The sequence below is a fragment of the Schistocerca piceifrons genome, chromosome 10, assembly GCF_021461385.2.
Source record: "Schistocerca piceifrons isolate TAMUIC-IGC-003096 chromosome 10, iqSchPice1.1, whole genome shotgun sequence".
Taxonomy (NCBI): Eukaryota; Metazoa; Arthropoda; class Insecta; order Orthoptera; family Acrididae; genus Schistocerca; species Schistocerca piceifrons.
In genome coordinates, this window is record NC_060147.1 from 22,983,938 (window position 1) to 23,272,295 (window position 288,358).

The 288,358-nt window shown below is 40.3% G+C and overlaps 2 protein-coding genes across 6 annotated transcripts in view; one reads left to right on the forward strand and one right to left on the reverse strand.

Moving 5' to 3' along the window:
* The first annotated feature begins 39,927 nt into the window (after positions 1–39,927).
* Positions 39,928–173,946, forward strand: LOC124719108 (guanine nucleotide-binding protein subunit alpha-11-like). Of its 4 annotated transcripts, XM_047244801.1 has the most exons (9): positions 39,928–40,092; positions 94,093–94,277; positions 105,253–105,407; positions 117,575–117,709; positions 129,650–129,773; positions 145,568–145,721; positions 156,994–157,046; positions 157,841–157,948; positions 173,282–173,946. In XM_047244801.1, exons 1-8 carry the CDS (start codon positions 39,957–39,959, stop codon positions 157,910–157,912), a joined length of 1,014 nt encoding a protein of 337 aa, XP_047100757.1. In that variant the 5' UTR covers positions 39,928–39,956; the 3' UTR covers positions 157,913–157,948; positions 173,282–173,946. The 4 variants fall into 4 exon arrangements, 3 of the variants coding, with proteins under 3 accessions (XP_047100757.1, XP_047100756.1, XP_047100758.1); XR_007005986.1 differs by having other exon boundaries at positions 156,994–157,948; positions 173,282–173,320; XM_047244800.1 differs by lacking the exon at positions 156,994–157,046.
* Positions 173,947–204,731: 30,785 nt separating this feature from the next.
* LOC124718841 (cullin-2-like) overlaps positions 204,732–288,358 on the reverse strand; it is a 114,721-nt gene continuing 31,094 nt past the window's right edge. Inside the window, exons 3-12 of one of the 2 annotated variants that reach the window (XM_047244465.1) lie at positions 284,411–284,560; positions 273,617–273,840; positions 264,819–265,026; positions 258,574–258,736; positions 253,619–253,764; positions 243,541–243,786; positions 241,207–241,335; positions 239,371–239,562; positions 214,713–214,982; positions 204,732–206,364 (exon numbers count right to left, since the gene is read on the reverse strand). In XM_047244465.1, coding sequence (XP_047100421.1) covers positions 206,116–206,364; positions 214,713–214,982; positions 239,371–239,562; positions 241,207–241,335; positions 243,541–243,786; positions 253,619–253,764; positions 258,574–258,736; positions 264,819–265,026; positions 273,617–273,840; positions 284,411–284,560 — 1,977 coding nt within the window. In that variant the 3' untranslated portion in view covers positions 204,732–206,115. Of the gene's footprint in view, positions 206,365–214,712; positions 214,983–239,370; positions 239,563–241,206; positions 241,336–243,540; positions 243,787–253,618; positions 253,765–258,573; positions 258,737–264,818; positions 265,027–273,616; positions 273,841–284,402; positions 284,561–288,358 lie in introns of those variants that run through there. The other variant, XM_047244466.1, reaches the window with a different exon arrangement.

Here is a 288,358-nt window from a genome sequence, read left to right on the forward strand (position 1 = left end):
GCTGTGGCTCGTGTCCTGTTGTCACTTTGATAGAGAGCCTAGAGTCGCAAGTGTGTGCGAGTGGCAGTTAAGTTTGCTGCTGAATAAGTTAAGACTGATGCAACTTTTTAAGGTTTCAGAGTTGTTATTTTGTTACAGGAAAAGAATGGAATTGTATAAAAATGTAATAATGGTCACATCATTTTGCTCCATTGCGAGAAGCTTCTCCATTTCTTATTCATCAATTTGTGAGACATCCCCTTTAGGGGAGCAGTGATTGTAACACTTTTTCACTAATTTGTGATGCATCCATTGCATCATGTTGCTGACTATCTCGTTGTTGTAGTCCAGTTTTTTGAGATATATATATATATATTTATGTACAGATATGTTATCTGTCTTGCTATCAGTTGTTGAGTAGGCTTTTTATTTAAAAACACACCATTTCATGCCTAAGGCCAGTAAGTTTGCACAGTTTAAATTCTCCAAGTGTTTTAGTTTGCTGCAGTCCTGTTGTAAATTGAGGCACAAAAAATTTTTGGAGTTCTGGTTATTTTGGTTATTAATGTATAACTCAGAGAAACCTTGTTTTTTTCATGTTGTTTAGCTCCTTTTCAGTGAAGTGTGTAGTTATTTCACTGATTTTTTGACCAAAACTTGTACATTACTCTCCCTTCTGATTGGAAGTTGTCACTGTTTGGCATCTGTGTTCCAAATTATACTGTATATATTTTATTATTTTATTGCAGATTGAGGCAATTGTAGGTCTCAGATATATACTTTGCCTGACAAATAACTATCTAACCTGAATTCAAAATTTCATAACTTCTCAGTGTTTTTAGTGCCTCTTCAAATTGTAACTGTTATTTAATTAATTTTTTTGGCATTTTTGTCATGTTGAATGTTTTTTCATGTGAAGATCATTATTTTAGGACATCATTAATTCTCCTTATATGTCAAAGTTGCTAGGGATGCAAAAAAAAAATTACTATCTCAGATTCTTCATGCAGTCAGGAGAAGAGGCTAACACTACAATAAATGCCACTAATTTAATGTAACATGTCACTTCCCATTTTGATCATAGAGCTTCGAGTGAACAGGCAGCATTCCCCCAGTTCACTCTACACACTATAACTGCTTTTAAGCTAAGTGTGTAAGGATGCTTCTTATAGATCTCCTGCTTGCTATTTTATTTTCTTAGGGACCATTGTCTGTTCACAATATCCAAATGACTCCTCCATGTGATCAGTGAAGTTCCAGCGACAACTGTCATCTTGATAATCTCCAGTTTATCCTCTGTGGACTGATTTGACCTTTGATTTGAGAACTTCTGCATTAATTGTGTAATTGTGTGTCTCAAGATTGGGGATCTTTGAAGTCAATCAGTATTTAAAAACTGCAGCAAAATTTGAGAGTCAGTCAGTTTAATTGTAGACGGAAATGAACCATGATAGTCTATTTGTGCTATATAGCGTCTCAGGTATATTTGTCATGAACGTGCTCTGTAGTTTGTAACTGTTCTGTAGTACCCTGGGAGGCAGTGCTCTGTCACGGGCAGTATTTGTGTTTTAACTGTTATAGTTCTTTCCCTAAACTACTTGTGTTTGTAAATGAAGGACCACATTTGGCGATCATTCGGCATTAGACTTGGTCTTTACCTCCTGTAGTTTAATGTACTAGGTTTATCTGCCACTGTGTTAGTATCCACAACTTTTAGTTGTATCCACGTGACAAACTAGCTGTAAAGCATATGCAGCACTTCTATCACAGCTGGGGAAGTCTTTCTAAGGTGAAAAGTGGGCTTCCACAATAGAGCAGACGCAGCGTATGCATCTTATATATTATTAGTTTGACTTTATTTTAAAGCTTTGTGTAAACCCTGCCAGTAATATTTTAAACTAATATTACTTTATCTTTGTCTTGCACAAAATATTTCTAGTCATTGTACACTATCACTTGAAATGAGTTGTATGCGTATGTAGAACATTAACATACAACATTAATATATTAAGAGTTTATTGTTAGAATAACTTACTTTTATGAGTGAAGACAGACAATAAGCATATCAGATACAAATAAGATTTTGTCAGTCGGACGTGTGTTGAAATTGGTGTGGGATGCGCTGGGTAGCTTTTGTTATTAACGTGTTATTTTGTGTCACTGGTGTGACTTTTGTGGTCTGAGTGACTGATGTAACAATTTGTCAGTATTTCACTTTTTCCTCCCTGTTCTAGCCTCTCCCTCTTCATTTTGCCGTACAAGTAAATAGTGGCAACGTTTTGATAGATTATGAGCTGCAAACATAGTCTTAATAAGGCAATTTGACTTTATTTTTTATGTTGTAGAGCAGCACTCTAGTTTTTGTGTACAGTGTTGTTGCTATTGCTACAGTGATATATATATTTTTTTGGTGTGAAGGACCTGCTGAGATTACAGTTTTTGTACACACGTGCAGTAACTGCTTATGGTAGTAAAAATCTGTGTTCACAGTTTAGTATGTACATTGTTCCTCCATTATTCTTGTCAGTGCTGTATCAATCTTTTGTAACGTCCTGTTTGGTGCACTCCACTTTTAAACTTTAATTCAGAGAGAAAATAAGCATTATCAGGTGGCAGTTGGCATAAGAAAATATACCCTGGTGCAGTCTTACAAGAGGGCTTTATGCACTGACCCTCCTAGATTTTCTGGGTTTGAAGGCCAGTGCCCACATATCAATTTCCCAAGCGATAAAATGCATTTTCCAAAACAGTTGAAAAACTGACTGAAGATTTCTGAGCACTGTTAAATATAAAACATTTTGACTGAGTCACCTCTTGCTCAGTGTGTAACTTAACTGGCCTTGTACGGATTGAAATACTGAGTTACAACATTTCAGTCACAATTAATAATAGAAATACATTTTTATTTTTAATTGCTAATTGCATAAAAATTCGAGCTTTTGTACTAATTAAAATTTGGTATAATAATGTGAAATATTGTTAAATGAAATATATATACATATATATATATCTAAAAACAAAGGTGATGTGACTTACCAAACGAAAGCGCTGGCAGGTCGATAGACACACAAACATACACACAAAATTCTAGCTTTCGCAACAAACGGTTGCTTCGTCAGGAAAGAGGGAAGGAGAGGGAAAGATGAAAGGAAGTGGGTTTTAAGGGAGAGGGTAAGGAGTCATTCCAATCCCGGGAGCGGAAAGACTTACCTTAGGGGGAAAAAAGGACGGGTATACACTCGCGCGCACACACACACATATCCATCCACACATATACAGACACAAGCAGACATATTTAAAGACAAAGAGTTTTGTCTGCTTGTGTCTGTATATGTGTGGATGGATATGTGTGTGTGTGCGAGTGTATACCCGTCCTTTTTTCCCCCTAAGGTAAGTCTTTCCGCTCCCGGGATTGGAATGACTCCTTACCCTCTCCCTTAAAACCCACTTCCTTTCGTCTTTCCCTCTGCTTCCCTCTTTCCTGACGAAGCAACCGTTTGTTGCAAAAGCTAGAATTTTGTGTGTATGTTTGTGTTTGTTTGTGTGTCTATCGACCTGCCAGCACTTTCGTTCGGTAAGTCACATCATCTTTGTTTTTAGATATATTTTTCCCACGTGGAATGTTTCCCTACACACACACACACACACACACACACATATATATATATATATATATATATATATATATATATATATATATATATATATATGCTGTCTGTCTCTAGAAATATATATCTTTTTTATTTTGATGTTTCACTTTTTTGTACCAAATTTTGAATGACTGTGAATACTCTCATTCCTGTGTAATTTGCAGTTAAATATGGAAGTATGTTATTTTTCGTACTCTCATTGAATATTTGTTATTGCACATTCCATATTGATAGTAACCATAGAATTTAAATAAAAATATAAAAGTTGCTACAAGTGGGAATACAATCAGCAAATAGAATACATTCACCAACTTCACAATTAGAAGTCTATTTTTCTATGCACAGAGCTACAGGTAGCTCTGTTCAAAATGTTATAGAATAATACTTAAGAGTATTCAGAAATCTATCTGATGTTGTCCAGGCAGTGACCTTCAGATACTGTATGTACGAAGAAAATCAGAGCGGGCCAGTCCACAACATGTTCTCATGTAACTTTTTTAATGAACATTTTACCTGAAATGCAAGTGGACATCTTCCTCATGTTTGCTTTTTGAGATAAATAACTTATTAAAACAACAATGATTCTTGTCTAGGAAAACAGATTGTGTATGTCAACTGTTGAACAATGTTATGAGGAGTATAAAAAAATGTGGCCTAAGTGTGAGGAAAGATGATTAGTGAGCCAAATCATCTGAAAGGATCAGGGCCAGCATTTAGAAGCAATCCACATATTTCTGCAATTGAAAGATAGAACTGCTTTTGCTTGGCACTGGGCAAGGAAACAAAACTGAGGAAGGAAGGAAAGGAATGAGCAGGTGCCCAATGGGATGAGGGGTTGCTCCGAAACTGGGCTCAAGATACTGTCCGGTGGCGAGGAGGAGCGAGCCTACTCGAGCCCAGCTTCTGACCTGTCCTGACTGGTTGCTCATAAACTCTTCAGTTAAGTTGTTTATTTTTATTTCTTTTTATTAAGCTTGACAGAGCATTCCATTGAGTTACAGCATATGTTTAGAAAGTAATAAGCAGTGTGTTTTGTTCTTCTTGTGCTTCCTATTTACCATTGGACTAAACATACACACACTTACAGCAATTCACCATTGTTTGTGCTGGCCTTTATTTTGTTCCCCATTTAAAAATCACCAATTATTTGAACACCTTATTATTGTTACCTATCCAGTAAAATGTCAAGAGTTGTTGGTCAACAACTCTTCTTCTTCTTCTTCTTCTTCTTCTTCTCTCTTTCCTCCCAATCTGAAAATTTACGTTTTGATGATGATATCACATGTGTCTGCAGTCTGCAGCTATTCTGACATTTACCAACTCTCTGGGAATCATTTGTATCATCATTCATGTATAACACCCACACCGTAGACATGTATGTGGCATATCGAAACAGAAATGTTCATACATATGAAGGAGCCATTTTATAAGAAAGGCTACAAATTAATCACTTGAAAAACATTTTGAACAATGCATGTGACAGAACATAATGAACTGAATGCGTAGAAGATGAGAACATCAATTAGCTATCAGATGTGATGTTTTTTTACAGAAGCATAACTTTATGCACATAGAGTCAGTCCACAGCTGTATAGGAGTGCAGTAGTGTGTGTGTGTGTGTGTGTGTGTGTGTGTGTGTGTGTGTGTGTGTGTGTGTGGTGTGTGTGTGTGTGTGTGTGTGAGAGAGTCAAGAAAATTCTTCTCGCTTTTGAAAATTTTCTGCACAATATGGAAACCAAGTAAATCTCAGTTGTTGTTTGCAGTGTTGTTATTGGCACACTCAGTTGGTCTGCTGATTATTGGTGTAAATTTTTTTATAATTGCTCCAGAGTGATCATGTGGAGCATTTTTTTCTTTTTGTTTTCTCGGAGGGTCTGGGTGGTCATTATGGATGGAAAAACAAATTTGTTCAAAAGTACGTAATTAAGACTAAAGGGAAGGCTTTATTTTTACCAGTGTTAGCTATGCTGCTTCAAGTAAGAGAACCTCACACTATGCAACAATTTTTTCAGTAAATACAGTAGCTGAACTTCAGCACATATGTATGTGAGGTCACCATGAGGCATGTGATTGTCTACGAGTACACACTGGTGCTGTCAGACAGCAAAGAGCTGTGTGTTAAAAGCTTCATTCTGTTATGTGAGTGGATATGAGGGTTTGTCGCCGTGCCTGCCTGTACTGTACCTTCTCATGTGAGTTTCAGATCAGCTCTTGGACAGGTATGTAGAGGACAGCAGGCATTTTTGAAGAGCTGTTTCACTGCTGAACATATGTGATCATCTACAGTCTATCCCAAAGTAACACACACCGGCCTTCTCTTTATCTTACTTGTTTTTTCTTATGTTTCTTTTGTTTTGGAGGTCACATAGCTGTGTGCTCATGTAACATTTTGGCTTTGTAATTTCTTGCACAGAGTTGAAATGAGGACCCACCTGGAAGAAACAATATTGACATTTCTTCCAGTAATGCAAGAAATGAGTGGAGTAATCTGGTAGGTACACAAAGGTTCTGCCATCTTTCAGTTTTGGGTAGTGAGATGTTTAGCTTTTTAGCCACAGAAAGACATAAGAACAGATTTATGCTGTAACAATTGCATTTGTAATTGATTTGATGTGTATTTTTCTGTTAAAATTTGTTTTCCACTTCATTTAAGCTGAGATAATTGCAACTTTTATGTTTTTCTCATTAAGAAGCTGAGCATTACTTCTGATAAGTTCATGTAGCAGCACTGACTGTTTGATGTTTTCAATTTTGACCCTCGGCTCAGCCGATGTCATATATCATCTTTGTGTTGAGTAGTGTCTTAATGATTAAATGAAAATTTGGCCTTAGACACTGGTACCAATGTGTGTACATTGTCACACCCTGGACCATACTTTCAGCTTTTGGTTATCTCATCTCAATAGCACTTCTGTCCAAAGATATAAATTGAATGTCTAGGAATTGGGACAGCTTGTTTATGGGATGTAACAGACACAAACTGGGTTATTTTGCTCTGAAGCAAGTGTAATTCCGGTCATACCAGCATCCTGTCAATGGTGTCGAATTCATGCAAGCTAGTTCATGGATACGGATCAAAGTTCTGAGAATACTTGTGAAAAGTTCTTCTTGTTTTTTGGATGTAATGTGGCAGTCTGCAGTTGCTGGGAATGTTAAAATAAAATCAGTGGAGAGGGAAAAATAATTGTGTCATTCATGCTGGAAAACTTGTGAACATCACTATTTTATCACTGTGCGAGATCTACTGCATGTGTTGCACTATTCAGGATCTTTTGTGGGCCATTAAGGAAATTGATCTGATTTAAACTGTATCATCAGTATCAATATAAGCAGTAATCTTCCCTGTTTTGTAACACCGCTGTACTGAAATCGACTTGGTGTGCCAGTTTTTAGAGTGACGCTAAAGAAGATTTAGAACAATTTTGTAACCAGGCTCCGTGTTTAGAGGTATCTAAAAATATGAAAGAAAATGGATGGAGCATTATTGTTACTACAATTATTACTGAATTCTTGTTTTTGTCTCAGTTATTATTGTTTGTGTCTGTGAAGTCCACATGTATTTCTGAAAGAGGCAGGAAAAATGCAACCTTGTACATTGTAAAATTTCTAGAGCATATTGTTCTTTTTGTCTATATTCTTAATGCTATTTCTCATTGTGAAAGCCAGTTAGTCTCTTCTCGTTGTAAGTGGGTGTAAAAAGGGAATTTTTGTGTATTATGAAAATAATGTGATGAAATGTAACAAAGAAACACTTGTTCACACTGTGAAGAGTGAACAGTAAATGATGTTTTATATATTCTGTATGAATTGTTTTTCTTTCCTTTTAGAGTGCATGTAATTTGCCAAGATGCCTATGTATATATAGAATTTTGATCAATTTTTATTTACATATTATGTACCAGTTTTAACAAGTTGCAACTATGTAAAATAGTGTTAATTGCAGAATTGTAAAAATAATGTTATTAAAAATGGTTTTCAGTTAAAAACTGAGAACCCAAATCACAGAATATCTATGTATAAAGTGAACATCTCCAAACGTCTGAAAGATGTGTGAAAATATATGCGCTATAGAAATCAATAATAGAAATTCCTGCAAATTTATGAGTATGTTTTACTGATACTTATATTACACATTATATATATTTCTCACAAAATTACTCTCTCTATCTCTCTCCCTCCATTCCTTTCATTTTGATCATGGACAACTTATTTGTTCTGAGCACAAAATTTACAATTTTGAAAATTTTTTGTAGTTAATTCAGCCATCTATCCCTGATCATAGAACTATCACAAAATAAAGCAGATAGATGATGGCACCAGAGAAACACCAAGTAACTCACAGAAACAACACTAAAATATTTGATGCAAATGAGGACTGTGTATTCTGTAGCAACATCTTTAGCATGTGCACACTATTGTCAGCCAGCCATTGCGTGTCAACACTGGAATCTGGCACATCATTATGAACTACGAGGGTGAGTCAAATGAAAACCTTAAATATTTTTTTAAATATTATTTATTGTGCAGAAGTGGTACAAAGCTGTATTATTTTTCAACATAATCTCCTCCATGCTCAATGCAAGTCCTCCAGTGCTTACAAAGTGCATAAATTCCTTTAGAAAAAAATTATTTTGGTAGTCTGTGCAACCACTCATGCACTGCATGGCATACCTCTTCATCAGAACGGTACTTCTTTCCTCTCATTGTGTCTCTGAGTGGTCCAGACATATGGAAATCCCTTGGGGCAAGGTCTGGTGAGTATGTTGGATGAGGAAGACACTCAAAATGCAGGTCTGTGATTGTTGCAACTGTTTTGTCCCCAGTAACAATTCATGCAAGGAAGCCATCACCTTCTCGTTCTAAGTGCCGAAGAAGTTCTTCACAAGCATCAACACGTCTCTCATTTCAGGAGTCAGCTGCCGTGGCACCCATCTTGCAGACACTTTGTGAAACTGGAGCACATCATGCACAATGTGGTGTGCTGACCCATGACTAATCTGTAAACATGCTGCAGTGTCATTCAGTGTCACTCGGCGGTTTTCGTTCACTATGGCTTCATTTGCTGCAATGTTCTGTGGAGTCACAACTCGTTGTTCCTGACCTGGACGAGGAGCATCTTCCACTGAAGCCACACCATTTGCGAACTTCCTACTCCATTCGTAGCCTTGTTGCTGTGACAAACATGCGTCACCGTACTGAACCTTCATTCGTCGATGAATTTCAATAGGTTTCACACCTTCACTACGCAAAAACCGAATAACAGAACGCTGTTCTTCCCTGGTGCAAGTCGCAAATGGGGCGGCCATCTTTATACTGATACTGCGACGGTATGTATGCATCTGCACTATGCTGCCACCTACAGACCATTCTGCACGCTGTTCGTAGCACACTTACCAACTTAAGGATAACGGCGTGAAATTTCGATTTGTTGTTACAAATTCAAGATTTTCATTTGACTCGCCCTCGTATTGTAGAATTTGTCTGTGGACATCGGCACAGAGGAGCCTTTTTCCCCTTTCTAGTACAGTATATCTTGAACTTATCTATTAGAATAGAAATTGTTGTGTCGGTATCTGGGCCGACACCGTGAAGTTGAGATGGCTGAAAATGCACGCTAGACTAACGCAGACGGGCGTGATGTACTGGAACAGGATACGTAATTAATGTTAGGAAGAAAAGTACGGAGCAGGATTAATACTTATCTTTAATATCATTGTGGTACATCGATCTTGATGATACACAGGAGACTTTAAGTTCAATCACTGTATGGCTAATGGCGCCTTGCTAGTTCGTAGCCATTAACTTAGCTGATGGCTATTCTGTCTCTCGGCTAATGAGAGAGAAAGGCTTCGTACATCTGGTCGGTAGCTAGGTTCTCGTACAACTGGGCGAGTGCTCTCTCGTATCACGAGACCTGCCTTGGTGGTGGCGCTAGGTCTGCGATTACACAGTGGCGACACGCGGGTCCGACATGTACTAAATGGACCGCGGCCGATTTAAACTACCACCTAGCAAGTGTGGTGTCTGGCGGTGACACCACATTCCTCCCCCGCAAATCGGCGAACGGTCGTGTGATAAGGCTTCCGCCCGCCGTGGGGAGGACCACATGTTGACGTATGCGATGAGGTGGGGAGCCTAACAACAGGCGAGGTTGTGCCACCCGCACCCGGCCATTCGGTCCGAGGGGAGCTAGGAAACGCCTGAACTGGCGAGACCACTCGTGCCAGGTCTCATCGGCTGCCACGTATGGTCGAAAGGGAGGTGCAACAGCGTTTAGTGGCAGCGGTAGCGAAGAAGCGGCTGCGGCCGCATCGGTTTGCAGCGCACGTTGACCCTGGACGAGCTGTCCAAGGGCATCCAATAACGCCTGCGTCTGCTGATTCTGCAAGCGATAAAATTCGGACAGTACATCTGGAGAATGTGGCGAAGCCATGACACAATTAAATGTAAGCAATCAGAAAGAACTCTTTTATCTCGTCGCCAATGTTGTGTCGGTATGTGGGCCGACACCGTGAAGTTGAGATGGCTGAAAATGCACGCTAGACTAACGCAGACGGGCGTGATGTACTGGAACAGGATACGTAATTAATGTTAGGAAGAAAAGTACGGAGCAGGATTAATACTTATCTTTAATATCATTGTGGTACATCGATCTTGACGATACACAGGAGACTTTAGTTCAATCACTGTATGGCTAATGGCGCCTTGCTAGTTCGTAGCCATTAACTTAGCTGATGGCTATTCTGTCTCTCGGCTAATGAGAGAGAAAGGCTTCGTACATCTGGTCGGTAGCTAGGTTCTCGTACAACTGGGCGAGTGCTCTCTCGTATCACGAGACCTGCCTTGGTGGTGGCGCTAGGTCTGCGATTACACAGTGGCGACACGCGGGTCCGACATGTACTAAATGGACCGCGGCCGATTTAAACTACCACCTAGCAAGTGTGGTGTCTGGCGGTGACACCACAGAAATGACCATAATTGTGGTAATTAAAGTGAATGTATGATGATGGATCAAAAGTAATTCCTTGGATCATAAAAAATTAACAATGAACATATAACAGTTGAATTAACACACATCATAGTCTGAACTGTCTTCCACACAATATTACCATTCAACATAGTCACCATGCATTTTTATGTGCACGATCACTGAACTCAAGCATCAAAACCAGTTTGGAAAAATTCAGGGTTTTGCTTCACAACCCGCAATTTTAAAGCTATTTTAACCTCATCATGAAGATAGTGTATGGGGATGCAGCAATGGACATCAGCAAAGTGGAAAGCATTGGATGTAGAAGTTTGGTAATGGAGAAACAGACATTGCAGATAAACCTTACTGTGGCCAGCCAACATCTGTCAAAGATGGCAGTCGAAGATGTGCTGATGGAGTGATATGAGGAGACAGATGCATTAGAGTTCATAACTGACAGCTTTGAAATCATTCAGAGAAAAATGGGCCAAGAAGCAAAACAATTTTTCCAAACTGGTTTTGATGCTTGGGTTCAATGGTGGTGCAAATGTGTACAAATGCATGGTGACTGTGTTGAATAGTAGTATTGTGTAGAGGACAGTTCAGGCTATGATCTGTACTAATTCCAGTGTTACATGTTTATTTTTACATGTTTTTAATGACGCAGAGGCATTACTTCTTGATCCACCTCGTGTGTATGAAATGCCACGTAGTCACAAAATGACTTTAGCGAAATTATACACTGTGGGATTTTGATTCCTATGAATCTTCAGGTGGTTCTTTTCTTACAGAGTCTATATATGTTTTATTATTGTCATTATTTACATTTTATGGCTTTCACTGGACCACTCTAGCCAACTTTTCAGTTTCCTGTCAGCCCAGTACTTCTTCATTCTCTCTGATCTCATCCTTCTTTCTTCATCAGAAATCACCCTTCCTATAGTCTGTTTGTTGAGTCTTGTTTGCAGTCTGGTTTGTTTGTGAGTTTCCTGATTTTGTCAGTTTTGTTTCTTAGGTCTTCCAATGTAATCTGTACCTCATCCATATCTTCCTTGATTTCTGTAATCCACTTAATGTTGCACTTACTATCCCACAATTTTCTATTATTCTCCTGATAATGGTGTTCTGATTAGATGTCCGAAATATGTTTTATAATAAGTATGTTGTGTTATTGATAGAAGCATATAGACTACCTGTATTAACAGAACAAATGATATAACTTCATAACATTAGAACACCTAACTTAATGGTTGCTACATAGTACGAACACTTCATGTCACCAAACCAAAGATGACAGTTCATGTATACAGATGATACAATAAACAGCTCACTTTGTTTCAATATATAAACTTACAGAGGATATTAGGCTGTTATGTATTAGTGTACATACTTTCAGATTATTGTAATGGACTACGTACATGAACGTATCTATTTAGTTATCTTGGTATTTATGAAAAATGATTATAATTATTTAGCAGAAGTGCATCTGCAAAGTTTCTAAAAATTTTGTGGTGGTAGAACTCTGTCTTCTTAATCATGAAATTGGTGGGTTGCCTAATTTATGTAAATAAATTTCCAGCTCTTCTAGTAAACTGAGCAATTTACTCTCAACTGTGATATGGGATACACAGAGAGTTTTGTGTGTTTTGTGTATCTTGTTACCAGTGTGCCAAATGTGTATGGCTGGTCATAATTTGCTGAAAACGTTCTGTCTCAGTGTGTCAAGATGATCTGGAAAGTATTTCTAAATTACCTTCTAATTTGGTCGATGTAATATGCAAGATCGTGTACAGACAAGTAAATTTGTGATGGGTGCTGAAGAATTTGGCTGATAACTGCAAGAGGCAGAGCATAGTGATAGATATTGCTGTACCTGAACCGAGGCAGGCTTAATGATTGTGAACCATTGAAAATTTGGAAGGGAGCAGACGGTGAAGTCGTTGTTGCTGTCTTCTGTATCACCAATGTTGATCACGAAACATACTCTAATGCACCAAACTGACGTTGTCATCCTACGTTATGAGGATCCAAACAGCAGACTCCAAACGTCTGACTGCCTTCGTGTGGTATGCAGCTACACAATGTTCATGCCGAGTCTGTGTATCTTGACAAGGAGATGTTCAAGCACCGACCCCTCTGTACTGGTCTACTGTCAAATTATCTCCTGTCCAGCTTGCTGAAGAAAGCCTATGGGAAGGAACACTTTAAGTGCCTGGGCTCTTGCACCACACTTTTAAGGCACTATTCCATTTTTGAGTGAAATTAAGAGCAGCATTCACATGCATTTTATTTGGGGAATCTGATTACCCTACCTGATTCAAATGTGGAAACTTCCATCTTTTCGACCACTATAAACTCGAACTTTTAATATTCAGTATATGTTTGACGTGCGGTACCAGAGCACGATGGTAAAAATTTCGTGGACTGCAGAGCTCACAAATAAAGGAATTCTCAGAAGACTAAGTGAAAAAGACCTCTGTTACCAACAGCACAGGAATGAAAATACCAATTAACTGGCCATCTCTACTGACACAGTAATTTTCAGTTAGTGTAATGGAAGGAATGATTCGAGTAAAGAGAGGGATACTGCTATCAGAGGTACAAGCAGACTAAAATAAGGATATGAAGAGTCTGGCGGGAAACAGAGAAGAGTAGAGAATAATTGCTGTCAACCTGTCTTTGGATTGAGAATTAGAAAGATGTGGCCAGTCACCCAGTAAACAGAGTTACCTAAACAGAAAAATTTCAAATTTGTGTTCCACTAGGAGAAATCCATTGAGAGACTGCATGTGTATGATAAAAATAGCTGAAGAAATGTAGTAAAGTCATCGAGATACAGTGCAAAAAAAACTGACGAACATTGACATGATGAGAATTAAGAAGCAATATCCTGAATGTGATCCACTTCTAGAACTGCTGCCTGACACAAAGTGTCCACACTGTAGTGGTAATTCCCAACAAATGATCATTGACTGGAAAGCCTTCACTAAACTTCTACAACGCCACCTGGGAAAGAAAAGTATGGAGTCTCAGGAAATCTTCCATCTCTAATGATCTCATCTTTGACTAGATGTTATACCTTAACCTACCTACCTCCCTCCCTCCATTCCTTTCTGTGAAATTTCTTTGAAGGTTTCTCAGTGAACAGATCTTTGTAGCTCATTCTCAATGGAGAAACTGTCTGGAGGAAAAGTAACAGCAGGAAATATAAAATTAATGTCGAGAGTATACACTGTCAAATCAAAATAGAACATATAAATGACAACAGGCAAAAGTTAGTAGGTATTCAGTCATCTGTAAAAAGATCGATGCACGAAGCGTACAACTATCACTATCATACCTCAGCAAAATCTTGCTGAGAACCCAAGAAAATTCTTGTACTATGTAAACTTGCTAAGAGGGTCAAAGGCTTCTATCCAGTCACTCATTGACCAGCTTGGTGTGGCAACAGAAGATAACAACAGCAAAGCTGAAGTTTTAAATTTCATGTTTAAGAAATCATTCATACAGGATGATTGTACAAACACACTATCATTTACGATAATGAATGAAACAGAAGAAATTAATTAAAATTTTTGTTGCAGCCAGGACTTGAATCCGGGTCTTCTTGCTTGCTAGGCAGAAATGTTAACCATTGCACCACCACAGCATTATTGTTAATATTGCTGCACGAACTACCCAATTTGAGTGCCCTCCCCAACACAAACTTCAATTCACATTTTCTACTTATTTTCCCTTACATTGTGACTACTGTCAGAGCTCTCCGGCGATGGAATAGCACTCCACCATTGGCATAATGAAAGTCTTGTACCGTAAGTGATCTTATAATTACATTTTTCCCTGAGACATTTCCCAGAGAATCTTGTAATTATAAGATCTATAACACTATCATTTGACCATTGTACAGCCTCCCGTATGGAGGACATAGTATTAGGTATCTCTGGCATAGAGAAGCAACTGAAAGAGTCGAAACAAATTAGTTGTCAGGTCTAACTGACATCCCAATTTGTTTTACAAAGTGTACCCTATGGCATTGCCCCCTTACTTAGCTCGCATTTATCACGAAGTTCTCACCCAGTGCAAAATCCCAAGCAAATGGAAAAAGAAAAAATGCGAGTGAATCCTGTGTATAAGGACGATAAAAAAACAGACTCGCAACATTAAAGGCTAGTGTCCTTAGCATCAGTTTGCTGCAGAATTCTTGAACGTATTCTCATTTCGAATATATTACCTTTAGACGGAAAAACTTCTGTCTACAAATTATCACAGTTTTAGAAAGCATTGTTAACCCAAAACTCAGCCTCCCCTTTAATATATGATATCTTGCAAACCATGGATGAAGGGTAACAGACAGATTCCACACTTCCAGATTTCCAAAAAATTCTTCACATGGTGCCCCAGTGCAGGCTGTTGTCAAAGGTACAAGCATACACACTACGGTTCCAGATATGTGAGTGGCTTGAAGACTTCTTAAGTAATGGAATCCGGTATGTTGTCCTCAACAGTGAGTGTTCATCAGAGACAAGGGTGTCGTCAAAAGTGCCTCAAGGTAATGTGATAGGTCCGCTACTATTCTCTATGTACATCAACGATATGGTGGATAGGGTGAGCAGCAATCTGCGGCTGTTTTCTGAAAATGCTGTGCTATGTGGGAAACTATCATCTTTGAGTGACTGTAGGAGGATTCAAGATTACTTAGACAAAATTTGTAATTGGTGTAATGAATGGCAGTTTGCTGTAAATCATAATGCAGATGAATAGGAAAAACAACCCCGTAATGTTCTAATACAGCATTAGCAGCATGCTGCTTGATACAGTTAAGTTGATTAAATACACAGGTGTAACATTGCAAAGTAATATGAAATGGAACAAGTGCAGCAATGAGAGTGAATGGTTAACTTTGATTCATTGGCAGAATTTTAGGAAACTGTGGTTCATCTGTAAAAGAGACCACATATAGAACACTAGTGTGACCTATTCTTGAATATCACTCAAGTATTTGGGATCCTCACCAGGTCGGATAAAAGAAGACACTAAAGCCAAAGGTAGGTTGCTACATTTGTTATTGTTATGTTCAATCAACATGTTCAGTATTATGGAGACGCTTTAAAAACTCAAATGGGAACTCCTGAAGGACAGGTGACATTCTTTTCAAGGAACACTATTGAGAAAACTTAAGAGAACCAGCATTTCAAGCTGACTGCAGAAGAAATGCTGCCAGTGTCCATTTCGCGTTAAATAAGATAGAAATTAGGGCTTGCGCAGACACATATAGACAGTCATTTTTGCCTTGCTCTGTTTTGTGATTGGAACAGAAAAGGAAATGAGTAGTAATGATAGGAGGTATCCCTTGCCATACACCATACAGTGGCTTGTGGCGAACATACATCTACAATGTGTGCTGAAAAGTAATATGTCCAGATTTTTATGTGAAAACTGTTACAGGTTTTTAAGTAAAACAAACATCATTAACATTCTAAATCTTTATTCTTCTTGACTACATATTGATTTTTCAATAATCACACTGGCGAGGAACACATTTTTCCCGATGAGAAACCTTTTGTTGAGACTGCACTGTAAACTGTTTGACTTTTTGATGGAGACACAACATCAACTCTACTTACACCGCTTTGTCATTATCACAGCTTTGTTATTATCAAAGTGAAGTCCTCGAAGGTGTGCTTTTGGAAACAGGTGAAACTCAGATGGAGCCAAGTCAGGACTGTATGGAAGATGGCAGTGAACCCAAGTCATCAGATTGTTGCAGATGCTGCTGCCCTTATGTGTGGTCTGGTGTTGTCCTGCTGAAGGATAGGGTGCTCCCCGTGTGGACAAACTCTTCAGATTTGAAACTCGATCACAGCACAAGGTTTCTCATGCACCATACAACAGGTAACAAGTACGAAGTTTTAAAGTATTCCCATAAATATCATCTAAAAATTCTTAAATTCATCTCAAATGTTTTTGCTTAGCTTTCATTAGGGCGCAAGTTACGTTTTTTCCTTGAAGCAGTTGACATTTTCACATCCAGATATGTTTCCTACTTCAGAACTGGTGGGGAGCAATGCTTTGCACAGTGGAAATGGTGACATAATGGGTGCCAACAATGCTAGTACAGCACTGATGTGTTGCTGTGGGAGCAACTCAGCAAACCAGTTGTCAAATGCCAATGAATTTAAATCAGATCATGAATAACAGCAAGTTTTATTAGCTAATGACACAGTCAGATACAGCAATGTAAGAAGATTGTTACAAAAGGGGACAGAGCTGCCTATGTTGTGCACTTGTTACAGAGGCTGATGTTGCAAGGACAAAGGTAGAAAAAAATTAACATCATTAATCACATGATTACTAACGGTGTGAATGCTTTGGATCAAGGCAGTCAGGTAGGTGCACCATTTCTCGAGTTCCGAAAAGCATGTTACTCAGTAGCATATCTACGCTTATTGTCGAAAGTATGGAGAGTCATCATCAGGCGTAGAAGTAACTTTGGTTGTGCCCCAGAGAAGTCTGTTGGGACCCCTCCTGGTTCATGTTGTACATTGATGACGTTGTGGACAGTATTAGTAGTGGCTTCAGATTTTTTGCAGATAATGCAGTTATCTGTAATGAAGTACTGTCTGAAAGAAGCTGTATGCATATTCACTCAGATCCTGATAATATTTCAAAGTGATGCAAAGATTGGCAACTTGCTTTAAATGCTCAGAAATATAAAACTGGCTACTTCACAAAACGAAAAAATGTAGTATCCTATGTCTATAACATCAATGAGTCACTGCTGGAATGGGCCAACTCATACAAATACCTAGGTGTAACACTTTGTAGGAATATGAAATGGAATGAACACCTAGGCTCAGTTGTGGGTAAAGCAGGTTGTAAACTTCGGTTCATCGGTAGAGTACTGGGGAAATGAAATCAGTCTACAAAGGAGATGGCTTACAAATCACTTGTGCAACCCATTCTGGAATATTGCTGAAGTGTGGGGGAACATTACCAAAATAGGACTAATAGGGGATATTGAACATATACAGAGAAGGGTAGCATGAATAACCACAGGTTTCCTTGACCTGGGGGAGAGCATCACAGAAATGCTGAAGAAACTGAACTGGCAAACTCTTAAAGATAAACTATCCCAAGAAAGTCTTCTAACAAAGTTTCAAGGACTGGCTTAAACTGGGGAGTCTAGGAATATACTACAACCTCCTATGTATCACTCAAATAGGGATCGAGGACAAGATTAGATTAATTACAGCAAGCACAGAGGCATTTAAACAATTATTCTTTCTGTACTCCATATGTGAGTGGAACGGGAAAACACTCTAGTAACTGATACAGTGAGACATATCCTTTGCCATGCGCTCTAAAGTGGTTTGCAGGATATAGATTTAGATGAAGATGCAGTTTCCTGGGATGTAGTGGAAAGTAAGGTAGGGTGACTGCATAAAGATAAATGGATATGTAATCCATACACAAAACAGTTCTGTAACAAAAATCTTATCTGATCTGTGTTGTATATTTATTCGCCTGTCTGAGGTTGTACCGAGCTGTATTAACATAAGAGATTAGAAGCTTCGGAGAAGAGCTGTACAGTTCTTACATATATTTCAGTCAGTGCAAGGTAGTTGGGGAAACGAGAAATAGTCCCCAATGGAAGACATAGAAGAAAGACATTACGCACCACAGGGTAATTTGAAACATTCTAAAAGCTGCTGTTATATGGTGAGTAAGAATCATATTACTTCCTCTTGCTTACAGATTTTTGACCACAGAGGTGATTGTGGTTCTCTCTCTCTCTCTCTCTCTCTCTCTCTCTCTCTCTCTCTCTCTCTCTCTCTGTGTGTGTGTGTGTGTGTGTGTGTGTGTGTGTGTGTGTAAGGAAACCTACAAATGATTACATGAAGTTTTTGAATGCCTGTGAGCCATCCATAATGGCTAATACAGTAACTGCTGTGGACAAGGTAACTAGCAAGTTTAGAAGGAAAGTGACTCAAGTAAATATGTTCAATTTAAAATGGGTAATAGTACACTTTTGGCTAGGGAAGCTGCAGTAGCCGCTATTTGCGGAAGTTTGTTCCTTACTATGTGTGAATGAAATCCTTGAGGACCTAAACAAGAAAAATTATTGGGTTGCTATAATCTGCGAGTTTGTCAAAGGTGTTAACCAAAAAATTCAACCTGACTAATTAAAAAGTAATGGTATTAATGACATCTCTCTGACATGAATGGAGTATTAATTCATAATACAAAGCAGTGCATCTAAGTGACAGACAGTGTCACTGTCATGAAGCTAACCTCAGAATGGACGAACGTAACACGTGGTTCCCACAACCGTCGATAGTGTACCTACCCTTGCTGTTAACCCATATAAATGATTTTCCAATTATGTTAATGGGTAGCTCAAAAATTGTAACATTTGGTGATGACACTAGTATACTAATCAAAGGCACACATTTAGAATTAACACAACAGCTGAACAGACGTAAAAGTCATTTACAACTAACAGTTTGAGTCCTAATCTCACAAAGACCCATATTACGCAATTTCAAACGAACTAAAATGGCCTTGATCCAGAAGTAGATATTAATGGCCACAAAGTAAATGAAATAGTGAGTAAAATTCCTTGGGTGCAGCTGGATAACAAGCTGACATAGGAACAAGAAAATCAATTCAACATATTTTGTATTTAGACGTATCATTCATTATGTTAAATAACAACACTTGATTTGGGGGTTGGAGAGGGGGATACAAATCTGTAATCATATGATGTCAATGCAGTTCATTTGCAAAGTGATTAATGGAAATTCTCATATAAAGATGTTTAACAAATACTATGTATTGAGATAGAGGGGCTGGCCAGTACTTACTTCAGCTGTTTTTTGTGTTATCTATCGGCTGTACTGAGCTGAGGTAAGTACTGGCCAGCCCCTCTATCTCTTTGTTAGTATTTATTTCATTTGCAAAGTGATTGATGTATGAGGTCTGTTCAAAAAATTCTTAACTTTGTCCACAAAATTTTTCTGTGCTTACTTTTTACTTCTCGTGCATAGTCTCCTTCGAAACACTCTCCTTCACAATTGATACACTGCTCGCAATGTTGTTTCCACTTCCAGAAGTAGTCTTGGTAAACGTCTAGCTGGATCGTGAGAAGTGCCCTCTGTGAATTTTATCTCATCTATCATTGCAAATCTTGGATCTTTCAACCTTGGAAACTCCACAGGGGCCAGATCTAGAGACTACAGAGGTTGAGGCACCAAAGTGATTTCAGTTTTTATGCAATAGTCACACACCAACAAAGATGAATGTGTGGGCACGTTATCTTGATGCAAGAGCCATGAATTATCGTGATGCAAGGGCCACGAATTGTCTTGTCACATTTCGGGTTGTTTCCTTCTCACATTTTCTCGCAGGCGTCGCAACACGTCCCAATAGTACCATCGATTAATAGTTTGTCCCTGTGGCATGACTGAATTGTTCAGAATCAAAGAAAGCTGTCAGCATGGCTTTGACATTTGAACTGACTTCACCTGACGAGCTTTTTTTGGTCCTGGAGAACCTTTACCGACACATTGTGAAGACTGAACCTTGGTCTCAACATCATAACCATAGACCCACACCTCATCACCAGTTATGATTCTCTCAAGGGACATCTCATTCTCATTTGTGCGATCCAAGAACGTCTTTCTGGTCCTGACTCATGAGCTGTGGCATGAACTTGTTGACAAAATCGTGCATTCCAAGATGCTGTGACAAGATTTCATGACATGATCAAACTGAAATGTTACATTCTTTTGCAATCTCTTGCACAGTCAGTTTTCGATTGGCACTCACAATTTCACTGATGTTCCTGACATGAGCATCACAGGTCTGGCCATTTTTAAACCATGTGAATCATTCGTAAAATCGTGTGAACCATTCTTGGCTTAATCACTCATCACTGTAGACTTCCTGCACCATTTCGCGTGTCCCTGTAAAGGTTTTCTTGACTTTCAAGCAAAATTTTATGCAGAAGTATTGCTCCTCTACCTCTGCTATCTCAAAATTTGCAAACAGTGCAACAAAAAGTTCTACGCTAGCACTGAACAATAACCAACAGACATACAAGAATGAAACTTCCGGCAGTTACACATTGAACACAGGCAGGGATGTCAAATGCATTTCGCTCCAACACACCATAGGCACAAAATTACAGATGTTCTAGAATTTTTTGAACAGATCTCATATCTTTTATTGGTTTCAATTGAGTGTTTTAGCTTAGATATCATCTTTTATGAGAAATCAGCTGTCTGAATTGAGGTCCTCCTTAGAGACAGTTCAGTTGCTTTAAAAAGTTGTTCTTAAAAAGCATTAAGAAACAACTGCTTTCACATTGGACTTGGAAGTATTGTCTCATCACAGATGCCCACTAAAAAACTTATTAGTTCACTGTCAATAAAAGTTGAATCTTACTTACAATAAATATTAGCAATATAATTTGTAAACAGGAAACTAATATCGAAAACTTGGCTCACATGACAACAACAGTAATATTTGTTTAGCAGTTCCTCATCAGCTACAGGTGGGGTGTTGTTGAGAACATAGAAATCTTTGGGTAAGGTTGTTGAACCACACCAGCCTACTATTGGTTGATCAGGCTGCAGTTTGGTCGTACCCCCATTGAGCTGCCTTATGTTTTTGTAGCAGTTGGGCCTACTCTTACTCAATCTAACAGATACCTATCTGACGTTACACCAAGGTGATGGAAAAAATACAGGGAGCAAAAGGTTGTCTATAACTTGTACATAAACCAAACTGCAATTTTTAGTGCTGAAGAACATGAAAGAGAGGTACTGATTGAGAAGCAAGTGAGACAGAGCTACAATCTACCCCTTCCCTCCCCCCCCTCATGATATTCAATTTGCGTATTGAGCAAGCAGTAAACAGAAGCAAGGAGACGTCAGACATCTATAAAAGGAGTTAAAAGTTCAGGGGAAGGAGATAGAAACATCAAATTTTGTCTGATACTGCAATCTTGCCAGAATTGGAAAAAAACCCAGAAGATCCACTGAATGGAATGGAAAATATCTTGAAAAGAGATTGTAAGGTCAACATCAATAAAAGTAAAACAATGGTAATGGAGTGTAGATGAATTAAATAACTTGAAACTGAGGGAATTGCGTCAGAAAATGAGATTGGACATAGTAGATAAGTTTTGCTATTTGGTCTGCAAAATAACTGATGATGGCAGAAGTAAAGATATAAAATGCCATAGAAACAAAAGCTTTCTCAGGAAAAAAGATATAAATTTTAAAGTATGAAACGTGTTCTTAAAGTATTTGTTTTGAAGCAAAACTTGAACAACAAACAGTACAGACGAGAAGAGAGTGGAAGCATTTGATATACAGCACTACAGGAGAATATTGAAGGTTAGATGGATGGATAGAGTAACTAATGAAGAAATTCAAAGCTGAATTGAAGAGAACCCGTTCTAAGGCACAACTCGACACCACACTTCCCACTCAAAAAGGCATAGGTTACTGAAATACATATTGAGGCAAAAAGGAATAGTTAATTTGGTGATGGAGGGAGGCGTGAGGCATTGTATAGTGGTACTCACACCTGACTGCAGTAAATTAGGTTCAAGTGGTACAGAGTGCGTAAGTAGTTACAAAAAAATGTGCACAGCATAAACTTGCACATAGAGCTGCATCAAACCAGTCTTCAGAATGATGACAACAACAATGACTTGCAGCTGAACCTCCATAAAATGTGTCAGTTTTAGCACCTATGTGTGCCAGTTGTCCTCTTTTGAGTTTGCTGTTATGCCCCACTTTCTTGCCTATTAAGACCCTCTGGAAGTTTCTCGTTGTGATATCCCTACTGACACTGATGCGTCATTGGTGTATGTGTTTTTGGCAGCTACTCACTCTCCAAGAGACGGTGCAGTTTCACTCAGCTTGAGATTTAAAAAGTGTGTACCTTCTTCACCGTTGCCGATGTGAGTGAAAAGACCCAATAAATCCAGAGTACATGCTGACGTGAAGTAATTTTTACTTAGTACAAGATTACTTCCCACCTGAATTTGGGGAGAAAGTATCATGATAGCTACAAAACTGTATCTTTAATGCTTTTAAAGCATATCTTTTTATGGCAGGAGTTTTGTAAGACAACTCTTAAAAACATGCTGTGACTGGAATAACTACTTCAGAAGTCTCCAACTTGGCACAACTTAATCTACCATAGTGCAATTAAGTATTTAATAGAAAAAAATTATAAAAAAAACTTCAATAGTGAATAAAAAAGGTATCCAAATTTGGTTTCCAGTGCAGATTTTTTTATGCAAATAAATAACCGTAAAATTTCATCTCTGCAGCACCTGTAGGAAGTTCAATAAATTGGTAATTTTTCCCAAATTACTCTGCCAGGTGTGGTCAACAGCTACATCTTAGACTACCAGTCAGTTCTAAAGTCAAGCATTTACTCCTCAGGTGGTACAAGAATTTTTTTTTTGGACACGTCACTTCTTTCACGTGGGGCCAAGATTTCTTATGAAACACTGTATTTTCAACCTTTGTTACATCCTGTACCAGACAATGTGAAAGAAATAATATGTTGCATACGATTACTGTGTGCATCCTAGTGGGCCCTGGATAAGCAATGGCCTGCAAATGTAGAAATGGCCAGATTGCAGGGAGTTCAAAGAAAATAAGGATCACATTGTATACAACTGTCCTAAAAATAAATAAATAAATAAAAAGTATGCTTCAAAATCACAAATTATTCACTTTTTTATGAATAAATTACACTTAAATTGCAGTTCTTTTATATTTTATGCATTGCTAGTTTGCCATTATCAGGTCATCACGTAGACAATGTCTGATACAGCAAATCTCTTATACATTTATGTCTACATCCATAGTCTCCAAACCTCTGTAAAATGCACGGCAGACAGCTCTTAGTGTTTCTCATTGTGCCAAGGATTGTGGTTTCTTCCCAATCCATTGACAAGCGGAGCATGGGAAAAGTAATGCATAAAAGCCTTTGTGTAAGCTGTTATTAGTCTAATCTTGTCTTCACAGTGCTTATCAGTAAACTCCCAATTCTTTAAGGAATCAAACTCCATGTACAAAACAGCTTCCAATACCTGATTACTTTAGAAATGAGTTAACGTGTTGAATATTTGACGTAAAGGATGTAAATGAAAAAAAGTTTAGAAACTGCTTGATATTATGCTTAGAGTTGGTTAGATCTCACTAAGTGCACTTCATTCTGAAACACTGGATGAATACAGTCTGAGTAATTTGCACTCTATTTTAAACAAAATCCAGTTTTTCACGTATCTAAATATTTGTGAACTGTGTGTCGTACAGTGATATAGTTTTGCAGGTACATTCAGTTGTATATGTAGATATTGTTTACAAACTGTATTGTGAATAGAGTCGGAAGTAAAAAGTACTTAATTAAAATGTCTGCCCAATGCCGAAGTTTGACTACATGAACAGGAAAAATTTGGGAAACAATAAACTTCTTTCCTTTCATCATTTTATGTTAGGTATCATTGAGAAAAAGTTTTGTGAAGGTTTGAAATTATGTTTAAAGTTTGCTGGAAGGGCTTCTCATTCTCAGATACTGGATGAATCAAGTCCAAATATATGCATGCCATCAGTTATGAATCCTCAAGACAAACAAACTGTTTCTAACTCTAATACTTGTCTCAGTGTATTAAAACTTTTAACAGTTAATTATAGCTCTTCAGGTGTAGATTATGACAACATTTCAAATTTTCAGATTCAGTCAATAATGATGCAATATATCGAACATCAAATTTTTGTTGCCTTTGGAAGCTGTTAGACAGGCAACCTTCAACTTGTGTTGTGTTCCAGGATAGTTGTTTAGTAATATAGGTGTGAGCAGTACATAAAGGGGCTGCAGTATATCTCTACATACTTCATACTGGTTCTCAAAACTCTTTTGGTATGCTTTTGCATGACATTTGGCATCTGTCTTCAAGTGTCTCTCAGTTATGTTTATTCAGAATGTTTGTGATGCTGTCTTGTGAATAATAGAACCTTGTGACCATTCGTGTTGCCCTTCTATTTTTTTTTTTATGTTCAGTATCCCCTTGCAAAGTTGCTGACTTGTTTTTAAGTCTCGCGTGTATTCATCTTCACTGTTATTCTTCAGCTAGTTAACAAGTTCTTTCAGGTGTAAATAATGACATCACACAACACATATGTGCTGACTAGCTTAGTTTATATGTACTTGTTGCTTTAGACATATGAAGATCTGCTTTTAGTTGACAACTTTGACAGTTAATATTATTCTGGTCAACAGCTCACAAACAAAATGGCGCAAGTGGCAACACAGACAATTAACATAGCAGTAACTTTGCTCACTGAATACTAACCAATGACTGAATATATGAATGAACACACTCAGTAACATGAAGGTGGTACTGATTTTAAAGCTTTAAAGCTTTCTCCTGACACAGTGACCGAATGTTCACCGATAGCTGACTGACACGGTACATTAAATTTTGACCACCAAATGCTGACTGAATGTGTGTGTAATGCCAACATAAATATGTGTGTAGTACAAAAATTACAAAACGGTAAAATACTCAATAATTACATCTTGAATAATAATATAACAGGTAGCAAAATTTAAAAAAAAACAAAGTGAAGTCATGTTGATTAACTAAAAGCTGTACTAAAAAAATGGCAAAACGATACATACTATTTTATGAAGTGAAAGTTTTAATGTTCACTAAGGTTTCCAAAGAATGCCAAGAATTTTCTGGAAAGTTAAATTTTCTAATTGCAATATTTTATAAACTAGCATGTTATTCTAGGAAAGTTATACATTTTTGGAACCAGAAAAATTGGGGCTACAAGTTGATAACACCTGAATTTTGACACAATTATATTTTAAGATACAAACATTCCAGAATACAGTAGCTTTGAATACTAATAATTTTTTAAACATACCATTTTTGGAAAAAATATGATTTTCATGGAAAGGAGAATGAAGACTTCAATTTATGTGAATCTTAGAACAATTAATTATTAACAGGGTCAAATTTTGAAGAGCACATGGTTTTTGTGAATCATCATAAATTTACAACATTTCATCAAAGAAAATGTTTCCTTAAAAACTGATTATATGATTATTATCAGTCATCTGATAACTTAGACTGAATAATAAAGTTTAAAGAAATACAGCATGGATAAGGATTTAACAGTTTTTTGTATTCATAGTATATGCGTAGTTTATGCATTACATGTATAGCAGAAAACAACAAAAGAAAAATATATTTAATGAGTGGAATTGTAGCAAGTGGAGGTATTCCACATTGCCCATTGTTTCAGTAGCTGACTTGTGCAGACTTAAAAACCTACCAAGCTTAAACCTCTTGACAGAATAAAATGCAGTAACATACTCCATAGGACTATGTCACACAATCAAATGTTGCAACATACGTACTCTACATTGTGCTTAGGACTAGAAGCTCGAATCCTAATACATTTGGAGGCAATTAATAATAAATCTTGCTTATTTCAATGAGTTAAACATTAAATCATGCATGAAAACTTCACAGAAACACACTGAAAGATGGTAGTCAATGATATTGTAAAACTAGAAACGCCTCATTTAAAATGAATAGCAGCCAGATGGAATATACTGTTTCACGTAGCAGTGTACATCATTTGGTGCAAGCGAATATTGCCAAACAAGCTGTAAGTGAGCTTGGGACAACTCAGAATTATACAAGTTAGAAATATTCTGGGAAAACAACTGATCACTAAATATAAATTCCTTTCTGTACTTCCTTGCCAAGGAAACATGGGAAGAAGTTTACAAAATCAAAGTCATCAATGAAAAGCTTAAGGCATTCACTAATATTTTCATCTTTTCAGTACATGTGTACAATTAGATACTGATACTGGACAAGTTAGTTTGTTATAATGCTGGTACTATAACAGGACCAAGATCAATAAATAGCAGTAAAGTCATTGGATACATTATAAGTTTACAACATGAAGCAGTGTACACAACTAAAAATTCTAAAACACAGAGGCTACGATGCAAGAATAAGATACTATAAGAATATGAAAATACAAGAATAAGACAGTACTGAGACAACTGTATTACATAGGCCCTGACGTGGTAACTTCCTGTAAAGTGTTTTCCCTGCTAGTAGAGGTCCATCTTGCCTCAGTTTTGTTTTTGCACATTAATTATACAGTTCCACATTCTGTTATGTATTATATTCATTAACTCTTTATTTTTATACACTACACTTCTTAATTACCATATTATGGCTTCTGTATATAGTTGTCTCATTAGCAATGTCTTGTTCTTGTACTGTCACATTATTGTATTGTAGCCTATGTGTGTTAGAATTCCTTACTATATACAAGGCCCCCGGAGTAGACAACGTTGTATTACAACTGCTGACAGCCTTGGGAGAGCCAGTCCTGACAAAAGTCTACCATCTGGTGAGCAAAATGTATGAGACAGGCGAGATACCCTCAGACTTCAAGAAGAATATAATAATTCCAATCCCAAAGAAAGCAGGTGTTGACAGATGAGAAAATTACCGAACTATCAGTTTAATAAGTCACAGCTGCAAAATACTGACCCGAATTCTTTACAGACGAATGGAAAAACTGATAGAAGCCAACCTCGGGGAAGATCAGTTTGGATTCCGTAGAAATGTTGGAACACGTGAGGCAATACTGACCCTGCGACTTATCTTAGAAGAAAGATTAAGGAAAGGCAAACCTACGTTTCTAGCATTTTTAGACTTAGAGAAAGCTATTGACAATGTTGACTGGAATACTCTCTTTCAAATTCTGAAGGTGGCAGGGGTAAAATACAGGGAGCGACAGGCTATTTACAATTTGTACAGAACCAGATGGCAGTTATAAGAGTCGAGGGGCATGAAAGGGAAGCAGTGGTTGGGAAGGGAGTGAGATAGGGTTGTAGCCTCTACCTGATGTTATTCAATCTGTATATTGAGCAAGCAGTAAAGGAAACAACAGAAAAATTTGGAGTAGGTATTAAAGTTCATGGAGAGGAAATAAAAACGTTGAGGTTCGCCGATGACATTGTAATTCTGTCAGAGACAGCAAAGGACTTGGAAGAGCAGTTGAACGGAATGAACAGTGTCTTGAAATGAGGGTATAAGATGAACATCAACAAAAGCAAAACGAGGATAATGAAATGTAGTCGAATTAAGTCGGGTGATGCTGAGGGAATTAGATTAGGAAATGAGACACTTAAAGTAGTAAAGGAGTTTTGCTATTTGGGGAGCAAAATAACTGATGATGGTCGAAGTAGAGAGGATATAAAATGTAGACTGGCAATGGCAAGGAAAGTGTTTCTGAAGAAGAAAAATTTGTTAACATCGAGTATAGATTTAAATGTCAGGAAGTCGTTTCTGAAAGTATTTGTATGGAGTGTAGCCATGTATGGAAGTGAAACGTGGACGATAAATAGTTTGGACAAGAAGAGAATAGAAGCTTTCGAAATGTGGTGCTACAGAAAAATGCTAAAGATTAGTTGGGTAGATCACATAACTAATGAGGAGGTATTGAATACAATTGGGGAGAAAAGGAGCTTGTGGCACAACTTGACTAGAAGAAGGGATCGGTTGGTAGGACACGTTCTGAGACATCGAGGGATCACCAATTTAGTATTGGAGGGCAGCGTGGAGTGTAAAAATCGTAAAAGGAGACCAAGAGATGAATACACTAAGCAGATTCAGAAGGATGTAGGTTGCAGTAGGTACTGGGAGATGAAGGAGCTTGCACAGGATAGATTAGCATGGAGAGCTGCATCAAACCGGTCTCAGGACTGAAGACCACAACAGCAACAACATACAGTGGTTAATGTTGTAAACTTGTAATGTACTACATGATTTTATTCTGTTGTATTACTACACTTTCTTAAATCATCTAAAACATAGTCTTATAGTAACATTATCTTTACGAACTGACTTGATAATATCTAATTGTACCCATGTACAGAAAAGATGTAAAGGGACAATAAATAAATCTAGAACAAATAATTTCTGTTCACAATATTGTAACTTAACTTCATAATCACGAACAGCAGACCAGTGGGGGACGGAACATACACCAGAAAATGAAACTCTAGTGCCAGTTTATGATATGTACAATTTGATTTAATAAATTAACAAGTCAACTAATACATTCTTAAAATTTGCACTTTCTTGTCAGTCACCTGTTACTACTCCACAATGATTCTCAAAGCTTTAAAAATAAAAATCGGATACGAAGTTATATTTAGCCTGACATGGTTCCCTAAAAGCCAGACTATCTATATTAAATAGAAATAGCCGATTGGGTATTTTCAGTCGTTTATTAGTAATCAATTACTGTCAATTTTTTGCGATATCAACCTTAAACGTGATAAAAAATAAAAGCTGTAAATGGCCTTATAATCTGTAAAATACGACAGAAACTAACAAGGAAAACCACGCAACGCATCTCCCCTCATATTTAATGTACCAACATTTCACATTTGCAATGGCGTATTAACCTGTAATCTTGAAATGTTAATAAGTTAAATATGTTGCCTAGATAAACGTACTCCCGAAACTTCATTACTCTACATTAACTATTTTCGGTGTTGCGATTTTTTTTCCACCAATATATTTCACCTTGTTAGTTTAGCTGTAAATGTTTTATTTTTATTTTTTTATTTTATGTTGCCATATTTCCACCGACAAAAGGTCAAGTCGTATAGCTTTAACCTCAGTTGGCAGACAATTGAGGACGGTTGAAATTTTTTCCGCGAAAATCTACTTGCAACGTTTTGAGCATCAGTGAATGAATAATTTCGTTTCCCTACTGATCGTTGTAGAGACCGTGAAGACAGGATGCGAGCAGTGACGCCTGAGATGCAACTGGCTAAGCAGACACCTTCAGCTGACAATGTTGAGGTTGGCGCGCCACATCCGTCAGACACGTAATATCTCGCCGGCTCAGTAGTTGAAACTCCCCATCGCGGCCCCATAAGGTTTAGTGGTAAGATGGCCCAGTAGAACACAGATCAAGCATGAAAACAGGAAGAAGGTGTACTCAACTGTGAAAAAAAAGGCCAAATTGAAACAGTGAACGGTCCAGAAACGAGAACTACAACGAAGAGCAACCAAAGACAACCGCGGCGTCGTGGTTTATTTATTTATTTATTGAGTCCTTTTATCATATGTAGTATAGTGTACAGGATGATATTGGACTTATTGCTAAGTGCAAAATGATACATATTTGAATAATCATTTTTCAACATGCTACAAATTTCAATAGTTGTAGTTCTTACAATGATACAATGTTAAAAATTACAGTAGCTTTAGTTCTTAACAGTTATTCTGGTCCAAGTATTCCTTTACTGAGTAGAAACAGTGGTATTGTAGATATTCTCTGACAGATCTTTCAAAAGCACTAATATTTTGTAAGCATTTTGTACTATTTGATAGTCTATTATAGAGTTTAATACCCAGATAGCATGTACCTTTCTGATACAAACTGGTATTGGCTGGGGGTAAATGCAAATTATATTTTATTCGAGTATTATAATCATGTATATCTTTGTTTTTTAAAGTATTATCATCATTTCCAATCATATACTTTTTTACATACATTAGTGTGTCAACAATAAACATACACGGTAGAGGTAGTATATTCAGTGCTTTAAATATCGGTTTGCAGGACTGTCGAGCACCACTCCCTGTCATAATCCTAATGGCTCTTTTTTGTATTCTGAAAGTCCCTTGAGCTGCTGGGGAATTTCCCCAGAATATGAGTCCATACTTGAGATGGGCATTGAAGTACGCATAATAGGCACACAATATTGCCTGTTCATTTATGCATTGTTTAAGTGGCCATTGTGCGGGACTGGGAAGCGAGCGAGCCATATTCCCAACTCCCTCGTGTTAATTATTTTATTTTCTTTTTTTCACATCATATGAACTGTCGGCCGTCAGACATTGAAATATTTGTTCTCTTTCTGTAGTCTTGGCAGTTGCCATACTATGCATTAGAAAATGAGTCATGTGGTAAGAATACGTTACTGTCGCAGGTAAACGTGTTGAATAGTGAGAGCAGACGAAATACCACACAGATGTCTCACAGAAATGAAAACAACAAATAAACGCGTTTGAACTATGTCACAACAAAGGAATTCAAAAGTCGAAACTTCCAAAACGGAACGAAAGTTCAAAAACGTGAAAAACTTGTTTTGACCGGGCATTTAAAAAAATGAAAAGAGTGTATGGCACTGTTAGGCAGGGGAGTTCGGCCGCCGTATTGCAAGTCAATTTTAGTTGACGCCACTTCGGCGACTTGCGAGTCAATGAAGATGATAATGATGGAGACACGACACCCAGTCCCCTGCCGGGTAACGAACGCTGGCCCACTGTGTGGTTGGCGGTAACGCTACCGCTACGCTACGCAGGCGGACACTAACAAGGGAACCTCCCCATCGCACCCCCCTCAGATTTAGTTATAAGTTGGCACAGTGGATAGGCCTTGAAAAACTGAACACAGATCAATCGAAAAAACAGGAAGAAGTTGTGTGGAACTATGAAAAAAATAACCAAAATATACAAACTGAGTAGTTCATGCGCAAGATAAGCAACATCAAGGGTACCCTGAGCTCTGGAACGCTGTGGTCCCGTGGTTAGCGCGAGCAGCTGTGGAACCAGAGATCCTTGGTTCAAGTCTTACCTCGAGTGAAAAGTTTATTTTCGCAAAGTTATGATCTGTCCGTTCGTTCATTGACGTTTCTGTTCACTGTAATAAGTTAAGTGTGTGTGTTTTGCGACCGCACCGCAAAACCGTGCGATTAGTAGACGAAAGGACGTGCCTCTCCAATGGGAACCGAAAATATTTGATCGCAAGGTCATAGGTCAACCGATTCCTCCACAGGAAAACACGTCTGATATGTTCTATACGACACTGGTGACGGCATGTGCGTCACATGACAGGAATATGTTGTCGACCCACCTAACTTGTACTCTTGGCTAATGGGTTTTACTTGCCCGATTTAGTTTTTCTTGTGGATGTGATAATTACTCCCAAAAAAACGATGAAAACATAAGAGTGTGTCACATAAACTGCAACAAATGAATGCAACAGTTTCACAGTCGCACACTTTTCCCTGTGCTCAGTCAAAACATATGGTTTAATGGTTTTTAATGTTTTCCAAATTTTTCCTCGTGTAGACCGTCAAATCCTGCATATGTTCAAGCAAATCTGAACATGTCCTGGAATTTTGGAGAGCGAAGTTGATTATGTGTGAGGGCCTGAACTTTGATAATTGTCTGAAAATAAAAAAAATAAACTTTTCACTCGAGGGAAGATTTGAACCAAAGACCTCTCACTCCGCAGCTGCTCACGCTAACCACGGGACCACGGCGCTCGTGAGCTCACGCTTGTCCTTGATGTTGCTTATCTTGCGCATGAACTACTCAGTTTATATATTTTGCTTATTTTTTTCATAGTTCCACACAACTTCTTCCTGTTTTCTCGATTGATCTGTGTTCAGTTTTTCAAGGCCTATCCACTGTGCCAACTTATAACTAAATCTGAAGGGGGTGTGATGGGGAGGTTCCCTTGTGAGCATAAAGAAACTGTTTGACTTTGATGCTGTGTTCATTTGTTGCAGCTTTATTTATTTATTTATTTTTTATTTGGCCTTTGAGTGTGTACTCAATTTAGCCATCGGCAACACATAGTGACAATGTACACATAATTGAATAAACAAATACAGAAATGCATATTTACAAGAATAAAAAGCTTAACTGTTACAGTTTTGTACATAATGTTTTAAAAATTGAATTGAATTGGAAAAATAATTAAAAGTGTCTTCGCTTACAATTCACACCAATTCCGAAATATCTGCAGCTTATGTGTTAAATTATTATGATTTAATCATTTCCTTGGGAGTGATCATATTCGCATTCATTTGAACACCTAAATCGAGCAAGGAGGCATATCTCACTCACTCACCAGGTGTTCAAATTAGGCGCGTCGGTAAGAGATTCCTATCATATGGGACACGTACTGCCACTAATGCCGTGTGTGCCAGACGTGTTTTCCGGTGGAGGATTCAGTTGACTGGTCGCCTCGTCATCAAACGCTTGTGGTTCCCATTTGAAAGCCACTTCCTTTTGGCTGCTGAAAATGGAACGTCGTGTGGCTAGGGCCTCCCGTCGGGTAGACCGGTCCCCTGGTGCAACTCTTTCGAGTTGGCGTCACTTCGGCGACTTGCGCGTCGATGGGGAATGAGATGATGATAAAACAACACCCAGTCCCTGAGCGGAGAAAATCTCCGACCCAGCCGGGAATCGTACCCGGGCCCCTTTGCACGGCATTCCTTCGCGCTGACCGACCACTCAGCTGTCGGGGCGGACTTTTTGGGCGCTAACAGAGTAGTTGTCCGGATCAACTGTCATTAAAGGTCCCTACCGTACACCTCGCTGTTGAAAAGGGACGTTACACCACGACACAGGCACAAATTTAAATACAGCGAACAGCGAATAACAAAAGAAGAAGAAGAAGGAAACGTTGGCACGAAGGAGATTTGAACACGTCTCGCCCGCATGGCACTCGTTGATCCATACACTCAGTTTTTTATTATAGAGGGCAGAAAACCGTAAAAGCGCACATGCTGAGCTACCGCGCAGGCTACCAAGCCTGCTCAATATTCCATTTCTTGTTCTTGAACGGTTCACTGTTTCTATTTTTTTTTCGCAGTCCAGTACACTTTATTCCTGTTTCCATGCTTGATCTGTGTTCAGTTTTTGGCGGGCTGTCCGCTGACCCCTCTTGCCCCTAAATCTGAGGGGGTGCGATGGGGAGTTTCCCTTGTGAGCGCACAGTCTTCTTCCTAGCATAATCTAATGACAGAAAAGACGGTAAGCAACATAAAAAGTTATCTATTTTTCTAGCGGAAAAGAAAAAAAAATATTTTTTGTGATTGTGGAGGCGGGGGAGTGGGGAAGGGGGGGGGGGGGGTTCAAATGGCTCTGAGCACTATGGGACTTAACTTCTGAGGTCATCAGTCGCCTAGAACTTACAACTACTTAAACCTAACTAACCTAAGGACATCACACACATCCATGCCCGAGGCAGGATTCGAACCTGCGACCGTAGCGCGGTTCCAAACTGTAACGCCTAGAACCGCTCGTCCACTCCGGCCGGCGGAGAGGGGGGGGGGGGGGGGAGGTTAGTTGGCATCGGATCGGCTGACATGAACATTCTACCTTGCCTCGTTCGCTCTGCGCATACTGTGGTTGTGACATTTTGTGTTAGGTTTGTTCGGCCTACGAAGAAAAACATTGAGTAAAAACATAAGAGTAGCAATGGCCTGTATGTCTATATATCCTTATGGTATATCTCCTTTTCCCTCCTTTACCTCCCATCCTTATGTCGCGTTTACATCATTAGCTCGGAATAGGACTTAGTTGAGCGTTCTCATCGCTAAGAAGCCTAACAAAATCCGGACAGACTGCAGTTGTGCATATTTAGCGGAACACGGCCATAAAAAGCAGGACACGTCCGCCTAAAGCTGGACACCTAGCAATGCACTACTTTATCAAGTTTCAGTTTGCAATGATTCCTTACTAATCGGATTATAATGTCTGGAATTTCATCCAATTTCTCTTTCGTCTCGGATATCTTCATCTGTTTGTCAGACACTCCCCTGGTAGCTGAGTGATCAGCGCGATAGAATGTCATACCTAACGGCGCCGGTTCAATTCCCGGCTGGGTTGGAGATTTTCTCTGATCAGGGAGTGGGTGTTGCGTTGTCCTTATCATCATCATTTCAACCCCATAGACACGCAAGTCGCCGAAGTGGCGTCAACTCGAAAGACTTGCACCAGCCGAACGGTCTATCCGCGGGGAGACCCTAGCCACTCGGCATTTCCATTTATTTGTCAGACACTTCGCTTTGTACCTTAGCTATTTACTTCACCTATACACATAGCTTCTGTTGACGTGCGCAACTTCGTTTATCCTTCATTGATCTGGCTGAACTACTTCCTTCCTACTATACCCGTACCCCGAAGAATTAAACAAACCAAACCTACGTATATAACTACAGCACACAATCCATGAACATTCTGGCACAAAAACTAGAACAACCGCAACAATACTAAAATACGCGGAACGCAAGGAAATAAATGCTGTATAGCAATCTTTCCTCACAACATCATTGTGCAACAAATTTATTTTCGCTAGGTTTGAAAAATTTGAAAACAAAATCCAAGCGTTCGAATCTGTTATCAGGCAAAGGAAGCAACGTTTAATGTGTACTCATTTACAGATTTGGATTGATGTTTTAAAACTTACGTGTCTTGCAGTGTAGGTAGCTTTTACTAGCTTCGGCTTTTAGCTTCGGACGGCTGTATTCTTCGTTCCTTCCTGTTTTCCTTCAGTTGTTATCACCGACTTGGCTGGGGAAAAGATTGCACAATACATGAATTCGTGTTTGTCCACAATATGGCACATAATAATTAACTTACATAAACATGTCTTTACTGTACATACTAAATTTTAATAAATATCAGACTTTGTTCCTATATTACCGTTCACTACATATCCCCTGTCGCCCAATATACAGAATCCCAGATGTATTACTTTTGCTAATCATTCAAAATATTAGCTTTTAATTATATCTTACTGTGCAAATTTAATGCAAACAAATTATTACACTTAATGTATTTTAATATTACAGTACACTCACCAATTTATTAACAACACTGCAAGCAAATCAATGTGACTGTTCTATAAAACGGTACGGACAGTTTAATGGGCCGCGGTAACAAAAGTTTTACGCACCATCGACCAGCGATATCTCGTGCAATATTGATCGCTCCATGGGTCGCTCACTTCGACTCCGCCACAGACGAGCGATCTACGTGGCAATTTCAAGTAGAATTTCGAACGCTATGTTTCCGTCTCGTGAGGTTTTTATGTGGGAAGTAAACTCCTATGTTTAGCTACAGTGCCAATAGATCCTCATATGCCGACTAAGACATGAAAAAAAAACGAGAATTGAGATTTATTAAACCCGTAATGGAGTGCTTTTCTTGGGAAGTAAAGGTGCGTTACAGAATACATAAAATGTTTCATTGATCCCAAGTGTACTGTGTACATATCTACATCCTGCATTTCGTAAATAAGCGGTATCTTAAGAGTCCTCAATTCCTGTTTAATTTATACGTAGCGCACAGTTATTTGCAGTCTTCATGAGTATTAAGATTATTATCAAGAGGAGGACTATTGCCGGTGTCTCTATTTTTCTTGTAAATTATACGAGGGAGAGCTATATCGTATGAAATGAAACTATGGTTATAGAATGGGCTTTCCCTAAATATTTAAATTAGAATGTCTTAAACATTTAAATCAGAATGTCAACGTAATGTTATGTCATTCTGTAATAATAATGGTAACCAGCAGTGCTGCTATTGGCGACATTTCTGTAGAGACTGCAAAACAAATTGTGTATATACTCGAAATTACTCTATAAGATTTATGAATGAAAAAAGAATAAACCAAAAAAGTACTGTATCAGGGCACTAGTATGCATTGCAAAGCCCACTTGGTGTTAGTGAAGAATGTACGGTGTTAGTGAAGAATGTACTATATTCTATAAAGCGTTTCGAAACAAGTTTAACAAATTACGATTCCTATTTTTCTAAATTTATTTTTTGCAAGTGTTCGTGGAGATACGGAGATCTACTGGGACTGCTGCTAAACATAGCAATTCATTATCCATAGCAGAACTCCTCGAAACAGTGGCGTTCGTAATACTCCAGGAACGTAGAATAAGAATACTAGTAGCAGTTGCGTGAAAAAAACGCTTGTGTATGGCGAGTTCTATGTGAGCGAGCAATCGCAGGGATATCGCACTGCAAGTTTCAGATTGTTCTTTCAGATTATAGTGGGATTACGAGCATTCAACGATCGATCGCTGCGATTCGCGGTTTGCCCACAGTGATACGATCTACGGACAGATCGTGCCGCCTGGCGACAGACCCGTTGCTCGTGCGTGGGACAGCAGCGTTAAAACAACAACTGAAAAAATGTCAGCGACGGGCGCGAAGCAAATATGACATCCCTAGGGGAATGTTGAAGTAATTTTTGAAGACGAATCTATTTCTTACTGAGAAAGTGTGCGTTAGATTCTAGCTTCCATTCGCTGCAATGCGAAACTGTGTCTTACGCATTTCTTATACCTGTAGCTCATCAGTATCTCGTGCATCTTCCGCTAATTGCGAAATCACAGAAAAATAATTGTGGAGTTCACAGTCATGCTTTACCACATGGCCTAACGCCTCTAGTTTACTTTCGAAAGATTTCCTAAATACTCGAAAGTAATTGGCCATAAAAGAAGAAATCGGCAACTGAATGCTTCGTTGCCGTACTAATCGGAAACTTGCCACTGCAGCAAATGTAGCACTAAATTTTCGAGTGATAGAAGTGCCACGTCCCACGCTAAAACCACGGCCAGTCCTCGGACGACACCGCATTGGTTGCAGTTTCTCTGCGCTACTGAGGGCCATACACACACGCACCAATCAACCGACCAACAAACTGGTTGTTTGTAGCACTGTTGACCAACCACTGACCACCTTTTTATATTGGGCGGTTAGTTGGGTTGACCACCCCACAATTTCACCCTATCACCACCATCATTTCAGCCTACAAATCTCGCCATGTATAGCGCTGTCATGCACCAGCTCCTTAACCTTACCAATCCTCTTTCGCTCCAACTTAACTCCCATCGTTCTGCTATCTTTGTTTCCCTTGACCTCCAGAAGGCCTACGACCGTGTCTGGCATCCTGGGTTCCTCTTCAAACTCCAGACCTATGCTCTCCCTGTCAATTTCGTCCGTCTTGTTGCTTCCTTCCTCTCCCATCGTTCCTCCTATGTCCCTATCCATAATTCCAACTCTCGTACTTTCTATCCCTCTGCCGGGATGCCCCAAGGCTCCGTACTTCCCACTTTCCTCCATCTCCTGTACACTGCTGATATGGTCAAACCTCGCCCGTCTGTTCATCTCCTCCAATTTGCTGATGACACTGCATTCCTAGCCCTTTATCCTACCCTTCAATGGTCCCGCTGTACCCTCCAAACCCACCTTGACCAGTTCACCACTTGGCACAACCAGTGGTTACTTCAGATCAACCCTTCCAAGACCCAAGCAATCATCATAGGCTGCATCACCCGCTCCTTCTGTCTCCATGATTTCTAAACCACTTAAGGCCATCCTATACACCTACCCTCAAATACCTTGGTCTCACCCTCGACTGCCACCTCACCTGGACTCCCCATCTCCTTACAATCCAACACAAAGCCCACAACAGACTCCGCCTCCCGAATCTCCTGTCCGGTCGGACATGGGGACTGCATCCTTTCACCATCCTTCACACCTACAAATCCTTGATTCGCCCCATCCTTTGTTATGCCAGCATCACTCGGATTTCCGCCCCTCCCAGGTTCTATAAAGCCCTCCAAATCCTAGAACATCATGCACTCCGCCTCACCTTCCGTATCTGCCTCCCGTCCCCCACACACATCCTCTACGACCTCATCCCCTTCCCCCACCTTCTCCTTTTCCTTGACCACGTCTGCGCCCTGTATATTGTCTGCCGACTCGTTCCCCTCCACCCCCTGGTGTCCCCCTTCCTCTCCATCCCCAACCCATTGCCGCACCTTTTCCGTTGTGTCCCACCCTCTCTCCATCTCCACACCCTCCACCTTCTTTCCCAACGCAACTTCCAGCATCTACCCATCCCGGATGATGAGCTTCGCCTTGACGTCTACTCCTGCTCAGCATTCCCTCTCCTCCCCTCTCCCCTCCTGAGCGGCTTCCCCCTCCTACTCCCCCTCCTTCTCTCGTGCTCCCCTTCAGTGTCTCCGCACTCCCTCCTGTCTTGTCTTCCCTCTTCATCTCCCACTCTGCCCATCTCCTGACGCTTGCTGCGCCTCCTGTCCCATTTTTCTCCTCTTCCTGCCAACCCCCCATCGCACCTTCCTCCCCTCTTTTTCCCTCCTCTCCAGCCTCCAGTCCCTCGGCAGGTCCCTACCAGCAGTTCTTTATTCTTCATTTCTCCATTGTTTCCAGTGCTTTTTTTTTTTTTTTAAAGTGTCTTGCGATTCACCTTCGATGATGTGAACTTTCTGAACAGCACGGCGGCGAGCTGGTATGACGTGAACATACAAAAATAGCCACAGCGTCTACAAAAATGCATCGACAGAAATGGTGATTATGTCGAAAAATAGCTAAATGTTCATTCACAAGCTGCGACATCATCGCGAAAAGACAGTGACCCTTATATGTAATAAGTTTCCTTTAATTTGCGTCTATGGTCACAATTTTGTTCTGTTTGACAGATTACCGGTTTCGGTCTTCAATGAGCATCATCAGATCCGTCTCATAAAATCAATGTCCCAGTTCACTGCAGCCATAGTGGCATAGTCAACTATTAAATGCGGAATCAGCACCAGCATCGTCAAATACATACAAATCACATCACATGCACCTACATGTGCTGTTTTCCAATCTCCTGTTTAAGAAATGCCGAACATCATGATGGAAGTGCGGTGGAGCACCATCCTGTTGAAAGATGAAGTCGGCGCTGTCGGTCTCCAGTTGTGGCATGAGCCAATTTTCCAGCATGCCCATACACGTGTCCTGTAACGTTTTTTTCGCAGAAGAAAAAGGCGCCGTAAACTTTAAACCGTGAGATTGCACAAAACACGTTAACTTTTGGTGAATTGCGAATTTCGTCCTGAAGTGTCGTTGCACTGTTATGGCTGACTGATGTGAGTGCATTTCAAGCACGACATACACTTTCTCGGCTCCTGTCGCCATTTTGTCTCACTGCGCTCTCGAGCGCTCTGGCGGCAGAAACCTGAAGTGCGACTTCAGCCGAACAAAACTTTATGAGTTTTTCTACGTATCTGTAGTGTGTCGTGACCATATGTCAATGAATGGAGCTACAGTGAATTTATGAAATCGCTTCAAATTTGTAATAGCCCTGTACTTATAAAGAAATAGGAGACTTTACTTTTGGGATTAGCCTCGCATCTCTGTATTTGGATTCGCATGCCTGTACCAGTTTCTTTGGCGCTACAGTGTAGAAACTCTGCTTTTTGCGTGACCCCGATGCGGATTAGCGCGGGAGAGACAGGGAAGTGCGCCGTCTATATGTACGTGTGATCTAAGGCTGAGGGGAAGAGAGGGACGGCGGAAGGCGCGCGAGGAAGCGGTCGGCTAGCGTCCTGCTGTGTCTCTTGTGCCGAGCCGAGGGCTCCCGGGCAGAGGCAGTGTGCGCGCCATGGAGGACGACGGCTGCTGCTACCGCGACGCGCTCAGCATCTTCCTGGCCAACCGGCGGCTCACCATCGAGGTGCAGCGCGAGCGAGAGCTCTACCGCCGGCTGAGAGCCCGCGACGTCAAGACGCTGCTGCTGGGTGAGTTACGCCGAGCTGACTAAGGCCGCCGGCACACGGGCCGTGCTGTCGAACGTTAACGTTCAGCGTGCCAAGTTGAACGTGCTGCTGGACGCTCGGGAACGATGCGACTCGTGCACACGGTACGTGGGCCCCGACGTCGTATACGCGATCGCAACGCACGCCAGCGGCAGTTGAGGGACGTTTCTAGTTCGTAAATCGCACTGTTTACTCAACGGGCCAGCGTAAAAACCTACGTTTCTAGCATTTGTAGACTCAGAGAAAACTTTTGACAATGTTGACTGGAATACTGTCTTTCAAATTCTGAAGGTGGCAGGGGTAAAATACAGGGAGCGAAAGGCTATTTACAATTTGTACAGAAACCAGACGGCAGTTATAAGAGTCGAGGGACATGAAAGGGAAGCAGGGGTTGGGAAGGGAGTGAGACATGGTTGAAGACTCTGCCCGATTCTATTCAATCTGTATATTGAGCAAGCAGTGAAGGAAACAAAAGAAAAATTCGGAGTAGGTATTAAAATCCTTGGAGAAGAAATAAAAACTTTGAAGTTTGTCGATGACATAGTAATTCTGTCAGAGACAGCAAAGGACTTGGAAGAGCAGTTGAACGGAATGGATAGTGTCTTGAAAGAAGGATATAAGATGAACATCAACAAAAGCAAAACGAGGATAATGGAATGTAGTCGAATTAAGTAGCGAGATGCTGAGGGTATTAGATTAGGAAATGAGACACTTAAAGTAGTAAAGGAGTTTTGCTATTTGGGGAGCAAAATAACTGATGATGGTCGAACTAGAGGGGATGTAAAATGTAGACTGGCAATGGCAAGGAAAGCGTTTCTGAAGAAGAGAAATTTGTTAACGTCGAGTATAGATTTAAGTGTCAGGAAGTCATTTCTGAAAGTGTATGGATTGTAGCCCTGTATGAAAGTGAAACATGAACGATAAATAGTTTGGACAAGAAGAGAATAGAAGCTTTCGAAATGTGGTGCTACAGAAGAATGCTGAAGATTAGATGGGTAGATCACGTAACTAATGAGGAGGTATTGAATACAATTGAGGAGAAGAGGAGCTTGTGGCACAACGTGACCAGAAAAAGGGATCGATTGGTAGGACATGTTCTGAAACATCGAGGGATCACCAATTTAGTATTGGAGGGCAGTGTGGAGGGTTAAAATCGTAGGGGGAGACCAAGAGATGACTACACTAAGCAGATTCAGAAGGATGTAGGTTGCAGTAGGTACTCGGAGATGAAGAAGCTTGCACAGGATAGAGTAGCATGGAGAGCTGCATCAAACCAGTCTCAGGACTGAAGACCACAACAACAACAGCTCAATTAAAGCGCACATTTCCTCCACGAAATGGAAAGTACTACGTCCAATCTGTACTTACAGATTGGAAAATTGCGCAGGTCGCACCAGTGTTTAAGAAGGGTAGTAGGAGTAAACCATCGAACTACAGACCTATATCATTGACATCGGTTTGCAGTAGGGTTTTGGACCATGTACTGTGTTTAAACATTATGAATCACCTCGAAAGGAACGATCTATTGATACGTAATCAGCACGGTTTCAGAAAACATCGTTCTTGTGCAACACAGCTGGCTCTTTATTCGCACGAAGTAATGGCCGCTGTCGACAGAGGATCTCAAGTTGATTCCGTATTTCTGGATTTCCGGAAGGCTTTTGACACCGTTCCTCACAAGCGACTTCTAATCGAGCTGCGGGCCTATGGAGTATCGTCTCAGTTGTGCGACTGGATTCGTGATTTCCTGTCAGGAAGGTCGCAATTCGTAGTAATAGACGGCAAATCATCGAGTAAAACTGAAGTGATATCAGGTGTTCCCCAGGGAAGCGTCCTGGGACCTCTGCTGTTCCTGATCTATATAAATGACCTGGGTGACAATCTGAGCAGTTCTCTTAGGTTGTTTGCAGATGATGCTGTAATTTACCGTCTAGTAAGGTCATCCGAAGACCAGTATCAGTTGCAAAGCGATTTAGAAAAGATTGCTGTACGGTGTGGCAGGTGGCAGTTGACGCTAAATAACGAAAAGTGTGAGGTGATCCACACGAGTTCCAAAAGAAGTCCGTTGGAATTCGATTACTCGATAAATAGTACAATTCTCAAAGCTGTCAGTTCAACTAAGTACCTGGGTGTTAAAATTACGAACAACTTCAGTTGGAAAGACCACATAGATAATATTGTGGGGAAGGCGAGCCAAAGGTTGCGTTTCATTGGCAGGACACTTAGAAGATGCAACAAGTCCACTAAAGAAACAGCTTACACTACACTCGTTCGTCCTCTGTTAGAATATTGCTGCGCGGTGTGGGTTCCTTACCAGATGGGATTGACGGAGGACATCGAAAGGGTGCGAAAAAGGGCAGCTCGTTTTGTATTATCACGTAATAGGGGAGAGAGTGTGGGAGATATGATACGCGAGTTGGAATGGAAGTCATTGAAGCAAAGACGTTTTACGTCGCGGCGAGATCTATTTACGAAATTTCAGTCACCAACTTTCTCTTCCGAACGCGAAAATATTTTGTTGAGCCCAACCTACATAGGTAGGAATGATCACCAAAATAAAATAAGAGAAATCAGAGCTCGAACAGAAAGGTTTAGGTGTTCGTTTTTCCCACGCGCTGTTCGGGAGTGGAATGGTAGAGAGATAATATCATTGTGGTTCGATGAACCCTCTGCCAAGCACTTAAATGTGAATTGCAGAGTAATCATGTAGATGTAGATCAATAAGGACACAGGCTTATAAAACTTCCATTACAAACAGTGCGATTCAAATTTGGAATACTTCTCCGCATAAGAATAACAAATAATGTTTATTATTTTATCGTTCCCACATTTTAGTAAAACCCCAAGGTCAATCTTACTTGATCACTGTCCCTACCCAGTAGCAGAATCTTTGCAACATATGAATTACGAAGCGTAAAAGGAGCAAAATATCTTTATACAAGTAGCGCAAGCTGTCTAGTAGATTAAGCCAATCGAACAGTCACCCCTCAAAAAAAGGTGAACTTATGTTTACATAACATCAAATATTATAGTGTATACTTATATTAAACTAATAATAAAGTATCAGAACCTAATAAAAACGCGAATGTTAGGGGAAAAAATCTGGAAGTGTCTAGACACGAACAGTCATCTCATCTGCTCATTACGCTTTTTTTCTTTGTGATCTCATTTTGTTCGTTTTCGTTCGTTGCCTCTGCTCGGGGCGGATGTCACAAGACATCCGTTTCAGTTCGTCGTTGATCCATTAACTCAGTTTTTTATTATAGAGGGCAGCTGACCCTCTGACGAACACGCTGAGTTACCATGCCGGCTACGCTAAACCAACAATAAATCCTTTGCTCCAATGATAGTATCTTATTCCACGCTGGAAACCTTAGTCGTAGATAATTACTGATTGAAATTTAATTTTAACAAATTGTACCAAGAACAATGCGTTTTGGGTGGATCTTCAATGTGCCGGTGCCTTCAAATAGGCTACTCTCAGAATACGCAAGTTACAATAACTCTTTTGCCACGAATATGATGTTTCTCATTATTTTATTGGAACGGATCATACAGTTAACAACGGGTTTTCCAGTGATTCTCAATTTGCTGGTGCTCAGAAACGGCATATATACATATAGGCTTGAAATGAATGCCAATATGGCGCCTCACAACTCCGTACTGAAGGGAGACGGCGTGCGTGTGACGTAGGTGCCGTTGTGCCATCTCATTGGTCAACGCTCAGACGCACGCTCAGAATATCTGACACGCCAGATATTGCTCTGCACGTTCGGAAAGACTCCCGAGCGCGCTATTCCACGCTATGACGTCAGAACTCGGCACGCTCAACGCTCAACTTTCCGATGCACGGTCCGTGTGCCGACGGCTTAAGGTCGCGGGACAACGATCTGCACATAGGGAGGATGCGGCAATGTCGCGTACACAGAGTGCATTGGCGGAGCTGTCATTTGTACCCAGGCGATGCGTGTGAAAAGATCCGACGATGGGTAGTTGGAGCTAGACGCATTCGGCATCCCATTTCGGAAATCGTTAGCGAATTCAGTATTCTGAGATCCACAGTGGATAGAGTGTGCCGAGAATACCAGAGTCCAGGCATTACCTCCCACTGCGGACAAGGCTGTGGCCGACGGTCTTCACTTAAGGGGGGTAGGACGTCAAACGGGCCGATTTGGAGCAGGACAGGCATCACAAGACATTTTAATTTCCAGTGTCTATACTTTTACAAATAAATTCATAAAACTTTGTCAACATCACCAGGAAGGATTCAGAATTCACACTCATTGCAGTGGAAGTTCGAAAACATAACAAAATACATTTTTTTTTACGTGTGAAATTTCATCTTTTTTCACTTACTAATGGCTGCATTTGTTGCTATAGGTACACTTTTCTTCATAAGTGAGAGAGATTCTTCGATTAATTTTGCACAGCATACATACCATACTTACAGGTATATGAAACTCTAGAATTTAATTAACTTATGAAAAAACGCGTGATCTGTTGTATTTTAAACTTCATGTTTAGAAAAAAAACACAAATTTTGTAGTTAATTACCTCAATTTTTACCACAGTTTTTAATAAATTTGGAAAATTCTAGAGTTTCATACACCTTTAAGTATGGTTTGTATGCTGTGCAAAATTCTTCGAACCATCTCTCTTACTTATGAAGAAAAGTGTACCTATAGCAACAAATGCTGCCATTAGTAAACGAAAAAAATGATGAAATTTCACATGTAAAAAAAAAATTACTTCGTTATGTTTTCGAACTTCCACTGCTATGAGTGTGAATTCTGAATCCTTCCTGGTCATGCTGACAAAGTTTTATGAATTTATTTGTAAAAGTGTAGACAGTGGAAAATAAAATGTCCTATGGTGCCTCTCCTGCTCCAGGTCGGCCCGTTTGACGTCCTACCCACATTAACGATCAAGATTCATTGGAAAAATCCTAAGGAAATGCAGGCCGAAAAAAATGGAAGTAGGTTACAAAAATATGGTTGAAATGGCTCTGAGCACTATGGGACTTGACTTCTGAGGTCATCAGTCCCCTAGAACTTAGAACTACTTAAACCTAACTAACCTAAGGACATCACACACATCCATGCCCGAGGCAGCATTCGAACCTGCGACCGCAGCGGTCGCGCGGTTCCAGACTGTAGCGCCTAGAACCACTGGGCTACCCCAGCCGGCAAGTAGGTTACAGTACACTTGTTTGCCCACTGCTTGAATACTGCTCACCGGTGTGGGATCCGTACCAGATAGGGTTGATAGAAGAGATATAGAAGATCCAACAGAGAGCAGCGCGCTTTGTTACAGGTTCATTCTGTAATCGCGAAAGCGTTACGGAGATGATAGATAGACTCCAGTGGAGGACTGTGCAAGAGAGACGCTCAGTAGCTCGGTACGGGCTTTTATTGATGTTTGGAGAACATACCTTCACCGAGGAGTCAAGCGGTATATTGCTTCCTCCTATGTATATCTCGCGAAGAGACCATGAGGATAAAATCACAGAGATTAGAGCCCACACGGAGGCATACTGACAATCTTTCTTTCCACGAACAATACGAGACTGGAACAGAAGGGAGAACCGATAGAGGTACTCAAGGTACCCTCCGCCACACACCGGCAGGTGGCTTGCGGAGTATAGATGTAGATGTAGATATCAGCGGTCTTTGTGTAGAGTTGTCAGTGCTAACAGACAAGCAATTCTGCGTGAAATAACGGCGGAAATCAAAACGAATGTATCGGTTAGGAGAGTGCGGCGAAATCGGACGTTAATTGGCTACGGCAGCAGACGACCGACGCGAGTGCCTTTGCTAACAGCACGACAGCGCCTGCAGTGGCTGTCCTGGACTCGTGACCATATCGGAGGACTGACGAGCGCCGACTTCAGTTGATAAGAGCTGACTGTAGGGTCTGACTCTGAGGGAGACCCCACGATGCTGTGGACCCAATTTGTCAACAAGGCACCGTGCAAGCTTGTGGTGGCTCCATAATGGAGTGGACTGTGTTTACACGGAATGGACTGGCTCCTCTAGTCCAACTGAACCAAACGTTGACTGGAAATGGTTATGTTCTGCCACCTGGAGACTATTTGTTGCCATTCGTGGCCTCCATATTTCCATACAACTGTGGAATTTTTGTGCACGAAAATGCGGCATGTCACCAGGCTGCTTTGGAGAACATTCTGGGCAAGTCGATCGATCGATATGAAGTCGATCGCTCGATACGAATCTCGTGGAACATTTATGGGACATAATCGAGAGGTCGGTTCACCCACCAGGTTGGCCGAGAGCGCTGACGCGCCGCTTCCCGGACTCGGGTAGGCGCGCCGGCCCCGGATCGAATCCGCCCGGCAGATTAACGACGGCGGCCGGAGTGCCGGTCAGCCTGGATGTGGTTTTTAGGCGGTTTTCCACATCCCGCCAGGTGAATACTGGGCTGGTTTCCACGTCCCGCCTCAGTTACACGGCTCGCAGACACCTGAACACGTTCACACTACTCCACGGATTACACTAGACGCAGACAGTTGGGGTACACTAATTCCGTCCCAGGGGGTATGGGGTGGCGGCAGAAAGGGCATCCGGCCACCCCTTAAATTAACCTCGCCAAATCCGATTAACCACACCGACCCTGCGTCACTGCGGGAAAAAGGCACAAGCAAAAGAAAGAAAAGAAAAGAATGGAGAGGTCAGTTCGTGCAAAGAAATCCTGCTCCGGCAACACTTTCGCAGTTGTGGACATCTATAGAAGCAGCGTGGCTCAATATTTCTGCAGGGGAGTTCCGACGACTTATTGAGTCCATGCCGTGTCTAGTTGCTGCTCTACACTGGGCAAAGGTCCAAGGTTCGATTCCCGGCCGTGATGGGGATTTTATCTGCCTAGGCACTGGGTGTTTGTGTTGTCCTCATCATTTCATCATTATCGTCATCATTCTTGACAGTGGGTAGATTGGATTGTGTAAAAACTGGACTGCGTAAAAACTGGGTCTTTGTACGGGCGCTGATGACCGCGCAGTTGAGCGCGCCACCAACCGAACGTCATCATCTACACAGGAAAAGGATGTCCGACACGATATTAGGAGGTATCATATGAGGAGTCAGCTGAGTGCGGTGACGCTGCAAGCACGGCGTCGCTGAAGGAAGCGGCGACCACAGCGTTCGAGCGACTCCGGCTGCATTCGGCCAGCGCGGGCAGCATTCACCTGCGGCTCTGAGGAGCAGCGTGAATCAAAAAGAAACAACAGGTCTCAGCTATTTATTGGGGTTACCTCAGCTGGTAAAAACGGGACCCTTATTGGATCACTTTGTTGTCATTCTGTCTGTCAGTCCAACTGTTCAAAACTCTTTTTCTCGGGATAGGTAGGTAGGTGGTAAGTTCCTATGGGAACAAAGTGCTGAGGTCATCGGTCCATTGGCTTACACACTACTTAATCTCACTTAAGGGGGGTAGGGCGTCAAACGGGCCGTCTTGGAGCAGGAGAGTCACCACAGGACATTTTAATTTCTACTGTCTATACTTTTACAGATAAATTCGTAAAACTTTGTCACCATGACCAGGAAGGATTGAGGACGCACACTCATCGCAGTGGAAGTTCAAAAACGTAGCAAAATACCTTTTTTTACATGTGAAATTTCATCATTTGTTGCTATAGGTACACTTTTCTTCCTAAGTAAGCGAGATTCTTCGATGAATTTTCCATAGTATACAAACAGTAGTTACAGGTGTATGAAACTCTAGAATTTTGCAAATCTATTAAAAAACTGTGGAAAAAAATTGAGATAATTAACTATAAAACTTGAGTTTTTTATAAACATGAAGTTTAAAATGTAACAGTTCATTCATTTTTCATACATTAAATAACTTCCAGAGTTTCATACACCTGTAACTATGGTTTGTGTGCTGTGCAAAAGTCATCGAAGAATCTTACTTAGGAACAAAAGTGTACCTATAGCGACAAATGCAGCCAGTAGTAAGTGAAAAAATGATGAAATTTCACATGTAAAAAAAAGTGTTTTGTTAGGTTTTTGAGGTTGCACTGCTATGAGTGTGAATTCTGAATCCTTCCTGGTCATGCTGACCTCCGACGGGGACAGCCGCGCGAACCGTGGCAAGGCGCCCCAGACTGCGCGGATTCCCCGCACGGCTCTTTTTCTCAGGAGCGTGTGGACGAATAAATCTGAAATTTATACCACATACTAAGGTTTACGATACATGTAGCTTCTAATTCAGTACAACCAAAAAATACAGCCATTTATATCACATGTTTTGATACTTGCAAACTCTCTCTTCCAAATCTTTAGGGTACTTCCCGTTGGCCCAGATTCATTAAATATACCAAGAAGCAAGGTTTCACAGTACAACCAAAGACAAAAAAAATCCAAAAATGTTAATTTATAATTGTATTATTTATTTTGAGCTTTTCCTCATTACAGAGGCTTATCTCCAACATAAAATTTACTCAGAAATTACAATACAGAGAATAAACGTTCTTAAATTATATTTTTTTTTTTCAAAATATTCCTCCAGGTGTTTCAGTCTTGTGCTGTACATTTTGGAGTCAGGTGGTCATAGGTAGTCCTCTTCTTCTTCTCCCCACCGGTTCCCACTCCAGTATCAATTTTTGTATTCTGGCTTCCTCCATTCGTCGTACATGCCCGTATCACTGTAGTTTCTTCCTATCCATTACGTCATATATTTTTTTCTTTTACTTCCATTCTCCTTATTATTTCGGTGTTCCTTATCTTTTCTTTCCAGGAGATTATTGCCGATCTTCTCCAGAAGTCCATCTCCAAAGCTTGTAATTTTTTAATGTGCTTTAGGTTAATTGTCCAGGACTCTGCCCCTACGACTTATCTTAGAAGCTAGATTAAGGAAAGGCAAACCTACATTTCTAGCATTTGTAGACTTAGAGAAAGCTTTTGACAATGTTGACTGGAATACTCTGTTTCAAATTCTGAAGGTGGCAGGGGTAAAATACAGGGAGCGAAGGCCTATTTGCAGTTTGTAAAGAAACCAGATGGCAGTTATAAGAGTCGAGGGGCATGAAAGGGAAGCAATGGTTGGGAAGGGAGTGAGATAGGGTTGTAGTCTCTCCCCGATGTTTTTCAATCTGTACATTGAGCAAGCAGTAAAGGAAACAAAAGAAAAATTCGGAGTAAGAACTAAAATCCATGGAGAAGAAATAAAAACTTTGAAGTTTGTCGATGACATAGTAATTCTGTCAGAGACAGCAAAGGACCTGGAAGAGCAGTTGAACGGAATGGGCAGTGTCTTGAAAGGAGGGTATAAGATGATCATCAACAAAAGCAAAACGAGGATAATGGAATGTAGTCGAATTAAGTCGGGTGATGCTGAGGGAATTAGATTAGGAAATGAGACACTTAAAGTAGCAAAGGAGTTTTGCTATTTGGGGAGCAAAATAACTGATGATGGTCGAAGTAGAGAGGATATAAAATGTTGACTGGCAATGACATGGAAAGCGTTTCTGAAGAAGAAAGATTTGTTAACATCGAGTATAGATTTAAGTGTCAGGAAGTCGTTTCTGATATTTGTATGGAGTGTAGCCATATATGGAGGTGAAATGTGGACGATAAATAGTTTACACAAGAAGAGAATAGAAGCCTTCGAAATGTGGTGCTACAGAAGAATGCTAAAGATTAGATGGGTAGATTACATAACTAATGAGGTATTGAATAGAATTTGGGAGAAGAGGAGTTTGTGGCACAACTTGAGTAGAAGAAGGGATCGGTTGGTAGGACATGTTCTAAGGCATCAAGGGATCATCAAATTAGTACTGGAGGGCAGCGTAGAGGGTAAAAATCGTAGACGGAGACCAATAGATGAATACGCTAAGTAGATTCAGAAGGATGTAGGCTGCAGTAGGTACTGGGAGATGAAGAAGCTTGCACAGGATAGAGTAGCATGGAGAGCTGCATCAAACCAGTCTCAGGACTGAAGACCACAACAACAACGACAACGACATGTTCGACATAGTGTTTTTGATCATTCCTTTAAGCTGTGCCTCTTTCTGCGTAGGCGCGAGCGCTGACGTCGATGCGTAGGTGTGGGTGTTGCTACCACTTCCCACCACAACTTTCAACTTACAAGCGAACCACGCTTACTCGCCAACACCGATTTCACCCTAATTTATGGTATACGCAGGGTTTGGTCAGAAGTGAACCTCCTGATGGCAAGCATTTTTGGACGGGTCGCTCAACACATTAGTCATTTATGTTAGCAAAGTTTCCCGGAAGGGGTTGGGGCAGTGGAAAGAGTACCGACCGGTTCTCCGAGGGTCGTGGGGTTGACTCCATACGCGGAAACATTTCTGTTGCTTCTTTTTCAACTGCAACGGTATTTACGTTGCAAATAAACTGGAATAAGGCTCAGTATAGACTGAGATGACAATAGTCCTGGGATATCACTTAATATGGTATCGGAGGCCCTTCTGCCCGCCATAGTATAGCAGCCCACTGCATAAATACTGAGTCATTCTGCGTCTTTAGCCCACCTTAACTGCGAAAGTGTACCGGTGCAGGATTTTCTGCTCGAACTGACCTATTGATTTTGCTTCACAGGCATTCGGTGAGACTCATGTTGGGCGATCTGAGTGGTCAACTCATTCCCTCGCACTGTTCAGAATGTTCTTGGAACCAAGCGCGAACAATTGTGGCCCGATGATATTGGGCATTATCCTCCATAAAAATTCCATCGTTGCTTGAACATTACGTCCATGAATGGCTGCAAATGGTCTCCAAATAGCTGATCTTAAACATTTCAAGTCAATGATGGGTTCAGTTGGCTCAGAGGTCCCAGTACATTCCACGTAAACACAGTCCACACCATTATGGAGCAACCACCAGCTTGCACAATGCCTTGTTTACAACCAGGTTCTATGGATTTGTGGGGTCTGCAGCACACTCGAACCCTACCATCAGCTCTTACCAACTGAAATCGGAACTCATCTAAAAGACTACACTTGACTAGAAGAAGAGATCGGTTGGTAGGACATGTTCTGAGGCATCAAGGGATCACCAATTTGGTATTGGAAGGCAGTGCGGAGGGTAAAAATGGCAGAGGGAGACCAAGAGATGAAAACACTAAGTAGATTCAGAAGGATGTAGGTTGCAGTAAGTACTGGGAGATGAAGAAGCTTGCACGGGATAGGGTAGCATGGAGAGCTGCATCAAACCAGTCTCTGGACTGAAGACCACAACAACAACAACAACTGACAAGAGTAAGGTTTTCCAGTCGTCTAGGGTCCAACCGATATGGCCAAGGGTCCACGAGAGGCATGCGTTGTCGAGCTGTTAGCTGTGGCACTCGCGTCGATCTTCTGCCGCCATTAACGCCAAATTCTGTCGCACTGTACTAACGGATACGTTTCTCGTATGTTCCACATTGATTTCTGCTGTTATTTCACGCAGCGTTGCTTGTCTGTCAGCACTGACAACTCTACACACACGACCCTGCTCTCGGTCGTTAAGCGAAGGCTGTTGACCACTGGGTTGCGTGGAGAGAGGAAATACCCGAAATTTGGGATTTTCGGCACTATCTTGACATTGTGCACCTCGGGATATTGAATTCCCTAACGATTTCGAAATGGAATGTCTCAGCCGTCTAGCTCCAACTGTCATTCCACGTTGGAAGTCTGTTAATTTCCGTCGTGGGGCCATAATCACATTGGAGACCTTTTCACATGAATCACCTCAGTACAAATGACAGCCCCGCCTACGCACAGCCCTATTCTACCTCGTGTACGCGACACTACCCGCATCTATGTGTGTGTATATCGCTATGCCATGACTTTTGTCACCTCAGAGTATTCTTCTTCTTCTTTCTTTCTTTCTTCGTTTGGGTCATCTAAGGACCACGCACCAATTTCAATGCTTCCTTCTTTGTTGTTCCTACAGTATTCTTTCATCTTTTCACTATGTATCCTTCTTCTCTCCTCGGACCATTTTGACCCTGTCTTCTTCTCCCTCCTGCCTTGGAATCCTTCCATTTTAACACTTTCCTCTTGAATCTTTCTCTTTCTGATGCATCTTTTTCACTTATGTTGTTTCTTTACAAATCTTTCCTAACTTCTTGAATCCAGGCTATTATTGACTTCCTCTCCCAAAGAGGGAGTGCTGTATCTTCAAATTTTTAGACAGACACCTTTTGTTGTAGACATTCCTAGCTATTCCATAAGCTCTCTCCACTTTATGTGCTCTTTCTTCTATAGCGAATTTTTCTAAGCCATTTTGTTGGATAATTTCTCCCAAATATTTAAATTTATTTACCATCTTTATCTGGCCAATCTGTTTTGGTTAACCTGTTGCTGTTCATTCTGTATAAGTGTCCAAAAAATAGCAGTTGCCACTCTCATAGTGTTTCGTTTAAATGTTTCATGCTTCTTAATTTCAATACCTCTGTATTGTTTGGTGGTCCACGTATTTTTCGAATAATTTTTCTTTCTAGGACTTCACGTTTGTGTAATTTGTAGTTCAGTACTAAACATTCACTTGCATAAAGACATTCTGTTTTTACTATTGTAGTGCTGTATCTTCAAATTTTTAGACAGACACCTTTTGTTGTAGACATCCCTAGCTATTCCATAAGCTGTCTCCATTTTATGTACTCTTTCTTGTATAGCGAATTTTTCTAAGCCATTTTCTTGGATAATAATTTCTCCAAAATATTTAAATTTATTTACCCTCTTTATCTGGCCAATATCTGTTGCTAGGGATTCCGGAGCATTTTTTATATTTGTCATAATTTTTTTTTCTACAGATATTCTTAAACCTGCTTTATTGGCTATTTCTTCTAAGAGACTGATTTGTATTCCATCATTTGTTAGGTTTTCAGAAAGAATGGCAAAATCATCCGCAAATGCTAAACAATTTTTTTTAGTTCCCAGTCTAATTGGTGATAGCTTCTCTTCTTTCAGTTTTTGTCTCCATTCTCTTACTATTTTCTCTAGTACGCAGTTAAAGAAGAGTGGAGACAGGCTATCACCTTGCCTTACACCAGTTTTTATGTTGAATGACTTCGATATTTCACCCTGAAACTTTACTTTTGATTTGGTGTCTGTGAGCGTTTCACGAATAAGTATTCTGTTAATTAATTCTTATAATTGAATTATTCTATTATTATATTAATTAACATTTTCGTAAAAAGCATGAAAAGTCAAGGCAAAGAAACACTTCGAATTGCAAATAAATTAAAGGCATACACGAGAACTTCGACAATAAAATTAGATACTTTTAGTATTTGACAGTTGATGATTTACACTTCCTGGGGTGATAATCATTGTAAAAACAGCGGAAACTATAATTTTCTCGGCCTCTTGCACACGTTAAGAAAGCCACATAATTACAATTACACGGTTGTTCCAAAATATCTACAGAAAAACAAACTTGGTTTACATTCATAAAAGATTGTCTCTCATCGCACAGTTTGGCAGCAAACCACTCATAACGAATCATTACGCCAAATATTGGTGGTGTACAATGGAACGTATTTTGAGGCAGTTTTCAAGGGGTATGATTTCTTTCTCTCCCCTAGGTTGAGATAAGAGCAGTTTTGAAGCATTTCGTTCAAGTTCTTTGCCTAACCATAAGAACAGAGATCAAAGGGAGGCACTGTCGGAGTGCTTTTGGGGGCAATACATCATCTTCAAAAATCCTGTATAATTGTGGCTTACGTCCAAACCTTCTGATGTCAGTCAGATAGGCACCCAACGTTGTATATCCACAATCAGATATCCCATATAACTTTTGCTACGTGTTGCTGTACAACAGAACCTGCCTAACCGCAATTGGTAACACATAGCTACGGAGCACAGGAAAAGCATAGGGAGAGCGGCTATCGCCTGGGGTTCCTGTGGGGATGTCGGTAGAGCGTTAGTCATACACTATGTGATCAAAAGTATCCGGACACCACGAAAAAACATACGTTGTTCATGTTAGGTACCGAGCGAGGTGGCGCAGTGGTTAGCACACTGGACTCGCATTCGGGAGGACGACGGTTCAATCCCGCGTCCGGCCATCCTGTTTTAGGTTTTCCGTGATTTCCCTAAATCGCTCCAGGCAAACGCCGGGATGGTTCCTTTCAAAGGGCACGGCCGGCTTCCTTCCCTGATCCGACGAGACCGATGACCTCGCAGTTTGGTCTCTTCCCACAAATCCAACCAACCATCATATTAGGTGCATTGTGCTGCCACCTACTGCCAGGTACTCCATATCAGCGACCTCAGTAGTCATTAGACATCGTGAGACAGCAGAATCGGGCGCTCCGCGGAACTCAAGAACTTCGAACGTGGTCAGGCGATTTGGTGTGACTTGTGTCACACGTCTGTACGCGAGATTCCCACACTCCTAAACATCCCTAGATCCACTGTTTCCGGTGTGATAGTGAAGTGGAAACGTGAAGGGACACGTACAGCACGAAAGCGTACAGGCCGACCTCGTCTGTTGACTAACAGAAAATGGTTCAAATGGCTCTAAGCACTATGGGACTTAACGTCTGAGGTCATCAGTCCCCTAGACTTAGAACTACGTAAACCTAACTAACCTAAGGACATAACACACATCCATGCCCGAGGCAGGATTCGAACCTGCGACCGTGGCAGCAGCGCGATTCCGGCCTGAAGCGCCTAGAACCGCTCGGCCACAGCGGCCGTCGACTTACAGAGGCCGCCGACAATTGAAGAGGGTCCGTAATGTATAATAGGCAGACATCTATGCAGTCCATCACACAGGAATTCCAAACTGCACTAGGATCCACTGCAAGTACTATGACAGTTAGGTGGGAGGTGAGAAAACTTGGATTTCATGGGCGAGCGGCTGTTCATAAGCCACACATCACGCCGGTAAATGCCAAACGACGCTTCGCTTGGTGTAAGGAGCGTAACATTGGACGATTGAACAGTGGAAAAAAGTTGCGCGGAGTGACGAAACACGGTACACAATGTGGCGATCCGATGGCAGGGTGTGGGTATGGCGAATGCCCGTGAACATCATCTGCCAGCGGTGGTGCCATGGTGTGGTCGTGCTTTTTAGGCAGGGGGCTTGCACACCTTGTTGGTTTGCGTTACACAATCACAGCACAGGCCTACATTGATGTCTTAAGCACCTTCTTGCTTCCCACTGTTGAAGAGCAATTCGGGTATGGTGATTGCATCTTTCAACACAGTCGAGCACGTATTCATAATGCACGGCCTCTGGGGGATAGGTCACACGACAATAACATCCCTGTAATGGACTGGCCTGCACAGAGTCCTGACCTGATCCTATAGAACACCTTTGGGATGTTTTGGAGTGCCGACTTCGTGCCAGGCCTCACCAACCGACATCGATACCTCTCCTCAGTGCAGCACTCCGTGTAGAATAGGCTGCCATTCCCCAAGAAACCTTCCAGCACCTGATTGAACGTATGCCTGTGAGACTGGAAGCTGTCATCAAGGCTAACGCTATACTGAATTGCAGCATTACCTATGGAGGGCGCCACGAAATTGTAAGTCATTGTCAGACAGGTGTCCGGATACTTTTGATCACAGAGTGTACAAAGGATCCCGGGTTCGAGTGCTGCTCTCACCAGTTTTTGAACTGTGGTACATAGGAAACTGTTATATGGTACAACTTGTTCATGACATGTAAAAGGTCTATTCGGAGTTTATAGCAGTGTTCTATTGGCAGTCCGCTTTCGATACGTTTAGTTGAAAACATGAAACATATAGAATATATCTTTGCTTTCAAAGAATAAACATAAACAATCGGCACAGAAGAATAAAGAAACAACTGCGTCGCACGTGCACAAATATTAATACTGCTAGATGGCAGCACAGTTGTGCATCTGTGAACTCCGAACAGTCATCATACATGTCATGTACATGTTGTCCCATATAACAGTATCGCCCCTACTACAGTACAAAAACTTGCATGACCAAGGCTCGAACCCACTACACTTGTACGACGAACTAACGCTCTACCCACTTCTCCGCGGGAATTCCACACGACAAACGCTCACAGTTATGCTCTTCCAGTGTTCCGTAGTAATGTGGCACTTATTACTTAGGGTTAAGGCACTTCTCCTGGACGACAACGAATAGCACAAACCATGTCGGTGTTTTGTTGATACTCTATCGATATTCAAATTGATTCCGTATTTCTAGATTTCCAAAAGGCTTTTGAAACTGCACTACACAAACGGCTTATGCATGCGTGCTTATGGAATATCGTCTCAGTTATGTGACTGGATTCGCGATTTCCTGTCGTAGATGTAACAGTTCGTTGTAACTGACGGAAAGTCATAGAGTAAAACAGAAGTTTGAACGCTCTGTCCTAATGTAACATTCTCCAAGGTAGTATTAAAGGCCCTCTGCCGTGCCTTATCTATATAAACGATATAGGAGACAATGTCCGCCCCCGGTAGCTGAGTGGTCAGCGTGACGGAATGTCAATCCTAAGGTCCCGGGTTCGATTCCCGGCTGGGTCGGAGATTTTCTCCGCTCAGGGTCTGGGTGTTGTGTTGTCCTAATCATCATCATTTCATCCCCATCGACGCGCAGGTCGCCCAAGTGGAGTCAAATCGAAAGACCTGCACCAGGCGAACGGTCTACCCGACGGAGGCCTTAGCCACACGACATTTCATTTCATAGGAGACAATCTGAGCAGCCGTCTTAGGTTGTTTGAAAATGATGCTGCCGTATACCGTTTAGTGGTCATAAGAAGTTCAAAAGAAATTGCAAAACGATTTAGAAAAGTTATATGTATGGTGCGTAAATTGGCAGTTGATCCTAAGTAACGAAAAGTGTGAGGTCAACCACACGAATCCTAAAAGGAACCCTTTGAACTTCGGTCACACGAAAAATGAATCAAATCCAAAAGGCCGTAAATTCAACTAAACACCTAGGAATTACAATTACGAACAATTTAAATTGAAAATAACACACATCAAATGTTGTGGGGAAGGCAATCCAAAGAGTGCGTTGAGTCGTGGCTGGCTCATGTTATGCGCTGGATTAAACCTTCGTTGCGCTTCTGTGTTTAGTCTCCCGCGGTTATCGCGAATATGCTGTTATCTTCTCCTTCTGCGGGTGGCAGCAGCGGTGTGTATCGATATTCGCACCTTGGACTATCTTTGACCTGGCGCTTATAGTTTCCGGCTGGACGGTGTGCGACCAGTCAGTCGGTTGGCGTGGGACAGCGAGGAAGTAGTTTGGCCGGAGCCGCTGGCGGTCTCCACGCGGTGTCGGAGTGTGTGGGACTGTTCCCATTGCTACGAGGTTTGTGGCTCACCGACCCTGGACACGAAAGTTGAGTTCTGATTTAATCTACCAGCAAGTCAAAAGACTGTTCCATTGTGTCGTTTGGAGTTCGTTGTCGGCTGTTGGGATATCCCCGCGAACAACAATATGGTTCTCAAGTTGGAAATTCTAGCCACCCTCCGGTGGAGTTTCACTGTATTTGGTTATGTGAATTAAAGTGCACCAGCGGAATCTTCTGCCTTGTGGCCGTTAATGTTCCGGTTACCTGCCCTGGCGTTGACGTATATTTCAGGCAGAGTATTTTCCTCATCGTGTTGTCACTGTTCAGCACGGTGTGTAGTTTGACACCTCAATGTATAACTGGTTGTGGGCGCCAATATCTCCTACATTGTTCCGTTGAACTTCCTGTTGTCGCCTGGTCGGGTGAGGTTGAAGTTATCTTGTCAGTGGGTCCGTTGACTGTCGGTTGGTTGGGTTGTCGTCGGATCGTGAATGGTTGGCCCGACTGCCTGTCTCACATAAGCGAGCATTAAATTCCAGGCCGACCCTCGAACATCTGAGCGCCCTTGGGTGTACTGTCTTATTTTTTTATTTGTTCCTGTTGTTTGTACGTGTATGGCTTCCAGCCGATTTTTTTTAAAATTAAGGTTTTGCCCTCAAGGCGTAAGATTCTTAAGGCCTTCAGCCTAGTTCAAGGAACTGTTTCCACGTAAGGCCTTAGGCATTTCAAAAATTTTAATGTTGTTGAATTTTAAGTGTTGGGCCTTCAGCCCATTTTGAGTTGTTTTGCTCTTAAGGCCTTCAGCCTAAATTAAAGAACTGTTTCACATAAGGCCTTTGGTATTTTTTTAAAAAAAGAGAGAATTAATGTTATGGAGTTATAAGTGATCAGCCTTGAGCCGATTTGAATTTTAACTTGTTTGCTCTTGAAGTGTCTGATTCTTTGAGCCTTCACCCTAACTAAGGAACTTGCCTTTTAAATTTCTGTTTTGCTTGAATTTTGCCTAATTAAGAACTGTTTTACGTAAGGCCTTGTGTTTTTTTTAAAAAAAAAATTCTTAATGTTGTTTAGCCTTAAATTTTGGGCTTCCAGCCGATTTTGAATTGCAAATTGTTTGCTCTGAAAATCTTCAGTCTAAATAAAGAACTGTTGTAAGATATGGCTTGCCTTTTAAATTTCTGATTATGCTTGCGTTTTAAGTTATTGGTCTTCAGCTGTTTTTAAATTAAAGTGGCTTTCAGCCGGTAATTAAGTTCCAAAGATTAAAGCTGTGTGTTTGAAAAAAATATTTTTTGGTTCTTGTAATGTTTGATCAAATGATAAAGTTGTATGTTCGAGTCAAACTGACAGCCCCTTATTTTGGACCTCTCCGCAATTTAAACTACTTTCCTGTCCTGCGGGTTTAGCAGGGCGTCTCATGCGTTTTATTGGCAAAACCATCAGAAAATGTAACAGAACTACTAAAGAGACTGGCTACACTACGCTTGTTCCTCTTCTGGAGTGTTGCTGGGCGGTCTGGGATCCACACCCAGTCGTGATTAACGGAGTACATCGAAAAACTTCAAAGAATAACAGTACGTTCCTCATTATCGCGAAATAGGGGATAGAATGTCACTGACATGATACGACATTTTGTGTGGACACCACTAAAGCAAATGCGTTTTTTGTTGCAGCTGAATCTTCTCACAAAATTTCGGTCACCAGCTTTCTCCTCCGAATGGGCCGACATAGAGAGAAACGATTATTGTAATAAAATAGGGAAAATCAGAGCTCGCACGAAAAGATATGTATTAGTTTTTTCCGCTCGCGTTTCGAGAATGGAATAATAGAGAATTATTGTGAAGGTCGTTCGATGGCCATGCACTTAAGTGTGATTTGCAGTGTCCATGTAGATGTCGATGTGGTTGTGGTGGTAGATACCCTTTGGTCTTATGCTGTTAGTAAGGAAGTTTGGTCGCAGCGTGTGGCAGTGTTTGAGTGTGGCTAGCAAAATCCGCGAAACATAGAGCAATAATTACTCTTGGGAAAAGCTATATACATTGTAAATTATTAACATAACCGTACATGTGAAAATTCGTTTATTATTTCATTCGTCCGACATAAAACGATGGTTGCGCAGCTTAGTGGCTGGCTCTGAGCACTATGGGACTTAACAGCTGTGGTCATCAGTCCCCTAGAACTTAGAACTACTTAAACCTAACTAACCTAAGGACATCACACACATCCATGCCCGAGGCAGGATTCGAACCTGCGACCGTAGCAGTCCCGCGGTTCCGGACTGAGCGCCTAGAACCGATAGACCACCGCGGCTGGCGCAGCTTAGTCATATAACGACGTGTATTATCAAATCTATCAGCGCGTTACCGACTGCTAACAGAGACATAAAGAAAAAAATCCTCATGGAGTCAAAAATACTCGTAACTAATAAATGAACAATCAAACGGTACACTACAATGTTTTCGGATACACATTTCGCTCATTCTTTGTGAGTGTAACACTTTTCATAATTTAGAGCGTTTTCGTCAGTCACTGCAAATATATTCTATAAGCAATTATTGTGAAAAAAAGATATTATACTTACGTATATGCAATGAAAGTCAAAGCCTAATGAAATAATGTAACTTTCATTACTTCTCAGCTTCATTTAAATACTGTTATGTTAAGACAAGATTACTAATCTAGCATTGGCTCCTTGGAGTTACCAGGGTTAAACACGTCTGTGAAATTTAATATTAATGCCGGTATGCATGGAACAGGGTGAGGACTGCACAAGCGAGTATATTCACTAATACGGTAATGTTGAAAAGTCACGGAGAATATAACTTTTTCTAAGTGTTACACGTCGCATATTATATTGAGACATCTGCCAACCAAAATCATCCACTTCCAACCATCACAGTATGGATGAAAGTCGTCGAGGTCACCATCACACTGCATCGTGAATGAATCGATAAAAACATTTGCACATACACGGTAAAGTTCGTAAGTCATATCTTATTTAGCTTTATCTAAGAGTACAGTATTTATTCCTCAATATTTCGCAGATTTTTGGCCAGCACACTCATCCACTGCCGTGCACGGCGACTAAACTACCTCACTATCAGGATAACTGTGTTCGTAACATCCTTTATGATATATACGTCTTTAAGCATCCCATATCCGCCAGGTTTGTCAGCTAGTACAGTATAAAGATCATTATTTCGCTTTATTTGCAACTTATATAACGTAAAAACTGAAAAGAATAAGAGCTTCCGCATAGGGAATCCACTCCACGACACCCGGATTTCCGCTGCGTCAGCGTTCCAGGAAGCTCTCGTGTCGACCGACCCGCGGCAAGAACGCTATTTTTTTGTAAACGCTTTAGAGCTCCTTCTTCCGCCACTAACATTTCTGTCCAAGCCCTGCATACACCATCACATTTGGACGATCGCCTTCCTAGTCATTTCACAACTTAACAGGTTCAATCAGTCCAGTCAATGGAAGAAAGTTACCGGGAAAAATCGTTTATTCGCAAATTTTTGTACAGTGGTAGGAGGGAGTGTCATGGACAACATGCCAAAAATACTGACGGCAGGGGTGTGAGCGTGGGCGTAACTCGGAAACGCAGCTTCTAGTTCAAAATGTTCAAATGTGTGTGAATTCCGGAGGGACCAAACTGCTTAGGTTATCGGTCCCTAGACTTACACACTACTTAAACTAACTTATGCTGAGAACAAAACACACATCCACGCCCGGGGGTGGACTCGAACCTCCGGCGGTAGAGACCGCGCAATCCGTGACATTACGCCTCAAACCGCTCGGTCACTCCGCGCGGCGCAGCTTCTAGTGTAAATATTTCCCGGTACAAACTTGAACTGCATTAAAGTCCCTACAAAAAGAGTTCGATCAATTTTTTTTTTCTCTAGGAGTAATACCGTATTTACGCGAATCTAGTGCGCACTTTTTTTACCACAAGAAGTACTCAAAATCGGGGTGTGCGTAAGATTCGATGGCGCATTAGATTCGAGTACAAACTTGAATCGTTCACCGGTATTTCTTACCCTATGTGATCCGAAGTAGCAAAACATTTATTAAACTCTAGCAAGAAAATATAGGTACGGTATCTGTGAATTAAAGAAACGAAGACGTAAATCGGGTAAGAGATTATCGAGCTGGTATACATTTCCTGTTCTGAATTCTGTTCGCAGGCGTCAGAACAAAATTCATTACTGCCACGAGAGGAAATTCTCTTCAGTCGGCGGTTCAAATAGAACAGCCGTTTATTTTTATTTTTTATTTGCTCTTTGAAATTTAGGTACTGCCCAGTACATTACGAGGCATTGTTGAACTTCTCAACCTCTTTACATTATTGTTGGCCTACTAAGGTACTTCGCATTGTGTTTGCATTAGGTAGTTCAAATGGCTCTGAGCACTATGAGACTTAACATCTGAGGTCATCAGTCCCCTAGAACGTAGAACTACTTAAACCTAACTAACCTAAGGACATCACACACATCCATGCCCGAGGCAGGATTCGAACCTGCGACCGTAGCAGCAGCGCGGTCCCGGACCGAAGCGCCTAGAACCGCACGGCCACACGGCCGGCCATTAGGTAGTCACGGAATGGAATGCAACCAGAGAAGAATACCGTATGATGCTACTTTCAAGCGTAAAGTAATTCTTTATGTTGAAAAATATGGTAACAGAAGGGCAGGAAGAGAGTTCAATGTAACTGAGAGTAACGTTGACCTATGAAAGAAACAGAAACTGGGATTATTTGCAACTACCGCGGCTAGAAAGAATTTCTCTGGATCTCGCAAAGGGAGACATCATGAAGTTGAAGTAAATGTTTTGTAATTCGTTCGAGAAAAGAAGAAGAATGAGCAGCCTGTAAGCAGTGACACTATAATTTTAAAGAAGGAAAAGAAGTGGCTGCAGTTCTTAATACACCAAAGCAAGAGTTTAAGGCTACCGGGGACGGATTTATCGCTTTATGAAACGAGCGGGCATATGTCTGCGACGCCATACAACAATATGCCAAAAGCTTCCACAGGATTTTGAAAAGGCACTTTAAGAACTTCAGCGGTATGTTATCACATCTCGGTTAGAGAAGACTTTTTCGATGGGCCAAATGGGCAACGCTGATGGAGCTCCAATTTGGTTTGATATGCCACGTAATTACACGACTGACGAGTACAAAATAAGTTACCATCGAGCCGGCCGTGGTAGTCGAGCGGTTCTAGGTGCTTCAGTCCGGAACCACGCGGCTGTTGTGGTCGCAGGTTCGAATCCTGCCTCGGGCATGGATGTGTGTGATGTCCTTAGGTTAGTCAGGTTTAAGTAGTTGTAAGTTCTAGGGGACTGATGACCTCAGATGTTGAGTCCCATAGTGCTTAGAGCCATTTGAACCATTTGTTACCATCAAAACATCTGGCTGTGAAAAACAGCGCGTAACAGTAATGCTGGGAATTACAGAAGATGGGCACAAACTTCCCCCTTTCTTAAAAACAGTCCCCAAGACTCCAAAAAATGAAAACATATTCTCTGATGACGTCATTGTTCGGAATCAAGACAGAGTATGGATGACTGAAACTTTGATGTTTGACTGGCTGCGCGATTTTTAATTTTTAAAATTGGGGTGCGCATCACGTTCGATGGCGAATTAGATTCGCGTAAATACGGCAGTTCCGTGTTGCAGAGGACAGGAAAAATCGCAGATTATTGAAAATATTGTTCTAACAGTATAACATCACTGTTTACTATTAAATTAATTGGATTAAGAACCAATATTAAACGTGTGTACTACGTCTAAACGCCGTAGAGCCGTATTAAAGGATAAATTGTGTCAATTGTGTCCTGGGTGTGAAACAGTGTTGAATGGGGGCTGGTGGAGGTTCAAATGGCTCTGAGCACTGTGGGACTTAACATCTGAGGTCATCAGTCCCCTAGAACTTAGAACTGCTTAAACCTAAGGACATCACACACATCCATGCCCGAGGCAGGATTCGAACCTGCGACCGTAGCAGTCGCGCGGTTCCGGACTGAAGCACCTAGAACCGCTCGGCTACCGCGGCCGGCTGCTGGTGGAGTGCAGAAACGTGAGGGAAGGTAGATCGCCAGATTTTGGTCATGCACTTCCCTCCTTCATAGGTCTGCAAAATGAAGAGTGAGCAGATAATTCCCTGCTCTGTCTGTCCCACTATGTCATAAGAAGCAAGTACATGGTTTTTCACAAAGCTATACCCACACTCCGCAGCTCGCTTCATCAGTCTCTGGCGATGCAGTGCTCACAAGGGAACCTCCCCATCGCACCCCCCTCAGATTTAGTTATAAGTTGGCACAGTGGATAGGCCTTGATAAACTGAACACAGATCAATCGAGAAAACAGGAAGAAGCTGTGTGGAACTATGAAAAAATAAGCAAAATATACAAACCGAGTAGTCCATGTGCAAGATAAGCAACATCAAGGATAGATTGAACTCGGGAGCGCAGTGGTCCCGTGGTTAGCGTGAGCAGCTGCGGAACGAGAGGTGCTTGGTTCAAGTCCCCCTTCAAGCGAAAAGTATAGTTTTTTATTTTCAGACAATTATCAAAGTTCAGGCACTCACACATAATCACCTTCGCTCTCGAAAATTCCAGGACATGTTCAGATTTGCTTGGACATAGGCAGGATTTGACGGTCTACACACGGAAAAATTTGAAACATATGTTTTGACAGAGCACAGGGGAAAGTGAGCGACTGTGAAACTGTTGGATTCATTTGTTGCAGTTTATGTGACAAACTCCTATGTTTTCGTCACTTTTTTGGGAGTAATTATCACATCCACAAGAAAACCTAAATCGGGCAACGTAGAAGAATGTTTTTACCCATTCGCCAAGTGTACAAGTTAGGTGGGTCGACAACATATTACTGTCATGTAACGCACATGCCGTCACCAGTGTCGTATAGAATATATCAGACGTGTTTTCCTGTGGAGGAATCGGTTGACCTATGACCTTGCGATCAAATGTTTTCGGTTCCCATTGGAGTGTCACGTCCTTTCGTCTACTAATCGCACGGTTTTGCGGTGCGGTTGCAAAACACAGACACTAAACTTATTACAGTGAACGGAGACGTCAATGAACGAATGGACAGATCATAACTTTGCCAAAATAAAGAAAATTTTTCGCTGGAGGGGAGACTTGAACCAAGGACCTCTTGTGCCGCAGTTGCTCACGCTAACCACGGGACCACGATGCTCCTGAGCTGAGATAACGCTTGATGTTGCATATCTTTGCATGGACTACTCAGTTTGTATATTTTGCTTATTTTGTCATAGTTCCACACAACTTCTTCCTGTTTTCTCGATTGATCTGTGTTCAGTTTATCAAGGCCTATCCACTGTGCCAACTTATAACTAAATCTGAGGGGGGTGCGATGGGGAGGTTCCCTTGTCAGACACAACCTGAGGCTGTTTATTTTCTACAAAGTTCGTTAACACTACATGGAATGCAGATACGAGTTGCTAGCAATACTAACACAAGAAAGGCGCATCTGCGTAAATTTATGTACACTGCTAGAGGGAAATTTATCCTTAGTCATCGTGTACGGTACGGCAACTCTAGCGTTCTTCCGGGAAATGCAACTTCCCCCTGCACGAGCGCTCTTTGTATGTCAGTTCACCGACAGACGATATCTTCCCAGCACTTCCTGTCCAGTTCTCTTGTATGAGGAGACAAAATAACTTCACTGAGCCCGTGTTTATACAGTAGAGATGTTTTCAGTTTATTAAATGAGTACTTATCTGCAGTCGTTAAGTGAACTTTAACTAAAATGCGATCCCATAAACAATGGATGAGAAGTGTTTATTTGTAAGTTTTATGTTGCCAGTGACGCCGGCCGCTGTGGCCGAGCGGTTCTAGGCGCTTCAGTGCGGAACCGCACTACTGCTACGGTCGCGGGTTCGAATCCTGCCTTGGGCATGGATGTGTGTGATGTCCTTATGTTAGTTAGGTTTCAGTAGTCCAGGGGACTGATGACCTCAGATGTTAAGTCCCATAGTACTCAGAGCCATTTTGTTGCCACTGAGCTTTGCAGTGTTGGTAGGAAAGGCATTGGAATGGTCAATGTAGCACCTTGATGCCGACTATAGTTGGCAGCGAACTGTAAAGTCGCGTAATTGTATTGTAGTCACTTGGTGGTGAATTAATGAATGACCAGAAAGTTACTGCAGTTCTCTCGCCAGTAATTGTCTTACTAGTAGAATGGGTAAATGTTTTCCATTCGGGAATTGCTGGGTGTTGTAGAGCGGACTGACTAGGGGCACTTACCACACATGAACAGTGTATCTTGTAAGGTGGGTTTGAACGTGTGTCATAGAACGGCACTATCGTGTTGAAGTCCAGAACAGTAATCTGCTGTAACGCATTGCGTGACTTACGTCGGGGTATCTGAAGTTCTGTAACACCTAGGGGACCTCTACTGTTGCAAAGAGAGACAATTCAGTCCTCTGGGCTTCTTCAAATGTTGGGAGGGAAGAGACTGCGGTGTTGCATTTCATACCCCTAATGCTGTGAAAAGTATTCAAGTCAGTGATAGTGGAGGCAATGAACTCGATATTGTCGGATATACACTACTGGCCATTAAAAGTGCTACACCAAGAACAAATGCAGATGATAAACGGGTATTCATTGGACAAATATATTATACTACAACTGACATGTGATTACATTTTCACGCAATTTGGGTGCTTAGATCCTCAGAAATCAGTACTCAGAACAACCACCTCTGGTCGTAATAACGGCCTTGATACGCCTGGGCATTGAGTCAAACAGAGCTTGGATGGCGTGTACAGGTACAGCTGCCCATGCAGCTTCAACACAATACCACAGTTCATCAAGAGTAGTGACTGGCGTATTGTGACAAGCCAGTTGCTCAGCCACCATTGACCAGACGTTTTCAATTGGTGAGAGATCTGGAGAATGTGCTGGCCAGGGCAGCAGTCGGACATTTTCTGTATCCAGAAAGGCCCGTGCAGGACCTGCAACGTGCTGTCGTGCATTATCCTGCTGAAATGTATGGTTTCGCAGGGATCGAATGAAGAGTAGAGCCACGGGTCGTAACACATCTGAAATGTAACGTCCACTGTTCAAAGTGCCGTCAATGCGAACAGGAGGTGACAGAGACGTGTAACCAATGGCATCACGTACCATCACGCAGAGTGATACGCCAGTATGGCGATGACGAATACACGCTTCCAATGTGCGTTCACCGCGATGTCGCCAAACACGGATGCGACCATCACGATGCTGTAAACAGAACCTGGATTCATCCGAAAAAATGACGTTTTGGCGTTCGTGCACCCAGGTTCGTCGTTGAGTACAGCATCGCAGGCGCTCCTGTCTGTGATGCAGCGTCAAGGGTAACCGCAGCCATGGTCTCCGTGCTGATAGTCCATGCTGCTGCAAACGTCGTCGAACTGTTCGTCCCCATCTCGACTCAGGTATCGAGACTCGACTGCACGATCCGTTACAGCCGTGCGGATAAGATGCCTGTCATCTCGACTGTTAGTGATGCGAGGCCGTTGGGTTCCAGCATGGCGTTCCGTATTACCCTCCTGAACCCACCGATTCAATATTCTGCTAACAGTCATTGGATCTCGACCGACGCGAGCAGCAATGTCGTGATACGATAAACCACAATCGCGATAAGTTACAATCCGACCTTTATCAAAGTCGGAAACGTGATGGTACGCATTTATCCTCCTTTCACGAGGCATCACAACAACGTTTCACCAGGGAACGCCGGTCAACTGCTGTTTGTGTATGAGAAATCGGTTGGAAGCTTTCCTCATGTCAGCACGTTGTAGGTGTCGCCACCGGCGCCAACCTTGTGTGAATGCTCTGAAAAGCTAATCATTTGGACATCACAGCATCTTCTTCCTGTCGGTTAAATTTGGCGCCTGTAGCACGTCATCCTCGTGGTGTAGCAATTTCAATGGGCAGTAGTGTATATTGACAGCGTGTTACATTTAGAATACGCTCTCCAATGTAGCAGACGGTTGACAGCTCCAGCTATTAAACTTCTTTACACAATAGCTCACTGAACAACAACATATAAGTACTCAGTTAATAAACTGAAAATGACTCCACTATGCTCTGCCTCGTGATGACTGGGTGCTGTGTGATGTCCTTAGGTTAGTTAGGTTTAAGTAAGAACTAGGGGACTGAAGACCATAGATGTTAAGTCCCATAGTGCTCAGAGCAATTTGAACCAACTCCACTATATAAACACGAAATCAGTGAAGTTACATTGTCTACTCAGATAAGACAACTGGTCAGGAAAAGCTGGGGCAGTATAATCTGTCTGGAAAAGGAACAGCGAGCAGCACTCCTGGTGGGGGAAACTTCCTTTTCCGGAAGAATGCTACAAATGCCACATGGCATTACTGTGAATCAATTCCGCCTACCGAGTACAGAATGGGACCTCCATTGACTCATTGCAGGGAGTACAGACAGACAGTCTTGCGAAGTACTTTTGAACACGTTTTCCTAAAACTGCCTTGAGCAGCTAGTTCGGCAGCCCACGTATCTTAGACCTTGTAGCTACAAAGGGGCTGGACCTTATCGTAGGCGTCAGTACAGAAATGAGGGTTAGTTATGATGCCATCATGCCGACTATGGTTATGAAAGTTAATAAATTAGTCAAGAAGACTAGGAGAGTGTTTGTACTATAAAGAGTAGATAAGCAGTTGTTAGCACTTCATTTATATAATGAATTGCAATCTTTTAGTTCCAGCAAGATGGAACTAAGTTTAAACAAACTGAAAATCGTGTCCTGCACAAGTCCACTGACGAGACAAAGAAACAGGTACACCTGCCTAATATCGTGCAGGGCCTCCGCGAGCACGCATAAGTACCGGAACACGACATTCCGTGGACTCGACTAATGTTTGAAGTAGTGCTGGAGGGAATTGATACCATGAATCCTGCTGGGCTGTCCATAAAGCCGTAAGAGCACGAGGGGATGCAAGTGATCAGACAGGATGCTTCCGTACGTGTCATCTGTCAGAAGCATATCTAGACGTATCAGGGGCCTCATATCACTCCAACTGCACACGACCCACACTATCACGGTGCCTCCACCAACTTCAACAGTCGCCTGTTCACATGCAGGTTACACGGGTTCATGAGGTTGTCTACATACCCGTACACGTCCATCCGCTCGATACAATTTAAAACGAGACTCGTCCGACCAGGCAACATGTTTCCAGTCATCAACAGTCCAGTATCGGTGTTGACGGCCCAGGCGAGACGTAAAGCTTTGTGTCGAGCAGTCATCAAGGGTACACGAGTGGGCCTTCGGCTCCGAAAGCCTATATCGATGATTTTTCGTTGAATGGTTTGCACGCTGACACTTGCTGATAGGCCTGCATTGAAATCTGCAGCAATTTGCGGAAGGGTTGCACTTCTATTACGCTGAACGTTTCTCTTCAGTCGTCGTTGGTCCCGTTCTTGCAGGATCTTCTTCTGGCCGCAGCGATTTCAGAGATTTGATGTTTTACCGGATTTCTGATATTCACGGTACACTCGTAAAATGACCGTACGGGAAAATCCCCACTTCATCGTCACCTCAGAGATGTTGTGTCCCATCGCTCGTGAGCCGACTGCAACACCACGTTCAAGGTCACTTAAATCTTGATAACCTGTCATTGTAGCAGCAGTAACCGATCTAACAACTTCGCCACACTAGTTGTCTTATATAGGTGTTGCCGACCGCTGCGCCGTATTCTTCCTGATTATATATCTATATGCATACGCATGCCCATACCAGTTTCTTTGGTGCTTCAGTGTATGCGCCTAGTAAGTGGCTTAAGGACGGAAAAGACCCACGGTGGAAATTAGGAAAATGCCGAGGAAGCATAGGCTGCTACTCTCGATTCAAAAGAAAACGCGCAAATAACAAACGGTAAAAGTTAGCAGAGATTCGTTCGTCTGTGAAAAGATGTATGCGCCAGGCATACAACTACCACGATGATGGCTTAGAGCAACATAAGTGGAAACGACTGCATAGATAATGTTGTGGGTAAACCACGCCGAAGACTACCATTTAGAACACCGAGAAAATGCAACGGATCTGCTAAAGAGACTGCCTGCACTACGCTTGTACGTCCTCTTCTTGAGTTTGCTGTGCGGTGTGGGATCTGCATCAGATGGGCTCGACGGAAGACATCGCAAAAGTTCAAAGGAGGCCAGCTGGTTTTGTACTATCGCGAAATAAAGTCGCTAACCGGGTCTGACGCTTCCATACATTCACTCGTTGACCAGTCTGGTGTGGCAGTTGAAGACGGCAAAACGAAAACCCAAGTTTTAAATTCCGCGTTAGAGAAATTGTACACGAAGGAGAATTGTACGGGGTGTTCAAAAAGTCTCTCCGCAGTGTCGTATGATTGTTAGCCACGCGTGCCGTATGCCTCAGAGAATATACCGAAATGAAACTCATTGAAATACAAGTTATTAATTTATTGAATATTCATTTTTACTTACAAATTTTCAGATTAAATGTTGAAATTGTCCCCCCGCCCCCCCTGTTGTTGAATACACAATTCAATTCGTCTAATCATATTTCCAAACACAAGCTGTAATATTTCTTCTGTAACAGAAGCAGTGAAAGTGGATATTGCAGTTTTCAATTGATCGATGGATTTTGGACGGTTTTTATAGACATTTGCTTTCGCTGCACCCCAGAAGAAAAAGTCAGGCGATCGTGGAGGCCAAAGATCCTGTGAAATTATGCGATCACCAAAAACATCAGCAAGCAGTGACACTGAAATGCGAGCTGTATGCGCGGTTGTACCATCTTGTTGAAAATAACCGTTCAGTGTTTCACTTAACACAATTTCTCCTATGAATGTGTACAGAATATCACTGTAGTATCGTTGTGTGTTTATTGTTTCGTTGAAAAATATGGGACCCATAATCCGACGTCTAGAAATCGCAATCCAAACTCCTATTTTCACAGAATGAAGTGGTTCCTCATGAATACACAATAGATTTGCAGTACTTGACGTACTGTATATACTCTGTATTTACCGCCAGCTTTGAACACTCGTTCGACTAAAAACACACGTTCTTCAGTGGTTAGCATTTTAACAGGGACAAAAAAGGAACAGACGAACAAAGGAAGTAAACTTACACGCTCACGTCACCACGTAACGACACACACCAACGATACTACTGACGCTGGCTGAGATAAACGAAACAGTGGAATGTCAGGAGAGTCCACTTGAAGGGAAGGAACCTGGCAAGGCGAACAATCATACGGTATGCGCGGCTAACAATCATACGGCACTGCGGAGAGACGATGTGGCCGAGCGGTTCTAGGCGCTCCAGTCTGGAACCACATGACCGCTACGGTCGCAGGTTCGAATCCGGCCTCGGGCATGGATGTCTGTGATGTCCTTAGGTTAGTTAGGTTTAAGTAGTTCTAAGTTCTAGGGGACTGATGATCTCAGATGTTAAGTCCCATAGTGCTCAGTGCCCTTTGAACCTTTTGAACTGCTGAGAGACTTTTTCAACACCCCGTACAAATACCCCGCTGTTACGCCATCGCCCAGAGCACCATGTGGACGACGCACTAATGAGTATCCCTGGCGGAGAGAAACAACTGAAACAGTTGAAAACAAACGAGATGCCAGGTCCGGATGGAATCCGAATTCGGCATTACGAAGCTGTGTATAAGAGTAATAAAAGAACAGACCCACAAAATTATTGGTCAATATCCTTGACATCGGTTTGCTGCAGAATTGCAGAACATATTGTGAGTTCGAATATAATAATTTCCTAGAGACTGAAAAGTTTATATTCAGGAATGATCACACGTTTAGAAAGCATCGCTTGTCTGAAACTCAGCTTGCCCTTTACACACACGATATACTGCTAACTATGCATGAAGGACAACAGCCAGATTCCATATTTCTAGATTTCCGAAAACTATTTGCACGGTACCCAAAGAAGACTGTTAACGAAGGTACGAGCATACGGAATAGGATCGCGCATATGCGAGTGGCTCGAAGACTTTTTAAGTAATAGAACCCAGTATATCTGTGGTTAGTAGAGTCTTCGTCAGGGGTAAAACTCAGTATGTCTGTGGTTAGTAGTCTTCGTCAGGGGTAAAACTCAGTATGTCTGTGGTTAGTAGTCTTTGTCAGGGGTAAAACTCAGTGTGTCTGTGGTTAGTAGAGTCTTCGTCAGGGGTAAAACTCAGTATGTCTGTGGTTAGTAGAGTCTTCGTCAGAGACAAGAGTATCCTCACGAGTGTCCCAGGGAAGTGTGACAGGATCACTGTTATTTTCTAGCTACATAAATGATGGAGCGGATACGTTGGGCGGCAGTCTGCCGTTTTTTTATCGATGACGCTGTGGTGTGCGGGAAGGTTTTGGAGGATACATGATGACCTAGACGAAATTTGTAGTTGGTGTGATGAATGAAAGCTGGCTCTAAATGTAGGAAAATGTAAGTTAAAACGGATAGGGACGAAAAACAAACCCTCAATGTTCCGATAAAGTATTAGTAGTGTCCTGCTTGAGACAGTCACGTTGTTTAAATATTTGGACGTAACGTTGCAAAGCAATATGAAATGAAACGAACATATCAGGACTGTAGTAGGGAGAATTTTAGGAAAGTGTGATTCATCTGGGAAGGAGGCCACACGTAGGACACGGGCGCGACCTATTCTCGAGTCCTGCTCGAGTGTTTGGGATCCGCACGAGGTCGGATTAAGGAAGACTTCGGAGCAATTCAGAGGCGGGCAGTTAGATTTGCTAGCAGTAGGTTGAAAAACACGCGAGTGATACAGAGATGCTTCGGGAACTCAAATGGGAATCCCTGGAGGAAACGCGACGTTCTTTTCGAGGAAAACTGTTGAGAAAATCTAGAGAACCGCCATTTGATGCTGACAGCAGAAAAATCCTACAGCCACCAACATACATTTCGCGTAAGAACCACGAAGATATACGAGAAATTAGGGCTCATATGGAGGCATATAGAGAGTCATTTTTCCCTCGCTCTGTCTGCGACTGGAGCAGGAAAGGAAACGCCCAGCAGTGGTACAGGGTATCGTCGGCCACGTGCCAGATGGTGGCTTGCGGAGTAGGCATGTAGATGTAGATGTCGCAGTGCAGAGTTACGTAGATTCTGTCCATATGTGTTTCTTGCGTTAGTATTATTAGTAAGTCGTATTTGCATTCCATGCAGTGTTAAAGAACTTTGTGGAACATAAACACCGTGCGAGCACACGTCTGTGCACTGCATCGCCGTTGATTCTTAAGGCGCGCTGTGGAGGCTTGGCACAACCTGTAATTGCTTTTTGTGACGTAGAGGGGTAGATAGAGTGGGAAATCATCTGCTCGCTCTTCAGTTCGCAGACCTATGAACGAGGGAAGTGCTTGTCTATAATCTGACGACCTTCCTTCCCTCATGTTTCTATCCTTAATGAGCCCCCATTCCATCCCATTACAGCCCAAGAACACAATTTATCCCTTAATATGCTCTACTGCTCTGAGACGCGGTACAAACATTTATGTGTATTCTTATCCCAATTCATCTAACGACAACATTAATTTTGTACCATCAAAACACTATTTTTAATAATCTCCGATTTTTCAATCACCCGCAATGCAGAAGCTATTACCACCAGAGAAAAAATGAATTGGGCCTTTTTTGCAGGGAATTGAATCCTGTATAATTTTGTACCAGAAAACATTTTCGGTAGAAGCCGAAGTTTTTGAGTTATTCAAGGAGAACCTAAAAAGGTGAAGTTTTACGCCCACCCCCACACTTACACTGCACCTGTGGGGATGTTTAGTATGTTGTTGACTGCTCAAAAATTTGCGACTGATTTATGTTTTTCCATTATTCGACCATTTTTGGCCTTCGTTGACTGTGTTTATGTTCTGACTCCAGACGCAGTGCCATATCCCATTATGAAAAGAAATGCTGTTAACTGGGTAAAAGGGCACACGTTGCATTATATCTTGAAGGCAGAAAATAAAAGCAACGAAGATTATTGGGTGTATCTAACGACTCAGCACCATCATCTCATGCTGACAAGACTACAAAAAAAAAAAATTACGCATGCTTGCTAAATAGGATCATGGAACAAAATTATACAGAGAACAATAATAGATTAAGATTGGTACGGAATTCAGAGATATCAGCCTTGCATGATTACAGATGACTGGTACCAGCACGTCTTCGATCCTTTCACGAGACACTACAGAAAAGAAATAAAGTCCACGGCAAGACGCAACGGACTACATCCTCATGAAGAAATTAGACATGAAATTTTATGTATTTTATTTTTTTTAATTATCTTATGCCATAAGCAAAGACGTTTAAGTTCTAAAAAACGTCTTTCAAGAGGATACAAGTTTTTATGTTTTCCTTAAGCAGATGAGAGACTTCACGTTCAGTATTTTTAATATATTTGTCTTTCCATTATCAAGAGGAAGATTGTTTTCCCTTAATTAATATTAAGAAGAAATATTTATTCTCGTTTATGTCAGCAAAGGTAATTTAGGCATCCGGCCTACAGAAAAAAATGACGACAAAAGCCTAGAAGCTAGCCGAAGAAGACAAAACTAGGTGAGCGTTTGGAAAGGCTGTGAGGGGAGAAGGGAGGCCCTAAAAAAAAAAAGTGGTCAGCATGTCCGGCTTCCATGCAGAGGACCTGTGTTCGATTCCCAGTACTGCCAGGAATTTTTTTTCCTAGGTGGGAGGAACGGTACAGGGTGTACGCAGAGTCGTGATGTCAGCTGAGGGGCTGCGTGGTCGACTAGTAATGACTCGACCGTGTGGAAAGTTTTTAAAACGACAGTGAGAGTGGTGTGCTGCCCACATCCGCCTCCATGCTGCAAGGCACAGCTACCAGAATACACGGTGGTTTTCACGAGCTGTATGCGCAGCAGCCAGCCGCGCCGCCCACGTCAGAGGGAACCCAAGCAGCGCGCGGCAGCCCGCAGTTACCGCTGCGTATTGTGTTGTGTCTGCGTATACGAGCGAAAACGAGGTTGTCCTGTGTCGGTGTGAATTTTTATCAGTGACGTGGTTGAATACAGAGTCACGCCGTAATTAACAGTTTATTGAGGGTTTTTTGAACAAGTTTTTAAGTGAAAAATAATGGTTCACTGAGCGACAGCCAGTTATACTAACCACAGTAGACAAATAAGTAAGTTAGAAATGGAATTTCATACATGACTTCGTAGGCTTTCCCGGCGTAATAAGTCTTGGAAGTCTCTTCGGATTTGCTGCCGGAACCTAAAATCAACTCGATTCAATATATCGGCGATCCAACAGCTCTCCACTCTCCATCTTCGGGAGAATGCTGCTTCTGCTGATGAGTCCCGCTGAGAACTGACGCCAAGCTCAATTTTTTTTTCTTTATTGTCATTTTGATACCTTACAAACAATGTAGGTCGCCAGCGGCCTATTTATGCCGCTCTTCGGCCATAGAAAAGATATACCGTACAACAGGAATACAGAAAAACAAACATACATGGAGGGCAAAAAACGGGAGACAGACATAATAAAATAAACGAAGTCGTTCACTGACGCACTGCTCGGATAAAAAAAAAAAGTTCAACTCTGCACACCACGGAGAATACAGAATGTCGCACGTGAATGGGTGAACGGAGGAGCTTGGACGGAGAGACACTGATGCACTGACGGGAAGACAAACACGAGAACTGCGGTGTGTACGAAGACGCACAATTCACACACAAAATCTGGGGCCTGCCAGAGGGAAGGGGTGGGGGTAGGATGGAGACGGAGAGGGGGTTGTTGCCAGTGGGTGAGGAGAAGGAAGGGGGAGGGTAGAGGGTAGGAGGGGTGTGGAAGCCCGGGGAAAGAGGGAGCCCTGGAGGAAAAACACAGGGCGAGGAAGGGGAGGATCAAAGTTGGTAGGAGGGGTAGACGAGGGGATGAGGGCATCATCAGAGAGGGGGAGATGGTGGAAGCCACCTTGGCCAAGGGTATGGAGTGTGGAGAGTTGGAGAGCGGGTGGCATGTGGGAGTACAGGCGCGGCAGCGGACAGGGATGGGAAAGGACGGGAGAGACAAGCGGGTGAGGGGGCTCAAGTTTGCGGGAGGTGTAGAGGAACCATATCCGTTCGAGGAAAAGGAGGAGCTGTGGGAACGGAATTACACTACTGTCCATTAAAATTGCTACACCACGAAGATGACGTGCTACAGACGCCAAATTTAACAGACAGGAAGAAGATGCTGTGATATGCAAATGATTAGCTTTTCAGAGCATTCACACAAGGTTGGCGCCGGTGGTGACACCTACAACGTGCCGACATGAGGAAAGTTTCCAACCGATTTCTCACACACAAACAGCAGTTGACTGGCGGTGCCTGGTGAAACGTTTGTCATGCCTCGTGTAAGGAGGAGAAATGCGTACCGTCACGTTTCCGACTTTGATGAAGGTCAGATTGTAGCCTATCACGACTGCGGTTTATCGTATCGTGACATTGCTGCTCGCGTTGGTCGAGATCCAAAGACTGTTAGCAGAATATCGAATCGGTGGGTTCAGGAGGGTAATACGGAACGCCGTGCTGGATCCCAACGGCCTCGTAGTGGTAGCAGTCGAGATGACAGGCATCTTATCTACACGGCTGTAACGGATCGTGCCGCCACGTCTCGATCCCTGAGTCAACAGATGGGGACGTCTGCAAGACGGCAACCATCTGCATGAACAATTCGACGACGTTTGCAGCAGCATGGACTATCAGCTCGGAGACCGTGGCTGCGGTTACCCTTGACGCTGCATCACAGACAGACTGGGTGCACGAATGGCAAAACTCCATTTTTTCGGATGAATCCAGGTTCTGTTTACAGCATCGTGATGGTCGCATCTGTGTTTGTCGACATCGCAGTGAACACACATTGGAAGCATGTATTCGTCACGCAATACTGGTCTATCACCCGGCGCAATGGTATAGGGTGCCATTGGTTACACGTCTCGGTCAGCTCTTGTTCGCATTGACGGGACTTTGAACAGTCGACGTTACATTTCAGATGTGTTATGACCCGTCACTCTACCCTTCATTCGATCCCTGCGGAACCCTACATTTCAGCAGGATAATGCAAAACCGCATGTTGCAGGTCCTGTACGGGCCTTTCTGGATACAGAAAATGTTCGACTGCTGCCCTGGCCAGCACATTCTCCAGATCTCTCACCAATTGAAAACGTCTGGTCAATGGTAGCCGAGCAAGTGGCTCGTCTCAATACGCCAGTCACTGTTGATGAAGTGTGGTATCGTGTTGAAGCTGCATGGGCAGAAGTACCTGTACACGCCATCCAAGCTCTGTGTGACTCAATGCCCAGGCGTATTGAGGCCGTTATTACGGCCAGAAGTGTTTGTTCTGGCTACTGATTTCTCAGGATCTAAGCACCCAAATTGCGTGAAAATGTAATCTCATGTCAGTTCTAGTATAATATATTTGTCCAATGAATATCCGCTTATCAACTGCATTTCTTCTTGGTGTAGCAATTTTAATGGCCAGTAGTGTAAGTCGTAGAGGATCCGCGTGGGGGAGGGGAGGCGGATGTGATAGGCGAGGCAGATCGCATGGCATTCCGGGATTTGAAGGGATTAGTAGAAGGTAGGAGGGGCGGTGATCCAGGCAGGATGGGTATAACAGAGGATAGGGTGGATGAGGAATTTTAGGAGTGGAGGACGGTGGAGGGGTCCAGACCCCATGTGCAGCCAGAAAGGAGCTCGAGGAGGCGGAGTCAGGAGTGTTCCTTGGCTTGGATCGTCCGGATATGGTGGGTCCAGGAGAGGCGACGGTCAAGGGTGACCCCAAGGTACTTGAGGGTGGGGGTCAGGGCGATAGGTCGGACGTAGATAGTGAGATAGAAATCGAGGAGACGGAAGTAAGGGGTGGTTTTGCCTACAACGATCGCCTGGGCGCCAGGCTCCAAAACGACGTCCTATATAGGTCTCTGTACGGTACACAGGGCATGCGCCACCCATCACTATTGCTGTCCTCCAAGACTGGTGGCGCCGCCCTTAGTAGAACGCTGGCGGCAACGATGTATCGCACTCAGGGACGATTTTCGAACACTCAGACTGGCTGTGGCGAAGAATGATGCGTGACATTACAGGGTTCCACGTCCTGCTAAGAGGAAATCCATTGCCTCTATTAATCAAATTATCTGCCGACCTTATTTCAATTGCCTCTTCATAAATACTGTTCCTGAAGCAGGAAGTGTTGGCAACTATCACAGTTTCGTCAAATTTCATACTGTGCCGATTTTTCCAGCTGTTGTATGATGGCAATGTTCCACGTACCTGTCATGAACTGGGCGAATCGAAAGACCGATGTAAGCCTTCCCACACGGACGCGGAATTTTGTATATACTGGGCCTCCTAACCTCCAAATCATCTTTCACAGAGCCGAGTAGTTCCCTAATCTTGGAAGGTGGACGGAATACACTCCTAATGTTCAAACGCCTTAAAATTTTTCCAATCTTAAACGATATGCCCCCCAGAGTAAGGAATAAAGGCCACCGATCTATGCTCCTTTTCATACACCTCCGGTGATGGTCCAAACCCCATAGCCCGACGAATCTGCTTCTCGGAGTATCCATTTTCCTTAAAAACAGCAATCAAATGCGCAAGTTCTCGGGTTAAGCTGTCCACGGCAGAAATGGCATATGCCCTGCGTACCAGAGTGCTAAGGACGCCACTGCGTTGGTGTGGTGGATGACAAATCTTAGCATGCACATACCGATCAGCGTGTGCCAGCTTTCGGTGAACACTATCTCCCAGAGTACCAACTGGTTTTTTGTAAACCATAACGTCCAAGAATGGAAGGATCCCATCACTTTCAGTCCATGGTAAATTTAATGCTGGGATGAAGACATTTGAAATGGTTCAAAAATCTGTCGAGTGCATCACGCCCATGTCGCCAGACAAAAAAGGTGTCATCTATCATCTACATACCTCCAAGAGCACGTTGGCTGCAAAGCCGAAGTCCACAGTGCCATATCCTCGAAGTCCCCCATAAGTAAATTGGCGAGACTATGGGTGATAAAGGACTAGCCACAGCCACTCGGAGCCGTGCTCCAGATCGCCTTGGTGCCATTGACAGCTTGGCGTCGTGTATTTGGATTGTCACCTCTGGTTTTCTTAGACTGTTCACTGGCACCACTACGTTTGCTCGCTTTTTCTGTCCGTCAGTGGCAGCAGCAGTCCTTATCAGTAGCAAGTACTGTGGTACTATCTTTGGAGTGGCCTCTAGTATTTCCGGATCATCGTGTGTCGGGCAATTGGCTTAGGATGGAGCACCAGTGAGGCCCGCACAGCGCAAGTACTAGCTGGGACAGCTGGTGATATGTACGCTGCCCGATGGGAGGATGTGGTCGCGAGAGTGCACGACCACGTCGCAGTCCGGATTCGGCGAGTTTAAGTTGAATGGATCGTTATATTCGAGTAGTGCAACCTTCACTTGTGTCTGTGTGTCTGCTTGTGGAAGTGACCTCAAGGTGATAAGCTTTCAGTCAACGATTCGTACTGACACCTTTCCCTTGCCTGATTTGATCAAGAGCGACCGACCGTCGGTTGGTCGTTCGGTCGGTCATCTCTTCGGACGACATGTATTTGGTCTTTGACCGCTTCTGGGTCCTCTGTGTTTGTGTCGACTTGTGGTTCGTCCTTGTTGTTCCACAGTGACTTGTTTTAGCATTGTTTGAGTTGTTCGTGGAATTGTTTTCGTGGGTCTGTGTGTATCTAGTATGTTTGAATGAGCAGTTATTTTAACCCTGTCTGCGCACTGCATTTGTGGAGTGGTTCCTTCTGCCTTTCAGTGTTTTAAATGCCGGATGCTGCAGACTCAGTGCCGTCTGTCACTTCGCCCTCACCCGAGTTACTCCATCGTTATCAGATGTTAGGTGTATTTGGTAAGACGGTTGGCGTTAAACTGTCCCTAGTGTGAGTTGCCATCGCGTTAGGTGAGCATAACTCTTGGCTGCCTGTCTCACCGCTTACGCAGCTGTAGGGACTTTTCTCAGGTCGATCCTTGGAGCACTGTCTGTGGATCACTCCTTTTTTTATTTGGCCTGAGTGTGTCAATTATTTAAAAATAATATTTTGTTTAAATTATTTCTATTGCTTGTTGCCTTCAGCCGACAAGTAATTTGAATTCTTCTTCATAAAGCCTTCAGCCATCAGTGTAGCTTGTGTTAGTCAGTTTTTTTAATGATTGTTTTAAAAATTATTTTGGTATTTTCAACGTGTAGTTGTCTTCCTCACTTATAATTCAGGCCTTCAGCTACTAATTGTTCTGAAGTATTGCTTGCGGCCTTCAGCCGACAAATAACTTGAATTATTTCTTAATAGCGTCTTCAGCCGTCAATGTAGCTTCTGTTTCAATCATTTTTTTTAAATGATTGTTTTTAAAAAAATATTTTCTTAAATAAAGTGTATGTGTTTACTGTGCAACCAACGGTAACTGATTAGGCACACCTTTTCCTGCCTTCCCTAACTCCCACGTCTCACCGTCATTCTGTTCAAAAATATTGCTGTTAAGTGAAAAATACGTGGATCTCAATACGTGATGATAAAACTTCACCAATCCTTCATCCAGTTTCAAACTAAGAGATCCTTCTAGAGGGACTATTATAAACAGAGATACAACGTCAAAACACACTAAAAAATCTGAAAGACTCAGCCTTAAAGATTTCAATTGCCGAATAAAATCCACCGAACTGGTGATACGGTGTTCACAATTGCTGTGGCCAATAGTGACGTCTCCTATCATGTATTTAAGTGCCTGCCTCTCATTCAGCGAGGCAGTATGATATTCACGTGAGTGTCTCAATATTTCGCCTACAGACATCATGTTTACTGTGCTTATTCCGTGTTTGAGTGGATGTTGTTGGTTTTGTGAGGTTTTCACTTGTGACCCCATTGCTTCTTGTGTGTTGTTGTTGTTCTTAGTGTCTTGCTCGGTTGTCAATTGTTGTTCGTGTCCATCCTTTCCTGTTCATCTGTTTTTGTTTGTTCATGGGCCTCTCCTGTTCGGTCCTGCCACGCTTTCGTTCATGGCAACCCCTCGACCGTTCTGGTCGTGGTTACAACATTTTGGCAATGAGATAAACGGTGGTAGTTGTAGTTGTTAGCACGGAGGTGAAGTTGGTCTGTTTTCTGGAGCAACAGCAGCAGCACATGCAGCAGCAGCAGCTCCAGTTAGACATCTTACAACAGTCACTGCAGTTGCTAACGGACAAAGTCGATGCAAAGGACGCATTACCACAACAGCTTCCAAGTCTTCAGGTGTCCGATGCTTTCCCACGACCTTCGTCATTACCCACATTTAATGACGCTAAAGAAGACTGGGAAACATACATCGTCTGAAACAACATTTTACAGCTTTTCAAGTCACGGATGACTCCTGCATCAGTTGTTATTTTTGTCTCGTGCCTCCCCAGACACGTTCTTTTGTCTCTGCAAGTTGGCACTGTTGTCCGATCCTGTGCTCTCTCTTTCCAGGAGATATGCCTTTTGCTGACAAACTATTATTCCCAACGTTACCGTGTGGTCGGATCTCGTCTGGAGTTCCACCAGTACGATAAACAGCAAACACAATTGTATCGTTCCAGGGTCACGGACTTGCAGGGTCTCAGCCGTCGACGCGATTTTACGTGCACCGATCAGCAGTGTAAGGCTTTGTATGCGGACTCCCTGATCAGGGATGTGGTGGTTCAGCTGGCTCCCAATCCTGAGGTCTGCACTAGTGGCCTCTTGCCGATTCACGTAAGGGTTCAGACTTGGTATGCAACTGCACTGAGAGGATCACTGGCCATCATCCCCTTGATTATATATATATATATGGTGTCTGTTCTTTTGGACATGATTTTTAAAGGACAGTGTAAAGGTTTCTTGTTAAAACTGAATATGAGATAGAAAATGCTGTGTTCTGCTGTGAAAACTGTGGTTTCATGATCTTGGTTGCAGGTAGTTTTAACCCTACTAGCATCATGGGTCAATAAGATCCCAAAAGCATATTGGAAAATCATCTCTCTCTCATTTTCAAAGCTTTTTCCCCTCAAAATATATGACTTTCTGTCTCTAAGTCAATTGTATCCAATGACATTATGTTCAGTTTCATATTCACTACACATTAGAATTTATTCATGGTTTTTGCACTGTGTGGTACCCAGTGCAAAAACCATGAATACATTCTGATGTGTAATGAAACTTAAAGCGTTTGTTTGTTTCTTGAATGTGAAAATTTTGAAACTACACTCCTGGAAATTGAAATAAGAACACCGTGAATTCATTGTCCCAGGAAGGGGAAACTTTATTGACACATTCCTGGGGTCAGATACATCACATGATCACACTGACAGAACCACAGGCACATAGACACAGGTAACAGAGCATGCACAATGTCGGCACTAGTACAGTGTATATCCACCTTTCACAGCAATGTAGGCTGCTATTCTACCATGGAGACGATCATAGAGATGCTGGATGTAGTCCTGTGGAACGGCTTGCCATGCCATTTCCACCTGGCGCCTCAGTTTGACCAGCGTTCGTGCTGGACGTGCAGACCGCGTGAGACGACGCTTCATCCAGTCCCAAACATGCTCAATGGGGGACAGATCCGGAGATCTTGCTGGCCAGGGTAGTTGACTTACACCTTCTAGAGCACGTTGGGTGGCACGGGATACATGCAGACGTGCATTGTCCTGTTGGAACAGCAAGTTCCCTTGCTGGTCTAGGAATGGTAGAACGATGGGTTCGACGACGGTTTGGATGTACCGTGCACTATTCAGTGTCCCCTCGACGATCACCAGTGGTGTACGGCCAGTGTAGGAGATCGCTCCCCACACCATGATGCCGGGTGTTGGCCCTGTGTGCCTCGGTCATAGGCAGTCCTGATTGTGGCGCTCACCTGCACGGCGCCAAACACGCATACGACCATCATTGGCACCAAGGCAGAAGTGACTCTCATCGCTGAAGACGACACGTCTCCATTCGTCCCTCCATTCACGCCTGTCGCGACACCACTGGAGGCGGGCTGCACGATGTTGGGGCGTGAGCGGAAGACGGCCTAACGGTGTGCGGGACCGTAGCCCAGCTTCATGGAGACGGTTGCGAATGGTCCTCACCGATACCCCAGGAGCAACAGTGTCCCTAATTTGCTGGGAAGTGGCGGTGCGGTCCCCTACAGCACTGCGTAGGATCCTACGGTCTTGGCGTGCATCCGTGCGTCGCTGTGGTCCGGTCCCAGGTTGACGGGCACATGCACCTTCCGCCGACCACTGGCGACAACATCGATGTACTGTGGAGACCTCACGCCCCACGTGTTGACCAATTCGGCGGTACGTCCACCCGGCCTCCCGCATGCCCACTATACGCCCTCGCTCAAAGTCCGTCAACTGCACATACGGTTCACGTCCACGCCGTCGCGGCATGCTACCAGTGTTAAAGACTGCGATGGAGCTCCGTATGCCACGGCAAACTGGCTGACACTGACGGCGGCGGTGCACAAATGCTGCGCAGCTAGCGCCATTCGACGGCCAACACTGCGGTTCCTGGTGTGTCCGCTGTGCCGTGCGTGTGATCATTGCTTGTACAGCCCTCTCGCAGTGTCCGGAGCAAGTATGGTGGGTCTGACACACCGGTGTCAATGTGTTCTTTTTTCCATTTTCAGGAGTGTATAATGATGAATGTTGTGCAAAACAGCTGATATACACAGCACCTGTAACAATGAAAATATTATTTCCCACTTGTAGCCATTGTTAGGGTTTTTTTCATCAATTGTTGCTATACCCTTACTAGTACCACTGGGATCAATATGATTCCACAAAAACAGTGGAAAATCATATCTCCCTTGTTTCAAAGCAATTTCTTTTTTCAAAATAGTATTTTCCGCTCTCTGAGTTGGTTGTATCCAATGATGTTTTGTTCAGTTTTATATTTACAACACATCGCAATTTATTCATTTATATTTATTTATCTTTTTTTTGTACTGAGTACCACTGTGGTCTTTCGACCCCAAACTAAATTTCTTTTAGTCTCTTGAATGTAATGTTTTTGAAAACACAGTCATTACTATTTCAGTGAACAACTGTAATGCATGTTTTTATATTACTCCATTAAAATAATGCCAATATATTCGATGTAAATTACTTGGGATCTGTATGAACCCAGTGGTACGCAATGAGACAAATAAATCTTGATAGTAGGAGGGTTAATATGTTATTCAAATGCTCTGTGTTATGTGGAAGAACATGGACCACGAGGAAATATGTTCTGCACTCATGCTGCAATTGTTCATCTCTATTGATAGAACTTTGTCTGAGAAGTTTGTTGTACTTTTCACAGGATATTCTTTTATAAGACAAAATAAATATGAATTTTGTTTGCCAAAGTCAGCCAGATTCAAGGAGCCATTGAAATTTTCCTTCTTAATATGTGACAGTATATCTTCCCACTTCAATGGGTAACTACACAGTTCTCCAACAAAGTGACTACAAACTGCCTTCCCCGTTAGCTCTCATAATGCCTGCCTTTCATTCTTCTTTATTTGTTTCCTGTCTGTTTAAGAATACATCTTTTCCTTTTTCAGGAGTGTTGTGCCTTTTTCAGGAGTGTTGTGGTCTATCTGGTATAGCACATGACCACTTCCTATTTATCTTCCAGTGGATGTAGGTTTTGCTCCTTCCTAAAAATAAATACACTCTGACGTCTGTAGAGAAATAACATAGGAGAAAAACAGTGCTAACACACAATGCTTAAAGACAAAAACAGTGCTAACCTCCAAATGCATTTGTTATCAGTTTTTCTATCATGACAAGATAAAACGAAATAGTGGCTGTAGCAACCTCGCAGGTGTTTATTGATATTTATTGCATTACACTACATTTAGACACTCCTAACATTAAAGAATTCCCCAAAATTTCAGTAAATAGTATGTCTAAATCTTTTGAGATTATGTTGGTGACAATATAATGCTAAGCCACACTTGAACATCTGATATATCCCTTAGTGTATAACCATGGTCTGCATCACCGTCATCAGTACATGAACACTGTCATCATTAAAATCTTCACTAAATATGTATCTCATTATTTGATAATAAGATAACACCACTGCTATGTTTTGACGTGCAAGTCGCCGAAGTGGCGTCAAATCGAAAGACTTGCACCAGGCGAACGGTCTACCCGACGGGAGGCACTCGTCACACGACATTATTATTTTTACTACCATGTTGAGATTGTGGCATGGCACAATTTTCATCCAAAGACAAGGACAAAAATATAGTAAGGCAAAACAAGTTATACAACCACCAAACACTTTCTAGTGGTTCAAATTGGACTATTTTTAGCCAGCACGTGATATAGTAAAAACAAAAGCACATGCTTTAACCTTACTAATTCTCACTAAATTGTTAGTTAGCATTTTCTTCCATCAACCACTTCAGTTCAGGAATGTGCTGCTTTGTTTGTCACCAGCAGGTTCGAATGAACTGTTAGTATTTTGGAAATACCCTGCGAAATCAAACGGGAATCGTTGGAGGGAAGATGATGTTTTCAGGATTCCATATCCCAATTGGTAAAAATAGAACCTTTGGGTCTGTCTCTCTGCCCATATAGACCCCTTTTTCTGAGGGGTGGGTAGAGATCTCAAGTTGAGATTTATGTCAAATACTAAGGGTTATGGTCCCTTGGGGGTGTAAAAGATTTAAGCTTCTAGATCAATGAAATCAAAAGATATGGTCATTATGTTACATATTTTGTTACTCAGAACCTCACACATAAGAACCTGTAGATGAACTACCTACACACATGATTAAGTTTGTAAGGAACCCTCAGAGCACAATTCCCTACTCATACTTTTTTTTGCATGAAGCACTATTGAGAGTGCTTAAATAACCAGAATTTGTGGCTGACAGCAGATCAATTATACTGAGACCAGCATATATTTTGCATATGGACCATAAAGGAAAGATAAGAGTAATTAAGTCATATACGAAGACATATAGATAGTCGTTTGTGATGCAAACAGGAAATGGAATGACTGGTGGTGGTGCAAGGAATGCTCTACCTAGCACCATATGGTGGCTTGTTGAGTATGTATGTGGATATAGAAGTTGACACTGTTTGTTTCATTTATCTGTATGGTCCACAACATGTCTTATTTTAATCCTTCTTCTTTTTCTGTTAAAGTTGTTTTTGTGCTTTTGAATTTCCATGACTCCTCTGTACATCCTAGCTTAGTAATGAAATAAAATTATGGTAAAACAACTTCCCCTTATAGAATGGCAACATTTACAAATACCCCAAGTTATCTAATGGATAACTTCCATATGTCATGAACAGTACACACCTGAAGTTCCTTTCACATCTGATGGATTTCTTTATTTTAAGAATGATGTGTTGAATTATATCTGCAATGAAACCTTCAATCCAATCACAAAGGCAGCTCAATTGGCTGTGGCCTCCTATATCGTTCAGTAGATGACTTGATTCAGCTCCTACTTGAAATCTATGATCACAGCGTCATTCTAGGTTCCAGCATCTACTGCATACCGAATTCTGTGGACTAAGAAACCAAGCTGAGATTCAAATGAGAGCTGTTGATTCTCAAATTCACCCATGCCAGCCAGCACAGACATGAAAACATTGATCGTCTGAAACCAAACTTGTGACTTTCCCATAATTATGGCATCTTGAAAGCCATGCATAAGGCTGTCAAGTGAACGCAGTATTTCTTGACTTCCAAACAGCTTTTGATTTAGTATTACACTAATATTTATTTTTAAAGTACGAATATATGAGCTTATCAAATGAATGTCGTAACTGGAGTAAGAGTTATCCACATTTGTAAAGTAACTTCATGTATGCCCCAGGGAAATGTGTTGGGTCTCTTGCTGTGCATGTTTTATATTAATTACCTGCAAGCAATATCTATAGCAACTTCAGAATTTTTGGAGAGGATGCAGTAATCTAAAATGAAGTACTGTGTGAAGAAAACTTCACAAATATACTGTCAGACCTTGATAAGATATTGAAGTGGTGCAATGGCTAGCAACTTGGTATAAGTGTTCAGAAATGTAAAATTGTGCACTTCACAAAATGCAGAAACATATGTGTGGTATCTTATGACTATAAAATAAATTAGTTTCAACTGAAGTCAATCAAGTCATGTAAATACCTGGGTTCATTTGGGAAAAAAATACTGCTCAAGTGTGTGGGAGCCATTTCAAAAGGACTAACAGGGGCAATAAAAACATACAAAGGACAGTAATGTATATGTTCATAGGAAATACTGAAAAACCAAAACTGGAATATGCTTGAAGATAGATGTCAGTTTTCCTGCAAAGCCTACTTACAACTTTCAAGAAACAGCATCAAGTAAGGAATTTAAGAAGATAATGTCACATGATATGCATTGCTCACCTAGGAACTGTGCAGACAAGATGAGGCTAAGTACAGATACAGCAAATTTTAAATCTGGCAAAAAGTCATATGACATTTGTGACCACATTGATACTTACAAAAATTGTAACAAATGCTGATAGGCTGCTAATAACAGTCACAAGATGTTAGTTGGACTTCTTTATTGCATTATGAGTTTTGGGTGTAGCCCATCAGCAGATGGTCTGTCAAAAATTATTATACCATCATTAGCACAAAGGTGAGCCACACCAAGTTGTAAAACAAAAGTATGTAACCCATGAAAATATAGGAGGTACAAATGATACACACCAAAATATGAAGTTGATGAAAAAACTTTAGATGCAAACAATGTCACACCTACAGATCTACAATGATAAGATAGTAGTGCCAAGTGATAAACATCATCATCAATACAGAAGTGAAGGAAACTATTGTAACAGGATTCTGCACACCTTTAGGAAAGCAAAGCTTCGAGTGGGTTTCCATACAGAAAAGAAACTTGGACTTGTTTTGTGGTATAGTCTTGATGATAAAGCTGACAAGTTTAAGAACTCAGGTGTTCACAGAATCAAGTATAGTTCTTGTGATGGCATCTATGAGGGCCATACAGGGAGAAATTTTGTAACAAGATTTTGGGAACACACCTACAAAAATAGTAGTGTACTTGGGTGTCATTTGAGAGAAAATGGTCATCTGTTGCCCTCATTAATGATAGTTTAGCTATCTTGTGTGCTGAAGTTAAGGGTAGGGAACTCAATATTCTTGACGAGTTGAAAATTTGTGTGTATCATCGGTCTGATATGGAGGTTGTCATCAGTGGGCAAGTGGAAAGTCATAGTTTTTTAATATTTTTCATGATTTGCTGATTTATTAGTCAGTCTATCATCTCTCCATTACCTGTATCACAATTATCATCAGTTAATTCAGCTTAATTTACTGTCTAATTTTATAATATTTTCTGTAATATTATAGGATTTTTAATAAAAGATCTACCCCGCTCTTTCTTTTATTGGCATCTTTTATTGTACTTAGTGTCATTATCTGCCCAAACTCTTTGTCTTTAAATATGTCTGCTTGTGTCTGTATATGTGTGGACGGATATGTGTGTGTGTGCGAGTGTATACCTGTCCTTTTTTTCTCCCTAAGGTAAGTCTTTCCGCTCCCGGGACTGGAATGACTCCTTACCCTCTCCCATAAAACCCACATCCTTTCGTCCTTCCCTCTCCTTGCCTCTTTCCTGGTGAGGCAACAGTTTGTTGCGAAAGCTTGAATTTTGTGTGTATGTTTGTGTTTGTTTGTGTGTCTATCGACGTGCCAGCGCTTTTGTTTGGTAAGTCACATCATCTTTGTTTTTAGATATATTTTTCCCATGTGGAATGTTTTCCTCTATTAATTCATATCATTAGTGTCATTATTATTTCATTTAACTGATTCATTTTGCTATAGTGCCCATTTGCTTTAATTGAATTTGAATGGATGCACTGCGTTAGTTGGTACGCTTAAGCGCATCCCTGTGCATAAGCGAAAGGAGATATGGCTACATTCATTTATGTTACAGGGAATTTATGTTGGTTTCCCCACTTTATTACTTTGTACTACTTTCTACACAAAACATATCCATATTTTATGGTTTGAAAGCAGGTTTCTCCACTACTCGGTAGTGGCTTGTATAACAGTACTTTAACCATTATTGTGATACTTTTCATATTTATCCATTGTATTCTATTTATCCTTTGTATGTAAGTTGTTATGGCATATTTGTAATAACAAAATGTAACAAAATTTCTTTCATGGCCATATGCAGAGCCACTGGTTTTCATGCCCTCTGATGTGTGTAATGTTAATCTTAATTTTAGATGAGCATTTCCTTCACTTGTTTATTGGCAATAATGTTTATCACTTGGCACTACTATCTTATCATTGTGCATTTTTAGATGTGACATTGTCTTCCCCAAAAAATTTTTCATCGCCTTTGTATTTTGGTATGTACCATTTGTATATCGAATCTTGTCATCTGTTACATATTTTATTATGACTGTGTGGATTACCTCTGTGCTAATGATTGCATAATAATTTTGACAGTTCATCTGATGATGGGCTTCACCCAAAATGTGTAATGGAATACAGAAGTTCTACTAATACCTTGTGACTGTTATTAGCGACCTATCAGAATTGGTCATATTTTTACAGATACAGCAGTTACAGTCATTCTTTCCACACTCCAAATGGGAATCGAACCCTAATAAGTGATGCAATAGGAACTACCTACAGCTGTGCATTCCCAGCAGTTTGCAGAGTACAGGCATAGATGTAGATGTGTGTAGAACTGACCTACAGAGGTGAAGTATCTAAAAGACAGTCCAAGTATTTGGAAAAACTGATGAGAAGATTGTATTTTCCACATCATACAATAAGGCACGTTGTAAGTTGCTTCTGTGAGAGTGTTTTTTGCTTTTAGTGTACTGAATCTAAAGGCCTACTTATTGCTACAGTAGACTCTGAGGAGTTAAATAAAAACCACTGATTTCTCATGTGTTGTGTTTACTGGGTATGATTCCATGTTTTTCCTTTAGGCAGCAAATATTTTCAACTCCTCGAGTGTATAAAGTAATTTACCTTTTCCGACTCTCTGCGTAACTTGTAAAAATGCAAATTGGAATCATCTTACTCATTCTTGTACCATTCCTGACAAAAATATAAATTTTTTTCTTTGTTTAATTTCAGTTTCTCAAAAGCGTGTACATTGTAGTTGCACAAAAAATAGCTGATTTTGTATTTGTGCCTTACTACATTTGATTCTTCTGGAAATACTTTGTATTTTATTTAAAAGAATATTCACGATTTACGATTCGTACAAGACACACAGAGGTGAAATTTTCAGTCACCAAGTAACTGTTTGTTTCTAAATTGGGTTAGTTCTTTTGAAACTCCTCATTGTCCTTTTCTCTGCAAATGTGTTACATTTTTAAAACTTCATATTTCAAAAGTTATTCATATTCAAAAATTTTTTATTTTCCAAATCTTCAAATGTTAAATAATAATTATCCCAAAATTCAGAAACATAGTTCTGTAGTTCACATTTTTCTGATTTCAAAAATGCATATTTTCTCTACAATGTCTTCAGCTTGAAAAATTTTACCTCCTCCAAACTTTTTGGCAGGCTTTGAGAATCCCCATGCAATGAAATAGTATCTATAGTGTTTCCTTTTTTCTGATCATATAGCTCATCGTTAAATAGGCTTGCTCTTTTGGCTGTTTTATATCTTCTAATTAATGTAATCACAAAAACTTTGATTTTTTAATCTTAGTCGTGTGTATAAGCACAAATGTCATACAGTGATTAAGTCAGTCAGTGGAGATGAGCAAGCTGCACTAAGTAATTAAAACAAGGATATTTATTGTATTAGTCTGCACTAACACCTATTAGTCAGTTAGTTGGTGCTAAAACTATCAAAATATTAACTTATTCATGATTTAGCCATCAAAAATGTAAATTTAGTATCCAAATAGTGTGAATCTACAGGGTGGTCCATTGATTGTGACTGGGCCAAATATCTCATGAAATAAGCGTCAAACGAAAAAACTACAAGGAACTAAACTCGTCTAGCTTGAAGGGGGAAACCAGATGGTGCTATGGTTGGCCCACTAGATGGTGCTGCCATACATCAAACTGTTATTAACAGCATTTTTTTAAAAAAATAGGATTCCCCATTTTTTATTACATATTCGTGTAGTATGTAAAGAAATATGAATGTTTTAGTTGGACCACTTTTTTCACTTTGTGATAGGTGGCGCTGTAATAGTCACAAACATATAAGTACGTGGTGTCACGTAACATTCCACCAGTGTGGACAGTATTTGCCGTGTTAAAATGGACCATTTACCAATTGCGGGAAAGATTGATATCGTGTTGATGTATGGCTATTATGATCACAATGCCCAACAGGCGTGTGCTATGTATGCTGCTTGGTATCCTGGACGACATCATCCAAGTGTCCAGACCGTTCGCCAGATAGTTACATTATTTAAGGAAACAGAAAGTGTTCATCTACATGTGAAACATCAACCACAATCTGCAACAAATGATGATGCCCAAGTATGTGTTTTAACTGCTGTCATGGCTAATCCACACATCAGTAGCAGACAAACTGCACGAGAATTGGGAATCTCAAAAATGTCGGTGTTGAGAATGCTACATCAACATCGATTGCACCCGTACCGTATTTCTATGCATCAGGAATTGTTTGTCTGTACACACAAATTACTCTGACTGATTTCTCTCCCAGTCAGATAATTATTTTGTTGTGCACCATATTTTTTTATCTTTCAGTGTTTTATACCAGCAGATAACTGACTTATGTAGTGTATATGAATGTAAGTGTTCTTCTGCCAATATGCTTGGGCTATTGCTTGTGCCAAAAATGATCATGGGATAAGGATAATTAATTGTAGATAAAAATGAGATCAAAAACTAAGTACAGCAGTGTGGTTTACATTATTTGATGTATAGTCATCAGATGCTTCAACATTTGGAAGACATCTATAACTGAACAAGTTCACAGCTACTGAAGTCTTAATATCAGGTGAGAAAAGTTACAAACTGTTAAACTATTCTGCAGGCCTTGGCTGTTGTGGCCTATGTTTTTGATTTGGGTTCAGTTAAACCATCATTAATTAATCTGCTGGATGGAGATCTCTTCCAGGCAGTCTAATCATCATGATCTTCAGCTTTTTACATGCAAGTCTGTCCTGAATTTTTTTTTAGGTTGGCAAGCCGCCTTCCATTAGTCTCTCTGTCTTTTATTATCATGAAGGATCTGACACAGAACCTCCTTGGTCCATCTCCTGTCATTTGGTCTCCATTTCAGTCAAGATTCAGTCAAATCAGTCAGAGTAATTTGTGTGTACAGACAAACCATCACACCCTCTACTTTTATCTTTCTTTTCTTCCTTGTGTTTGTTTTATTTTTATTTTTTGTACCCAACATAATATTAGCACATTACCATGATTATTTTACTTTCATAGCTTAGTACCAGGAGTGTAAACTTTATGTTGAAATACATATTGAGAATTTACTTCTGAATACATTAATTAGTTTTTCTAATAAATTCAAAGCCAATTTTACCCTCCTGTTTATTTCTTTAAGTCTGCATCTGGTTGGTGTTTTCTTTTGTTCTAAGTACATAAATTTGTCAACTGTTTCTACAGTTCTGTCATTAAACTTTTGTACCTTCCTGTTGGCAAATTGTCTGTACATTATTTTAGTGTTATTGTAAATGATCTTCTGGCATACTGTCATATTTGGTTTGTTTGGTCCCTATGCCATTTTGCAGAAGTCATTCTAGATGTGAAGTACTCAGAACAGTGTCATCTGCAAGTAGAAGGTCTTTCGAATAAGATCCATTTCTGCTCATTCATTCTTTCTTTGAACTTAATGATTTGATTTGGTGAAGTGGACTCACCTTACATAACTTCATTCTCAATCCTGAACTTTTCACTATATCAGTGTAATCAGACTGAAACTGTAATCTTATCATACACATTCTCCAGCAAACAGATGTAGTTATGTTCTGTTTCTTGGTTCTCAGGTGCTGCCAGCACAGATTTTATTATGACAGAGTCAAACACTTTCTCATAGTCTATAAATCCCAGTAGTAGTGGTTGCTTCTTTGTGTAATTTAGTTGAGGATTGGTAGATGGTTCATTGACTAGATCCATCTCTAAAGTCAGCTTTTTCTTTTCCCTTGTTTATGTCTAAAGATACTTCTGGAATATTAGTAAGGCATGTTTATAAAAATTTTGTACAGCAAGTTGACAAAAGACTAATCGGGTATAGTAAAGGAGTCAAGCCAATCCCGGGAGCGGAAAGACTTACTTACCTTAGGGGGAAAAAGGGACAGGTATACACCCGCACACACACACACACTTATCCATCCGCACATATACAGACACAGGCAGAAGCAACCATGGGTTGCAAAAGCTTGATATTTGTGTGTTTGTTTGTTTTTTACTGTGTCTAGCTACCAGCACTTTCCCGTTTGGTAAGTCACAGCATATTTTTTCATGTATTTTTCCCATGTGGAATGTTTCTTTCTATTATACCTCCTACATTTTACACTATATACCCATGTTTGTCAGAAAGTAACACAATTTCTTCTCTGCTTAGCATTCCATAACCAGGTGCCTTGGTTTTCTGACATGGAGCATGCAACATGCAGACCCCTGTTTCTAAAAAGGTATTTCATCTTTGTAGGACAGCTTTATAATACTCTGCAAACCACTGTGAATCGCACGGCGGAGGGTACTTACCATTGCACCCTATTAGGGTTTCATCCTGTTCCAATTGCACATAGAGAAAGACTACTCAAATTTCCCTGTGCACGCAGCAATCTGCCTGATCTTGCCACTGTCATTCCTACAGGGTGTTCAAAAACAAAGGAGTCAGAGGTATAATTACAGAAACCAGTACCTGTGCGTTAGAAGTATTGATCCTGGCTGTTAAAACACTTGTCCCACTGTGACACAAGGTGGTGAATGGCTGTCTCATAAAATTCCTGGGGGCTGCGATGTTAACCAGTTCCACACATACAGCTGGACTTTGTCATCCGAGGTGCATCATTTGCCCCTCAGAGTCTTTTTAAGGGGACCAAAAATTCATTCCTTCTGGTTCACTTCCTGCAGCACGGGACAACAGTGAATGCCCAGCATTACTCGCAAACCTTGACAACCCTTCCCCAAGTGATCAAATCGAAACAACCAGGCAATCTCAACCTTGAGGTCATTCTGCTCCATGACAATGCAAAGCCTCATAAGGCCAACACAGTCGTGGCACTCCTGCAGAAATTCAAATGGGCGGTTCTCGGCCACCCTCCGTACAGTCGCACCTCTCTGCCTGTGATTATGCCATTTTTGGGCTGTGTTATTTTTAACTTTATTCTCATTTTAAGAAACTTGAAAATGGATGAGTGACATCTGTAACCGACCACTAATAATTTTTTGTGCAAGTCAGAGTGTGTGTTACATAGTATATCTTGGGATTTGTCAGCCGTACTTCACCATCTCTGTCTCGGTTGAATAATTGGACAGATAAAGCTCGAATGGATGATGACATCCATTCTTAATGTGCTATTTGTGCACAGTACATGGTCTAACTTAAAGGTTTATCAACCAAAATTTATGTTCTCACATCTTCATTGGCTGCATTTTTGTAACCTCTTCACTCCGTCTTGCTCTTGTAATAGGATGTTACCATATCTAAGTTACACTGATGAAAACTTTTATCCTGATTTTAGGATGTGGTTCATCCGGAAAATCAACTTTTATGAAGCAGGTGAGGATTATTGAAGAAGGCGGTTTAACTGAAGAAGAACGGAAAACGTTTAAGCCAGTAATTTGCCAAAATGTTATCACATCTACTCAGATGCTGATTATGGGAATGCAGTTGTATGAGCTTCAGTATGAGTCCAAAAAATCAGAGGTAAGAATACAAACTAAAGGTAGCTTGTAATTATGTCTCATTTTAAAATATATTGTGTGTGTGTGTGTGTGTGTGTGTGTGTGTGTGTGTGTGTGTGTGTGTGTGTATTAGTTATTTGCATGTTTGATGGCACAAAATTTCTGTCTCTTACTATTACATGGTATCAGTCACTTTGTTGACAATTACAGGCCAACCACTTACTTGACTGTCTATTACATGAATTTTATGTTAAGTCTCTCTCCCTCCCCCCACCCTCTGTCTGTCTCTCTCTCTCTCTCTCTCTCTCTCTCTCTCTCTCTCTCTCTCTCTCTCTGCAGATATGATTTCAGTTTGTATTTGAGGCTAATTTTATTTTTTGGAGGGGGAGGTTTTGCACTGCTTTGGGTAGTCTCTCAAACATCTCTGGTTGAACAAGAAACATTTAAAGCTAGCTTCAATTTATCCTACAAATAAAGATTCTGTCCAAGTCATCCTGAATACCTCTACAATCTCTCTTATTGTTCCCTTTTGGTTCTTGTACATACTGTATATTACCTGTCTTTCCCTATAGCTTACCAATATTTGCCTCAGAATTTCAAACATCATGCAACATTTCTCATTGCTGAACACTTTTTCCAATTTGACAAATCCTATGATCATGTCTTTACTTTTCTTCAGTCTTGCTTCCATTATTAACCACATTGTCAAAACTGCCCCTCTGGGGCCTTTATCTTTCCTAATGGCCAATTGACTGTCATCTAGCAGATACTCAATTTTCTTTTCAATTTTTCTGTATACTACTCTTGTCAGCAACTCGGATGCGTGTGCCAATAAGCTGATTGTGTGATAATTCTTGCACATCGGAATTGTGTGGATGATGTTCTTCTGAAAGGGAGATGGTATATCAGCAGTTTTGTGGATTCTACACACAAACGTGAATAGCTGTTTTGTTGCTATTCCCCAACTGATTTTAGAAATCATACCTTCCTATTCATAATGAATTCTACTCCCATTATACTGTTTGCTGCTGCTGTTGATATTACTCTACACTTTTCTGATGAGAAATCCTTATCTCCTTTCCATTTCACTTGACTGACTCTCACTATGTCTAGACTGAGCTTCAATCTCTAGCTTCCCTCCCAAGTTCAGACTTCTGACATTCCGCATTTCGATTTGTAGAACATTACCTTTTCATTGGTTAATCAATTTTTTCTCACTGTCACTTTCCCATTGGTAGTCCCTTCCCAGAGATTTGAATGGGACGACTAGTCCAGAATCTTTTGCCAATGTAAAGATCATTGTGACATTTTTTCCATTACAGGCCAAATGTCCTGTGGATACACATTATTGTTGTGGTCTTCAGTCCTGAGACTGGTTTGATGCAACTCTCCATGCTACTCTATCCTGTGCAAGCCTCTTCATCTACCAGTACCTACCGCAGCCTACATCCTTCTGAATCTGCTTAGTGTATTCATCTCTTGGTCTCCCTCTACGATTTTTACCCTCCATGCTGCCCTCCAATACTAAATAGGTGATCCCTTGATGCCTCAGAACATGTCCTACCAACCGATCCCTTCTTCTAGTCAAGTTGTGCCACAAATTTCTCTTCTCCCCAATTCTATTCAATACCTCCTCATTAACTATGTGATCTACCCATCTAATCTTCAGCATTCTTCTGTAGCACCACATTTCAAAAGCTTCTATTCTCTTCTTGTCTAAACTATTTATCGTCCATGTTTCACTTCCATACATGGCTACACTCCATACAAATACTTTCAGAAATGACTTCTGACGCTTAAATCTATACTCGATGTTAACAAATTTCTCTTCTTCAGAAACGCTTTCCTTGCCATTGCCAGTCTACATTTTATAGCCTCTCTACTTCGACCATCATCAGCTATTTTGCTCCCCAAATAGCAAAACTCCTTTACTACTTTAAGTGTCTCATTTCCTAATCTAATTCCCTCAGCATCACCTGACTTCATTTAACTACATTCCATTATCCTCGTTTTGCTTTTGTTGATGTTCATCTTATATCCTCCTTTCATGACACTGTCCATTCCGTTCAACTGCTCTTCCAACTCCTTTGCTGTCTCTGACAGAACTAAAATGCCATTGGCGAACCCCAAAGTTTTTATTTCTTCTCTATGGATTTAATACCTACTCCAAATTTTTCTTTTGTTTCCTTTACTGCTTGCTCAATATACAGATTGAATAACATCAGGGATAGGCTACAACCCTGTCTCACTCCCTTCCCAACCACTGCTTCCATTTCATGCCCCTCGACTCTTATAACTGCCATCTGGTTTCTGTACAAATTGTAAATAGACTTTCGCTCCCTGTATTTTACCCCTGCCACCTTCAGAATTTGAAAGAGAGTATTCCAGTCAATATTGTCAAAAGCTTTCTCTAAGTCTACAAGTGCTAGAAATGTAGGTTTGCCTTTCCTTAATCTAGTTTCTAAGATAAGTCGTAGGGTCAGTATTGCCTCACGTGTTCCAATATTTCTACGGAATCCAAACTGATCTTCCCCGAGGTCAGCTTCTACCAGTTTTTCCATTCATCTGTAAAGAATTCGCGTTAGTATTTTGTAGCTGTGACTTATTAAACTGATAGTTCAGTAATTTTCACATCTGTCAACACCTGCTTTCTTTGGGATTGGAACTATTATATTCTTCTTGAAGTCTGAGGGTATTTCGCCTGTCTCATACATCTTGCTCACCAGATGGTAGAGTTTTGTCAGGACTTGCTCTCCCAAGGCTGTCAGTAGTTCTAATGGAATGTTGTCTACTCCCGGGGCCTTTTTTTGACTCAGGTCTTTCAGTGCTCTGTCAAACTCCTCACATCATATCATATCTCCCATTTCATCTTCATCTACCTCCTCTTCCATTTCCATACTATTGTCCTCAAGAATATCGCCCCTGTGTAGACCCTCTATATACTCCTTCCACCTTTCTGCTTTTCCTTCTTTACTTAGAACTGGGTTTGCATCAGAGCTCTTGATATTCATGCAAGTGGTTCTCCTTTCTCCAAAGGTCTCTTTAATTTTCCTGTATGCAGTATCTATCTTACTCTTCATGAGATAAGCCTCTACATCCTTACATTTGTCCTCTAGCCATGCCTGCTTAGCCATTTTGCACTTCCTGTTGATCTCATTTTTGAGACGTTTGTATTCCTTTTTGCCTGCTTCACTTACTGCATTTTTGTATTTTCTCCTTTCATCAATTAAATTCAGTATCTCTTCTGTTACCCAAGGATTTCTACTAGCCCTCGTCTTTTTACCTACTTGATCCTCTGCTGCCTTCACTATTTCATTCCTCAAAGCTACCCATTCTTCTTCTACTGTATTTCTTTCCCCATTCCTGTCAGTTGTTCCCTTATTACATTACATGTATTTAATTTAGTGGTTTCCACTGCTGTCTGCATCCTCATGCTTGATCAATGCTTATCCTTGCACATTTTGGAGGCAGTTCATGACCCCAAGGGCAAGAGAGTGCCCTGAACCTCTGTCAGCTCCTCCACACTTTGGCCACCATAGCTGATGATTTTTATTCAAAGTTTAAGTAGTGGTGAGGTTCAAATCCATTACTGAGAACGTTTTTATTACTAGTGAAAGACACTCCACATAGACCACGGTTGCACAACTGCACGTTTCATCCATCTAAACCTGCCACTGTGTTCACACCTTGGTCCCTTTCCTACACTTTTTACTCCCCACACTTTACTTCATTATTAAATTAACATTCCTAGTACCTCAGCATGTGCCGTATCAACAAATCCACTGCCGAGCAGTTCTAGGCGCTTCAGTCCGGAACTGCACAACTGCTACGGTCGCAGGTTCGAATCCTGCCTCGGGCATGGATGTGTGTGATGTCCTTAGGTTAGTTACGTTTAAGTAGTTCTAAGTTCTAGAGGACTGATGACCTCAGCTGTTAAGTCTCATAGTGCTCAGAACCATTTGAACAAATCCATTCTTTAGGTCATGCTGTGCCATGACACTCTCCTCTCCTCAATTCAATGCACTACCCCTCATTAGCTACTTCATATACCTATTTAAACTTCAGTATTCTTCTGTAACATAACATTTCAAAAGCTTCTATTTTATTCTTAATGATGTGGCCTACTATCTACATTTCACTTTGACATAAGGCTATACTTTAAACACAGATTGCTGACTGAGAAAATGCTGGGTGTCCAATGAAGAAGTCTGATTTCAAAGAAGGTATCTTTATTGTGAAAGCTGTGTGAATTTTATACAAAAGTTACATACAAGTTTCAAAATAAGTCAAAAAGTTGCCAACAGATGGTACTGCACACTGTGCAGCTTGTATAGAATCAGTGCACACAATTAAACTCGTCTTCTGCAAGCAGTCTTTCCAATCACATCACAATTTTTTTTTTTTTGAAATGTCAGCCACTCGTAATACTGAGGTGTTACAAATCGACAGTGAAATTTTCCATCACATATTGTAGTGTCTCAATGAAAATGGTTTCAGATGCCACAAAGATTGCTGATTGAAGCTCATTCATCTCGGTGGGACGGTTCTGGTGACAGTGCCTTTCAGTGCGCCGCACAGAAAAATGGTCTCAGGGTTCAGATTGGGCAAATATGGAGGCCAATCTGTCCTTGCACCAGTAAATTTGCAGTAATCCAACTCGGTGATTCTGTCCTCAAAGTATTCATCAAGAAAGTGAAACGTCTGTTTGGTATGATACGGTTTTGCTCCATCTTCTATGAACCATTCGATGTCTGGCGGATCCACCTATGCTAGCTGTGTGGTGGCAAATTATCCAAAAATGACAATGTAACATTCAGCAGTGACTGTTGCTTGCATGAAAAAGGGCCAATAATACTCTGCTGTATACCACAGTCCAAACACTAATTTTGTGAGAATAAATTTGTTTCATGTCACACGAATGGGGATTTTCAGATCCCTAAAGTCACATTTGTTTGTTCATGACTCCATTTAGGTGCAAGTGTGCTTCATCTGTGACCCAGATGCAGGAAATATCGAATCCTTTATTTTCAGTTAGGGCGTGAGAAGGAGTTTTGCACAGTCAGCCCTATGTTGTACAGCTATGGACGGGTGGCTTTGGACTTTGAATTGAAACATATTGAAGCATCCCCAAATCTCTTGTGGTTCCCTTTTTAGGTACTCCAAGTCAGCGTCTGCTCGTAGATACGTATTGTCGGTAGGTTTTCCGGCTTTACTTCCCGACATGACAGCAATGACTCTCCGATGAGGTGCGGGCCTTGTGTTTTGCTATTACTGCGAGTCTTGTAAATATCGCTTTTATTTAGTAATTTGCCTGGTTAAAACTCTCCCCTTTTATGATTAAGACAGCCTGCGCCACCTTTCGGAGGGAGTGGGGATGTCAAAGAGTCACAAAAGTTCATATTAAGCAGTCCATAAAACACACAAACGTTCACTTCAGTTAGCATGTTAGTCAATGCCTACGCTTTCCGCTAGATGGTGCTGACTTACTGCTGAATAGCTTTGGTTCCGTAAAACCTTCACTGATTGGTATTAGGTAAATGAAATAAGTACAACAGTCTTTTATTTCACTTTCACTCTATATTCAAGGATTAAGATGGTGATGAATGATGGTCTATTTAAAAGGTTCCTAGCCTGGAGGAATCTAAATAGTCTGCAAATGTCGATATGCACACGCTCTACGTCCAGATTTGCAACTAATGGCACACGACACTTTCAAAAGTCCACACGTTAATATCTGAATACCGGTCCCTCTGAATTCACTCGTATCAGCAGATAATTTGAGATTCTGTCGTCTATATGTCCGTAAAAGTTCCAATCTAGCACTAAAGTCCTAAAATCCTCTTAATACTCCATTGCTACCAACAGTCAGAGATCGCACTACATCACTTTTCATCTCCATAATATTCTAACAGTTTATCACGAATCTTAACACGATAAAGTCCAACCTAATTATTGTCTCACTGACTGACATGGGTTCCCCACCCTTTAACGAAAAAATCGAGGAAAAAAGGCGGCATTAATGGCAATCGGGCCTTTTTATAGGTTTTTCATCACAAGAGTTTAACATCACTGCCTTCTCCACGATGGAGCTTCCGTGGCTTTGCTGTACTTAGACGTTAAACTACTTGCTGATATACTATAATTTTGATCTGCAATTACCGAACTCTGATGCTACACTATTTTCTTCTCTAAAAATTCTATTCTTAATTTTAAATTATCCTTTCTATAGCTTTTATCACTGTAAACTGAACTGAGGTGTTACAATATGTAGGCTCTGTCTCAGTATTTTCTGTGTGCTGGAATGCTTCAAACCTGTCTTGGTGCAGTTCTGTGGACAGATTTTCTTGGAATGTGCTAAATAATTCCAGAAGCCATGTTGACATTTCAGGAGTAACTACAGTCTGCCTGGGGCTACGATTCTCTGCTAGATCATCAGCCTGTCTGTCGGAATTTGGTGAAGAGCCTGTGAATAGTATTCACGTTGGGTCCTTTTGGAACATTAAATGTTGTTTGACAGCTGTGCCTTGTTGCAGTAGACCTGTGTCTTAACACATGGCATTCCAGTGCCTGAAAAACGCTTTGTTCAATGGAAACCAATCACTCTGAGCTGCCGCATACTATTTATAGGCACGACCTATTGCGATTAAACCGCCATCAGTTAGCAGCTTTTTGAACTATTTTGAAGCTTCTATATAAGATTCTTAAAGCATTTACAATAAATCTACCGTTTGTCGTACTCATATACTGATCTTAGTTTTCGAGATATTTAATTTTGAAAATGACGCTCCTTCACTGGACACCCTGTACCTCTTAGCATTGAAATTAATTTGATTTAAAACATTTCTCTTTTTCACAAACAGTTTTCTTGCTAGTGCAAGTCTACATTTTATCTATTCTTTACTTTTGCATTTGTCAAAGATAATCCTGCTTGGATAGTAAACTTCACCTACCAACTTTAGTGTCTCATTTCCTAACGTAATTCCCTCAGCATCACCTGATTTAATTCCACTGTATGTGACTATCTTTATTTTACTTTTTTACTTTTGTCAATGCTCACTATATATCTTCTTTTCGATGCTCTACCCGTTCTACTCAACTGATGTTCCAAGTCGTATGCCTTTCCTGACAAAGTAACAGTGTCATCAATGAACCCCAAAACTTTTACATATTCTTTCAGTTTCCAGTACTGTTTGCTCAATTTAAGGAGTTAATAAAATGATTGACGGATTGCTTGACTGATGGGGGTTACGGGACTAAACAGCGAGGTCATCAGTCCACGATTCAAAAGTTACATACGTAAGATACAGGCATCTGCGACAAGTGGGCAGAACCCAAATCTAAGAACTGGAAAAACACAGGGATAAAAGAGCGGTCTTTGCACAGGAGAGTGGTCGTGGGTCCCAGATCCAGAAAACACAAAGAGAGGCCCCAATGACAACCACCCTGTCCCTGCTCCAGGAGGAAAGTAAAGCCTTATAATTGAAAATAAAAACCACTTTCACGAAGGAAACTGAGGACCAGTTCAACTGCCTGTGAATTGTCTGCTAATCTTAAAGACAAGGAATCTAGAAGGCTGTACTTAGTATGGAGCGCCAAAAGAAGAGGACATTCCACCAACATATGTGCTCCCTAACCACACTGTGGGGGTGGCTCACTATGCAAGAGAAAGCAATGGGCGAGCCTAGTATACCCCTATGCGTAGACAGCTTAAGACAGTAGACTACTTCTGAGAGGAGCGGAGGAAGTGCGCCAAACTGTAGTAGTTTCCTTGATTGTACGGATTTTATTAATGAGAGCAGTAGTCCACCAGACATCATTCCAATATTGGGCAGAGAGATTCGATGTGTATCCATATATCTGTATCTAGAATCAAGAGGGAGAATGGGAGGTATTGTATTGTACGGAACTGGGGACCTCCAATCGACGGAGAGGCTTCATCCCCACCGTAGCCCGCGGTGGTTCACAACCCGACAACAGGCTACAGCCGTCCACTCACCCCACCGCCACTCCGTACTGGACTCAGGGTTATTGTGTAATTCAGCCCCCAGTGGACTCCTGCCCCCAGGAACGTCTCACACCAGACGAGTGTAACTCCAATGTTTGTGTGGTAGAGTAATTATGGTGTACGCATACGTGGAGAAAGTGTTTGCACTGCAATCGCTGACATAGTGTAACTGAGGCCATGCAGATAATATATGGTTGTGAAAACACACCTGACCTCTTAGCAACAAATAATCCTGAGCTAATAACAAGCATCAAAACAGATACAGCGATTAGTGAACGCAGGGTTGTCATAGTGAGACTGAGCGTTGTAACCTCCAAATCCTCCAAAAATAAACAACAAAAAGCAGATAAAAATTCACTTGACGCATTCCTGAGAGATAATCTGCACTCCTTCAAAATTAACAATATAAGTGTAGAGCAGATGTAGCATTGTTCTAACCAGTTTCTGACACTGCATACCGATGATGCACTAAAAGTTACTATTTGTGGAAAATTTTAACATAAAAGAGACTTTTAACTATTATAGGCAAAAGGGCAATATGGATGCCCAGTTTCATACTTATATTTTACAAAGCTAACTTATTAATCATGAATAAGGGACTCCCTTTTCGTATTACCTTGTTACAGATACCATTTCATTTGTTTTGAAGAACATCTTTTTCAAGGATAATAACCATGACCTTTGAAGTCTGTCTGCTGTACAATCAGATTTTCTACACAAATATACTTTCTGAAACGACAAAAATATTTGTCACTGTCACCTTCATAAATTCACGACTATAATTTCACATCATTCAGTTCATTTTTAAAGATGTTGTCACTTCATTTCCACAACAGCCATTATCCCAATGACTACATTTATTCCAAATACTGTCATTATTTAAAACTATAAAATTCTTAAAGTTTTGCATGAGTCCCCTGGTTTTAGATATGATGGTTAGTTGGTTGATTTGAGGGAAGGAACCAAACAGTGAGGTCATTGGTCATATCGGAATAGGGAAGGATGGGGAAGGAAGTCAGCCATGCCCTTTCAAAGGAACAATCCCAGCATTTGCCTAAAGTGATTTAGGGAAATAATGGAAAACCTAAATCAGGATGGCTGGATGCGTGTTTCAACCCCTGTTCTCCCAAATGCGAGTCCAGAGTGCTAACCACTGTGCCACATTGCTCTCTTTTATATATGAGACTTGTGGTCTATCAAACCAGGAAACAACCTCAGATTGGCCTAATCTAAAACACATGTATGTCCCACAAGATTTTTGATACCCTCTCATCCTATTATGCTATCAGTTTCTGTTGGTCATTTTATTAATTTTTTTTATTTTGTTAACATTAGTAATTTCCACTTTCCTATAAAAGTAATGAAAGAAAAAAGACCTTTATAAATATTATGCAAAAACTAGTTACATTTACAATTTGATATTAACTCAACCCTCATAAGCACAGTAGTCTCACAGTAAGAAGACCAGAGATGAAAAATAATTTCATTGTTAATTTTATTGTATTCAAAAAATTTTTAGGTAAAATTTTTATACAAACATCAATTTCACTATCTGTGAGTGCAATAACTAGGACTTTAGTGAGAAAAAGAATTGACCTTCAAACAATTAAGAGCGACTATACCAGTGGCATAGAGGGGCGAGACGATATACAAAACCTGAGGTAGGGCCTATGCTCTGTAGCTTAGGTTGCTTTTGTAGGCCGATTTCAGGTTGTTTCCTGCCTTGATAGACTACAAGTGTCCTGAGTTAAACTATTCGTCTTGATTTCCCCTACACCATTGTGGCATGTTGTAAACAGTTTCCCTTTAAACCCTGTATACTAGGAACAAATTATGGGTAGTGAAAACTACTCAGTGTGATTATAGGAATTACATACAGATTACTTGTCACACAAAATCTGTAATAGAATAACAATAACAATATGTAGTAGGATAGACTGCAATCTATCACATAGAGGGGAAGTGGGAGATGTAGTGTTTTGGGATATTTGTAAACATCCCAACATACCATTGGAAAGCTGTCGACAAGAGATGTTCGTGAGTAAGTTGAATAAGGATAAATGTAGTGGGAAAGGGAAATTGTGTGTATTCCTTTCTTGTATGCAGTGAATGTGGAGAAGAGGACCGGTAAAAATGGTATAACAACCACTGGTCATCCGGGAGTTACTTGTGCCATGGTGCAGCAAGTGCCTGCATCTGAGAGCCATGGAGTAAACGACGAACCAACAAGGGCGTAATCAACAATTGAAGAGTGGTAGTTGTTAATCTGTGTTTTTATCTCAGATCCTACAGTATGCAGATATGGATGTTTTGAATGTACTCAAGAGAGTGGTATTACTGTAGCAATCGTTAGTTGTGTTGTTAAAAGTAATAGTAAAAATGTTGGGCAAAATATACCCTTGTTTGTGAGAAGTGTGGCTATTTATTTAGTAGTGCAGTAGAGAGAACCTGCTGAAGCATTCCAGGAATCTTCACTGAAGTTGGATAGACAGGAAGATGGCACAGAAGGATCCAGACTACAAAAAAAAAAAAAAAAACTACTCTGAGAAGAGAGGATAAAGGTAGTACTACTTTCATCTGGCGGTGTATTGGAGTTGACAAAATATTGCCCTATTATACCGGCCAGGAACACATCTTCCCGCTAGTTCTGGTATAAGGCTCACCAGAAATCTTACAAAATAAACAACAGCAGGAAAAGAAGAAGGACAAATACACACCCCACAGACTGCACGCCAGACAGCAACCCCCCCCCCCCCCCCCCCCCAATCCCACACACACACACACACACACACAATTCTTAAAAAGGTCTCTGTAAGATGTATGTTAATCAATTTTCTTACTGTCCATGTTTGCCAAGTAGATACTTCATTAATTTTAATTGGACAAGACAAAGGGGAGTGAGTGTATCTTTGCCCTCGGAATAATGACCATCTTCTTTTTGAAAATTTTTCACCTTATCTTGCTTGTCTTATCATACCACAAATATTCACAGGAATGTGCAAAAATGATCATGGAGCTGGAAGTGAGGGAGGTGACAGAGCTAAATGCCACTGTGCTGGCAGCTGTGAAACAATTGTGGAGGGATAGCGGTATACAGGCCTGCTACAAACGCCGTGATGAGTTGTACCTTTTGGATTCTACAAAATAGTAAGTGGTTATTCATCATACGCTGATGGGTTTTCAATAAGCAATGCAACACTTTTTTTTCTGAGAGCAGGTTGATGTTATTGAGGATTCCAATACACCATATTAATTCTCAACCTTTTGGCCACAAAACACTAATTTTCAGCATAATCTCTGTATCTCTGTTCAATGTGAGGGCCTTATGCCACTTTACTGGAAGGGACTGTATGCCCACATCGTACTACTCTACTGGTTGACATTGGAGCCAACATCGTACTGCATCAATAACGTCCCACTCGTCAAAGTATTGCTTCCCGTGGAGTACATCCTTCATTGTGCCTAACAGATGGGAGTGTGAAGTTGCAAGATCCGGGCTGTAATGTGGATGAGGAAGAACACTCCAGTGACGTTTTGTGGGCTCCTCTCGGGTGCACAGATTTGGGCGATACCTTGCATTGTTATGGAGGAGACAAAATTCATTTGCATTTTTGTGGAAACCAACATGCTGAAGTCATTTGTTCAATTTTGAGGGTAGAACAATACATTTCAGAGTTGATTGTTGCACCATGCTGAAAGACATGAAGCAGAATAACCCATTTAGGGTCCCAGAAGACCATTACCATGACTAATGGCTGAGGGCGCAGCTTTGAACTTTTCTTCTAAGGAGAGATGGTATACTGTGATGTCGTCATGTTGTATCGTAAGGCGCCATGTATACCATTTGTATATGTATATGTGTATGCCATTGTTGCCATCGCTTCTTTCCCTCATTGATATCAGGGCATTAGAAATGTTTGTGTTTACCTATTTGTTGTTGACAAACACACAGCTACATGACCATGGTACCACCTGATTCCAGGATAGCTAGCTTACTATAGTATAAAGATAGTGGGTTTTGATGCAACATTATTTAAGTGTGATTTTATTCTTCACATAATCTTTGAGAATTCTAAGGACCAGCTACTTTTAATCAGGCCCAAAACTCGACTTGTAACGAGAGCACATACAATCAGTCTGTCACAATATTAATAATATGTTAGGCTCTACACCACTATAAGAAAATATCACTGTTCATGAACTAACAAAATATATGAATAAACTTCTTTATATCTTTCCTTTTATTCAATCAAATGCTTTCAAATGTTTATTTTGCACCCACAAATCATTCACACTTCGATGTAGAGTATAAATGTGTGCTTAAAAATAGTACAATGTTTCTGCTGATAACCAAATATGAACTTTTGGGTTGCTAGGCTATTTCAATCAACAGGATTTATATTGGATTTTAAAACTGATCTTTCTATCCAAACTTACATCCTCCACAGTGGCCCATCAACAGTGGGATAACCATAAAATATTCTACCCTTTCGTGATAATTAAGAATTTGCGTAAATTGTGTTTTTCGCAAGTTTAGAGCAAACCATTGGCGGCATGAAAGCAGTCTCGATACCTTGACACACTCACGGCACTTACTAACCATCGCAAAATTGACCTGCATGCATCAACAATCAATTCCAAGGTCATAATTTGCCCCATACGATTTTGTGGAATTGAACTTCGTCAAGTCAATTATTTCTCAAATTGTAATCACTGATACTAACAGTGACTATTCATAAACACACAATTAACACACTTCTTTTCCTTCTAAGAGTAAAAGAATGATGTCACGTCATCTAAATAGCTATTAAAATGTTATTCCAAATGACCTCAAACATTTATCATCATTATATTTTAATGGTAATCAGAAAAAAATATGATTTATTAGTGGAAAATAAAACATAACAGATTGCAAATTGCACATAACTAAATGATAGCTTTACATAGCATCGGGACTTAATCACGCAAAACTATATAAAGAAATGCCCGAAATCTCAATTTCTCCATAGCGACTGACAGATACAAATAAGATATTCAATACCTCATAGATCAATCCCAACATGTAATGTTATAATAATGTGGTGCCACTCCATAGATTGCTGTTTTGTATCACATTTGAAGTGATGAACCAATATTTAGTTACCAATGATGAAGTTCATCAAAACATTGTCAAGATCAGTCTCTTAATATGGACATACAGGCTGTCCTTTGTTGCTCTTTACGCTTTCTGTTAGGTGGCGAGGAACCTAGAGGGCACACAACTTTGAGTACCACAACTGATATACGAGTGTATCAGCACAAGCGGTGAAGATGTCCAGTTGAGCAGTGACGAGTTTAAGTGATCACCTCGAATGAGAGTGTCCACACGTTCCAAATGGCTGGCACATGGTAGATCAGACAGGTTTGCGTCACCTCGTTGTGATGATGATAAATGCCTCAGCCAGTGACTCACCATGCTTTTGTTCACTGACAGGACTCTGTAAACATTCTAGAAGTGCCCATGAATATCTGTGATGCTCTGGTTTGCTGCCAAAAGAAACTCAATGACAGCACCTTGCTTGGAACACACCTCTGTTACAGATGCCATTTTGGAGGCTATGTATAGTACCACCATCTACTTGAACTTCATGAAACTACGGGAGCTGAAGTAGGAATATTCCTTGATGTCCCACAACAAATTCCACATTTTTTCAACTGAAATTGGCTGAGAAAAAAAATGAGTTGCATTACTTATTGAATGCCCCTCATATAACGTAAATGTGTGGTTGAGCAATATGTTTTAATGTTTTATAATGAAACAGCAGAGATCTATCTAGAACTTGGACTTTATATCTACAAACTACTGGCAAGTATTAAGCGTGAGGAGAGGATGAGGCATGTGTGATTATGTGCAATGCCATTAGATTTTTGTCAGCAGAAGCAAATGAGCAAGTAAAAATTTCATTAAAAAATGTGGCTGAGAGGGTTGCAGGAACCACTAGCTATTCCAGTCAGACAATAAAGAAAATAAAGAAGGGTAAGGAGGACAAACAAGGAAGAATGAGAAGAAAATTTTGTATTTATAAAGTAACAATGAAAAGGTTGATATGGAAATAACATACAATTCTCATGTGACACATTCTTTATTTTACATTCTCAATATCAGAGTTATTCATGATGTTTGCTGTGCTACATCTTTTTTTTTTTTTTTTTTTTTTTTTTTTTTTTTTTTTTTTTTTTGAGGTTTCCTTGTGGCAGCACGTGATCAAAATAGTTTGCTTTTGTCGATTCCTTGTTTAAATGACTTTCTTTTTTGGTGCTCTAAGAGAGGAATTATTCTCTTTCAGTGTCTGTATTTGTCAAATTATTGCTCATACTGACCTGACATGTTAACTTGAGTGTCTGTGGACTCACTAGCTACAGCTTACAAGTTATGTGAGATATGTGTCTGTGCATAGGTTCAACTATTATGCATTGGCTGTCCACCACTATCGCTGACCCCTCCCCTACCATGCTAACTGTGCAGGTATGGGCCAGTTTATTTTTGAGTGTACTCTCTACCACCGTAGACACATACACTATGTGATCAAAAGTGTCCGGACACCCCAAAAACATACGTTTTTCATATTAGGTGCATTCTGCTACCACCTACTGCCAGGTACTCCATATCAGTGACCTCAGTAGTCGTTAGACATCGTGGGAGAGTAGAATTGGGCGCTCCGCTGAAATGACGGACTTCAAACGTGGTCAGGTGATTGAGTTTCATTTGTGTCATACGTCTGTATGTGAGATTTCCACACTCCTAAACATCCCTAGGTCCACTGTTTTCAATGTGATAGTCGAGTGGAAATGTGAAGGGACACGTACAGCACAAAAGGGTGCAGGCCGACCTCGTCTGTTGACTGACAGAGACTGCCGACAGCTGAAAAGGGATGTAATGTGTAATAGGCAGATATCTATTCAGACCGTCACACAGGAATTCCAAACTGCATCAGGATCCACTGCAAATACTATGACGGTTAGGCAGGAGGTGAGAAAACTTCGAGTTCATGGTCGAGCAGCTACTCATAAGCCACTTGCCGTGCTGGTAAATGTAAAATTACACCTCTCTTGATGTAAGGAGTGTAAACATTAGATGATTGATCAGTGGAAAAACATTGTCTGGAGCGACAAATCACGGTACACAATGTGACCATCCAATGTCAGGGTGTGGGTATGGTGAATGCCCAGTAAACGTCATCTGCCAGCGTGTGTAGTGCCAATAATTAGATTCGGAGGCAGTGGTGTTATGGTGTGGTAGTGTTTTTCATGGAGAGGGCCTCCACCCCTTGTTGTTTTGCATGACACTATCACAGCACAGGCCTACATTGATGTTTTAAGCATCTTATTGCTTCCCACTGTTAAGATCAATTTGGGGATGGCAATTGCAACACCATCAGGCACCTGTTCATAGTGCACAGCCTGTGGCAGAGTGTTTACATAACAACATCCCTGTAATGGACTCGCCTGCACAGAGTCCTGACCTGAATCCTATAGAACACCTTTGGGATATTTTTGAACGCCGACTTCGTGCCAGGCCTCACCGACTGACATCGATACCTCTTCTCAGTGCAGCACTCCGTGAAGAATGGGCTCCCATTCCCCGAGAAACCTTCCAGCAACTGATCGAACGTATGCCTGCGAGAGTGGAAGCTCTCATCAAGGCTAATGGTGGGCCAACACCATACTGAATTCCAGCATTACTGATGGAGGGCACCACAAACTTGTAAGTCATTTTCAGCCAGGTGTCCGGATATTTTTGATCACATAGTGTATAAAAGTAGAAGGTATAGACTAACTAGCTTCACCAGGGTTTAGAGAGGGGTAGGTTAGAGCTCCATCTGTAATCTACACTCCTGCTGGCATTCTCAGCAATCTACATCAAAAATTAATGTTCAATAATGTTCTAGTTCATTGAGCCAATATCTAATGGTTATCACTGATGGCATAGAGACATCATAAACAGCATATAATTCTGCTTTTATTTCATCACAAAGCAGAAGGGCAAATCATTTTTATCATCTTAGTGAAACCACATAGTACAACTTACAGAAATGGCAGTGACATGCAACTAACGTGTGAATTGCTGTCATCTTACTGGTAGCATTGTCTACTAGGTGCCAACACACCACGGTAACACCAAGATCTATTATCAAAAAAGTTTGTTTTCAATGACAGATACTTTTTGAACTGCCTATGTATATTGTGAGGGGCATTCAATAAGTAATACAACTTTTTTTTTCTTCTGAAAACAGCTTGACTTTATTCGTAATTCCAATAAACCATATTATTCCCCACTCTTTAGGCTACAAAACCCTATTTCCCAACATAATCTCTGTTCGATGTGACGGTCTTCACCACCCTACCGGGAGGACCCGTATCCCCACACGGTGTCCCTCTACTGGTCAACATAGGAGCAAATGCCTTGCTGCATCAATAACCTCCCCATCATCCACACACTGCTTCCGATGGAGTGCGTACTTTGTTGGGCCAAGCAGATGGAAGATGGAAGGTGCGAGATCTGGGCTGTAGGGTGGATGACGAAGGTCAACCCATTGAAGTTTTGTGAACTCCTCTCAAGTGCACAGATTTGTACGAGGCGTTGCATTAATAAGGAGAATGAGAAGTTCATTTGAATTTTGTGGCAACGAACACACTGAAGTTGTTTCTTCATTTTCCTGAAGGTTACACAATACACTTCAGAGTGAATTGTTGCATCATGTGGAAGACATCAAACAGAACAACCACTCCAGAGTCCCTGAATACCATTGCCTCAACTGTAGCAGTACCGTAGGAAAGGTGATGTGGCACCACTCCACAAAATGCAGTTTTGTTTCCAGTTCGAAATGATGAAGCCACATTTCATCACTTGTCATGACATTTGACAAAAAATTTCCACAGTCAACCTGGTAATGCACAAGAAATTCTGCACAGGTGGTTCTTCATTGCTCTTTATGGTTTCCATTGGGCAACGAGGAGCCCACCGAGCACACACCTTTGAGAACTCCAACTGGATGTGTGTCAGTGCTACCAACAGACACATCCAGGTGAGCAGCAAGCTGTTTGATTGTGACCCACTGATCACCTCAATTTAGAGTGTCCGCACATCTGAATGTTGCAGGAGTCACAGCAGTGTGTGGCCGGCTGCTGTGCAGGAGATCAGAGAGGTATGCGCAACCTTGTCGCTATGATGACAGATGCCTCATCTGACTACTCATCGTGCATTTATTCGCTGGCAGGTCTCTGTACACATTTTGTTAAATGCCTATGAATATTTGCCATGCTTTGGGTTTCATAAAAAAAAAAAAACTCAATGAAACTCTCTGCTTCGAACCCACCTCCATTACAGATGCTATTTTCAAGGCTATGTATAGGGCTGCCACCGATCGGAACTACATGAAACTATAAGGGCTGAAATGGGAATATTCCACAATGTCCCACAACAAATTCTACATTTTTAACCAAAATTGGCTGAGAAAAAAGTATTGTATCACCTATTGAATGTTCCTCATATATTTAATTCACGTGAAATGATATACAGGCTGCATCAAAAAAATGTATACACACTATGCACTGTCATGGAAAATTTATTTTCATACCTACAAGGTTGGGAGAGCCAGTCCTGACAAAACTCTGCCATCTGGTGAGCAAGATGCATGAGAGAGGCGAAATACCCTCAGACTTCAAGAAGAATATAATAATTCCAATCCCAAAGAAAGCAGGTGTTGACAGATGTGAAAATTACCAAACTATCAGTTTAATAAGTCACAGCTGCAAAATACTAACACGAATTCTTTACAGACGAATGGAAAAACTGATAGAAGCCAACCTCGGGGAAGATCAGCTTGGATTCCGTAGAAATGTTGGAACACGTGAGGCAATACTGACCCTACGACTTATCTTAGAAAATAGATTAAAGAAAGGGAAACCTTCGCTTCTAGCTTTTGTAGACTTAGAGAAAGCTTTTGACAATGTTAATTGGAATACCCTATTTCAAATTCTGAAAGTGGCAGGGGTAAAATACAGGGAGCGAAAGGCTATTTACAATTTGTACAGAAACCAGATGGCAGTTATAAGAGTCGAGGGACATGAAAGGGAAGCAGTGGTTGGGAAGGGAGTGAGACAGGGTTGCAGCCTATCCCCAATGTTATTCAATCTGTATATTGAGCAAGCAATAAAGGAAACAAAAGAAAAGTTCGGAGTAGGAATTAAAATCCATGGAGAAGATATAAAAACTTTGAGGTTCACCGATGACATTGTAATTCTGTCAGAGACAGCAAGGGACTTGGAAGAGCAGTTGAATGGAATGGACAGTGTCTTGAAAGGAGGGTATAAGATGAACATCAACAAAAGCAAAACTAGGATAATGGATTGTAGTCGAATTAAGTCGGGTGATGCTGAGGGAATTAGATTAGGAAATGAGACTACGTAAAGTAGTAAAGGAGTTTTGCTATTTGGGGAGCAGAAAAACTGATGATGGTCGAAGTAGAGAGGATATAAAATGTAGACTGGCAATGGCAAGGAAAGCGTTTCTGAAGAAGAGAAATTTAACGTTGAGTATAGATTTAAGTATCAGGAAGTCGTTTCTGAAAGTATTTGTATGGAGTGTAGCCATGTATGGAAGTGAAACATGGACGATAAGTAGTTTAGACAAGAAGAGAATAGAAGCTTTCGAAATGTGGTGCTACAGAAGAATGCTGAAGATTAGATGGGTAGATCACATAACTAATGAGGAGGTATTGAATACAATTGGGGAGAAGAAGAGCTTGTGGCACAACTTGACAAGAAGAAGGGATCGGTTGGTAGGTCATGTTCTGAGACATCGAGGGATCACCAATTTAGTATTGGAGGGCAGCGTGGAGGGTAAAAATCGTAGAGGGAGACCAAGAGATGAATACACTAAGCAGATTCAGAAGGATGTAGGCTGAAGTAGGTACTGGGAGATGAAGAAGCTTGCACAGGATAGAGTAGCACAGAGAGCTGCATCAAACCAGTCTCAGGAGTGAAGACCACAACAACAACAACAACAACAACTTACAAGGTTAAATTTCTGTTTTAACTTTTCCTCAACAGAAGGCATTGGAGCTGTGGATGTAGCTGCAAAATCCAATCAGTTACTAAAGTGAAGATGGTAGTTGTATGTATGAGGCTCCAAAGCGGAAACATAGATATGTAATTTTCAACCTTTTAGGTGGATCAGTCCCATACTCACAAGGTTAAAAATCACATGGCCACTAGAAAAATTTGATTCCTTGAAACAATGAATGATGTGCATAAATAATAATTGGGATGATCTTGCTCAGCTGACGAGTGATAACTGTTTCAGTATTCACCACAAAATTCTTCAATGCAGTGGTCATATGAGAGTGGTGTAAGTGCTAGTAATGTGTGAAGCTTTCTGAAGAGAAGCAGCTCACATTATTTCCCTCCAAGACTTGTGCAAAAGATAAGTGATGGTGATCCAGATCACTGGATAAAATTGTGAGTAGGTTCAGGAATGGTTAGACTTGAACTGGGATTTAAAGGTAGAATTGTTTTGCCAAAGGAAGCACAACTTAAAATGAATTAAACTGTTAATTGGCAAATTGTGTATATCATTTAATAAGCTGCACCTGTTCTTCAAAGGCCAATCATACATCCACCATTTTGACATTAGTCTCCTGGGACTGACAGTTTTGCAGGTAGGTTGACGATTCCCTGCCATCTGTCGGGGAAACATAAAATTACTGCTTTCCGTACATTTAACCTTGCAAGTATGGAAATAATTTTCTATGACAGGTCAAAGTGAGTGTACATTTTTTTGGACACATGTCTATGCAAGGGGTATCATAATTAATAATACAAGCTGACACGAATTTAATGTATGACAATAAAGGTAAAAATGTTACAGGAAGTATATGTCCACAAATGAGCCAATTACAAAATTACTGTGAATCTGTGGTTACAAGCAGCCATTGATATCAATATGCAGTATCGTCCAACTAGGTACAAATGTATTTGTAATGAAAACTTTTTGATCGTCCCCATCTTGTTGGGCTCAAATATCACTCATACCTACCTTAACTAGAACTACAATATTATTTCAGTTCATTATGTGTTACAGTTTACTGTATACTAGTACCTGTTAAAGAGGCTGTTTCATGTGTCATCATTGTATATAGATAAAACACTGTACTGTCTCTGGCAACATGTTACAAATTCTTTAAAACTCTCCCAGATCATCCTGCATCTCTTGAGAAGACTGTGCAATTTGCTGCTCCAGTACTTTAACTGTATGAAAATGCCGTGTGGCTAGAGCCTACCATTGGACAGACTGTTCTCCTGGTGCAAGTCTTTCAAGTTGACGCCACTTTGGCAACTTGCGTGTCGTTGGGGATGAAATGATGATGATGATGATGATGATGATGATGATGATGTCCTGGATAAGGACAATGCAACACCCAATCCCCAAGCAGAGAAAACCTCTGACCCAGCCAGGAATCAAACCCGGGCCATTAGATATGACATTCCGTCGAGCTGGCCACTCAGCTACCAGGGGCCGACACTTCAACTGTGTCACTGAAGGAGTTATACACTTCACTTCTGAGGTGACCCCAGACAGGAAAATCCCAATGATTGAGGTCAGGTGATCTCAGAGGCCAAGGTATGGGCCCAGCTTGACCTGTCCGTCTTGGACCATGTTGCATTAGATGTCATCTTACTTCAGCAGCAAAATGTGGCAGCCCCATCGTGTGTGTGCCATATTCCCCAACTGTGGGTCACAGGTGAAATTTGAGCCCAATTAGTTGGAGGCTTAATCTATACTGATAAGAAATCTGTAGCTCCAAAACTGCTAGATGAATTTTCAAGAGGTTTTCACAGGTAGCTTGAGCATAACTTGTTGTCACCATAAAGGCTTTATTTCATCAAAATTGGATCACAGAAAAAGTACTGAATCATTCAAAAAGATGGACCCAGTTTAACTAATTTTTATTTCATGATGTATAAATTGAACATTAACAGTCTACATACAAATGAAAGAAGGAAGTTTCAAAAGCACCAGTTATAAATCAATAACATTCTTCTGGACATGTGACCACACTGTCAATGTGCAAAATTCTCTGACGTTTTGGCCACTATTGCAAATGACCTTCCACATGGTGTTGTAAACTGTGACAACAGCCATGAAATCCTATGCTTACACAGGTTGTAAATGTTCAGTGTGTTTCCCATTTGCTGCACAGCAAACACCAAAGTAGTAGTCAAATTTATCCCACATGTGAAGAAGCATGGCTTGCGTTACACAGCAGTGACACAGTTCTAGAGGTCAACCAGAGTTGTTGGTAGATATGGGACATAAACAACCTCCTTAACATAGCCCCACAAGAAAGAATCGTAGGGCACGAGATCAGGAGAGCTCGGTGGCCAGAAGCGTAGAGCCAGATCTCAACTTCTCGTCGATCACTGAGGTAGGGATCAGTTTAAAAATCCTCAGACATAACAGTGTCAGTGTGGTGGAGCTTCATCTTGTTGGAAAGCTGAGGAAAATGCCATTGTCCCAACATGTTCAGGGAGGTGGTTGGCCTGGCTTTTTTCTTTACAGAGACATCCAGTTTGTTGAAATTGGCTGAACAAACAGCTTAAGCATTTTATAGCTGGGGGTTCAGTACCAACTTGGAGATGAAATGCCCACTGCACTGTAACTGCAGTCTGCCTCCACAGTCAAGTGGTCAGTGTAGCAGAATGCCACGCACGGTGTCCGGGTTCAATTCCCAACTGTGTCCGAGATTTCCACCACTCGGGGACTGAGTATTGTCTTGTCTCCGTCATCATACTATCCTCATTGACAAGCAAGTCACTAAAGTGGCGTCAATTAAAAGCACCGAGCACCAAGCAACCGGTCTACCTGATGGGAAGCCCTCGCCACATGACACTTCTTTTCATTTAACTTCTTGCACACTCAAGAATGCAGAAAACCTTCTGCTGCACCATAGCCATTTTACTCACAACTGCATATTGGCACGAGTACCCAGCGGTTGTTTACACAACTATCACCACCCCAGTGGCTGTTCATGCAAACAGTGGTTAAGAAACAGAAGACTGGACCTTTCTCTTTTGTTCAGTATGTAGACTGTTGTGAACTGCAAATAAATTAAACTGGGTCTGTCTTACTGAACAACACTATATATCGCAATTTAAAATTTTATCTAAAACTGTCACACGTCTGTCTGAACAGGCTAATTTTTTTAGTGGCATTTTTACAGTTAACTTGAGCATCATATAGGCTTTATTTCATTGAAATTTAATCACAGAGAGAAAAAGATATTGTGATTCAAAGTTTTATCCATACTATTATTATTAAGTGAAAGTAATTCTGTCTGTTAAGTTTTCACAACTAACCTGCTCAACCGATTTTAATGAAATTTGGTATGGAGATAGCTTGAATCCTGACAAGGAACACTGACTACTTTTGAAAGTGTGTAGTACAAGATACTTATTGATTTGAAGGCTGTTATATGAATTAGGGAATAATACTTGCTCTTCAAAGAAGCTATTTACTCTCTCACTCTTGATCTTTATTGTATTTCTGAAAATGTTTTTAGTTGTTGATATGTGCTACATGATACAAAAACTATGCTTATGTAACTTTGGTGTATTAAATCCGTTGCTACTTCAGTGGCACGATTGACTGATGTGCACTCCTGCCCACGCCCCTCTGTATGCACTGCTCGTCAGCGACGCTGCACACGGCACCTCATCGTGCGTCGGACATCTCGGGACGGGGAAGAGTGAGGTGCACATTATGAGCTGTGATTACCTGAAGAGGCAGACACACGAAGGCAGTTGACATAATCGCACGTATAGTATCTTTCTTACTCACCGTCTCCAATCATCATCGTAACAAAAGCACTGATATGCGACTACAGCCGTGGGTTAACAACTGGTCGAAAATAAATTTGAATTCATTAGAGCAAATATTTAATACTGGAGTCTATGGCAGCTCGTAACCACACATTTGCAATTATCTCACAAGTGGCTCGTTTGACGACCCACGTTTACTGGAATACCTCTGATTCTATTACCGTATGCTTTCACCTGCATCAGTTCTTATTATTAATGGTGCTACACATTGTATAGTCAGGTTCCAATGACAGCATTAACCCTAATAACAAAGACAACAACAATAATAACAGAGTTTCAGGAGCAGTGAAGGAAATAAAAATATGTAAGTTAGTAGCAGTGAGACCTAAACGGTACAAATTTCTAGAACAGTTTTATCTAAAGAGTGCTTGTAACACTGCTTTGCACTGTCCCAGTTTCATGAGGAGGCTGGACGTCATGTCTGCACCGGACTACATCCCTACAGAGCAGGACGTCCTCAGGTCCAGGAGCCCCACGTCGGGTGTCATCGAGTATCGTCTACCCATCCAGAACTATGATAAGAAACTCTGGTATGCTTTTATTAGTGTATGCATTTAATTTCTATTTGGCTGTACTTAAAAGCTCACAAGGCTGAGGAGTAATTACTGTAAAATGGCTGTTACGTGCAAGAAACAGACCGACATTTTTTGTATGAAAGCACTTTTTTATTTCTTAGTTTGATCCGTGCTACTTGTTTTTAGTCCATCTTCTCAATTCCTGTTGTTAAATCCATCAGTGTTTTGCTACTTGTTTATGTTCTGTTAAGGCAATTTGCTTGTCATTGGTGAAGAATTACCTCTTTCTTTTTAAAAAGTACTTGCACCTCTCGCGTCATCATTACTTATTAAGTGTAACTTGTGTTAAAAGTACGATACAGATGTGGATCACTAAGGGCTATTAAAACATAAGGCTGCTATTGCTCTAGTCATTTTCTGAAATGTGTTTTTATTAGAAGGAAAAGCTTTTGAGAGTACTGATTGAAAGACACTCTTTGAAATTATGAAGTTATTAAGGATAAAATACAGGAAACAAGAAGCGTTCTACTACTTTTACAGGCACCAGATGGGACAGGAAACAGAGCCTGTAGTTGAGAAGAGAATGGGGCAAGTTTGTAGCTTGTTCCCAGAGTTATTCACACTGCACATAGACCGAGTAGGAAAGGTCACTAAAGTTCAGCAAAAAGAAATAACAACTGTGAGGTTTGCAAATGACGCTCTAGTGCTGTCAGAGATGGCACTGAACCTCCAAGATGAGTTGATCAGACTGGATAGTGCCTTTAAAATAGGATATAAGATGCACCTCAACATAAGTAAAACATAAGTAATGGGGTGTGAGGGAATTAGAGACTGAGAAACTGAAAGTCGTTGACAAGTTACGCTACAAGTTGTACAACTTTGCTTCCGCTGTTTGCCGATAGGTGGCGACAATGGTAAGTAGTGGTCGAAAGAAACAGATCGCAGACAGCACGCAGTTAGCTTGGACCTCGGCCAACATAACCTCGTTCAAACATTAGTCACTTTGTGTCTGCATCATAAAGTTGTTCTTGATTGAAAATGTCAGTTTACGAGCATAATTCTCTCCATTTGTGGGAAGTGCTACTGAGCTGAATCTCATCAAATGCTCTCAAGTACATTTGGTAAGGACGCTATTAGTGAAAGAATGTGTCATGAGTGGTTTCAAATCTTCAAGTACAGTGATTTTAACATCATAGACCAGCATAGTGGTGGAAGAGAGAATGTTTTCGAAGATGCAGAATTGGAGACATTGCTGAGAGGAAACTCACATCAAACTCAAGAAGAATTGGCACGATTAGTGGGAGTGACACAGCAAGCCATTTCAAAACGTCTCAAGGCTATGGGCATGATTCAGAAGGAACGAACTTGGGTCCCATGTGAGCTGAAACCAAGAGACGTTGAATGGCGTTTGTGGGCTTGTGAACAGTTGCTTCAGAGGCAAAAATGGAAGGAATTTCTGCACCGCATTGTGACTGGGGACGAAAAATGGGTTCACTATGATAACCCTAAATGCAAAAAATCATGGGCATATCCCAGCCATGCTTCCACATTGACGGCCAAACCGAATATTCACGGCTCCAAGATCGTGCTCTGCATTTGGCGGGACCAGCTCGGTGTCATGTACTATGAGGTGTTAAAACCAGTGAAACAATCACAAATGCTCATTTTCAAATGCAATAAATGTGTTTGAGCAGAGTATTAAAAGACGAACAGCCAAAATACAGTGAGAGGCACGATAAAGTGATGTTGGAACACAACAATGCTCGACCCCACATTGCAAAAGAGGTCAAAACGTACTCGGAAACGCTAAAATGGGAAGTCTTACCCCACCCACCATATTCTCCAGACATTGCTCCTTCTGACTGTCGCCTGTTTAGATCAACGGCACATGGCCTGGCTGACCACATTTCCAATCTCACGAAAAAGTCACAAATTGGATCGATTCGAGGATTGCTTCAAAAGATGAACAATTTTTTCGACACGGGATTCATACACTGCCCAAAAGATGGGAGAAAGTAGTGGCCAGTGATGGAAAATACTTTGAATGATACATATGTAACCAATTTATTTCATTAAAGCCTCAAATGTTGGGGAAAAAACGGCGGAAACAAAGTTGTAAACCTTGTATTTTGGCAGCAACTTACACTACTGTTTCTAAAAAGTGAACACTCTGAAGCAGTGGTCAGCAGCATTCCATTTTAAGAGGATGTGCAGAACAGAGGAACCATAATAAGTGATAAACAACAGAGAGGTGGAGTGAACGTAGGCCCAACTGCATCCTCTTTTGTGTGACTGGATAGGTCAGTATTACACAACGCTCAGCCAGTGTGGAGCCATCATATGAAGTGGACACATGTAACCGAGTGCCACTGTGCCTGCTGATATCACAGGGTGGAGTATCGGCGCGTGAGCGCATTCGAACGGGGCAGAATGATCGGTCTCCGGGAGTTGGGTCTGTTGTTCCGTGACATTACGTGTCGTACAGTGCACGCTGCTTCAGCAATGAGGCGTACGTGGAACTGAGGGAGAGAAGAGGGCTGTACGCAGTGTCGACATGGTACCGGACGACACAGTGTGACCAAAATGCGGGATGACCAGCATCTCGTCTGCTCGGCCATAACAGACAGAATAGCTTCATCTACAGCATTGACGCGATGCTGGAGTACGGCAACGGGTGTGGACGTGTCTGTGTTGACTTCCTGACACTGTCTTCTGTGGGTTGGACTTGTGGCACACATGCCATTATGTCAGCTTCCTCTGACCAGAACCCACCAACACTGCAGACTGCAACGGGCACGTGAACACCGAGACTGGCGTGCCGAGTGGCAAATTGTAGTATTTTTGCTCGAGTCCCGCTGTGACTTGTCCTACAACGTGTATGTGTTCGACATCACAGAGGTGAACACAATGTGACAGACTGTATTGTTGATAAATATAGTGGACAAATGTCAAGTGTGGTGGTTTGGAGTGCCATTGCCTATCTTTTAGCATGGGATCTTGAGAGTAATATGAACAGCTACCATCACATCAGGGAGGTTTCACAGTCTGAGGCATAAGATGTAAGATGTCTTACATAGAATGAGATGTTCCACATCCTTGGTATCCATTGGCAAACAAAAGATGTTCACGGGTTAAGGTAGTTAGGAAGTAGGAAGCGCCCCCTTTCGGGACCTTTTTTTGATGGTTTGTGCAGGTCAGAATTGTACTGATCCTGTGCTATTGGTGATGCCGGCTGTGGACTGGCACCTCTGCCTGCCAGGTGGAGTTGTTTGCTCTGTAGGGCCACGAGGGAAAGGCACGGAGTACGTATGATGTCTACAACACCAAAGAAATCGTCACAGAATTGATGTTCAGATTTTACTTTACTATTGTTCAAAATGGTTCAAATGGCTCTAAGCACTATGGGATTTGACATCTGAGGTCATCAGTCCCTTAGACTTAGAAATACTTAGACCTAACTAACCTATGGACATCACACACTTCCATGTCCGAGGCAGGATTCGAACCTGTGACCGTAGTAGCAATGTGGCTCCAGACTGAAGCGCCTAGAACCACACGGCCACAGCAGCCGGCTATTGTTCTGAGTCTTATGTGAGACAGATGTACGACAGCATCTAGCTGGAATGTAATGCACGTGCAGTCAATCCATTAAGAGACATTAGAATTGTACATTATAGGAAATACACAGAGTTCAACATCTCTGAGTGTGTTATTCCACTGCAACAAGGGAAGTCTCTTTCAGCATCTTCGATGCAACGAATCAAAGTCCACAGGGGAGAAACAGTGTCACAGTTCAAGGGTACTGATCAGCAGGACCCTTCTAGCATCGGTATTGTACAGTGCCCACAGGAAAAAGTAAGAGAAGCAAGAAATTTAGTGAGATACAAAAATTATGGATTGACTACCGGACTCTTTCAATGGCGTATTCCTAACACCTCCATAGGGAAATTAAGGAAACATTCCAGGGACTGCCCCTCCTACAAGCCATTGTGCATACCATATTTCAGAAGGACAACACCCAGCCGCAGCTTGCAAGGGATGTGCAAGCCTTCAAATAACGATGGGTACCACTGTTTCCCTGGCTGCCCATTTGCCTAACATGTTGCCAATCAAACGTGTCTGGGATACAGTCGGTTGGCAACTTGTTCATGCAGGTCCTCATGCAGCCACAGATGGTGCATTGTGGATGCACCTAGAAACTGCACAGCAGAGTATTCTCTGGCAGCATATTCAGGTGCTCTTTGATTCCATGCCACAACATCTAGTGGCTCTGAATGCGGCACATAGTGGCACCATTCTGTTCTGAATTTAAACAGTCACAGTGCATGTACAGGCCTGTAATCCTTATAATTTGTGTAATGTCATTTCCCTAATTGGTGGAATAAATTTCCTAGTGATCACATCTATCGGTCTTGGTGTTCACTTTTTCCAAACAGATATGGAATATTGATAATGGGTGAAGTAGGGAGGATATAAAAATGCGAACTGGTAATAGCAAGGAAGTCTTTTCTGAAGGAAAATGTGTTAACACTGGATATAAATTTAAATCATAAAAAGCATTTTTTTTTTATTTTGTGGGAAGCAGCCTAATACAGAAATGAAATGGGGTGATGAAAAGTTCAGGTGAGGACAACTTACAAGCTTTTGAAATGTTGTCTTACAGAAGAATACTGCTGATTAGAAGGATACTAATGCAATATATTGAATCAAACTGGTGAGAAAAGAAATTTATGGTACAATTTGATTAAATGAAGTGATTGGTTGATATGACATCCTGCAACATTGAGGAACCACCACTTTGGTAATGGAGGGAAGTGTGTGTGTGTGTGGGGGGGGGGGGGGGGGGGAGGGGATTGTAGAAAGAGACCAAGCTTTGAATACAGTAAGCAGATTCATACAAATATCAGATGCAGTAGGACAGACTAGCAATAAGAATTGCATCAAACCAGTATTCAGACTAAAGGGCACAACAAAATATTTATTAAAGTTGGAGTCTGTCCCACATTCTCCTCTGAGTACTGGAAACAAGATGGAAACTGTAAATTTTGTTGTGGATGAACTCTAGTTGGGAGAAGTTTTCTGTTGCCTTCTGCCCACCTGTTACTGAGTTAGGTGTACAATATGTGATCTGTGGGCAAGTTTTTTTGTATGTTTGTAAAATCAAATAGGGGTAATGCAGGAGTAGGTTTAATAATGAATAGGAAAATAGGAATGCGGGTAAGCTACTACAAACAGCATAGTGAACGCATTATTGTGGCCAAGATAGATACGAAGCCCACACCTACTACAGTAGTACAAGTTTATATGCCAACTAGCTCTGCAGATAACGAATAAATTGAAGAAATGTATGATGAAATAAAAGAAATTATTCAGATAGTGAAGGGAGACGAAAATTCATGGGTGACTGGAATTCGAGTGTAGGAAAAGGGAGAGAAGGAAACATAGTAGGTGAATATGGATTGGGGGACAGAAATGAAAGAGGAAGCCGGCTGGTAGAATTTTGCACAGAGCACAACATAATCATAACTAACACTTGGTTTAAGAATCATGAAAGAAGGTTGTATACATGGAAGAACCCTGGAGATACTAAAAGGTATCAGATAGATTATATAATGGTAAGACAGAGATTTAGGAACCAGGTTTTAAATTGTAAGACATTTCCAGGGGCAGATGTGGACTCTGACCACAATCTATTGGTTATGACCTGTAGATTAAAACTGAAGAAACTGCAAAAAGGTGGGACTTTAAGGAGATGGGACCTGGATAAACTAAAAGAACCAGAGGTTGTACAGAGATTCAGGGAGAGCATAAGGGAACAATTGACAGGAATGGGGGAAATAAATACAGTAGAAGAAGAATGGGTAGCTTTGACGGATGAAGTAGTGAAGGCAGCAGAGGATCAAGTAGGTAAAAAGACGAGGGTTAGTAGAAATCCTTGGGTAACAGAAGAAATATTGAATTTAATTGATGAAAGGAGAAAATATAAAAATGCAGTAAATGAAGCAGGCAAAAAGGAATACAAACGTCTCAAAAATGAGATTGACAGGAAGTGCAAAATGGCTAAGCAGGGATGGCTAGAGGACAAATGTAAGGATGTAGAGGCTTATCTCACTAGGGGTAAGATAGATACTGCCTACAGGAAAATTAAAGAGACTTTTGGAGATAAGAGAACCACTTGTATGAACATCAAGAGCTCAGATGGAAACCCAGTTCTAAGCAAAGAAGGGAAAGCAGAAAGGTGGAAGGAGTATATAGAGGGTCTATACAAGGGCGATGTACTTGAGGACAATATTATGGAAATGGAAGAGGATGTAGATGAAGATGAAATGGGAGATACGATACTGCGTGAAGAGTTTGACAGAGCACTGAAAGACCTGAGTCGAAACAAGGCCCCCGGAGTAGACAATATTCCATTGGAACTACTGACGGCCATGGGAGAGCCAGTCCTGACAAAACTCTACCAGCTGGTGAGCAAGATATATGAAACAGGCGAAATACCCTCAGACTTCAAGAAGAATATAATAATTCCAATCCCAAAGAAAGCAGGTGTTGACAGATGTGAAAATTACCGAACTATCAGCTTAATAAGTCACAGCTGCAAAATACTAACACGAATTCTCTACAGACGAATGGAAAAACTAGTAGAAGCCAACCTCGGGGAAGATCAGTTTGGATTCCGTAGAAACACTGGAACACGTGAGGCAATACTGACCTTACGACTTATCTTAGAAGAAAGATTAAGGAAAGGCAAACCTACGTTTCTAGCATTTGTAGACTTAGAGAAAGCTTTTGACAATGTTGACTGGAATACTCTCTTTCAAATTCTAAAGGTGGCAGGGGTAAAATACAGGGAGCGAAAGGCTATTTACAATTTGTACAGAAACCAGATGGCAGTTATAAGAGTCGAGGGACATGAAAGGGAAGCAGTGGTTGGGAAGGGAGTAAGACAGGGTTGTAGCCTCTCCCCGATGTTGTTCAATCTGTATATTGAGCAAGCAGTAAAGGAAACAAAAGAAAAATTCGGAGTAGGTATTAAAATTCATGGAGAAGAAATAAAAACTTCGAGGTTCGCCGATGACCTTGTAATTCTGTCAGAGACAGCAAAGGACTTGGAAGAGCAGTTGAATGGAATGGACAGTGTCTTGAAAGGAGGATATAAGATGAACGTCAACAAAAGCAAAACAAGGATAATGGAATGTAGTCTAATTAAGTCGGGTGATGCTGAGGGAATTAGATTAGGAAATGAGGCACTTAAAGTAGTTAAGGAGTTTTGCTATTTGGGGAGCAAAATAACTGATGATGGTCGAAGTAGAGAGGATATAAAATGTAGGCTGGCAATGGCAAGGAAAGCGTTCCTGAAGAAGAGAAATTTGTTAACATCCAGTATTGATTTAAGTGTCAGGAAGTCATTTCTGAAAGTATTCGTATGGAGTGTAGCCATGTATGGAAGTGAAACATGGACGATAAATAGTTTGGACAAGAAGAGAATAGAAGCTTTCGAAATGTGGTGCTATAGAAGAATGCTGAAGATTAGATGGGTAGATCACATAACTAATGAGGAAGTATTGAATAGGATTGGGGAGAAGAGAAGTTTGTGGCACAACTTGACCAGAAGAAGGGATCGGTTGGTAGGACATGTTCTGAGGCATCAAGGGATCACCAATTTAGTATTGGAGGGTAGCGTGGAGGGTAAAAATCGTAGAGGGAGACCAAGAGATGAATACACCAAGCAGATTCAGAAGGATGTAGGCTGAAGTAGGTACTGGGAGATGAAAAAGCTTGCACAGGATAGAGTAGCATGGAGAGCTGCATCAAACCAGTCTCAGGACTGAAGACCACAACAACAACAACATGATCTTGTGTCATGACTATCCTGTTACAATTGAGTTCAGAGTTAAATGGAGGCAAAAGAGTGTGTTCTGGTGCCAGTATGCAGTCAGCTACTCTGTAACAGCACCAAATGGTTCATAGAGCTTAATGTCCCCATCTGAATGACACATAGTGAGTTGAGGTGTAATTCCCACAAGAATTAAATATGTAATGATGACACCCATTTATAAAAATGGAAGCAAACAAATGACTCAGTTGTAGTCTCATCTCCCTCCTTCCTCCATTCTGAAAAAGTTTTGTGAAGTAGGATACTGAACCACTTTTTTGAGAAGCTGCTTTTAACATCTACTCAGTTTGGTTCTGCAAAATCTCTGCAGACAAATCAATGTATGCTCTCACAAGCTGCATTCTTGTTTGACTAAATAAGAAAAATATTTTGTTGCCATTTTCTGTAATTTTGCTAAGAACTTCAATCATTAACATTAATTTTCCCATGACAATGGTGCTTGAACTTTAGAGCTCTGTATTAAATTACTCGATGAAATACAACAACGGCATCCTTTCTATGTAACTTCTGAAGTTCCATAAAATGTTTTCAGAAACTGCTAGGCAGCTTGAAACTTGCCGTGGTTTACTGAAATACACCTATTTAAAAAGGCGATTGGTTGTGGTAATCTCTTCAAACCTTCTCATATTACAGTCACAGTGTTCCACATCCACAATGGATAAAACTTACATAAAATGGCTGATTACTGTATTTCAAATAACCTTCAATTGTGTTGATGATAACATTGCAGTGGACAATCAGAAATATTACAGCATCTAAGGTACTCCTCCTAATAACAGAAAACAGATGGTCCATTAATAAATTATACCCCAAATACAAAGCTATGTTCAGAGTGGGGAAACATGAAATACAGTATCCCACAAGATATGATGTTTGGCTCATTCTTGTTCTCAGATTAGATAAATGATTTACCTGGGACATTAGAGAACTCCTCACAATGTTTACTGAGACAATAATATACTGCAAAAGACCCCAAACATATCCATACCAAACTATACTAGCCGAATAACAGAAAAGTCTTACAACTGGTTTGAAGGTACACAACTTAATATTTAATCTTATAATGAATCATACTATGAAATTCCAAACAAATGAGAAATGACAAAGATACCAGAGATAGAGATTAATGAGCACACACTCTGTGAGGCTCCCTGCGTGCAATTTCTGGACATCCAAATGACTAACAGACCAAGATGGCACCAGCATGTTAAGAAGTTAACCATAAAAGCTCAGTCCTTTTTGCTTTCCACTTAGAAATCTCTCTCATTGTGTTGAACTGTAGACAGAACTGCTGACATATTTTCACTCAGTTCTGACCTATGGTATAATCTTCATGAGAAACACAGCTCAGTCTAAACAAGTATTTATTCTAATTAAGCATGCAGTAAGAATACTACATAAAGTAGATAACTGAGCATCTTGCATTATCCTCCTCAGAGATCTATGCATTTTTACACCTACTTTTCAATATACTTACTCCCTGATGGTATCTGTGGTTAAAATAAGAGATTAAAATCACGATGCTAGACAGACATGTAAGCTTTAGTCTCTAGTAATAATTTTTATTTCGCCTACTGGCTACCAGTTTTGGTACGCAGCAGCATCACCATGCCAACCACCAACTTGCGATTGTAACACTCGCTTCCCAGGTAGTTGTATTTGATACACCTACTTCTTAATTGAACAGGATGCAAGGGCACCCATACAATATATTTTTAATATTTTGGAAGATAAATGGCAACTTGTAAGTAGCCATAAAAAAATTTCAGATCTGGCCTTGCTAAAGCCTGTTTAATAGTGACTTTTAAATTATTTTTTTTTCAAATAAAAACACCTGAATACACTATATTTTTACCTGTCCCTTAGAGACAGGAGGGACTGCAGTCTCCCCTTGCCTGCAGGTATGGGCATCCTTGGCATGAAGACTGCAACTGGTGGATGGCCTGAGGATGTACTGAAACCTGTAGCCAGTAGGCAAAACAAAAACTGTGATTATGCAAGGTGTGGCAGTAAAGAAATCCCGACCCCTGCTACGCTCCACGTGAATTTTCCTCTGTTGGAAGCAGGCTGCAAGTCTTTTTCTGTTGTGCTGTTGAGGAGGCTCGTCACTTTTTCCTTCACTGCATCCGTGGACTTGAACCTGGTTCCTCTGAGCACAGACTTCAGTTTTGGGAAGACAAAGAAGTCACACAGTACTAGGTCAGGCAAATACAGTGGATGTTTCATTTCTGGAATGTCGTTTTTCACCAAAAATCTCTTCACGGACATCGCGTTATGCGTCAGCGCATTGTCCCAATGAAGCATTTATGAGCAATTCTTCCACAGATCTGGTCTCTACCATCACACACTTTCATGAGGGTTTTCAGAACTGTTACATAATAAGATTGATTGACAGTTTAACCTTGAGGCACCCAATCAATGAAGATAAACCCTCAGATATCAAAGAAAACAATCATCATTGCTTTGAATTTTGATTTGCTCATATTGCTTTCTTCTTCCTAGGGGATTGAGGGTTCTTCCAGTGCCTGAATTGTCACTTGGCCTCACGATCATATTGGAATATTGCTGTGTCATCACACGTAATTACTCTGCTGAGGTAATCAGGGTAATTTTCAATGTTTTTAAGAGCGCCACCACAGCAGCCCACTTGACGTTGCATTTGCTCATTTGTGAGGATTCTTGGCACCACTTTAGCACAAACCCTTATCATGCCCAGATCATCATGCAGAATCTGTCTAACAGTTTCCTTATTGATGTAGGCAAGTTCTGGAATTGCTCGAATGCTCAGGTGGCGGCCTTCTCACACAATTCTACTGACCTTCTCCACATTCTCTTCAGTTTTTGAAATGGAAAGATGGCCCAATTTTGGATCATCTTTGACATCTTCCCTAATGTCCTTGAACTTTTTAACCCACTTGGAAACTTGCATACGAGATAGACACGATCGCCGTCAACTTGTTTCGACAACTCTTTAAGTTTCTGTGGTGGAATTTTCAAGTTTTGTGAGTAATTTGATGTTGACACATTCCACTTTAGAGTGCAGCGTAATTCCGACAGAGCTTAGACAAATGACCTGTTTCTAAGAAGGCTCACAGCCAGACCAAAATTGTCTGTCATGGAGAGTCCCAAGGTTATTCCCCCACTCTTCGCTTTGTCAGCAACAAAGCCAGAAATGCACACTACAAGTTCGGTGTCTTTATTGCTTCACCTCATAGAGTAAAATATATATTTTTTCCAGTTGTGTTGGTCATTGCCCCAACTGAAAGTTTGTCAGGAATATGCACAATACCAGAAATAAAAATAATTGGGTAGAATTAGAAAGTTATTTTACATTATGGTGCAAAAATCTTTAACTTGTTGCTGGAAGACATCAGGCAGCAAATTCACAGTTCCCCAATATTCGAAAATAATGCTAAGGAAAAACATAGCATCTTCTTCTATGGTCTATCAAGACCTGTGGATTTAGAGGATGTACATTTTTGCTAACACTAAAGTTCACAATAAACAGGCTTCAACTTTACCAATATATAGATAATGTTCTGTGTAACACTACTTAAATGATTAATTTAAATTAAGGTGGCAGGTGAATAGCATAATAGGTGGAACAGTGTTTTTTTTTTTTTTTTTTTTTTTTTTCCTCTCTAAAATAGCCACTTTACTGATAACACACAAACACAAAGTAATCAAGAAGAAACCCTTATAATTGGCAGTATCACTAGATAAGAACTAATTGAAATATGCTATTAGTAGAATAAACAAAAAGTTGCCCGCAGTGGGTTTTTCTGCATGTTAATGTGTGACTCAACTCTTTCCATGTTCCTGAAGGCTTTTCTTCAAGATGGGATTTACAGAAAACAAGATGCAAAAAAAGCATAAATGAACTGAAACATTTGTCCACCAACAGTTCTGGAAATTAAAAAAAAAAACTTTACCATTGTTTTTGGGACAGACCGTCCACGACTTTCCTGTTCATATACGTTTCATAACAACAAGTTTTACCATATGGACACTTCCTGATGTGTTGTGGGGTGATTAATTAGTGCTATTTTGTATTCCAGCATTGTCGATGTAGGAGGGCAGAGGTCTGAGCGCCCCAAATGGGTTCACTGTTTTGAAAACTGTGTCGCATTTATTTTTATATCTGCCATAAGTGAGTACAACCAGCTCAACGAACGTGGCCAGGTAAGAAACAAAGCTAGCTCTACTGATAATGACCGTAATATTTCTTAATCTTTTGTTGATTTTGTGCAGAAATACAGACAAGTCAGTTTTAAAGAACTGTACAACCCAGAGAATCAACAACACACACACACACACACACACACACACACACACACACACACACACATAGTTTCACTCACACAGTAATTACTGTTTGTCAGCCTAATTTTGACAGCTTGCTAGGTACCTGACAGCACTGAAACAATCAAAACTGCAGCATAAACATATGAGGCACATTAAGCACAGAACATACATACTTGAAAAAAGTGTCAATGTAGGCAATTTATGTATTTCTTAGTGCCACAGGAACTGTTAGACTCAAGCATCTTTTTCAACTCAACTGAAGAATTTATTACATGGACAGAGCATATTTTCTGATACCGGGCACTGCTGTGTACATCACTATAAAAATCACTTGTAGTTCTAGTTTCATTATTGTGAACAGGTAACAAATATATATTACCAGATGTGTCACATATTAAATTGTTTTACGATGTTCTTTTTCATTAATTCAGATGTGCAGTTTCAAATTTTATATGATTATTCTGTAGCACTTGCATTTCCATCAGAACAGAATGCCACACCATAACATGGTATTCATATTTATGAGGTGAATACACAGAACTGTATCAATTTAACGCCAGTCCGTAAGTAATCTTTAGAGATAACTGCATTTACTCTACCTTTTGTTCAGCAGTTCACCATATCATAAATAAACATTTAACTGCAGTCCTAGAAACACTGTAAGGTGTTTGTTAAAGGCTACCACTCTTTAATCCTATGATTATATTGCTTCTGGATTTTGTTCTTGTATCTGTACAGCTCATCAGTAATATCTATTTTTTATTTACCACAGTGCAATTGTCCCTAGACAACTTTTATGCTTCTGCTGTTGTTACAGAAATAGTGTGGCCAGGAGATTGACAATGCACTTTAAATGTAAAACTGTTTACTTCATAAAACATGAAAATTTAGTAGGACACTATTGACATACAGTCAAAATCAGATTAATTATCTGCAATGTCTGCCTAAAGAATTTGTATGTATTAAATGCCCTCTTACCTCCTTTCAGCTTACTCCCAAATCATTTTTGGATGCTACCCTGTGTGTATGAATGGGTAACAAAACATACATAACATAGAGTAACACAAAGAAGATATTCAGTTATTGATAATATAATGTAAATCTAAAAACACAGATGATGTGACTTACCGAATGAAAGTGCTGGCAGGTCGATAGACACACAAACAAACACAAACATACACACGAAATTCAAGCTTTCGCGACAAACTGTTGCTTCATCAGGAAAGAGGGAAGGAGAGGGAAAGACGAAAGGATGTGGAGTTTAAGGGAGAGGGTAAGGAGTCATTCCAATCCCGGGAGCGGAAAGACTTACCTTAGGGGGAAAAAAGGACGGGTATACACCCGCGCGCGCACACACACACACACACACACACACACACACACACACACACACACACACACACACACACACATATATATATCCATCCACACATACACAGACACAAGCAGACATTTGTGTCTGTGTATGTGCGGATGGATATGTGTGTGTGTGTGTGTGTGTGTGTGTGTGTGTGTGTGTGTGTGTGTGTATATATATATATATATATATACCCTTTTTTCTCCCTAAGGTAAGTCTTTCCGCTCCCGGGATTGGAATGACTCCTTACCCTCTCCCTTAAAATCCACATCCTTTCGTCTTTCCCTCTCCTTCCCTCTTTCCTGATGAAGCAACAGTTTGTTGTGAAAGCTTGAATTTCGTGTGTATGTTTGTGTTTGTTTGTGTGTCTATTGACCTGCCAGCACTTTCGTTCGGTAAGTCACATAATCTGTGTTTTTAGATATATTTTTCCCACGTGGAATGTTTCCCTCTATTATATTCATCTAATGTAAATCGATAGATAAAAAATCTACTCACCAAGCGATGGCAGGGGAACACACACACAAAAGGATTTAACTTTTACAAGCTTTCGGAGCTAGTGGCTCCAGATCAGGAGAGACTTACCGAACAGGACGAGAAGGAAAGAAAGGAGTTTTTCCTTCTCATCCCGCCTGGTAAGTCCCCCTGGACCCAGAGCTCTGGGTGACTTTTCTGAGCTGTATCCCTTTCCCTAAACCTCTCCAATCCTTTTCCTTCACCCCTCTACCTTCCCCTTCAACTCTTCTGCCAGAGGGAGCCACTACCTCCAAAAGCTTGTAGAAGTTAAATCCTCTTGTGCATGTGTTCCCTGCCGCTGCTTAGTGAGTAGATTTTTTATCTAGTCAAGGATCCTATGACAGAACACTATTATTCTAAGTGTAATGAGATATCTCAGATGGAATGACCTCCTCTGTGCGAATGAGCACAGATTCTGGAAACATTGATTGTGCAGAGGCCAACTTACGCTTTTCTCACATGACATCCTGAAAGCCATGAATCAATGTAATCGGGTGGAGGCAGTATCTCCTTGTTTCCAAAAAGCATTTGTCTAGATATCCCACCAACAGTTATTATTAATGTATAATCAGCTGGAGCTATCAAATGAAATTTGTAACTGGAGTGAGGATTTCTTGGAATGGAGGTCAGAGCATGTTATCTTGGAGGGAGTCATTAACAGAAGTAGAAGTAGAACAGAATAGAATAGAATAGAATATTTTTATTAGCCTTTCAGTATTTTTCATACAATTGGCTTCGTCAAAGTTTACAGAGGGTTTTAGTTTCAGTATGATATTCAAATAGTTACAGAAAGGGGAGAAAAGGAACTAAAGACCTTTTCTTCAGCCTTGTGTAAAACAATGTTTTATACAATAATTAAATACACACATAAGAAAAGAATCACAGTAAATAACTAGCTTATATAATATCAAAACATTTTCTTCATAGCTTAGGTAAAACATATATTTTGATGATTAGTTTCTAAGAATTCTTCAGTTGTATAGAATTCGTTGTTTTTTAGCCAGGTTTGCAATGTATTCTTATATTTATTTAGTGGTACTGTATGAGCTGAGCATCGTAACTTATTGAAAAACTTTATGCTTGAGTACTTATAGTTATTATGGACTACAACAAGTCTTGTGGTAGGCAAGTCCAGCAGGTGACTGTTTTTTGTACTGTGTGCATGCACATCACATCTCATGTTCAGTTTTTTCAGATTTTCTCTGGAATATATTAAACAGTTATATATGTACATGCTCGGCACTGTCATTATGCCAAGAGATTTAAAATAAGTGCAGGAGAGTCCCAGGCAAATGGATTGCAACTCTTGCTGTGCATGGTCTACATTAATGACCTGCCTGAAAATATTATAAGTTACCTCAAGCTCTTTACAGAGGATGCAGCTACTGATACTGATACACTATCAGCAAGAAGGTGCCAAAATTGAAGCAGATGTTGACAAGATTTCAGTGTGGTCAGGAGATTGACAAAGCACTTTAAATGTAAAACTGTTTACTTCATAAAACGTGAAAATTTAGTAGCCTACAATTACAATTAGTCTGGTCACACAAATGCCTGTACGATTCCATAGGGATCGCAAAGATGGTTTTAGATTTGCAATCTGATGTTTTCTTGGCATATTTTCAATATGTAGAATTCTTGCACGTTCGGCCAGGTGGAGTCATAATTATTCCACAATACTTTGGAAGGCAGACTTGTTGCTATCTTGAAGTGTCCCCTGAAGACTGCTGCTCTCCTCCTGTGAGCATCCTATATATGTTGGTCATTAGCTTCTCCATCACTCCACTCCACTCCTATCACTGTCCCTGCAGCCACTACAGTGGTGGTGGCAGTTGTGGAAGTAGCGGCACTGCTCTGAATTCTGTTTCCAGTGTCCGAGCTATTGCTGTGAGGTGCAGACCTATCTGTACAGAAACACTTGTCTTTATGAATGCAGCATTCCATGCAGCATTCCACCCTAATTTCAAGGGCCTCTTAAATCACATAATCCCCAGGAGTTGGAAGATTGCGTAAGCGATATACATTTAACATTATGATGCTCCAAGATCTTGCCAATATTTTATGGGAACATTGGCAGGATCTCAGAGCGATGTAATGTTAAATGTGTATATTGTCATCTCCCTAGTACCTTGACACTAGTAGTCTCAGTGAAGGATGATCTAAGCCTTCACAAACCAGAGGTCTACCAATTTGCCAGTGCAGCAAAGAGTAAACTGCAGAAACTGTATGCACGGTAGAAATGAGGTGCTGTGAGCATAGATGGCATACTGAACTACATCAGACCTCCAAATCAGCCATAGTATTAGACTGGCCTTACTATGGATTACAACAATACCAAACTGCTTAGACAATCTTTCTCTTTCTAGGACTGCAGGATTAGAGACCACTGAAGTTACGGTCCAAGATAATCTATTTAATAAAGGTGGTGCCCTTCAACTGAATTAGGCAAGGAAACCTGTACCAAGCCTAGAAAAAGAAAAGTGTTCCTGTGCAAAGAGGTCAGCACCCAGCAGCGGTAGCTCGGACATTAGAGACCGAGTTCAGAGCAGGGCAATGCTATCCCCACCACTGCCACAATCCAGTGCGGTGTCACAGATAGCGATAGTAGCAGATTCGTGGAGGGGTAATTGTCATCATATATAGGATGCCAACAGGAGCAGAGCAACAGTCAACAGACCCACCTGAAGATGGCAATGAGTCTGTTTGCAAAGTATTGTGGAATAATAAAGGAATAACTGAGCCAGACATCTGAGATTTTTACTAATGATATTAGATTGAGTACATGCACACAGAGGTATTCATGTGCTTCATATGTGTATGGTACAGGAAGAAATCCTAATACACAGTACAATGAGAAGGATCCTGTGCTTTGCATTTCACAGTGGTTTATTGAATACTGAGGTAGGTGTAGATGATAACACAGAACTGATGCTTGGAAAGAGCACTCTAAAATTTTACTTTGACATCTGATACCATAGTCTTGTAGTCAAGATGCATAGTGGCTAAATCTGCATTTGTAGACTTATCCAATCTGTATAATTGCTTACAGGAACAAAACTCCTGACACACTTGGATGTGACTAACTTTGTGACTGACATTTCAGGGAGATGAGCGGTAGGAGCCAACCACTAGCAAACTGCAGCTCTTTCTCGAGCACCACACGTTCGCCGTGCTGCCCATTTTGTAGGTTCGCGCAGAGCCTATCGAGTGAGACTGCCTATAAGGCCAGGGTGATACGAAGATGTGATTCGAAGGGATAGGCTGCTATTCCACCATTTAGAGGAGGCACAGGGTGGCAGACAGGCAAATTCATTATCAGTTATCGGACTGCATCGTCCGTCACACAAATACAAAAAAATGTGCACATTCGTACGTGCGTAAGTAAAAGACACACACGACCACTGTCGTCTCTGGGCACTAATCCCAGACTGTAACTGTGTCTGCAGTGAGGAGCAGTATTTGCTGGGCCGGGTAGAGGGAGTACAGAAGAGGCGTGGAGTGGGAAAGGATTGCAGGGTAGGGGAGGAGGAAGATGGTGAGCTTCCTGTGGGAGATACAGAGACAGAGTAGGGACAGGATAAGGCTGCTAGCTGCAGCGTTAGGAGGCTGTGCTGGGGAGGCAGCAAAGGGGAGAGGAGAGAAGTACACAAGGGCAAAGGACTCAGCAGGTGGGACAGAAGGTACGTGTATGGCTGCAGTTGGAGGCAGGTAAAGGACAGGGACTAGCCAAGGTTGAGGCCAGGGGGTTTATGGGAACATAGGGTATATTGAAGGGGGTTTTTCCATCTGCACAGTTCTGAAAAGCTGGTGTCACTGGGAGGAATCTGGACGGTACAGGCTGTAAAGCAATTGTCGGAGTAGAGAACACCGTGTCGGGTGGCACGGTCGGGAACTGGGTGTTCCAGCTGTCTCTCGGCCACAGTTTGGCGGTGGACATTCGCGTAGATAGACAGCTCGTCAGTTGTCGTGCCCGAGCAGAATGTGGCACGGTCGGTAGGTCACCTGGCTGCTTTCACAGCCTTTGATGGGCTAGGAGATGCCTGTGACAGGACTGGAGTAGGTGATAGTGGGAAGGCGTACGGGACAGGTCTATTGCAGGTATATGAGCCGTGGGGTCTGCGGTTGGGAGCAGTGGTGGAATAAGGACAGTCGAGGGCATTGTGTAGGTGATGGTGTACCACTGTGGGAGAGGTAGGGAGGACAGTGGAGAGGATCTCATTTCAGGGTACAATGAGAGGTAGTTGAAATTTTGGCAGAGAGCGTGATTCAAATGCCCCAGCATTGGACAGCAGTGATAGTCATAGCTGAAATAACTGGTTTTCAGTTACACTGGTTTTTTCATCTACAGGTTAATCCAGCTCTTGAAACTGCTCAAAATACCTGGTTTCTGAAATAACCCATTTTTGATTTTTTATTGCTGTTACTTCCAGTAGCAATCATATACTTTAAAGAAAGATTGAAAAATTCAAATTAAGATAAAGGAGTAGGAGACATTGATCGATATGTGTTTGGCAGTGACAGAAATTGGTCTCGCTGTCTCCAACGGAGATTGGAAGGTGAAGGAGAGGGGCGTGACAATGGCGAGACCTAAAGGTCACAAGCTGATGACTTCCGTGCATCACCACTACCATCTTGAAGAAAGCACAAAATGAAGGGTTTGATTATTATCCCAAGTTTATAATACATCAATAAAGTTATCGGTATATCAATAAAATTTACCTCCTATTCCACAGAAAAATTGTGGATGTTTTCTCCTTATATGTGGTACAAGTTTGTTGTATATCCCAATCTATTAAAGTAAATGCAGCATTGTACTTCATTGCTACCACACTTCATAAAATACTTGTTTTGTGTGGCACTATCACAGCACATATTCTGCAATATGAATTACGTCTGACGATGACAACAAGAAACTACCATATAGACAAAGTACACTATGTAATCAAAAGTATCTGGACACTCCCAAAAAACATACGTTTTTCATATTAAATGCATTGTGCTGCCATCTACTGCCAGATATTCCATATCAGCGACCTCAGTAGTCATTAGACATTGTGAGAGAGCAGAATGGGGTGCTCCGCGGAACTCACAGACGTCGAACGTGGTCAGGTGATTGGGTGTCACTCGTGTCATACGTCTGTACACGAGATTTCCACACTCCTAAACATCCATAGGTCCACTGTTTCCAATGTGATAGTGAAGTGGAAACGTGAAGGGACACGTACAGCACAAAAGTGTACAGGCAGACCTCATCTGTTGACTAAAGAGACCACCAATAGTTGAAGAGGATCGCAATGTGTAATAGGCAGACATCTATCCAGACCATCACACACGAATTCCAACCTGCATCAGGATCCACTGCAAGTACTATGACAGACGGGAGGTAATAAAACTTGGATTTCGTGATCAGGCGGCTGCTCACAAGCCCCACATCACATCAGTAAATGCCAAACGACACCTCGCTTGGTGTAAGGAGTGTAAACATTGGACAATTGAACAGTGGAAAAATGTTGTGTGGAGTGACAAATCAGAGTACACATTGTGACGGTCCGATGGCAGGATGTGTGTATGGCAAATGCCCAGTGAATGTCATCTGCCAGCGTGTGTAGTGCCAACAGTAAAATCTGGAGGTGGTGGTGGTGGTGGTGGTGGTGGTGGTGGTGGTGGTGGTGGGGGTATGGTGTGGTCGTATTTTTCATGGAGGGGGCTTGCACCCCTCCTTGCTTTGTGTGGCACTATCACAGCACAGGCCTACATTGATGTTTTAACCACCTTCTTGGTTCCCACTGTTGAAGAGCAATTCGGGGATGGTGATTGCATCTTTCAACATTAATGAGCACCTCTTCATAATGCATGGCCTGTGGTGGACTGGTTACATGACAATAACATCCCTGTAATGGATTAGCCTGCACAGAGTCCTGACCTGAATCCTACAGAACACCTTTGGGATGTTTCGGAACTCTGACTTCATGCCAGGCCTCACTGACCGACATCGATACCTCTCCTCAGTGCAGCACTCTGTGGAGAATGGGCTGCCATTCCCCAAGAAACCTTCCAGCACCTGATTGAACATATGCCTGCGAGAGTGGAAGCTGTCATCAAGGCTAAGGGTGGGCCATCACCATACTGAATTCCAGCACCACTGATGGAAGCCACCACGAACTTGTAAGTCATTTTCAGCCGGGTGTCCGGATACTTTTGATCACATAGTGTAGATGTAAGTCTTGCACACTGATGTGCATGTGTACTGTCTAATAGGCATATCACAAGGCAACAGGTGCAAGGTTCTAACTGTAGACATTTTTATCAATATGGAACTTATCAGTTTTCCCATTTTCTACAGTAACTCAATACTTCAAATAATGGAAGTCTAACATATTAACACTACCCACTTAAAAAAATTAAACCAAAAATTTTAGCAGTCTGTTATAGAAAACTGATATGCTGGTTTTTATACTGGGTTATTTGTAAAAAAAATTGAAAAAGACCTGTTATAATCAAGACTAAACAAACATCAAAAAAATATCAGTTGCTCAAAACAAAATACTGTTATCAGTTTTAACCGGTCAATTTTTACCATCCCTAGTCCTGGGGTGGTACTGAGTCACAAGTGCGATGCTCGTATGTGGCCAAACAGTAGTATATGGGGGATAGCAAATAACAGGGGAGACAAGGCATGGGAGATCTGGTTCTGGACAAGGTGAGGAAGGTAATTTCGTTTCGTGGAGGTGTGATTGAGACACACTGCATATTTGAAGAGGAACTGCTCATCACTATAGATGTGACAATGACTGGTGGCTAGCCTGGACCGAAGTGATTTCTTGGTGTGGAGTGAGCTGCAGGTGTCGAAGTGGGTCTGGTGTGACAGAGGTACTGATGTAACCATTCTTTGGCATTGACAAGGTTCTAGTCAGGCTGAGGAGGACTAGATGACGTGAATGTGGGATAAAGTGTTGAGGTTCTGGTAGCATGTGCATACTGTGTCCTCACCCTCAGTCCAGATCATGAAGGTGTTACCAGTGAATGTGAAAAAGTGAGAGTTCCTATTGATGCATCCTTATATGTGCCTAATCTTGTATACTTAATTAACTGTCCCTTCTTCTTCTTCTTCTTCATATCATCATCATCATCGTATTATTATTATTATTATTATTATTATTATTATTATTTCTTTCCTTTCTCAGACGTTACGTCTCATTAAAAATGGAAAGTGACGCAGACCTTGATCAAGCGTGACTTCCTTTTAACTGTACGGTACATGTTATATTGCATTTAGGAACTTTCGGGTAATTGAATATGTGTCAATAATTACACATTTCTGTAATTGTGTATATATAAGTTTGGATGTAGCTGTATTGCGTTGATGTACTGGTGGATATTGTGTGGTATGACTCCTGTAGTTGATAGTATAATTGGTATAATCTCAACTTTATCCTGATGCCACATGTCCTTGACTTCCTCAGCCAGTTGGATGTATTTTTCAATTTTTTCTTCTGTTTTCTTTTGTATATTTGTTGTATTGGGTATGGATATTTCGATTAGTTGTGTTAATTTCTTCTTTTTATTGGTGAGTATGATGTCAGGTTTGTTATGTGGTGTTGTTTTATCTGTTATAATGGTTCTGTTCCAATATAATTTGTATTCATCATTCTCCAGTACATTTTGTGGTGCATACTTGTATGTGGGAACGTGTTGTTTTATAAGTTTATGTTGTAAGGCAAGCTGTTGATGTATTATTTTTGCTACATTGTCATGTCTTCTGGGGTATTCTGTATTTGCTAGTATTATACATCCGCTTGTGATATGATCTACTGTTTCTATTTGTTGTTTGCAAAGTCTGCATTTATCTGTTGTGGTATTGGGATCTTTAATAATATGCTTGCTGTAATATCTGGTGTTTATTGTTTGATCCTGTATTGCAATCATGAATCCTTCCGTCTCACTGTATATATTGCATTTTCTTAGCGATGTGTTGTATGCGTCTTGATCAATGTGTGACTGTGTTAGATGATAAGGGTGCTTGCCATGTAGTGTTTTCTTTTTCCAGTTTACTTTCTTCGTGTCTGTTGATGTTATATGATCTAAAGGGTTGTAGAAGTGGTTTTGAAATTGCAGTGGTGTAGCCGATGTATTTATATGAGTGATTGCTTTGCGTATTTTGCTAGTTTCTGCTCGTTCTAGAAAGAATTTTCTTAAATTGTCCACCTGTCCATAATATAGGTTTTTTATGTCGATAAATCCTCTTCCTCCTTCCTTTCTGCTTAATGTGAATCTTTCTGTTGCTGAATGTATGTGATGTATTCTATATTTGTGGCACTGTGATCGTGTAAGTGTATTGAGTGCTTCTAGGTCTGTGTTACTCCATTTCACTACTCAAAATGGGTAGGTCAATATTGGTATAGCATAAGTATTTATAGATTTTGTCTTGTTTCTTGCTGTCAATTCTGTTTTCAGTATTTTTGTTAGTCTTTGTCTATATTTTTCTTTTAGTTCTTCTTTAATATTTGTATTATCTATTCCTATTTTTTGTCTGTATCCAAGATATTTATAGGCATCTGTTTTTTCCTTCGCTTCTATGTAGTCGCTGTGGTTATCCAATATGTAATCTTCTTGTTTAGTGTGTTTTCCCTTGACTATGCTATTTTTCTTACATTTGTCTGTTCCAAAAGCCATATTTATATCATTGCTGAATACTTCTGTTATCTTTAGTAACTGGCTGAGTTGTTGATTTGTTGCTGCCAGTAGTTTTAGATCATCCATGTATAGCAAATGTTTGATTTTGTGTGGGTATGTTCCAGTAATATTGTATCCATAATTGGTATTATTTAGCATGTTGGATAGTGGGTTCAGAGCAAGGCAGAACCAGAAAGGACTTAATGAGTCTCCTTGGTATATTCCATGCTTAATCTGTATTGGCTGTGATGTGATATTATTTGAATTTGTTTGGATATTAAGTGTGGTTTTCCAATTTTTCATTACTATGTTTAGGAACTGTATCAATTTAGGATCTACTCTGTATACAGGGCGTTTCAAAAAGAAAGAGCAGATTTCAAACATTTATTTCTCAAAAACTACAAATGATAGAAACACAATTCAAACGTTTCTTGTCAGAGAAAGGTTCAAAGTTTTTCAATGGTCCGCGCAGAAGTTCCATGCAAATCCGCAGTGGCGCTGGCGTTTGTTTGTAGGAAAATGGCGACGACACCACAGGAACGATCATTTTGTGTGCTGCAATTTGCAAAGTTAGAGTCCATTGTTGGTGTGCAACGTGCATTCCGCCGTCAATTCAACAAACAGCCGCCTCGTCATAAGCAAATTTATGAGTGGCATCACAGATTCGTAGAAGATGGTTGCATCTGCAAGCGAAAAAGCACGGGTCGTCCACGCACATCGGATGAAAATGTCGAGCGTGTCCGTGCAGCTTACGAAAGGAGCCCTAGAAAATCCACGGCACGGGCAAGTCACGAACTAAACATGTCTAAAACAACGGTATGGCGCGTTCTGAGTAACCGTCTGCACATGAAGCCGTACAAACTGCAGTTATTGCAAGCATTGCGTCCTGACGACCACAACAAAAGGTTCGAATTTTCAACTGCAATTCTACAGGACATGGAAGAGGACAATTTTGCCGAACGATTAATTTTTTCAGATGAATCAACGTTTCACATTTCTGGTAAAGTTAATCGGCATAACGTACGAATTTGGGCGAGTGAAACTCCGAGGGACGTTATTCAACATGAAAGAGACTCACCAAAGGTTAACGTCTTTTGTGCAATTTCGGTAAACAAAGTTTATGGACCTTTCTTTTTCATGGAGAAAACTATCACAGGAACCATTTACCTGGACATGTTAGAAAACTGGCTATTTCCTCAACTTCAGGAAGATTCAAATCACTTCATCTTCATGCAAGATGGCGCCCCACCACACTTCTCTGAACCTGTACGACGGTACCTAAATAACACCATTCCAGGACGGTGGATTGGAAGAGCAGGAGCACAAGATCAATGTCATCGTCTGTGGCCTCCCAGGTCACCAGACCTTACTCCCTGCGATTTTTATTTGTGGGGGTACATAAAGGACTGTGTTTATGTCCCACCTATGCCCGCTACTCTTCAAGAGGTACGACATCGAATTGTTGCGGCCGTGAATTCGGTAACTAAAGACCAGTTGCGTCGTGTGTGGCAAGAAATGAGATACCGGTTTGATATTTGTCGTGTAACAAATGGTGCTCATATTGAGGTACAGTTTTGATATTTGTTGTGTAACATTTGGTACTCATATTGAGTGAAGGACCGTTGGAATTGTGTTTCTATCATTTGTAGTTTTTGAGAAATAAATGTTTGAAATCTGCTCTTTCTTTTTGAAACGCCCTGTATTTCCAATATTTGTAGTAACCATGAGTGGGGTACACTATCAAAAGCTTTTTGGTAATCAATATATGTGTAGTGTAGCGACCTTTGTTTAATTTTAGCTTGATATGTCACCTCTGCATCTATTATCAGTTGCTCTTTACATCCTCGTGCTCCTTTGCAACAGCCTTTTTGTTCTTCATTTATAATTTTGTTCTGTGTTGTATGTGTAATTAATTTCTGTGTAATGACTGAAGTTAATATTTTGTATATTGTTGGTAGGCATGTTATGGGGCGATATTTAGCTGGGTTTGCTGTGTCTGCTTGATCTTTAGGTTTCAGATAAGTTATTCCATGTGTAGGTGTATGAGGGAATGTGTATGGGTCTGCAATGTAACTGTTAAATAATTTAGTTAGATGTTAATGTGTTGAGGTGAACTTCTTTAGCCAGAAATTTGCTATTTTATCTTTTCCAGGGGCTTTCCAATTGTGAGTAGCATTAATTGCTTGGGTGACTTTATGTTGCAAAATTATCACTTCAGGCATTTGTGGTATCATCTTGTATTGTATGTGTCTGTTCCTGCTTGTATCCACCGTGCATGCCTGTTATGTTGTACTGGGTTTGACCATATGTTGCTCCAGAAGTGTTCCATGTCTGTTATGTTTGGTGGATTGTCCATTTTAATGTGTGTGTTATCTATTGTCTGGTAAAATTTCTTTTGGTTTGTGTTGAATGTTTGGTTTTGTTTCCTCCTATTTTCACTTTTTTTCTATCTTCTAAGTCGTTTGGCCAATGCTGGTAATTTCTGCTTCTTTTCATCTAATTGCTCTATCGCTTCTTGTTGTGAGATTTTACCTAACCTTTTTCGTTTTTTGTCTGATATTTCATTTCCTATAAATTGTGTTAGCTGTCCGATGTCTTTTCTCAGTTTTTCTATTCTGATCTGTAGCCTGTGTTGCCATGCTGGTTTTGTGGGTTTCTTCTGTGTGTTGGTTGGTTCTGATCTCTGCCTAGTGTGTATATTTAGTGTAGTGAGTGCTCCTATATAAACCAGTAGTTGTAACTCTTCCATAGTTGTGTTTTCATTTATTTTGTTGTGTATGATTGTGTTGATAGTTTTTATTGTTGTTTCGCCTCGTGGATTATTTGGCGGTCTATGCAAGAATGGTCTAATGTCTGTATTTGTGTCTTTGTATTCTATGTATGTCAGCTGAAATTTTTCTTCTATATCTAACATGTGTGTCACTTCGTGTTCTATTTGTGCTTGTTCTGGTGGCTGTCTTAAGATTTAGTTTTCCTCTGATTGTTTAATTGATGTGTGTTGTTCTTTGTTTGTTTGCTCTGGGATGTTTGAGTCCATTACTGTATTTTCTTCTTCTTCTTCTGATTGCACATTATTTTGTTCTAGTATTTGTTGTACTTGTTGTTTGATGGTTTCTAATTCTGGCTGGGGTATCCTGTTATTTTTTATTATTACACAGATCTGATCAGCTAGTCGTCGTTCTATTAAAAATTTTAATTCTGGGAATCTGGTAATAAATGTTGTGTATACTTGTGATCTGTATCCAGTTGTGTTGGTTCCTAGGTTTGTTGCTTGGTAATAACAGAACATGAGGTGTCGATTAACTTCATCTGACCATCTCATCCTCTGTCTTTGTTTTCCTTCTAGGGTGGTTGCAGGAAGCATATCCTGCAAAACACCTCTATTTGGATTTAAATCATTTTCCGTGTGGCTAGCAGTGTTGTTACCATTGTGGGCAGGCATAGGGTTCAAGCGTCGTCCCCGACCATGACGGCGCTTGTCCGTGGCTTCTTTAGTTCTGTCCTGAACCAACTAATCACACTAAAAGTGGGGTTAGCCCTATTAGTGGTTTGTTCTTTTCGTCGCCTTTTACGACTGGCAGAACATACCGGAGGCCTATTCTTTTCCCGGGCCTCCACGGGGTTTATTATTATTATTATTATTATTATTATTAAGTAATCCTTCCTTGTCTGCTTCAATGAATTACAAGGGTGATTCAAATGAAAACCTTGAAAGTGCTATAATATTTTCAATAGTGAAAATGAACAAAAAACTTAATTTTTTTTAATGTAGTATCCCTTACATTGAGTGCACGTATTCCATGACTTTAGAAGTGCATAGACACCACAATGAAATAATTCTTTTGGTTGTATGTGTACCCAGGTCTGCACTCCTGTTTTCAGCTCTTCACCACTTGTGAAATGCCTGCCTCCCATTCATTGTGTGCCAAACAGGCAAAAGTCACTAGGAGCACGGTCTAGTGAATAAGAATGATGTACCAGACATTCAAATTTAATTTCCTGAATAGTCTCAATGTCTTAGAGGCTGTATGTGTGTTGTCATGCTGTAGTAATATTCCTGAAGTCAAAAACCCTTGTTGTTTACTCCTGATTGCAGGGCAGAATTGATTTTTCAGCGTGTCTGATTAAGAAATACTGGTTACCATCGTGCCTCTACCCATGTGATGCACCAAAACTAATCCATTTGCATCTCAGAAGAGAATGAATGTGACTTTTCCTGTGTACCATTGAGTGTGAAATTTTTTTGGTTTTAGTGATGAGCTGTGGCACCATTTCTTACTTGAGCTTCTCATTTCTGGTTGGTGATAGTGGAGCTAAGTCTCATCGCCTGTAACCATTTTTCCCTGAAATGTATCACCTTTGACACGGAAACGATATGAAAATTCTTAACCGAAATAGACAGGACAGTCTTTCAATTTGGCAGCCAGCTGAAGTGGCACCCATCTTGAAGACACCCCATCGAAGAAGTGCAGTACATTGTGCACAATATTCTGCACTGACCCAATACTTATCTTCAAAGTTGTGGCTATTTCGTTCAGAGTTACATGTCTGTTCTCCTTTACAAGCTCCTCCTCTAATGCAATGTTCTCATTTCTCACTACACGGTGAGCCTGCCCTAGTCTTAGGGCATCCTCCAAAGAAGTTACACTGCTTTTAAACTTCGTACACCACTCGTACACTTGCTGTAACGACAAGCACAAATCATCGTACTGCACTGTCATTCTGCGATGAACTTCAATTGGTTTGACACCTTCACTGTAGAAAAAATGCATCACAGGTCACTGCTCAATCACGATGCACATTAACAGCAGCAAGACCATCTCATTGTGGACGCTGCTGCCTTCTGTTACATTATAGCATCACTCTGCCACTGGTGGTCACTTTCTGAACCAAAAGGAACACTACTGCCACCTAGCAACTCCATCACCCAACTTTTTGAAATTTTATGGAACTTTTAAGGCTTTGATTTGAATCACCCTTATAAATGCATATTATATATTATTTGGGCATTTTGCAGAAGCATAACGTTCTGCAGAACACATGACCCCAACTGGTGTTTTCTGGTAGCATCTGATTTATCAGAAAAGATTGTGAGAAGATTAACGAGAGCCTTCTTTTAAAACAGAATCGGGTGAGCGAGAGCTTGGCACTCTTCAAGGTGTTGCTCACATGTTCGGCATTTCGTTACACTTCAGTTATTGTTTTCCTGAACAAAGTGGACATTTTTGACGAGAAGATCAAGAAACACCATCTTTCTCACTACTTCCCAGAATACAAAGGTGAGTTTTTGATGAAAACACACAGTCATTATAACTACATTTGACTCGGTAGATTTAAGTCGACCCTAAAAAAAATGCCAAAGACTGGTATCAGTAGTTAGTCCGTGTTGTATAACCTCATATCAGACAAATCGCAATTTATGAGTCATATAAAATAGCTTAGTTCCATTGCAGAAAGCACAGTGTATTGGTTCCAAGTCCATTTGAAGCAATTGGACACGGTGTACCACTGAATTACGAGGGTCATTCCAAAAGTAAGGTCTCCTATTTTTTTATAAGTACATACACCTGTTTACAATGGTTTACATCAGTTTACAGCTTAAACATTTAGCTATTTTTCGACATAATCACCATTTCTGTCGATGCATTTTTGTAGATGCTGTGGCAGTTTTGGTATGATCATGTCATACCAGCTTGCCACCATGCTGTTCAGAAAGTTACGAACCTTTTCTTTCACCTCGTCGTCGGGGCTGAATTGCTTTCTGGCGATGACCAGGTTTCATCACCTGTGAAAATTGAGTCCAGAAAGTTGTCCTGTTCAGCTGCAAGGCGGTGAGGAAATGCATGGGAAGCAACAACTCGTTGCTGCATGTGGTCCTCAATCAGCATGTGTGGCACTCATCTTGCGCACACCTTCTGATAATTCAATGTTTACATCAAAATTCCGTGAGCGGTGCTTTGGGAAACCTCAGGAACCAACGTGCACAGATCATCCAGGGTGATCCGCCGATCTTCACGCATGCTTTGCTCAACCTTCAACACCGTCTCCTCAGAAATTGACGGTCTCCCGCTCCTTTGTTTGTCATGAATTTTGGTCCACCAGCTGCAAACTCTGTACACCACTTACAAACATTTTTGACATCCATCAATGGGCGACGGATTTCAATTGGCGCAGTCCCCTTTGCGTTCAAAAAACCGAATAACTGCATGCAATTTGCACTTGGCAGTAACAACGAATGGGAGCTCCATTCTCGATGGCTGCCAAGTCAGGACTGAGTGCCTCAGCATGGCGTGCACATGTTTACACACAACGCATGAAGCCCTCTTCATAACTGTGTGACCAACCGTCACACAGAGTTCTGTATTTCTAAAAAAATAGGAGACCTTACTTTTGGGATTACCCTTATATATTAGTGCTCTATGGTATGCATCAGTTTTTCTTGAAGTTCGGATTTTATCTTGAGCAATGGATACTTAATATTAAATATTACACTGCTCACATTTTTGTCGACTGTTACTCTGTCAACTTATTCTTCAAATTGTGCTGCGCATTTTATTTTGAGTGCTCTGTTGTTTCTGATACACATAAATTATCTTCCACTTGCGTTGTCAGCAAATGCAAAATTTATCTTTCTGCATGATACAGGCATAGGAATAAAAAGCAGTATTAGTCCTGTTACTGAAAAAGCAACTATCAAAATATTTGAAAAAATGAACAGGTTGTTGAAGGCAAATGGATTATTATTAAATTTTGACAAGACTCAGTACATACAATTTAGTACAGCTCAAGGAGCTCCTCAAGCCGCAAAAATAGTTGACTCAATTGACAAAGCACGAGAAATAGAAAATATACAGATGGGAAAAAATCGCCACACCAAGGAGGAGTTGTGGAACATAAAGTAAGGTTGACAGGCATGTTACTACATTTGAAAGATGATGTCTGTTCAAATTTCACACCATTTGCACAAGAATGGTGCTACTAGTGCAAATCAGGTTTGTTTTAAATACACACGTAACAGTCATGAGTCTTAGTAACCTCTGAGACTAGATATAGGTGAGTTCATGTCAGTGAAGAATGTCTCTACAGTGACAAAGACGCCATTATCAGCACCTCACTGGGTCTGATGGAGGTTGAGTAATAAGGGTATGAGAAACTGGAGGTTTCTTCTGTGATATTGTAGAATGATTTGGCAGGAATGTACGAGGGGGGTTTGAAAAGTCCGTGCAAAGTCCAAGAGATGGCACCACCGGCACGTATCTAGGTCATGTATAGTTAGTAGCATCTTTGGAAAGAACGCACACCAAGTTTCAGCCATACCGGTCTATTTCTTTGTGTTTGGCATTTGTGTGAATCAAGGAAGTCAAGTGATTGTCAAAAAATGGACGAAAAAGGATTTCATGTGGTGATTAAACATTACTTTATGAAAGGCAAAACGCCTCAGGAGACTAAAGAGAAGCTTGTTAAACATTACGGTGACTCTGCACCTTCACTTAGAACAGTTTATAAGTGGTTTCAAAATTTTTGGAGTGGCTACATTGGCACAAGTGATGCTGAACGTTCTGGATGCCTCGTGGAGGTTACGACTCCAGAAATTGTTGATTAAATCCATGATATGGTGATGGATGACAGAAGTGTTAATGTGTGTCAGATTGCTAGTGCTGTGGGAATCTCAAATGAATAGGTGCATAATATTTTGCATAAACATTTGGACACGAGAAAGCTATCCGCAAGATGGGTTCCGCGATTGTTCACGCTTGGCCAAAAACGGAATCGTGTGAACCGTTGCAAGGATGGTTTGCAGCTTTCCAGGAAGAATCTGCAGGACTTTAACCATTGTTTCGTCACTGTGGATAAAACATGGATACATTACTATACTCCTGAGATCAAACAACAATCTAAACAATGGGTTACCAAGGGACAATCTGCACCAAAAAAGGCGAAGATCATTCCTTCGGCCAGAAAGGTCATGGCGACTGTCTTTTGGGATTCGCAAGGGATAATCCTCATCGACTATCTGCAAAAGGGTGAAACTATTACAGGTGAATATTATTCATCATTATTGGAATGTTAGAAACCGAGCTGCAATGTACGGTCGCAAGAAGAGAGGGCTCCGGACGGTCACGTAGCACTTCCGAGAGAGAAGACCACAGTGTTCGGCCTGTGGCCACTAAACGTGCAGCAGCAATTTGAGTGGCATTTGGCACCACGGCAACAGCTCTGAGCAACGCGCCCTGTAATAAGCGTGCCACCGACCCCAGACCCCGCCATTTGTGACTTCGGTGGTGTCGAGTGAGAGCTCGTTGGAAGACAGGGTGGAGGTCTGTTGTGTTTTCTGATGAGAGCTGGTTCTGCCTCAAAGTTAGTGATCGCCGTGTGTAGGTTAGGAGGAGGACAGTCGAGAGCCTGAAACCAACCCATCTGTGTGCTGGACACACTGGACTGACAACAGGTGCTCTGGTTAGGGTGCAATGTCATATGTCAGCAGGAACACTCTCGTGGACAGCCTGTACACCCTGACTGCAAATTTGTACATCAGTCAGCTGATTTGACATGTCGTGCTGCCGTTCGTGAACTGCATTTCAGGGGGCGTTTTCCAGCATAATAATGCTCACCCACATACTGCTGTTGTAGCCCAACTTACTGTCGAAATGTTGCCCCAGCCTGCTCGATTGTCAGATCTGTCTCCAATCAAGCACATACGGGACGTCGTCAGACAACCGGCATTAACTGTACCTGAACTGACCGACCGAGTGCAACTGGTGTGGAATTCTATCCCACAGACTGACATCTGGCATTTGTATAGCGCAATGTGTGCACATTTGCCTGCTTGTATTCAACATTCTGGCAGTTATGCTGATTATTAATGTACCAGCATTTCACATTTTCAATGGCTTATCTGTGTTTACATTAACCTGTGGACTTGCAATGTTAATCACTTGAATATGGTACCTAGATGAATGTATTTCCGAAATTTCACTACTCTACATTAATTATTTTTTGATGTTGTGACTTTTTCTTTCTGGCGCTGCACCAAATTTTAGATGTTACAGATAAATCACAACCTTAATTTTTAGGAATCCCACACTCTCAAAATTAATGAAAAGCTTTAGTTCAGCTACAGTTGCAGTCACATGATTACTGCTATAGGTGATTTAAAAATGAAAAAAAAACTGTTTAATTTGTGGTACTTCCATGCACTGACAGACTAGAATGAAACTTCCTGGCAGATTAAAACTGTGTGCTGAACCGAGACTCAAACTCAGGACCTTTGCCTTTTGTGGGCAAGTGCTCTACTATCTGAGCTACCCAAGCATGACTCACGCCCTATCCTCACGGCCTCACTTTTGCCAATACCTCGTTTCCTAACTTCCAAACTTCACAGAAGCTCTCATGTACTGGCAGAAGCGAGACTGTAAGGATGGAGCGTGAGTCGTGCTATGGTAGCACAGATGGTAGAGCACTTGCCCGTGAAAGTCAAAGGTCCCGAGTTCGAGTCTCGGTCCGGCACACAGTTTTAATCTGCCAGGAAGTTTCATAGCAGCTCACACTCTGCTGCAGACTGAAAATTTCTGGAGAGGTTCTGGAATCGTTTTTTGGGAGGAACTGAACTTCCAGTGATAGTATTTTGAGAATCCAGAAGGGTGTTATAAGAATTATATCTGCAATTAGTTATGAAACTTCCTGGAGAGATGGCTTCATGACTTGGTAGTTTGACAATTGTTATATGATATGTTTATTCATTAATATTAGCTGTCATTACCAAGACTTGTTCTCAAAAGTAATGCAAACCATGAATGTTACTCTGTGACCAAAACAATTTCTACAAAGACTTCAAAAGATCTTAACAGTAGTACAGAAAGAAGTGAGATATGCGGATACACAAGAATTCTACATCATACCAGAGCTTATTCAGTGTCTTGTAGGCAAAGTGGTAGGTTTAAGAGATAATTAAAGAGCTGTCTAGTGAGCAAATCCTTCTACTCCACTGACGAACATCTCCATAGAAACTCTTAAATTAATGCAGTAGCTTATTTGATAATTAACAGTAGCAATGTGATAATACTTCATTATGTTATGTCATTTCACAATAATTCATTTAAATAAAATGTACAACTTGACTGATTCAGCTGCAGGTTCTTGGTGAAACATTGTATGTTATATTAGCTAAACAAAAGCTCTTTATACTTTGAGAACTGGAAAATGGGCTGTCAACCAAAACCTAGGCTGTACAAAAGATAAAAAAGGTTTCTTAAAACAAGACAAAAAAAGTGCTTTCACTTAGTTCATTCAAAAAGTACATCTGCAACTTCTTTCCACATTCTAGACACTTCTTTCCACAGGATCCACAGAATATGACTAATGTAATGTAAGATTAAAAATATTCATTCTACCAGTAAAGTATGAAGTGGTACATAAAAACAGTATTTCAATAATTTAAGAAGAAAAGAAAGGGTTCTTTCAAATTAGCTGCTGTTTTCCCATAAAGCAATTTTCATACTTTAGAAGTGGTCATAACTGGTTGTTTGTATAACAAACAGTTAAGCCTGCGGTGGCTGCTCTTGCCTCTTAATGTATGATGTGCTTGTTTCACATCCCCAGTGAGATTTGCAGAATGGACCTAATTTGGTGCGCCAGCTGATCTCTGCGAGGTCTTTGCTGGCATTCAGTATTAGCAATTCGGTAAATTATTTAGGAAGAAATGGGCAATCGTATGGCTCTGTTCTCCATGGAGATTAACTGTGATATTTGACCCCACCTCAGCTGAGGAGTGGTCAAGAAGAGTTGAGCAGAAAAACGACAGAAGTTTCGTCACTGGACGGAAAGCGATTTCACCTGCAATGGCTGAGTGAGCGAATGAGTGAGTGTTAGATCGCTCTTTTTGTAGCCAATTCTTAACCCAGAATTGTCTGCCAGTGTACTCACACTTTCCCAAGTGACCTTTGGCAGGCAGTTGAATAGATTGGGGATTCCCCGATCTCCTCAATGCCAGATGTTTAGAATTAAACTGCTGGTATTCCAAGTGCTACAGTGCAGGCTGTATACATCGCAGGATGCTGAAACATCATAGGTTTGTTCATTAAACAGTGTGCTCACAGAGTGTGCTGAAAAAATAATAGTTCCACTTTCTGCCAACAAGTGAAAATATGGCACTGTAAGCAGTCAGAATGTCAAATTTTTCCTGTTTTGGCATCAGTAGGCCATTTGTTGCAAAGTGACACCTGTTGATTTCTTTTGTGAAGTACCTGTTAATGTAAAGGATTAAAAAGTTTGATGTTTTCCATACGAAATGTAATGGCTATTGAGAGGAAACATTGTGCACTGCTTGTAAAGTTATTTCACCTGAATAGCAGCAATAGAAGTGCTGCATTGTAGGAGTATCACCAAACAGAAACACTTGTGAAGAGGTCCCTTGCCAATAAATGGTTTAAAGGACACGATCAAGAAATTTGAAGAGTGAGGTGAATTAGGCAGTGCGGCAGGGAAAGGGAGACAGCCCATTCCCATGGCAGTTGCTGATGATGTTGCTGTAGCTACAGCTGAGAGTGCAGCAGATGCTTCAAGTTCTGCAGCCAGTGCTCAAGCTGTCTCTCTTTCTCTCTCTCCTTTTTTTTGCACTAAAAGATTCAGAATGAACACCAAACGTATCCCCAAGATAGGCTACAATGCTGCAATGCTGTGAATTTGCCCACTGTTTTTTTTTTTTTTTTTTTTTTTTTTTTTTTGGCATGCATAGAAATGGATGACATGTGGCACGAGTATATTCTTTGGATGGACGAGTCAAATTTTACTCTGCACGGTGCCGTGAATGCACAGAAATGTCACATTTGGGTTCCTCTCCAACACATTATATGAGAAAAACCCACTGCATTCAGCTTATATGACTGGTTTGGTTTCACAAGCTCCTCCATTCTTGGCCTGTTTTTGTTTGAGGGGATGACACCTTGCTGGCCCGTTATGTGTACACAATAAGGACATTCTGGTGCAACATGTGATTCCATCTTTGCCAGTACATAACTGTGTCCACACCACTATTTTCGTGCAAGATGGGGTGACATCTCATTTTGATTGCCAGGTGAAAGGTTTTATTTGAGAAATGTTCAGTAATGACCGCACGAACTTTGTGTAATTTCAAGATGTGTGGCCTTACAGATGCACCGACCTAAGTCCGTGTGAGTTCTGGTTGTGGGAAAATCTGAAGGATCACATCTGTCTGGGATGTATCTGGATAACATACAATGACATATCACTCTAATTACACAGGACACGCTGAGAGCAACTGTTGACGGTGACACATTACAGATATAGCGTGTCGTAACCTGTGGTCATATTCTAATAAACGTGCCATGGAACCACCATTATCATGAGTTTGATTGTTTCTGCCATTTTCCTACATCCAAACTACATTCTGACTGCTTAAAATGCCTATTTTCATCTGGTGACAGAAAGTGGAACAATTACTTTTTTCAGTGTCTCCATAAGCACACTGATTAATGAACATACCTATGATGTTTCATTCACCCTGTGATGCATACAACCCACACTACAGCACTTATAACACCATCAGTTTAATTACACTGAGGTAAAAAAGGTCACAGGATAGCGATATGCACATAAACAGATGGCAGCAGTATCACGTACACAAAGTATAAAAGGGCAGTGCATTGGTGGAGCTGTCATTTGTATTCAGGTGATTCACATGAAAATGTTTACAATGTGATTACGACCACTCGATGGGAATTAACAGACTTCAAATGCAGAATGGTAATTGGAGATAGAAGCATGGGACATCCCATTTAAGGAATTGTTAGGGAATTTAATATTCAAAGAGCCACAGTGTCAAGAGCGTGCCAAGAATACCAAATTGCAGGCATTACCCTGGCCACAGATAATGGCCTTCATTTAATGACAGAGCAACGGTATTTGCATAGATTGTCAGTATTGACAGACAAGCGACAATGCATGAAATAACCGTGGGAATCGATGTGGGACGTACGACGAACGTATCTGTTAAGATAGCGTGGCAAAATTTGACACTGATGGGCTAAACCAGCAGACGACTGATGTGAGTGCCTTTGCTAATGGCACGGCATCATCTGCAGCACCTCTCCTCAGCTCGTGATCATATCCGATGGACTGGGAAACTGTGGCTTTGTAAGATGAGTTTTGATTTCGGTTGGTAAGAGCTGATGGTAAGTTCAAGTGCTGTGCAGACTCTGTAAGCTGTAGATCCAAGTTATCAACAATGCACTGTGTAAGCTGAAGGTGGCTCCAGTATGGTGTGGGCTGTGTTTACATGGAATGGACTGGGTCCTCTGGTCCAGCTGGATGGATCATTGACTGGAAATGGTTATGTTTGCATTCTTGGAGACTGGTTGTAGCCATTCGTGGACTTCGTGCTCCCAAATAGGTCACCAGGACACAAGTGTTACATTACATTACATTTTTATTGGTCCTTTTGATCATTTGTTGTACAAGATACACAATATGATATTGGGCAAGTCATTGTGATTTACAATGCATGTTTTTAAATCATACAAGAATATTTACATTCATATTTTTATGTTTCAAGATATTCATCTACACTATAATAACATTTTAGCAATAAATATTTATGGACAGCAGTTTTAAATTTTGAAGTGTCTCTTATTGTTTTAATGTTTGTAAGTAGCTTATTGCATAGTCTGTTTCCTGTTTGCACTGGTCCATTCTGTTTTAGTGTTGTGTGTTAGCATGTTGAACATGTATGTCCTGCTTTCTCCTTGTGTTATACAGGTGGATACTCTGGTTAGTTGACACAAGATTGTTGCTATTTTCTAAGATTTTCCTTACAAATATGATTACTTGTAAAATGTACAGACATGTTAGTGGAAGCCCTAATAAGGGCTTGCATGAGCTTCTTGATGCAGAATTTTCTATGGCTCTTACAGTTGTCTTTTGGCATATAAAACAACTTTTGCTAGCAGATGTGTTTCCCCAGAAGATTATGCTGTATCACAGTAAGGATTCTGCATGGGTGAAGTATACATCTTTTAGTGTCTCTTTCGATGTGCAATCAGAAAGAATTTTGATAGTATAGCAAATGGTATTTAATTTATTTGAAATGATCTTCTTGGATCCATATCCCAAGAAATTTTATAGAACTTATATTTTCAAGGGTTCTAGTAAACAACTCTATGTCTGGTGCTAGTGGACATTTATTTTGCACTGTTTGTATGTGCATTGTAACTGTTTTTTTTCTGTGTTTATTACTAAGTTCTTTCCAGAAAACCAGTCCGTAATATGTGTGGTACAATTTTTAATCTCACATAGTAATTCATCTTTGGTCCATCCTTTTATTATCACATTTGTGTCATCCACAAATTTTATGTAATTATGGTATGGGCTAGTCCGTTCCAAGTCATTTACAAAGAGTAGAACAGAACTGGTCCTAGAATGGAGCCTTGTGGTACACCATACTTGATGCTCTGTTTTTCTGAGCAGTAGGACTTTATCTTGTTCCCTTCTCGGATAGTAAGCTCAACAAATTGCTCTCTGTTTTGGAGATATGATTTTATCCTTTCAAGTTTCTGAAGCAAGATGTTGTGATTGATGACATTGAATGCTTTAGAGAGGTCTAGAAATATGGCTGAGATATGTTCTTTATTGTCTATTGCATTTAAGGTTGCATTTAGGAATGCAAAGATAGCTGTCTCAGTAGATTTAGATTTTCGGTATCCATGTTGAGTATTCGAGATAATTATTTTTTTCTATGAAACTGATTAGTCTTTTATAGTAGATTTTTCAATTATTTTGGAAAAACCAGATAATAGTGAGATTGGCCTGTAGTTTGATACTTCTGTTTTTATCCCTTTTTTTGAGCAGGGGTTTTACTTTCGCTATCTTCAATTTTTCTGGGAACACCCCTTCTGATAGAGACCAGTTACAGATATAGTCAGGGATATTGCCAGTACCAACAGAGAATTTGGGCTTCAGTTCTTTGATTATATTAAGTATTTCCTTTTCATTGATGGGGTAGAGAAAAATAGATTTGTTATTTATAGTACATCTGGATTTATTTATAGGAGTACACTGTAAATTTAGATTTATAAGATGTTCAGCTATCTGTGTAAAGTAGGAATTACATTTATTTGCAATTTTTGTAGGTTTAGTTATCACAATTGAGTTCTCCATTAGGCAGCTAATGTTATGGAAGTATGTCTGTTCTGCTGCACTTTCTTTCCTGTCAATATTCCATATGGCTTTCATCTTATTGGTGGAATTTTTTATGTATGTGTCACTTGCCATTATTTTTGCCTGTTGGACAACATTTTTGAATATCTTTTTGTAGGTTTTGTAATAAGTCTTATTCTGGTGATGTGAGTTGTTTGGACAATCTGTGCAGTAATCTTTTTTTTTGTTTGAAGATACTAGAATCCCAGGAGTAATCCATTTATTTTTTGTTTTCCTTGTGTATTTTTCCCTCTGGGTTGGATGGAAGCACAGTTCAAAATAGTAGGTAAAATTGTTAATAAAGTTATTATATTTTCCATCTGTGTGATCACAGTTATAAATCTCTTCCCAGCTTTCTTTCCTCAAGTAATGGAGAAAACGATTTATATTTTCATTACTGTAGTTTCTACTGGTGGTTGTTAGGCAGTGTTTAAGCTGTAGCTTGGTTTCTATACTCAGAGAGAGTTTTGGAGCTGTGTGATCCCCAAAGCCTGTGTTTAGGGGTTCTATTGTATAGTTAATATCTACATTTACAAATATCTGATCAATCATGGTACGTGAAGTCTGTGTGATACGAGTTGCTGTTTCTATGGTGGATTTCATGTTAAAAGTTTGCAAGAGATTCAGTAATTCTTTCTTTTCTTTGGTGTCCTTTGCAAAGTCAATTAAAATCACCACATAGAATAACTCTTCTGTTCCTTTGTGTTAGTCTGTTAAGTGAATTTCCAAACTTTTTAGGAGAGTATTTATGTCACCAGTTGGATTCAAATGGTTCAAATGGCTCTGAGCACTATGGGACTTAAATTTTGAGGTCACCAGTCCCCTAGAACTTAGAACCACTTAAACCTAACTAACCTAAGGACATCACACATATCCATGCCCAAGGCAGGATTTGAACCTGCGACCGTGGCGGTCACGCGGCTCCAGACTGAAGCGCCTAGAACCGCTTGGCCACACTGGCCGGCTCACCAGTTGAAGCTCTGTATAAACAAATAACAGCTAGTTCAATGTCTACTATCTCAGCTCCTGATAGCTCTACATCTTTTTCCTTCACTATTTCAACAGGAAATTTTATATTTACAAAGTTTATATTATTTCTTATGAATATACAACTGCCACCATGTTTAAGAATTTTTCTACAGAAATAACCACTCACCACAAAGTTAGGTAGGGACACAATATGTAACTTGTCCTCATCAAGCCAATGTTCTGTGAGACACAATAATGATGTACTTTTTAATTCGTTTTCTAATAGGATTTGGATTTCACTTGTTTTACTAGTTAGTGATTGCGCATTTTGGTGAAAAAGAACCTGTGAGTTTTTATTTTGTGTCCCCACAGAAAATCCTGGCTGTGAGGTGGAGGTCTGGATTTCATCTGATACATCATTTCTGGTATTTCTTGAATTTTGCAACTGGTTTGAAGAACATTCTGCATAATCAAGTGGATGATTTGGCCATCCAGATCACTCAACATGAATCCCATAGAACTTTTATGGGACATAATAGAGATGTCAATTCGTGCACAAAATCCTGCGCTGGAAACGCTTTCACAATTATGGATGGGTATAGAAGCAGCATGGCTAAGTATTTCTGCAGGTGACTTCAAATGACTTAATGACTTGTTCAGTCCATGCCATGTTGGGATGCTGTACTACACCGAGCAAAAGCAAGTCTGACAAATATTAGGAGGTACCCTGTGACCTATGTCACCTCCGTGTATAACCACCCAGTAGTCACCTACCTCTATTTTGCAACTCCACGACACTTCATCTCTGAATTTCACTTTGGCTACAGTGCTCTTAGAGTGATTTTCAGCACTGTACCCACAGTAATAAAGGTCTACAGCTCTTACACATTGATCGATGTGCCACAGCAGAGAGATGACAGTTCAAATCTCTGTCCGGCCCTTCGGAATTAGATTATTTGTGATTTTCCTAGATCACATAAAATGAATGTTAGGATGGTTCATTTGAAAGAGCACAGCTGATTTACTTGTCCAGTCCACCTGCAAGAATGTGAGACACTAATCTTCCTACCCACCTCAGTTGACAGAACAAATGACTTAAACACGTCCATAATTAATGAATTCTTTGCAACTGATGCTGTTTTGTGTTTTATTTAGCAATGCTCAGTTACCTTTCATTACATGATAAAAAAATAATTCTCTTCTTTTCTTTTTCTGCCAGGGCCAAAAAAGGATCCAGAGTCAGCAAAAGAATTTTTTGCCGAGAAGTTTCAGAAATGTTGCCACGATGTGAGGAAGAGTGTCTACGTACGCTATACTTGTGCCACAGGTAAGATAGGGACTGCCACTTACATCAAAACTGAGTCTGATTATGGACTCTAATAACAGTACGATATTCCCATTACCGTCATTAAAAGTAGAAGGGAACAACGGAAAGTAACACACAATAATTTTATTACCAGAAAGTTTAATAGGTAACAAAAATAAATTATAAATGAACTTGCATCTTTTACCTACTTTTCTACATAGTCACAAAGATTCTCAACACATTTCTCCCATCACGGTTCCAGTTTCAATGTGCCCTGTTTGTAGAGTTTTGTTTGGTTGGAGTATAGCCAACAGCAGAATGTTGATTTCACTTCCCCACTTGTTGCAAAGCGTTGGGCAGCCAGGAATTTCTGCATAGGACTAAACAGATGAAAGTCTGACTGTACACAGTCTGAACTGTACGGTGTATGCTCGAGCAACTACCACGCAAATTTGGTGATTTCCTCACGAACAGGAGCAGCCGCATGGGGTTGGGCATTGTCACGAAGAAGTCTGACACTGTCACTATTAATGTTGTGGTGTTTGTCATGTAGGGCACGACACAACTTAACCAAAGTTTAAATGTAGGCTGCAGCATTCAAAGTGGTCCTGCATTCAGCAAAGTCTACCAATAACACACCATGCATATTCCACAACACTGTCACTACCACTTCCTAGCAGACTGAATCTCTCTGAATGTTTTGCGTCCAGGGGAGCCAACACGTTTCCACTTCATAGAGGCCTGTTTGGTTTTGGCTGTATGCCCACGACTCATCACCAGTGACAACTCCTTTCAGAAAGTCATGCGCTTCTGCTGTATGAGCTTGTCATCATCCGCTGGGCCTTGTGGTTGTCTGTCAGATTCTTAGGCACCTAGTGAGAACTAACGTTACGAAATTCCAACGTCTCATGAACAATATCATACATGGCACAATAGGAAATGTTGAACTGCTACAATAAGGTTTGCAGTTGTACAACCCAGTAGTTCAAAATTGCTGCCTCAATGGCTTTGACATTCTGTGACAATGCAACTGCTACCAGCTGCTCAGAGTGTGACAGATCACTGAGGTTCACACAGCCCTCTTGGAAGAATGCACACCACCTGGAGACATTGCTACAGTCCATACACGTGATGCATGTCACTGTGAATTTCACTCAATTTATGCTCTACGGCCCACAAATATCGAACTACTTTTCGCTGCTCTTTACAAGCTGATGAGAGTAACATACATGCCATGTTTTTTCATAGTTCAGGCTTCTCTTGGAAGAGTTGCACATGAAAAAAAAAATACTAGATGAGAAAAAAATTATATTGAGTTACTTTTCAGCCCCCCTTTGTAAATTAAAATTGCTGTAAGACTGAAGGTCAGTGTGAACACTGAAGAGCTTTACTTGGAACAGTTCTATTGGACACAGTATGTCCTCACCTTCCTCAGGCCTTTGAATGTATTTAACTGGCCGATTACAGAGGAGCTGACAGTTTACTGTGGACTCTGAGTTGCAGTGCACTTTCACACTTTTTGTCATAAATTAATAATTGCCAGATATGAAAGAAGCAAGAAGTGACAGAAAAACGTCCTGTGTCTAGCTGAGGGACAAACCCCGGATTCTGAATCTTTCGTCTGCACCACACTTTACAAAAGGTGACTTTTCTAAGTGAAACTGGTCAACTCGTACAAATAGCTGGGTGTAAAGGGATGTGAACTGGAATGGTTATGTAGGATCAGCCACAGGTAAAGCATGTGGCCAACTTCAGTTTCTTGGTATGATACTTGGAAAATTCAATCAGTCTTCAAAGCAGATCACTTATGAAACAATTGTGTGACCCACCCTGGAATATTGCTCAATTGTTTGGGACCCTTATCATAAACGGCTAACAGAGGACATAAATCGTATGAAAAAGAAAGGCATCATGAACGGTTACAGGTTTGTTCAACCTGCAAGAGAGATCATTAAGGTAGTGCCAACATAGCAGAATTGGCAGATGCTTGAAGACATACTGACAATCTTTCGACAGGCTGCTTACAAAGTTTTAAGAACCAGTTACAAACCAAGGGATTTACTACAAAATCCTATGAAGGGAATACAAAAGGTGACTTTTCTAAGTGCAACTGGTCAACTCGTACAAATAGCTGGGTGTAAAGGGATGTGAACTGGAATGGTTATGTAGGATCAGCCACAGGTAAAGCATGTGGCCAACTTCAGTTTCTTGGTATGATACTTGGAAAATTCAATCAGTCTTCAAAGCAGATCACTTATGAAACAATTGTGTGACCCACCCTGGAATATTGCTCAATTGTTTGGGACCCTTATCATAAACGGCTAACAGAGGACATAAATCGTATGAAAAAGAAAGGCATCATGAACGGTTACAGGTTTGTTCAACCTGCAAGAGAGATCATTAAGGTAGTGCCAACATAGCAGAATTGGCAGATGCTTGAAGACATACTGACAATCTTTCGACAGGCTGCTTACAAAGTTTTAAGAACCAGTTACAAACCAAGGGATTTACTACAAAATCCTATGAAGGGAATACAAAAGGTGACTTTTCTAAGTGAAACTGATCAACTCGTACAAATAGCTGGGTGTAAAGGGATGTGAACTGGAATGGTTATGTAGGATCAGCCACAGGTAAAGCATGTGGCCAACTTCAGTTTCTTGGTATGATACTTGGAAAATTCAATCAGTCTTCAAAGCAGATCACTTATGAAACAATTGTGTGACCCACCCTGGAATATTGCTCAATTGTTTGGGACCCTTATCATAAACGGCTAACAGAGGACATAAATCGTATGAAAAAGAAAGGCATCATGAACGGTTACAGGTTTGTTCAACCTGCAAGAGAGATCATTAAGGTAGTGCCAACATAGCAGAATTGGCAGATGCTTGAAGACATACTGACAATCTTTCGACAGGCTGCTTACAAAGTTTTAAGAACCAGTTACAAACCAAGGGATTTACTACAAAATCCTATGAAGGGAATATTAGACTAATTACAGCTGACAAAGAGGCATGAGATGAATTATTCTTTCTGTACGCCATATGTGAATGGAACAGGAACAAGTCCTTGTAACTGGTACAGCAGGAATCACCCTCCGCCGTGCACATCACAGTGGTTTGCAGAACACAGATGTAGAAGTTGAACTGTGGAGAATGCTCTCAGTTACCTCTTAGTGAGAATTACAGGGCAGATCCCAACATTCAATCTCGATTTTGTTGTTGTGGTCTTCAGTCCAAAGACAGATCCGATGCAGCTCTCCATGCTACTCTATCCTGTGCAAGGCTCTTCATCTGCAAATAACTACTACAACCTATATCTTTCTGAATCTGCTTACTGTATTTGTCTCTTGGTCTTCCTCTATGATTTTTACCCCCCACATTTCTCCTGATATTAAATTGGTAATCCTCTGATGTCTCACAATGTGTCCTATCAACCAATCCATTCTTCTAGTCAAGTTGTGCCACAAATTTCTCTTCTCCCCAATTCTGTTTAGTATGTCCACATTAGTTACATGATCTGCCCATCTAATCTTCAGCATTTTTCTGTAGCACCCCTTTTTAAATGCTTCTATTCTCTTCCTCTCTGAACTGTTAATCGTTCATGTTTCACTTCCATCAGTGGCTACACTCCAGGCAAATACCTTCAGAGAAGACTTCCTAACATTTAAGTCTATATTTGATGTTAACAAATTTCTTTCCTTCAGAAATGCTTTTCCTGCCATTGCCAGTCTAATTTTATATCCTCTCTACTTTGGCCATCACTCGTTATAGCAATATATACTTTAGCAATATATACTTTAAGTGTCTCATTTCCTAATCTAATATCCTCAATATCACCTGACTTAAATCGACTACATTCCATTATACGAGGGTCACTCCAAAAGAAATGCACACTATTTTTGTAAAAATACAGTTTGCATTCTGCATGTGTGAAAGTTTTACAGTGTGTAGATACATCCTTCCCGCTTGTTTTCAAACTTAGTTCGACCTGTTCCCGTGAGTGGCGCCGTCACAGCATGTCTTCAAGATGGCTGCTACACTTGATGTTCGTCAGAAGCAATGTGCTGTCATAGAATTCCTGTGCTGTGAAAATGAGACAGTGGGAAACATCCACAAGAGGTTGAAAAAGGTGTACAGAGATGCTGCTGTCAATCGCAGTACAGTTAGTCGGTGGGCAAGCAGGTTACGTGATGAAAGCGGGCACGGCAATATTGAGGATTGTCCTCGCAGTGGCAGTACTCTCACTGCAGACACTCCAGACAATGTGCAGAGAGTTAACGAATTGGTGACTGCTGACAGACGCATCACAGTGAACGAATTGCCACACTATGATGGGATAGGGGAAGGAAGTGTCTGCAGAATACTGAAAGTGTTGGCGTTAAAAATGGTTGGTGCCAGGTGAGTTCCCAGGATGTTGACAGTGGCTCACAAAGAAACAAGAAAAATGGTATGCAGCGAACTTTTGGAACAGTACGAGAATGGTGGAGATGAATTTCTTGGAAGAATTGTGACAGGTGATGAAACATGGCTCCATCATTTTTCACCAGAGACGAAGAGGCAATCAATGGAGTGGCATCATGCAAATTCACAAAAAATTCAAAACCACACCTTCTGCTGGAAAAGTTATGGTTACGGTGTTTTTTGATTCCAAAGGACTCTTGCTTGTGGACATCGTGGCAAGTGGAACCACTATAAATTCTGATGCATATGTGATGACACTGAAGAAACTTCAAGCTGGACTGAGTCTTGTTTGACCACATCGACAAAAGCAGGAAGTTTTGCTGTTGCACGACAATGCATGGCCACATGTCAGTCAAAAAACCATGCAAGCAATCACAAAACTCGGATGGACAACACTGAAACACCCGCCTTCCAGTCCAGACCTGGCTCCATGTGATTATCATCTCTTTGGGAAACTGAAAGACTCTCTTCGTGGAAAAAGGTTTGAAGATGATGACTCCCTTGTGCACACTGCCAAACAGTGGCTCCAACAGGTTGGTCCGGAATTTTACCGTGCGGGTATCCAGGTGCTGGTTCCAAGATGGCGTAAGGCATTGAGAGGGATGGAAATTATGTGGAGAAATGAAAATATAGTTCCTGAAGGATGTATCTACACACTGTAAAACTTTCAAACATGTAGAATAAAAGATGGATTTAAAAAAAAAAAAATGTGCATTTCTTTTGGAGTGACCCTCTTACTTGTTTTGCTTTTGCTTTTGTTGATGTTAATCTCACATCTTCCTTTTAAGACACTGACCATTCCATTCAGCTGCTCATTCAAGTCCTTTGCTGTCTCTGGAAGAATTAGAACTGAGCGAGGTGGCACAGTGGTTAGCACACTGGACTCGCATTTGGGAGGATGACATTTCAAACCTGTGTCTGGGCATCCTGATTTAGATTTTCTGTGATTTCTCAAAATTGCTTCAGGCAAATGCTGGGATGGTTCCTTTGAAAGGACACGGCCGACTTCCTTCCCCATCCTTCCTAATCCAATGAGACTAATGAACTCACTGTTTGGTCCCCTCCCCCAAATCAGCCAGTCAACCAACCACAGAACTACAATGTCACTGGCAAATCTCGAAGTTTTATTTCTTCTGCCTGAACTTTAATTCTTTTGTTTCTTTTACTGCTTGCTCAATGTACAGATTGAATAACGTTGCGGATAGGCTACAACTCTGTCTCACTTCCTTCTCAATCACTGCCTCCCTTTCATGCCCCTCTACTCTTATAATTGCCGTCCAGTTTTGTGTACAGGTTGTAAATAGCCTTTTGCTCCCTGTATTTTATCCCTGTTAACCTCAGAATTTCAAACAGAGTATTCCAGTCAACATTGTCCGCTATCAACATAGGTTTGCCTTTCCTTAACCTATCTTCTAATATAAACTGTAGGGTCAGTATTGCCTCACGTATTCCCACATTCCTCTGGAATCAAAAATGATCCTCCCTGAGGTTGGCTTCTACTAGTTTTCCAGTATTCGGTAAATAATTTGTGTTAATATTTTGCAACCATGACTATTAAACTGATAGATCAGTAATTTTCACACCTGTCAGTGGCTGCTTTCTTTGGAATTGCAATTATTACATTCTTCTTGAAAACTGAGGGCATTACGCCTATCCCATACATCTCATTCACCAGATGGAAGAGTTTTGTCATGGCTGGCTCACCTAAGGCTATCAGTAATTCTGACGGAATGTCATCTACTCAATGGGCCTTGTTTCAACTTACGTCTTTCATGCTCCGTTAAATTCTTCTTGCAGTATCGTATATCCCATCTCTTCTTCATATTTGTCCTCCTCCATTTCTATAATATTGCCTTCAAGTTCATTTCCCATGTATAGACCCTCTATATACTCCTTCCATCTTTCCCTTCCTTTTTTAGGACTGATTTTCCATCTGAGCTCTTGTTATTCATACAGCTGCTTCCAAAGGCTTCTTTAATTTTCCTGTAGGTGGCATCTGTCTTTCCCCTAGTGAAATAAGCTTCTTAATCCTTACATTTGTCCTCCAGCCATTTTGCAGTTCCTGTCTACCTCATTTTTTAGACGTTTGTATTCCCTTTCACCTGTTTCATTTGCTGTGATTTGATACTTTCTCCTTTCATCAGTTAAATTCAGTATCTCCTCCGTTACCTGAGGTTTTCTACCACGCCTTATTTTTCTACCTATTCAGTCCTCTGCTGCCTTCACTATTTCATCTCTTAAAGCTACCCATTCATCTTCTGTTGTATTCCTTTCCCCTGTTCCAGTCAACCATTATCTGACACTCCCTCTGAAACTGTCAATAACCTCTGGTTCTTTCAGTTTATCCAGGTTCCATCTCTTTAATTTCCTACCTTTATTCAACTTCTTCAGTTTTAATCTACAGGTCATAACCAATAAATTGTGGTCAGACTCCACATCTGCCCCCGGAAATGTCTTACAATTAAAGGATGGTTCCAAGATCTCTGTCTTACGATTATATAGTCAATGTGAAGCCCTTCTGAGTTTCCACATCTCTTCCAGCATTACAACTTACTTTCATGATTCTTAAATCAAGTGTTAGTGATGAATAAATTATGCTATGTGAAAAATTCTACCAGGGGTTTCCAATATTATTCGTTTCCTCCCCAGTCCACATTCACCGACTATTTTTCCTTCTTTTCCTTTTCCTACTATAGAATTCCAGTCCCTCATCACAGTTAAATTTTCATCTCCCTTAACTACCTGAATAATTTCTTTCATCTCATCATACAATTCTTCAATCTCTTCATCATCTGCAGAGCTAATTGGCATATAAACTTGTACTATTGTGGTTAATGTGGGGTTTGTGTCTATCTTGCCTGCGATAAGCATCCACTATACTGTTTGTAACAGCTTACCTGCATTTCCATTTTCTTGTTCATTATTAAACCCAGTTCTGCATTACCCATACCCGACTTTGTATTTATAACCCTTTCTCCTGATGACGACATCCTCCTGAGTAGCCCCAGCCTGTAGATCTGAATGGTGGACTATTTTACCTCCAGAATATTTTACCCAAGAGAATGTCGTCATCATTTAACCATACGATAGAGCTGCATTCCCTCGGGAAAATTGCAGCTCTAGTTTCCCCTCACTTTCAGCTGTTTGCCATACCACCACAGCAAGGCTGTTTTGGTTGACATTACAAGGCCACATCACTCAGCTGTTGCCGCCCCTCAACAGATACTCCTCCACTGTGGTTGCACTTACAGTACGGCTGTCGGTATCGCTCGCTGAAGTGCAGGGTTCACGGGGAGCCAATCCAGATATATGTGACTAAATAAACAATAATATGGACTTCAGAAACACAATTTCTTTTTATTTAGGGACAAGTTAAGTTAAAGCAGTTGGAAATGGGGTAACAGACATTACATGGAATATAGTAGGGTTATAAATGGTGAAACAAAAAAGTGAATACCTAATAGAATTAAAAACATGTCATATTTGTTGTTATGAAGGAAGTGAACAGAGAGGAACCTCAGGTGAAGGCTTTATTGTAAACAAGCAATCTACAACACCAAAGACACTGAAGTAATTTCAGACAAATAGCAAGGCTTATCTGCTAAACTTATTCCACTTCATGCCTTCCAGATAAACCCTGTAGTGAAACTTCCTGCCAGATTAAAACCGTGTGCCAGAACCTTGCCTTTTGTTGTCAGTACTGTTAGTGACTGAGCTTTTCAGCACGACTCGTGACCAGACTTCACAGTTATACTTCAGCCAATGTTCTCCTATCTTCCAAACATCACAGAAGCTTTCATGCATAGGACTGCAGCTCCAGAAAGAAAGGGTATGGTGCAGTCCTGGCTTAGCCACAGCCTAGGGCAGAGGTGTCCAACCTTTTAGCTTACCCGCGCATCAATATACTTAACGCTAACGATATCCACTGGGAGGGGGTTGGGAGAGGGGTGGGCAGCGGCTGGGAGCAGGGGGCAGTCGGAGTTGTTCTAAAAAGGTAAGATGGGATTAATTTGATGATTTATATATGAGACTTCATTAATAATTTTATTTATAAGTAACTGCAAATCTGAATAAATGTGACATTTGACTTTTAATTTGGGAAACTGATCTATCATTATCAGGTTTGATCTATGTGGTTGCAATTCTCAAGGTGTTCATGTGAGGTTATGGTTTTATTTTTACTCTTTGTGTGCTTTACTTTTGAAAACAACTCTTCCAAACAAAGTTGACATATGTAACACATGGTTGTGCAGCAAGGAGATTTTTCTCTGGTCAAGTATCTACATTTACATCTACATTCATACTCTGCAAACTGCTGTGAGGTGCATGGCAGAGAATATGTCCCATTTCCCAATTATTAGGGTTTCCTCCTGTTCCGTTCACATATAATGCGGAAAGAAATAAGCCGGTTCTTGAAACTTTGTTAATAGACTTTCTCGGGATAGTTTATGTCTATCTTCAACAGTCTTCCAGTTCAGTTCCTTCAGTATCTCTGTGACACACTCCCACAGGTCAAACAAACCTGTGACCATTTATGTTTTCCTTCTTCATATACATTCAATATCCCCCGTTAGTCCTGTCTGGTATGGGTCCCACACACTTGAGCAATATTCTAGAACCGGCCGCACAAGAGACTTGTAAGGAATCTTCTTTGTTGACTGATTTAATTTCCCCAGTATTCTACAAGAAAACCAAAGACTACCACCTGTTTTACGCATGACTCAGCTATGTGATAATCCTATTTCATATTCCTACATAGTGTTACACCCAGATATTTTTATGAGTTGGCCAAATCCAGCAGTATCTCATTGATATTATAGTCATAGGATACAATGTTTTTTTTGTTTTGTGAACTGCACAATTTTACATTTTTGAACATTTAAAGCAAGTTGCCACTCTTTGCACCAATTTGAAATCTTATCGAGATCTGACAATATTTATGCAGCTTCTTTCAGACAGTACTTTATTACAGACAACTACATCATCTGTAAAAAGCATGATTTTACTATTTATATTGTCTGGAATGTAGATGAAGATGAAGATGAAATAGGAGATATGATAATGCGTGAAGAGTTTGACACAGCACTGAAAGACCTGAGTCGAAACAAGTCCCCCGGGAGTAGACAACATTCCATTAGAACTACTGACGGCCTTGGGAGAGCCAGTCGCGACAAAACTCTACCATCTGGTGAGCAAGATGTGCGAGACAGGCGAAATACCCTCAGACGTCTAGAAGAATATAATAATTCCAATCCCAAAGAAAGCAGGTGTTGACAGATGTGAAAATTATTGAACTATCAGTTTAATAAGTCACAGCTGCAAAATACTAATGCGAATTCTTTACAGACAAATGGAAAAACTGGTAGAAGCTGACCTCGGGGAAGATCTGTTTGGATTCTGTACAAATGTTGGAACACGTGAGGCAATACTGACCCTACGACTTATCTTAGAAAATAGATTAAGAAAAGGCAAACCTTCATTTCTAGCATTTGTAGACTTAGAGAAAGCTTTTGACAACATTGACTGGAATACTCTCTTTCAAATTCTGAAAGTGGCAGGGGTAAAATACAGGGAACGAAAGGCTATTTACAATTTTTACAGAAACCAGATGGCAGTTATAAGAGTCGAGGGGCATGAAAGGGAAGCAGCGGTTGGGAAGGGAGTGAGACAGGGTTGTAGCCTATCCCCGATGTTATTCAACCTGTATATTGAGCAACCAGTAAAGGAAACAAAATAAAAATTCGGAGTAGGAATTAAAATCCACGGAGAAGAAATAAAAACTTTGAGGTTCGCCAGTGACATTGTAATTCTGTCAGAGACAGCAAAGGACCTGGAAGAGTAGCTGAATGGAATGGACAGTGTCTTCAAAGGAGGATATAAGATGAACATCAACAAAAGCAAAATGAGATAATGGAATGTTGTTGTTGTTGTTGTTGTGGTCTTCAGTCCTGAGACTGGTTTGATGCAGCTCTCCATGCTACTCTATCCTGTGCAAGCTTTTTCATCTCCCAGTACCTACTGCAACCTACATCCTTCTGAATCTGCTTAGTGTATTCATCTCTTGGTCTCCCTCTACGATTTTTACCCTCCACGCTGCCCTCCAATACTAAATTGGTGATCCCTTGATGCCTCAGAACATGTCCTACCAACCGATCCCTTCTTCTGGTCAAGTTGTGCCACAAACTTCTCTTCTCCCCAATCCTATTCAATACTTCCTCATTAGTTATGTGATCTACCCATCTAATCTTCAGCATTCTTCTGTAGCACCACATTTCGAAAGCTTCTATTCTCTTCTTGTCCAAACTATTTATCGTCCATGTTTCACTTCCATACATGGCTACACTCCATACGAATACTTTCAGAAATGACTTCCTGACACTTAAATCAATACTGGATGTTAACAAATTTCTCTTCTTCAGAAACGCTTTCCTTGCCATTGCCAGCCTACATTTTATATCCTCTCTACTTCGACCATCATCAGTTATTTTGCTCCCCAAATAGCAAAACTCCTTTACTACTTTAAGTGCCTCATTTCCTAATCTAATTCCCTCAGCATCACCCGAATTAATTAGACTACATTCCATTCCAATGGAATGTAGTCGAATTAAATCGGGTGATGCTGCGGGAATTAGATTAGGAAATGAGACGCTTAAAGTAGTAAATGAGTTTTGTTATTTGGGGAGCAAAATAACTGATGATGGTCAAAGTACAGAGGATATAAAATGTAGACTGGCAATGGCAAGGAAAGTGTTTCTGCAGAAGAGCAATTTGTTAACATTGAGTGTAGATTTAAGCGTCAGGAAGTCGTTTCTGAAAGTATTTGTATGGAGTGTAGCCACGTATGGAAGTGAAACGTGGACGATAAATAGTTTTGACAAGAAGAGAATAGAAGCTTTTGAAATGTGGTGCCACAGAAGAATACTGAAGATTAGATGAGTCGATCACATAACTAATGAGGAGGTATTGAATAGAATAGGAGAGAAGAGAAGTTTGTGGCACAACTTGACTAGAAGAAGGTATCAGTTGGTAGGGCATATTCTGAGGCATCAAGCGTGGAGGGTAAAAATTGTAGAGGGAGACCAAGAGATGAATACACTAAGCAGATTCAGAAGGATGTAGGTTGCAGTAGGTACTGGGAGATGAAGAAGCTTGCACAGGATAGAGTAGCATGGAGAGCTGCATCAAACCAGTCTCTGGACTGAAGACCCCCCCCCACACACACACACATTGTCTGGAATGTCAGTAATATACAAAATAAACAGCAAGAATCCCAACACACTTTCCTGGGGCATACAGGAAGTTACTTCCACATCTGACACTGATTCTCCATCCAAGATAAGTTGCTGCATCCTTCCTAACTGAGAAATCCTCAGACCAGTCACAAATTTCACTCAATACCCCATATGATCTCACTTTTGACAAGAAATGTAAGTGCGGTACTGAGTCAGATGCCTTTGTAAATCAAGAAATACAGCAACTACATGATTGTTTTGATCCAAGCTTGCAGTATGTCATGCACGAAAAGTGCAAGTTGGATTTCATATGATGATGGTTTCAAAATCCATGCTGGCTGACATTGAGGAGGTCACTCTGTTCAAGATATCTCACTATGTTTGAGCTCAGAGTATGTTCTAAGATTCAACAACAAATTGATGTCAAGGATATTGGACGGTAGTTTTGATGATCACTTCTATTACCCTTCATGTACATGAGTGTGACATGTACCTTTTTCCAAAAATTTGGCATGGTTTTTTGTTTAAGGGACATACGACAGATTAAAGTTAGAAGAGGGGCTAAATCACCCACAAATTCAGTGTAGAATCTGACAGGGATTCCATTGGGCTCTGGAGCTTTGTTCAGTTTTGACTATTTCAGCCTTTTCTCAACACCACTGACACTAGCACTTACTTCATTTATCTTTTCACTGGTATGAGGATTAAACTGGGGCAAGTCTCCTGGGTTTTCCTTTGTAAAGGAACATTTTAAAACAGAGTTAAGCAGCTCAGCTTTCACTTTGCTACTCTCAGTTGCAGTTCCTGTCTCATTCCCTACTGACTGGTGCTACTAATATGACATACGACCAAAATTTCTTTGGTTCTGTGAAGGATCATTTGTCAATATTCTGCTACAGTGGTCATTGAAGGCATCATGCATTGTTCTCTTGACAGTCAAATGCGTTTCATTCAGTATCTCTCTATCTATAGCCCTATGCTTTGTTTTATACTTATTGTGCAGTAATCTCTCTTTTTTTTTTTTTTTTTTTTTTTTTTTGTTTTTTTTTTTTTTTTTTTTTTTTTTTTTTACAGTGACTGTATACCACTGGAGGTTCCCTCCCATTATGAACTGTTGTACTGGGTACATATCTACACAGTGCATGGTCAGCCATTCTTTTAAACTTGAGCCAGAGTTCCTCTACATGCTTCCCACACTGTGATGAAAGTATTAAGTTCCTCATTGATATATGAAACTACTGATTTTTATCTAGTTTACTGCACATATACATCTTTCTGTTTGTTTTAGTTGTCTTTTGTACTTTGGTAATCATTGTTGCCACAACCGTGTCATGGTCACTGGTACCCACTACAATGTGGTCATCATCAAAGAGGCCAGGTCTATTTGTTGCTGTTATATCCAATGTATTTCCATCATGATTGGGGTTCCTAACTATATGTTCTACGTAGTTTTCAGAGAAAGCATTTAGTAAAGTTTCAAAGGATGTCTTATCACATCCACCCATAACAAAACTGTAAGTTTCCCAATTAACTGTTGGATGGTTACAGTCTCAATCGATGATTACAGTATGATTAGGGACCTTACGTACAAGTGAACTGAGGTGTTCTCCCAAGTTTTTTGTCACATCAGGAGTGGAGTGTGGTGGGCAACGGAAGGATCCAATTACCATTTTATGCCCATCCGTGATACTGAGTCGTGCCCAAAAAATCTCGCATGCAGCTTCAATTTCTACCTCGGTGGATTTAAATTTCTTCTCTACTTTGACAAATACACCACCTCCAGTTCCCATTTGTCTGTCCTTTTGATATACATTTATTTTCTTCCCAAAAATCTCACTGGTATCAATTTCAGGTTTCAACCAACTTGTATGATGACACAAGCAGACAAATGTCTGCTGGTGTCTGTGTATGTGCGGATGGATGTGTGTCCTTTTTTCCCCCTAAGGTAAGTCTTTCTGCTCCCGGGATTGGAATGACTCCTTACCCTCTCCCTTAAAACCCACATCCTTTCGTCTTTCCCTCTCCTTCCCTCTTTCCTGACGAAGCAACCATTGGTTGCGAAAGCTAGAATTTTGTGTGTATGTATGTGTTTGTTTGTGTTTCTATCGACCTGCCAGCACTTTCGTATGGTAAGTCACATCTTTGATTTTAAATATATTTTTCCCGCGCGGAATGTTTCCCTCTATTATATTCATATCATGTATTTATAAGTAATGTTAATTATAATTCAGGTGGCGATAAAGGCTCTGATTATGTGTTACAATACAATACATTACATTCAGTTAATCTTACAAATTACTTTCTTGTAATATGGATCTGCAGCATCTATAATTTTTTTAAATGATTTCCTCATGCTTTCAGCTGAAAAAAATTTTTATTAATCTCCCATTAAACACAATGATTTTGTTAAATTGACCTGCAACATTTTTGCACCCACCGGTTCAGCATGAATTTCCCCAGCCAGCAGTTTTTTTACTGGGAGCCAAATTTTGTTGCCCTGAATTATGTTTGTATTTCTTCTGATCTCTCTTCCATTTCTTATACTTAATTTCACATTTTCACTTCTTGTTTATATCTTTGCACATACTCTGACTTAGCATCTCATGACTTTCCTCCTCAATTGTTATGAAGTTCCTGCATTTGTAACAAAAGAAGGAAGGTGCTTATTGTACATGTTTGCCAACGTAACTTTATACATGCCTCACTCTTAGCGGATACAATGTTTATATGCAAAAACCCAGCATTCTAGAAAAGTCAGGGATACAATGTGTTGAAACAGGTACTCAGTTTTGCTATAGATAGCATCTGTCTTTCTCATATCAATGTATGATTCTATAGCTTCATACTACTCCTACAGATATTCTGGCTTTGCCATTTTTGCCCTTTCTGACAATATTATTTTCTAGATGTCTATATTCCCATTCACCTGCTTCATTTTTATATTTTCTCCTTTCTTCAATTGAATTCAACACCTCGTGTGTTCTCCAAGGATTTCTGTTGGACCTTGTTGCTTGTCTATTTAATCCTCTGCCACCTTCTCTGTTTCATCTTTCAAAACTCCCTATTTATCTTCTATTGTAACACTTTCCCATGTTTCAGTCAATCATAGTCTAATCATCCTTTTGAAACTTTCAACAACTTTTGGCCCTTTCAATTTATCCACATCACATTTCCCTAATTTCCAAGCAATCTCCAATTACTTAGTTTTAATCTCTATTTTACAATCAATAAATTGTAGTTAGAATCTACATCTGCTCCTGGAAGCATTTTGCACTTCAAAATCAGGTCAAGAAGTGTGTCTTACTATTACAAAACTGATGGAAACCTGGTGTTTACAGGTTTCTTCCACATATTCAACCTTTTTTTCTTTCTTTAATTTATCTGATAAAAATTAATGACAGCACTTAACATTAGCCTACATGTCAGTCACTTCTTGGAATGATACTGCATCTACTGGTGCTTCATAAGTAAAATTTTTCTGTTGCATTTGAACAACTGATAGAATTCCTTAGAGAACAATTTTGAGTGAAAAAACAATTATTTAAAAAAAAAATAAAAAGGCAATTGACAAAGTTTTAACCTTGCTTTACCAGCCATATATGTATCTCACAGTTGAGAGATTTACATTAAAGCTACATAATATGATTTTCTGCTTCTTTCAGATACTGAGAACATGTCAGCAGTATTTTCCACAGTTCGAGACTTCATCACGAAGAGGATGATGTTGCAGTTCAATGTGCAATAATATAGACTACATTTTCTCCCTACAGTTCCTCTCAGGTTAATGATTACAGATGTAAATATCATTTTTGAACCTGACATGTGTTTTCAGTATTATAAATAAAAATTATGTTTGAACAATTAAAAAAGTACATACTTAAATTTCAAAAACTGTAGTGTGCAAGAAAGTGCAACTGGAGAAAACAATTTGACAAGACTGCATTTATTTTTGTACGTGATACTGTTTAAACACTATAAACTTTAATAAATAAAAATTAATATTTAACACTAGCAGTACATGCATCACCCGTAACGAATCTGCACACAGCTACAACACAAGGCAAATAAATTATGTATATGTACTTCAGACAAACACAGCACTTTTACAGAAAAGCATACCCCATCCTGGCATCAACCTATATCATGCATTAATGAAATCCAAAAAAATAATAACACAGAAACAATTTCAAATCATCAGTGAAGGATTACTTGGTGATGCATTGCTTCTATACAGTAAGGGAATGTCTAGAAAAACAAAATTGCAGCACTAACTACGATTTGTAAAGTGTATAGAAAAATAAAATATTGTGTACATGCCTTTCGCTAAACTGATATATGTGTACAAAAATTTCACGAAATGTGTACAGTAATTAAGGAATTGACCAATATGTTTTCTACACTGTACAGTCCTAAATTCACGGGACTATTTAAATAAATTCAGTGAATCAATTTATGAATACTTTCTTTCAACAGACTGCTAATTGTACAGCTAGGTAGTAGTCATTTGAGGGGAATTAGATAATCTGTATGATGTGATTACCAGGTAGTAACATCATATTAGAAAAAAGTTTCACGATTACAAAAGGAGAGATACTTTGAGAGACGTGAATCTTGAAAATATCAGCACAAATTGCCATCATTATCATCTGTGACAGAAACAGCAGATGCAGATAGTAACTTTACGATGGAAGGTAGTTCTGAAAATACTGCCAGGGAAGTGTTTTGAGCAGCAAAGGTAAGATCTGTTCGTGCTGTTGTGGAGAAGACAGATGCCTCACCCAGTAATTCACTGTGCTGTTGCTCACTGCTAGATCTCCAAAGACATTCTGCAAGCATCCTTGAATATTTGCGATGCTCAGGTTTTTTGCCAAAAGAAACTCTATGACAGTTCTCTGTTTGTAACACACCTCCATTACAAACGCCATTTTGAAGAGCATTTACAGTGGTGCCACCTATCATAACTTCATGAAACTAAAGGGGCTGAAGCATGAATATTCCACAATGTCCCAGAACAAATTCTGCAATTTTTTTTTTTGCAAATGAAGCTGGCCGACAAAAAACGTGTTGCATTACTTATTGAACGCCCCTTGTACTACAGAGAGTGACAGTGACAGTAAAGTGGTCAATAAAAGTGGCATTCCAGTCAAAGAAATAACGCCTCATGCAGATGCAAAAGTACTGCTGGAAAAACTAATGGTTTTCCTAGAATTTTAGTCAGAAACAACTCCAGCTGAACTGATGTTAGTGAAATGTCTACACAACCGTGCCATTCTCAAGCACCACAAGAGTTTGAAATAGAAGAAACTTACACACTGTCTCGGTAATGAGTAGACTACAGTACTATAGAGCAGAGGTCTCCAAAATACGTAGGTTGGAACTTAAATAGTGGCAACACTGCTGTGGAGACACTATGCAATGGAATCTACAATTGTCGCTGATAGCACACGTTGTTGACATACCTACCTTACCTCGGAGCAAATGGACTCGCCCGTCCCACATAACCGACGTGTGCACAGTCGAGTGTAACACAGTCACTTGTGAGTGAACGGTCTAACGTAACGGTGTCATTATGTTTTCAAAACAGGAACAACGGAGTTGAATCAAGACTGAATGTGCCAGAGGTCGTACAGCACGAGAGTGTCATCGACATCTTCAAGAGGAGTGCGGGGAATCGGCATTGCCATACAGAATAGTGGCACATTGGATAAAAGCCTTCAACGAAGGTCAGCAAACTGTGGCAGACACGCACAGGGCAGGTTGTCCTAGCATCTCTGAAGATGAAGTGCATGCTGTTGCCGGGTTAGTGGACACTGATGGACGCCATACGATTCGTGAACTCACCCACGAAACCAGATTAGTGCATACGACTGTGCTTCACATCCTGAGGGAACACCCGGGCATGCGGAAAATTGCATCACGACTTGATGGAAATGCATAAATGGATGGGTTACGATGCTGCTTAGATGCACATGGAGTGCTATGAGTGCGAAGGAGAGGCTTTCTTATGCCATATCGTAACACTGGATGAGACATGGGCCACATCACATGAGCCACAACTGAAACGCCAATCCTACAAATGGCATCATTGTGGATTGACGCGAAATTCAAAAGCGCTTCGGTGCTGCAGTATGGTGAAAGTTAATGGTGATTCTCATATATGACTGAGATGGTGTTATCCTAACGCATTACGTTCCTCCACAGCAGACCATCAATGCACAGTACTACTGTTCATTTTTGGTGCATCACCTGTGACCAGCTTGGCGAAAGAAGCGGCGACACTTTCTGCAAAACCCACCCATCACTTTGCACGACAATGCGCAGGCGCATACAACGCAAGCTGTGGCTGCTCTGTTTGGTCGATGGGGCTGGGAAGTACTGTACCATCCACCGTACTCCCTGGACTTAAGTTCTTGTGACTTTGATTTGTTTCTGAAGATGAAGGAACCACTTTGTGGCATTCGCTTCATAACTGTTCCAGAGATTCAACAGGCAGTAGACTGCTACATTCGCGCCATCAACAGAACAGGCTCTGCTAACGGTATACTATGACTTCCACATCGCTGGCAATGGATTCTACACAGCCCTGGTGACTACTTTGAAAGACAGTAACAAATGCAAACATTTAACTCTTTTGTATCGATTGTGAATAAATAGTTGCCACTATTTAAGTTCCAACCCTCATAGTATCTGCGGGCTGCTGCATCCAACCTGTGAAGGGATTTAATTTGGACAGCATTCAAGCGAAAGGTGGTTTAAGTACCACACAATTCTTCCACTCGTTAAACTCTAGAGAGTCCTCTAAGATCATTGCCCACACTTTTTCTTAAGTAACAGATACGCCACAAGGAGCACTATCTATGCAGCTGACAGCAACTTTCTGGCTGTGATGTTATTTCAAGTTTTCACTTAAATAAATGTGCAATATATGTATTGAAACTGAAAAAAGTGGTTAGTGAATATCGTATCTTCAATACACCGTGGGCCTCGAAATATTTCATTATACAGATGAAAACAAACCAATGGGTGTTGCCTATAACAAACTTATTGCTATTCTTAAGGAATACAAGGTTCACGACCACTACTAAAAGAAGCATAGTGCACAGTTCGATAACAAGTTATGTGTGCGTGAACTCAAAACATTGAAATGTCGAATTTGCTTTCAACAAAACATTTCTGGGAATATGTTCCAGGAAGTGATGCTATTATGAAAGCAAGTTCACGAATGGCCAATGAAATTGCCAAATAAGGCAATTACATAAAGAGGTATATTTTAATTACAGCCAAAGACCTGTTTCCTAACAAAACACTACAATGTAAAGGAGTCACTCTTTCAGAAAATATAGTTGTGCATTTAGTTGAAGATAATGCCTGTGTTTATCAAGTCAGTTACAATAAAATCATTTATTATTAACACAGACCTCAAAGTTGGTAAACAAATAACAGATCTGATTTCCTAGCATGGCACAACAAAGGAGAACATGTATTTCAAGAGGTAAAATTAACTTTAGCTGAAAAGTACAACTTTCCTCTTTCTGGCCGAAATGTTTTACAACAGATAGGAGAAGAACTGTGTGTGGCAATTATGCAGGTTTTGTTGGAAGACTAAACTCGAAACATGAGGCCAATGGTGTTACCAACTCTCAAACAATACATTATTCTTCATTACGAAGCAAAAGCACTGGATATGTCCTGTTTGGAGAAGTTTGAAACTTTTGTTGTGAATTTAATTCACTGTTATGTACAAAAGCAGCATCAATTCAAGTCTTTCCTAGGAAAGGTAGAATCTTTGTCAACTGATCTTTGAAATATTTCTGAAACAGAAGAACAGTTCTTTGGAAGTACTGTCATACAAAGAATGGCTATGAAAACTAGCTCTCATATCTGATTTTGCTCTCCATTTGAACTGGAAAAACAACCCACATTCTGAGACCTTTAGACATACATTAAAGCTTTCAGACAGAAACTGATGCTTTTTTACACAACATTAGACAAAAATTTTCTCACACTTTGCGAATTGTCAGTTGGTGAAATTTTCCGCTCTTTTCTGTAATGGAATTTCTTGGTGGTCAGAAGAAAGAATTCTCTACCAGATTCTCAGATTTAGATGCTCATTCCAAAGTGGTCCAGATTTTCCAGAGCTTCTTTTCTTGCAAAGTGGAAGATGTTCACTCAGTGCTGCAAGAGGAAGTCACTGATCTGTAAGCACCACATGACACCATAAAACACACATTTAAATAAGCAAGCCTTGTTCAGTTTTATAGTATTCTTCCAGAAGAAGACTACCCCAAGATTAAAGGCTGCGCATGAGGTTTGTTATCTGTTTTTGGCACTACCTACAGGTGTGAACAAAAATTTTCTTTGTTGAAATTTACACACTCTAAATACAGAAGTAACATGACTTATGAACATTTATGATATACTTTACTCATATGACAGACTAAATTAGAGGCACAGTTCGAGAAAACTCTGGATTCAAAGCACAAATTTCCTATCTCTCACAAAGTGAAATAAAAATTGTTAAGATGTATCTGAAGTTTCCACTGAATATTGTGTCTGTGTCAAACAACAATAAATTTTGATATAACTTTCTACTTTAATTTCTGAGAAAACATGTTATCAAACATGTTATCTGAGAAAACATGTTATCAAAACTGGATTTGTGGTCCTGAACGTCTATTAATTTGGAGACCACCGCTATACAGTTTAAATGCCAAAATAAAAGATTTTTATATTGTAGTACATATTTAGAGCTTTTGCATTAAACGTAATATGTCTGGATTATCCAGATTTTCGGTTGTCCGGAATACATCCAAACCCACAAAGTCTGGATAAATGAGTTTCTTGTGTACTTGGGAAACAAGAATGAGACGGTATTAAAGGTATTCCCTTTGAATGCATAGAGTTTTAGCTCTATGATATGACATGAATTAGATTAAATTTGAAATGAGGAAACATTAAGTATGGTATCCATCAAGGTTTGCTGGTTGGCCCACTTCTGATCCTTATAGACTGGACACTGGAGGACTTTTTACAAACTGCAATGTTTGCTGCTGACACATATACACTAAGAAAGGGCTGAAATACAGCAAAGACAATAATGGAACAGGTTCGCAACAACTTGATAGCAGGCAGCTTAACCCTTAAATTCACAAAGATTCATATTATGAAATTCCAAAGAAATAAAAGTGACTCGCAGGTACCAGAAGCAGAGATCAATGGGCATGCAGTGGATAAGGCTGCACATATAGAGTCAATGGACACCCACGCGGATACTAAACTGGGGTGGATAAGTTAACGAAAAAGCTGTCTCCCACTGTGCAATTAGGAATCTCTCACACAGTGTTGATCTGCAGATGGGATTGTTAGCATATGTTTGCTCAGTTGTCTTCTGTCAATATTCTGGAGCAACATAGCTTATGTCAAAACAGTATTCATTCTACAAAGTGTGCAGTAAGAATGTTGATTAATATTGAAAACTAGACATCTTACAGAAGCCTCTTCAGAGACTTTTGGATTCTTACACTTGCATACCAATACATATTCTCATCAGCAGTATTTGTGGTTAAAAAGAAGAAGACTGAGGATGAACTGTACAATTCAAAACTACAATACTAGAAGTAAAAATAATTTCCATGTGGATTATGCATCACTATCTGGGCTTTTGTATAACAAACAGGAGAGTACAATTTGGGCATCTCTGTGGTCATGTGTGTGAACGTGTGTACTTTTGTTAGAAAAAGAGCTAGTGCTCAAAAGACAGTGTGGATGTTGTTTCTTTTATGTGTTTGTGCTCCATACACTGATCTGCTATATATGAGTGGTTGCTTCTCTCTTATTTTACTTATTACTATCTGGGATTTTGTATTATTGTGAACAAGTCTGTAGCGACAGGTCAGTAGCAAGCACAAAGGAAATTTAAGACTCCTAAACCGAAAAACAAAGTAAAAGACTACCTCGTTAGCCACTCCTACAATTTATAAGAATATTCTGATTCAGGAATGTAAATTCTGCATCTAATATTTGTGTTAGATAGCTCCTGGCTTTTTCAGCTGATACTGATCTGTGTAAAGTTAAATAAAAGCTTTATTTGAAATATTAGATACAAACAGCAGCTGAGTAATGAGGATTAGCAGTGGCTTTATTTGAAGTAACCTTTTTTTCTCCTACATTACATACACAATACAAAGTAATTGAAAAATAATTCCCGTAATTGTCAGTGTAAGTACATTACTACTAGCCATAACTTGTTGTTAGTATACAAATAAATTTTTTTGGGTTTTCTGCAACATTAGGTACTTACCAATCTACAAGGTTTAGGACAAATTCTCCTTGTAACAGTTGTTAAACATATTCGGTACTGATTACAGTATCAGTGGCACTCAGTCCATCATTCTACAAGGCAACGTTCTCACCCCACATTTACCACGCCCTCTTTAACATCACAAAGGCTGGTTTCCACCCTGTGTACATCACCATCTTTGCTGATGCTTTTGATCTCGAGGTCACAGTGGGATAGGGGTAGTGTCTTTGACTAGTAATCCACAAGTCCCAGGTCCTGAGTTCAGTCTCACCAACTGTTCAGATTTTGAATGAAAATCATCAGAAATACAGGGTAACATTCTTTCTGCCAACAGGCTTGTCAGAGAGGGTGGAGGAGCAGATAGAATCTCAGGATATATTCTTTCTCTTGCAGTGGGAAACTGTCCCTGAAAGTAGAAACAATCAGCAACATACAAACTCGCAGGAAATATGACCTGTAATTGAACAAGTGCCATAATAATCTCTCAGTTGGCAGAATATTCCAGATTAACCTCCCTATTTAGCTCACCACAAAGGGACTGCCAAAGAGGATATGAAAATAAAAAAAATGCTTGAAAAATCAATGATATAGTGATATGCTACTAGTCGGAGTATGAAACGTCAGAAGTCTGAAGGTGGTGATGCCACATTCAAATGTGTTCCACGTAGTGATTATCACGCTGTTTGACGTTTAATGGTAAGTGTGGCCTACTTATCACACACAGAACTACTACTAAACTCAGATGTATTTAGAACTGTGTCAATTGGAAGCTATCACATTTCACATCTCCAGTTAATTTTTAACCATTTAACAGGGACTGGGCCCCAGTTCTACTGTGTTTACTTTTACAGACCACTCTTACTCCACTCTACCAGATTTATTAATATACTCTCACTGTCAGCAATATTCTAAGATGAGAAGCACAAGTGATTTGTAACTAACATAGACTCCAAGGACACAAGTTCCACACACTTTAGCTATATTCCAGGATGACACGCAACTGCTCTGCACGAAGTCTTTTTTTATAGACTGACTGCTTTGTTCCAGGATACTGCCAATGAACCACAGGTATGATTGAGCCCAAGCCTAAGTGATCATTCTATTTGTATCCTAAAAATCGTTACACCTATGAGGTGTAATAAACAAAATGCAGTTAATGTATTTTTTAGCAGCAGCTGCTGAAACTACAACCATTTGTCTGATAGCCTAATCCACTGAGACCGGCAGTGTGACATAGGAACACATTCAGACACATCAGTTGGCACCCAGAGATGTTAGAGTGAAGCTGTGTTTACCGTGTCTGTCACACATCACAGATTTTGAACCACTTGTGAACATTAAGCTCTGTTTTAAGTTGCAAAAAAGTGCCAAAAAAACTCGTGAACTGTTGAAATTAGGGTAAGGCGATAATGCTGCAATTCTGAAGACTATTTATAAGCGTCTTGAGTGATTTAAAAGTGGAAATGAGTAGGCAGAAGATGAGTAATGTATGATGCCTTGAGTGATTTAAAAGTGGAAATGAGTAGGTAGAGGATGAACAATGTATGAGATGTCTGATTACCACAAAAATGGAAGGAAATGTGCAAAAAGTAGCAAAACTTGTTCATTCAAACAGCCAAATAACTATTCGAGGGCTTACCGAAGAACTTAATATCTTGTACAGGTCCCTGCACAGTATATTAACTGATAATTTGCAAATGAGATGAGTGCATGCAAAATTGTTCCAAGACTTTTGAGTGCTGAACAGATGGAAAATCATGTGTCATTTTGCATGGAGTTGATGCATCATCTTCATTTAGATCCAGACTTCATGCCCAAAATAGTAATTAGAGATGAAACTTCGGTGTATGGTTTTTCCTAATGGAAAATCACTGATTATTCTCGCCCTGAAAAGGCACATCAGTCAACATCGAGTAAGAGAGTCATGCTCATTGTTTTTTTCAATATTGAGGGTATGGTGTGATTGGGGTTCAATCAAAGGGGGACAATTGTAAATGCCAAATTTTACAAGGGCATACTGCAACGTTCACGAAACAATGTACAAAAGAAGAGATCAACAATCCTTTTTCATCACGACAATGCACTGTGACACACCTCGCTTTTGATTCAAGAGTTTAAGTCCAGTTCACATCCACCTTATTCACCAGGTTTAGCACCATGCGACTTTTGGCCTTCCGAAAATTACAACTGTGCTTAAAGGAAATGTTTTGGCACCATTCCTGATACAGAAAGAACTAGAACAGAGCAGTTGAACGCCCTTCAAAAAGAAGCCTTCCAGAAATACTTTCAGTCATGGATTCAACGATTGGATAAGTGCACTGCTAACCAAGGACAGTACTTTGAAGGAGATTAAATCAAATTCCATGTAAGACAATTACTTTGTTTCTAACAAAATTGTTGTTGTTGTTATGGTCTTCAGCCCTAAGACTGGTTTGATGCAGCTCTCCATGGTACTCTATCCTGTGCAAGCTTCTTCATCTCCCAGTACCTACTGCAACCTACATCCTTCTGAATCTGCTTAGTGTATTCATCTCTTGGTCACCCTCTACGATTTTTACCCTCCACGCTGCCCTCAAATACTAAATTGGACGTCCCTTGATGCCTCAGAATATGTCCTACCAACCGATCCCTTCTTCTGGTCAAGTTGTGCCACAAACTTCTCTTCTCCCCAATCCTATTCAATACTTCTTCATTAGTTATGTGGTCTACCCATCTAATCTTCAGCATTCTTCTGTAGCACCACATTTCAAAAGCTTCTATTCTCTTCTTGTCCAAACTATTTATCGTCCATGTTTCACTTCCATACATGGCTACACTCCATACAAATACTTTCAGAAATGACTTCCCGACACTTAAATCTATACTCGATGTTAACAAATTTCTCTTCTTCAGAAACACTTTCCTTGTCATTGCCCCTCTACATTTTATATCCTGTCTACTTTGACCATCATCAGTTATTTTGCTCCCCAAACAGCAAAACTCATTTACTACCTTAAGTGTCTCATTTCCTAATCTAATTCCCTCAGCATCACCCGACTTAATTCGACTACATTCCATTATCCTCGTTTTGCTTTTGTTGATATTCATCCTATATCCTCCTTTCAAGACACTATCCATACCGTTCAACTGCTCTTCCAAGTCCTTTGCTGTCTCTGACAGAATTACAATGTCATCGGCGAACCTCAAAGTTTTTATTTCTTCTCCATGGATTTTAATACCTACTCCGAATATTCACTGTATTTTTAGATCACACCTTGTACGTACTCGTATGAGTTGACTGACTTCAGTTATGACTCATCAACATTTTAGTCAAAAAATACCATGGTTTTTTGCCTCATAAAACATACAATTTTAATACACATTGCCAGTATTTGCACCACTAGAAAATCTTATTAGATTTGAATCATGTTGAAAAACTTTGAAGACACACACCTTGAAGACACAGGCCTTGAAAGCCTACTTACTAAGTTTTGACAACCAACATTACGTGAAGAGTCTAGAAATATAATTCATTCTCCTACATATCGCTCCCATAGCGATAGTGGAGAAACAATTACACCAACTGCAGCACACAGAAGCATTTAAGCAGTCACTCTTCCTGTGTTCCATATACAAGCAGCACAGGAAGAAACCTTAATATATGATACCATATTAAGTACCATCTGCCATGCGCTACACTGCGAATTGCAGAGATGGGAAAAAACTTTTCCATTTTTGTAATTTTTTGCGCTTGGGATTCATTACTATACAATGCCAAAAGACAATGGAATGGCATAGAAGATGCTAAATCCTGAAGTAGAAAATATTCAAAACATTGTTGGTGGTGGTAACTCACTACTTTTCATAATTTCTCATGGGTGCTCAAGATGTTAATCTTGTCATTTTAATTTGTTTGTTTTGTGCAGTTACTTTGACTTCCAACACTGCAGTTTAAATACTGAACATACATGACAACACAGTGAATCGTTAACACTGTCAATTAAAATTAACTTTTGTTCAATAATAACCCATTTAAAAAATCTTATTTCAGATGGATTCAAACATTAAAATTTTTGAATTTGCTTTCAATAAATGTGCACTGCACATTGTTACGATTTCACGCATCTGCAGTTATCATTGTCCAATGGCTAGGTTAAATTAAACTTAATTAAAATTAAACATCTGACAATTCTGTTGTATTAATTAACTATGACTTGAACAATGAAGTATCACTAGTGTTGGAATTCTCTGATGCATAAATGAAAATTTCAAGGAATTAACAAAAGGAGTTAACAAGAAGGAAGTGAATAGCTTGCGCAGTGGGTTTTTTAATACTGTCCCTAGTTATGGGTTGTAACTAAGTTCTGAAGTGAATCTCAGAACAGTGCATAATATAGTGACATTTTTCCACAGCTTTTGTCAACTGGTTTTTGGGTGTTTACATTTTAAGCAGAGCTGCTTTCTCTTCGCTTTCCAAAACACTGCCACCTCCAGAGAGACTCTTGACAGCATCACACCTTGCCAATGTCTGTGCTCACGCTTCTCTCATAGCCTCCGCACAAACAGAAATTGAAGTGCGCACAGTGGATATTCTCTACCTGCTAACTACCTAAAGAATGTTTTCACGCAAACTTCTTCCATCTGATTGTGAGAAAGGTGGAATAACTAGTTACATCACAGAACGTGCATTTTTGATTCCTTTCAAATCACCAAACAACCTTTATATCAGTGAAATAACTTTTAGGACTATTAGTACTCTCTCCACAAAATTGGGCAGACATTGCACAAATAGTCTTGATGTGATGTGGTGCTTTTGTCAGCCAGATGCTTATTGGGTCAGCTTAAATATGTCAACCCTGAGACTGAATTCCTCTTCCAACATTTATGGGTCTTTTACTAGACATATTATGGCAACAACTGTCCAATGTGGTAAACATATATGTACATTGACAGGTGTTGTTGTTGTTATGGTCTTCAGTCCTGAGACTGGTTTGATGCAGCTCTCCATGCTACTCTATCCTGTGCAAGCTTCTTCATCTCCCAGTACCTACTGCAACCTACATCCTTCTGAATCTGCTTAGTGTATTCATCTCTTGGTCTCCCTCCAGGCTGCCCTCCAATACTAAACTGGTGATCCATTGATGTCTCAGAACATGTCCTACCAACCGATCCCTTCTTCTAATCAAGTTGTGCCACAAATTTCTCTTCTCCCCAATCCTAATCAATACTTCCTCATTAGTTATGTGATCTACCCATTTAATCTTCAGCATTCTTCTGTAGCACCATATTTCAAAAGCTTCTATTCTCTTCTTGTCCAAACTATTTATCGTCCATGTTTCACTTCCATACATGCCTACACTCCATACAAATACTTTCAGAAACGACTTTCTGACACTTAAACCTATACTCGATGTTAACAAATTTCTCTTCTTCAGAAATACTTTCCTTGCCATTGCCAGTCTACATTTTATATCCTCTCTACTTCGACCATCATCAGTTATTTTGCTCCCCAAATGGCAAAACTCCTTTACTACTTTAATTGTCTCATTTCCTAATCTAATTCCCTCAGCATCACCCGACTTAATTCGACTACGTTCCATTATCCTCGTTTTGCTTTTGTTGATGTTCATCTTATATCCCCCTTTCAAGACACTTTCCATTCCGTTCAACTGCACTTCCAAGTCCTTTGCTGTCTCTGACAGAATTACAATGTCATTGGCAAACCTCAAAGTTTTTATTTCTTCTCCATGAATTTTAATACCTACTCCGAATTTTTCTTTTGTTTCCTTCACTGCTTGCTCAATATACAGATTGAATAACATCGGGGAGAGGCTACAACCCTGTCTCACTCCCTTCCCAACCACTGCTTCCCTTTCATGTCCCTCGACTCTTATAACTGCCATCTGGTTTCTGTACAAATTTTAAATAGCTTTTCGCTCCTTGTATTTTACCACTGCCACCTTCAGAATTTGAAAGAGAGTATTCCAGTCAACATTGTCAAAAGCTTTTTCTAAGTCTACAAATGCTAGGAATGTAGGTTTGCCTTCCCTTAATCTAGCTTATAAGATAAGTCGTAGGGTCAGTATTGCCTCACGAGTTCCCATGTTTCTACGGAATCCAAACTGATCTTCCCCGAGGTCAGCTTCTACCAATTTTTCCATTCGTCTGTAAAGAATTAGTGTTAGTATTTTGCAGCTGTGACTTATTAAACTGATAGTTCGGTAATTTTCACATCTGTCAACACCTGCTTTCTTTGGAATTGGAATTATTATATTCTTCTTGAAGTCTCATACATCTTGCTCACCAGATGGTAGAGTTTTATCAGGACTGGCTCTCCCAAGGCCGTCAGTAGTTCCAATGGAATGTGGTCTACTCCCAGGGCCTTGTTTCGACTCAGATCTTTCAGTGCTCTGTCAAACTCTTCACGCAGTATCGTATCTCCCATTTCATCTTCATCTACATCCTCTTCCATTTCCATAATATTGTCCTCAAGAACATCGCCCTTGTATAGACCCTCTATGTACTCCTTCCACCTTTCTGCTTTCCCTTCTTTGCTTAGAACTGGGTTTCCATACAAGTGGTTCCCTTATCTCCAAAGGTCTCTTTAATTTTCCTGTAGGCAGTATCTATCTTACCCCTAGTGAGATAAGCCTCTACATCCTTACATTTGCCCTCTAGCCATCCCTGCTTAGCCATTTTGCACTTCCTGTCGATCTCATTTTTGAGACGTTTGTATTCCTTCTTGCCTGCTTCATTTACTGCATTTTTATATTTTCTCTTTTCATTAATTAAATTCAATATTTCCTCTGTTACCCAAGGATTTCTATTAGCCCTCGTCTTTTTACCTACTTGATCCTCTGCTGCCTTCACTACTTCATCCCTCACAGCTACCCATTCGTCTTGTACTGTATTTCTTTCCCCCATTCCTGTCAGTTGTTCCCTTATGCTCTCCCTGAAACTCTGTACAACCTCTGGTTCTTTCAGTTTATCCAGGTCCCATCTCCTTAAATTCCCACCTTTTTGCAGTTTCTTCAATTTTAATCTACAGTTCATAACCAATAGATTGTGGTCAGTGTCCACATCTGCCCCTGGTAATGTCTTACAATTTAAGATCTGGTTCCTAAATCTAGGTCTTACCATTATATAATCTATCTGAAACCTGTCAGTATCTCCAGGCTTCTTCCATGTATACAATCTTCTTTTATGATTCTTGAACCAAATGTTAGCTATGATTAGGTTGTGCTCTGTGCAAAATTCTACCACGCGGCTTCCTCTTTCGTTTCTTACCCCCAATCCATATTCACCTACTACGTTTCCTTCTCTTCCTTTTCCTACTGATGAATTCCAGTCACCCACGACTATTAAATTTTCGTTTCCCTTCTTTATCTGAATAATTTCTTTTATTTCATCATACATTTATTCAATTTCTTCGTCATCTGCAGAGCTAGTAGGCATATAAACTTGTACTACTGTGGTAGGCATGGGCTTCGTATCTATCTTCGCCACAATAATGTGTTCACTATGCTGTTTTAGTAGCTTACCCACATTCCTATTTTCCTATTCATTATTAAACCTACTCCTGCATTACCCCTATTTGATTTTGTGTTTATAACCCTGTAGTCACCTGACCAGAAGTCTTGTTCCTCCTGCCACCGAACTTCACTAATTCCCACTATATCTAACTTTAACCTATCCATTTCCCTTTTTAAATTTTCTAACCTACCTGCCCGATTAAGGGACCTGACATTCCACGCTCCGATCTGTAGAACGCCAGTTTTCTTTCTCCTGATAACGACATCCTCTCGAGTAGTCCCCGCCCGGAGATCCGAATGGGGGACTATTTTACCTCCGGAATGTTTTACCCAAGAGGATGCCATCATCATTTATCCATACAGTAATGCTGCATGTCCTCGGGAAAAATTACGGCCATAGTTTCCCCTTGCTTTCAGCCGTTCGCAGTACCAGCACAGCAAGGCTGTTTTGGTTAATGTTACAAGGCCAGATCAGTCAATCATCCAGACTGTTGCCCCGGCAACTACTGAAAAGGCTGCTGCCCATCTTCAGGAACCACACGTTTGTCTGGCCTCTCAATAGATACCCCTCCATTGTGGTTGCACCTACGGTAAGGCTATCTGTATCGCTGAGGCACGCAAGCCTCCCCACAGTACATGTACAGTTACTGAACATGTTACAGTTACTGAAATGTTTTTTCAGATAGTAATTACACAGCACTAAGAACATTCTTTTGAACAATGTTGATATACATTCATAGTTTGCTGAGTAATTTGCAGGTGGTATTGAACACACATTAAGATGAAGAAACTCTAGCATAAGCTTCTGGCGCTAGACATCAAACAGAGTAAAAACAAAGAGGTCTATAATTATGTCAGAGGGACACTAAATATTCTTTAACAAATGAGGCCTCAGAACAAAAAGCTCACATCTCCACTAGAATCATATCTACAAAACCACAAAGAGTAGGGGAATGGCAGGCAATACAGAGCAGTTGGTATTCATCGGGTTTGTCGCTAGTCAGCCAACGCGTGCAGTGCTTGGAAGAAAGTGGAGACATCACTCCGCCACTGGCTAGAAGTTGACTGAGCTGTTGAGTTCTTGACGTAAGCAAATTTTGTTTTGAGCATTAAAGCTTGTGAATGGTGTGATTTTCAGCATCGGTTTTTACTTTAAAGGTAAGAAGTAATACACTAGACTGTGACCTATCCGGTCATTCCTGGCACAGACGGTTACCGATTTAGCGGATGCGTCGGATTGTTGTGAGGGTCTGAAATTTACTTTAAACACTTAGGGACTATGCTTTATTCAATCCAAAGAAACATTCATTTTCATAGAAAACCTAATCCTTCAGTATGTACATATGCTGTAACACAACTCACTATGAAATATGTCACAAATTTTCAATGGTCTCGACGATGACACATGATGGCGGCATGCTTTATGGGTGCAGAGCTGCATGTTGCGTAATGTACACCAGGAAAAAGTCTACAGCTACAGCACCAGCTGTATGAGAAATTTTTGTGCTCTCTCCTCCTGCGCTGTCTTCTTCATCACTTTCATCATTACTTTTTCTGCATGCTTTTAAGTATTCCTTCATCTGTTAAAGTTTGGTCTATCCCACCGTTTTCCTCATTCGGCAACAACTTCTTCATACTTTAGACAACTTCAATGAGTTTCTCATTCTCTTTCACATAACCTAGCGTTTTCCCAACTCGCTCTCCATTTGCGTTGAGTGCTGTCAAATATTTCGTTTCTTTTAGATGTTAAAAACAGTTGCTCATCTGACACTGTTATCTGACATTTCGTGTTCCTGCTTAAGGCCTACCATATCACGTTTCCTTTTAGAAAACATGGCACTAAACTGCAAAGGGAGCCACAATTTCCAATATGTATAGCACTGTTTAACGTTCTTGAACATGATCAGTCATTCTGTGCATCATCATTTCTGCTTGAGTAACTAGGTACCTGATGTGGGCCAGATTACTGAGAGACTAAATTGCTGGCCACCAGACAGCAAGATTTTAGTGTATTATCACATTAGTTTTAATAGTTAATTAGTCTAATGTGGATTGCATGATAATAACTAAATCCCTCTTGCTCTAACTGGTTTCTTTTTCTGCCATATTTAATGTGCAACATCATTTACGTAGTACGGGCCATGTACATAAATCTTTTTTGTTTCTGTTTTTAAAGCACAATGCCGAGATTCAAGAAGAAGCCTGTTGGTGAGAGTCAAGGGGAATGATACAAAACAGCAATCAAGTGAGCGGTTTCAAGTGTTTCAGATGATGAAATAACAGAAATGACTGCTGCCGAACATTTCGATGTTCCTAGAACTACACTGTAAAGGAGATTAAAATCAGGTGTAGGAAATCACTAGACATCTAGCTGGAGTTTACAAACTTAAGTTTGAAGAAAATTATGAAGCAATGTTTGTAGCACACATGAGAGATTTATTTTACAGGTTAATCCTGCTATTTAAGATTGTTTTTAAAAAACTGGCTTTGGATTTGACAGAAAATTTAAAACTGACTCACAGATTTAACACAGAAAACCGACTGGCAGGTACAGATTCCTATCAAAACTTCATGAAGAAGCATCCAGAACTGTCTTACAGTAAACCTCAGTGCACAAGTTTAATGCAGCGCATGAGGTTCAATTGACCACAAGTTGAAAGGTTTTTTTAGTCAACTTTCTTTTTTATTTGTTTTTATTATTTGTACTTTTGATATATAAACAGATTACTCTGTTTTTGAACCACAGAAACAACTTTCTTATTTAAAAACCTAGATATTGTTGTACAGCCGATACTACCTGACACATCCTTCAACATCTCAAATTTTAAGTCTCCGAAAATCTTTTCTTGTTTTGTGCCACTTCAATTAGAAATCTTATTTCCCCTATTTACATCAAAACAAATGTTAAAATCAAGATTTTATACAGTTATACCTCATTTCAAAAACAATAACAAACATTTTATACCAATATTGGCTTAAGTGGCTTATGCTATCCACCATTCCCCCATATTTGTAGTGTAAAGGCTTTGCCAAAGGTTTTGTCTTAAGATACACGTTGTACAGCCACTTGGTCTGACTCAAATGTTTCTCTCATAAAGTGATGTCTCATTTTTCAGCCACTACTCTTCAACAAGACAATTGCAGCCTTGTTGTCACACAGTAGATTGATGAGATCCGTCTTGAAGTTTGGAGATATTTCACTGTCAAATCTTTGAAGCAACAGAGCCTCCTGACACGCTAATTTCAGGGCCATATACTCTGCTTCAGTTGTGGATAACACCATTGACAGCTGTTTCTTAATATGCCATGATATCACTGCTCATAGAGATTAAAAAAAAAAAAGATTTTCATTGACAGCTTTTTGTCTTCTGAATTTTCAGCCCAGTCTGCATCACAATAAATGTTTAACAGAACAACTGATGTGATTTTCATTATTTGTTAAGATTACCAAAATGTTATTCACGGCATAATTTTTCAATTACTGATAATATATATAATAGGTTCATCTGGAAAAAGGGCAAGCAGTTGTTTATTTCTAAATTGGCACAGCTCATTTAAAAGCCCTCATTCACCTCCTTACTGCAAATGTTTTATTTTTTCCAAAAATTTTGTATGTCAAAAGTTATTTGTCTCAAAAATTTACAAGTTCTGGTAAGTTCCAGTCTTTAATATAGATTATTCCCAAAATTCAGTACCATAGTTTTGTAGCACTGCTTTTTCTGCTCCCAAAAATGCCTACATTCATTAAAAGAATTTGTCAGTTTGTTGATTATTCAAATTACATAATTTCACTTTCCCACAACATTTTGGTGTGCTATGGGAGACCACGGTGTAGTGCTTCGAGAATTTCGAAGGTAATTCTAGAATCACTTGGCCTTCCAACGTTTCGAACACCCGATATTTTAGATACGAGTAGGAGAAACGCATCGGCCGACTGTGCATAGTTAATTTGTAAGTGCAGGTCAAAAAAGAACAGCCACGAGGAAAAAGATGGACACGGGGGCCGAACGGCTGCAGACAAGTACTTGCTGTACAGTCCACAGAGTTTCGTGTTTGGGCAAAGAAGAACAAGAAACGTTTATGTAGTATTCTGTATTCTTTAATGTCTGTGATGATTGTAAAAAGAGTAGTGGACAGTTGAAAGTAGTTTCCTAAGGACACTCATGTGTTGGACTTGAATGACAATACATACTTTTAAACTTTTCATGTCTCACGTTATGATCAAAGCGAGACATATGTAAGCTATTTTTGAAGAAGTGTAAATGATTCTAATGTTCGAAGAATGTGTTAGCTTGCCAAAGTTATTGTTTATGAACATTGAAAATATATTGTGATTGAATTGAAAAGTATTCTAAGAGTACACAAATTATTTCAAGAATAGAAGAGTAGTTAGTAAATTCCCTAAACCAGCAACATATCTTTAGAGGAGAAGCTGTCGGGAGACTGATGCAGTGAATTAACCAGAGAAGAGGATCTGCTACACATAACGAGCAAGTTAACTGAATTGAGAGACACGCAAGTCTTGCACCCCAGCACCACACTCTCTCTTGATGCTGTCCAGAGAACGTTAGACCAGTTATATCAATTTCCTGGTTATATCAATGTCCATTAAACAAATTTGTATCACTGCTTATTGTGTCTTTTGCCTCTTTTTTTTATTTTCCTGATTTTTTATGTAAATATTCATAATGTATGCGCCATGCACGGCTCGTGTTCATGCCATTTACTGTTTGTCATCTTCTATTACGGTACCGCTGCCTCGTTTTCTTATTCCATTTACTGGCGTCACTAACTTCCTGCCTTACCTGCCCATGAGCGGCAGGAGCAGCAGCAGCACCTATCGATAAGTGCACTGTTGTACCATCACCGGAGCGACCGATAGTATTTCTGGGTCGTCGTGTGTCTGGCAATGAGTTCGGGATGGACCAGCAGTGCATTCGGGACGCAGCAGCAGTGAAGTCGGGGGGCGGAGCGCCGGTGAGGCACTGACAGCCAGTGCTCACCGACCGCTGGCGACACACATGAACTGTCCGACGGAGGGAGATGGGAGCGGGATGACCGTTGGTTGGTCGTTCAGTTGGTTGTCTCATCAGCAGATGTATACTTGGTCCTTTCACCATTTCAAGGCCTGGGCAGGTGGTCGGTCGGTGTGGAGCAGCGAGGAAATCTCCGCGAAGCGTAGTTTGGCCGGGCCCGCTGGCGACCTCCGTGCGGTGTCGGAGTGTGTAATGCTGTTCCCATTGCTACGAGGTTCGTGGCTCACTGATCCTGGACACGAAAGTCGAGTTTTGACTTACTCTACTAGCAAGTCACGACTGTTCGCATTGTGTTGTTTGGAGTTCGTTGTCAGCTGTCGGGATATTCCCGCTAGCAACAATGTGCGTTTCCAAGTTGGCAAATTTTAGCCACCCTCCGTGGAGTTTAACTGTACTTGGTTATTTGAATTGAAGTGCACCAGCGAAATCTTCTGCCTTTTGGCCGTTAATGTTCCGGTTACCTTCCTTGGCCGTTGACGTAAATTCAGGCAGTGTATTTTCCTCATCGTGATACGGCTGTCCAGCATGGTGTGCAGTTTGACAGCTCAATGTATAATTGGTAGTAGGCACCAATACCTTCTACGTTGTTCCATTGAACTCCCTGTTGTGTGCTGGCCGGGTGAAGCGGAGATTATCTTGTCGGTGGGTCCGCTGACTGCCTGTCAGTTGGGTTGTCGTCGGATCGACAATGGTTGGGTTGACTGCGTTTCTCACCTAAGCGAGCTTTAGTGTTTGAATTCCAGGCCAACCCTCGAACATCTTAGCACCCTTGGGTGTTCTGACTTTTTTTTATTTGTTCTTGTTGTAGATACTTGTATGGCTTCTAGCCAATTTTTTGTTTTTAATTAAGGTTGCTTTGCCTTTAAGGAATAACATTCTTTAGGCCTTCAGCCTAATTTAAAGAACTGTTTCACGTAAGACCTTTGGCATTTTAAAGGTTTTAATGTTGTTGAATTTTAAGTGTTGGGCCTTCAGCCTAAATAAACAACTGTTGTAAGATAAGGCTTGCCTTTTAAATTTCTGATTATGCTTGTGTTTTAAGTTATTGGCCTTCAGCCATTTTTAAATTAAAGTGGCTTTCAGCCAGTAATTAAGTCCCAAAGATTAAAGCTGTGTGTTTAAAAGAAAAATTTTTTTTTGGGCTCTTGTAATGTTTGATCAAATAATAAAGTTGTATGTTGAAGTGTAACTGACAGCCCCTTATTTTGGCCCCTTTCCACAATTTAAACTACCTGTCCTGTCCTGCGGGTTTAGCAGGGCATCTCATGTAATAGCTCTTTATTCTAACAAATTGTGAATTTTCATATTAAACCCAATTATACACAGGTGTGGCAACAACCCCAGAGTCAATTGATGCCTGCCAATCAAATTGTAAATATCCGTGAGAGTCAGTTATTAGTTATCGTATTTACTCGAATCTAAGCTGTGCTCGAATCTAAGCTGCACCTGAGAAATGAGACTCGAAAGCAAGGAAAAAAAAATTTCCCGAATCTAAGCCGCACCTGAAATTTGAGACTCTAAATTCAAGGGGAGAGAGAAGTTTTAGACCGCATCTCCAAATTGAAACAAAGTTCGTCCATTGTAACATGAGAGACAATTTAGGTCGAATAGATGAAGATACAGCTACGGTAGTTTGGTTTGAGTTCTAAGCTTAACATTTAAGCTTTACGAAGTAGCCATTGCTATGTGTCAGGCACTCCATACGTATTTATACGGGTACCCTTCCTTTTTCACGTGCTTCGTCTGGTTTGAATCGAATGCTTATTTTGCTTTGATCTGATAAGTGCCGGTTCTCTTTGTTATAGGTGTTTACGTCACTCTAAGCTGAAAATCCATTATTGTACTGTGTCATGCATTGTTTATCGCATTCTGATAATGAGTGTTTACAACCTGTCGACACTCGCACGAGAGTTTAGAGAAAATTTTTCTCACGTTTGAAAATATTTGCAGACGCCCCTTTAGTACATTACATTCTGCACAGAAATTCAAGTCATCTTAGATCTAAAAATCTAGTCAGTTTGCCGTGCTTCATTTCTGACTGTATCACTATACATCATAAGAATAATACAAATATAAACATGACATGATACGTATATTCTTCCGTGTTTGCTGTTGTCTCACTCTAGTTTCGGAGTTTATTAGGCAGACAGGATTTAAATGAGACAGCAACCAAACACGAAAGAATACATGGCATAATGTTTACATTCTTCTACCTTTTTCTTTTAATTTATTTACTGAAGCAGAGGTTTTGGCGCCAGTATTTATCTTTTGCCAGAAAGCATGCCTGTGTAGCGCTACATATATTCGACGGCAGAAGTTAGTTGTGACGGCACCTATCAACATTTTTCAGAACTTCCATTTACTCGGCACTCGATTCTAAGCCGCAGGAGGTTTTTTGGGTTACAAAAACCCAGAAAAACAGTGTGGCTTAGATGCGAGTAAATATGGTACTCATAGCATTTGTTACATCAACAGCATGCAGTCACTATTTGTAAGTCCGTACATGTTCAGCAGCCGTTACATCAATATCATGTAGGCAGTCTGTAATTAGTACCTATATCTGCAGTCACATCTGCATTGTATAAATTCAAGTGTTAGTCTGCCACCAGAGAACTTTGTGATATAGTACTTATTAATGTAACTTGCCAGCTCGGTTCAAGTATTTAGACTCCTGTTTGTGACAAGATGACCGCCATGCAGGTAACATTGAATATACACTGCATAAGCCAGATCTCAACTGACAAAACTTTCAGATGTGGTAGTATGGACCGAAACAAGAAAAAAGCCTAGCAAACATCGGCTCTAAAATGCATGCTTCAAGAGCTATGAGGACTTGTTCATTTTCAGTACTGTGAAATACATCTCTTCCATTGAAAGCTCTTTACTTTTCTATTTTGTTTTAAGATGTGGTAATATTTGTGTGTGTGTGTGTGTGTGTGTGTGTGTGTGTGTGTGTGTGTGTGTGTGTGTCGAGGGGGGGGGGGGGGGGAAGGCGGAGGAAGTCCAATATAAATACGGGTTCTATCATGCATATGAGCCTTAAGAGCCATATTCACTACTGTGAAACACATCTCTTGTACTGAACAAGTGCTCACAGAGGTGTGCATTTTATATCCCAACTGTGAAAGTTTGTCAGTGGAGTTCTGGTTCAAACTGTATAAAATACCGAGAGATTGAAAATCAATTACTGCGGTGTGGTGTACATTATTTGACACAAGTTCATCAGATCCATTAACAGCTGGATGACAACAATCATCGAGAGACCACGAGAAGACCGAGGCTAATACAGTGTGAGAGAAATTAGACAACATGCTGAGAAAAATGAAACTGTTGAACAATATTATGTATAAATTTGCAGTCTGTTAACATTCACACACTTACATGATTTGATTTCATATTACAGCATAGAAATAGGTTGAAAATATCTAGGCCATAATATGACATCAAATCTTATAGATATGTTAAGGTTAACAGACCCACAAATTTGTTATACATACTGTCATTCTCCTACTATGTTTTCCTTAACATGTCATATTATATCTTTGTAGAGGCTAGACAATGGCGCATATGCTGAAACTGCAGCAGCACAATAAAAACAGTTACAGTCAAAGCAAAAACAGTACCATTTAAAACTTTTTCCCTGCCCACTGTACGATAACTAAGATCACATAGCATTCTCTTTATCTATACTATGAGAAGAGAAGATGCTACTCATTATATAGCAGAGACGATGAGTCGCAGACAGACCTATCTGTAACTCAGAATCTCTGCTATATAGCGAGTAGCAACTTTCTTCTCATAATATTGTTACATTCCATCCTGGATTTTCCATTGTTTCATCCTCTTTATATGCTGTGTGCTCATTACTGGCTCGATTGCCTGCCATGGGAAGGACTTCCCACAGTCTGGGTGATATCCTCTCATTTCTATGAATACTGTTACATTACTTTACAACACCTACACTGAGATGACAAAAGCCACGCGACAGCAACACACATATACGGATGGCAGCAGTATCGTGTATACAAGGCATATAAGGGCAGTGTATTGATGGAGCTGTCATTTATACTCAGGTGATGACGGCGACACGATGGTAATTAACAGACTCTGAATGTGGAATTGGTAATTGGGGCTAGACACACGGAACACTCCATTTCAAAATCATTAGGAAATTCAATATTCTGCAGTCCACTGCATCGAGAGTGTGCGAAGAATACCAAATTTCAAGCATTACCTCTCTCCACAGACAATGCAGTGGGCCACCAGCCTTCACCTAACAACCGAGAGCAGTGGCATACGTATACAGTTGACAGTGGTAATAGACAAGCAACACTGCAGAAATCAGTGTGGGATGTATGATTAATGTATACATTAGAACAGTGAGGCAAAATTTTCTGTTAATGGGCTATGAAGTGAGTGTCTTTGCCAACAGCACGACATTGCCTGCACCACCTTCTGGGCTCAGGATCATTTCTGTTGGAGTCTAGATGACTGGTAAACTGTGGCCTGGTCAGATGAGCCCCTGCTTTCATTTGGAAAGAGCTGACGGTAGGGTTTGAGTGTGGTGCAGACCCACAAAGCCGTGGATCCAAGTTGTCAATAAGGCATTATGCAAGGTGGTGGATGTGTTTACATGGGTCCTCTGGGCCAATTAAACCAGTCATTGATTGGAAATGGTTATTTATGGCTGCTCAGAGACCATCTGCAGCCATTTACTTTCCCAAACAACGACTGAATTTCTACGGATGACAATGTGCTACGTCACCGGGCCACAATTGTTCGTGACTGATTTGAAGAACATTCTGGACAATTCAAGCGAATGATTTGGCCACCCAGATCATTCCACACAAATGCCGTCAACAGTTATAGGACACTATTGAAAGGTCAGTTCGTGCACAAAATCCTGCACCAGAAACACTTTCACAATTTTGGGTGGCTATAGGGGCAGCACGGAGACTTCTAATGACTTGACAGTCCATTCCACGTCGAGATGCTGTACTACACTGGGCACAAGGAGGTCCAATGTGATATGAGGTGGTGTCGTATGACTTTTGTCACTTCAGTGTATATTGGTCATTATCTTTTTATGTACACACAGTTACTCAGGGTGTACACGCGGACAAGAAAAAAAATTCCCAGATTTCTCGGTTAAAATTACACTTTCTCCCGGGGTGAAATACACTTTTTCCGTGTTACGTGACAGTATACATTTCCTCGGAAATGTAAAACTTATCAATCCTTTGAATGGTTATGGTTTCATACACCGGCGTATAACTTGAGGACATTTAGAAAACCAAACTCAGTAAAAAAAAAAACACGTTTTGGAAAGATCTTTGATGTGCAGCATCATGTACACTGCATATTTTCCTATTACGAAAGTGTAAAATTAAATTCTACCAAACGCCGCATGTTACTTTCCGAAGCATTGAAATCAAGATCGCAATGTGCTTTTGCGGCCAGTCATAGCTCGTCACGTGATCTCGCCAGCCGATGACAGCGGATCTTCTAGCGTAGGATACGTGATGTCAGCCAATAGCAATATTACTGCCAAGTAGCGCGTACACACAAATAGGAAAAGTTAATGGTTTAAATTAACATACACAGGGTTACTACAAGAAAAGCAAAGCTTTCACATACAATATTGGCCTCGAAGATCAATAAGCTGCAAGAGAAGCTAAGGTTTCACACATAATGTTGATTTCTTTTTGCGTGTGTTACACTTTAAGGTATATCACACAAATGTGTCAGTAAATTTTTAATAAAGACATAAATGTCTGATCTTCTGAGGTCGAATTTTTCTAAATGTACATACTCAAAGAAGTGATTTTTTAAATGAGAGTCAAACGCTCTCTGATTTAAGAAATTCATCATCATTCTCGCTCATAATTCATCTGGCATAAAAGGAATTTACTTGAAAGTAACGCTTTTCAAACAACCATTCGCAATATTTTCCCATGACCTGTTAGAAATATGTTCGTTTCAGTAGTTTCCAGAGAGTGCCAGAAACAGGCGTCGCCGTGCTTACGCAGCTCCGATGACGCAGAAGCCCGTATGTTCATAGGTGTAAAACATTAAAAGATATTACACTATGTCATAAAAGAAACAAGACATCACGATATTCAAAGAACATCGTAATTTTGTGAACCGTACTAAAATGCGTAATTCAGCTTAAAGTGCACATTCGTATGTCCAGATTCGGATGTACATTTTCTTGAGTACCGGTACCGTATTACCTCATGTTTGGTTCTTTATTATGGCATAATGCCGTACGTGCTAGAAGTAGAAAACATGCACTTTTGAAATGCAGCAAACAGTTGAAACTAGCCCATAATATGGAATCAAACATTTTGTTTCAAATAAATTGACTGACCCAGCGGAAAAGATTAATAAAAGCCAAATTTCTTTAGGCAAACCGACAAAAATAAATTCATTGTTCTGCAAGGCAATTAATGATTGACTCTGAGAAAGGTGGACATAAAACCTGAAACTAGTAACATATTTTAGCCTTCCGTAATTACGCGAACGTATTTTAATTCATTTGATAGCTCACGGCCATAGATATCCGTGTTGTTTTCATTTAATATGAGAGCAATAAATGAAGAGGAAAACAGCAAAATCACTAAACGTACACACGGAACTCCCCCCTACAACTCAGGCTGCTCTGTGGATCAGCCCCGGATCTCCGATATTTCTGAATCGGGGCAATACTAGATAGTGGCTGTGGTGTCACCGCCAGACACCACACCTTGCTAGGTGGTAGTTTAAATCGGCCGCGGTCCATTTAGTACAATGTCGGACCCGCGTGTCGCCACTGTGTGAGCGCAGAACCTAGCGCCCACCCACAAGGCAGGTCTCGAGATACGGACGAGCACTCGCCCCAGTTGTACGACGACATTGCTAGCGACAATACGGACGAAGCCTTCCTCTCATTTGCCGAGAGACAGTTAGAATAGCCTTCTGCTAAGTCCATGGCTACGACCTAGCAAGGCGCCATTAGCCTTACATAGTTTGAGAGTTATAGTACAAATGTCTCATGAAGAACGCTGTAGTCATCAACTAATAAAGTTAAGTATAAAGCAGCTACGTACTTTTCTTGCTACCATTCAATAGTTATCCTGTTCCAGAATTCACGCCCGTCGGCGTGTGTGTACGCGTGCCTTTCTTTCGGCTACTTCAGTGTGGCGTAACAGTCTTGTTACGTCACAACAGTGGCCTCCAACCACACGTCTGTAGCCAGTAGCGGGTGAAGGTACTTCTCATACGCGACTCAACTGCAAATGCACAAGAGCCGCCTCCCCCCCCCCCCCCCCCCCCCCCCCCCCCCCCCCAACTGCTCAAACGAATCTAAAGTAAACAGTTGTGACGTCACGCTCATTGGAGGCAATTTGTTGTTAGAAAGCATTGCATAGTCTTCCCAAAGCTTTTGACACACTTTGCACTTGGCAAACCGCTTGTACGAGCACTTTGTTTTATTGTCGTCTTTTTTCTCTCATTCATGTTTTGTTGCTGCACTATTATTCTGCAGAAGCGGGATAAAGTAATATCCTTTGTTGAGTATTGGTTCTTACCCATCAAAATCACAAAAATTTAACTGAAAACTGAAACAATGAAAAATTCCTGGAATTCCGAAAAATTCCCGGGTTTATCCCGGTTTTCTACCGATGAAAAAATTCCCCGGGTTTTTCCTGGATCTCCCGGGTCATATACACCCTGTTACTGACAATTTTGTACTATATAATTTACGATATTTTCCTTATACCTTTTTATTTTATTACAATTGTCCTTGTGCTTATTAAATTATTTTATTTAACCACCAAATGTTCCAACCACTCAGAAGCCACTACGGTATTTGGACTTCAATCTCACATCACTCTCGTGTTCCACTCGCCTTTCCATATACAGCACAACGATATCTTCCCCTGTGTTAGTGAGGGAGACAGACAATTAGCTACTGCATCGTCAGGATCTGCCCGACATCCAGCTCACAGCAGCTCCAAAAATGTTACAGTACAGAAGTTAGAAAATCTGAGATGGAAAATACAAAAGCTCAGTACATACATAACAGGAGTCAGTGAATTGAACTGGAAAAGGATAAGGATTTCTGTTCAAATGAATATAAGTAATATTGACAAGAGTAGAAAAAGGTGTAATGAAAGTAGGACTCACAATGAACAGGAAGGTGAGACTGTGGAAGGTTCGGCGATAGGATTATTCTTGTAAGGATTGACAGCAAATCAATACGTACCGACATCAGCAGCATAAGACAAGTAGGTAGAACACTGAATGGGTAACTCAGTATGAAAAGGGAGATGATAATCTAATCAACGTGGAGGACTTGAGTGCTACAACAGTGGAAAAAAATAGAACAGAGCATCAAAGGAGAATATGGTCTGTCAGGAATGCACAATGGCTCATCACTTTCTGGATGGCCCTCATTTTTGAGAAAATCAATTAATTTGTTATATACAATAAATATTTTTATTTTTCACAACCAAACTTACAACATAAAAAGAAAGATAATGTTCAATTTTTTTATCATCAGTTTATGCACCTTGCTTAAAATATGAGCTCTTTACATAAGAATATCTATAAAACTGTGATGCTCGACATAATTCACTTATTTCAAAAGCTATAAATACATTTTCTCTTTGGACAACCTCTCACTCATTTCACACATACATTATATCAGCTTAAAAATGTGATGTTACGTGTCCAAGCAGAGAAAATCAGTGTATCTGAAATGGGAAAAAAGTGCTAGATATTGCTGAAAGCTCACATTACAGCCAACGAGAACGAAAGTGACTAAACCTTTTGAAAATATTACATAACTACTTTTAAGATTCTGCGAGATTCGTGGGGAAACGAACAAATAAAACTGCATGACAACTTTTCCACTCAGCAGCACACAAGTTGAAACATTCCCATGACATAACACAAGGTAATAAACGTGCCACCTGCAAGAATCACATTTTTAAACTGTTACTAAGGTTTTCTTCTAACACTGAATTATTACAAAATATAAGTACAAATATATTAAGGCCATGAATCAGTACAGTAGTACAATCACTACAAACCTTTGGCATTCTCTTTTTCTTCGACTATTTTACATTTGGGTCTGCTCTAACACAAGCCATCACAGAGAATTCACATAATTCTCTTGGCCAGCACTACTAAAATTACTTCGAAGTGATAAATATTCAGGTACACTATAGAGAGTACATGGAGCAATAGTACTGTCTGTTTCAAATAACATGTTCTTCACTGGATATTAAGTTGCAAGATGAAACTCTTGCAAAGCAGAAATTAAGTTTTGTTCAACATGACACTTTTCAAAAAGAAAAAAAAGAGAGAGACAAGACGAAGAAAAATATCTGAGAACATATATTGAAGCCTCTGCTTCATGATAATTTATTGCAACATTCTATCTGACTCTCATGTAATTGAAACGAGTAACAATGGTATACAGATATGTTAAACGAGATCTAGAAGAAATACAGATACAACATACTGTTGCAGAGTTAACAAGTACGTGGCACTTGAAGAGGTGGACCCGAAGAAAAGTAATTTATTTGTTCTTTCTTAAGATGTGAATTTTGAAGCACCAAGAATTCACACCTTTCTTTATTTGATGATGAAAGTTCTCTGAAATATCTTTTATCCTAGAATTATGGCCATACTCTAGTGTTATGTTAATGTTCAACAATGGCACATTAGCTATTAGTCAGCACACAATAAAACTACTTAGTTAACATAAAATGCAGTGAAAGACATTAAAGTTAGTGGTGTTAGTTATAAAGCACAGTACGCAGACTCTAAAAACACTGCTAATGCTCGTTAATTTAAAACCTCAATCGTATTTAAAAATCAGATCTGAGAATAAAAATAACAAAGAGGGCAAAGTTATCTTGGCTCCCAAGTCACAAATAGAAAGCATAAAAAATAAGAATAGCACTTGAGAGAAAACGGGAATCTTAACGACAGAAATAATTTATGTCGATCGTGGGAAAAAATATATCTTCAGCTTTTTTTGTTTCTGATGAGACGAGAATAAAGGTTCAGAATATTAAGACCTCGAGCAAAGATGGAAAGCACAACCTCCAGAACAAACAAATGAAATTTTTGCACTGTCGAGGAAGAGTTATCAAAATAAGAGGAAAATCCCAACTAACAGAAAGCTATATTTGTCTCCATCGAAGCTGTGTAGACATCTAATTAGATGACAGGGGAAACGTATTTTGTGGATACACAAAGATCACAGAATATTGATCCAAATGAACACACATTGTTAACATGATAAACTCAAGTAGGAACCAGTTTTTGAAAGCAGAATCAGTAAAAATGATGCACTAATTTTGGTAGTAGAGATGATGTTAAATAAAGGCCAAAAAAAGGAGAGATTCAACTGTGGAGTTAACAAACAAAACAAAAGACAAGAATGAAGCTTCCAAATAAATGCTGAAGCATACATATAATCAGCTCATCTGTCATAGATGAGAAAATTCAATGTTTTGAAAGACTGAGATTCAGCTGTACATTTCTGCACATTAAACAGTTGTAAGTACCATCGAATGAACTTTCCTGCTACATCCACAATTACTACTATGCGTATTTCAGTATGTAGTTGGAAACACACAATCATTTTCTTGCCACTTACTACCTGTACCACAGCAGCAAATCAGTTAAAATGTAAACACATTTTCGAAAATGTGTACATTTTAATTATGTGACACTAATTGTAATTTTCTGAACTCATTGTTTCTTCCTTAGAGTGGCAAGAGGGATTTACTGGAAAGCAGGGGCAGCTGAGTCAGGCCCTAGGATGACAGGGATACACCTGTATTAAGGACAAGGAGAAAGGTAGACGAAGGGGAGACTTCAAAGAGAGTAGAGAGCATATCGATAATCACTGTGCCAGCAGCAGTCCAGTGATAATATGAACTCACAATGAGACAAAAACATGAACAGAAGACAAGAAATGACAAGTGAAATGAAAGTGCATTAAAACTGAAGGTACTGTATATAAGTATGTCAGCCTCATGTACCCGTGCACCACTACTTGACTCCAGTCTCTCCACTGGCTATGGGTATGCAGGACCAGCTTCTCTGAACCCCAGAGATGAAACTTTTTCCCAACATATCCTCACATCCCACCACCATGACTTAACCTCCACTGATGTATAAAACCCTCACCCATTTTTTGCTATTATTATATATTTGTTTATTTAATCAATTGTTTCCTCTATTTGTCTTTTATTTATGGTGTCCCTCTCACAGCTCCTTTTTAGTTTTTAGCTGTACTATTGATTCTACTTATCACTTTTCTTACTTCTCACTGTGTCCTTTATCATCTCTGGACTGAAACTGGTAAATGTACCATCTCCAACGCCCTAATGTTTCTTATGTCTCCCCCCCTTCATCTTCGTCTCTCCTCATCCCGACTAGATGTGGGTCCTCCTCCATTCCGGAGTCTGAGTAACCCGCCACTCCTTCCTGACCTCCCGCCCCTCTTTCTTTCCTTCTTCCCTGAGGAAAGAGCTTGAAGCTCAACAAGATAGGATTAGAGTTTTCACTTTTAAATGTGTCTAACAACAATACTGGAATTTTGCAACCTAGATATAATTGCTGGTGCACTTTTTGACTCTGTAATTTAACAGTTTCGTCGAGCAAATTTATTTTTATACAATCTACTGTTTGTAAGAAGAGCAGGAGAGGGAGAGAGTGAGTGTGAGAAGGGAGGGAACTGTAATATGACAGGGGATAAATTATATATTAAAAACAATAACAAGAAGTCACACTGCATTAGAGGACTGTTTGTATCTCTCACCAGCCTAACCTCCTCCAATGCGAGCTTCCAAGCACTTCACTTCATAATTCTAAGAGAACAAAGCATCCAGTGTAAGGACTGTGGAAAGTAGGAACCAAATTAGCAGATAACTCAAGCTTATCATGAATGCCATTAGTGATGAAGTATTCCTAAAACAAATGAGTGAAGGTGAAAAGCGGATGTTGCAACTAACAAGTTTTGTCGTTTGTCAGACTTCACAAACTGAAGATTACTAAAGTATGAAAACCAGTGCTAATTATTTTCTCGGGTTTCTAACTGCATCAGTTCTCTGCACATCTTTGACATTTTGCCTTCTAATGAAGTGCTAAAGTACTATGTTTCAATCTGCCACATGCAGTGGCAGGCATTTATATTCACCACTGGCCACTCCTTTGGGTGTGTGTGTGTGTGTGTGTGTGTGTGTGTGTGTGTGTGTGTGTGTGTGGAGGGGGGGGGGGGGGGTTATAGTACACTGTGGCAAACTTCTACATAGGAGAATTTGAAGAAATTGTAACAGAGACAGTGTCATGTCCAATGAAAACATCTACAGATACATAAGCAATATATTTGTGGTGTTGCTAGGTGATAAGGACTTGCTCACCTAAATAACATTCATTATAACACCAGGTTCCCTAAAGACATTGAGGAGACTGACTTCCTCCCATTGACACACTTTCATCATATGGAGGCAGTGATTGCCTCAGGGCTCTGATGCACTGAACAAAGAATACATGTGACTAGATTGACTGGACTGTACCTTCACTTCTGATGGCTATAGGACAGAAGATGTTAATGACAAGAGAGTGCTACGACGTACAGATGAGAGCAGAGGAGAAGACTGGAAAATCGCCTTCTCACACTATGCTAACACAGAATCGTCTCCACTCTGAACAAGAACAGAACTGAGCACTTCTTCTGATCACCTGCAAAAATAAAAAAAATATTCTGGACAGTATCAATGATCCCTTGAAATGCAAGTGTTACATCAGACAGACAGTGGTGTGTCTCCGTACATTGCTCCGAACATGTATGCAATGTAAAATTAACCCAGAAAGACAAATTGGCAGTCGATGAGGAGCAAACACGTGATACTGAGATGATGTCAATTATTTGTCCAGCAAGTAGTTTCTGAGGTGCAATTGAAACACACGTGTTACCAAACCCTGTGAAGCTTGATATGGGTTTTGCCATCCCTGCAGCTCAACAACCCACATCGGAAACACTGACAAGGGAACAACGAGACACTGTATTCTGAAGGTCCGTGGTGAAAGCCGTGTGGCAGCAGCCGGCCACATAAATAAGGGGTCGGACAGCAGTCACTCGTAAACAGTTACAAAACAGCTGTCACAGGAATTTAAACGTTTAATGTAGCCGACAAGTACGTAAGGTCACCGACAGACTCCAGCACTTCGCAGGAAGGTGGAAGCAGGGAACGTGCTTCCCCAAACGTCACAGATACGCGGCAGACTGTCGCAGCGTGAAACTCGAGAAAATTTTATTGCACTGGCACTTAAAGAGTTTAAAAACAGGACAGTAAGTCAGTATTTTGCACCAACCTGTTATGGAAAAATACAACTGCGACCTGAAAATATACAGACTAGCAAACATAAAAATTGTAACAATTAACTCACTCTCCCATTCAATGTAATATATTCGGAACCATTGGTCAGGCCCAATAATAATAATAATAATAATAATAATAAGTAACTGTGACCAGTGCGTCAGGGCCATTAGAAACATATTTTTCTATGTTTAGATACCAATAACAACTGATGCCACAATGGTAATCTAAAAATAAAATAACTGTAACAAATATCTATAGCAGTTAGGCCACGTAGCTGTACTCGTCAGGAGCACGAGGCGAGCGTTCGAGGTACTGTTTGTCGATGAGCGCCTCGATGCAGGTCTTGATGAGGCTGATGGAGGGCGCAAACGCCGCCGCGCTCGACTGCGACAACACCTCCTGGACCAGAGCGGTGTGGCGCAGCACCTTGCGGCTCTTCATCACTCGCACGATCGCCGCCTGCAGGTACATCTTACGATCTTCGTCTACAGACGACAGTGTCTGCTTCGTCTGCAACAGACATTGCAGTCGAACGGACGTCGTAAATACATTAACATTATGCTCCATTTCTTTACGACAAGTAGATGGTAAGAACTAACCGTACTCCACAATTAAGAGGACGACGTCGACAACGAGGTCGCCAGAGACTGAGCACGAGCTCAGATTGGGGAAGGAAATCGGCCGTGCCGTTTCGAAATAACCATCCTGGTATTTGCCTTAAGTGATTTAAGGAATTACAGAAAACCTAAATCAGGAGGGCCAGACACGTGTTTGAGCCATCTTCCTTAAAACGAGAGTTCAGTGTGCTAATCACTGCACTACCTCGTTCAGTACTCTCTAAAACGACAGGAAGTACTAAGTGGTACAGATGTGTATAAAAAGTTGTGAGCTACTCCTATCAACCGTTTGTTTTATAAGAAGTGCAGGTTGGAATATCAACATTACTATTATAAGAAGGATGGATTTCTACTCACTGTAAAGAAGACACACTGAGTTGCAGGCAGGTACAACAAAGAGACTGTTACACAGTGAGCTTTCAGACACAACCTTCTTCAGAAAAGAAAACACACACACAATCACACAAACAAGCATATCTCGTGGCAATCTGGAGTGGGGCAGAGAAGGGGGAGGGATAGCAGGGTACAGGTGTGGGGAGCGGGAGGGGGAGGGGGAGGGGAGAGCACTGTTTGGCAGTGTGCAGTCCTGCCACAGGCTCATCCTACCTCACAACAGAATGGGCCACATGTGAAAGCACTGATGTAATATACCAGCTCTGCTGCAATCAGTTGCAATTTGCACGAAACTGCTTATTATTTCGAAAATCACCTGATACGTTTCGACAAAATGGCTCTGAGCACTATGGGACTTAACTTCTGAGGTCATCAGTCCCCTAGAACTTAGAACTACTTAAACCTAACTAACCTAAGGACATCACACACATCCGTGCCCGAGGCAGGATTCGAACCTGCGACCGTAGCGGTCACGCGGTTCCAGACTGTAGCGCCTAGAACCGCTCGGCCACCCCGGCTGGCATACGTTTCGACACTCCTTCATTTTCACAGGCTATAAAATACAACACAAAACTGGTATCACCAGACATGAAAACATGTTACATTACACCACTGATTAGATATACAGTATAATGAGAAGAACACATTTTTCTAGCTTACCACTGAGGCACGTAGCACCATTTCGGGGTTAAGGAGATGTAATTAGATAAAGCAATCTGGCTGGGTTGCCATATACTGTTGATGGAACTAATGTATGGGGTCGGTTCCATGACCGCGCCTTTCCCAATTGTTTAAATTTCCTGTGTATATGCATTTGCTCCCATTGGCAGAAATAGTAATGCATGGACACCACCTGTTCTTCAAAAGTGAGTGCTACATTCCTCAACTAGTACTTCTATACTTTGTAAATTCTTATAAAATGGTATTTATGAACTTTTACTGATAATAGTAATTTATATGTTCTACATTCCTTAATTAGTACTTCTATACTTTGTAAATTCTTATAAAATGATATTTATGAACTTTTACTGATAATAGCAATTTATACGCTGTAAGCTTCAAAAATTATTTGTTGACAGTTGGCCTATTGTAACCTAGCACCACTCAGCATGCTCTTCCAACGTATTATTTTTGACCACTCGAAATTCTGTTCCACATTGTTTTGTAAAGAAATAACTTTTTATCAGACAATGTAAACTGATTTTAAAGAACTGTTTACCAATTGAATAGCTTTATACTATGTAAGGATGAAAATATAGTTCTAATCAAGCAAATGCAGTGTGAACCACACACCCAGTGCCGCCTAGCGGTTTAGTCCACTTTCCAATTTGTCCCTGGGTAGCAGCTTGCACTTGTCTTGTGATTGGAATGTTGACAAGATACAATGTATCTAATGAACAACTTTATAAGATTTACATATACTCCTAAGCTAGAAAGCCCTATTCTGCTCATTACACTACGTCTCTAATCAATTGTGAAATGCAACATACTTTCATATGTTTTGATATCAATTGTGTGCTGTGTTTTATAGCCTCTGAAAACAATGGAATGTCAAACATGTAAGGCGATTTTGGAAATAATAAAAAGTATGGTCAAAACATAAGAAAGTTATTAAAATCTGTTGCAAGAACTGTACAGATTTTTATATTGGTTTGATTATCAAATAGCTCGTATGACTATCAACCAGCTGGCCACCTAGATGAACAGCCACTGTCAAACAGCGGCCAAGAGCAAAATAGTGCTGTGTCGCGGAATAGTAAAGAGTTGGAAGCACGGAATATTGTCAAAGTTTCGTTGCCTATGCCGAGAGCCAGAGGCAGTAGGTTAGCCAAGAGGTAAGAGGATTGTGCATGTATCGGAATGTGTCGTCACGCAGGGGCAGAGACCTGGTTACACACAGCAGGCGAGAGAGAATTGCTTAGCACGCGAGTTTGTGTTAGATGGAGACTTTCGTAGAGTGTAAGACAGAGGTATAGCGTCAGCTGTACTGCATTTCACAACTTCACGTAAGTCTGCCGTAACAACACGTAACTCTGTCGCAAGAACACCTAAGGGGAACGAATGCGTTCATTACAAACGAGCGTGACGTCAGGACGTTGCTCGTGCTTCCTTTAAATACGCCAGCTTTGACAGCAACAAGGCACTCGCAGTTAGACTTGCAGTTAGATGTGTACTGGGTCGCTGCGTGGCGCTCAGCTCGGTGATCGACGCGTTAATCTTTATTAAGGAGATGTTGCAGTAAGGGCGGCCCATCCAGCAGCAGACGTGAGGGGACAGTACCAGCTCTGGTCCTCTCTGCTGCCGCTGTCAATCATCGACTCAGGATTAGCAGGCATCGCGGCAGACTCGCTCGCCGCCAATGCTGACCACATCGGTGAGCCGTCGTCAAGATCGTGCTGGGCCTAGGCCCTGTGCATCCGCCGTCACAACCGGGTGAGCCGACGCCGCTGGGGGACTGCAGCCCGTTCTGCCCGTCCACCGTGGATGAGCCACCAGGAGTAGCAGGGAAGAAGACGGGGTGGGACAGAGTACACTCCACACTACGAGAACGCCTCTCGTGCCAACAGCGCCGGGACTCCAACCCGGAGCCTCCTACGTGCAGCGGCCTGCTGTCCGCAGCCGAGCCAGGCGCCGCCAGCCACGCGCGGCCGAAGTACGAAGTAAGGACATTCCTTTGCTACTTCACAGCACGCGGCCCTGTGCTAGCAAGACTGCGGCCCAGAGCCGGTGTCATTGCTACGAGTTAGCGAGGACTTGGGGAAGGTCGTTGATATCACCAAGCTCAGCCAGCCTGTGTTAGACGGGCCACTCGGCAGGAATAAAGGTGTTATGAATTAATAATGTTTCTTTGGCATTTCTGACGCGTCCACAGTTATTTCCTAGCATCCTGACAACTGGAGAGGTCACCACTCGGCCTCCAGTCCACCATAGGCGACCCTGACCACCGGGCGCCTACAATAGACCACCCTCTGGTACAAACATGTAGCTGAATGTAACATGCTTTACTTCAATGGCTGCTTCACAACCCCGGCCATCTGGGTCCTTTCGACCATTAGCAACTTTTGTGAGCTGCACAGGTGGGAGTTATACTTACGATACATTCTCAACTCCTGAAATTATCCCGGTCTCAACCTATGGTCCCCACATCCTCCATCCAACAGTTTCCGCCCCCCTGTGAACTATCATCTCCTCCCTATTCACACCCCCTCTCTCAGTATGTGCCACTCTTTCAACGCACTCACTGGCACTTCCCCCCCTCTCTGTTCCCAGAACCCCCCCCCCCCCCCCTTTCCCGCTGCACGGCCCCCGAACACTGCACTTGGTAGCATTGTCATGCTGCCCTCTAGTCATTGTGAGCTCTGTCAGAAGGCATCCTTCTCTCCCCCACCCACACACTGCTATCCCTCTTCCTCATCCCACTCTTAATTGCTGCTTTCGTTCAACATCACAGTTGCATTCTTGCTGGAACTGTCGGAGATAGTGGTCATGTGTGGGTGAGGTGTGCTCATTTTTGTAAATGTGTATGTAAGAGGGTATTTCGGAACATAAAGATACACTGTACGTCTGAGGAACAGAAGAGTTTTGGTGAGCAAGTTGGCAACACTGGTGTTAACCTTGAACCATTAGCTTTCTCCTCGCGGTCATTCGGTAGATGAATGTTGCTTCTGGTTGGAGTAGGTTGTGTTTAAAATGGCTGCACCGATTCAGAATCCCGCCAAATGTGAAGGGCGCTTTGCCGTATGTTTTCTTCATGCAAAAGGTCAGCGACCAGCAGATATTCACAAAGAAATTGTTTCTGTTTATGGGAACATTAGGAATCGACAAAATGTAATGAAATGGTGTCGTCATTTCTCAGAAGGTAGGACCGATGTTCATGATGAAAAAAGAACAGGTCGGCCATCTGTGATCTCTGGTGCCCTTTTTTGGAGAACGTAGGAAGCAATTCGTGTGAATAGACGTCTCACATTGAAAGAATTGCATCAGATCATATTGGACGTGTCAATGACAACTCGTTATGACGTTGTGACTGTCAAGTTAGGATACAGGAAATTGTGTGCACACTGGGTTCCAATACTGTTAACGGAAGAACACAAAAAGAAAAGGATGGGCTTTGCACTCAACTTTCTCACACGTTAGGCTGAAGCAGGTGATGAGTTCCTCGATCACATTGTGACAGGTGACGAGACGTAGGTTTATCACCATACACCTGAATCTAAGCAACAATCAATGCAATGGCGCCATTCGAATTCACCAAAAGCCAAGAAATGCAAAACGTCGATTTCATCGAAGAAAATCGTGACTTCTGTTTTTTGGGACAGACAAGACATTCTTCTGTTGGAATTTATGCCTCCTGGAACGACAATTACTGCTGCTGCATACTGCCAGACTTTGAAACGTCTTCGAAGGGCAATTCAAAACAAATGCAGGGGAATGCTGACAAGTGGAGTCCGCTTGCTTCATGACAATGCTCGGTCTCACACAGCGCTCGTAACCAAAGCACTACTCAAACAATTCAAATGGGACGTATTGGACCATCCGCCATACAGCCCGGACCTTGCGCCCAGCGACTTCCACGTCTTCCGTTACCTGAAGTCACATCTTGGTGGAAAATCATTCCACGGCGATGAAGAGACCAAAGATGAAATTGAAATGTGGTTCTGACAACAGGTGGCAACCTTCTATGACTGTGGGATACAAAAGCTTGTGCACCAACTTAACAAATGTTTGGATAACGGGGGTGATTATGTCAAAAAATAACAAATAACCCAGTTAATAAGATGTAACTGACGTTTTCTAAATAAATGTTCTATTTAAGGACTGCGAGCCACTGTATCTTTACTTTTCGAAATGCCCTCGTATTTTGTTTTCTTAAGAGGGGTGAGGGTGGGGAAGGTTGATGGACAGCAGTGCACAGGTGGGGGCGAGAAGAGCTCTGTCTGGCAGAGCGTGCACGACAAATCTGCGAAGTGCAGTGTTGGGAGCTTTAGTGGAGGGGAGGGGCACGACGGATTGGAAAAGAAGCAGAGGATGTGGACAGACTAGTAGACGCATTGGCAGAGTGGCACGTAGTAAGGGTTAGGGGATGTGAATTGGGGGAGGTGACAGGACAGATGGAATGGAAACTTGTCGGGTGGAGGGTGTGGGGACAATACGTTACCGTAGGTTGAGACAGGGATAATTTCAGGAGCAGAGAAGGTGTTTTAAGTATAACTCCCATCTGTGCGGGACAGAAAAGCTGGTGGAGGAGGGAGGATCCAGACGGTCCAGGTTACGAAGTAGACATAAAAGTCGAGCTCGTTTTGTTCAGCAGCTCATTGTGTCGCAGGGTGGTCTTTCATGCTCTCGGCCACAATTTGGCGGGGGCTGTTCATCCTGATGGACAGTCGGTTGGCACGTGCTCTTGGCCACAGTTTGGTTATGGCTTTTCTTTTCATCCTTGGGAGTCATACCACTATAAAAAGCTGTTTTACAACGGTTGCAGCACAGCCAGGATACGACATGCCTGCTTTCACAGTTGGCTTCGCTTTCACTGGGTAGGTTAAGCCTGGGACAGAGCTGCACACTACTAAACAGCACTCTTCTCTTCCGCCACCCACACCTCGATAACCATCCCCCTTCTGGATGCCACTCTGGCTCGCCGCTTTCATTCGTCGTCCAAGTCGCGTTCTGGCCAGAGCTATCAGAGATATGCTTGAAGTGTTTGCAGTTTCTTTCTGATGAAGGCTAAGCTCGAGGTGTAACAGTCTTTTTGTTGTGCCTGTCTGCAAGTCAATAACCTGTCACCTTTATGGTGAGTAACAATGTATCCTTTTCATAATATAGTCTCGTAAGAAGGAAATTCGAAACGATTTCAAAAACTGTACAGAATTACCGTAATGTGCTAGTGTGCAAAAACTTGCAATACTAGTCTTCTTGAAAGTCTGAAGTAAAATGAGGCTAAAGAGGAATAGATTCAAAACGGCAACATGTATTACAGACAATGGAACAGGAAAGTAAAAGAAATAATAAAATACTGTCAACAATGCCCAGAAAAAGGGGAGTGGGAATGGCAGAGAAGGTATATAAAATGGGAAGATGGTCGTTGAAGGGTTTTGAAGTGCACATTTAGTTGATTTGCTGAATTCAGACAAAAGTAGCAGAGGACGATAGAGGAGATAAAGGGTGAACTGGAAATGGGTAGCTACTTAATGTGGATAAAAGTGGAGAAGGCGCTGAAGAACATAACAGGAAAGGTGCTGGGTTTGGATGAACTAAGTGTGGAAATGACCACAGATGGGGATACAGTGACAGTACAGATCATATCAGCTGTGTGGAAGAAAATGAGAACTCACGGAGTCTGCAAGAAGGAATAATTGTACCTGTGTTCAAGAAAAGAAAACAAAATCAGGCAGACAGTGGTAAGGCAGCTGAAAGAAAAGTATAGCTTCAGGCTAGGAAGGTCCACAGTAGATCTCATATTTGGGGAGGGGGGGTTACAGCTGCAAGAATACCACAGGAATGTACTGATGGTCTTCTTGGCTTTAGAGGAAGTGTAAGACACTGAAGGAATCGAGAAGAAGGGATTTCAGAAAAAGACTGGCTGCACTGAGCATAAAATAATTGTACCATTGAAGTGTAAGTTGCATGAGTGTGGGAGGACACACAAGAAGATAGGGGGGGGGGGGGGGGGGGAAGATTCCTGATGAATCAAAATTAAGGAAAACCTGATACTAGAAGAGTCTGAAAAGTGTCTGACACTATGTAATCATCTTATATAGATAGCAGTGGATAAAACAATGGACTTTTTTTTATTTGCAACCTGTTCCATTATACTGTTTGTAAAACTACACATATGTACTGTGTGAGTGTGCATGTGTAATGGAGTGAAGTACAATGTTTGTGTTGTATGGCGATGATGATGATGATGATGATGATGATGTGAGAAGGGAGAGGGTGAAACAAAGTGTCAGCACACAGTCTACTCCTCATGAAAAGCACCAAGGGAACAACCAAGCTTAACATCCCCATCCGATGGACAGATCCCCATAAACAATGTCACATACCCTCACTTCATGAGATGTTGTGGAGATATTTGGTATTTAAATCAGGACAATGGCACAAAGTCTAGTGATCAGGAACTTAACAGCATCACACCTCATCCCCTTGCCAGCCAAATACCAGCAGTGAACATTTTTTCCATCTCCAGAATTCAAAGCAACTTACCCCAGGATCGAGTGTCACACACAAGTGGTGTACTACATATGGTAAGGAAAGTTCTGGTGGAGTGTAAATACTTTAGGAGCAAAGGAGACAATTCATTGAATAGTTGACCATTAGCTTGTTGACAAGCACAAAAAATGAATGAAAGAGGTGTGTGTTTTTTTCTGCCTCATTGAAGACTGCTCTGAAAGCTGGTGAAATTTTCATTCTTTTTTTTGTGCACTTGTTGACGACTCAACACTTCTACGTATTTTACCCATTTTCATCAGATACATATGTACATAATTCACTTGTTGATTTACATAAAAAATAGGTCCCTTAAGCCACACAAATGTAAATGTTTAAAAGGTCCATGAAAATATCTGTTAGGAAATAAAAAATTTAAAAAATATATATTTACCCTGGAAAGGTTAAAGCAGTTAGGGTCTGTCTTACAACTAACACAGAATTTTTCGTACTTTACTTTACATTCAATATGTGTTATAATGAACCCCAGTTAAGTTTCATCACAGGTTCGAGAGATTAATTTAGTCAACAATTCTGAGCAACAGGTCATTAGACATGTCATGACATAACAAGCCAGACAGACAGTTGCAAGAAGCATAAAAAGTCCATAATGCGGACTCTATTAAACACAACGGCACTCACCTCCTCAGGGGGATCTCTCTGTGTTGGTGCACCGAGACGGAACTTGATGCGCTTGTTAGAAAAGTCTGTGTTCAGCCGGAAGATGGCACCCTCTCCGTCGACATCTTTCGCTCCTTCGAGCAAGATTATGCGAGACTCTAACAAGCTTATACAGTGGCGACGGAACTGATCTTCGTTGAGTTCCAATGCGTCACACGCTTCACGACAGACGATTCTATCCGATCGTTCGAACATCAGCAGCAGAGCTAACTGAAATGCCTGCATTGTTACCTGAAATAACAATGTTAAGCGAGTTCCACAAATATGTGAATATAAACATCAAAATCAGATTAAATACACAAAACTTGAGTAAATTTTTCTCATAATCTGCCACATATAAACTTACAGACTTTATATTATTGTGTGAGGATTTATATACAGTAAAACAATGACACTTTTAGGATGGAAGCAACAAATAGTTCATTTCATAAACACAGTGATTCAAGCTTCATCATTACATGAACTGGTGGAAAACTACAAATTCTGAAATACTAATCAAAATTCAAAAGTAAAATTAATTTTTTTCCTTGCAGTGATAAATAATCTACCAAAGTTCCCAACCAATCCCGAATGGGCCACATATTTGAGGCACTGATGCACACAAAATGAAGCAGTTGCTTTCAGGAACACAACCTTCTGCTGCAAACTGCTTCTATACCGAAAGAATAAAAATATCAACTTGGTATCACTTGTATGACGAGAGCTGGACAAAGTATTAAACTCCAAACTTGTCAACATACTACTAATGAAATTGGAGTTTTATGCAGTATGTAATCCCACATCAGTTGTAGCTACTATTTATTTGAATGACAAATGACAATCTGTCTCATTCAAAAATAGGCTTCCCACTATCAATCTGCAGACCTATCTTTTTCATTATTATGAATAATTACTTGCCCCGTTACACAGATGATTCAGTTATTTGTCACAATGATAACACTACTTATCACAAACCAGGTCATTTATATCAGATAACACAAAAATCTCTCGAGGATGCTTTGAACTGGTTTACCACTAATAGACTTCTACATAAAATTACAAGGAAACAGAATGGCTGGTCACGAGGAACAAAAAACCAGTCCTGCAATAGACAACTTAAAACATCAAAATCCTATTCGCAGCTTTCAGAACTGTTAGGTATCTCCTCAGGGGAGAAAGATGGATAGATTTGAGAAGATTAGAAAGAAGTAACAGGTTACTCAGTCCACAGTTTGAGGACCCCTCTGCTTTCAGAACAAGGGGAGATGATGATGATGAAGGGGAAAGTATCAGAGACAATGGAAGGTTAAAGACAGTACGTGACTGTGTTCAATCAATCAGAACAGAGAAGTTTAATATCTGTATTATGCCAATATTGACTTGGAGGCAAAGACTTTAGCTTCACATGTGTCTGGAACTTCGGACCGTGCCTATGTGAAGCACCTGTGGTAGACACGTCAGGAATGCCCTCTATCAAGCTAGCATATAACCTCTAGTAAATGGCTTTAAAATCTCTTGCGGCTCACCGAGCCGTCACTGACGGTCCATTTACAAAGCAGTCAATCACACACACCAACACTACCAGTACAATGACCTAGAACTATATTGGATTACATTTTCGAATTCTCTCTCAGTACTAAAGGCTTGGCATGGTGACGACGTTGGCACATTTCTGGTTCGCAGTATTTCTACAGATCCACTTCAGTATTCTACTTGCTGACTGTTCTGTCGCTAACTCTGGCATCTCATGTTACTGCAGTTTCACTCTTTTGATTTGTGACTTCTGCTGTTTCACTGCTCTAGGGCAGTCACCAGATGCGAGTATTTTTATTGTGACCAACAGAAGAAGCAGCAACAAAAATATTGTGTAAGCTGTAGTAACCAAAGCACACAAGTTCTTAAGCTGTCAGATCGGCGTCAATGTGAAAAATTTATATAGTCAATGTTATAAAAACTTTTTAAAATAAACTCTTTTTTTAAAATTCTGAAGGCAATGCAGTGATGATTATTTTGGGATGTTACAGCACACTTTTTTTATATACAGCCTGTATATATACTTCTCTAGAAAATCATTCCTACTTCTAGCTTTGTAACTGTGAACTTGGCTGTTTAACGATGACAATTCCGTGTGTGACTGTGGGTAATACATATATTCATGTATACATAATCCTGGAGAAGCCACAATCATAAATTAATTAAAAATGATCCTGGATAATTCCCTTTCAGTAATATTTGTCATTACCCTTATTCCTTGAATTTTAAATAATTATTTTGCAAAACATTCATTTCCCCAGAAAAGCTGGCCATATCTTACCAGGCTATGCTCATCCATATAGCGAGCACATACAGAGGAACTTCGATTTTACATTCTCCAATTTTACATTTTTCACAATTTTACACCATAAATTCTTAACCCCTGTTAAAAACCCACAAGATCAGTGCTAAAAATACCCCACTTTTACAGTTCTTCCTAGTAAGGTTTACCTATATTCTAAGTTCTTGCTCAATGTCTCGCTTGACTTCATCCAATTTTCTTCCTATTGACATTTGGCGTGACTCAATAAGTTATAAGTTGCACAAAAGAGAGCTGGTTTGCACCACGGGTGGTGGTGGAGTTAAGGGATTATTTTAGCCATTGTGGGGAAGGAAGACATGAGAGAGGAAATCCCGACGTAATCCACAATTAGTGTTGCCAATACACCTTGCAACATTTAGCTTCACTGTGCAATTATGATACAAACACTGCTAGGTTGCAGCGGTAATGGAAAAACAAGAAAGTTGATGCGAAGTGTTCTGGACTGAGCCAATACATGATGAAGGGGCCCAGCCACCACCTTTCCTTGTGCCACATATAACTCAATCTCATCTTTTTGCATTTATTTCCGAAGTACAGTATTCAGCAACACTACCAATCATCAACCTTTCAAATTCAAACACTGAGTCTCAAAGTATACACTCAGTCGTAATCGAGGAAACATTGCCCATTTCTGGCTAGTGAACTCTTATCTACTATCATCCAGTAGCCAGCGCAACCACCACACCACAAGTAAAATGAGCTCGCCTACTGGATTTGTGGAGAGGGGAGTGGCCTTTCAACAACAGGAGTGCAGGCAGGGTGAAAGCATTTTGTGAAGAGCTGAAAATATACTTTTTGTGCAGATGATGTTCTATGACAGAGACATCACACCAGAAATAGAGCGAGGGTTTTGCAGTATCACATTTTAAAGACTTTTGTGTTCAAATGTGACACGATACAATTGCAACAACTACATACACTACTCACGTATACACTTTGCACGACACACATCACACACTGTAAATCGTAAAGACTGGCAGCTGTGATATGAGGGCATGAACTGAAACTGTGGCACCAGAGATTTCTTTCAAATTTACATTTTACATAGTGTACAGAAATTCACCGAGTCAACTTGCAATATGATTGTAGCATCAAATGGGGAAGTAAACTAATTTTTCCAAGTCTCTGTTTCTCTCATCAAACCTAAAATAACACGTTAACGGTGGTGAGCATATGAAGTGTGGCTCATAAGAAAAGCATTACACAATAACAGCTACGGTGATGAAGTATGTCATTAAGCAGATGTCTGCATTTCTGCTTACGGCTTAACCACTTAGCTGCTGTGATGCTTTTGGTTTAATTCAACTTGTTCATCAATTTTTGCTTTTTTTCTGTGAGCACAAAAGATGCTCTCTCGTGTTTCAAATGCATAATTTATGACTGTAGCATGTCGAAAATAGCTCAATTATCTTGTATCCAGGTACCAATCTCAATTTTTTGATGAGCTGTTGCTGTTACACATCTGTAATTTTTTAAGAACTGATTAAGCCCATTACCACAAATTATTTATAGACATTGTATTGTACATTTAATTTCCTTCCCCCAGACAGAATTTATACAAATTATTGGAGGGGATTCCAATTACTAATCATTTACGCTATTTACAAGTGTTTTTGCTCATATTATGGGGAGTTTTAACATTTTCCAGAATTCTGTATTTTCCTGATTTTGCATTTTTTTTATGCCTGGACCACATGAAAACATGAAATAGGGGTTTCACTGTGGTACTGTTTCAGTGTTACAGAATCCTTAGGACATAACAGCGTTTCCTCAACTCGACAGTTAGGTGTCTCTCAGTCTGTCCCTACTTTGTAACCTTCCCAAAATAATCCATGTTTCCTCCCTGAGGAATGAAATAGCAGTTCTGAGCACTGAGAGCTAGGAATAACATTTTCACATTTAAAAAAGTAACTATTGTCAGTACAGTGCAAGCTTACAGTGATGTTCCTGCTTAACCAAAGCACTGAACTTTTTTTTTTTGCTGGTGGTTACCTTCGAACTGCTGGATGGGTATTGCTGAGTTTCAAGAAGAGTGGCCAGCAGATGAGCAGTAGGCAGGGCACATGTGGCGAGAGTGGCAGTGGTGGGGGTGCGGGCAGGCACCGTATGGGAAATGCCGAGTGCTACAGGGGGTGTGCCATTCTAAACTGAGGCCTACGCTCACACATTTTTCAAATACTAAATGGAGCTCCTCTGTGCCCACACTTGAATGGTGGCCATTCAAAAAGATCTACTATCACCTTTGCTTTGATTAGTTCCTAAAAAGAATTTCGCTAAAAATGCAACAGAAGCAGCGATTTATTTTTGCCTGGCTTGTTAACATTTGTAACTTTCAAAAAAGCATCTTGAGTGGCAAATTTTGAGTAAAACCTACATTTCTCTTGTTGCCATGTTAAAATTTGCTTCTTTTGCCTACACAGTGAAGGTTACACATTGTCACTTCACTGACACGCTGTGCAGGTACAACTGCGAGAGAATTTTGAAACATTGGTTTATTATGTTTATTGAGCGAGTAACTGTGGAAAAGTAAAATCAAAAGCTTATGAAAAAGCACATCCTTGGTAGAAAATTAAATGTGTATTGTCTTCACTTATCTTTTTCCAAAATCCACACCATTTCTCATTCCACCAGCTACTGATGGGCCTTAAAAATTACTTTACTTCATTGAAAAAGTCTGCAGTTAGGTGAATAACGCGGTAGATAATGAAGTTTTGCATAATAACCAAATGGCAAAACACTCACCTCTTTGTGTGCTATCATTTGGCAAAATCTCATTTTGATATCTCAAACCACTTATGAATTATGAGGAATGTTGTGGATATTTCATTCTGGCACTTTCATTGGTGTGCGTGATTGCAAATAAGTTTGTTACATCAGTTTTCTCGACATTGGTGCCAGACAAAAATATTCATTCGAGTCTAAAGAAAAATTCAGTATGTCAGCTGAATTTCATACACAGCAACATGTTGTGTAATATGCACCAAACGTAAAAACATAGGGATCTCCATTTTTCACTGAAAACTTTTTCGAACTTTGGGCAGTGTCTTACTTAAATGCAGCTATCACAATAACTGTGACCATTAACAAAAAGATAGGCACATCAGCATGAAGTGGACATATAAAGCTATACGTAATATTCAAATGAAATTGTTTTACCAAATAGTTTGTGTGAAATCATTTGAAAAAGTCTGCAGGATGTGTGCCTTGATTCTGCCGTCGCCAATTGGCTGAAAGATGGTAAATAATGTTGGCCTCCCATCCCAAACAAATGAATGAACTTGCCCAACATGGATGAAAATTGGTCACAGTGCTTCGGCCACCATATCCTATGCAGACTCTACCATCGTAGCAGGAATGCGAATAGTGTGGTTACGGTGGAGCAAAGAGTCCGTCAAGTGAATAAGTTGTATATTTTTTTATAATTATTTAATATCAGACGAAAGTCTGTATTATGAGGACTGCAAGTGTATCAAAACTCACATCACCACAAAGTATTAAAAATTTGCCAAGTTTCCGTTGGTGTAGCTGAATTTTCTTGTTGATCAACAGATGCTTATTACAGCAGTACTGTGATTGTTGAAAATACTTTGTTAGCTCTAACAGGTGTAATAATCAGATATGTCTAACGAATTACTCAGCTAAAGTTAAAATGGTGTCATATGGACTGAATGTGTGTGACTTCAAATGGATCGGTATTAACTCATTTTTTTGGTAATAAACTCAAACAATGAAGCTCAGGGATAAAACCTGTTATTTCAAGATTTCCTTTCACTGACAATATACGATACAACAAATCAAACAGAAATCTTATCTGTTAAGGCACATGGTCAATATTAACGACAAATGCGATTACAGGTATGAGCCTTTACTTTCCAACCAGCACAATGCCTAATTATTGACAAACTGTAATATTCAGAGTGGGTAGGGACCTTACAATCACTATTTCGCTTCCTAAAAAGTCATTCTTCGCACGCTCCATTCATGAATGGAACCGAGAAATATTTGCCAACCATTTAGTTTTCTTCTAATTTTATAATTTCCTCAAGTGACCTAAACTTCTAAGTCACATAATACATGACACCTTCTGTTGAGACTGTCACGGACTATTGATGTTCTATTCTATTCGTAAAGTGTTTCGCTTTATACTTCAAATGCAACTGAACATGTCAGTTGCGTCTGCAAAAAAGGTGGTACAAGTGAAGCTTAAAAAAACATTGTGAATAGTAGTTATCTTCACATGACAGATTTTGGACTTGTACAATTACATTTATGATATGACATAATTGTGATTCATGCTATGACATGATTGTATTGTGACACATGTCAACAAGGACTGAACTCCTCACTCACAAAGTGAACCCTATCATAATCTCCAACAAATTACCATCACTGCTCCGACTATTCCACTAAAAAACTTTACAAACCCGTACAAGTAATTATCAGACAGCATCTTTTACTAGAGTGAGAATGTCTTTGATATGCATGGTGGTGACTTTAGCTCTCATGATGTCTCAAACTGATGTATGTGCCAATAATGAAGTGTACTTCAATACAAGATGACAAAAGGAGAATTAAAATTAAGGGAGATGGACATAAAAATTTCAGTTTTGCCAAAGATGGTGAAGGACTTTGAAGAGAAGATGAACTGAACAGAACAGTTCTCAAAAAGAGCTTATATACCAAAGTGCCAAAGAAACTGATATAGACGTAATTATTCAAATACAGAGTTATGTAAACAGGCAGAATATGGCACTGCGGTCAACAACGCCTATGTTAGACACCAAGTGTCTGGTCCAGTTGTTAGATTGGTTACTGCTGCTACAATGGCAGTTATCAAGATTGAAGAGAGTTTGAATGTGGTGTTATAATTGGCGCATGAGCAATGGGACACAGCATCTGTGAGGTAGTGATGAAATGGGGATTTTCCCGCACGATCATTTCACAAGTGTACCATGAATATCAGGAATCTGGTAAAACATCAAATCTCCGACATCACTGGGGCTGAAAAAAGGTCTTGCAAGAGCAGGACTAATGACAACTGAAGAGAATCGTTCAATGTGACAGAAGTGCAACCCTTCTGCAAACTGCTGCAGATTTCAATGCTGGGCCATCGACAAGTGTCAGTGTGTGGACCAGTCAACAAAACACGATCGACATGGGCTTTTGGAGCCGAAGGCCCTCTTGTGTAGCCTTGATGACTGCGTGACACAAAGCTTTATGCCTCACCTGGGCCTGGCAACACCGACATTGGATTGTTTATGACAGGAAACATGTTGTCTGGTCGGACGAGTCATTTCAAATTGTATCCAGCAGATGGACACGTTCTGGTATGGAGACAATCTCATGACTCCATGGACCCTGCATGCAAGCAGGGGACTGTTCAGGCTGGTGGAAGCTCAGTAATAGTGTAGGACGTGTGCAGTTGGACAGATATGGGACCCCTGATACATCTAGATATGACTGACAGATGAGACATATGTAAGCATCCTGTCTGATCATCTGCTTCCATTCATGTCCATTGCGCATTCCGACGGACTTGGGCAATTCCAGCAGGCAATGCGACACCCCACATCTCCAGAATTGCTACAGAGTGGCTCCAACAACACTCTTCTGTATTTAAACACTTACACTGGTCACCAAACTTTCCTAAACAAACGTTATTGAGTACATCTGGGATGCCTTGCAATTTGCTGTTCAGAAGAGATCTCCACCCCCACACACTTACGGATTTATGGACAGCCCTGCAGGATTCATAGTGTCAATTAACTCCAGCACTATTTCAGACATTAAAGTTGAGTTCATGCTACATCCTGTTGTTGCACTTCTGCATGCTCACGGGGGCCCTACGCGATATTAGACAGGTGTACCTGTTTCTTTGGCATGAACACTGACAAAAGTAAAATGAGTGTAATAGAATTAAATAGTGAGACACTGAGGCAGCAAGATCAGGAAATGGGGTACTGAAACTAGAAAATGAGTTTTGCTTTTTGTACAGCTAGAAAAATGAAGACAGCAGGATAGAGTCCAGACAGCAAATATGTTAAAATCTATACATATTCTAAATTAAAGTCCCCTGCTGCATATTTTTGTCTGCATTTTATGGCTAATCTTAGGAACTACAGTAGGGATACTACTTCACAAAGGAAATATCATAAACAAGCCATCTGGGCATAGATCCTTAGTGCTACCAGTGCGAAGCTGGGGCGGCCACTTGTTAAACACAAATTGAAGTATTAAAAAGTTATATACAAGTAGGATACGGACAATAAAAAGAAAGGAGAGAATTAAGCTTCTAAAATGTGGTGCTACAGAAGAATGCTGACGATTAGGTGGGAACATCAAGAAAGTAATGAAGAGACACTGAATCGAATTGGGGAGAAAAGTTTTTTGTGGGACAACTTGACTATAAGAAGAGTTCGATTGACAGGATACGCCTTGAGCATCAAGAAATAGTCGATTTGATAATGGAGGGAAGTGTAGAGCAGGGTGAATTGTACACAATGTCACTTGAGTACTGTACGTATGTTGGAGTGAATCAGAGTTCAGAGATGGACAGACTTGTAGAGGACATGACAGTAATTTAAAAAGTTTGTGGAATCATCACTAGACGTCAGTGCTAACCCAATGAAATTTTCACATAATAAGAGGTCATCTTACACGTGTCAGCTCTGTGAGTATAGATCTATGCTGCAGGATGTCTCTCTGTTGTTATTCCCATTTGGTGGTTTGTGATGACATGATACAGGGTGTTTCAAAAATGACCGGTATATTTGAAACGGCAATAAAAACTAAACGAGCAGCGATAGAAATACACCGTTTGTTGCAATATGCTTGGGACAACAGTACATTTTCAGGCAGACAAACTTTCGAAATTACAGTAGTTACAATTTTCAACAACAGATGGCGCTGTGGTCTGGGAAACTCTATAGTACGATATTTTCCACATATCCACCATGCGTAGCAATAATATGGCGTAGTCTCTGAATGAAATTACCCAAAACCTTTGACAACGTGTCTGGCGGAATGGCTTCACATGTAGATGAGATGTACTGCTTCAGCTGTTCAATTGTTTCTGGATTCTGGCGGTACACCTGGTCTTTCAAGTGTCCCCTCAGAAAGAAGTCACAGGGGTTCATGTCTGGCGAATAGGGAGGCCAATCCACGCCGCCTCCTGTATGTTTCGGATAGCCCAAAGCAATCACACGATCATCGAAATATTCATTCAGGAAATTAAAGACGTCGGCCGTGCGATGTGGCCGGGTACCATCTTGCATAAACCACGAGGTGTTCGCAGTGTCGTCTAAGGCAGTTTGTACCGCCACAAATTCACGAAGAATGTCCAGATAGTGTGATGCAGTAATCGTTTCGGATCTGAAAAATGGGCCAATGATTCCTTTGGAAGAAATGGCGGCCCAGACCAGTACTTTTTGAGGATGCAGGGACGATGGGACTGCAACATGGGGCTTTTCGGTTCCCCATATGCGCCAGTTCTGTTTATTGACGAAGCCGTCCAGGTAAAAATAAGCTTCATCAGTAAACCAAATGCTGCCCACATGCATATCGCCATCATCAATCCTGTGCACTATATCGTTAGCGAATGTCTCTCGTGTAGCAATGGTAGCAGCGCTGAGGGGTTGCCGCGTTTGAATTTTGTATGGATAGAGGTGTAAACTCTGGCGCATGAGACGATACGTGGACGTTGGCGTCATTTGGACCGCAGCTGCAACACGGCGAATGGAAACCCGAGGCCGCTGTTGGATCACCTGCTGCACTAGCTGTGCATTGCCCTCTGTGGTTGCCGTACGCGGTTGCCCTATCTTTCCAGCACGTTCATCCGTCACGTTCCCGGTCCGTTGAAATTTTTCAAACAGATCCTTTATTGTATCGCTTTTCGGTCCTTTGGTTACATTAAACCTCCGTTGAAAACTTCGTCTTGTTGCAACAACACTGTGTTCTAGGCGGTGAAATTCCAACACCAGAAAAATCCTCTGTTCTAAGGAATAAACCATGTTGTCTACAGCACACTTGCACGTTGTGAACAGTACACACTTACAGCAGAAAGACGACGTACAGAATGGCGCACCCACAGACTGCGTTGTCTTCTATATCTTTCACATCACTTGCAGCGCCATCTGTTGTTGAAAATTGTAACTACTGTAATTTCGAAAGTTTGTCCGCCTGAAAATGTACTGTTGTCCCAAGCATATTGCAACAAACGGTGTATTTCTATCGCTGCTCGTTTAGTTTTTATTGCCGTTTCAAATATACCGGTCATTTTTGAAACACCCTGTAAGAGTGTCCAGCTGTGATTAAGTAAGGGCTACATTTTAAAGAAAGGTATGAAAGCAAAGGAAATTCATGCCAATTTTCAGTACATGCTGGAGGGCTCTGCTAGTTGATATTCAACTATTGCTAAGTGGGCAAACAAGTTTAAATCTGACCAAGACAGCTTTGATGATGATCCATGTAGTGGTCAGTCAAGATGTGCCACTATTCTAGAAATTACTGCAAAAATGCGTAAAATGGTCACGGAGGATTCCCAATTGATAATGTGAGAAATTGCTGTCACTGTAGGGATGCCATCTGAATGGGCATACCACAGTTTTACACTGAAATTAGAGATGAGAAAATTATCTGTTAGATGGGACCTTAACTCAGGGTCAGAAATACATTAGACTGGAAATGTTGAACATCTGACCAATTTTCAGAGCAAACAAAAAGATTTTTTTGTCGTGGTTTGTGACTGCAGATGAAACCTGGGTCCACTGTAACACCTCTCAGACAAAACAACAGTTAAGGCAGTGGAAACACATTGATTCACCACCACAAAAGAAAGCAAAAGCAATAGTCAGCCAGAAAGGTCATGGCATCTGGTTTCTGGGGTGCAAAAGGTATTCTGATGACAGATTTTCTTCCCACCAGTCAACCAATAATGGAACAATACTACACTAACCTCCTGAATCACTACAGTGAAAGATAGGTGAAAACGCCCTGGTCTGGCAAGAAAGAAAGCCACATTTCATCAAGACAACGCAATGCCACAAACAAACATTGCCATGGTAAAAATACAGGTACATGAACTAAGATGCAAAATGTTGCCACATCCACCTTAGTCAACTGGTTTGGCTGCATCAGACTTCCATCTCCTCCCCGACTTCAAAATTTTCCTTGGTGGATGGAGGTTCTCTTCAGGTAAAGGACTGACTGCTGAAGTTGATAGTTATTTTGCAAGTCTGGAGGTATCTAATTTTCGAGGTGGTATTAACGCATTGGAACATGGCTGGACCAAGTGCATTAATGTACATGGAAACTAAATTGAAAAATAAGAGAGTTTCACTGAGGTAAAGTCAAACAGTGGAACCCCCAGGTTGGAAAATCAACAATATTAGGAAAAGGACAGATTGGTACTCACCGTAAAGATGACCCATTGAGTTGCAGACAGGCACAGTGAAAAGACTGTTACACCCATTGAGTTGCAGACAGGCACAGTGAAAAGACTGTTACACGTTATAGCTTTTGTCCAATGCCTTCTTCAGTGTTCACACAAGCAACACACATTACCACAACAGTTGGAGCTGCCGGTGGTAGCAGTCACCTGTGTTTGGATGTGTGCGTGTGCGTGTGTTTGTGTGTGTGTGTGTTCTTTGCCGAAGAAGGCTTTAGCTATAATGCATAACAGTCTTTTTGTTGTGCATCTCTGCAACTAAATAAGTCATCTTTACGGTGAGTAGCAATCCACCCTTTTCCTAATACTGTTTCACTGAGGTAAGTCATGTCTTTCTATTTCACTCCAAGACTTCTTCAAAACCACCCTTGGAGAATAGTGTGAAAAGCTGTATCACCCAACCAGTCTTGAGAATGAAGACCACAATCACTAAAATGGTCAATAGAAAATAAAGATTCCTGATTAGGACTGCTCAGACAAGACTGCAGTTATTAAAACACATTTTTTGTTTATATTATGTTCACTTTCTTAAACAAACAAAAAATGTTGTTAAGTTACTTGGCTATATATCTCTTCCTCAGAAGAAGCATGGCTTTATATATCTCTTCCTCACAAGAAGCACTTTCACCTACACCCATAGCAATACAATTAAGATAATTTATTTCAACTGCTCAGAAATGAAAGCACTAATTTGTCAGCATTAGGCATTTATACTTACTCTGGAGTTAAGTAAAACACAAGCCCACGAAATCTGCAGGTTACTGAACAGCTAAGGGTAACTGCATACGATCTACAGATACAATCAGTAACGATTATTACGCTGCGAAGCTACGGAGACTTATAAAAGTACCAGGAATTTGCAGTACAGCTACAGGAACTAGCGAGCCACTGTCATGATGCTCTGATGCTTCTCTACACTGCTGCACACATTTAACACTATTGGAGTAATTGGGTCAACATTCTGAGGTCGTTCTTGAAAGGTGACAGCATTCCAGTGACAAATTGTGAAAGAAATTCAGCGTATTCCCAGCTACTGAATTACCTGTCAGTTTATCCTCAGGGGTAGTTACAATGTCGAAGGATTCGGTCACCATACTGGCCCGTCCTGCAATTAGTTTCTATTGGGACACCTGAAATACAATTTGCACGGACACATCACAACACTGAGGTAATCAAGTATCACATCTATCTCCTAGCAGAATAATTTTCTAAGAATTCTGACTGTCCAAATCTGTTTCCCAACATGCCTACACTGGAACAGGCATGCGTTAAAATAAACCTTGGCTTTGAGGCCTGAGATAAAATATAGCCACAGTCCTGTAGGGAATAGTGATTAAAAAAAGTGAAAAGACCATCACTCCACATTGTTACACATCACTGCAAAATGAAAAAAGGCTGACACACAAAAATGATGGATTTAACCCTTAAGTACTACGGACGTTGAAGAGAATACAGTTATTACGGAGGGGTCCCTCAGACCACAATTTTATTTTTTATATACAAAACCACTGTTTAGGTGATATATATATTCGTGACTCCTTGTCATTCATTACTTCTTGTACGTAGCCTATACGAAAATTTTAATTTTTTAAAACAATGCAGGACATAAAACACAACAAAATCGGCAGTGTATTTTGATTGTAAATATTACTAAAACAAAACAGTAGATAGTTACCTCTCTATTCCCTCACAGATTATCAACAGGGAGATAATATTACAGATTCACAACATATTTCAGTTATGATAAATTACATGTGAAATAAACTTTGAGTTGACTACTCATCAGTTCAACGTAGAGCAAGTATTGCACTCCATATTTCTATGAAAGGAGAAATCTCGTCACATATTAATTTTAAAAGATGAATAAAAAGTAATTACATATTGTTATGAGGCCCTGAATCTTATTTTCATCACTTTCAGCCTGCGTGCATATCCTGATGACCTTCCTTGGAAACACCAAACAAATCAGAACACCACACTGTTGACAGTGATATCTAGTTTTCCTCTTCAAATGGTGCAGGAAAAATGAACAGTTCTTCATTTTTCAAACAATTCTTCCTGTCCAGAATGAGATCTTCACGCTGCAGCAGAGTGTGCGTCGATATGAAACTTCCTGGCAGATTAAAACTGTGTGCCCGACCGAGACTCGAACTCGGGACCTTTGCCTTTCGCGGGCAAGTGGTTCGCAGGAGAGCTTCTGTAAAGTTTGGAAGGTAGGAGACGAGATACTGGCAGAAGTAAAGCTGTGAGTACCGGACGTGAGTCGTGCTTCGGTAGCTCAGCTGGTAGAGCACTTGCCCGCGAAAGGCAAAGGTCCCGAGTTCGAGTCTCGGTCGGGCACACAGTTTTAATCTGCCAGGAAGTTTCAATTCTTCCTGTGTTTGAGGCTAACAGCTCTAAAATAGCAGGGTTTTCTCCTCAGCTTTTTGTCATCAGTCGAGTCCAGGCAACTGCAAGGCGATGTGTTATCTTGTTCTTACGTTAATTGTTAGCTTTTGTTTTTTCCATTGTCGCCAGCTGTACATCGTCATCATTTACTGTTTCCTCCCCTGAACTAGTGTCTCAATCACTAAATATCTTGAAATCAGGGTCATTGTCACTGTCATAAATGTCTTCATCTGAGAATTCATTAAACCTTCTTGAACACCCACAGCTGTCTCGTGTAAAACACATTGTATACAAGGTCCTATTTTCCCACCATGGAGAAACATTCAACAAAAAATTATATGTTCTAGATACATATTAAGTCTCAACTTTATCTATGACAATGAGTACAGGCTGAAGCAACGAATTAAAATTTGTACCACAGCTGGGTTTTGAACCCTGCTCTAACCACTGCACCACACTGGCACTGCGTCTAAAACGCTACACAGGTTACCCTAGTATGTCTCCCTCAATAATACAAACTCCAGTTCATGCCTCGGCCCATACTGATGTTCGTTCCCTTTCGTAACTTGTATTAGTATTGCAAGAGCTCTCCAACATTAGAATGGCACCTTAGCATTGAATGAAATGGGGATACCCTGGTTGTACCTCACGTGTAGGTGATATATTAAGCAGATGAAACTGTACTTTCCACAGATATATTCATTATCATAGACAAAGTTAAGATTTAATGTGTATCTGGAACATATAGTTTCATCTGATTAATATCTCACTCATGCCTGAGGTACAGGCAGGACTGTCCCCATTTCGTTCAATGCTAAGGTGCTGTTCCAATACTGGTACGAGATAAGAAGGGAATAAACATAAAGACAGGCTAAATTGTGAACTGGCAGTTTGTTTTAAGGCGTGAGACATATTAGGGTAATCAGTGCATCTGTGTTAACCACAGTGCCTATACCCGGGCCGCTGAAATATTGCACTCGACGTTTGCGTATTTAGTTGGCAGCGTAACAGAGTAACAAGTGAAGAACGATACGCGCTAGGCGTTCAGCGTGGGGCGCCAGCCAATCACAGCGCAGTGAGCACTGCTGTTACTCGTGTGCTGTGACGTCGAAGTTCCCGCGTTGCCGGCTTTGTTTAGTGAATATGTATACAACGTGAATTGTATGTTGTTTACCGCGTGTTTTCGTTGTACTGTGTGCTATATCGTTGTGACTTCTGTTACGTTGTGAGTGTACATACTTGGAAAATGCCACCGAAAAGACTTCGTTCCCCTAGTGACAATCCTTTGCGTCGAAGGGTGCCGCTAAACAGCCAGGCACTGGAGTTCCTACGCAGAACTCGTGAGTTTTACGAGCAGGAGAAAAACTACGTAAGCATTCGTGGACAGCCATCAATTCCTGCCGACAAAGTGGTGGAACGTACGTCGAAAACTCTTGGTATTAGTGCAAGAACCGTAGTAAGTAAAGGAGTATTACTACAAAACTTGGAAGATACTGAAGTGAGCCGTAATGATTCCGAGCTGTCTGGATCAAATAATACATTTTTATCAACCCCGGGAAAGAAGAAAAAGCGACCTAGTCCTATCACAGATTCAGATTCTTTCCAGGCTGATGCAATTCGTAGGCATGTTTATGCTTACTACAGCAGAAAAGAGTATCCGACTGTAGCTAAGTTATTAATCTCTTTAAAAGAAAGTGGACTCTTCAGGGGTGGTAAAACATCACTAAAAATTGTGCTAAAAAACATGGGTTTCCGTTACAAAACGCTAGACGGACGCAAAGTACTGTTAGAGAGGGCACATATTGTTACCGCTCGTAGCATTTTCTTGCACAAAATTGTGGGCAGACACATTCATTCCATAATTTGGCTAGACGAAACGTGGGTTAATGCCGGGGGAAGCTGTCAGTAAATGTTGGACGGATAACACACCCAGCAGTAGCGGCCATCAGCCGACGGGAAGAGGAGCTAGATTAATTGTGGTCCATGCAGGCTCCTCCAGTGGTTTTGTCCCTGACGCACTTTTAGTTTTTAGATCAAAAACGACTGGTGATTACCATGAAGATATGGATCACACACGATTTGTTGAGTGGTTCAGGAACCTTTTAAAACAATTTCCTGTCCCTACAACAATTGTAATGGACAATGCTCCATATCATTCGGTGATACAGAACAAAGCCCCAACCACAAATGATCGGAAAGAAGTTATGGTGCAGTGGTTACAGGCTCGAAATATTGCAGCGGATATGAGTATGACAAAGGTTCTGTTATATTCTCTTGTTAAAGAAAATAAGCCTACGACACCTACATATGTAGTAGACGAAATTGCCAAGGAGCAGAGTCATACTGTAATAAGGCTGCCACCATATCACTGCCATTTCAATCCTATTGAGTTAATATGGAGTGATGCAAAAATGTATGTAAGGAACAACAAGTCCTTTACAATAACAGAGGTGGAAAAGCTGTTGCGTGAAGCTCTTGTGACTGTGGATGCAGCCTCATGGAGAAAAAAAGTAGAGCACGCCGAGAAGTTTATACGAGCAGCACAGACAATAGAAGGCATTATCATTGGCCATGAACAATTAATGATTTGTCTTGCTGATGACAACGATGAAGACTGTTTTGGCGATGAATCGGACAACAGTGACGATGGCGAGCTGGATGGAATTGCGCCATTGTCGCTGTAAATTGGTGAGTGAAAAATTACTAATATTGGTTATTTATTGCAATCTCGGTTATTATTTATTTTGTAAACTACGTACATTATTGATTTTAAAGTATCAGTCGTCAGATGCTTGTTTTTTGTATTTCTTTCCTTCCGTTATCGAAAGCGTGCGCATTGTTATGCTTTTACATGCATTATTATACGGTTGCTTACTTCCTGTCATTGTAGTACAACTAAAAACGAGTTTTTATATACACTGTAATTGCTCAATCGCTTGCATTTACGAGACTGTATCGTCTGCTGTGTGTATAGAGGCTGCTGTTGCAACATCACTATTACAGTATAGCCAACCTAACTAGACAAAAAGTGAACTGTCAAGTGCAATGTTTCGCCGGCGGGGGTATAGGTGGCCTAGTGGTTAGAGTATCTGCCTCGTAAGCAGGATATTTGGATTTGAATCCCAGCCTTGGAACAAGTTTTAATTCATAGTTTCAGTCTGTATTCGTTATCATATTCAACATAAACACAACAGATGGGCACTATGTACATCTGTGAGACATCTCAAGGTACAAAAATAAGAAACAAAATGCAGCAACAATGCAAGACTTTTGACACGTGTATCTTACCATCCAACAGGGCTACTGAGAAGAGTCCACTTTAGTCTTCAGAGGTGTGGGAAATATGAAATTAAAAAAAAAAAAAAAATCAAAGAGGTCTGACAGATGATGCATAATAGTTAAAGGGGGGGGGGGGGGGCAAAAAAAAAAAAAAAAAAAAAAAAAAAAAAAACAACGCAAATGTTGTATGTTCATAAGAAACAATGAGTAATTTAGGAGGTGGTAATATAGGCAAATGCACCTTCGAATTCTCTTGCTGTTCTTTTATGAGGTTAGCACTTTTCATAATCCATTCAATCAATTTGTCCCTTGCATTTACCTTTTCTTTGTAGACTTTGCCTTTCGACCATCGCCACTGGCAAAAATGTAAATGGGTAAGGTGGTGAATAAAAGTTATCATTATTGCCTGTCAATCTTCCAGGGAATATAATGTTTATATGGAGTTGCTACCTGATGAGTAGAACATGCAGGGGCCTCATGATTCTGGAAGAACAGAGCCATCTTGTAGCCTAAGGAATGTATATCAATAATACTGGAAGCTCACTTTCAAGAAAATCTGGGTAACAGGATCCTGTAAACAACTGTTTTTTCCTTCTCATTCAATCTGTTAAGTCTCCACTGAACTGAGGTCCTGGGTGACTTTTCCAAACTCTGCCCCTTTTCCTACACCTAACCAGCCCCTTTCTTTCACTGCTCTTCTTCACCCTCCAACTCTACTGCCAGAAGAAGGGGCCACCAGCTCCGAAAGCTTGCAAACTTTAATATGTTTATATTTGTAGTCTCCTGCCGCTGCTTAGTGAGCACACTGTTTATCAATCCAAAATCATTACATTTTCACAAAATGATTATTTTTATTGAGGCAATCAACTGATTGTCATTCATACCATAACACACATTTACAGAGAAGCACTATTGAAATTGTCGCCACAAAGGCATGTGGGTTGTGTTCAAACCACAAATGTGGGGTACGAGTATCATCAATACCAACACAAGTAAAAGTGGCTTCATCGCTAAAAACTATTAATGGATTACTCGGCAATTTCTAATTATCCGACGACAAAATTTCAGTCGTCTACCTTCATCTCGAAGGTGTCGGCTAACCTATAAATGATGGGGATGGTTGTGACACATACATACATAATGTCCACCTTATTCTTGTACATGGAACACCGATACATGTACAAATTCTGTGTGCTCCTGTTGAAGGACCAAGAAGTTCTACCAACTGAATAATATCGTCTACTCGATACACACATTTTTCACTTGCATGTTCACATGACATATGACACACGGTTTAGAGAAAACACAAGTAAACTGTCTCGAATTTGATACTCTGAGGTTATGAAATAGTCCACCAAAATCTCTACAAGCAGCAGCAGCAGTCTTCATTACATTACTGTATCCAAATTTTGTATCAGCATGTTCGACATTTGTAAATATGAAGGGTGTTCAATAAGTAATGCACCACTTTTTTTCCTGAAAGCTGGTTGGTTTTATACAGGATTCCAATACACCACGTTATTCACCACTCTTCTGGCTGCAAAACCATATTTTTCAACATAATCTCTGTTCAATGCAACAGCCTTACGCCACCTTGCTGGGACGATCCACGTGCTCACACGGTACCATTCTACTGATCGACATCAGAGCCAACATCTTGCTGCAGCAGTAACCTTTCAATCATACATGTACTGCTTCCTGCAAAGTGCATACTCGATTGGGCCAAACAGATGGAAGTTGGATGATGTGAGATCTGGACTGTAGGGTTGGAGAGGAAGACCAGTCCAATGAAGTTTTCTAAGCGCCTCTCAGGTGCACAGACTTGTGCGACACTTGGCGTTAAAGGCAAACACAAGTTTGTTTGCATTTTTGTGGTGAGGAACATGCTGAATTGTTTCTTTATTTTCCTGAGGGTAGCTCTTCATTTTTCTGAGGGTAGCAGAACACAGTTGAGAGTAGACTGTTGCACTATGAGGGAGGACACGAAACTGAATAACCTGTTCAGAGTCCCACACGATCGTTCCCATAACTTTGCTGGCTGAGGTTATGGATTTGAACTGTTCCTGCAGAGGAGAGGTGGTGTGACACCACTCCACAAATTGTCATTTCGCTTCTGGTTCAAAGCAATTAAGCCACATTTCATCGCTTGTGACAATGTTCGACAAAACGATTGTCACGATCAACCTCGTAACGTGCAAGCAATTCCACACAGACTGTTCTTCAGGGCTCTTTACTGTCTTCTGATAGGTGGCGAAAAAACTCAGCGGGCACACACCTTTTAGCACTGCAAGTGGTGGATTAGAGTGTTGGCACTACCAACAGAGGTGTCCAGTTGAGCAGCTAGGTGTATGATTGTAATCTGTTGATCACTTCAAATGAGAGTGTCCACACGTTCCAAGACTGCAGCAGTCACAGCGTGACCTTGTTGCAATGGTAACAGGCACCTCGCCCAACCATTCCCTCGACTTTTGTTCACCGCTATGTCTCCGCAGAGATTCTGTTAGTGCCTATTAATCTCTTAATATCTGTGATGCTCTGGTCCCCCCCCACAAGAAACTTAATGAAAGTTCTCTGCTTGGAATGTACCTCCTTTACAGACACCATTTTGAAGGCTACGTATGGCCCTGCCACCTATCAGAACTTCGTGAAGCTAGAGGAGCCGAAGAGAGAATATTCCACATGTCCACAACGAATTACACTTTTTCCAACACAAATTGGTTGAGAAAAAAAATTTGGTGCATTACTTATTGAATGCCCCTCATACACGTGCATGATTAATGATAAAGCAGAATTGGCAAACAGATCAAAATCACAGTTAAAAAATACAATTATGTATACTTGTGCACAATTTCAGAACTGTAACTTCAAAATTAAACTGACGATTGTTAAATAAACTCATAGCAGCTGGAGTACTGACACGCAAAACCAAAATTTATTTCTGTAACCAGCTGTATCTCTGTAACCAATAAAAACTGGGCATGTTATGTGGAATACTTTATTTAAAATGGTCTGTACTACCACCTCTTAAAAAATTTACCACTCCTTCTGAAACATCCAGTGTTTGGGAGCAGAACGGACATTGATAAAAACTTGGGGCTTATGCACTAATGCCAAAAAGGTAAGGAAATATGGAGGGGTGAGTGACTGCCATAAATGATAGTCAATATTCCCTCATCTTGCAGGCCTAGGTAACTGTATATGGAAGAGATATGCCTTGCTTCAAATAAGGATGTCATTCAAAGAAAATGGGAAACAAGGCATCAGACTCTTTAATACTTCACAGTTGTCTGCACTTCAACACAGTTTCATGATGAACTTTATAATTTAAAGCCACAAAAGTACAATTTGAACCCCACTTTCCTGTGGGTATTCCCAGTGACTGGAAGAAAAGGTGCAGAATATCCCCATATATTATTATTTTTATTATTAATTGAACCAGAAATATCACATGCACAGTATTTTGATGCTTCTGGAGTGAAAAAAAGTCACTGACCTTCACCCTGGCCAAGGCACACAAAAATAAGTTATTTGCTCACTTTGTATCCAGCCTCCTTTCATATTCCATATATAAGAAGGGCAAAGGAAATGATGTGCAAAATTATAGACCAATACCCACAACATCAGGATGCTACAATAGCCTGGAAAATATTCTAAGCTAGAGCACAATAAGTTTCCACAGATCGGCACAGATTTAGAAAGCATTGGTCAAGTGAAAATAGCTCGCCATTCTCACACACAGTGCTCTGTGAACAGTGGACTTGAGTCAACAAGTGAACTTTAATACGTCACTGACCTTCACCCTGGCCAAGGCACACAAAAATAAGTTATTTGCTCACTTTGTATCCAGCCTCCTTTCATATTCCATATATAAGAAGGGCAAAGGAAATGATGTGCAAAATTATAGACCAATACCCACAACATCAGGATGCTACAATAGCCTGGAAAATATTCTAAGCTAGAGCACAATAAGTTTCCACAGATCGGCACAGATTTAGAAAGCATTGGTCAAGTGAAAATAGCTCGCCATTCTCACACACAGTGCTCTGTGAACAGTGGACTTGAGTCAACAAGTGAACTTTAATACAGAATAGGTTCTCAAATATGTGACTGGCTCAGAACCCAGTACACAGTCCCAGACGGCTAGTGCTAAGTCAGAGACAAAGGAAAGAGCAGGCGCGTGATACGGCAGCCTTCTTCTCGACAGACATAAACTGTCACTTATGGTGGCCAGAAAAATAAGACTGTCCCCTTTTGGTGCCACTGAGTATTGGAAAGCGTAGTTTTCGAGTGACTGCGGAATGATTCAGCATCAATTGGACAGAATTAGGGCACAAAAAGTCATATATACACTCTGTCCTAATTCATAATTACACTATTCATCTCTCCTCCCATTAATATGACTTTATATCTTTATCACTTACTCTGTCCTCATCTCTGCACTGGAACTGCCACAGTCTTACCATTCTATTTCTGAACTACTGTCTCTGATGCCTCACCCTTCAACTTTGTCTGTGCTCTCGTGTGTGTGTGTGTGTGTGTGTGTGTGTGTGTGTGTGTGTGTGTGGAGGGGGGCGCACTCGCTCTGAGTGTAGTGTCGCTGCACACGTATACTTCAATCAACCGACAACCGCATCAGTCAGGCCAGCCGCTAGAGGCCACCTGTTGAAAGCATGCATACGGCACTGTCACATCATCTACTGGCGAATACCACCTATATATGTGCAGAGCAGTGCTGTCTCACCCTCGCTACGTTCTTTTAGTTTGTACCGCTAACATCAGTTGTACTGTGTATTGCTTATGTTGCACCTTCTTTATGATTCTTTTTGTCTCATTACGAGTGGAGTCACAAGAAGTTTACTTCCGTTATTGTTCAGAGGTTTATGAATGAAGTCATATTTGTGTTACTTGAATTGGATTTGTGTATTACAGGGTATATACGTGGACAAGAAAAAAAATCCTGGATTTTTCCTAGATTTACAGGTTAAAAGTGCATTTTTTCCTTGTTAAGTGACAATATACATTCCCTTGGAGCTGTACAGCTTTGTACTTTGAATGGTAAAGCTTTTGTAGACCGGCATAGAACTTCCCAGCACTTTGGGAAATGAAACACAGCAAAAAACAATGCCTTTTGGAAAGGTATTTCATGCACGGCAACATGTAAACTGCATATTTTCGTATTAAAAGTATATACACGAATCCCACTATTACAGCGCAGTAGTTTCCAAAGCACTGAATCAAGAGTGCAATGTGCTTTTGTCTGCCAATCGTAGCTCATGTCATATGATCCTGCCAACCCATGACAGCAAATATACAGAGTATAGGACATGTGATGTAGTCAGCCAATAATATCACTGTTAAGTAACACGAACACATAAATATGAAAAGTTAATGGATACAATTAATGTACCTACAGTAGAGCTACAAAAAAGTTAAGTTTTCACATTTAATACTGGTTGTCAATTTATATATATACTTTTTCTTTTTCCTTTCTTCCCCCCAGAGAGCATGGTTAGGAAGGGTCCTAAGAGCATAGTTTAAATTGCAGCAGCTGAATATTTCTGACAAGCTAGATTATAAATTTCATTGCTGTGCACTGAACATTTTGTGGGTTATGTGGCTGAATATGTTTCGTCAAGCATTTTGACTTTTCCACAAAAAAGACAATTATGTACGAAATTGCTCAAGTCACCTCACATATTTTTTAATGATTATTATACTTTTTGCCATCATAACTGCATAATTTGTAATCTATGAAAGAAATGAAATATGAAAAACTAACCCTGAAATGTGGTCTTCTCTAGCATGTGTTGCCCTGTAAGATATATTACACACAAATGAGCCAGTAAAATTTTAAATACTGGCATAAATGGCTGGTATTATGGCCAAATTTTTCTCTAAGTTGTTGTTTCTCAAAGTGTTTTAAGTTTCAAATAAGTCACACAATCCACGATTTAAGAAATTCATCGCACATTCTCCAGTGCAACATTATTAATTTTGCAAAAAGCAATTTTTTACTTTGAAAGAAACACTGCTCTCAAACCACCATTCACAATACTGCGACCTGTTAGAAATATAAACAGCTGTGACGCCACTCTCATGGAAAGCAGTTTGTTGTTACAAAATAATGCATAGCAAGCGTTTGACATATTTTGCTGTCGACAGATGTGTAGGCACTGTGTTTTTTTGTTGTAAATGGCAAATTTTCGTAGCAACTACAGTTTAATTTTGATGTTATTCTCTCACTTATATTTAATTCCTGCAATATTATCCTGCAGTAGTGGGCTAAAGTAAAGTTCTTTGTTAGAATATCAGTTTTTATCAGTCAAATTTCCCAGAATTCTAAAAAAATTCCTGTGTTTTCCCAGATTTCCCGGGCCATATACACCCTGTATTACATGGTTACTACATGACTGGTATAAGGATGGGATCCAATCATGTAGTAACCAAGTAATACACGAAACCAATTCAAATGACACAAATACCGCTTTGTTCATAAGCCTCTGAATTGTAATGGAAATAAGCCTGTTGTGACTCCACACATAACAAAACAAAAGAATCATACAGAAGGTGCAACATAAGCAATACAGTGAACAACTGATGTGGGTTGTACAAACTATATGAACATAGAGAGGGTGAGTCAGCACTGCTCCGCATGTATATAGTTGTGAGTCACCTGTAGATAGCATGACGGAGACCGTGTCGTGTGCACATTTCCTACAGATGGCCTCTACTGGTCAGCCCATGCTGATACAGTTGGTTGATTTAAGTACACACACATGGCAATACTTCACTCAGCTAAACACTCGCATGCACTAGTAGCAGGATAAATAGGTTTTGGCTGTAGGACACCATTACTCCAAGAAACTTTCTTCACAGTAAAAAATGGCCAACATAAGCTAATGTAATTGTAAGCACGAGCAGCCATCCAACGACAAACCAGATGGTTTGAAACCAGTAGCACCGCTACTTGTTCTTAACAAATAACATTATTAATAATGGTAGGTTCCTGTTTCTACTTTACTTTCAGGATTAACCAGTACTTCTGCACAGCACAGCCCCTTTGTATCAGTTTTCAACAAAATAGCAAATACGTGACAGTACAAGAACAGAGATCTGAGCTGTCAGCTAGTATTGGTTTCAGAGAGGTAGAAGAACTGGCTCCTTCAACTTACAACATATGGCTTTTTGAGGTATCCCAGGCGCACTTCTCCCTGGCACAGGTGGTACAGCCAGGTCAACTTCCTTCCGTTGAACAAGTGGCGGTAGAAGCTCTCGAAGGACTGCAGTCGCTTCTGCAGATCTTCCGGTGGAGCAAATGGCGAGATGGGAGCCGGGTTCAGCGGCCAGGCCCCTGCCTGCAACACCTGTGAAGGAAATTGCAAATGTCATCCATCACCCACTCTGGAAAATGTGACAAATTGATTATTTCTTCAGAAACAAAATGAAACCGCACATAGAATATAATTTTGCCTATAAGACAGTGGCTGAATAAGTATCAGCATTTAAGAACAGACTTTGTCGCTGCCACAATTTGTCGTTGTAGTGCAGACGTGTGGCAGTCGGTTGTTAGTCTAAACAGAATAGAAGGGGGTGGGGGTGGGGGTGGGGGGAGTAAATTAGCCCCCACCCGCATTCTGTACATCGATGAAAGCAAAAGAGAAACATGGTTACAATATTGCTGAGCTCTTCTGGTGTGTAGTGATACATGAACCCCGGGACAGATCAGAATTAGTCTTTCTCCTCATTTAAAAATAAGAAAAGAAAACAAAGCACTTGAAAGCAATGCTGTGTACACAAAGCATTCAGTAATAACACTAGCAAAATTGCTTGCTGAGGTTGGCAGTGTCATTTAAAAAAAAGTTTAAGCCTAAACCTTTAATGGCATCTTGCACAACCACAAATCGAAACACTTCCACCTAAAACAGGCACATTCAAGTGTCCATATAATACCATTGTGTTCCACCATCTGTTAGCTGTCACTACAGGTCAGTTTAGATTTGACACCCATTTCAGTATGTTATACTAGAGGTTTTATTGCAAATACAGAAAAGGTGTAGTATTGTTCAGTGATTCACTTTTTGCTTCTACCCAAGAAGATATGTAACAAGTGATAGTGATCCTTCATCATCAAAGACGAAAGTTAGATACTGGTTCAACGAATTTAAAATTTGTGAAACATCCACTTTTGATTAACCACCAAAGACAGCTTGCTGATGTGGTTACACAAGAAACCATTCTAAATGCCTGCAACACAAATATCACAGATTGTCAAACGACAGTGGGCAAAGTAGCAGAGACTGTGAGTGTGTCTATGGAAATATTGTCTGCACTATATGTATCTTGGTGAAATGTTCATTAGTAGGAAGATTCTCCCACCTATACAAAACAAATAACAATGTGTACTACCACCACACCCTTACTTGTGCCAAAATTTACTTGACAAGCCAGAGAGCAAGTCAACAATGTGACAGGGTGAGGCAAGTAGACAGCACACTTAACAAATTGCCTTGCTGAGACAAAAATGATGAGTACTCTCTTAGGAAAAAATGTCACCAATATTCTGATTCAGAACTGATTGTATTCAGTTGCTAAATTCATGGGAACCAATTTATGTCAAATGTTTTAATTTTGATTAAAATCCTTTAATTTCAAATGTGAAGGTAGTCAGCTTAAAATAATTCTCATATTGATATGGACACACTCATTTACGGCACACGTATAAGTAAAAATTATCATAAGATTTGTGCTCTCTCAACATTTGCAATTACATGTATCCTGTTTCATGAACATGATTCCATGGATAAATAAATAAAATAGAACCCCCTCCTATCTCTCTCTCTCTCTCTCTCTCTCTCTCTCTCTCTCTCTTTCTCACACACACACACACACACACACACACACACACACACACACACACCATCACAATCACTACTACAAAAACACAGATTCACATTCCGTGATAAAAAAAAAAAAGTGGTAATACAGTTTATAAATTCAGAATCAATTACCTGCACTGAAAAGGATGCAGAACCTGGTGCTGGCGGTATTGCATCTTCGAACTTCCGATTCAGATCACTCGACACGGAGACGTCCAAAAACATTCGGTGAAACTTGCTGGTAAATTCACACCCACAGCACTGCAAAAAATACATTGTTACAAAGAACAGTTTGTCAAGTCTTGTAACTGAAATTTATGACAAAATCTTCCTCATAATCTTGCAAACATGTAGTAAAACGAATCCAGTTAAAACATTTGGTACTTGGCTGCTCTGCATTATGGATACATATAGTTTCACTCGTTTAAATCAATGGGGAAAGTTAAAAATTTGTATCGGACAGTGATTAAAACCCAGGTCTCCTGCTTACTACAGAGATATGCTGACCATCAAGCCATCCAGACGCAGTGGTCACAACTGCACAGACTATCCTAGTGTGCCTCCTGTCGATTATGTAAGACAGTTCACACAGCTCTGTCTCACTTCTCTACATCACCAGCAGACACACGAAGACAACTTTGCTATGTCTAACGAAACATCCACTTTCAATAGACATTTATGCTACTCATAAATGGTAGGTCTACTGGGAGAATCTTTATCATACTCTGCATGAAAACTACATTGCAGAGTTGTTGTTGGCTGTGACTCTTCAAAGCAAAACACACAACGAGCACACTTGAGACTGGTAAAGGCAGTAATCTTTGATGCAACTGCCATTATTTTTTGCGGTGGCACGATTCTGTCCTAGTGTACCACATGAGTCAAAACTTGTTCTACTTTCCTTCAAGATGACACCTAACACTAAGTCTGTAAGTCATGTGAATAAGTTCATACGAATTTTTTAAGTTGTAAAATTCTTTTTGATACACACAGTATTATTAGTGTCACTGCTAATAGTAACTCTTCTAAACTAAGAATCTGACATTATTGATAAGCCTACTAGACATTAAAATATGAAACTTTTGCTTTACGTTTCATGTACATATCCAATCTGAATGTAAAAATCTCTTTTTAATTGCTGCGTAAATTAGACTGACTGTGTTTCAATAAAATTTTAAATAAGGATGTAATCTAAAAACTGATTGCTCATATATAAACATTAATAATAGTTGTTGGCCCTGATAGCTGAGTGTCAGCAAGACGGATTGCCGTCCTACGGGCCCAGGTTCGATTCCCGGTTGGGTCAGAGATTTTCTCCGCTCAGGGACTCAGTGTTGTGTTGTCTTCATCATCATTTCATCCCCATCTGGCGCCAATGTGGCATCGAATGTAATAAGACCTGCACCAAGGCGACCACACCTGCCCTGCAAGGGGCCTCCCAGCCAATGATGCCAAACGCTCATTTCCATTTTCCATTAACAATAGTTGTACAAATTAATAACATAAATTGTATTTACATATACACATAAACATACATTAATAGTAGATAGACAAATTAATAACAAAAATTGTATTTTTAAAAATGGAAAGATAACAGAAGGAAACACTTATAAGTAAGATTTGAAACCACAATCAAAAGTGTATCAACAAAGAACATTAATAAATCATTTGATTCATTTCAAAAGAGAATAAAAGATGATGGAAATATTGTAAGGTGGGTTTATTATTTTTACATTTATTCTACCACTATTTTTGTTATTAATTTGTTGGTCTACTTTTAATATACTCTTTTCACACCACTACAACTGTTCAACTATGATGCCTGGTGGCATGTATTTGTAGTTAGTTTTTGAATGCCTGCCTTCAATTGAGCATCTATGACAATGACTGTCATTTTGTGTGACAATACTATGTATTAAGGCATTTATTTTTACTCCTGATGTGATGCCTACTTCGTGCTTGTACTTCCATGGCAATTATGTTTCATTTGGCAGATCTTCCTACGATGGGCTAGAAATAAAATATGCCAAAAAGCATAATTTTTAACAAGAAGTTGATTTTCATGACCTAAGACATGCTAAGAGTTTATAAAATGGTCATATGTCTCCTGTGTGATTTTATGATAAAACTCAAGTGAAGGATAAGTGATAAATAATCTTTGAATTGAACACTAGATCTTTTGTTTTTTAGTCTGGCACTTAACTACACATGTATAAATTCATTTTCAGAAGCTGTGACAATGACCAACCCTGCCTCACACCTGTATTGATTTTGGCTTCTTTCAACATTGTCAATTCCGATTACTCCAGTCTGACTCTCATAAAGCAGTCAGCATACCCTACTACACAAATTGATACCACACTGCCTAAAAATAATCTTATCTGATTTCACATTAACAAAAAATCTATAATCTGCTTATAAAAGCAATTTGTACTGTGCTCACTAAGCTACTGCAATGACACTTACCTGCTTCAGCCTGCCAATCATCGCCTCCTCTGCCTCCATTGACAAGCTGTGCTGAAAGATGAGCCTCTTTGCCAGCATGCGCGCATAGAATTTCTGGAAGACGTCCTTGTCATCGAGATACTTGAAGACGGCTACCGCACGGGCCAGCTGTTCGTCTAACTCCGAGTCCACCGTATTACCCGTCCGGCGGAGTAACGTATCGCAGTGTCGTGCCAAAATCTCTGGAGCGGGACAGGGGGTGTTTGGCTGCAAATAACATTCACACAGTCACTACTGAAACTAGGAGAAAAAAATTCCAAAGAAAATTTCAAGCAAGAAAACAGAAAATATACTAGGAGACATAATGGCTGGCCAATAATCACCTTGAGGTGTGGAAATTTCACAAACACCTAATGCAACAAATTTTAAGTAGCAATAGCGTCCAGGAAAGAATAGGACCAACCAGTTGCTGTTCCTACAGGGTGTATACGTGGACAAGGAAAAAAAAATTCCTGGATTTTCTGGTTAAAAAAAAAACCAAACACTTTTTACATTTTTAAGTGACAATAAACTTTCCCTCTGTAAAACTTATCAATCCTTTGAATGAATAAGATTTTATACATCATTGTACAACTTACAGGCACTTAAGAAAATGAACCCCCTCCCCAGCTGTGGGGGAACGTGTTTTGGAAAGATCTTTGATGTGCTCCAACATGTACGCTGCATATTTTCGTATTGTATATATTCGAGTTCCACCAAACACAGCACCTTAGTTTCTGAAGCATTGAAATCGAGAGTGCGATGTGCTTTTGTAAGCCAGTTATAGCTCATCTCACGTGATCTCGCCAGGCGATGATAGCAGATCTTCAGAGAACAGGGCACGTGATGTATTCAGCCAATAGCAACATCACTGTTAAGAAGTGCGAACACACAAATAGGAACAGTTAATGGTTTAAATTAATATACATAGTGTAGCTAGAATATATATATTGGTATTTTTTGCACGTTTTATTCTTTAAAATTTTAAATAATGACATAAATGTCTGGTCTTTTGGGTTTGAAATTCTTCTAAGTGGCTGGCCTTCAAAGTATTAAGCTTTAAATAAGAGTCAAACACTCTACGATTTAAGAAATTCAAAGGGCATTCTCGCAAGTAATGTAATTCATCTTGCATGAAATGAAATTTACTTTGAAAGTAAAGCCTTTCAAACCACCATTTGCAATATTTTACCATGACCTGTTAGAATTCGTTTCAGAAATTGTTGTCAGAGATCACCAGGAAAAAAAGGCGTTACTGCGCATGCGCAACTACGATGACACAGGAAGTCCATATGTTGGTACGTAAATAGCATTAAGACATCTTACATAGCATTAAGAGATATTACATTACGCCATAAATGAAACAGGACATAAGACGATACTCTGAGAACAACAAAGTGCACATTTGTATGTCCAGATTCTCAAAGATGTAGGCATCAACTTGATATTAAGCTTTTCAGTGTGGTTTTTGGGATGCAAAAGTTTCTTGGAGTACCAGTTCTGTATTACTTCATGTTTGGTTCTTTATTATGGCATAATTCCATATGTGCCGGATGATGAAAACGTGCATTTGAAACAGTTGAAACTTGCGAACGGTGGGGAATGAAACACTTCATTTCAAATAAATTAACTGCCTCTGTGGAAAAGATTAATAAAATGAAAATTTCTTTAGAAAATCTACAAAAACAACTTCATTGTTCCGCAAGGTGATTAATGCTTCTGCCAAAAACGTAGAAGTAAAATAAAATCAGAAAACTGAAACTAAATATATTTTAGCCTTCTGTAATTCATCATCATAAGTTATTTGTGCTCATTGCTGAGCGACGTGACCCCCTGAACCAAGCGTCTCCATCCCGGACAATTGTCAGCTTCTCTTAGTGTCTGCTGAAGAGGTAGACTGGAGATGATCTTGATTTGATCTATCCATCTGCTCGCTGCTCTTCCTCATGGTCTTGTGCCCTCGATCTATCCTTGCGAGATTATTTTATCTAGATTTTCTCCATCTCTTCTCACAATATGGACAAATAACTGGAGAATTTTTTCGGTGACTTGAGAAGAAAGGCATTTGGAGATATCGAGTTGTTCATTATTGAACACATTTGTTGTTCTTTCAGTCCATTTTATGCGTAGCATCCTATGCCAGCACCAAAGCTCAAACACATCAATGCGCTGTTTGTCTCTGGCCTTGAGTGTCCATGTTTCACAACCATAAAAGAAGGCAGAAAACACGAGTGTTTCAACTAGCCCGACCTTTGTGCTATTTGTTATTGCTCTGCTCTGCCAGATCTTGGTGAGCTTCTTAAAAGCCACTCAGCCTAGCGTGATCTGTCTTCTTATCTCATCGTCACAGCTTCCCGTGCTGCATATGGTTGACCCAAGACAGATGAAGGAATACACGACTTCCAGTTCCTTTAATCGACCTGCGAACTGGATCTGTTCTTCTCGATCAATTATCATGAGTTTGGACTTGCTGAGGTTGATGTCTAATCCACATGATAGACTAATGTCCTTTATTCTTGTTAGCAGCTCAGTAAGTTCATCTTCGCTGTTGGCTAAAGCACAGTCATCAGCAAAATGGAGGTTGTTGATAGTTCCCCCACCAATTGAGATGCCTTTGGTCCATCGAGAGCTTTCCTAATGACATGCTCTGCATAGATGTTGTACAGTTGTCAGGATAGGAAACAACCCTGTCTCACACCTTTTGATACTCTGAAGGAATCAAATGAGCCAGCACTTGTCTTTACAACTGTGAAGTGGTTATTGTACAGACTTTTGATCAATGCTAACAAGTGGGGTGGGACACCGAACTCTGAAAGCAACTGCCACAACTCTTCCCAGACAACACAGTCAAAGGCTTTCATATAGTCAAGGAAGCAGATGAAAACAGGAACACAGAACTCTCATGATTTTTCTATTATTTGTCTTATGTTGAGGATCTATTCACGAGTTCCTTTCCCTTCAACAAAATCTGCTTGTTCCGTGGATATGTGAGGCTGAATGTAAAGCTTCAAACATTGAATCAGGATGTAGAACAAAATTTTACTTGTATTGGATATGACGGCAATAGTTTGGTAGTTGGAGCAGTTCCTGATAAACCCCTTCTTGTGTAACGGGATGAAGAGAGACTTTGACCAGTCATCCGGCTACTCCCTAGTTTCCCACAATTTTACACAATGAATGCAGCACATCAATACCTTCCTGTCTCATTTCTTTAATCATTTCTCCAGATATACCGTCTACATCAGGGGCTTTAATGAGTCTCCACATGTTGAACTGCTTTCTCTATTTCACTGCATAAAATTGTAAGTTCCAAAGTAAGTTGCTCAACTGCTTGATTGTCCGTACTGTTGTTAATTCCAGAGTAATTATGCGAATGTATTTTAATTCACTTGATAGCTCCCGGCCACAGAATTATATTTTGTTATTATTTGACGTGACAGCTGTAAACGAAGAGGAAACAGCAAAATCACTAAAAGTAAAAACAAGTCATGTGGAAAATACTCCTCCCTCCCCACAACATCACAGACTGCTCCGTGCATCTGACAGCTTGGGCACGCCAGAAAAATTTTTCTGGGTGGCATCCGGCTGGTTATTGCTACTGCCGATACAGCAAACAGCCACACTTCAAGTAGCCAAAAGCGGCACACGGTACTGCTCATACACAACATAACTGCGCATGCCTGCAAACCCGCTGGCAACTGTTCAAACGAACCTAATGTGAACAGTTGTGACGTCACGCTTACTGGAAGCAGTTTGTTCTATTGAAGAATTGCACAGTCTTCGTCCTAAAGCCTTTGAGACGCAGTACTGTCTGCCAATAGAGGGCTCCGGAATGCAGCATGTAATTCAGCAGTGTGTAATGTAACTATGTCAGTTGTATGGGAAACAGTGTGCTCTATAATGCTTCAAATTTGAAGGGTTCATCCACACATGGGGCATCACCACCTTCAGCATGAAAATGCCAGATCACACACAGGCGCTGCAAAATCTGCAACAATCTGATGCCTCGGGTTCACTGTCATCGATAGTCATCCATAGAGGGACTTCATTTTGATAAGTGATGAAGCACGCAGAGGTGAAGTTGTGGCTGCACCAACAACGTCAAACGTTCTACAATGAAGGTGTCCACAAACCTGTTTCTCATGGGACGGGAATGTGTTTGTCGTCAGGGTGACTACGTTGAGAAAAAATATGTAGACATGAAGAATAAAGATGCAGAATGTTAACAACATTTGTCTTATTCAAAAAGCCTTATGAGTTTTCAAATTAAAAAATTCACAGGTATTACTTTTCAGCATGCCATCATAATAGTGGTATGGAACTTAAAGACGAAGTCAGAACATGTACCATGGCTAAAATATTAACTTTTAATATAAGAACAAAACTGAAGATGAAAGCAAAAACGTCTCTTCATAAAATAATGGTTCTCTTACAGTGAATGACAGTGTTGGACTTGTTCTTTCCCAATTGGGACAACATCTGATTCTTTTCTGATCGCATCTCCCTGGCTCTTATATCATCTGAAAGGTAGGTGCACAAATGAACACAGAAGAATTTTCTGCCTCGTCGACACACTGCAACCGGATGTGGAGCACGATGCAAGCCAATTCATGGGGACTTACTTTGATAAGTGCTTGACTGCTATTAACACTGTAATGTTCAGGGTGTCTGACAAGCCCTCATAACCCTTATGACTTAACAAAATGTAAAGCAAATGTGTATTTCCACCGCTTGATCGATTGTACAGTCTCCTATAGAACCACTCGCAAAAGATCTGCTGAAATCATGTAGTGCAGTCGACAGAGCATGACCACATTATAAAAGATTTGGAACTGACGGGATTTTGACTCATGTTTGTGAATGAATTATATGGCAACAGCATCGGGCAAGCATTGCAACCTGCCATGCTTTGTTTGCGTGATTTCCAATTGCCCTGTCTCACTAGAGTGTGTTATTTTCAGACAAATGTGTGATATATGGAAGCTTATATTTGAGGAACATGGTTTTGTGGTCTAATGTAAATTCTCATCACGTACAAGAGTTGAGAGGGAACCCATCTCCTGTTACAATATGGACCACTGTGTTATCACGATACCTGCTGTCTTTGCACAGGCTTGAGCAGAGATGTCGTAACTCACGGTCCTATCATCTGAGTTGAGATAAAAAAATATTGTGCAGTAAATTTAAAATTACAAATACATATAGTGTATTAAGTGAGTGCTTTCATTTATTTATTTTATCAATAGTATGCTACAATTACACAACTGTCTTCCCTTAACAAGCTATTTTGTTTTATGCCAGTATTCCCTCATTCTCTATGTCACTATTGCCCAATCTTAAGTATCTCTGTTATTCTGCAATTTTTCCTGATTCATTCTTTCAATGTGTCCAGAGATAATTGGCTATCTTCTCCTTCTGAGGTTTTCAAACTTTTCATAGAATCTCTTATTTGATCTTAAATGAAAGGTAAACACATCTGCTATCACTATATGCAGCCTCAGGATCTTCCCTATAAATTTCTTCTCTTTTTTCTCTATTCCTGAGAGTTTTTTTCTGGCACTCTCCTCTGCTGTATATATGCATGGTACTTTAGTATCTGAGAATTGCATGGCAAGATAGAGATTTGGATCTTTACGTGTGCTGATCCAGTCTGAATGCTACTTCCATTGTTCTAGCTATTTCTTCGAGAGTTGCCTTCTCATCAACGTTCAGGATGAGAATCTCACCTGGGTGCCTGAACTTCTCTTTTCTTCTGATGTCACCATACATTGTAACAAAATAATGGAAATCAGAGCTCCCGTAGAAAGATTAAAGTGTTCATCTTTCTCACACCCTGTTAGTGTGTGGAATGGTAGAGAAATAGTGTGAAAGTGTTAGACGAACCCTCTGCCAACCACTTAAGTACTCATGAAGATGTAGATGTGCACTGTCTTCCCAAAATAAATTTACAGTGCTGTCTTCTCCGCTGTTTCTTTTAGGTCTTCTATTTGGCTGCAATGTTCAGATTTTGCTTGAAAAATACTAGATTAGCTGCGAACTTGAGGCATTTGAATTTAATATCAATCTTTTGATAACTGAATCTGATTCTGTCTGGGATGTTATGTCAAATCATTTTTTTTTCACCACTCTCAGATTACCTTCTGCAGGATACAGTTAAATAGAATTGTTGAGCAGCCATCTCCTCGAATCACTCCTGTGATTCATATAAACTAAACTCCGTACGAACAGGCCTCGATGGCCCAACAGTACTGAATGACTGCCATGTCATCCTCAGCCCACGGGCTTCGCTGGATGCAGATATGGAGGGGTACGAGGTCAGCACACGCTCTCCCAGCTGATGTCAATTTTCGTGACCAGAGTCGTGACTTCCCATCGAGCAGCTCCTCATTTGGCCTCACAAGAGCCGGGTACACCCTGCTCGCCGACAGTGCCCGGCAGATCGGACAGTCGCCCATCCGAGTGCTTAACTTCGGTAATCTGACTGGAACTGGTGTTATCACTGTGGCACTGTGTTTATATAGCTCTCCTAAAAATTTAACTTGAGATTGTGTGTTCATTAATGTTGTGCAAGTCCTCTTGTCTAGCCATCTATTACAATTTCTCTCAGCACTTTCATAAGCTTGTCTCAGTCTATGGAATTACACCCTACTTAAAATCAATAAATGTCTTGATTACCTTCTTATCTATTGATAGCATTTTGGCTTTGATCAAGGTGCTGATGGTGCAAATCTATTACGTGCACAAGTGTCCCTGCTTGGTACTCTCCTAGTTCCTGATCACTGTCGCACTGTTCTATCCTGTAATGTTTTGTATAGTATGAAATGAGTGAGATGTCTCTGTTGTTGTTGAAATTTGTTTTGACCCATTTCTTGTATAATGGGTGACCGATTGCATCTTTCCAGACATCAAATGTTTGTCCAGAGAGAGTGTAAGTTTCACTACAATTACTACCTACTTTTTGAGATATTTATGTTTATCTATTTATTTTATGCCAGGGATGGAAAGACATTACAAGGGAGTAATTTGATGCACAATTGCCAGATCTGAACTTAATGTTCTCAGGTGTCCTTTATGTAAGTCGATAGTGACCATTATCAGTTCAGATATCTCACAGCTTTGAAATTACCCACAGATACATACACAAAACGGCTCACTGTTTTTCCAGCTATTTTCAAATGAATGTAACACCTGTCTCAGCTTCCCTAGTAAAAAGGGATGCAACAGTGGAACCCCAGCAGAAAGCATTTGTGGACTGATACAAGATGCATGCCCACAAAATTCTTTTACTGACAAAAGAAAGGCATTTATTCCATAGACTTTGAAAATGTGTAAGTTGCACTTTTGTGTGTGTGTGTGTGTCGTCTATTTTCGACAAAGGCCTTGTTGGCTGAAAGCTTATTTGTGACAGTATTTTTATTGTGCCTATCTGCGACTTAGCATCTCCACTACATGGTGAGTAGCAATTTTCCATTTCATAATATTGCTACAATCAAGCCTGGATTTTCCATTGTTTGAAAAAATGTTTAGTAACACGATGTAACATGCACAACAAACAGTCACTAGCAAGATGAAATTAATACTGTTGGTGTTCGAAATTACTAATGAAGAATTTCCATTTAAAGGTACTACTTCACTGCCTGAGTGGCTGTAAGTGACAAGCTGAAAACGCTTACCACATTGGCAATACCACTCAGTTTGTTATTAGACTCTGTAAAAAGAGCACGCACATGAGTTTACTATACGCACTGTTACACAATTGTAGTTATTTAGTAGGAAGAGGAAAAATTTATTGCTGTTATGCAAGCACAGGGTTGCTAAATGTTTCCCCAAAAGAAATTCCCTGATATCTCCCTGATTTCCAGGCAAGTTTTAGCAGTTTTCCTGACAAATCTTGAGATCTCAAGCATAAGTAAAGACATAAGTTGACAAAAAAAATGTAGAGACTTCCGTATTTCTCCCCAGCGTTATCAAAAATCTTAAGTACTAACATCAACATCTTTTGTAATGAACTGTTTTTAGATGGAGAAAGCAAGCCTAACTGAATATATGAGCCAGTAAGACCACTGTCATTATTTTATTTCAATAAAATGAAACACGTCTGGTAACAAAAATACGCATTTCCTTGGAGTCACAAGACAGATTTAAAATACCTTCACTGATTTCAGAAATAGCCGCAAAAAAAAAATTCGGCCTCTTGAAAGAAGTGTGTAAGAGAGGGAAGAGTAGTGTAAACCAACGCTATAGGTGACCACCAATAAAATGTTGGTTCTACTACATTCGTTATTGCCGATTTTTAGTTACTGTGTTAAGTCTATTATTTTACAAGTATTGTGTGATTTTTCTTTTGAGAAATATACGAGTACATGGCGTACAAACCACCAGCGACTGCTACAATTTTCTGCTTCTTAATTGTCCATACTTTCTAATACATTGCTTTCAAAGTGATAACATCTACTAGAATAAATAAAATGCCGATAAAACGCTGCACTGTACAATGTACTTGCGGTGAGACAACTGCAATTCCTGAAATCCATCGCCCGTGACCTCTGGCCTGCCAAGGAGCACCGCAGGCCTGGGTCCTTGGATAAACCACAAAAATCTATTGCATTATGCCACACAACAGACCTGGCCTGCAGGCAGATTGGCAAGACTAGATCTGATGAGGAGGGCTCGCATATTGGTGGAAAACGATGGGCTTGAGATAGGTAGGCCAGATCTGTTGGAGATATGTGCAGGAATGGCCTGCAGTTTTGGCCCGACGTGGAAGTCCACTCGTGTGGCCAGCTATTCACGTGTCAAAGGCACCGTGTTGATGAAATTAGACCACGGTGATCAATCCGTGCAACAGATAACTTGCACAAATACTCTAAGAATCAATACTAATAAGGATACACAGCAACTCACCGTAAGGATGATTGCTGAGCCGCAGACAGGCACTTAGAAAAGACAATCACACCTTCACAACTAAATTTTCAGCCATTGCCTTTGTCGGAAAACGAGAGCATACACACATTCACACAGTCACAACTCGTGTACACATGACTGCTGTCTCCAGCTCCCGTGTTAACAATCTCCGAGAATCAAATCCAAATGAACCACGTCTCCCTGCCTCTCGTCGGCAGCTGCTGCGCAAGAAGTGGTGGCAGCACTGACTGCAAGCTGAGAGGAATGGGAGAAGCAGTAAGAGTGAGGGAACAGGGAAGTGGCATACACACTCAGCTGCACCCACCCAGCGACAATGCACGACATCTCAGTAAACAAATCATTTCATCTACCGAGACAAAAAACAAGATTTTTCCAGTGATTTTTTTTTCCAAATTTGCCAGACTTTTTCCTGATTTCCCTGACACGTTTGAAATTCCCTGACATTCCATGATTTCCAGAATTTGTGGCAACCCTGAAACTACATATAGCTGTAACAGTATATTCCAAACAATTACATGCATTATCCACAGCAAACACATTTTTGAAATTTTTATACTCCTGGTGATAATAAACAGATATTCTACCAGTAACTCATTATCATAAAATCTTCTCTTCAACATTATAACTGAAACAAGATATGGTGCGCAAAGTAAATACCACACTTCTCATTCACAATGAGACTACCAGACTGCTCCTTCAATAGTCAAACTGAAGCAGTAGAGAAAGCAAATTAGTAATGTCACCACTGTCATCTGTGAGCAGTTCCAAAGACAACTGGTTCACTTCTCTGGCTGACAACAGTTATCAACTGAAAGATGTCGCTACTAACTGTCGCAGTCCATAATTGCAGCAAAACAGTGCATTTAGAGGTCATATTTTGTATTTGTTCATCTCCTTCAAGGGCTTGGTAGATGCATTTTTTGTGCACATTTCACATACTGCAGCACATATTTCCACAATTTCTGTGCATAGATCTAGCAATTTTGGTGTGTAATGGCATGCATATTTTAATTACTTTCAGTGCATCAATATGCCATCTGGTAATGACGCATTTTATTTCACTTTCTTATCATCGTGTTCTGTTTCGGAGAAGAATGTATGTTCCATATAGTGGGAAGCAGCCACACGACATTACCTGCAGGCGGTGGTTAACGACACGTGACACGGCTCGATCCAGGGCGGCAGTAAACGAGCTGTCACCCAGGAACGCATCAATCACCAGGTCGTGGTACCGCTCCAAGATATTCAGCACATTACTCACAAAGTCTGCAGGTGCTGGCGCTGTAACACAAGTTCCAGATTTAAAATTGCAATCCAGATTCATTGAAGATTGCCATATCAACTCTACAACTGGCATTTACAAAATATTTTGATTTGAGTCAATACTCATAATACTCATCTGGGCAGCAAAACATATTCCTTTGTAAGTGTATGTCATTCCCGTGTTAATAATAATTTTTTTTTTTAAATCTTACTAGGGATTTAGAAGGACTCTTGTAAAAGTGCGATGTTTGCTACTAATGCGAGTATACAAATAAATAGCCATAACACATCCGTACCAGATACAGCAAGATGCGTAATGGAAGAAGCTTACAGCTCGTTCGCAGCAAACAGCTTAACCCTTAATCTTAACATTCATGTTGCGTAATTAAAAATAAAACAAAACACCTTACAGGTACACGAAGCACAAATCAACGCACACACACTAAATTAAACTACCTGTGAAATTCCCAAGCATCAAGATACTAACACAGGGTAGCCATACAGTCTGAGGCGCCTCGTCATCACGGTTTGCGCGGCTTCCCCTGTCGGAGGTTCGAGTCCTCCCTTGGGCATGGGTGTGTGTGTGTGTGTGTGTGTGTGTGTGTGTGTGTGTGTGTGTGTTGTCCTTAGTGTAAGTTAGATTAAGTAGTGTGTAAGCTTAGGGACAGATGACCTCAGCAGTTTGGTCCCATAGGAACTTACCACAAATTTCCAATTTCCATCAAGATATATAATAAAATAATGTAGATCAACACACAAATGATGATACGATATTATTGTCATTGTGGTTTCAATCTGAAGACCAGTTTAACACAGCTCTTAACATCTGTCTATTCTGTGTAAGCCTCTTCATCTTTGTATGACTATTGACCCTAGATCCACTTGAACTTCCAAGCTATATTTCAAGTTTTGGTCTTCCTCCATAATTTTTGTCTCTTGTGTCACAGATCTCTTTTCTAAACAATTAGATTCAGTCATCATTTCATTAGTTATTTGTTCTACCCACCTAATCCTCACTATTTTTCTGCAGCATCACATCGCAAAAGCTTCTATTCTCTTCTTTCTTGTACTGTTTATTGTGCACATTTAATTTTACTTTGGTCTGTGGGGCGCTCAACTGTATGATTTTCAGTGCTTAATTTCTATGTATGGCTACACTCCAGACAAATTTTTTCAGAAAAGGCTTCCTAGCACACAAATTTACATCTAATGTAAACAAAATTCTCTTCCCAGAAATGCTTTTGTCGCTACTGACAAGATGAATTTTATATCCTCTTCATTTTCAAAAATCATCAGTTATTTTACTACCCATATAGCAAAAGTCACCAATTACTTTTCATATCTCATTTCCTGCTTTAATTCCTCATTTAATATAGCTATGTCACATAATCCTTGTTTCACTTTTTTTAAGTTCCTCTTATAACATCTTACAAGACACTATCCACTGCTCTCGGGCTTCTCCACATCCTTGCTGTCTGTGCTAGGGTTACAATGTCATCAGCAAACCTCAAAGTTATTATTTCTTCTACCTGAATTTTAAACCATTTCCAAATTTCTCCTTGGTTTCCTTTACTACTTGCTCAATGTGCAGACTGAATAAGATCAGGAATGAGCCAAAACCATCTCTCTCCATTCTCAATCACTGTTTCCCTTTAATCTCTTCTAACTGTTGTAACTGCAGTCTGGGTTCTGTCCAAGTTGTAGATACCCTTTCACTTCCAGTGTTTTCTCTCTCCTACTAATGCTACAAATGTAGGTTTGCATTTCTTCAGTCTTTCTTTCATGATAAGTAGTAGTGACATTATTTCCTCACATACGCCCAAATTTCTCTGGAACCCAAACTGCCCTTCCCTGAGGTTGGCTTCTGACAGTTTCTCCGTTATTTTAAAATAATTCATAGTAGTATTTTGCAACTTGTTAAACTGATTTTGGAGCAACATTCACGCCTGTCAACATCTGCCTGATTTGGAACTGAGATTATTAATTCTACTTGAAATCTGAGGGTATTTCACTTGCCTCACATCTTGAGTATTAGGTATACTGTATTATCACGACTGGCTCTCCCACAGACCTCAATCATTCTGAAGGAAAGGCATCCACTGCAGAGGCCTAGTTTCAATTTACATGTTTCAGTGCTCTGCCAAATTCTTTGTACAGTATCTCAGCTACCATCTCTTCTTCATTTACTTTCTCTTCCCTTTCTATAGAATTGTCTTCTAGTTCTTTCCCACTGTATTGTCTAACTGCTGCCACCTTTCCCTTCTTTGCTCAGTATTGGCTTCGCATTTCAGTCCCTAGCATTCGCAAAGCTGTTCGTCTGTCCCTGATTTTCCTACAGGTGACACCTACCTTTCTCCTAGCCAGGCATGCCAAGCATGCAGCTTTGCATTTGTCCTCTAGCCACTCCTGTTTTGCTACTATGTACCAATCTCATTTCCTAGAAGTCTGTGTTCCCTTCTACCTGCTTCATTTGCAATACTTTTATATTTCTCCCTTATTCAACAAACTTAAAAATAAAATATTGATCATAGGATTTCTGTACATGGCCTTTTATTTTTTATCATAGGATTTCTGTACTTGGCCTTGTCTTTTTGCCTACTTGATCCTGTACTGCCTTCACTATTTCATTTCTCAATGCTGCCTGTTCACTTTGTATTTCATTCCAGTTTCCGTCAATCAGTACCAAATGCTCCCTATGAAACTCTCAACAACCTATAACTTAGATGGATAGATAAAAAAAACTACTCACCTGCGGAAGCAGAGAATACACATGTACAGACAACATATTTAAATTTGCAAGCTTTCAAAATTATTGGCTCCCCCTTATGGCAGGAGGGCTGAAGGGGAAAGAAGAGGGGTGGAGGAAAATGACTGGTGCAGTTTAGGAAATAGAAATAATTTGGTAAGGTTGCCAAAAAAGCTGGGTCAGGGGAGGTTTACCGGATGGGGTGAGAAGGAAAGCCTGATTATAGGGGACAACACTGCTTGGTGAATAGATTTTTTATCTATTTAATTACATTGGAAATGGAAGAGAATGTAGATGAAGATGAAATGGGAGATATGATACTGCGTGAAGAGTTTGACAGAGCACTGAAACACCTAAGTTGAAACAAGGCCCAAGAGTAGACAACATTCGATTAGAACTACTGACAGTCAATGGGAGAGCCAGACCTAACAAAACTCTACCGTCTAGTGAGCAAGACGTATGAGACAGACGAAATACCCTCAGAATTCAAGAAGAATATAATAATTCCAATCCCAAAGAAAGCTGGTGTTGACAGATGTGAAAATTACCATACTATCAGTTTAATAAGCCACGGCTGCAAAATACTAACACGAATTCTTTACAGACGAATGGAAAAACTGGTAGAAGCTGACCTCGGGGAAGATCAGTTTGGATTCCGTAGAAATGTTGGAAAACGTGAGGCAATACTGACCCTACGACTTATCTTAGAAAACAGATTATGGAAAGACAAACCTACATTTCTAGCATTTGTAGACTGAGAGAAACCTTTTGACAATGTTGACTGGAATACTCTCTTTCAAATTCTGAGGGTGGCAGGAGTAAAATACAGGGAGCGAAAGGCTATTTACAATTTGTACAGAAACCAGATGGCAGTTATAAGAGTCGAGGGACATGAAAGGGAAGCAGTGGTTGGGAAGGGAGTGAGACAGGGTTGTAGCCTCTCCCCGATGTTATTCTATCTGTATATTGGGCAAGCAATAAAGGAAACAAAAGAAAAGTTCAGAGTAGATATTAAAATCCATGGAGAAGAAATAAAAACTTTGAGGTTCGCCGATGACATTGTAATTCTGTCAGAGGCAGCAAAGGACTTGGAAGAGCAGTTGAAGGGAATGGACAGTGTCTCGAACGGAGGATATATGATGAACATCAACAAAAGCAAAATGAGGATAATGGAATGTAGTCGAGTTAACTTGAGCAATGCTGAGGGAATTAGATTAGGGAATGAGACACTTAAAGTAGTAAATGTGTTTTGCTATTTGGGGAGCAAAATAACTGATAATGCTCGAAGTAGAGACGATATCAAATGTAGAGTGGCAATGGCAAGGAAAGCGTTTCTGAAGAAGAGAAATTTGTTAACACCGAGTATAGATTTAAGTGTCAGGAAGTCTTTTCTGAAAGTATTTGTATGGAGTGTAGCCATGTATGGAAGTGAAACATGGACAATAAATAGTTTAGACAAGAAGAAAATAGAAGCTTTCGAAATGTGGCGCTACAGAAGAATGCTGAAGATTAGATGGGTAGATCATATAACTAATGAGGGGGTATTAAATAGAATTGGGGAGAAGAGAAATTTGTGGCACAACTTGACTAGAAGAAGGGATCGGTTGGTAGGACATATTCTGAGGCATCAAGGGATCACTAATTTAGTATTGGAGGGCAGCATGGAGGGTAAAAATCAAAGAGGGAGACAAAGAGATGAATACACTAATCAGATTCAGAAGGATGTAGGTTGCAGTAGGTACTGGGAGATGAAGAAGCTTGCACAGGATAGAGTAACATGGAGAGCTGCATCAAACCAGTCTCTGGACTGAAGACTACACAAAAACAATTACATTACATTTTCAAAGCTTTGTTATTTTTGTTGATATCCCAACAACCTATGACCCTTTTAATTTATCCAGGTCCCATCTCTGTAACTGGTTTCTTAACTGTTATTTCTTCAGTTCAGATCCAATAAATTACAGTCAGAGTCAACATCTACTTCTAAAGTTTCCATTCAGATAAGACAGTTCAAATTTAGTATGTGTGTAACAAGAGGAGCAGATACAGAACAAATGCACCACACAGTTAGGTTGCATTACCTTGACCCGAGGCGGGCCACACCTCATTGAGCCCACGTTCCTTGACGAGCTTCTCTAGCTCCTCCCTCATGACGACAGCACCGGCAGGTACGCCCCTCAGCAGTGGGTACGCAGATCCCAGCGCAACTCTGTCTTCTGCTCGAGTCGCCCTTTGGCATTCTTCCTGCAGGGCAGAAGGAAGCTCGCTTAAAACAGTCTCTTGTCTCATACAAGAAACATAGTACTCACTAATTCACTCACTCGCGTTTTGACTTCTGTAAATTCTGTCACGAAAGAGGCCATCAGGGATATGGAAATAATTGAGACATACATTAACAGGGAGAAGCAGTTACTGCTGCAAAAGTATACTATAGTTGAATTCTTTTATCTTGGGGGCTCGCGCATGCCCGCACAGGGGCGGGAGATTGCTGCGTTGCCAGTTGCAAAGGACGCACACGCCAAGAGAAACAGCGCCATAGTATAGTATAGTTCACAAACTTACGTTTAGGGGGGAGCGCATAGCTTATGAAGTAAAGCCACCACGGTTGCACTAACCCTTTGCTGCTACAGAGACGTGCTCCCCGCATTCCACGCGATTTTGTCATCACTGCACTGCTCGCCTGTGCTGACACATGGTGTTCCGACTGCTTTGACACACTTATCATTCGATTTCACAAAAACTATTTGGCCCAAAAATTTGATTTTTATACATCTTTTTGACTGATACCTTCCTCCCATAATTGACTTAATTTTGTTTCGATGTTCAATGCAGTTATTGTGCAGCATTAAATGTCGTAAACCATTGCACGAAATTTTGAAGAGTTTGCAGACGTAAAAGTCCATAGCGTATACTTTCCGTATGGTCGATTTTAGTTGCCACAATGTTGAGAATGAAATGTGTACAATATACCTAAATTTCACATAAAATTTACTGTATAACAATATATTATATAATTTAAGTACCAGATAGGTGTCATATGTAATATTGAGAAATATTTCATCTTTCGCAACTGTAATAAAAGTTTTATTTATACCAGAGTCATTTCGCTTTTTTCTAAAAAGTTCTGATTAAAATAAAATTGGCGACGTACACAAAACTGAATTGTGGATGTAATAAAGCATAGAAACTAAAATATATTGTCAGTGAGGCGTAGTGCGCAAAAAATTTGTGTTTGTCACAACGGACAGCAAATACTTGCCAAAACATAGATGAGTTGACGAAAACAATGAATATGATGATGTTGGCAAAGCAGCGAAGCAAAAAATTGCGTCAGACAATCAAGTAGCTCGGCAACGTACGAGCCGAAATTCTGCTCTAAATAATACTTTTAATACTGTCGCAAAGAATATATTTCAACATGAATAGTAAAACAGCGACTGCAGAAGAGAAGATATACAAACAAAACAGATAACATGAATATTGTATGTGCGCATTTTGATTGTTTTTAATTGCTGTGAAAACAAATATTGGAGGACAAAATTAGAAAAACCAAAAACTTATTATGATTATAATGAAGAGACAAAGAACTAGAAATTTCAAAAAACTGCATTCAAACGAATAAAATTCATGAAGTAAGAGACTTCGATATTGCTTTTAAATAAACAAAATAGTCAGCACCGAACAAGGTTTGAACTCAGAATCTTTCGCTTAGCAACACTGTTGGTATGACTATGAATTATTCACATTTCATCGAAGTACAATAGGAAATAAACAATTACCGCTGTTCTTTATCGCGAAAAAGCGGTTCGTGAGAATGATACAAACACCTTTCCTTGCTATCACCTGAATTAGGAGGCTTATTGCTTGTTTGGTTTAATTAATTAATAGAATATGAAGAAATTGGTATAAAGAATGCTTTTTCCAAACTTTCTACAAAATAAAGTCTGCTATCAAGACATTGCTTTTGTTCAATTACTTTATTTATGACTGAACGTTTCTAAAACTGAAGCCACTCATCCGTGGTCTGCACTGCAGTCGAGCTCTGGCAACATCGTTCTCTGTTCATTGGCTGGCTGTGTTTTGTGACGTCAGATGCGCAGAACGAACCTAAACTCGGCCGCCGTCGTAAATGACACGCACTATAACAACAAATTGCGACAATTGCTAGTCCACCCATACTGATAGGTATGGGAATTACTACTATACAGGGATTAGTCAAAATATGGATATATCACAAGAAACATGTCTGAACATAAATGCAGATGCTAGTCAACCCAGATGGTTGTGCTGTTATATATGACCTCAAATAAAACTTGCGTAATGTCCTCAATACATTGCAAGTGTCCGTCACAGTCAGAACAATGTCGTGTTCATTATGTTGGAGCTAAGTGAATTCAAATGTGGGCATTCTGTTGGTGCTCATATGGTGGGTGATCCCATAACCAAGACTGCTGAAGTGTTTGATGCTTTAAGAGGCACTGTTTCGAAGATTCGTGTCACATACGGGGAAAATGGAAGAATATCATCTGCTAAGTCACAACACAGATGAAAGTGTGTGTTGAGTGATTGTGACAGACATTGAAGAGGATTGTGATGAAAAGATAAAGAGGACAAAAGTGGCAGAAGTCACTGTGCAACTGAATGGTGCACTTATGAACCCTGTCATCATCAAAACAACATCAAGGGAGGTCAACCCAGCAGCAGGGCGAGCTGGAATTCCAATACCACACATCAATGATGCAACTGCCTCTTAACAGGAAAATGTGGTGCTGAACCCAAGGAAGCTAGACTATGGAACAATGGAAGAATGCCATTTGGGTGAATGAGTCTGTTTCACACTGTTTCCAACTTCTGGCCAAGTTTATGTCCCAAGAGTGAAATATGGCAGGAGTTCACTGACAACTTTGGCAGTCATATCATGGGTACTCTCTGCAAGGTTGCATTACTGCCATGCAGTATGTGACCATTCTGGCTGATAAGGTGCGTTTCATGGTTCAATGTTTATTCCCCACAGGTGATACTGTGTTCAAAGACGACACAACCCCTGTTCACAGAGCTTGTATCTTTCAGGACTGGTTTTGTGAGCATGAGAAGATGAATTTTTACTTCATCTCTGACCACCACAATCATCAGATCTAAATATTATTGAGCCCTTGTGGTCTACTTTGGAGATAAAAGTCCAGAATCACTTTTGCCACCATCAGCATTACCAGTAACAGCACTATTTTGCAGGTAGAATGGTACAAGATTCTCTTGAAAACCATACGGGACCTTTGTGTATACATTCCGAGACGACTGGAAGCTGTTTTTGAATACCGACGTTTTCCTATACTGTATTAGGCATGTTAATGTGTTGTGTTTTTGGTGTTCCCATATTTTCATCCGCCCACTGTATAGGCCAATTATGATAAAGGCCACAGATTGCCCCTCTTCTACTACCCTCCTCCTGTTTTTATATAATATTTCATCAAAGCATAAACGTAACTTTTTGACAAAACACTATCACCTGTCTATTTATTGACAAAACAGCTATAGGTTTAACACAAACTTATGAGTTAAGCAGAGTTTACATCTGTGAAACCCGACATTCCAATAAATTAGGGAAGGATTATCTAATAAGGTGCACTTTTCTTTTGCAAAAGAACATATAAGCCCATTCTGAACTACGGACAGTATATACATACATTATTTTTATTTGTAATACTGTGGTAGTGAATTTCACAGTTCTTATGCTGGGAAATACAAAATTATTTAGTATCTGAATATTAACAAAGTAAGCATATATAGGGCAATTCAAAATGAATGAAGTACAGGTGGTGTCAGCAACATGACCACTTGAGAACTATGCATTCAGAGTTCTTGAACAGTTTTTTTGCACAGGAGGGACAAACACAAGGTCTATCCCATAAAACATAAAAAGAAATCCACGGATGTCATTATTTGAAGATGACTGTGTCATCAAATTCAGCACAACCAACCCAATTGTTTGGAAGATGTCTATTATAAACATGCAAACTTCCATACCCCAATCTGCAGGTGCTACATCATGCAGAAGGATGTAATTTGTTGAGTCTGTACCACACTGAGATATCGGCCATTGCTCGAGTATGTCCAGGCAAATGTTTGTTAAAAAGCTTACTTAACTCAATGAAGAAAAATTGACAGCAATGTTTTTGTACCAACACTGCACAGAACACCTTTGGTGAGTCACACTGATTTCTATTACACACAACCCTTTCTTCTGTTTCCCACATCCAAATGTTGTGCCAGTTAACTCTGCTAATTATGCAGAAGGTTGTCTCATCACAAAAGTGCATTACTGCAGCATACGTTTCTTCCTCCACAGTTTCCAGTATCACCACAGCATAATTAAGACATTCGACGTAGACTTACTGCTTCAATTTCTATAAAATCTGGGTTACATATGGATTCCCTTTCAGTTTTTGTTTGAGACCATGCCCATTTATCTGTAACTCCCTAATAGAATTGTACATTGGTTTCTGTGGACTATGATCTGACAAAAAACAAATTGTTTCAATGTTTTGCACCCTGTACACAGGGCCAGCTAGTATTTTTTTCCTCTGCACAAACTGCTTATGCCAGCCACAAAAGTTGTCGACATTCGGATGGGCTCAATTGTATGTGACAAAATCTTTCCTGTAATGTGATGACAAAACTACAATTGTTGACACACAGAGTGCCTTCCGCACAGGATCTGCCATTTTCACTTATGACACGGAACTTTTCACCCACGCATCATTGCCCATGCACCAGCTTTAGATTCACTGTACTAGCATAATGTACAAAATTTTGAATCTTTTTTTAATTTCTCTGTACCTCTTGTTGATCTACAGCTATGCATTAAATAGTTATAGCCATTTATCTCTACAAAAATCGCTAAATTGCAAATCAATCCATTTCCAAAGCTGTCTAAAGAACTGGATCCTGAGTACAGAATTACACTGGATTAATCTTTAATGCAATTTTAATTAAATTAAATACTCGTTGTTACATACACTGTATTTTCACTAAGGAACTGTAGTCACAAATCACACTACTTCCATTATATTTTGCTTTTCAGATCATACATGTTGCCCACAAGATGGTGCTACAGTACTGCCCCACATTTCTCTACACTTTGTTAAGACGCTACCACTACACATTTCACATTGTCAGAAGTAGTTATAACGGTATGTAAAGTGCAGCATGCACTGTGGTTAACATCATAGCAATGAAATAACATGGGCACTCATCCGTAAGTGCCAACAGAAATTGCGGATGGGAGTCCACCCCCGCCCCCGGTGCCACAGATATCTCAATCACCTTCTACTCGAGAAACAAAAATTTGTGCATACTTCAACATTACAGAATGTCGGTCAGTCCAAGTTTTCTTTCGTCGTGCACATGGTGACCGGAGGGAGAACAGAGGTAGCCACTATCACCATGTGTCAGAGAATATTACGGTGAGAAAATATTGCACAGTGCTGATACCGTAGCAGCTTGCACTGTGTTCAGACTAATTGCTGTGATGTTAATTGATGTACCGAAGTAACAAGGTTTTGTGAAAGTGCTATTTTTAATGAATTTCAATGTTAATGATGCCATATCTCCTTAACTATGTATTGCACAATGATATAATTTTGCAGGTACATTCAGTGATACATGTCAATACTGTTTTGAGGGTCGAGTTAATAATGAAGAAGTAATAAATTAAACATCGTGCCTGACGCTGTTGTTTTACTGCATGAACAGTAGAAATTTAGTAAGAGTTAAACTTTTTTTCATCATTTTCTGGAGCATTTTAGAGAGAAAAAGTTTTTTAAGGGTTTGAAATTATATGTGAAGTTCATTGTAAGTTGCTAAGTGCTCTCATTCTCAAACAATGGAAGAATGAAGTCCAGCCATTTGGCATCGTCAATTACATTGCCTTGTCTGTGTTAAATTTTTTAATATAAGAGGATATCTCTCGATGAGTAGATTATGACAGCATCTTAAATTTTTAAATTCTGTGAATAATTACACAAAATATTTAAAACCAAATTTTTATTGCCTCCGTAAGCCGTTATACAGGCAACTTGCATATGGAGCTGCATACTGTACCTCCAGTAATATAGACATAGCAAAAAATAAATGAGAGACTTACACTATACACGATTATTAAATGGTCATATTGAGAAGGGGAAGAGAAAATTATGGTCCTTCATTAGTTATTACTATTAACAGAACTGTATTTGACATGTAGAGATTGTTAAGTGAAAGCACACAGGAATTGCTCTCTGGAATGGTTATAATTTTTTAAATCAATAATTTGAAACACAATGCGCACCTGAAGAAACTGCAGGTGGTCCGAAACGAGGTGCTGCTCGCAGCGCTGGCGGAAACGCGACACGGATGTCTGGTGCAGGAGGCGGCGCGCTCGTTCCGTCTCCTCCCTGAGGAAGGCGGAGACGGCCTTCACGTAGTGTGCTGCGTCCCCGTGCTGCAGGAGCTTGGCGGCCCTCTGCCGGTAAACTTGGGCACTTGCCTCCAACAGCCTAAAAAACAGCAATGTGAGCTCAATACACAAATGTTCTAGTTACAGGCCTACAGTGCATCATCTCAGCTGTTCAATTGGGTGTGAGATTTTCTGCCAGAAAGGTCACAGCTTGTAGTAATTGAAGGGAAGTCACCTAACGAAAATGAAGTTATACCTGGAATTTCCAACCAGCTGTTCTTAATATACATAAATGGTTTAGGAAACAAACTGACCAGTCCTCTTACGACTGTTTGCAGATTATGCTGTCATTTACCATCTAGTAAAGTTGTCAGGAGATCAAAACAAATTACAAAATGAGTTAGATATTTGTATGGTTTTTGACAGAGCACTGAAAGACCTGAGTCGAAACAAGGCCCCGGGAGTAGACAACATTCCATTAGAACTACTGACGGCCTGGGGAGGGCCAGTCCTGACAAAACTCTACCATCTGGTGAGCAAGATGTACGAGACAGGCGAAATACCCTCAGACTTCAAGAAGAATATAATAACACCAGTCCCAAAGAAAGCAGGTGCTGACAGATGTGAAAATTACTGAACAATCAGTTTAATAAGTCACAGCTGCAAAATACTAACGCGAATTTTTTACAGATGAATGGAAAAATTGGTAGAAGCCGACCTCGGGGAAGATCAGTTTGGATTATGTAGAAATGTTGGAACACGTGAGGCAATACTGACCCTACGACTTATCTTAGAAAATAGATTAAGGAAAGGCAAACCTATGTTTCTAGCATTTGTAGACTTAGACAAAGCTTTTGGCAATGTTGACCGGAATACTCTCTTTCAAATTCTGAAGGTGGCAGGGGTAAAATACAGGGAGCGAAAGGCTATTTACAATTTGTACAGAAACCAGATGGCAGTTATAAGAGTCGAGGGACATGAAAGGGAAGCAGTGGTTGGAAAGGGAGTAAGACAGGGTTGTAGCCTCTCCCCGATGTTATTCAATCTGTATATTGAGCAAGCAGTAAAGGAAACAAAAGAAAAATTTGGAGTAGGTATTAAAGTCCATGGAGAAGAAATAAAATCGTTGAGGTTCGCTGATGACATTCTAATCCTGTCAGAGACAGCAAAGGACTTGGAAGAGCAGTTGAACGGAATGGACAGTGTCTTGAAAGGAGGGTATAAGATGAACAACAACAAAAGCAAAACGAGGATAATGGAATGTAGTCGAATTAAGTCGGGTCATGCTGAGGGAATTAGATTAGGAAATGAGACACTTAAAGTAGTAAAGGAGTTTTGCTATTTGGGGAGCAAAATAACTGATGATGGACGAAGTAGGGAGGATATAAAATGTAGACTGGCAATGGCAAGGAAAGCGTTTCTCAAGAAGAGAAATTTGTTAACATCGAGTATAGATTTAAGTGTCAGGAAGTCGTTTCTGAAAGTATTTGTATGGAGCATAGCCACGTATGGAAGTGAAACATGGACGATAATTAGTTTGGACAAGAAGAGAATAGAAGCTTTCGAAATGTGGTGCTACAGAAGAATGCTGAAGATTAGATGGGTAGATCATATAACTAATAAGGAGGTAATGAATAGGATTGGGGAAAAGAGAAGTTTGTTGCACAACTTGACTAGAAGAAGGGACCGGTTGGTAGGGCATGTTCTGAGGCATCAAGGGATCACCAATTTAGTATTGGAGGGCAACGTGGAGGGTAAAAATCATAGAGGGAGACCAAGAGATGAATACACTAAACAGATTCAGAAGGATGCAGGTTGCAGTAGGTACTGGGAGATGAAGAAGCTTGCACAGTGTAGAGTAGCATGGAGAGCTGCATCAAACCAGTCTCAGGACTGAAGACCACAACAAGAACAACAACAACAACAACAACATTTGTATGGTGCACAAAGGGGCAACTGACCTTGAACAAACAGAAGTATGAGTTTCTCCAAATGAGTACTAAAAAATTCTCGTAAATTTTAGTGGCACAATAAATCACACAAATTTAAAGATTGTCAGTTTAACAAAATACCTCGGTATTACGATTATGAACATTTGAAATTGAAACCATTGCACAGAAAATGTTATAGGAAATGGGAAATAAGAACCAAAGAACATGTTTTACTGGCAGAACATTTATGGAGCAAGAAATCTACTAAAGAGTGTACACACTACGCTTGTCATCTTCTTCTGAAGTGTACTGTGTGAAATAAGTGAAAGATCCATTCACTACATGAAGTGAGCAAGTGCCACAATGAAACATTTGTGGTTGATTGTCTTCTTCACTGATTAGAAATGCTTCCAGATCATGCAATAACTTCAAGTTCATATTTGGGACATCCATTGAAATTTGAATTATATTCTTAGGTGACAAATTCGAATTATTCACACCCTCCAGGAAACTTCACTGTAAATCAGTAGCTGTATCAGAATTCAAAAACATAGATATTAAATATCTTGTATATACAGAATGATTTTGCTCATTCTGGAAATGAACCACCATATCCACCTGCCCCTTTTGGGCAACTTTGCTTAACAGTGACGATAGTGAGGCAGACGCAAGCCGTGCTTAAGAGTTCCAAAATCAATGGTGTGACAGCTGGGGCCTTGTGCTGAAAATTCTAGTGCCACCACAAATAAATGGAGTAACTGAGGTCTAGAAGGAAGGCTGGCCTTTAAGACTGGTAGTCAATGTGATCAACTCATCCACCTATCATCTGACAAAAATAGGATCCTACGCATTTCATTGAGCTTATACAGGAACAGCAAATAGTAACTATGGATCTTATGGTCAATTGTGATGCAACATCTTTGTTTACCAAAGTGCTTATAGCTGAAACCATCAACATCCTACAGGAGCAAATACAACCAGTAATTTGTGATCTAGGGAGATTGCGTTTTGTAGTTTAGTTGGCAAAGCAAATTTGACGAGGAAACAGACGGAATGGCTATAGGCTCCCCCCTCTTACCTGTAGCAGCTGACATATTCACAGAACCCTTCGAACAAAATGCATTACATTCCATGTCACTGTGCTCTCACTGCTGGCTGCAGTATGTAGACAACACATTTGTCATCGAACTATGCAGATTTCACAAGCCCCTCAAACAACTTACACACAAACATACAATTCATCCTAGAAATGAAAAACAATGGATAGATTCCTTTTCCGGATGTGGAGGTCTACAGAACGTGAAGCAGGAACCTAGGGCATAGCCGGCCGTGGTGGTCTAGCGGTTCTAGGCGCTCAGTCCGGAACCGCGGGACTGCTACGGTCGCAGGTTCGAATCCTGCCTCGGGCATGGATGTGTGTGATGTCCTTAGGTTAGTTAGGTTTAAGTAGTTCTAAGTTCTAGGGGACTGATGACCTCAGATGTTAAGTCCCATAGTGCTCAGAGCCAGCCACCTAGGGCATAAAGTCAACAGGAAGCCAATGCACACCACAGAAATAAATAAAGCAAAACATGTATAACCTACCCTATTGCAGAGTGAAAGAATTAAATCTGTAACAGGGTGTATACATGGACAAGAAAAAGAAATTCCCGGATTTTTCCCAGATTTCTTGGTTGAAAATACACTTTCTCCCGGGTGAAAATACATTTTTCCCCGTGTTATGTGAGAGTATACTTTTCCTTGGCACTGTAAAACTTATCAGTCTTTTGAATGTTTATGGTTTTATACACCGACATAGAATTTCCCGGCACTTTAGAAAACGAAACTGAGGAGGGAAAAAAACACATTTTGGAAAGATCTTGTGCAGCAGCAACACGTACGCCGCATATTTTCGTGTTACGAAGGTACAAATTCGAATTCCACCAAACACCGCATGTTACTTTACAAGGCATTGAAATTGAGATTGCGACACGCTTTTGTAAGCTCATGTCAAGTGATCTCGCCAGCTGAAGATAGCATAGGACACATGATGTAGTCAGCCAATAGCAAGATCACTCTTAAGTAGCGCGAACACACAAATAAGAAAAGTTGATGGTTTAAATTAATATACATAGTGTTGGTACAAGAAAAACAGAGGTTTCACATATAATTATAGTCTCGAGGATTAATAAGCTGCAAGAGAAGCTAAGCTTCCACATATAATGATGATCTTTTTTGCTTGTGTTACACTTTAAGATATATTACACAAATGAGCCAGTAAAATTTTTAATAACGACGCAAATGTCTGATCTTCTGGGCTCGAAATTCTTCTAGATGGTCGTCCTCGAAGAGTTGATTTTTAATTGAGAGTCAAACGCTCTGCGATTTAAGAAATTCATCGTACATTCTCGCACATAGTTCATCTTGTGTAAAAGGAAATTAACTTTGAAAGTAACGCTTTTCAAACTACCATCTGCAATGTTTTCCCGTGACCTGTTAGAAACTGATTCATTTCAGCAGTTGCCAGAGCGCGCTAGATACCAGGCGCCACCGCTCTTGCGCAGCTATGATGACACAGGAAGCCCGTATATTCGAATGTGTAAAACATTAAAAGATTTTGCATTACGTCACAAAAGAAACAAGATTTCAGAGGACATTTCAAGTTCATCAGAATTTCGTGAACCACACTAAAATGCGTAATTGGGCTTAAAGTGCACATTTGTATGTCCAGATTCGGATGTAAATTTTCTTGAATACCGGTACTGTATTATCTCATGTTTGGTTCTTTATTATGGCATAATGCCACGCGAGGTAGAAGATGGAAAACATGCAGCGAACAGTTGAAACTAGCCAACAGTGTGAAATTAAACACTTTGTTTCAAATAAATTTACCTGCCTCAGTGCAAAAGATTAATAAAAGCCAAATATCTTTAGCAAAGCAACAAAAATAACTTCATTGTTCTGCAAGGTGATTAATGCTTGACTGTCAGAAAGGTAGAAATAAAACCTGAAAATAATAACATATTTTAGCCTTCCGTAACTATGCGAACGTATTTTAATTCATTTGATAGCTCGCGACCACAGAAATCCGTTTTGTTTTCATTTGATGTGAGAGTAATAAATGAAGAGGAAACAGCAAAATCACTAAATGTAAACACGGGTCACGTGAAGACTACCCACCTCCCCACCACAGACTGCTCTGTGCATCAGCCCCAGATCTTCGATATTTCTGAACTGGGGCAATACTAGATAGCGGCGCCCAGCCACAAATCTGTAGCCAGAAGCAGGAGAAGGAACTACCCATACGCAACTCAAATGCGCAGGCACAAGAGCCCACCTGCAACTGCTCAAATGAATATAATGTCAAAAGCTGTCACGTCACGCTCATCAGAGGCAATTTGTCGTTTGAATCATTGCATAGTCTTTCTAAGCCTTTGACACACTTTGTTGTTGGCAGACGCTTGTATGAGCACTATGTTTTGTTGTTGTATATGGTGGATTTCCTTTGCGACTTAAGTTTTATTTTCGTTTTTTCTTCCTCTTGTTAATGTTTTGTTGCTGCAGTATTATCCTGCAGATGCGGGGTACAGTAATATCCTTTGTTGGAGTATTGGTTCTTACCAGTCAAAATCACAAAAATTTAACTGAAAACTAAAACAATGAAACATTCCCGGAATTCTAAAAAATTCCCGGGTTTTCCCCAGTTTTCTGCCGGATGAAAAAATTCCCGGGTTTTTCCCGGATCTCCCGGTTGTCCCGGGTCGTATACCCCCTGTGTAATCATTTACACCTGCCAATTTACAATGTCAATGGCGCAATTCCATCCAGTTCTCCTTCACTATCATCGAAAGTGGTGCCAAAACCATTGTCTTCATCTTCGTCATCATCATCATCAGCATCATCATCATTAAGAGAAATCATTAATTGTTTGTTTTCATTTATAATGCAGTCTATAGTCTGTGCTTCTCTTATGAGTTTAGCAACATGGTCAATTTTTTTCCTCCATGAGGTAGCGTCTGCAGTAGCAAAACCTTCATGTAGCAGTCTTCCCACTTCTGTTACAGTAAAATTCTTACTGTTATTTCTAATGTATGCCTTGACTTCACTCAAACCAATTAAATTGGATTAAAATGGGAGTGATAAGGTGGCAGCCTAATTACCAACTGACCATGTTTGCTTGCAATTTCATCTACAACATATTTAGGCATCACAGACTTATTTTGTTTTACGAGCAAGTATAACAGCAGCTTTGTCATGCTCATGTCCGCAGCAATGTCTCTCGCCTGCAACCATTGCACCATAGTTTCTTTACGGTCACTAGTGGTGGGAGTTTCATCTAAAATCACGGAATGGTATGATGGATTGTCCATCACAAACACTGTCGGAACACTAAACTGTAGCAAAAAATTTTTAAACCACTGTAGAAACCGTGGGGTGGTCCATATCCTCATGATAGTCAGTGGTTTTCTTAGATCGAAAAACTAAAAGTCCTTCAGGCACAAAGCCGTATGAAGATCCTGCAAGGGCCACAATTAATTGGGATCCTCTCCCTGTTGGATGATGACCACCACTATTCGGAGTATCAACTGTCCAGCATTTCTCAACTGATTCTCCAGCGCTGACCCAGGTTTCGTCTAACCATATGACAGAATGTATGTCCTCTCCTACAATTTTGTGTAAGGAAATGATACGAGCTGCAAAGACATGAGCTTTTTCAAGTAACAGTTTTCGTCCATCTAACTTTTTAAAACAAAAGCCCATACTTTTTTATATCATCTTAAGTGATGTTTTCCCCTCTGGGAGAAGTTCACTTTCTTCTAAAGAAATTAGCAGCTTCACTATTGTGGGGTATTCTTTCCTTTTATAGTATCCGTATATGTGCCGACGAATTGCATCAGATTGGAAAGAATCAATACCTGTAACAGGACGAGGCTGCTTTTTTTTCTTTCCCTGAGAACTTAAAAGCACACTGTTTCTCCCACAGGGGCTTTCTTCCACACAGTTTACTTCACTGTCTTGTAAGTCTTGAAGTAGCACCCCTTTCCTTATAACTGTTCTTTAACCGTGCCCTACAGTTTTTGATGTACGCTCTAAAACTTTATCAGCAGGAATCGACGCATGCCCACGAACAGAAACAAATTCTTTTTTTTGCTCGTAGAACTCACGCGTCCTCCATAGCAATTCCAAAGCCTTAATATTTAATGGCACTCCACGGTGCAGCGAATTGTTGCTCGGTGAATGACATTGTTTTGGTGAGATTGTTCAACAAACAAAGACTGTAGTCGAGGCGGTAACACAACACAACAGTAGGCGTTCGCGCACTAACATACAATGTTTACGCGGAAGCCGACAACACGGTAGCGTCGACGGCGGAACCGGCTTTTGTTCGGTGCTGTTATCGGTTCAGAAGATGTGGCACCTCGCATTACTCACTTATTTGCTAGTTATATTACCGACTCTTCGGCACTTGGGGAGTGACCTCGAAGTGACGTGTTTCAGCAGCCCAGGTATATTAAAGTCTACAATTTAATACAAGGAATTGTACTACATAAAGTTTCCATTTTTTGGCAAAAAGTCCTGTTCTATGACAAAGGCCTGTGCCCCTGAACTGTACACGTGATGGCCGAGTCCTTATGCTCATTGGGATATCTGCTGGTAGTCACAGCAGCTGCCACTTTTCCCCCCACAAGCAAAAGTATTGCCCACAGTTGAGCAGAACACGCACGCGGGATTGCAGTAGTAAGATGAACAGTGTGATCAACTCTGGAGCTAAGAGTGTGTCCCATTCTAAACACATTTTCACAAATGCAGTTATGTCAATATTCTAACAGTGACTAACTCAATGAGGTTCAATCATGTGAATACACTATTCATTTCACTTCTTCAAGGCACTGACATTTCTGGAAAAATGTCAGTAAAATTCTTCAGCTGTGTGCAACACCATTAGTAGCTTTTGGAATAACAGTTTTATTAATTTACTTTGAATAACCCTTTCCGAGTGTATGATAAATCAACATTGTTTCTGCTTCTTTGGTTTTAACTGCAATTTCCTTTGGGCCAAACTTATTTTATTCTTTGAGAATGTTGTTCCTTCTCTTCTCATGCCTACTTTCTTCCAGTTTTTGATTTTTTTTCTATCCTGAAAGTCTGCCTGCTAGTTTGTTAATACCAGTACTCCGCATGCAACTACTGAAATGCCAGAATGACTCTTTCATTTTGCAGGGGAATTTGTGCTGTTTTTGAGACTTCCTAACGTGTCAAAAGTTTGTAGCGGATCAGGACTCCAACCCAGAGCCTTGCTTCTATTGGGCAGTGCCCTTACTCAGTGTATCAAGTTTTGTGCTCAAGTACCAGTCTGGCAAGCTGTACATAAAATATAAAAGAAAATGGGAGACCATAAATGGAGAACAAAGAAAAACAATGACACTGGCAATCAGGTGGTCAGTATCACTGACCGTGAGCATCTGGGGTCAGAAATGAGTGGGGAAAGGATTGTTTTCCTGCTCCCCACCTCAACCCTTGCATACATTCTTCTCAGCTGCCTACAGCAGTCAGTACAGTTATTAGCAATACCATAAAAAGCTTACAGCCACACCATACTCTCTGCTGGATACACACACTGGCCCATTCGAATTAACTCGGGAGTCTGAGCAGCTTGGGAACATCTCAGACCTCTCTAAAGTTGTTCTCCAGCCACTACATTTGCCCAACGAGTGATCGAGAGTAGTTGAGGGTAACTATTAATGACAAACCAGTGTCCACAATGTGACTTTCCCATACCTTTTCTCAAAGATGGTCCTATAGAGGTGCAGCGAATCGCGATTCGAGGGAGGGGCAAACTGTTCTACAGCAACCAGAGAGCGCACTGCTGCCGCCAGTGCGTCGGAATTGCGGCTATCGCCGTCACGGTCGGCCGCGTACGCTGCCAGCAACTGTGGGATGAGGCGCGACTCCGTGGATATTATCATCTCTCGGCGCCACAGTTCCATTGCCAACTCGCCGACCTATCGTGAGAAAATGTAATTTCATTTTGTGCGACCCTGCAGTTGAGAATTATGTTAAATAAATAATAAATTACATTTCTGTTTAACTGAGTGCAGAGATGTGCACATTTACAAAAGATAATCGTAACTAATTATTGCTGTGGAAGTGTATGACAGAGAGTAATAGAGAATTATGCTGAATATTACAATTAAGTATTGCATCACAAAATGTTATCCACTCTGAAATGTAATTTGGTGACCCCTCTGGAAGATAATTTAACCCTATTCACTACCAAGTGCTTTACGGTGTTTACTGACAGACAGGTAGTAACCAAGTAATATGAACAGAAACAGTTATATACCATTCACTGAGCTATGTAAGTACAGATTTATGGTTAAGTTCTAGCTTTGTTTCAAACAAAAAGACCATAATATGTTTTAATTCTGAAACTGCGTACATGGAATTGACTCGGTGAATGAGGCTTTGTCTTCTCTATAGTGCACCGAAGATGTTGGTAACATTCCCAAAAATCATTTACGCACCAAAAACGCTCATTATTATCAAATGGCACTGATTTATTCACTTAAATAGCCATATTTTAGTTATAGGAAGCATAAACAATCAGCACATAAATTTTGTCACACTGAGTGATGAACTTGCCAGATATTATTAACAATTTCAAAATTCATTTACTCTCATCTTTATAGTCTTAAAATGGTGAGCACTGGTATTCATACTAAATGTGACAAATGTTCAACTTTCATTTGATACAGCCAAGTAACCAAAATCAATAGCATTTCCCACAGCCTACAAGCAGTTCTCATTTCAAGACACATCTAGCAAAAATATATAATGACTTCACAAGGAGAGGTCCTCAGCAGTGGGATCGACTTTTTGACTATCTATATAGTATAACGTAAATGGATAGATAAAAAATCTACTCATCAAGTGGTAGCAGGGGAACAAACAGACAAATGGGTTTAACTTTTGCAAGCTTTCGGAGCCAGTGGCTCCTTCTTCTGGCAGAAGAGTTGAAGGCAAAGGAAGAGGGGCAACGAAAAGCTATTCTAGGCGTGATGGGCAAAATCTCAGACAGAATGGATCTCATTTCAGGCCACGGTTTTAGGACGTCATGGTCTTGTCGAAGCAGCTGATTAATACATTCGAGACCACTATAATACTGGGTGACAAGTGGTGTATTTCGAAGTTTTATTTTGGAGGGTTCAGCAGTACCAGGATTTGATGTGATGGCCGATAAATCTGCTTTTGAACTAGGCTGTTGCGATAGTTATGTCCAGAGAAGGCTGAAGTGAGAGTGGTGGTGCATCTCCATAAAGAGTCTACATCCGAACAAATATGTTTGCGCCAAATGCCAAGGCTGTATGGGAGTGAACATTTGACATGGAAAGGATGGCAATTGTCAAAATGTAAGTACTGTTGTTTGTTAGCAGGTCTCCTGTGAACAGGAGTGTGTAGCTGGATTCTTCCCCCAGACACCAGTTTCTCAGAACTCCTCAGGTGGAAACTAGCACTACAACATGTCCTTGGTTCTCGTCATCCACCTGGCCTTAATTTAGTTAATTCCTTAAATATCAGCATTTCTTCACAGTAACTACTCCTTTCTTAACTCCAGTTTAGTTTTCTACATCTTTGATTTTCTGGCCTGTCTATTTTTTGCCATCCCCCTTCCCATTTCCGTTACATACAATGCACTCAGCTTTTCACTCTTATTAATTTGTGCACGATGTTTTAGTAGTAATCTCTGTCTTGCATATTACCCTTCCTACCACCTTTAAGCTCTCAGGTTTTCAAATCTCATCCTGTGCAGCCCCAAAAATCAGTCTTTCCTTCTCATACCGTCCGGTAAGTCTCCCCCGACTGGAGATTTTGGGTGACTTTTCAGAACTGTACCCCTTTCCCTAAACATCACCAGTCCTTTTCCTTTGCCCCTCTTCCTTCCCCTTCAACTCTTCCACCAGAAGAAGGAGCCACTGGCTCCGAAAGTTTGTAAAAGTTAAACCCTTTTGTGTGTGTGTGTGTGTGTGTGTGTGTGTGTTCCCCTTCCACTACTTGGTGAGTAGATTTTTTTATCTATCCATTTACATTATATCATCAATAATTGATGATTTTCGTTGTTATGTCTACACAGTATGTATATTAAGGTCCCAGATATTACACCATGCAACCATTCACTCTGGTAGGTCCTCATTATCAAGTAATCAATGGAAAAAAAGTTTCATAAAGCCACATAATGCTCTACAGTTTTAAAAAAGAAATATTATATTATATGGTTGTGTAGCACAATAGTTATAGTAGAAGCCCTATATGCATGAGGTTATGGATCTGAATCTTATCAAGTACAGCAGAAACCCTCTAATCCGTCACCTTCGGAACCGGGACCATGGTCGGACCAAAAAAAATGTCGGATTATCCGAAAAATCTAATATTTATTGCAAAAAATATAAAAAGACATTTATTACAAAAAATTAAATGATTTAAGAACTAAAAGACATCTGCAGTAATATAAAAAGATGTTTTTTTACACAGTGTTAAACAATATATTAACTAAAAAACGTCTACACACACTATAATATGTATTGGTTTTAAAAGGAAAAACGACAAACAAATTACAGTACTGTACTGTACTTAATAACGTACAAACAATATATACTGTAAACTAAAAAATGTTTATTGCACTGTATATAAAAAAGAAATTTTTTACAAAGAAATAAACTACTATATGTATAAACTAAGAAATGATTATACTGTATGCATTGTTTTTACGGTAAAAATGAAAACAAATTACTTGGAAAAAAAGTCAATGATACATTTTTGTTTAGCAGATATTATTCTACATTTAGTTGCAGTGTCCCTCCATTTTTTTATCCACACAACGTCCATTGGAGTTGAAGTTGGATTCTGCTCGATGTATTGAAGGATGATGTCAAAAGCGTTTTTTGCATTGTTGTGTGAAATCCAGGTGGGGGGGTTCGTCTTCGCCATCCGAGTCCTCATTCACAATTTCCTGGCTAACAGCGGCAACAATCTGGTCATCACTGAGCTCTTCAAAAGTGTCACAGTCTTTATCACATTCGTTGATCCACTCTTCAACTACATTGGCAAGGACATTCGGCTCCAGAGTTTGTAGATCTTTAACAATTTCCAGTGTGTCGTCGTTTTGCTCATCTTCAGTATGCTCATTTTCAGTCATAACTTGTGGCTAAAGCTTACATCATGATTTCCGCAGTGTGTCAGGTTTCAGTTCATCCCATGCTGCAGCGATTGTGTAGATCGCATCTCTGATGTTCAGGGATTTCATTGCCTCAAATAAGTTATGACCTCCTTCAGATTTTTCCAAGATTGAGCTGATATACTTTCTGCGATATCGCCTTTTTAACCATTCAATAATGCCCTGATCCATTGGTTGGATAAGTGAGGTCACATTAGGAGGCAGAAAGAGATCTTTTATGTCCCCTCAGATGGATGTGATGGTGCGTTATCCAACAGCAGTAGAGCACGAACAGGCAGATTTTTTTGCTTCAAGTCTTTTTCGACCGATGGGACAAACTCGTCAAAAAACCAGGATTAAAAAGGTTGCAGTCCATCCAAGCAGATTTTTGATAGCGGTAATAAACCGGCAAGGAAGATAAGTTTATATTTTGAATGCCCTTGGCTTCTTAGATTTGCCAATGACGAGCAAGGGGAGCTTGTGGGTACCATCTGCGTCGCTACAAGGAATGACTGTTATTCTATCTTTTATAAGTTTTGTTCCTACCACGGCTTCATTTGAAGCTGCGAGTGTTTTTGTTGGCAACATTTTAAAGTTCATCCCTGTCTCGTCGATGTTATACACTTGGCATGGTAACAGTTCATTTTCTTCTACAATTTCTTGAAACTTAACAGAAAACTCCTTAGCAGCTGCGGCATCGGGAGATTTCACTGGAAATAGAAACAAATCGGACACCATGACGAGTTTTCCAATGATTAATCCAGCCTTCACTGGCAGCAAACTTACTTTCAGCTTCCAGTTTTTTGTACAAAACTATCGCTTTTTCTTTGGGAATTGGCCCGGATATTGGAGTTCCTTTCCTTCTTTCTAGACAAAACCACATCCACAATGCGTTATCAAGCAGATCAAGTTTAGGCTTTTTTAATGTTTTGAAATTCTTCAGAGTGTTTTCACCATCAATCGTCACTGTATAGGATTCAATGTCTTTCCGATTCTTCCTCCAATCCTTAACTGTCGTTAACACCTACATTCAGTTCCCTTGTAATTTTTTGGAGCGATTCTCCTTCTGCCAGTCTTTGTAGCACTGCCAATTTTTCATTTAGTGAAAGAGTTACATGTTCATGTTTGGATCCATACATGTTGAAAAACAGACAAGTGTACACACAATGAATCTACAGTAATAAGTACTGTAGAGAACACGGAATAAAGCAAAGAACAACATTTTTTAATTCCAACAAAAGATAAAACTGCACAATAACATACAGTATAACAATATGCACAGCAATAGACACCGCAACAATGGCCCGACAGGCGTCCAGTCAGTGATAAGTCGGCACAGGCTCGCGAGCCTGAGCATGGTCGGACTAACCGGAGTGACGGATCATCCAAGGTTGGATTAGAGGGGTTCTACCTTACTTTGAAATTTTTCACTTGTAAATGTTTATCGAAATGGCTTTGATAATTATTTTCATTCAATTAATGGATTTAATTGTATCTTTTAAAATTTTTATTCCTTTCTTGCTTTATTTTCATCACCATAGTAACTTTTTCAATTTTTCTCATTTCTTCTTTCTCTCATTCTTTTTCCCAGTTCGAATCTTTGTGAACCTGAATTTAATTATATAATTATTTTTTATATTTATCAAAATATTTAAACATCTAAAAATGCCAGCCTATTGATTAAAAGCAACAGACAAAATAATCTATTTATATATGCAATGGCATCAGAATGTAATTTTTGTTAAAAGAAGTACACCATCTCGGTCGGTATCATCGTATAAGCATTTAAATCATAAATTCTTATTGCACTAAGGACAAAATAACGCAGATGAAGATTTGAACGAAAGAAGGGATTACTCTATTAGAAAAATCGAATTCAAGCAAAATGAGGAATAGAAATAATGAATGCATTATCAAAAACTAAAATGTGTGATGATGAAACAGAAGAAATGAAACTGATGTTACTGCATGTAAATAATTAAGATCACATGCACAAAGATTCCAAGTGGAAAAAGAATTATAGGAAGAAAAAAATGAGAACAACTAGAAAAGTTAGATCAGTGATTAATAAGACATGTAAAAGGCATATAAATTTAAAAAAAAATACATTTAAACCTCTTAACTGAATAAAAATAATGATCAAAGTCATTTTGATAAAGATTTAAAAATAAAAAAATTCAAAGCAGCTAATGAGATTTGAACCCACAATCTCCTACCTATAAGGCTTGTACTACACTATACTTTGCAACCCATCTGTGTAAAACTGTAGAGCCTCATGGGAATTTCCGATTTTTTTCATCAATTATTTGGAAATGAGAGATCACCAGGCTCAATGGCTGCAGAGTGTGATACCTGCAATACCAAACGGATGGTTTCAAAATATCAATCCCAACACTGGGATCTCTGCTTGTCAGTATTGACTACCATAATAGAAAGAGAAATTTAATTGAAATAGTGGGAAGTTTTAATTACTGACATGATGGATGGTACACGATTCTTGTAATAGTTTTGTTCAAACTTTGAAATAAATGCAACAGGCCACTGTTTTTTCTCTAACATCTCAAGTCTAATGCATTTTGAAGAAATGGACTAAAAAGAATGAATGCTACTATAAAACTTCTTTAATTTTTCTGTGTATTTATGTAGGGAAGAGTACCCAGAGTTGTGAGGGTCAAGAAGTAATGAGCATGTGGCAATGTTCATTAAGAACTTTGCACTGGAAGTCCAAAAAACCAAATACAAACAAGTGTATTTTCAACATTATTACGAAAAATATAGATTGTTACTCAGTGTGTCATCTTAACAATGAGTAGCACTCTATCCTTTTCATAATACTGTTGATATTCCAGTGTGGATTTTCCACTGTCTGAAGTACATTTTCAGTCCTTTGGAATAAAGCAACAGATGTATACAAGAGTCACTAAGAGCTCTTTTGTGGCCATGTTAAGATCTTGCTTTTACACTAAATGTTTTGAAGAAGAAGGTGGGGTGAAAGGAGAAAGCTTTAATACGCAAATTTGAACAAAACATTGAATGAAATAGAGAATAACAGAAAGAGAATATTTTTTCCTTTAGTGTAACATAACAGAAATGCAGTGCACCAATAGAAGAAAGAAAACAGAGCAGGAAGAAAAGAACACATAAGACAGCATAACTTGTGAGGAAGTACATAAAAAAAGAGGTGCACCTATCTTCTCCTATTTGGTAATGAAACTTGGGTGTGCTGAGATTGCAACTTTACCTACAACTCCTATACGTCGTGTCAACTGCTACACATTTCAGTGGCTGCACTTGGGGGTCCTGCCGCCACGGGCTGTCATCAGGGGCACCAACGTCGAGCAGTGCAGTCGCTACGATGACAACCGTAGGGACCTGTTCCAGAATTATCAACCGGTGGGTTCTATTTCATTTACAGGATTGGCAGTGTACCGGAACAAAGTAAATGTATGATCTGTGTACAGTAAGCACTATATGACTGCAATTGAGAACCGACTGTATTCCCATGTGTAGTTTCAAAAATTTCGTGTTCTGTTAGATTAATTAATTTTATGAGACTACAAAGTTACCAAATATTGCTAATGGCAGTTGTTGATGAAGGCAAAGCATGGAAGCTAATATTTCATGTGGTTGAGTGCCACCAAAGGCAATTTAATACATTTCAAAGTAGAATGGATCAATTTCAAACTTAAATCCTTTCAGATCCTCTGGCTACAATTGTGCACTCTAACTTTTACTATGTTTTAGCTCCAGTACAGGTATTTTTCCTCAATTGAAACCTGAGGTACACATTTGTGAATGTGCTGCAAACTGTTGGGCATCACTACGAAAATATTAAGCAAGTCAGTAAGGCAGTGCACAGCAGCTTGTGACCACCACAATATATGGATGTGGTTGGTTTGCTATTTTGCACGGTAATTACTGAATTATTATTTTTCTATTTATTACAAAAGAAAATATTTCATAATTAGTTATTTCAGTCCACAAAATGAAGCCGAGTGTACAGAGTATGTTTTAAAATTGGGTACATATTTTTGTGTAAATCTTGCATCTAAAATCATTTTAAAAATTCACCCAAGAGCATTGCCACACAAAGAAAAATTTTCCTTCCTCCAGAAAAAATTCAGGTTCCAGAAGGGTTAAGTAAATACTAGGTTTGAGAGTCTTGAGCCATGTCTAGAAGACACTAAGACTCAGATGGAGGGTCAAGCTGTCTAAGAAGATATACAAGTAGACAATATTACTACGATGGTAAAGTTTTGATGTGTGATTGGAAACTATTGAAGATATAATTTTCAAAGAAGTGGAGGAAATTCATGATTTATGGCCAAAAACCGTTAAGACAAGTTGACTGTGATATATTTCAGTTGGCATAACAGCAAGACTGACAGTGAAGAAGTCACATAATGCGAAGTCCAGGATGGAATAATAACGATATGAATCACCATATAGAGAACGCATTGAGTTGCAGAAACACACAATTAAAAAGACTGCTGCTAAAATATTAAAGCTTTCGAAGTCCTCCCCCAAGTGAGAGTGTGTTTGTTTTCTATTGCAGAGGAAAGACTTTGTGTGAAAGTTTTAAAATTTTAGCAGTCTTTTTTCACTGTGCCTGTCTGTGACTCAACGTCTCCTCTATATGCTGAGTAACAATCTCTCCTTTACATATTGTTGAGAAGAACACGGTTAGACTAGGTAAGAGAGACCATGATACGGATATAATTCAAGGATGACACAATCAAGTTGAAAACTTTGATAAAAGAAAAACTTATGCTCATATTATGGCATCTGAGTGTGTAGGACATTTAGTACAATCATTAATGAATCCAGAAGATAATAAAATTGGTAAGAACCTTACAGAGCATTTTATTCAGTTGTTGACAGGGAGTGATGCAATTGGCCTGGCAATCAAACTTAAATATAAGAAGGTGTAAGTCAAAAAATATATACTGGAACACAAAGAGAGTCTATGGAAGGAAATAAAGTTTGAGAAGGGAAAAGTGTAGTGCACGGATTCTCCACATTTAAGCCGAATGGAGGAACATCCCATAATTTTACTTAAATACTTTAAGGGAGCCTTTCCTGAATGATTTGTGGAGGATTCACTTTGTAAATAGTCATTTACAGGGTGAAGCACTCCACTGGGGATGTTACATTGTGATGAATTTTGAACATAAAGCACCCACAGCCACTTGAAATGTGGGGTAAATAATCTTACGTTTCCAAAAAATTAATAAGAGTTGTTTTTTAATTAACTGCTGACATAACCCATTTTAGTCAATATGATGTTATTAAATCTTATTCTTGCAACAAAATCAATGGGAAGGATGAGACTGCTTCTTCATCACCAGTTCTTCACATCTCAGCAAAACTTCATATTCTTTTGTGATCTGTTTTTCCTGTTGATGTCTGCTAAATGTTGCAAAGCAATCAACTTCTGGAAAATACTTCAGAAAGTAATCTCTGAGTTCGGTTAAATGAGCCACAAACACAGACTTCCATCCTTCACTCAACCGAAAAACATAGTCTTATAACACTGTGCAAAGAGCAGAGAGAAAGTAACCAGTATCTTTATCATCCAACTCTTCCTTTCATAATACTAGACTGCCATCTATAAGGTGCTACAGTATTGATAGTTACTTGTAGGTCCACCACATACCACTAATACAGCACGCATTGTTTGCTTACTCAGAAAACCAATAAACCAAACTATTATTTTTATAAAACCACCGTGGTGCCCCTATTGTACAGCCGTGACATCCCTGGCAGCCACCATGCACAGTTTGAAAACCCCTGATCTATAGTGAATTGGAGAGACAGTTTAAAATTAATTATTGGTCAGAAGGAGCTCAGTGTAAGCTAAGGTTGGAGCTGCATGTTTACACACCTTACCACCCAGAGTGTGTAGGTTTCTGACAATTTTTAGTGTGGCATTTAGTCAAATTAAAATATGGGGATGTGCCAATATGGGAATATGATTAGAGGAAGCAGGTACCAGTAGGCTATTTTTTAATATAAAGAAGAAGCTATTACAAGGAGAAAGCACTAAAGTGTCAGCAATATCAGATTATTTATGACAAAAATGCAACAAAAGATGAAAAATGAGAATAAAAAACAATTGCAGCCTCCCAAAGGATGTAACAGGGATAAGGAAATCAACGGAAATCCAACTAGCAGTGTGATACCAAATGAAAATAAAATACAGGTAACACAGAAAGGACATTTGAGAGAGTATTCCCACTCGTGCCAAGATAGAAATTCAACTAATGTGAATCATAATCAGAATTCAAAGGTTTATCTTAAGAATAATGGTGACAGAATATAGTAACAGTAAATGTGAACATAACAAAGAATGAAAGATGATACAGTTAGCCAGATTCCAAGATGGGCACAAGTTGAGAGATGAGCTATTGGATGAGCCAAAGGGAGTGTGAGGAAGGGAGAGGATTACATACAACTGTTTAAACCAATCATTACTGGACAAACAGGACAGAAAAGAATTAATATTGTACTCAAGCAGTGATATAGGTACTATTAATAACAATACTAGAGAAGGGAAGATGCTACTCACCATATAACGGAAATGCTGAGTCGCGATAGGCATAATAAAAAGATTCACACAATTAAAGCTTTCGGCCATTAAGGCCTCTGTCAGCAGTAGACACACACACACACACATACACACACACACACACACCCCTGCAGTCTAAGAGAGCTGAGACCACCTGTCGAGTATAAACACTGCGACGTGTGGGCCGAGTGTGCTGGCCGCCGCTGGGTGGTTGGATGGATGGAGGCTCTGTAATAATGTGCTTCCATAGGAGTAAAAAATAATAAGGGAGGATAATGGGAATAAGATGGATAGCAGCAGGAATGTAGTGATGAGTGAGATAATGTAGTGAGCAGAGCTCATATGCATTACCTGAATACAATTAATAACAGTGAATCCACATTATGAAGTACAACTTGGTAATTATTGGTATTTTAGCAAAAGTATTCAATTTGGGCGCAACTGTGAATAAAGGATATGGGCGAGGTTCCAGGATGGAGATTAACACGAAAACAACGTCCGCATAACACAAATCCAGACATAATAAGCATTTCCTTTCCTACAACTGACTTCAGGCGCTCATTCCATTCACATAATTTTATAACATTATACCTTGTTTCGTAATCAACAAGATAGACTCTAGCAACATACCATTAATGTTACATTCGAATATTAAAGCAATGTTTCTACACGCGTACACATTAACTTACATTTACCCCACATCTAAAGCATCACACCAAACAGAAATTCTGTGAGTTATGGTGTTAGGGACAGGTAAATAGCACAAATGTTAAAAGCCAACCAACCTACTGACCTCCAGCGGACACTCCAGCTGTGTGAGGTCGGCATCAGAGGAATACATGAGATCCGGCTCAACTGCACGCCTCTTCTGGATATGTTGCTGGTTCAGGTATCGAAACAGCTGGTTTAAGTAACTCACGCCCGTATTGTAAAATTCCCATGCCTGAAAGCAATTATTATTCACTTATCAGTCAACTCATATAAATTTAGCCACATTAGTATTTAATTTTTTTTTATTTAAATTTGTTAGAAGAAGTCATTTTCCAGTGCAGCCTGTTCTTTTGTTTCAAAATAAACAATTTATTTCACTATTACCAATTGACAAGTTTGCCCCCTAGGGCGTTATCACATTACATCACAACAAATATTGTTACACACACTACATGTTATGATATATGAAGTAGTAGGGAACAAGCAATACGAGTTGACATCCATAATGTGGATGTCACATCTGTGATAGTTGTGCCTGTGGATACTATTATTGTGCAGAAATATTATTAGGGATGCTATCACATGTTGCTCCTTTATTATTAACTAAAATCTATTTGTATTAACTAAAATCTACCACAAATAATCACTGTCACATGTTCTATTGAAATGAACACTGATATGTACAAAATTTCAATTCTGCACACAGTATTTTTAATAACAAAAAGCAAATGAAGTTTGCTTTGAAGTGCAAGATTTCAACATTCTGCCATCAAGCAGAACACGTACCTGACAAACTGACAGGGCACAACCATATTTTTGTGGCAGTAAAAGGCTGTTCATGTTGTTCTGGTAGTGGCTGCAGTATGGCTAATTTACTTAATGTTTGAGCTAAGAAAGCTAGTGATGTTGGTAGTGGGAATCAGAAAATAAAAACAAATATTTATGAATGAAAAAAAAAAAGCAAAACTGAAGAATTTAATTTTGAGCAAGAGTGGAATGGAACATATTTCCACCTCTAAAGGAATGACTCCCTCAAAGAAGCTCCATGATATTGAACAACGATGTGCGTAAATAGCAAACTAAGACTTTGACAGTGGACATGACTGTACATGGCGAGACAGAGACAGTATGAAGAAATTGAACATAATTTTCTCACACACTCTCCTCATACATTGCAACTATTGCTATGATTGACATCAGGGCACAAGTAGTTTCTTGACTGGGCAATGCACTGAACTTACAAATAAGAGAAGAGTAAAGAACACCCACACAGCCATCAAAATGAGGACTGAGATCTTTAAGGAATTTACTAACATAAATATAATGTTTCTAATAATAAATGTGTGAACAGGTAAGCAGAAAGAGTGTGTAAGGCTCATGTTTCAGCTTCCATTTTACTGCTTTCTGTGTGTGTATGTGTATGTGTATGTGTGTGTGTGTGTGTGTGTGTGTGTGTGTGTGGAATTTACTTTTATTGAAGTGGCTATAGAAAATGGGGAAAATAAAAAGGTCTTAATACTATCATTACAACCAAATACCCTGCTTTGAGGAAAATGAAAAAGTAAAAACTGATGATAATACAACCTTTATGAAATTTACACCTTCTGTTTATTAGATGTGCTACAGAAATCTCAGAGAAGAAACTGAAGACACTTCTAACACTGAGAATGTCGACTGTGACATCATGATGTTTCAAAAGACATGTATGTTTTCAGATTTTTATTATTCATACTGTCTTTATTTCTTGTGTGTTCTTAATGCGGTAACACTGAAGAATGGCAGTTATAAGAATGAATTTTCAGTCCGTAAATCTTCATGTAATTTGACATTTGCCGTTTACATGAGGGATTTCAAAGGAGACAATAAACATTAAATAATTACACAAACAACTCGTGTTACCTCTAATTCAGCTCCAGGTAAATTGATGGTTTAGTTTTGCAACTGAGTGCCAGAGAGTTATTCTTAAAAACTTGTGTGTGCTAAAAACAGAAATTTAGTACATTCGCATTATTTTTTAACCATCATTTTGATTTGCAGCTCCTTGTATTGGCCGTGTTTGCAATTAAAATTGTTGGATGTGAGGTCCGCCAGTTATGCAAAACACTGTTTTTCTCAGTACCCAAACATGTTTTGGCACCACTGTGCCATCATCAGTGGGTTTTCGTTTTTATTTATTCTTTACATTTGGTGCGCATGAATTTTCTGGATCACTTGTGTGTTAATTACTGCAGGTAGCTTTTCATGTTTTCGTGTGGCAAGCACTTCCATTCTCCGCATCCTGCTGAGGTGTTGTGATGCACACGTAACTGTAACAAGTATTTTCCACAAATAACTTAGTAAAACACTTTACTACACTCTGTTCTGGTGAAGCGAAAAGTGTTTTACTACGTTATTTGTGGAAAATACTTGTTATAGTTACGTGTGCATCACAACACCTCAGCAGGATGCGGAGAACGGAAGTGCTTGCCACACGAAAACATGACAAGCTACCTGCAGTAATTAACACACAAGTGATACAGAACATATTTGGTGGACATATTGGAGTGAATTTCACGCTGACGGACGACAATGTGAGCCACCGTCGACACAATCTTGTGAATACTTTCCTAAAATGGCATAGAATCAGTCAGATGGAACGGCCTCCATATTCTCTTAATCTCAACTGCATCGAGAATGCACGGGCCGTGCTAAAACGAGTAGTCGCAACCGTCCGTTCCTGCAAGAGACTGTACAGGGCACAAGAGAGGCCACTGTGGAGGAATGGGACAAGTCTCAAAGGCTTATCTGGACAATTTGATAGAGAGAATGCCCAACTGCATTCAAAAATGTCTTCAATATTGCAAGATGATGATGAAACTGTAGTGTTTGCGATGGAATCTTCTGTACAAGGAGCGATGCGCGAAGCATACAACCACTACCACCGTCATACCTTAGCAAAAGATCTTGCTGAAAACCCAAGGAAATTCTGGTTTTACGTAAAATCGGTAAGCGGGTCGAAGGCTTCCATCCAGTCCCTCACTGATCAGTCTGGCCTGGCAACGGAAGACAGCAAAACGAAAGCTGAAATTTTAAATTTAGCATTTGAGAAATCTTTCACGCAGGAGGATCGTACAAACATACCGCCATTTGAGTCTTGTACAGATTCCCGTATGGAGGACATAGTGATAGACATCCTTGGGGTTGTGAAACAGCTAAATGGGTTGAAAATAAATAAATCGCCAGGTCCTGATGGGATTCCAATTCGGTTTTACAGAGAGTACTCTACTGCACTGGCTCCTTACTTAGCTTGCATTTATCGCGAATCTCTTGCCCAACGTAAAGTCCTGAGCGACTGGAAAAAAGTGCAGGTGCGCCTGTATATAAGAAGGGTAGAAGGACGGATCCTCAAAATTACAGACCAATATCCTTAACATCGGTTTGTTGCAGGATTATCGAACATATTCTCAATTCGACTATAATTAATTTCCTTCAGACAGAGAAGTTGCTGTCCATGCAACAGCACGGCTTTAGAAAGCTTCACTCCTGCGAAACGCAACTCGCCCTTTTTTCACATGATATCTTGCGAACCATGGATGAAGGGTATCAGACAGATGCCATACTCCTTGACTTCCGGAAAGTGTTCGACTCAGTGCCCCACTGCAGCCTCCTAACTAAGGTACGAGCATATGGGATTGGTTCCCAAATATGTGAGTGGCTCGAAGACTTCTTAAGTAATAGAACCCAGTACGTTGTCCTCGATGGTGAGTGTTCATCGGAGGTGAGGGTATCGTCTGGAGTGCCCCAAGGAAGTGTGGTAGGTCCGCTGTTGTTTTCTATCTACATAAATGATCTTTTGGATAGGGTGGATAGCAATGTGTGGCTGTTTGCTGATGATGCTGTGGTGTATGGGAAGGTGTTGTCGTCGAGTGACTGTAGGAGGATACAAGATGACTTGGACAGGATTTGTGATTGGTGTAAAGAATGGCAGCTAACTCTAAATATAGATAAATGTAAATTAATGCAGATGAATAGGAAAAAGAATTGCGTAATG

Excerpts from the sequence above, each read along its gene's own strand:
- LOC124719108 (XM_047244800.1), top strand. The coding sequence starts at position 39,957 with ATGGAGGACGACGGCTGCTGCTACCGCGACGCGCTCAGCATCTTCCTG. Across the intron at positions 40,093-94,092 it reads CGTCAAGACGCTGCTGCTGG|GATGTGGTTCATCCGGAAAA; the intron begins GTGAGTTACGCC and ends TCCTGATTTTAG. Across the intron at positions 117,710-129,649 it reads AACTATGATAAGAAACTCTG|CATTGTCGATGTAGGAGGGC; the intron begins GTATGCTTTTAT and ends TTTGTATTCCAG.